At 35.4% G+C, this 288358-nt stretch overlaps 1 long non-coding RNA gene and 2 pseudogenes across 2 annotated transcripts; all 3 read left to right on the top strand.

Annotated features, from left to right (window-relative positions):
- The first annotated feature begins 63548 nt into the window (after positions 1-63548).
- Positions 63549-195271, top strand: LOC111767268 (uncharacterized). Of its 2 annotated transcripts, XR_009180628.2 has the most exons (6): positions 63549-63805; positions 63971-64052; positions 72405-72484; positions 139855-139936; positions 142888-142934; positions 195192-195271. It is a non-coding gene; the product is annotated as an uncharacterized lncRNA (long non-coding RNA). The 2 variants fall into 2 exon arrangements; XR_009180627.2 differs by lacking the exon at positions 63971-64052.
- Positions 81473-83069, top strand: LOC111767269 (autophagy protein 5 pseudogene; annotated as a pseudogene).
- A 78261-nt stretch (positions 195272-273532) lies between the features above and the next one.
- Positions 273533-274296, top strand: LOC101447363 (thioredoxin-dependent peroxide reductase, mitochondrial pseudogene; annotated as a pseudogene).
- The last annotated feature ends 14062 nt before the right edge of the window (positions 274297-288358 follow it).

The following is a 288358-nucleotide window of genomic DNA, read 5'->3' as shown; positions in this document are numbered from 1 at the left end:
GGTAAATGAGGAGTGGAGTAACCTTGACATGGCACATTAAATCTTCATTAAAACGTCTGAGTTATTTAATGATTAATGTTTTAGAGTTGTGAGATTGGTAAGTGGAAATATATATAAAGAATACTATTTCCAAGAATATTATTTAAGTATTTCCATTTTTGTTAAAATAAAGAAAGATGTGTATTTACTTACTTTTAAAACCAAAATTGAGATGTGCAAGAAATATTTGTAAGGCTAAACTAAACAAAAGATTCTAAATCACTGAATTATCCATTGATTAGTGTGCCTCATCAGAGATAGAATATATTCTTTATTAAAGTATCTGACTTGATTTAAGGATTATTTTGATGTAAAATCACAACCTCTATAGCAATAGATTATTTTTAGTATGAAATCATTTTTATTTTAATAGCATTTTTCAATTTTCAATTAAATGACATTTGCATGATCAGCATATGATATCAATTTCTCCTCTGTATTGCCTATTGTTTTGTATTGCAAAATGTCTAATTGAGAGCCAATATTTTCTATTATTGGTCCACTTTCCCTTTTTTCAAACACATGGAAACACACATAGAAATAAACTATACAACCACACACATTCACAGGTAAATAGGAAACCAGTACTAACTTGGACTTATTGAAGATAAATGCTAACTCTGTAGGAGGTGATAGTTCTTGTCAGTAACTAAACAGCAGGTATACATTTTCTCAGTTTCTGTCATAGGCACTTAGAATTTTTTTTCCTTTAAAAGTGAATTTTTTTTCTATGAAGTTTAAAAGTATTGTAGGTAGAGAATAATAGCTGAACTCAGAAAAGACCATAAGTATAAAAAGGAAGCCTTGATAGCCTTGATGGAAGAAGTGGATCGAATCTGTAACATGAAGAGATGTGGGGAGTTCCAAGTGGCAGCAGTGCGAGTTAAGTCTTGTAGATACAAATGAACATAACTGAATGGAAATGCCTAGGCTGGGGAGCAAAATTTTAACACCAATAAAGTGCAAATTTATATAGGCAAATTATTGTCTATTTTCAGAGAAACTGATCCTCATATAAATTATGAAAACAATCAATGTACATTAAGTGCTTACTGTTTATCACACATCGATTGGGCACTAGGTTACAGAAAAAACTAAACTAGTACACACAGTTCCTATCTTCATGACATGAAAAATATAGTAGAAAAAAAAAGCTATATGGATCATGAAGTAAGTTTTCCAGAGTTAGAAAAAAACAAAAAACTCCAAAAAATCCAGGGTAACCAGTTAGATTTGAATTTGAGTTTCAGATTAACTACAATAATTGCTTAGAATAAATATTTCATTCAATATTTCATAAATATATTTTCAAATTATTTGTTGATTATCTGAAATTCAAACTTAACTGGACATTCTGCATCTTGTCTGGCACCTCTAGTTGTGAGGGAGTTGTGACGGTAGTGGGGACCCATGAGTAGGGATTAAACAGAAAGTTGATGGGCTACAGCTGGAGAGGACAACATACAATATGGCACTAGAAAGCAGGGCTAAGAATTTCTTGAGAGAAGAAAAGTCCAGGATGTCTAGAATGTGAAGGGAAATGGAGTACAAGATGAGGGTAAAGAGGTGGGCAGCACATAGACAAGACTTCATCAGCCACTCAAGGCTTTTATTCTTGTGTGGAAGGGTGGAGATTGAAGACAATAAATCTGCAGCTATTTAAAGGTTGACTGGATAGAACTTAGTAGTTGCACATATAAATGGGTGAATAAGAAAGTGTGATGAAGAATGAGCACCTAGAATCAAATTGGGAAGCTAGATGAAAGACAATGCTGTTTAATGAGAAAGGCATCAGAGGAAAGTAAAATATTTGCATAAAGATGATGATAAATTCAATTTTCAGTCTATTTTGGTTCTCTTTAAAGCCTTCAAGTGCAATAAGAAGTAGGATATCAAACTAGTAATCTCTTAAAAAATCAGATGATATTAATATATAAATGATGACTAAAGTCACAGAAGCAGCTGCAATAGCCTAAATAAAAAAAAATATAGAACTCTAAGAAATTAACATTAAATGATTTAATAAAGGAGAAGTAGCCAAAAATGTTGACTAAGAATATGGTTTCAAATAAATAATAAATAAAACTATAAAAGAGTTATGTCATTTAAGTCAAGAAAACATAGTATTTTACAAAGGAGAAATTTAGGCAACTTTACTGTTTGGGGCAATAAAGTAAAATGAGGACTGGAAACAGACTGAGGAGATTATTGTGACTTTATCACACATTTTTACAGGTACATATTATGGTAGACTAAGCTGTGAGTGAGATGTGAGGAAATGGAGACTATCTTTTTTTTGGTAAAATTTCAGGAAAAAGAGGTAAAGTGTGTTATGGTACTGCAGGAAACTCTGCATCTCTCTCTTCTTTTTCTCTTTTTTCTGTCTTTTTAGTTGAGTGAGGTGTGAAGTTGTTTAAATGTTGCCAAAGGAAAGAGATGGAGAGACTATGGGAAATAAAAGGGATAATGGAGTTATTGGCAAAAATTGTGGGACTGAGAGGGAGATAGAGAAGGGAGGTCTCTTATTATAAGAAGCAGAAAGAGCAAATGTTGGGAAGAGATATAGATAGGGTTGAATACTGGGTGTGGGATACTGAGTTCCTTTGCTTCTGATTGGTATTTCCATGAAGTAGTGATTGGTTGAAATGGTAGTTCTTGGAAGATACTGTGCAAAATAGGATATGAAGAGAGAGAGAACTGACAGTTTGTAAAAAAGACTTTGTTTTCTCATGTGACAAGAAAATGATGCTCTTCTTTAGGGATTTAGACAGAGAGTGACATGATGAAAGTAAACATTCCTAGTTTTGCTATCTTTGGTAATAAAGCAAATAGGACTCAATTGGAAAGATTATTTGTCATACTGAGAGATTTGAAGAGACCCCGCTCTGACTGTACTTGTTGACAATAACTAACTATGCAATTTTGTTGAATCATTTCACTTCTGTAACTCACTTTTACATATTTGTAAAATGGTCCAGTACTAGCCAGATCTAAAATTCTTTCAATAGTAGTAGAAAATTGTATGCAAAGCAAGTTGAAGTGTGAGTATTTTGACTAAGTGGTTGGCATAAGGCAGTAGAGGGAGAGACAAATAAGGAAATAGTTATAATTTTTAAAAAATGCAATTTGCATGTTCTTTGAAAATCAGTTATCATAATTTGAATCCTGGCTATTTTACCCTGCTGAACTTCAATTGTGTCACCAATAAAATGGGGATTACAAAGTTATCACATATGGTTTGGGGGAAGATTAATTGAGAATATGTAAATAAAAACTATCACTCAATGGAAAATTATTAGTTTGCTTTTCATTGGCAGTCAGATATTGATGGACGAAAGGGACAAAAAACTAAAAGAAACTATAAGATGTTATCGTTGCTGCAGCCACACTGAACCATCTTCCTTACATTTTATTGTGCTCCTGTGACTATATTCCATTCCCCAGGCTGATCCAAAAGTTGGAATCTATTTCTTCCTTCCTTACAGTCTTCCTGTAAGTCTTACCCCAAGACTCTCACTTGAGGTAAATTAATTTCTTCTTAAACATTATCTCTGTACTCCAATTGTACTTTTCCTGACCCCTCATCCTTATCTTTTTAATTTTTTTTATTTTTATCCACCCCTCCTTATGACTTATTGTGTGCTGTCTGCTCTCTGAGTCCATTCGCTCTGTGTTCTTCTGTGTCTGTATTAATTTATTTTTATTTCCCCTCTCTACTTGTGGCTTGCTTGCTGTCTGCTTTCTGTGTCCATCCGTTGCATGTTCTTCTGTGCTTTTTTTTTGTCTCCCTTTTTTTGTTGCGTCCCTTGCTGAGTCAGCTTTCTGCAGTGCTTGCAAGCCATGTGGCACTCCAAGGCACTCGCAGGCGAGCCTGCCTTCAGAAGGAGACTCTGGGATGTGAATCCAGGGCCTCCCACATGGTAGACAGAAACCCAACTGATTGAGACACAGCTGCTTTCCCTTATCTCTTTTTGTTAGAGTTGTTTCCATGTTTCACTACTCTTCTCCAGAGTTCAAAGCAACACTTTGGTTCATCCTTACATTCGAGACTGAACCTAATACACTGAAAAAGGTGGTCCTGAGATAATTGATAAAAATACAGATTTGGAGATTCAGATGATAATAACATGAGACTATGGAATCTGTACTTTTTACAAATTCCTCAGAAATCTGATATGTATACTAAAACTAAGGACCACTTACACAGGTATGTTATTAATATTTGTTGACTAATCAGTAAATTGTGATTTTAATAAAACTTTTATTTGTGCTATTTCGGGTGAAACTATTAAAAAACAAATAGTTTTAGTTGGCATTTATGATAATCTTCAGAATTAATAAACGAATTTTTCATTATTGAATGTAGGAGAGTATTAGTGGTGACCTTGATTAAAGAGAGTACTTTAAGACTGAAAGCAGTTTGCAGGGAAGATGGTTAGTTGGTTAATGATTTTATGCATAGATGTGTGCAGTACTAGTGATTTTCTAAAAAGCTACATGGATGATTTTTACAGAGAACAGAGGTGATATTCAGGCAGCAAATCTATATCTATTTAACCACTTTTCACTGGTTTGGTATTTTACGTCAACTTTTCCATGGCATAATCTAATTTTTTAAAATAAATTATAAGACATTTAAATGAAGGGTTAATGTTATATTTCTTCATAACTCTCACAACATTTTGCAAAAGCATGCTTAACTAGCCAATGATTTCTCTAGAGGCAGTAAGAACAGATGGAAAATATAGATTAAGAAGAGGAAAATAAGGTCATAGAAACTAGGAAAGAAGAGCTTTTCAAGAAAGAAGCCATAATTAAGAGAGTGGATGCGTTTGAAAGCTCAGAGAGAGAAGAATTATAACAGATGGGCTGGGACTAGTTATAGTTCACAGGTGATTTTTGATAAAGACATTTTTGCAGAGAATGGAAGAGTGAAACATACTTAAAATGACCCTTTAAGCAAATTGATGCAATGGTTCCAGAATTTATTTGTAAAGTCTGGACATTAAAGGAAGGTGGGGGAGTAGAAGAGAACTAAAATGCAGTGAACCCCTTCTATATGACAGTGACTGGGTTAAGTGTTTTGAATATGCATTATCCTATTTACTATGTGAATAACTTATTCTCTAGGTATTAGTATATCCACTACAGAAAAGAAGATGCTAGATTTCTAAGGAGTTGTTCATGGTAGTGTGGAAGAGAAGTATTAGAGCATAGATTATACATTTGGATATATTCTGGTGGTAGATTTCTGCCTCTTTGAAGGCAGGGATAAATGCACTCTAGAGAGGGAGTTACTAGTGTTATGGATTGAATTGTGTAACCCCAAAAGTAATGTCCAAGTCCAAACACCCAGTCCCATGAATTTGACCTCATTTGTAAATACAATCTTTATGCATAGTTCAGATGAGGTCTAACTGGCGTATGGTGGACTCTAATCCAACATGACTGGTGTCCTTATAAGCAGAGGACATTTGGACACAGTCAGTAAGGGAGAGACAGAGAGAATTAGCCATGTGATACAGGCAGATATTAACTTCTACCACCACAAATCAAGGAACATTGAGGATTGTCAGCTATCCATGACAAGCTAGGAGACAGACACAGAACCAATTCTCCTGTTAAAGAGGAAGGAAACCCTGCCAACACTTTGATTTCAGACTTCTAGACTTCAGAACTGTGAGACAGTAAAATTTTGTTGTTTATTCCAACTAGTTTGCAGTACTTAGAGCAGCTCTGGCAAACTGAGATAACTAGAGAAGAATGGAATGAGAGAATGTCCATCAAAAAAACAGAGGAGTCGGGATGCCTAGAGTAAAGGTATGGTAAGATTTGCAATAAAGACAGGACATTAAATAATTTTAAATTGGTAAATTTAAAAAAAGGAATAGTAAAGATCAATATAAATTGTCTTGCTTTGTACATTTTTTAAAAAGCCAAGCTTTCTGAACCTCCTCTGTTAAGGCAATATAGAGTTGGTCTCTGAGGATTATAACGCTAAGGGCCAAAGACAGATACATGTCATCATTTGAGTTACGACCATGTGCTCTGTGCCATGAATCTACGGTTTATGGAATAAAAAGGTCACTCGTTAAAATGCATATCCTCTACAAATGTAAAGGAAATCCATCAGCATTAACGCTCCCAATCTTTGTTAGGGGGCATGGAGAGTACATGATTTGACCTATATACACATAAATAAGCTGCATAAGCTATTTACAAAAGGGATAGTTGACAGTACGTAATTATGGCCAATTATTTATATACTGATGTCCCAGCTTACTAGATAATTATTTCTAAAGATAACTTTAAAAACTCATTAATATCACTTATTTTTACGTTTCATTGCCTAAAACTTCATGACTTCATGCATCTGAGACTCAAAAGAGAATAGACAAGTTCTTCAGTGCCTCACCAAGGACTATTATACAGTGAATACATAATAATATAAGAAGAAACTTTAACAGTCTAATGAATATTTGTACTCATTAAAGAGAGCTTTCATAATCAGACCCAATCAGACCCTGATTACACAGCAATTTAGCAGTATCTGCGCAAGCAGTTTTATCAGTTACACCGGCAATCTTTGTATTCCGGGATCGTTTAGAATATTGGATTAAATATAGCTGTAAAAATGAAAAAAAAAGGTTAAGATTTGATAAAAGATTTCATTTATGCCCTATAAGTTTCAACCTCACAGTGTATCATAATAAGGAGTGGATAAAATAAGAGTGCCTTTGCATCCAGTTTGACATGTTGATCTAAGGTCTGGGATGCAATAGCAGTATCTCACACTTCCTTTCAAGGCTTCTTATAATATGGCCCCTGACATTTTCTCCTTATATTCCTAAATATAATTTCTCCACTCAGTCATCCCTAACTTTCTTAATTTGCTCTTTCTCTAAGCAACAACTTGGGTCATTCTTATATTGTCTTTTATCTCTCCACTAATCTACCATTAAAAAAGTAAAATTAATTCTCTAAATCTTTTGTGGAATTTCATTTAACTGCTCTTGCCTCCTGCACTGCTTTCTTAGGCATGTGGCCTCCTTGCCTACTTATGGTTTAGATATTCATTTTGCCTCATTTTACACATGCATGCATGTCTTATTTCTCTTTTATGAGGTAAGCTGCTTGAGACCAGTATCGAGTTTTATATATCTGCATTAACTATGGTGGGTTTTCATCATGGAAACTAAGTAGATATTGAAATTAATTGAATTACTTCAGTTTTGTGCACTAACAGGCATGTACATGACATTTGAAATAGCTTTTTGAATTAATTCTTCTTTTATTTATATTCTTTTCCTGATTCTATGTCTTCTCATTTGATGATAAAATTTACTATCTCTTCTCTAATAATTCTTCTTTGGAAAATTTGAGCATGTGAATTCATTGATTTTCATTCTCTTGTCCCATTTACCTATCCATATATGTTGAACACTCTCCATCTCTACCCTAAAGTTTTCCTTTCAAGTCATTCAGAATTGCTCTTAAATTTAATATGAAATCATTTAGAGCAAAGTGTTTCCCGTAATAATAAGCTAAGGGGAAAAGTGTATTAAAGAAAGAACAGGGCAATGAAAAAGACATGCTGATGAATGTAAAAGCTTGTAAAACTTAAGGTTATTGAACCTATACATATGATAAAATTGCATTAAACTAAATGTGTGTGCACACACATGGAAACATATGGGAGTACTTGTATAACTTCACAATGACTATCTCACCTTAGCATCCTTGTAGGGGCAGGGATTGCACTTCAGAGATAAAGAAACTAAGGCCAGAGGGGGCTGAAATAACTAGTATTAAAAAGAAGATAGACACCTTAAGTTGAGGAACCATAACAATTATGAGTTATTGCTTAATAAATATGAGCAAAGAGTCAGTCTGAAGACAGTAATCAAAGAATTGTAGACGGGCTGCTTTCAAATTATGGATTCGTTAGCATATCAGTTTCTTTTTGGGAAGCAAATTATTACAAACCCTGTGTTATAAAGTTGAAAGTAGCAATATGGCCTAGCATTCATTTTGAAATGAAAACAAAATATTATGCATCATGTTTCAATGCAATGGATTCCAATATTTCATGTTTAAGTCCCTGTTTATGTAAAAATGCGGCGGCTTGCTCGGTCGGTAGAGGTGGGGTCTGGCTGCGGACGAGGGGTCGGTCCAGCTTTGGACGAGGGGTCGGTCCCGCTTGGGACGAGGGGTCGGTCCCACTTGGGACGAGGGGTCGGTCCGGCAGCAGACGAGGGGTCGGTCTCACAGGGGTTGCGCGGTTTGGCTGACGGGGTCGCCCGGCAAAGCCAGCGACGAGGGGGTCACCTGGAGAAGCAGGCGACAAACTGGGGACAAGGGAGGCCAGGCTCTTGTCGGGGGCTCTCAGGACTGGAGGGCGCGTGGCAGAAGAACTACCGTGGAGACAAGGTAAACACGCAAGTCCACTTTATTGAGGGAGAGGCAACAGTTTTATAGGGGCTGGGGAAGGCTGATTGGTTGAAGCCACGCCCTGTTCTGATTGGTTGCCGGCGAAAGGTCAGTGGGAGGTACTGGAAGGGGGAGGGGTGGTGGTTGGGGATTGGCTGTTGCTGTTGCTGGGGGAAGTGGCAGGGTTTAGGGATTGGTGGCTGCTATTGCTGGGGTAGAGGGCAGACTTGAGTTTCCCGCCCACGCCTGGCTGTTGCTGCTGTGGGGGGGGGGGAAGGGCAGACTGGAATTTTCCGCCCTGCGCCTGCGTAGGGAGAAAGAAGAAGAAGGGTGTTGCCTCATAAGGCATCATGTGGCGCCATCCGGGAGGAGGGGCGGCCGCGGAAGCATGGCTGCCGAGAAGGGGAGACCCGAGGGCACTCTGCGCCCATGCCGAGCTCCCTTCAGGGGTGGCGGTGGGCCCGACCAACCACCCTATTATGGGGGCAGCGGATTGGAATAGGCCTACCGCGGCCGCCGCCCCTCGCCAGGCCAGCAAACCACACTTCAGCCTGAGGGGTGACCGCATAAAAATATTTAAGTTCCCTGAATAATATGAATTTGTAAATTTACATATGGATTTGTAAATCTAGTTAAATAACTCCTGATACTTACCATTCAGGGGTCAGTAGCTTCAATATTTGAGTACTATTTTTTAAGGGTCTTAAGGAAATTTGCCTTTCATAATTTAGCATTTTCTGTGTAGTCTCATCAACTTGACATTAGAAATTAAACAGATAAATTATTTATACATAACTAAAATGCCATAATGTTTCATTGAAAGTTCCATTCTTTCCCTGTCTATGTAATACTAAGAACATGTGTTATTGGTGTTTGGCATCATTAAAACTATGTAAGTTTTCAGAATTAATTTATTTTTGCATTATTGCTTTAGTCAGGACCACTTTGATTACAAATGAGAGAATTCCATCTCAGGTAGGAGAGGATAAGTATTTAGTTACAGAGCAAAACTGGTGAATCACAAGAGTTCATTTGGCATCAGGATTCCTAAAATAGAGCATCAGATGTCATCAGAACCTCTGTGGTTCTCTTTTCTTCTTCTTTTCTATGAATATAGTCTTTTTAAAGAAAAATGCACCTAATTTCAATATAATCAGTAACTATGTCGACCAGCAAATTCTAAAATCAGAAAACTTTGGGTCATATGTCCTTTAACACAGATTAATAGATGGGGACCATAATTGACTGCTAGCATTAAATGGCAGCTCCCCCAAAGAAAGGGCTGCTTTAATCAGAAGGGACATTTCTGTAGGTCTGTGTATGTGGACATGCACCTAGAGCTCAGTTTATGGATGTCTTTTTTTCTTTTTTTCTCCCTAGGTGAAATTATCAATTCCTATGGCTTAAAATATTAACTATATAGAGATGGCAACCACATTCATATAGGAACTTGAGATCTTCCATGAACTTCAATTTTACATCTAACTCTATCCGAAATTTAATGAGGCCAAAACTAATAAATCAATTCCTGCTATACTCTTAGTATTCCAGATCTGAGGAATGGCATTTTAATACTCCAGTTGCTCATGTCAGAAACCTTGGCATCTGGTATCATCTCTCTCACTATCCAAATCCTATGTACCAGCAAACAGATTCATGTTTGTCTTTAAAATATTTCTATTTACATATTCCATCACTTCTCCTGCACCGCCAGAGACTTCTCAGCCAAGGGAAATTCCTACCCCTCACCTCCTAGGATATTTGGCAATATTTGGAGACATTTTTGGTTGCTACAACTATGATATTGTGCTTCTGGCATCTAGTGGGTTGGTGTCGTTACAATAATAAGCATCTTAACAAGCAGAACACAGTCCCTCACAACGAAGATTTATACTTTCCAAAATGTCAATGTCACTGTGATGGAGAAACCACAACCTATATCATAATCCTATTACTACTCTCTTTTATTTAGGTATAATAATTTCCATATCCAAAATTTAACTGTGTTTTGCATGTGTTTCCAGAATTGCATTCCTAAAAATTCTGACAAACTTTTCCCCCAGACACAGACTGCCTCCAGTATAAATTTACCATTCCTTAGCTTAATATAACTGATCACAGAATGATCTAAGTCTATCTTTTTAGTGCCATCCTTTAAACTGTCCTTAACTCTTACTGCATTGAACTTCTCAGTATTCCTGTAACTCCTATTGGTTTTTATTTTTTAATTACTATTATTTTTAATTTTAAAGTAGCTTTAGATTACATAAATGTTACATTAAAAATATAGGGGATTCCCATAGACCCCACTCCCTATCTTCCCCCATACTTTCCTACATCAACAACATCTTTCATTAGAGTGGTACATTTGTTACAATTGATGCACACACATTGAAGCATTGCTATTAACCATGGATTAGAGTTTACATTATAGATTACACTCTGCCCCACACAATTTTGTAAGTTATAACAAAATATACAATGGCCTGTATCTGTCACTGCAATGTCAGGCTGGACAAAACAAATATCCCCAAAATGCCCCTATATTACGCCTGTTCTTTCCTGTCCCATGATAGCCACTAATGGCCTCTGATGGCCACTGCCTTTATATAAATGATGAGTTCTTCCATTGCTAGAATAATAATAAGTTTATAGTAGAATAATGATAAGTCTCTTTTAGTCCATTTTTCATTCATTTAGGGATGGTGATGACCACTCTGCTTTTAATTGAGGGGGAACTTAGATCTGATGGGGCAGATGGATGGAACTATCTTGCTTGCAGTTGCAGACACCCTCAGTTCTTTGGCATAGGCATTGACCATCACCATATCCTTTTTAGTTGTGCTGGGGGAGTCCAATGACCTTGAAAGTAGGTGTTGCAACTCTTCTAAAATTCAGGGCACAACTGGCACATTGATGGATCAAAGTTTTAAGTCTCTGGGGCATATATTTATTAAGTATACTATGAATATGGGTTCAAATAAAAGGTGCAGAAGGGCCATGTTTAGAGAACTTAAAAATGAGTCTTACTCTGTTACACTGGGGAGCATAAATTCCAAAGTAAAGACCACTGACAGGGTGCCAAATTCCTGAGCTGTCTGCCCTGCTTATAGTTTCTGGATATCCCTAGATCCCTCAGGAGTCCCACTATTTAAGGCATAGTTTGCTGTGGCAGTCAATGATCTCCTACTGAGACTTGTATAAGCATAAGCTCTGGCATGACCTCCCAATTCACTTTGAAATCTCTTAGCTATAAAAGCTCATTTGTAGTTACCATTTTGGTCAAGGTCTTTTTCCCGATGCATTGCTTGCTGTCACTTGGTAATAATCCCTCAGTAACAGGGAGGCTTGTCCCTGGGAGTCATGTCCCTCACCAGGGCAGGTTAGGAAGGAGGTATTGCATTTATATGCTAAGTTTGTCCCCAAGCCCTTTAAAACTTCAGCTTTCGTTTTCTGCCTGTATGTTCTCTCTACCCTATTTGACATATCTTATCTCTTTCACCTGGAAAACATCTAATTGTTTAAAATATAGCTAAAAAAAAAAAAGACAATACAAAAGATAAAATAAAGTGCAGCTCAAATATTGCTTTATTACAATCTCTGTAATAACATTTACCACTTGGTATATCAGTTTTTCACATCATTTCTGTACAAAGTGCCTAGGCCTGGAAATAGCATTTTCTCCAACAACTAAAAAGTTACTAGAACCTAGTAGAGGCAAACTAACAGTATATAAGAGAAATGATGTGTCCATTGAGCAATTACAGACTGAGCTGCAGGGCAACTAAAGGTTTTATTTGGGGTCTTGGAATTGCAATTTGGGAAGCACAGATTCATGTAGCAACCTGACCTGTGTCTCATCTTATGGTATTAAAGTAAGGATTTTTAAAGAAAAAGAAGATAACATAAATTGTCTGCAAAGAATTATTATTGATGGGCATTCAGGGTGCTCCAAATGTCCTTCAAGTTAGAAAGTTTACTGATTTCTTTATCTTGTGCTGGCTCATGGCATCCAGATGACCTCAGAAACATTGCTACTTTTAATTTTGCATATTTTAGTAGTATGTGATATCTGGTGAATAGTGCATAAAAGTAACTTTCTGAATGGTCACACCGTTCCATTTTAAATCTCTGAGCCACAGTAGCTCAATTTTGTTTTAACTCTTTGCTTAAATTAATAAATCAAAGTTTACATATTATTTTTTTCTTTAATGGATATACATCCAAGATCATCAGACCAATTCATAATTGAGCCAGCACATATCTCTTTATTTCTAACCTGATGTTCATGTTATGCCCGTTATAATGTAATTGTACAGTTTATATTGTTTTGATATTGAGAAGTAAGACAGAAAATACACTAAATAGAAATTTGTGGAATCTGGCTTAGAAATTCTAGGATAAATAATTATCCAGGAATATTTAACATTCCACAGTGCATTTTATACTGGTTTTAAGTGAAAAAAAAAAAAAAAGCCTCAAAAATCCTTATGAGAAAGACAGAAAATTAGAAGTTAGATTGCTGTGGAAAAAAAGTGTGGGTGAAAAATCTATACAGCTACTGTAGAGAGATAATTTTGTACTCCCTCCTTTCCCACTGTAGACCGTATAAGAGGATTTTAGATTATCTCTCTTCTGCCTTCAGAAGATTTACAGCAGGACGTTAATAAAGCACTCAGCAGAAGCTAAGACTCAAAATAGGCAGGAAAGGGAAAGATTACATCAGAGAAAGATATACTTAATTGTATTGTAGATACCAAGTGGTCTCTTTAGAAAAGTATGTAAGATGAGAAATAACTGCTCAACCAAGCTAAACAAAAACCATCCTTGAAGGGTTGCCAGAGGAAGCACAGGGAAACAGGAACAGTTTGCTCCAACAACTTAAAATAAATAGTTTTCTTTTCGCCAGAAAGATGCGGATGAATACAAAATCAGTGTCGAAAGAAGAGAAATAGAATGTAAATGATCAAAAACAAGGCACAGCAAAACAAAACACAAATGAACAAAATGAAAATCTATGACCCATACATACAATCTTTCTTTATTATTCAGTAATAAAGAAGTATTTTCTGTGGTGTGGTGTGGTGACTACCTAGGGGCCAACACTTTCATTCTGACCAGTGCTTGAAAGTAATTTAGGAAGGAATGAGCATTTGTTATCATAAACAGAAAAGTCTTTTTATTCTTTGGTTTTGCAACAACTAATTTGCAAATGTCCACAATATAATTATTATAAAATATGAATTTCTTCCCAAATAGAAAATCAGTACTATAGGGATACTTTAAATACTATTGTTTATGATATCTGCTATTGAAGTTACATTATACATGAAATTCAATATTGCTGTGAGTAAAATTATAGGAAAAGCATTATTTCTTGTCCTAAAGGATGATCCACACCTAACTTCCTCGACCTGATTCCAAAAGTAGCAGCCTGATTTTCAAAATTATTTACTTAATTGATTCTAATTACAAAGATAATTAATGTTCTAATCCAATTGTAAAAGCAAAAAGTATATGTAATTAAAAATAAAAAATCAGTTGAGATTATTTAAATTCTGCTACAGTGAAAATGATGGATCACATTTTGTTCTACTTCTTTTATTTTGCCATGACTAGGTGAATATATCTGTATTTCATATATATTTTGCATGTGTTGTTTCTGTTCATTAAGATTACATTCTTTTGCACCTTGTCATTTCTAAGAAGTAACTATAAATGATCTTGGCTATTCTGGTTTAATTATATTTTTTACAGCAGGATTTTAAATTACTGTATCGTGTTAATGGACTGTAGTTTATTTTTAGAATAGTCTATTATTGGAAATTTCAGTAACATAATATTTGGCCGATATAAATGTCTGCTTTCAATTTCCTTCTACACATATTTCTGTGTCTATATTTGATTATTTCCTTCAAATAGACTTTTTGAGAAGTGGAATGATTAGATGAACAAGTAGGACAATGTTTAGAGGTTTGACATCTTTCACTATACATACTTGTCTCCTGAAAGTTTATTCTCTTATACACAATCTTTCTCTATTCATGAGTGCCTAATTCATTGCAATCAAATCAGTGCTGGAAAATATCTTGGTCATGATTTCACCTGTATTTCTTTGTGTCTAGTGAGTTTTATTTTTTTCGAGTGTTTAGATTATATTCTTATTATTGTGTGAGAGTAATACTTGTTTTTTTTTTTACCATTTCATTTTAAAGGTTATTTTACAAAATCACTTACATTACATAAATCAAATTAATAGCATCTTATTGCTATTCTGTGTTTTGTGATTTTCTTACCAGGTAATAATTTGCTTTAAAACTCTTCCTTGAAAAATACTGTTCGGAATGTAGAACTATAAAAGTTTTAGCAGTCAAATGTTTCAGTCAAGTCTTTTATGTTGTTCTAATCTTAACATTATTTTAATACTTAAAAATGGTCTTCTGTGGTCCAAACTCAGGTGCACATTTATGAATTTTTACTTCTTTTTCCATTTTATTTCTTTCCATTAACATTTTTATTTATCTGAATTTTTCTCCATATTTTAACCAATTTTCTCATCATCACTATTAAATTGGTTGTCCTATAAGCACTGATCAAAATAATACCTGTTTCACACTGTATATATATATATATATAGTTCCAGTTCTGTAGCCACTCTTTCTATTTATCCCATTGATCAACACTAATAGGTGTCGATTTAATTACTTTTCAATATCAATATTTCTGGGTTTGCACAAATTTTTGAACTGTTTAATGAATATTTCTTAATCATCTGTAACTAGTTTTTTTCCTATTTGTTATTTTGCAAAGGAGATAATGGAAGCCTTTAATATTTTTTCTTCTGTTTCAGATACAAAGCTATATAGTCAAAGGTATCTTTTTAAAATTCTAAAATTCACTTAAGTAAAACTTGTTGTCTTTCAAATAGTTTTTGTTGGTAAATGTAACCCTCCTTTTTTTCTGCTGATTTGGTAATTCTTTCAAGTTCATAATTTTTTATCCTATTATAGCTTTGATAATTGCTTGTATTGCATTTGTTTTTCTTCTAGAAAATAGATCTCTGTTCTGAGCCCTCGACAGCCATAATTTTTTCTCATTGTGTAAAACCCTTTGTGCATTTTCTCTCTAGTCTGCTGTTCTTAGAGCACTTCTTAAGAAGAAAGAAGCATCCCCTGCAGCTGTCCCCTGGGAGTCAGCCTGGCACGGACAGCTAGGCTATGTTGTTTTTCTGCTGATGCATCAGCAATTTCAGAGAACACTAATATCAGACAAGGTCGTTCTGTGAGCGTAATAGAGTGACATAAGAACAAAATACTCCATAGTCACAGTTGCACATAGACAAGACCAAGAATACTGTCACACAACAAAAATGACCAAACACCCGCTGTCTGCCAATTAATAAGAGGGACTATTGCTTTTCCAACAATTACAGTTTAGTGCTGCTCTATTTTTCTGCTTCCTCAATTAAATTAAAAAATTTAGATATCAGTTACTTAATAGTTCCCACTTTCTGATGGAACCCAAACCAGACCGAACTCCTGCTTCCTTGAATTTTATCCCAAATTTTCTAACACAAACCAAAATAGCCCCTCCTAACACAGTCTCAATCCACAGTCCTTCAGGTTGCATTGCCGCCCTGGTTTCAGCAAGTAAATCCCCTAACTTGAATCCCTACAGCTGTGTTCCTGATGGTCTTGCTTGTGGGTATCTACTTTTTCAGTTTGCTTTACAAAATGTGTCTGCTATGTTATTCTGTTCTTTAGAGTTTCTAGTTAGCGGATAACTTTGGTTTCCTTACATTAAAAAATAATCTCTTTTCCTCTTATGCTTTGTTTTCTCTAATTTTTGTTAGGCAGTATGGGTTCACTTTTATCTTTTGGAAATGCGGGATGAATTAGACTGATATTTGTTCTAGAACTTTATAAATTGGTTATATTCCTTAAAATTCATCATGGGGGATCATAGAGAGTTTCTCTCTTTTACAGGTTCTTTTCTTTCATTTTTTTTTTTACAGGTTATTTTCTTAAATATTTTGAAACATTATTTAATGATTCGGTGGCTTGCCTAAGACCTGCAGAGCAGGGAACAGAAATGTGGGCAGTTCATGCCAAATAAATTCCCTCTGGCTAGGTTCTGATTAAGTCATTGTAACAGAGAGAAACAGCCTGAGTTTACTTTTCCGTTTTGGTGTCAGTGCCTTTTTCAGGTTCTTCAGGAAGCTGTGGCAGGCCTCTTCCTGGAGCTTCTGACTTACACATCCGACAAAAGTTAAATGGCCACAGGAAGATTGAGATTGTCTTCAATTATCTGAAGCAGATATTTGCAAATATGGCTTACCTGAATGTTGCCTGTATGTCCTCTGGACTGTCTCTTATCTACAAGGTTTTGTTCCAAATATGAGCTTCTAAGAAGTTCCTCTTTATTTTACAGGTTATCACTCTGCTTTTTGATTTGGTGGCCCTTTTATCTTTGCATTCTTTTTTTAAATTTTATTTATTTTTTTATTAAAGTTAATAGATCACAAGGAACATTAGGCATTATTTCATTGATTAGATTCAAAGATCAAGCCTAAGGGCCGGCAATTTCAACTTCCCTCCTTTCTATCTGGAAAGTGATATCACACCTGACATTATATTCAAAGGAAAGGATAACTTTCTTTTCCACCTTATGTGTTTCTATCAAGTATATATACAGTTCTTTATATACCCAAGGACAACATGAAAGGAGATTTATAAAACATAATATGAAATTGCTGTGAAGAAGTGTTCCCAGTTCAAAAAGACTGAACTGAAACATTTTCCCAGTCTTATTTGATGAAATATTTTAGATACTTTTATCTCTCATGTTTAAAGTGACACACCCCTTATCTAATCTAAATCTACACTAATTTAAGATGATTTTTAATCTATTTTTAGAAGAAATTACATTCTGAAGTTTATCACTGTAGCAATTACTCACTATTCGTGTATTTACTATATTCTTAGCCAAACTCTAGTTCCTTACATTAGCACAAGATTTAGTAAGTAAATGAGATACATATAAGTTATTATACATTCACTTTGGCTGTCTGTTCAATCAAAACAGTTTAATAGATAATGTTTGGTATAATAGGCAGAGTTCTGGCATTGTAGACAGAATTAACAGGATCACATCATTTGACTGCCTCTTGATTCTTGTGTGAGTTCTGGTGAGTAACTTAATGTTTCTAATCCACATGTCTTTATTTTTAATTCTATACACTATCCACATTATGAAGAAATTATGATGATCAGTAAAACCTTGTAAGATTAGAGAGATTGATTCAGATATTATTAGTATCTTTTGAAGAATAGGGACTTGATTTTCTGTGTTCCACAGCAAAGTGTTTTTTTAAACTGAGGGTGACCTAAGTAAATATCGATCATTTTGACTAATGCCTTAAAAACATCCAGTTCTTTAAAAGGTTAGAGGCTCTAGAGGAGTTGTAAGTCATCTTTCCAAGTGTCAAAATGCTACTGAATAGCTTGAAACACAAACATTTGTTTTATTATTTAGAAAGTTCTTTATTCATAAAAGAATGAGTAATACCTTGAATTTTTGCTATGCACAAAATAAAGCTATAGGCATGGTTCTGACTGGAAATTATATAAAAAGTATTAAATATACAGAATCATATTATTGTAGAAATGCTTTAATGACAAAAAAATTTCTGACTCTTTTCATTATTGAATTGAAATAAAAAAATGAATAATAATTCATTATTGAATTATTGATGTATTTGGTTTTCCTTCATTTTAATGAAATTTTCTCTAGAGTAGGAAATAAGGAATAAGGATCATCATTATATTTCATAATGCATAGAATATAAGTCAAAATGGAATAAAAACCAATCAGATATCTAGCTATTGCCCAATACTTAAGTGTACAACATTGAATCTGTTTAATTGAAACGTCCCTTTTTAACCCAGTTTTATTTTGAGAAGGAGAAGTGGGAATAAACACAGTTCTTACTCTTATGTTATTTAAATCATAAGGAAACATGCTAATATAATACAATAATAATAATATATATAATGTATATTATTCCCCAATTTGATTCAAAAAAGAGAGACAGATCTGTTCTGTTTGAGTATGATTTTTGTCCCCTACAGATGGAGGGGATCCTGCACAGAAAATTCCTGCCCTGATAAGCATCTGCTGTTGCTTATTCCTGGTCTCTGAGTATAAGGTCTGCTCTGGCCTTTTTATCAGGCTTAAAATCTCTCCCACGTTGTAGTATAGAAAATGCACAGTGGAAGAGAAGGTGGGGGATAGGCAAGGGATAGGAGAAGGCCACTTAGAGTGTGTCCTTGGCTTCCCCAGCAACCGCTGTACCACTACGAGACACATATTGGAGATCCAATATGTGCTTATTAAATTTAATAGCACTGGCATTTGATTTTGTGTTACTTATAATAATGCGTATGTAAGCAATTCCCAGATTCTTTTGCTCTAAATACGTCAAAATATTCCCTTCTAAATTTTCTCATATAGTATTTTATACAAATTCATTCATTTATTATTCAAAATGACCTTTTAATATTTATATTTTAGATATGGAAACTGAAGCATGTGCTGGTCAAGTGCCCTCTACAATGTCACATGTCTAGAAAGCCATGCAGCTAGGGTTTCAACCCAGGTAGATAAGTCTCCAGAGTCTCTGGTCTTGCTTTAATTACTATCATTGTGCTTATTTCTTAATATTTTTCAAACTGAAAAATAAAATGTCATAAAGTCAGTCCCTAAGAGAGAGAGTCATTTGCATTATTTACTTGAACAGTATCTAAATTTAAAAATAGATATGAAATGATAATATTCATTAATGTATAAAAGCAGCTATCATATCAAGGCATCAAAAGTTTTCAGTCCATGTCTACATGCCAGCTGGGCCCTGAGCCTCGGCAGAGTTACAACACCTACTCTTCCGGTTCGTTGGGCTTACCCAGGTCAGCTAACAGGGAGGTGAAGATGATCAACCACCACACCAGGGAACCAAGAGCGTCTATAACTGCAAGCAAGAGAATCCCATCCATCAGCCATGTGGGATCTAAGCCCCCTCTCGATTTAGAGGTGGAGTGGACATCACCATCCCAGGGTCCACAGGATGGAGGAATAAAACATGGATTAGAGTGGATTTACTGATACTTCACTATAGAATTATTGTGACTCTAGCAATGGAAGAATTTGTATCATTGATGTGGAGACAGTGGCCACAGGAGTTGCTGAGGGCAGGGAGAGGGAAGAAGAGATGTGATATGGAGGCATTTTCAGGCCTTGGAGTTGTCCTGAATGATATTGTAGGGACAGATGCAGGACATTATATACCTGACATAACCCACTGAATGGAATGTGGGAGAGTGTAAATTACAATGTAAACTATAATCCATGTGATGTAGCAATGCTCCAAAATATATTCATCAAATACAATGAATGCGCCACACTGATGAAAGAGATTGTTGATGTGGGAGGAGTGTGGGGGAGTGGGGAGTGTGGTATATGGTAACTTATTATATTTTTAATGTACATTTTTGTGTGATGTATGTATCTTTAAAAAAGAAAGACAATAAGAAAAAGGCAAAAAAAGTATAACTGAGAAAAAATAGTTTTCAGTCCAGATCTCTTTCCCTGTAGTTCAAAACTTAATAAATAATACAAATATGTGCTAGTTTTAAAAATCTTTCACCCAAAAAAGAGGAAGAGCTTTTCCTTCAAAATTGATAGCTCTGGCTTTGTGCAGAAAATAAATCATCCATAATTTACTTTAATAGCTAAATCATCCTGGAGTACCAACAAGAAATCAGGAAGCTACTCTGCATGGATGGTTTTGAAAAATGTGGTAACATAACATTAATTGACAATTTGATATATGAGCATTTGTGGAACTGGGAATATTTTGAAATCACGTTAAACACATTGCATTTTAGTAAAAATGTGCATATACATAAATAAGTAAAGTCTTTAAACCATCATGAGGCTACACGCTACTGTAATGTAAATAGAATAATTACATGACAATATAGTGTCCATGGGCACCAATCCATAAACCTAATTTTTAAAATCATTCCAGGTGGCCTAAGATAAATGCAGCACTTGTGTTAATAAAATTTGGTGCAATCTTTGTTGCTGGGAAAAACTCTTGAGAACATTGAATACAGCTGTTCTCTTGGCCTACTCTTTTAACATACGGCTCTTAAGCTGTATCTATATTAATCATCCTGTTTTAATCAAGTTTTTTATCTTCTATGTGACACAAGTTTCAATTTTGACTTCTGGTCCTCTATCTATCTATCTATCTATCTATCTAACTATCTATCTATCTATCTATCTATCTATCTATCTATCTATCTATCTATCTATCTATCTATCTTTCCATCTATCTATCCATCCATCTTTCCATATATTCATTCATTTATTCAAACACACCAAAATATAGCTCTTAGATAAGATGTTGCCCTAACACTTTGAAGGATGCAGAAATGATTGTGTCTGACTGAGTGACTTAATGATATTTAGCCTCATGTAGATAAGATAAAGCAAACATAAAAATTCAGAGAAGTATAAGACTTAGAAATGAATTGTATCTCATATATCTCAGTTTTGTTGTCTCAGCATCTAGTATTGGAAAACCTGAACTCAGTAAATGTTTATGGAAAGAGTGAATGAACTGTCGTATCAATGTCTAAATAAGACTTTCCAGTACCACACAAATGAAAGTAACACAATAATTAATGCAGTGATATCATATACTAAATGAAACAGTGCCATAAACACTTCTATCAAGGATCTGAGATTTTAAGCCATTTTTATCACTCTAACTCTACTAATCATCATCCTTTGATCCTTGCAGTCCAGGACCAAAGTCATTATACAAAATAAGATGGCTGAAAGTCACTGTCTGACTCCATGACTATTGGTTAGCTAAAACATTTTTGCAACTCACTTCAAGGACTTGATTTAGAATCATTAGGACTGGGTACATATGATATCAGGACACAAGGGCACTAGAAAGATGAGACTTCTAAATGAAAGTACTCAGGAGAAAGTATAATATAGGCTAGGAAGTTGCAGATCCTGTCAATTTTGTTTTGCTTTTTCCTCCAATCTTCTTTTACTCTCTGTCAGTGAGGCCAAATGACACTCAAAAACAATTTAGGTCCTATTTTGCTTATTGGACACTGTTTCAGTCTTAATGGAGAGGAAATTGAAAAGTCTATTTTTTTGTTCTGGGTTTCAGCAAGAGATCATCTTTTTGCTAGTCTGGACCTAAATGAATGACCTTATTCCTTCAAATGATTTTTTTTTTTTTTTTCTAGAAATCTAGTCACAGTTTTTGCTAACTTGAAATTCCGAACATCTAGACCCCTGCCTTTGAGACCTATCCCATAGGATATATTCTATTCTTGGAAAGACTTACTAGACTAATGAGGTGGATTCCTGGACTGTCAAGCTTTACCCATCACTGAACTTCACCCTCCTGTGGGACACTCCAGTATCTTAGAAAACTTTTATTTTTCCTGATTATGAAATGCTGATTTTGTGTCTTTCAGATCCCTGGCTCCAGTTTTTAAATTAGAGTTCTTTACATCATCTAGTGTTTAATTCTGGTTCTAGTTCCTAGACCTTCTTGTTTTCTCCTGTATAATTCTCAGTTAGAGGACATGAAGTAGGCCACAGTGTAAATACAATTGCAGGAGAGATCGTTATGAGTCAGCCTAAATATATGACTGCAGAGGAGGCGAGCTTCATGCATGGGAGCTAACTTCAAACTATATGAGATCCTAAAAGGAGCAGAACAAGTGACAGTCTATGAAGGTAATTGGAGCGAAGCAGGCCTAGGTCCAGCAATGGAATTAGCCAGTCTATTTGGCAAATACCAACCTGGAAGGCAGTTGAGTTTCAAATTTTCCCTAGTATTATAATATGCTTTTAGGCAGTAGGGTCTTTTACAAGGATGTCTTATAGAAGTCCTTGGAGTGTCTCAGGCCTGGTGAACCAGGAGCTTAGGACGATATTCCATTGGGTGATACATGTCATAAGAAAGAAATACAGCAGGGATCTTGGAGCCCATCCTAAGCCTTAGAGAACATTTCATTCTGTAAAAAAGCAAAACAAACAAACAAACAAAAATACTATAGATTTGCGAGAGGAGGAGTTTCAAAGAAATTCATAGATATCCCTGTGCTTTCCTGATTCCTCTGGTCACAGGCATTAAAAAGATTTCCTGATTCCTCTGGTCACAGGCACCCAAAAATGAGATGGCTAAAGTCATAATTTTAACATTATTTGATACAGAACTATGGTAGCTGGGAGTTCAACACTGTCATTTCCTCATCGTTTTCATTCATTGGAAGCACACACAGACACTGGGACAGCTGGTTTCATTGGCAGTGAGTCTTTATTGCTTGCAAGAGTGTACCCTGTATGGCTGGGTCTATGCCTTCTGAGAATTCTGACCATCTGCCCTTCAGTAAAGCTTTCTACCCAAAGTGCATTCTTTTTTCTTACTCAAGTTCAGTACAATCCAACATTGTGCCTGTACATATTCTGGAAACCTTGCTATAAATAAAGATTGGATAAATTAGTGTTCTGGTCTCTATGTACCCTATTCTTATTATAGAAATTAAATCCTCATGAATACAATTTGCCTCTAGAGAGACATAATGCATTTCTGTTGTTCAGAAAGCTTGTTCTGTCCAGTGAGATTTTTCTAAAATATATGCATACTAATCATAGGGAGATTTTCTTATAGGCAGGATCACTGTGGTTCATTTCCTATTATCTTTGTTTGGTGGAATCTGTTTTTTTCTTCAGTGTGAAAATTAGATTGCATGGCCCCTGGCCATGACAGGAGTTCAGTTGGTTATAAAATAGGTTGTAGGAGAATGCCATGACTGCATATATCCAGGAAAGCCTGCATGGTTACACGTTGCCTAGCTTTTAGAACATGTGAGTAAGGCTGTGTTTGGGGTTCTTTGTGTTTTGGGGTTTTTTTTCCCCACCATTTTGTGGGACTGCCATAGAAGGTTATTAATACAAACATAGATGTCAAATTAGGAAATGAATCCTGGGGATTAAATAATAGTTTACTCATAGGCAGTATTTATCATAGGCTGATGCTGAGTCACCATCTGGGGATGCTGAACCAAAGAAGAGCAGGTCAGGCAACTACGAATTCTTTGTCTAGGGATAAGAAATGATCAAACCATGCAGTCAGCAAATGGACAGGAAAGCAGATAGTATGCTTGAAGGTATAAACAGACTCAGGTACAAACATTGTCCTTGGGTATCATAGTGGCTCTGTCCTAGTGGAAGCACGGGTCACCTATTACAAGGGAACAAGGTGGGAGGGAAAGATACAAAAATGAAACAGCTATTCAGTTGCTCTGTAACTGGGGTCTAAGTTCACAGTGGGATCACCAGCAAGACTGTTCACTACTACTAGTGAATTACTGAAATACTATTTCAAAGCTCTATAAAACCTCCCTGCCTATAGAGAAAATCTACCATAGGACTGAATTAACAATCTCCTATGAGAAAGTCCATGGTGCACAGAGGCAGAAAGAACATACAACATTATAAGTTGAATCCGATCTCAGGATCTCCAAAGCATTACAGTGTAGCCATAGCTGATGCTGGCACAATTTATTGGCCATGGCAAAGTATGTAGTGTCTACTTTTCATTTCTAATTTTAGATATAATTCTGTTCCCACCTATACTACAAGAGATAGGATCGTCCACCTTGTCCTGGTTTTAGAAAATACTATTCTTAAAGTAAACCCATTCTGTCTTGCAAGCTTATTGTATGTGGTGAGATCTTTTGGTTAAATTCAGTAAGACCTTTTGATTAGATCACTTCACTTGAGGGCCGTTGATTAGATTGTGGGATATTTTGACCGGATTAAATTCAATTGGGGAACTTTGATTGGAGTACTTCATAAGGTGTGACCCACGATTGGTCTGGGCCCTCTTGCTGGAGCCCTTTATAAAAGAGAGAAACATGCAGAGACACACAGAAAAAGAGAGCCACCATTTTATCCTGTTCATGTGAAAGAAAACTCCAGGACCTCCTGCAGAAAGACAGAGAAACCTCAAGAGGCTGACTGAGGGGCCAAAAGCTGGAATCAGCAGAGCAGCCAAAGCAGAAGCACTGAAGCTTGGGGGAGAAGGGAGAGACAAGCCGCCATTTTGTCTTACCACATGTCAAGAGTCTAGGATCACCAGCAGCCAGCCTTTGGTGAGATAAAATCTCTGATGATATCTTGATTTGGATATTTGCACAATCTCAGAGTTGTAAGCTTGTGCCCTAATAAATACCCATTATAAAAGCCAACCCATTTCTGGTATTTTGTATTGGCAGCCTTTATCAAACTAAAGCAAACCTCTGAATAGAACCAACGAAGACCCACAAAGGCAGAAGAAAATGGATTAATGTTTATTTAATACCAAATATGTGATTGGCACATGCTAGGTACTCTTCCCAAATATCATATTTCATATTTGAAAGAAAATTGTTCTATGTCACTTTCATAGTAGAGCATTTTTCTAGGAAGCCTCTTCTCATATTACCGCCACTCTTTCTCAGGATATAATATAATTGATAGTATCTAATTAATTTTGAAATTCATTTCTTGCTTTCTTCTTATTCATAAGTAAACTCCACAAGAATATGGAAGAATGTGTTTTTCATCATTATTTCTTGGGCACAGATTCTTAAGATATATTGATTTGATGAATAAATGCATAAATCTATGGGAGTTCAAATCACTTTGTTTAGAGTAGCAATATCCAAATTAGAGTGTGTACATTTCAAGATGATTTGATGACATGCAGGACATAAATAATTAGAATTTATAATTATTTTGTTTCATGTTAAAGATGTACATGTTCCTATAGTCTATAGCTTACATGATAGGCACTATATAACAAACTTAAACAAATAAATGAATGAATTATCTGTGGAGTTTCTTATTTTATTTTTTTTTAAAGATTTGTTTATTTATTTAATTCTCCCCCTCCCCCAGTTGTCTGTTCTCTGTGTCTATTTACTGCGTCTTGTTTCTTTGTCGCTTCTGTTGTCGTCAGCGGCATGGGAAGTGTGGGAGGCGCCATTCCTGGGCAGGCTGCACTTTCTTTCGCGCTGGGCGGCTCTCCTTATGGGCGCACTTCTTGCTCGTGGAGCTCCCCTACGCAGGGGACACCCCTGCTTGGCAGGGCACTCCTTGTGCGCATCAGCACTGCGCATGGGCCAGCTCCACACGGGTCAAGGAGGCCCGGCGTTTGATCCATGGGCCTCCCATGTGGTAGATGGATGCCCTAACCACTGGGCCAAGTCTGTTTCCCTCTTATGTTATTTTGTAGTTAAGGAATTCATGACCAAAACTTTTGAAGACCCTGATCCAGAGCATCTTAAAAGCGGGGCAGATCTGATAAGTACACCTGTCCTTGGTAACTTTTCCATGATATATCATAGAAATAAAAAGACAAATATACACCAGGCTCTGTACAATACTAATATTTCTTTAAATAAAATAGGTCAAATTCTACAGGAGGAAAAATGTTGTATGAACCCATTTCTTAGCAAAATTATGTTTCCACAGCAATTAGTCAATGTGTTATTGTTTTTTCTTAGCTTTATACTTTTTATCATTCTTTAAAGTGAAACTGATCCTTATCAATATCAATCAGTTAAATAAACCTTGGCATCCGATGCATTTATGTCTGACCTCTGCTGAGTTTCATTTAAGTTCTTAGACCTGACCAAATTCAAAATGTATCCTGTAGTTTGCATCAAGAGTAAAATAAAGTTGCTACAATCCTGAGGTTAGAAGGAAAGCTAGAAATTATTATTTTATATTGGGCCATTTCTCAGGGAGAAGTTAAGAGACCTATTTGAAATTAAACATTGAAGTAAAAGAGGAGAATGGGGACAAGCATTGATATATCCAAATATCCAGGCCAATGTTCTTTTTCTTGCATTCTAATAAAGTCAAAGAGACAAATGATATTTTATGTATTTTTTTTCACTTTAGGAATAGAAAACCTTTATTTATATAAAAGACCCTAATAATCATGTAGTACTTTAAATTTTGAAAGATTATGACTGCAACTATAACATTTTAAAAAATGATAAACTCAAAGTCATTATATACATACAACACATAGAAATATATACACATGCACACACAGACACACAGAGACAGAGAGATATAGATATAGAGATAGAGAAGAGTGAGATAAAAAATGGTTATGTAAAATTTTATCCTTAAAGCAAAATCTTGTGCTACCTTATAAACTTGCTTATTCACATTTATACTATTAAACGCTTTTCAGTCAAAATCTGTATAAGTAAGTATACTTATAAATTTTAAAATACTGTTGATATTCATATTATTTACTATGATTAAAGTAATCATTACTTTGATAAAAGTGGAGATAATGTTTTACTAAAGGAACAATTGTTTTACTTTCTTAGAGATTGAAAATATTTCTGCAAAACTTCAAGAGTTTCTCATGGGAAAATATTGATCAATGATATATTGTCCATTAAAAATTGTATGTATGGGAAGCAGCTGTGGCTCAATCAGTATGGGAGGCCCTTGGTTTATGTCCTGGGGCCTCCTTGTGAAGATAGGCTCGTCCACAAGCTCTGGAGAGCCGCCAGTCTGCAAATACCATAGAGTGTCGCCTGGCCAGCAAGCACTGCAGAGAGCAGACTCAGCAAGGTGATGCAACAGAAAAAAAGGGAGATGGGTAAAAATGCAGAAGAACGCACAGCAAATGGGCACAGAGAGCGGACAGCAAGCAAGCTGCAAGGGAAGAGGGGAAATAAATAATTGTATGTAAACATTGAAAAAAAATATTTAATGGGCAGAAACTTGGTGCACCTTCTCAAATGTGTTGGATGGTCTCCTGCTATCTCTCTCAAGGTCAGTACCCACCACAGCACACCTCTCCACTTTCAGATTTAGAGGAAACACCTCTTGGGATGCTTAGGATCTGCCTTCCTATGTGGCCTATCAGGGTAGATCATACAGTTTAGCAATGTGAGCGAGCTGCCTGTGGACTGCCTCTTTACCAACAAGAAATCAGAGCAGAAGGGAGTGTCCTTTTTCTCTCCTTATGTAGACTCTTTCAAGAAACACTTGCACATTTTAAACTTAGTGAGGATATCCCAAAACAGCCTTTCCACAGCTCTTCAAAGTAGTGGCTAGTACAGTAATACATCTCACCAAATTGATTACTATCATTCTTTAGCTCAGGTTCTTTTTTCCACACCCTCACCATCATTGTTGTGCACCTCTCAAATAAACTGACAACCTTTATAATTCTTGCCACACCATTAGAGAGTGACTGGAAATAGATTGGCAAAAACTATTGACCATGCCTTTTCCTAAGATAATGAATTTTAATATCACACCAAAGGAGAACTTCTATTGCAGACTATTTACAGGGCATTACAGAAGTTTACATATGCAGTGGAAATTGTCAAAAATATTGTAAGTCCATCCTTCCAAGCCTGAAAGATTTTTATTTCCAAAAGATATTTCTGCTGAGTTGTAAATGCAAATTATTTTCCAAGTTGTGGTATCATCATAAATGATGAATGATTCACATTGAAGCATGCTCAGTAAAACTATAAGTTTTGCAATTGTAAGAAATATTTCCAGATAAAATGTGAAGGAGAATTTAAGGGAAATTAAAAAAATATATATATTTCATTTGCAATGGACAGTTGTTAAAGACAATGAATTATTTATTCCCATTGCATTTAAGAGTGTTCAGGAAAGTGGATACTTTATCATCATTCTTCATACAATTTGAATAAATTTCTCTACGTATTGTTTGAGTAATTTTCATCTGATGCATCTTTCCAGATTACTGCAGTTCTGTGGCAGGAGGAACATATTCTGTTTCTTAGTCTATGTAGGACTTGTTTTGCATTCCACAAAATGATTTGCTTTAGTTTCCTTCATGTAAGTCCCATGTAGTTATTGCTGCATATTATTTTTAGGTACTTTTTGTATTTTTGGAAGTGACTGTTTCTTCATATTTTCTATTTAATATTCCTGGTATATGAATTTTTGCCTTCTGAGTGAGTATCCAGTTATTTTCAGTTACTTCTGTGAACTATTGGATTATTTTTTTAAATTCAGAATAGGCAGAGAAGCAATTAAAACAATATTCAATAAATGACCAAACAAAAACATCTTTTCAACAATAGCATGAATAAATTTGAAACTCTCAGAGAAAGACTAAATCTAATAATTTAAATAATATATTTCATTATTTTTCTATTTTCAATTTGGCTATTATACCAAGACAAATATATATCAGTGACAGTGTTAAGTAAGAATTCTGGTGCTAAAATTGAAGCAACATTCAGCCTTGATTTTTCTTGTTGAACAATTATGTATATTCTCACACTATAATGGAAGCTAATATATTAGTCATTACTACTGAAGAGTTTTGTGCTCAATTTGCAAAGCAAATTAGCATAAATGCACATTAAATGCATATGTGAAACATTAGTGTATTAGTTTTCTATGTCTGCTATAACAAATTACCACAAACTTGGTAACTTAAAACAATGCAGTCTTCTTCTCTTACAAATCTGGAAGCAAAAAGTCCAAAATCACTGGGCAAAAGTTAAAGTGTCATCAGAGTTGCTTCTTTCTGGAGGCTCTAGGGCAAAATCTCTTTCCTTGTCTTTTCCAATTTCTAGAGACCATCTGTATTCTTTGAACTCTGGACCCTTTCTGGATCTTAAAAGTGAATCAGGGAGCAGATGTGCCACACACAGTTGAGCTCCCACCTCCCACATAGAAAGTCCAGGGTTTGGTTCTGGTGCCTTCTGAAAACAAAAACAAAAGAACAAGAAAAAAAATGCTAAAACCAACTCAGGGAAGCCCATATAGTTCAATGGTTGAATGTCATTTCCCATATACAAGGTCACGTGTTCAATTTCTGACTCCTGTACCCCCCCACCAAAAAAAAAAAAAGGTACATCATTCTAATCTCTGCTTTCATTGTCACATGCTTTCTCAATGATTTTGATTCTGTCTCTCTACTACCTATGTGATTTAGGCTCACCTAGATAATCCAAGATGATCTCCATGCCTCTAGATCCTTTACTGCATCATACATGCAAAGTTCTTTTTGCTACAGAAGTTACATTCACAGGTTCTGAGAATTAGAATGTGGACATGTTAGGGCAGGAGGAGTGGATTATTCAGCCAACCACAATAAATAAATATAAAAATAAATTTAGAGATTTTTTTTTAGATATTAGAAAAAATTGTAGGAAAACAACTTAATATTAGGGGTGTTTCAAAATATTTGAGAGATACAATAAATCTTGATGTGATATAGGAAAACAAATACATTGTGCCAGCCAGAAAATATATATATATTTATTTTATATTTATATATTTTATATTTATATATTTTAAAATATATATATATTTTACCAGTTAATAATGAATAATAGATGCTCTAATACAATTCAAAACTTCAGAAAAAAATGATCATGCAATTATGAAAAAGAAATAAAGAGGAATTGTTGATCTATTTGAGCATGACTAACTTTCTGCTTGATCAGATTAATTTCAGCAAACGTTAATTGAACTCTATTATTATTTAGGCACCTGAAAAACAATGACTTTACATTGGAGGAATTTGCAGCTCAAAATTGAAGATCATGTATTAAAGCTATAATAGCTAGAATATGACAAATATATAGTAGAAAGTCAGATCCCATTAAAAAGAAATTTATTATCTCTGCCAGAGATCTAGAGACAACAGAACATAGAAAGATGAAAGCGGACTCACCAATTGAATAATAGAAGAAAATGTATGTCAGACAAAAAGGAGTCTTACACATACCGAAAAAGTTTTCAGATTAATTCATGGAGTTAATTTAAAATCAACAATAAACAGAAAAAAAAAAAAAGGATTTAGCAATATATTAAGTGGTGGTCATACTTAGAATGAAAGACTTCATATGTTTCAAAATAATTACAAGAGAAAATATAAATCTATACTGACAGCATACATTAAAATATTTTTAAATGATAAAGTGAAGTAAAACAACAGAGTGGAGAAATAGCATAGCCAATATTTTAGAACATTTAATATCCGCCTTTTAAAATTATCTCTTAGAAATATGAAAATTCCAAGACTCTCAAAGTTTTAGGACATGGAGAATTTGAAAAATATATAGTTTTACTAGCAACAGCATATAATTTTACATGTTATTAATCAAGTAAACAAGGATTTTTGAAAATGAAAGTCATACTATCAAGTACTGAGCTCTGTCTGCTATTCTGGAAAATTCTAGGAATCATATACAAAGGACGCTATGATTCATAAGTGTTTAATAGTAACTTGTGAACCTTTTCTCCCATTACTTTATAACCATTCTCCACTCACCCTACCAAGTTAGCACCCACAAATCTATGAGAATAAGGTCATGCTGCTGTATTTATTTAAATAACACTTTAGAATGAAATACACCTGGCTTCTCCAGTTAGCATTTTAATTGAAGGCCTAGATTCAAGCAACTCAAACTCTGAGAACCGTATCTCTCCCAATTTCCCACCCAGTACAGATCTTTTCTGAAAAAAGAGAAGTTGAAACTAAAAGCATTAATGTTAAGCCCTGTTTGTGCCTGCCTCAGCTTTTGGTCTGTCTGGGCACAATTAAATATGCATCTATCTCTTAACTCACTAACATTATTCCAGAAACTTCTGTTGATAAACCTCCATTCACATCATATTTTTGAGATCCAGATACATATTTCCATACACCAGTGAAATTCCTTTAATTTTCTCAGCAGATTTCTCTTTTGGTTTTTTTAATCCTTATATGGGTTTTTAGAAGTATTGTTGCCACAATTTCTATAAAACTTGCAAAGATAGAAGAATTAAACACATGGACTGAAGTCATATAGAAATTGAAGTCAATTTTTTGACTTGATTTCAATATTTTTTATTTTTATAAGAAATAATTCCAGTGGAAATGTGGAGATTTATAAGGATAGAGAAATTTGACAAAGAGTTATAAATTGGGGGACAATTAACATTATAGGAAATCAATTATAAAATGCCTGAACTAGTCACACATGAGAGTTGAAATATATGGAAGGATTCTAGACAAACATACAGTAATCACTGAGACTAGAAAAAGTTATTACATAGAAGGGAAAAAAATATTCCATGGTGATTCAATTTGTTCAGACATTTTAAAAACTAGTTAAGCCATTAACTAAAATAGAAAATAAGAGAAGGGCAAGTTTGTGATGGAAAAGAAGAACTCAGTTTTGACATGTTTAGTCTGAAGTACTTAGGAGACATCAAGATGAAAATAGTCAATAATAATAATAATAAATCACCCTAATCGATGAATAGACAAAGGACATAGAAAGGTTATACAAATATGAGAAACACTAATGACATCAAATATATATTTGTATATATATATATATTTTTTAATCTTGCTCAAATTCATTAGCAATAAAAATGCAAATTGTATCAAATATAAGATGTCATTTTTACCATTAGTATTAGAAAAAACGATAGAAGATTGAAACCACATTTTATTGATTCTAAGACACTTTTCTCACATTTTAATGTGTAATTTTATGGTTTTTCTTATAGTTGCTGCCAGTCAACTAGCAATCAGCAGGTACTTGCCTTTGCCTGCACATTAGTTTCAAAATCTGGGGAATGAATATTAGCTGCTTAAAAGAAAATCCAAGGGAAATTGGCAAATACTCTTTTTTCTTTTTTTAAGGTACTGGAAATTGAACCCAGGACCTCGTATGTGGGAAGCAGGCGCTCAACCATTGAGCTACATCCGCTTCCCAAGATAACTCTTATAAGAAATGCTTCCATGAAAGTGCACTTGAAAGCAAAGACAGCAGCCATGTTATATGGAAGAACCATTGCTGACAATTCAGAGTCAAAAAATAATTCATAAAATTCATATTCTGCAAGTGCTTTTTCTATAAGTTTAAAATAAAATGTCTAATTTAAAAAGAGTACTGTATAATATTTTAATTTGTAATATTGATTTTTTTTCTTTCTTAGAGAGCCATAGAAAAATGGAATGTTTAACAATTAATACTATCTTCTATCTTGTTAAAAACAGGTGGGGGGACAAGTACTTTCTTACTATCAAACTGGGGACCTAAAAAAGTAAGGAATTCCTAAGCTGCAACTAAGGTTTATATCAATTACTAAAACAGATCAGGCCCTTGGACTCAGGAATTCTTTATCTAGAAATGTATTTATAGAAACATTTATACAAGTATACAGAGAGGCATTTACAAGGAGTTATATGGCAGCAATAGGTGAGATAGTAAATTATTGAAAACAATCCAATATTGAAAAAATAATGAATCAATTACATAATTTTTGTCAATTAATAAAATGAAATGCTATACATCCATTAAATTTATTTAAATTGGTAAGTTTGATAACACTACATTTCAAAAATATATGAGAAAAGACAAACAAAATTATGAACGCTAAATCCTATATTTGTTTAAAATACATATAAATGAAAACATATCATGAATGAATTTTTAAAAATTACAAAAACTAAAATGATCAATGACTTTCTTTATGTTTTGAAGGATTTCACATTTAAAAAATATTTTGCTGCCTCTTCTAATCATCTGACAATGATTTACACCTGTTATTACTTGTCATTTAAATAAAAGTTTGATTTCACTGCTCGGATCAAAAAATCCAAATCTGTCCATTTTCTGTAATAAGAGATAAAAATTTCTTTATACATAAATCCATCAATATTTTACAAATGAAAGAAATTACTTCTGTTGTTTTCATGTTTATTGTTTGTTTTTAAGTACAAAGGGGTTTAACTATAGTAATTGTACGCTTATAGAACTGTAGGAAGGTTAGCAGTTACCATTCTTAGCATTTAGGAAAGGTGAAGTGGGGAGTCACAGGGGGCCACCACCAATGAAATGTGCTGACATCTGCTCTGAAATTAATAATTCAGTGGTGCTCACCTAGAATTTGCTGCAAATTCTACATCCATTGCCTGTCACCAACTGACCACTACTGCAAGTGGAGAATAATGGTTTCCCTTTATAATCTGCCTTCTGATCTCAGTAAATGCTTCTCATTGGCAGTTCTACACTAGTACTTTGTTTGCAAAGGAGCCAGAGAAATGTAATTCTCCTGCTTCCAGCCCCTGTAACACAGGGGCAAACTTCAATGGATAATATCCACCATTATCCAACCCTTCAGATACTCTGGACTCAAAGCACTCATGTGCTCATTTGTACAATTCCAAATAATAGAAACAACAATCTCATGTTTCCCTTGAAAAGCATGAAATTCTTCATAATGCAAACTTATTCCAAATGCGGGCTCCCTAAATCCCTTTAGTACATCCATCACTGGCTACCATTTTTATTTTTAATTGAGTTATAGTATCCTTTTACTATCCTGTATCTTAAAGGATATATTATATTAATTTCCATCAGCATAACATATGTAAAAGAATACAGAAAGGGCAATAAGAAATCAGTTAATATAGTGCAAATATGCACATATAACACACATAAATTCAACAATGAAGAAACATAGAAAGGTATTACCAGCCTCATTTCTTGTCAAGAGACTCTAGTTAGTCTTTTAACCTTCAAAGCTCCCTTTGTCCCCAGAAAGTATGACTTATTATCTGGTAGCTAGAGCTAAACTTTGATTTCTGAAAGCTCTAATGTGGTGGGGTGATGCAGTGTTTTATTTTTCATCTATTACCTATTGCCACAGGACATAAAAAATCCTCACTGTGTCTTAACAATCATACTTCTCCTTAATATTCAGGATCAATCACCCTCAGCAGAAGAGAAGCCACAAATTTTTCAGTTGATTTCAATAGGATGAGACATCTAAAATGTTAAGATTGCAACTTCAACTTGTAGTTTAATGAAACAATTATTTTTTATCCTGGTGAATGCATTCTTCCCTTGGGAACTAATCCCTCTAAACTAGAAAAACTACACGTGTAGGGACATAAAGCAAAATATTTTTCAATGATTTCCTCACAAGTAATAGGGAAATGATTCACTCCATCTCTATTCCTTCAGAGCCAGACTCATTTAGTCTGGTTAAGGGAGTAACAACACTGTGTGCAATAAACGATTCTTATATTAAAATGGATTTTATGGTAAGTGGACTTGGCCCAGTGGATAGGGCATCCGTCTACCACATGGGAGGTCTGCGGTTCAAACCCCGGGCCTCCTTGACCTATGTGGAGCTGGCCAGTGCGCAGTGCTGATGCGTGCAGGGAGTGCTGTGCTATGCAGGGGTGCCCCCTGCATAGGGGAGCCCCACGTGCAAGGAGTGTGCCCCATGGGGAGAGCTGCCCAGCACAAAAGAAAGTGCAGCCTGCCCAGGAATGGTGCCGCACACACAGAGAGTTGACGCAGCAAGATGACTCAACAAAAAGAAACACTGATTTCCATGCCACTGACATCAACAGAAGCAGACAAAAAGAAGAACATGCAGCAAATGGACACAGAGAACAGACTACTAGGGTGGGGGGGGGGAAGGGAAAGGGGAGAAAAATAAATAAAAAATCTTAAGAAAAAAAAAAAGGATTTTATAAGAGAATTACCTTAACACTGTAAGGTGTCTTGGCACCACCAAAACCACAGCTGAGTCATTGATCAGACATTCCACTTATTCATTGTCCTTTCTCAGGCCAGCACTTCTGAATAAAGGGAAGGATAACAGAAATAATGAAACCCATTTGCTTCAAACCTATTTATTTCTGGTCAGAATCAAAATTATTTTGTAAATCCTCATGCAGATATGGTTTTCAGGAGGTCCTAACATAGTGGTATATGCAGAAGCACTGGAATCAAGGAAATCAAGTCCATATCCAGAAATATGGGTTATTCCAATGAAGGCAAATTGATTTGCTATTGTATTAGTCAGCCAAAGGAGTGCTGATGCAAAATACCAGAGACTGGTTGTTTTTTATAAAGGTATTTATTTGGGGTAGGATCTTACAGATACTAGACCATAAAGCATAAGTTACTTCCCTAGTCAAAGTTGATTTCCACATGTTGGAGCATGATGGCTGCTGTGAGGGTTCAGGTTTTCTGGGTTCCTCTGGGCTCAGCTCCTCTGTTTCCTCCACAAGGTGAGCTGTAGGCTATGAGGCTCTCTAGGCTTTGCCTCTCTCCACAAGGTTGGCTGTAAACTATCAGGCAAATGGCTCTGTCCTCTTTCCCTTTCCCCGGGGCTCTGCCTTAAGACTTCAGTATCAAACTCCAACATCAAAGCTCCAACATCAGAAACCCCCAACTCTGTTCTTTGCTATGCCTCTTATCCGTGAGTCCCCACCCCTTGGGGACTAATCATAACTCAATCATGCCCAAATACAGATTAGATTACAAGCATAATCCACTATTTCATTTTGGAATTCTTCAATAATATTACAATGCTACAGCTATCCATTATTTAAGGCAATCAGCCTGCCAATAGATGGTTATTTGGTGCCATACAGAGTTCAGTTGCTCTTTTTCTGTAAGACACATGACAGTACAGTTCATTAGGTCAGTACAGTTCACAGGTTTTTTGAGGCAACATCAATGTGGTTGACACCAACAAAATTGAAATACTTAAAGGAAAATATAGACTTCTTTATCTCTCTCACCTTCCATATCTCATGTAAGTGCATCTCATTCCTGAAATCTGAAACAGAATTTGCAAACAAGGAATCTGACTATTGTTTCCTGTCTCCCAACTACCTGGATTCAAGGAAGAGAGCTAAAAGAGAAGATAGCAAACAAAATCCAGCACAATATTGAAGCTCATGGCATATAGTAGGTGCTTGAAAATTCTCTGTTAATTGAAAAAAAGTGGCCTAATAGTCCAGATTTGTTGTATTTACTTTTTCTAATTTAAGACTCTATAATGTATATTTTCTGTTTATTGTACAGATCATTCTGATACCCTCCTATGTTGATTTAATTTATATTAAAAAATGACAAAATTCTTCAGTACCTGAGGTCCTAGTATTAAATAAAAGTCATATGCTCAGTGGAAGACTAGAATACCCATTCCTTTCTGTATACTGAAAATGCTAGTATTTTATTTTAAATCCCATGCACTTAGTATAAATTCTTATAACATTTTCTGAAATACGGAAAATTAGTTTATAGCTATTTTATCAGTTTCTTACTTTTATTTAAAACATTTCTGAAAGATCTATAGTAAAGCAGAAAATTTCATAGTTTTTATATCTTTTCAATATTTTCTCAGTTGTCTGATAATTTGGGTAAAATTCAAGAGATTTTAATGTATGTAGAGCTCATATAAATGTAATTTTTCCTTGTACTTATGCTTCTAAACTTCAGATTTCCATTAATTAATACAATATCTTTCTATGTAACTTACTGTGTCTATATAAGAAAATATGGGTTTTTCAGCACTTCAGAATTATCCATATCATCTATAATAGAAGAGAGAACTCATTCCAATCAGCTAGATGACTTGGAAAAATTTTTCCTTCCCTTCTTTCTCAGATATCCTTGGATTCCAGCTGTGGATCCATTTTTTTTTTCCTGCTGTTGATTTGAGATCAGAGCCAGAATTATGGCAAAAATCTGTAGTAAATCTGAATCTAGGTATAATTAAAACTAGGATCTGATGGGGAATGCTACAATGTTAAGCCTGGCATCATTAAATTATTTGGGGTTACTAAGAATACCAGATTTAATATGTAGTGTTCAGATTGTCAAAGATAATTCTAAAAACTTTCTAACAAAATTTCTAAATTTTGTATATTTATATATTTCTTATCTGTTCCTTTCAAAAAGGATTTATAAAATGAGGTGAAAAATGCAAATTGATTTTTAAAATTAGGGCAAAAAGAAAAGGGATCTAAAATTGTGATAGACAAAGAGATAGATGATAAGGAGAAATGTACATGGTCAAATAGGCAAAGGTTATACAATATCTAAAGCTCACTAGCAACATGATCAGTTTCACAAGTCATACTGTCCGTAAAATTTAACAAGACAAAACACACCCATATTCCATAGCAGCATTCTTATAAAGAAAAATACAGATTTCACATTCTTATCCATATCTAAATAATTTTCTATTCACCTCCCTAAATATATCTCTATTGGAATAGATGTAGTGTTTATAACTTCAAAATAGACCAGAGTAACTTTCAGATCCTGATCACCTATGTGGTTGTTAGTATCATCTAAAATCTCTCCAGGAAGATGATATGAAGTGTACTGTCTTGGGAGGAGTCTACCTACTACTTGTTCCCTCTGTTTCTGTAAGTAATTAAAGAATTGCATGTCTTTCTTAAGAGTCAAAACATTATGTATGGGAGATACTATCTTTTTAAAGATGCACTTTATAATTAGATCAGATGATTGGCTAGGAAGCCAACAGATTCATTCATTCCTTCAACTGTGTTGTCTACTGGAATAGATCATTATTGATTCTCATGCAGATCCCAGTCATAGTATCTCACGTGTGTTTGATCTAAATCTCTCTCAGTCACTGGGCTGTGGTTCTTATATATATATAAGGCACCAAGAATGCCTATTTAAAAAAAATAATAATTCTTAACCCTTATTGCTAAATCTGGCTCATTGTGTTGGATTGCTTATTTATTTATAATGACTATGTTCTTGTCATTTGTAATTACCTGCATTGCCCTTCCACTCTGTAGTTCAGGATTCTTTTGCTAAAGAAGAGGGGGGTATAATTATGAACTAATTAACTGTATTCCAGAGAGAGAAAAGATAGGGTATGGCTTTCAGTAGCGGGTACATGGATGTCAGCAGTCCCAACCCTATCATGGCTAATTATGAGCCAACTCTTTATTCCTTTAAGCCTAATTATTCAACTGTGGAGGGAAGGAAATATGCTTATTTCATAGAACATTTCACTATTGTAAAATGTCCTGATTCCTAGTAGATAATTTATATTATCTACTTTAATTTTACTTTTATTTCCCTCAATATAGGTGTTCAGTTTTAGATATAATTTTTTTAATGAAATGATTTTCAAAGGCATAAAACTTAAATTATAATGAAAAATAACTTTCATGTTTTTGTACTTAGTTCCTTCTAATATTTTTATTTTCATAAAGGAAATTAATTATTCCTTTAGGAGTAAAACTACAATGTTTGCAAGATTCTTTTAAATTTGCAAATACAAATGGAATAAAAACAAATATTCTGTAAAATGAATGTCATAGCAGTAGATTATTAGGAAATGACATAAAGCAATGTTCTCTTTAACCACTTTTTCAGGTTTCTTAAAACTACTTGCTTGGAAATATCTGAGTCACTTTAAATCACAGGAAAGAAATCCAGCACCAATTTTTTGCAGTTGTTGGAAACCGCAGGACTAATTCCCTATGCAGTGCACATAAAATGTAACTTCTAGTGTCCAGTTTGTTTGGTTTTTTTGTGATAAAGTGAGGCAAAGAAAATATAGTGTTAGCATTGCTTCTTTGCTGCCAAACTCAAGTTACTTTTTACTACCCAAATTATTTAAAAGTGTTTGATGTTCGTGTGTGAATGTGTGTGTGCATTTTTTGTCTTATGTTCGCCGCTCTTTCATCAGTACAAGAGAATAAAAGCTAGAAAAAATATTCACAATGCAGCCTGATGCTGGCATGAGAATAGTTATTTCATATGAATTTTTAGTGACAGAATACCAAATCAACTGTGTTAAATGGTTTTGTACGACAAGACTAATAGAGACTATTTTTGTAAAGGAAATAAAATCCATTGTGTCCTTTGCAGCAGAGATGGAAATTGAATGCTAGTAGCATTATTTTTTCCCTTAAAAGCTGCACATGATTGAGGTAATACTGCAGATGTTGATTTAGTTTGTTGCCTTATCAGGAAAAAATAACAATGGCTTTACTTAGAGTCGCATTGGAATTTGACAATGATCAGCTAACAATACTTAGTGAGATTTCTTCGCTCTTCTTATTCAGATGCAATAGAACCTAGAACCTATCTGCCATTCTAGGGAATGCAAATTAGTGTGTAGGATGTAATTTGTGTCAGGCTACGGGTTCCCTCTTGCCAGGCAGTTTGTGTCAGTCTCAAACTAATTCGTAATGCTACTAGAACATCGGGTTTCAGTTCTTTTTTGTGTTACGTGATACATTCATTTACTCTTCAGTTAACCAACTTAACATGAAAAAATTATCATCTGAATAGTGACATCTATGTAAATCATACCTTATACCCGCCACAGTTACAGGCATAAGCTTGTTTCGCTTGCACACTGAAAGGAGTGAATGATCTTAACAATTGAAGAAACTTTATTTTACTACAACATTTTATGTTGGAGGGTGTAACATCTACTCTTTCCCTGTCTAAAATTCATCACTCTCTCCTTCACAATTTTGCAGCAAATGTCAGCACATTTCAGAAAATTTATTTAAAAAACTATTGAATGAGTAAATAGACTGGCATTGCAATAAAAGGAAATGAGTGTTTTCTAGATCGTTATAAAGACAGATTATATATATATATATATTTTAAGATATAGATGAGGTTTAGGGTAACACATTGAAATCAACTCTCGCAGGGATGATTGGGGCACAGGAAAGATATAGAGGTTTATTTTGGTTTTGCTTTTAGTGCAGAAATAATTGTTCCCAGTTGAATTACATAAAATCATGCTTTTTGTTTACAAAAAAAAATAGAGAAACTAGTAAAAAATTTATATGGTAAAAATTTAGTAACTTATTCTGCAAATAACAAAGCTTGCCCCCTATACAAACCCAATTCCAAAGGTTAGGGTTATAACAAGTCAAAAAGACAGACTTAGGCTCTAAATTCATGGATATTTTATTTTAATAGAAGTAAAATAAGCAAGTAAAGGAACCAAAACAAATAATATGTTTGTGAATACAATAAGGAAATAAAGAGTATAATATAATTGAAGTGCCTGGTATACATGAAGAGGAATGTAAGATGCAGTAAGCGGGAAGATCTCTCTGAGCATGTGACATTTGGTTTGAGAATTAAATTTTGGAAGAAAAGAATATAAATATCAGTAGGAAGACAGAATACTAGAATATTGGATCAGCATGTGCAATGGTCATTACCATATTCAAAGAACACAGTAAAAGCCCATAGAGCTGGTTTGTAGTGATTGTGTAGTGTAGTGAAGGAGAAAGAGATAAGCAAAACGTTGGGTTATAAGCCCAGTGAAATCATGTAGGGCTTTATAGAATATGAATATATTTCAGATGGAGTTTCTCAGACTTGGGAGGTCCCCAAGACCTTTAAGGGACTCTTCAAGGTCAAAGCAAGATTTTCAAATTAATACTAAGGCATTATTTGCTATTTTTTCTGTTTTGATATTTGCACTGAAGGTGAATAAGCAATAGTGGGAAATACCACTGGCATTTGTATAAATCAAGGCAGTGGAAACTAACTGTAGTAGTAGTAGTCACTGTATTAAAGCACTCCTTATAAAGTAAAATGTCACTTTCACTTAAGAATATTTTTCATCAATAATTAAACATTACTATTTTTCTTAAATCATAACCATTGGGCATACAACTTTTTAATATTGAGTGATGAAATTAGAGGTATGCTTAAAGCCTTTCTGCTGTAAGCAAAAAAGGATGATGGTCTCAAGGAACAACTATTAAGTGATTCTTTGTGTTTTGAGATGAACCAGACTGTTTATTCATGGAACACAATTTTTAATTGGAAGAATGATTGGCAGACAAAATGTGATTATTAGAATGTGAAACTGTTATGCTAAGGAAAACAAATGACAGTATCTGTGGCCAAGGATAAAATCTAGATTTTCAAGTGAAAATTAAAATATTGGAAATTGTGTTTGCCACAATGAGATTGAAAGCTTCCCCAAATTTAAAGACATTTCTGATAACTGGGGTGATATTAACAAATATGATTTTTGACATTATAATAAAATGTATTAATATTAGGAAGATCTTCAAAAACAGTAAGACACTATTTTTCAAATGATCAATACTTGATGTTACAAAGTATTACATACATCCCAGAGCCATTCCAAGTGCAATAAAAACCAATGGATTTTAACGTAGCAGATTTTGGGAAGCTTATTCATATGCTTTCAGATTTTACACTGTGATTAACTGTTAAGCAATTGCTATTTGTTGAGTTTTGGTGTAGGATTAACAAAGACTATCCACAATTATCTCAAAGGCTACCAAAATACTCCTCTCATTTTTCATTACAAATTCTGGTGAGGTGAGATTTTCTTCATAAAGTTAAAAAAACAATTAAAACAGATTGATTGCAGAAGCTGGTATATGAATCCATCTGTCTTCTAGTAAACCAGATGTTAGAGAGATTTACAAAAATGTAACTGATGCCATCTTTTTCAATATTTTGTATTGGAAATCAGTTATTTTCGTAAATATGTATTAATATAAGTATACGTTATTGAGTATAATATATGGCATTACCTATTAAGTAATGCATTTTTAATGCTATATTTAAATAAATACTTTTAAATTTCCTCAGTTTTATTATCTAATATAGTAACTACTGATAGATACAACACACATCAGCAATAGTATTGTGGTGTTCTCAAGTATATATATAAGGTAGCAAAATAATTTTGAGACCAAACTTTTTGCTTTAGAATGCTTTTGGTTACTAAACCCAACCCAAACCAGCTTAAATGAAAAGAAATTTATTGACCCCTGGAACTAGGAAGTCTATCGTCCATGGCTCTGTTTGCTTTTCTCTGCAAATCTCTCAGCTCTCCTCCTCCATAAGTTGCCTATGCCCTCAGACCCTCAATTTCTTCTTGTCAATATGGTTGCAGCAGGGAAACGGACTTTGGCCCAGTGGTTAGGGCGTCCGTCTACCACATGGGAGGTCCGCGGTTCAAACCCCGGGCCTCCTTAACGCGTGTGGAGCTGGCTCACGCGCAGTGCTGATGCGCGCAAGGAGTGCCCTGCCACGCAGAGGTGTCCCCGCGTAGGGGAGCCCCACGCACAAGGAGTGCGCCCGTAAGGAGAGCAGCCCAGCGCCAAAGAAAAGTGCAGCCTGCCCAGGAATGGCGCCGCCCACACTTCCCGTGCCGCTGACGACAACAGAAGCGGACAAAGAAACAAGACGCAGCAAAAAGACACAGAAAACAGGGAGGTGGGGTGGGGGGTTGGGGGGTGGGGGGTGGAGTTGAATGGGACCTCACATATATATTTTTAATGTAATATTATTACAAAGTCAATTAAAAAAAAAAGACACAGAAAACAGACAACCAGGGATAGGGGAGGGGAATTAAATATATAAAAATAAATCTTTAAAAAAAAAAATGGCTGCAGCAGTTGAAGGTATCCTATCGGTAGAAGAGTCCATGTTTTACAATTCCAGAAATTCTTGAAATTCACTTTGATTAGGCATAGGTCACGTGCCCTCTGATACCTTTGTTAATTTAGGGGCTAGCAAACATATTGGAGATGGGCAAATTCCATCTATATAAGGAAATTTTAAAACAAGATATATTGATTTTTTAGATTTTAGGGTGACAAACAGAGGAAAATGACTATTAGGATCTGAGCTTACGCCTCACTGAGCATTGGATACTGCCCTATCTTGCCCTCGGTGAGACAGAAAGGAATATGTTGGGGGTGAACATTCTGTTTTAGACCTGCTAAGATTGAGAAACATATTAAATGTTATAGTGGTAATATCAAATAGATATATGAATCTACAAGTTGATAGTTTAACCTGAATGCTGATCCTTGCTGTCAATACTTTTACAAGTGATCATAGTATACCTGTAAAGATGAAAGCATAGAATAGAACGCCATAAAATTTGGTTTCATATCAACACAATTTGGATTAGAATACCTGATGGTCAATTAATATTAATTCCACTATTTCCTGTTTTCAAGGTCTTTAAACATCTTTTAGAAATTAAAGTATAATTCTTTAAGCCTTTTATTCTATTTGATTCATGTAACAATATTTGTTAAATAAATATTTATTGGGCACCTAATGTGTGTGTCATGTACCTTTCATTATTTTGAATTATCATATTGGTCTCTAATTTTGGAACAAATAAATAATTAATATTTGTTCTTAAAACTTGTGTACCACCTGTGATGGTTAGGCTATTGTGTCAGTTCAGCCAGGTAATTGTGCCCAGTTGTTTGGTCAAGCAAGCACTGGGCTAACTGTAATAAAAGGGTATTTATGGACTTTGACTTTACCATTGACTTTACTGCAGCTGTTTATCATAGATAGCTGGTTATAATTACATCAGTCAGGGAGTTTGCCATCTGCAGTGAGTTGACACTTAACCCAATCAGCTGAATGCCTTAAAAGTGGAAGTGATACCAGCATTGGGAGAGATTTTCCCAGCTCGTCTTTGGACAGCCAATGTCTCCCAGAACTCATTAAGAATCTTCATTGGACTTTAGTCAGAGCTCCTGGTTGCAGCCTGCCTGCGGAACCTGGACTTGTGCATCCCTACAGCTGCATGAGAGACTCTGATAAATCTCTTACTATCAATAGATACCCCTTGTTGGTTCTGTTTCCCTAGAGAACCCTCACTAATACACCACCTTTACAGTGAGTTGATTAAAGGAATGTCATATTAAACATAATGGATGCATTGATTATTTTTCTTTATTCATTCCACAACTATGCTTTGCTTTTTTTTTTTTTTTAAAGATTTATTTATTTATTTAATTTCCCCCCCTCCCCTGGTTGTCTGTTCTTGGTGTCCATTTGCTGCGTCTTGCTTCTTTGTCCGCTTCTGTTGTCATCAGCGGCACGGGAAGTGTGGGCGGCGCCATTCCTGGGCAGGCTGCTTCTTTCTTTTCACGCTGGGCGGCTTTCCTCACGGGCGCACTCCTTGCGCGTGGGGCTCCCCCTCGCGGGGGACACCCTTGCGTGGCACGGCACTCCTTGCGCGCATCAGCACTGCGCATAGGCCAGCTCCACACGGGTCAAGGAGGCCCGGGGTTTGAACCGCTTTGCTTTTTTAACACTGCTTAGACACTTGGCCAAGCAGTGAACAGACATATATATATTGTAGGGAAGAAAATGTGAGACTGATTGGGAAATATTACTCTCTGTAGTCAATAACAACGTTTTGTCTGTCTATACACAACTTTAATGCTTCTAACTCCAGATTGATCCTAGCCTATTTTTTCTTAACCATTCATTGTTTACATTTTGGACCAGATGATTCTGTGATTGTCCTGTGAACTATCGGATGTTTAACATCATTCCTGGTCTCCACCCACTAGATACCAGTAGCAGTTTCAAAGGTGTGGCAACCAAAATGTCTCCAGACAAAATCATCCTCAGTTCAGAACGCCTACCCTAGTCCAACCTTCCTTCCAGGATTACTTTCATATTTCTAACTACTTTCTACATAATTCTATATATATGCCCAAACATCTCATTCTCACAAAGAAAAATTCTAAATTAAAATTGTTTATATTTGCTCTGATGTAGCTATCAGAAGATAATTTGACAACTAATATGACCACCAGAATTATCTAGGGATGAATTTTAAAGCCCAGAAAAATTTTTGGATTGACAAAGGTGATGTGGAGGGTATATAGACAGAACTAGTACTAAAATTCATGATTCCTGCATTCTAGTTCTATGTATTTCCACTAGAACTCTGAACAAATGAGCCACTATTTCTGATGATGGTGTTTATAATTATTTAGTATAAGACTCAGTGTCTCCTTCGTTCATTTTTAAACAACTTCTTCTATTCTGTAAACCCCTTCCCAGTCTCACTGTCCCCACCCCCATCAAAAAAGTCACAGAGCCTTATAAGTCATTCTAAGTAAATTTTTATAAGATTGGTCATTCTAAATGACTTTTGTTTCCATTCCATTAATGCCCCTCCTTCTTCCAGGTTTAGACCCATCAGTAACTTCATGTTTGTACGTCTGCATTAGGCTCCAAACTGTTTCATCTGTCTCATCACTTTTTCCTTAAAATCATAGAGCACACCAACTCTGGATGAATGTTTAAAACACCATTTGGGGAAGTGGACTTGCCCTAATGGATAGGGGGTCCACCTACCACATGGGAGGTCCGTGGTTGGACCTCCTTGACCCGTGTGGAGCTGGCCCCCATTCACAGTGCTGATGCACACAAGGAGTGCCATGCCACGCAGGGGTGTCCGCTGTGTAGGGGATTCCCATGTGCAAGGAGTGCGCCCCATAAGGAGAGCTGCCCAGTGCAAAAGAAAGTGCAGCCTGCCCAAGAATGGCGCCACACACATGAAGAGCTAACACAACAAGATGACGCAACAAAAAGAAACACAGATTCCCGGTGCCACTGATAAGGATAGAAGCGGTCACAGAAGAACACACAGAGAATGGACACAGAGAGCAGACAACTTGGGGTGGGAAGTGGGAAGGGAAGAGAAACAAATAAAAAATAAATCTTAAAAAAAAATAAAACACCATTTGAGGCAGGCTAAAATATTAGGGAATCAATAGACATATCTGGAATCTGGCAGGAAACCCCACAAGATGGCTGCTGGAAGAACCTGTGAAAACCCCCATTCAGAATGAGATTTCTTCTGGAATAAAGGAGAAGCCCTACATATTCTCCAAGGGTCATATCATTGGACCCTACTTGGAGATTGAAAGGTAGGGTAATCAATCAAAACAACAAACAACTGGGATTCTTCCCTCTACATTAGCAAAGGGATGGAATAATTGATGGCTTAAAAAGTGAGCCCATAAAGAGACCCACGGGAGCTATGGTCATGGCCGATGGGGTTAACTACCAGGGCAGATGGCCCCTCTTTGGAAATGGTGTTTATGTGTGATGAATCTGGACTCAGATGGGATCTCCCTTCATAAGACTTTCATGCCAATGTGCTGGAGGTGCAGTTAATGTTGGGGTTTAAGATATATTTAGGGGATTTGAATCTCTGGACTGACAATGTGATAGCCAGATCCTGAGCCTCAACAGACTCCAGCACCGACAATCTGATTTATTGGACTTACCACACTCAGCTAAGATGGAGTTGAAGAAGGACAACCACCACACCATGGAGCCTAGAGTGATTACAACTGAAAATGGGAGGATTGCATCCAGCATCCAGGTGGAATCTGACCCTCCTCTTGACATAGAGGTGCAATGGACACAACCAATCCAATGTCCACATAGAAGAGGTGGCATTGGAATGGGAAAAGTGGACATAGTGGACGAAGGGTATGGGGAAAGGCAGGAAGAGATGAGAGGTGGAGGCGTCTTTGGGACATGGAGCTGCCCTGGATGGTACTTCAGAGGCAATCACCGGACATTGTAAATCCTCACAGGGCCCACTGGATGGAATGGAGGAGAGTATGGGCTATGATGTGAACCAATATATATGAGGTGCAGAGGTGCCCAAAGATGTACTTACAAAATCCAAAAAAAAAAAAAAAAAAAAAAAAAAGTGAGCCCAAAACCAAACCACCCCTGTTCTTGTATTTTTCTCCCCCTGCCTGGAGCAGTATACAAGTAAATTTGGGGATTTATAATCTGTAATGGGGAATTATAATCTGTAAATCAGCCCTCTTTATGTCTTTGCAGCCCCTTTCCTCTCTACCTGAACCAATAATCTGTTATTTTCTCCCATTTCTTTTCTCTACATTCCTTAATAAATTACTGGCTTAACTAAACTATTTGCACTTAAAATTCATTTTTTGTAGCTTAGCCTAGAACCTAGAGGAAATCTGGTAACACATTGAATCATATCATCCCTTATTAGATGGTAAATGAAGCCTACAAATCTACAAAATATATTTTATGTTTTGTAATATGTTCTTTGCAAATAAAATTATTTTTCTAGTTTAAAGTACTCCATAATCTCTTTCTAGGCAAATTACCACATACCATTAAAACTTGCACACTGGGAGAATGGTCTTATTCACCCTGAAAACAGCTCAAGAGTCAAGGCTCCTCTTTCAAAGACTTTCTTTTTTTAAAAGATTTATTTATTTCTCTCCCCACCCCACCCCCCACCCCAGTTGTCTGCTCTCTGTGTCTGTTGGCTGCGTCTTCTTTGTCCGCTTCTGATGTCAGTGGCACGGGAATCTGTGTTTCTTCTGGTTGAGTTATCTTGTTGTGTCAGCTCTCCGTGTGTGCAGCACCTTTCCTGGGCAGGCTGCACTTTCTTTTGCGCTGGGCGGCTCTCCTTACGGGGTGCACTCCTTGCGTGTGGGGCTCCCCTACGTGGGGGACATCCCTGCGTGGCAGGCACTCCTTGCGCATCAGCACTGCACATGGGTCAGCTCCACACGGGTCAAGGAGGCCCAGGGCTTGAACCGCGGACCTCCCATGTGGTAGACGGACGCCCTAACCACTGGGCCAAGTCCACCGCCTCAAAGACTTTCTTACACTATTCTTCATGCCAGAATAGCTAATTTCTTCTACTCGTTCAATCAATATTCTTTGTCCTAGTACCTAAAATGGGTTTATTCTAGCCGACCATGATGTCACTTTATTCAAAGGCATCAAACATAGTTTTGCATGTTTTTTTTTCAATTAATAATTTACTATCTCATAATATCTTTTACAATTATTGGCTTAGATCATCCTTGGATTAGAAGAAGTCAAACAAAGATGTCATTTGATTAGGAACCCAACTTCACCTGGATCATCTAAGGATAACTGACATGTAAAATACAGAGCAGAGTTTGTTCCTCCTCTGTGAGCTAGATTTCCACAACAGTCATTCATTTGCTACCGACTGTGGAATAAGTTGCTGTATGGTACATAGAAGGGACACAGGTTCAGGCACAACAGAAACTTTGAACAAATGATTACTTAATTACTTACACAGTACAAAGGGTCCAAAAGAGCAGGGGAAGAGATCCCATTGTGGTGGGTTTCCCAGGGAGGTTAACTGCTGGACAGATCTGTAAACCCCACTTGCATTGCCAATCTGTGCTGCACAACTGTGGTGTAATTAAATGATATAGGGTTGCAGGCTCTGCCACTCAGATTTCCTGCCCTGATAATGGTCTTGGGCTACTTGTTCCTAGTTTCCAGGTTTAAAATATGGTTAAGCCTTTTTATTAGACCTAATTATCTCCCCCAGAATGTGAAATGGAAACATATTGAAATACAGTAAAAAAGGAGGTGGGGTGAGGGAATTAGATGAAGTCTGGGAGATGGCTACTAAGTATCTCTGTTACTCCCCAGCACTGGCCACCCTTGGGGAAGGGTGATGGGAGAGAAGCAGTATGTAACCTCCCAGGCGAATTTTGCTATAGACTCTTCTGATAGCAATAACTCCAATAGCATAGGGTAAACTTCCAAAGATGGAAAAGTCCAGCCAGTAAGCAACAAGTTCATAGAAGATGTTGGACAGGCTAACACACCCTATCAGAAGGGATTTGGACAAAACAACAAGGTTGTCTATTACAGTAGGTTATTTTAATAATTGCAGTGCTGCTAACCTCTTATGCATTTGTTCCTTTTCTATATCAATAGATTGTAGGGTTTTGGACAGCAGGATTGGCTCACATTCCAGGACTTTGGGTACATGCACAATCATAAACATTGAACAGAGTCATTGCTTAGTAAAGTTTTGTTGGTTCCTATTTCAAATTAATTAGCTGGTATCTTTTACATGATCTCATGCTTAGGCTGTTATCACTTCTCAATAATAATTAGGGTGAAATTTAAAAATTATAGGATATTTAAATTGGCAGAGTGTTGCGTAAAATGGGTAGAAAAATCTTTTTTTTTTTTTTTTTTAATTTTTTTATTTTTTATTGACTTTGTAATAATATTACATTAAAAATATATATGTGAGGTCCCATTCAACCCCCCCCACCCCCCCTCTCCCCCCCCCCAACAACACTCGTTCCCATCATCATGACACATCCATTGGATTTGGTAAGTACATCTTTGGGCACCTCTGCACCTCATATACATTGGTTCACATCATGGCCCATACTCTCCTCTATTCCATCATGTAGGCCCTGTGAGGATTTACAATGTCCGGTGATTACCTCTGAAGCACCATCCAGGGCAGCTCCATGTCCCGAAGACGCCTCCACCTCTCATCTCTTCCTGCCTTTCCCCATACCCTTTGTCCATTATGTCCACTTTTCCCAATCCAATGCCACCTCTTCTATGTGGACACTGGATTGGTTGTGTCCATTGCACCTTTATGTCAAGAGGAGGCTCAGATTCCACCTGGATGCTGGATGCAATCCTCCCATTTTCAGTTGTAATCACTCTAGGCTCCATGGTACTGGGTTCCCGGCCAGTGGTGCTCTGTCGTGGTCCCTAGGGGAGCAGCGACAGTCTCCCAGGTACAGTGGTGGGGACCGGGAGGGAGTGAGGGTTCAACAGTGAGCCCCTGATACTAATGACTATGCTTGTGAGCTGATAAACCCAAAATAATAACAAGGCCTAGAGCAACTTTGTGCCTGGGAATTTCCTTCTGTCAGCCTTCATGTTACTCAAATGTGGCCAGTCTCGAAGCCAAACTCAGCATGTAAATGCAATGCCTTCCCCCCAGCGTGGGACATGACACCCGGGGATGAGCCTCCCTGGCAACGAGGGACCACTATCAACTACCAACTGATGATGCAACTGGAAAATGACCTTATACGGAAGGTTCAATGCGGATCAGCAGAATATCCATGTCTACATAAAATACCATGACTTTAAAATGCTGTTTGACCTAAAGTAAGGGGGAAATGGAAAGGAGAAATGAGTTTATATGGCTACGAGTTTCTAAAAAAGAGTCTGGAGGCTGGCAGAAGGTTTGCCCTCATGCACAACTGAGCAGAGTCAGAGAGACAGATAAAGCAGATACAACCCCCAGATATTGGTTCCTTTGAGGGCTAAAGAGACCCATGGGAGTTATGGTCATGGCCGATGGGGTTAACTACCAGGGCAGATGGCCCCTCTTTGGAAATGGTGTTTATGTGTGATGAATCTGGACTCAGATGGGATCTCCCTTCATAAGTCTTTCATGCTAATGTGCTGGAGGTGCAGTTAATGTTGGGGTTTAAGATATATTTAGGGGATTTGAATCTCTGGACTGACAATGTGATAGCCAGATCCTGAGCCTCAACAGACTCCAGCACCTACAATCTGATTTATTGGACTTACCACACTCAGCTAAGATGGAGGTGAAGAAAAATCTTATTTACTCATTTTCATCTCATTTTCTTACTATATAGCAGAAGGCTGAGGTTACTGTAGAAAAATAATTGCTAAGCTACTAAACTTACCATGCAAAATATTTGGCTCTCATCAACAGCTCCTTTTTGGGATTAAGATCTCCCCTTAATACTTACACTCAGTCTCTGCCAGTTAGTGTGTCTGTCACAAGCTATTGGCAGATTTAAAAAGTCAGTTCTTTTTCAGGATATTTAAATTAAACCTCTTTCTGATCTTTCACATGGCAAAGACTAAACTTATCATGTACACTGATTTAATTTATTTTGCAATACTGCATTTTTAAAATAAACTAATAAAACATATACTTTTTCCTGGATCTTACCATGTAGACTGAAGGATATAGTGAATTTGATGCTTAGCCAGAAAAGAAAAATAAGAAAATATATTTGTGACACAACATTTCATTTTTTATTACAAGTATATCTCTATCAATGCATGACTAATGTATACCTAATTTACCTTCTTTGAAAGAGAACATTCTGATAAACACAAATAAATTATCTAAATTAAGTGTTCAAAAGGTGATTCTTCTTTATTTAAATGACACTGCCCATCCTTGAATATTATTAATCAAATTTGTTTCCTTAAGGTGTAATCATGTAAATGATGAGATGTTCTTAGCACAAGCTTGAATAATTTATTTTAAAACTCACTGGAAATCATCTCATTATTGAATTAAACTTAAAAATTCTTTGAAAAAAGCAAAATATTTTATTTCCCTTAAAATCTGCAATGTTTTGTTTTATATCATTATGTTGCATTTAGATTTCTCTCTCTTTATCAGTTCATTATTTTGATAAACATCTAGAGCTACATTATAATCAGTATGCTAAGCTTCTCATGTCAACATTAGTGTATATGTTTGCATGTATATACATAAAATGGTACATCAGTACTTGTAGTTAATTGGTTCCAGGGTGTGGCAAGTACAAAAAATGATGAGTACAATTTTTTTCCCACAAGGAATAATGTAAATAAATTTAATGCAGTCCCAAACCAAAGACAATGAACATTTTTAAGACAGCATGTAAAAAGACAGGGTTGTATATCATTACTTTACATGAGCAATAAACCTTAAAAATTAGTAAATACTAGAGTAAATAAAATTAAAACTTCACTTTGCCTGCACTGAGAAGAGTCCATGGCCTAATGGGATGGTGGGAGGAGAGTTGTGAGGAGGAGAGGTTACGTTTCTTAGAAGGAGAATCCCCCTCCAATAGAACATCGGGCACTTGCCCTTCAGGTATTCTTTCTCTTTTCTGCCTTTTTTCAACTTGTGCCAAAGCCTCTGACACACTCTTTGTCATCTTCACTAAATACTTATCCAATGAGGACTGCTTCTGTCTTCTTTTCAGAATTCCTCAAAAGTGTGAAATTATTTGGCCATTCAATAAATTCACATTTCTGCTGGTCAGAGCTTTGCCTGGATGATACTTCTCCACAAAGTTTTGAACTTCTGCCCATTTTGCACACATTTCTTTTATCAAGGAAGTGGGGGTATCCTCCCTTAGCTCCTTCTCACCTGGAGAAATCTCTTCAGACACCTCTTGTTGCTGCTTCTTCTGTAGTTCCTGCAGCTCCTCAGTGCTGAGTTCTTCATAATACTTCTCCACCACCTCCTCAACATCAGCATCATCAACCTCCAGACCCATGGATTAACCCAAAGATACAATGTCCTGCACAACTGTACCCTCTGTACCAGCAGGCTTGGGGTCAGCCTCAAACCCTTCAAAGTCTCTCTGAATCACAGATTCTGGCCACAAATTCTGCCCTGTTAATGCCTTCTCCTCTTTCACAGTGTGGTTCTTCTCATGATTTTTTTCCAAAAATAAAAAAAAATAAAAAAAAAAATCTGTCTCTTCACAATTAAAAACTTTGTGGGGAATAAATCTCTCTACCTCTATGTAGCCTTGAAACTGTAAGAAAAAGGTTTAAGTTTAGCTTTCACATGAGGGTGACATGGAATCAGGGAAATAGAACTAAAGACAGTTTCATGGTTTCCACACACATTCTAATTGGGGAACTAGCTAGAACTGACTGCAGTTAAGGGAAGGAGAGAAAAATGTTCTAAAGGCTCTGTTGCCAAGTTTGAAAGTGGCACCGAGTTTGAAAGTGGCACCAAGTTTGAAAGTGGCACCAATTCCTTATATGGGTGAAAATAAGTAAAGGCCAGGGTCACCAGAATGTAGGGAATGGAACTCAAGTGGGTTAGTTAGACCTCTCAGATAGACTGTAACCTCTGGAGTACCCAGACAATGGAGAAACAGGGGAGGAATCTGTATGCTAGTCTTAGGGAATAAATTTTGCTGTGTTAAGCCATTCAGTGTGCCAACCTCCATATCTTGGTTGCATGCCCATTCTTGCAAGATCATTAATAAAACTCTTTTCTCCTCCACAATCGGGTGAGCATTAATTCTCTTACAGGTAGTGCTTTCTTTCTAACAAAAGTCACTGACGAATTCATCAGCAGTCTTTTTATTAGCATTTGCTGCCTCGCCATGCCTCACAACACTATGAATACCAGTCCTCTTTTTAAAATTATCAAACCAACCATAGCAGGCCTTAAAAACTTCAACACTCTCACCACGTGGTTCTGGTTTGTTTTTCAAAAGATGGGCATGCAACACTTTCTCTTTTTCACATATCATGGCTTCTTATATACTGTCGGCCACTAACTGCTTCTTGTTCATCCAAATTAATCTTTATCTTCCTTGAGAGTTTGTGAATGCTGCTTTGTAACTGCTTTAACTCCTTTCACAACATCAGCCTTTTTTTATCACTTCTTTATTCTTGATGGTGGAGACCATTGTTCTAGGCATACCGTACTCCCCCAGCAAGATCAGTAATATGAATACCATTTTCATATTCACATTTTATTTCTTTGTTTTCCTCAATAGTCATGTGAAGTAATTTTCTTTTCTGGTCAGTGCTATCACTGCTCATTTTCCTAGGACCCATGATGAGAAAAAATTGCAAAAATACAACAAATGACTACAGAACCTAAGACAAGACCCAAATGGGATATGCACAGGGCAAGAGTTACCACGTGACTAAGGCATGACCCTTTTTTCTGTTGGAAAAGGTAACGAGTCATGAGGCAACTGAAACCGACAAGTTCTAGCTTGTGCATAGAGAACCAACAATGAGTACCAGTACAAAATTTTCAAGTCAAAATGTGTCAAGTACCAAATTTGAAGAGATTCAATGCAGTCGAGTACCAAGGTATGACTGTACATAAAATACATGTATGTACTCAAGTTTTTTACAAATTCATATGAAAGAAGGCAAGTCAAATTAATGAGGTATAGAAAGAGAAACAAAGAGGACCAACCAGTGGGAAATCAGTGCTTCCAAAGAGAAAACTGATTGGGGACTACATCTGAAAGAAAAAAAAAAAAGTATAAATCCTGCCAGAAATTTGCAGACATTCTACTGCATACAGGATAAATTCTAGTTTGCCATATAAGGACATAAGCAGTTGGATTCCCATCCAAACTTGCAAATTTCTTTATTACTGCATTCCTAAACTTTAGGCTCAATGGTGTGTGTTTCTGTTTTTGTTTTATTTCATTATTCCTTTTATCCCTCTGTTTAAGTGTCCTTTTGATTCCAGGTAAGATCCACTCTTTTAATCCACTCTCTCTGAGCTCTACTGCCATTATAATATATTTCAGGAGAGGGAGAATTACTGGCAGTCAACCAAGCTGGAGCCTGGATAATTAATTTTATCATTTATTGGCCATATTTCTCCATATTGTAAAATGGTGAAAATAACACCTGTTATAATTAACTCATGATGTTTTGTGATTTTTTAAATGAAATTATATATTTGAAAGTGATTTGAAAACAGTAAAGCTTCGTTAGATTGAGATGACTCAAATATCCCTTGTTTAGGAAGTCTTTCTGCATTTCACATCTATAAAGAATTATTTTCCCCTTGTGGACTACAGAAGCTTTTAGTTTATATCTAATTTATAGAAATTATTTGAGGTAGACCTCAAATAATCCCTCATATGTGAAAAGTAGCTCTGTTAAAGTATGAGCATTATCTACTTCACTTTCAGACTTTCACCAGCACTGAATACCTAATATTCCCTAGGTACTGTGAATTTTGTCAGAGCTCTGTGATACTGGAAAACATCAACAGGTAATACAATGCTTCTACTCTGTGTTCCAGGAAATGGCTCACTGCAAAGAACCACAGTTAGCTCATGAGAAGACTCCAGGATACCCCATGTTTACCTACTGCAATTCCAGACACAGATGGGCCAATTTTCCATTTCATAAATGATTAGCTGAAGTATTTGTATGCATTGACCAGTTTGGACAAATTGCCTTGCTTAACTACACTAGTTAAGACTTTCTCCTTCCCCAGGCCTCAGAAATTTAGCCCACCCTTAATCTGAGCCAGCATTGGATTATAATGCTTCCTTAATAGCCCCTGTCAAGGCTAAAGGGACCACAAAGAAAGCCATCCCCTAATTAACTGTCAGATCATGACCCCTCCCCCACTTCCCCATATCTCATTCTTACTAGCTTTGTTTATTCCTTCCTATGAAAGAAAAACCCTTCACTGCCTGGCCTTTAAGATGCTTTCAGATGGTCAGATCTTTCTCCCCATTTCAACAGTCCCCCTTCCCTAATACAATATTTCTTCTCCCATTGAAATAATTTTTTGAATACACCCTCTCTTTACTGAAGTTTGGATTTATTTTTATTTTGACAAAATTATGTAAAAATTTCTAGTTTAACCTTGGTGTTTAAAGTTCTCTTTGCCTATTCTTCTCTATTTGCCTAACCTCTTTATTCTTGTCTTTTAATCACTCTCATATTTGAGTCTATTTAATCTGTACTGCATTAAGGAAAATGTTCTTGGATGAATCTTCCAGTATATCCAATTGATTTCTTGGTATATAATAGTGTGACTTGTTTGTTTTCTATTTATTTAAAATGACTATGTTTTTCACCTTTTGTTTTTTTCCATATCTGCCTATAATTTTACATAGGATAAAATGCTTCAATCATCATCTTCATTCTTTCTTTTATTTCTTTAGCTGCTTTAAACATATTCATTAACTTCTGAGGTCCACGGGGGTTATAAATACTCTGGTGGATTTTTCTAAGATTCCATTGTGGTTGATTGATTGCTCTCACAGGTTTGAAATTTCGACTGATTTCCCTAAGGAATACTCAGCTGCCTTGGTTTTAGAAAGGTGATTTCCACTTGCTTCTTTTAGGAAATCTAGGAGTCTCACAAGACTAGTACCGACTATATGATCATTTTGAAGCTTGGGTATTTATACATCATGCAGGTTTTATTATAAAGCCAAACCTGAAACCTCTAAGTAGCACAAGTGTTCATATTTTTAAATTCTGTATTACTTGTTACAAGTATACTTATATATTTAACCAGAGCCCCGGGCAGAGAAAACTTTTTGCTATCATCCTTGGCTGATGTTCAGATTTTCTGGTTTCCCTTTATTTAAAAATTCAATGCTTGAAGGTCAGATATATGAGGGGATTTTTAGTTAAAAGGCCAAAATCTTGAATAATCGGAAGATCTTAAGTCATGTCACTGAAAGGATGTTAAAATTCAATAAAAAATGAATGAATGAATAAATAGTGGCCTCTTCCTTACGGTGCAGTCCCAACTAAAAAACAGGAAAAATGATGGATTTTAAAAATTCTACTCTTTAACCATCAAAATCACAATTATTCAGGCAAGAATCACAGAGGATGGATGCTAAAGAGAACAGGTAAAAATTTGATGATTAACAGGATGTTTCAGAGTTTCAAAGTATCTCCCCACAAATTAGTGTTTAATTTCAAAGGGAAAGAGTAATTTTGCAGTAAGAGACATGGCTTGTATCATCCTAAATGAGTGCTCAAATAGAATATTACCAATAATTAGAAAAGCTGATATCACGTTTCATGTTAATTATGCATTAAGAAGACCACAATATCACATCTCTGATACGTCTGTAAAAATAAAAATTAAGAGGAAGTCTTTTTAAAAAGCATAACCTGAATTTATAATGAGAAAATCTCAGACAATCTTAAATTGAGGGAAAGGCTACAAAATAACTGGACGTTATTCTTAAAATATGTAAAGATCAAAAAAGGTTGAATAAACTTCTCAGATTAGAGAAGTATAGAAATCCATGACAATTAAATAGAAATGTATAATCATAAATTGTTTCCTGCTTAAGGAGTAAATAGGTATAAAGTACATTATTGGACCAATGGCAAAGTTTGAATGTAGACAGTGGATTATAATTTTCAATGTAATCATTGTTCAATTTCCTGATTTTGATCATTTTAATGTGGTTATGCTATAGAATATTCTATTCTTCATAAATATATACTGAAGTATTTAAGTATAAAGGGGCATGAAATATGCAACTTATTCTCAAATGTTTTAGAAAAATTATATATTCATATATATTCACACTTAGACCTTATGTGTATAGATAATGATAAAGCAAATAGGCAAAATGTTAACAATTAACGAATTTTTAAATTTTTGCAACTTTTCTGTAAATTTGAAATTACATAAAAATTGAAATTTATAAAAACTAAATTTAAAAATAAATCCAATCGCTTAGTGATTTATTTTTTTCCATTTCTGTTTATCTTTTGGGGCATCGTCCAAGGTTAATGTACTTTTCACTTGGGAACATTTTCCCATTTAGAATTCAGTTTTCTATTAGTTTCTAGTATATGAAAAATTCCCTTTATTTCTTGTACACTTTGTAAGTATATTTTTCCTTGTAATGTTTTATCTAGTAGTTCTTATTTTTTTGTAATGAGAGGTAATTCTCACTCTTGTCTAAATTAGAAGTGTCCTATTTTGTATTTCTCTTTGTCTTTGTAGGCATGTTTCCTGATTCCCCATGTACAGGGAAAGCTCTACAAATTAAATGTGTCTCTTATTCATATGTAGTCATAATTGTCAGCTTATTGGGAGATATGTGGTTGGTTTACCTAGATTCGAATGCCACCTTTAACACGCATTGGCTCTGTGACTCATGACAATTTTGAAACTCCCTAATCTCCTGTCTTTTCAGGTTAAATGAGGATAAAAATAATTATCTCATAAAACCAGTAGCATGGATAAGTATTGAAGAATGACAGAGAAAGATGAGATTAGAATAGGTGAATTGTAAGTTCTTGCAGAGAAATGTGATTTATGTTAATGTCCAAGAAAGGCTGATTATTTGAAACCAAATGTTGGGTTGCTAAAAATAAAACACTGTGATAAGATCTACTGAAATTAGTAGGAGGCTATTTGTGTTAATCATTTAACATTAATCCATATGACAAATACTTATAGATCTCCTTTTCTGTGCAGACAGTTATGCAGAGGATAAGTGAATGAGTCCCTAAATAGGATGACAGTAATGGAAATTAAAGAAAAAAACAACAATGGAAATTTTCTAGGACAATAGGGTATGACTATTTGTTAAATATGTATGATCAAAGAAAGAAAAGAGTGAAACAACTAGTCAAGCATTTAAATCTGAGACCCTAGAAGAGTTGAGTTATAACAAAATTAAAACTAGTAAAAAGCAATAAGACAAAAAATGTGGAACCTGGCAATTAAAAAAAGTAGTTCTTATATTTCTTTGTAACTGCATGCTTCAATTATGTATAGTAAAGAGTAATCTTCATGCTCAGAATTTTTAGATGATTACCTAGTTTACATTTTCTTCCTTTTACTCTACCTCCAAATCGTGGCTGTTATTTTTTTTTTCTTATATCATTTATATTTTGCACATTTACATTCCTTTTGGCAACCATCATTCCCTAGTTCTTTAGATTTCTATATCCATGTCTCTATATGTATTTAAATCTATAATTAATGAGGATAACTGGTAGATTAAATTGTGTACTCCAGTTTGGATATGTCTTGGTTTTGGCCTGCATTCTGATGAGTGGCCCGATTGATCAGATTGGGCTTTAATCTATATTACTGGAGTCCTTTATAAGTGGAATGAAACACAGGAACAGAGAGAGAAAAAAGTTCAGGAAGCAGCAGGGTGTCAACAGAATCTGGAGACAAAAAGTAGACATGACCATGTGCACTGCCACCTAACAGAGAAGCCAAGGACCATTAACTTCTAGCAGCTAGCCCCAAAACACTAGTCTTTGGGGAGAAAGCATCACCTTGCTGGCACCTGAAGTTTTGGATTTCTACTGGTCTTGAAACCTGTTTCCCATTGTTTAAGTAAACCCATCACTTGGTATTTGTTTCAGCAGATGGGAAATTAAGACAAGGTATATATAGATTATGTGTATATAGAGAGATATATAGATATTGAATATATATGTTTTACTCAAATCAGTTTAGATCAACAGGGCTTATTAGTATTCAAATATTACTGAGTTCATTGATTTGGCTAATGTTTGGCTATGTTTAGAATGCAAGAAGCTATATTTGTTCCCCTCAAGAAAAATACATTATTACCATATTTTGAGTTTTTTTATTTGTGAGAATGTCTGCTTATTAGCTTAAAATGAAATCATCTTACTTGGATGTCGGAAACAGAACAGGAGAGGTTATATTGTAAAAACAACAACAAAAATCTTAGAGACTTATAAGAACAAACCTTCATGACCTCTCATGATAGATGTCATGGGAGGTCAACAAGGGATGTTTACATTGTACTCACTGCTGAGCCCAAAGCTAACAAAACTCAGGTTGATCACGACACCACAGGGAAAAGATGGCTCTGGAGTGGCACTGTCCAAAGTTCATCACTTGTCATGCTATAGTAAATTTAAATTAGTCAAAATAAATAAAATTTTAAATTCTGCTCCTGAATCATATACGCCACAGTTCAGCTATTGAATAGTCACATGTGGCTACTGGCCAACATATTAGAGAGTATAGTTCTAACTGAACATGTCCCTTATCATAGTGTACTTTGGAAACATTCCCAAGAGTTTTGAGTACTTGAGTACTCACTTGAGGATGATAACCTCTTTTCTGCTTTCAACTAATTAGTCAGAACTAGCCATCTGCTGTCAACCAAACTTGAGGAGGTCAGAAAGTATATTCCACCATTTGTCCTGAATCAGGGGTGTGATGGCATAAAAGAAATTATATTTGGTGCTCTGTCATCCTGCCTGGCTTTGTTATAAATAAATTCTCCTTTTGAGTGAACATGCCAGCTAGCCCTGCCCTGGGCACATACCTCCATATGGTTTGAATGATAAGAGTCAACCTTACCTTTTCCAAATAGCCTCTGTCACTTCTCAAATGTCCTCTTTCCGTTTTGGGCCACATAATTTACTAGCAAGTACTATATCTCCATTTGACTTGAATGATAAGATAAGTCTGAAATGGGTTTTCTTTACCCTCTTATAGGCGTTATAATTTTCCTTCTGGAGTGGCTGAGTTAGTCTTCATTTTTGAAATTCCATAATTTATTGAGGATATATATTGAATTGATCATTTGGTGGCATTTTTAGCCTTATAAAGTACATCCTTAAAATCAGCAGATCCATCAATGTAAATTTCTCCTAAATAGCTCTTCTTCATTGGTTTGGTTTTCTATATACAATAGACACAAATTATTTATAAATTTATTTTTTAATCTATATTTATCACCTTCTTTCTAATTTTTCTAATCTTGCTATGTATTTTTTATCTTTATTCAGTATGATTTTTTCTTGCCAACCCTGCATGCCAGAAATGTTATTTTCAGCTGGTTAGTTCTGTTTCTTGTTTCTCAGTACTTAATAAATCATTAATTTTTAGTTTTGATTCATATTTATAATCTGAACCCTTCAAAATTTACTATCAATATAAGTTTATCATTTCATGCTTGAGCACTTATTCTAATAAATTTATGTGTTTAATAGTTCTATATTAAATTGATACACTTTTAAAAATGATTCTTTTTTTATGATTTAGGTTTTCTTCATTTTTATCCGTTGGTTGCATATGATAGTCTATCCCTATTTTGTTCTGATTTCCTTCCTTCCCCTCTCCTTTCTACTTTCCCTTCATACTGCTATCCTTCTTCCTTTTATGCTCCCTCCTTTTTTCTGCTCTTGTTGCTATCCTTTCTTAAAAATCTTTTTTTTTTTTTTTTTGCTCAGGCTTATTGAAGATAATTCTATCAAGAGACTCTTACACCTTATTTATGACCTATTTTCTTTTCTGGGTTGTGTTGCTCGTGATCAGTATCTTTATAGTCTGAGTTATAAGGAAAAGGGAAACAAAGCTAAAGCTCCATACTATACTTGATGGGGGATTTCGATTTCCCTCTTTCTTTTGAAATCATCATGAAAGTTCCATATTAGAACCCTCTGTTCCCAGCCAGGCCCATAACTACCTCTTATAAGCTTTAGCTTCTTTCCCTATTTTAGAACAATTGGCCAGGAAAACAGCCTTCTCTGGTTGACCAACTTGCCTATGCTGAGTATATATTGCCTACAGTGATATATACAGAATTTTATCATTTAAAGATTTTCTTTAATTTTTCCTAGGTATACCTATGTCCTTCATTTTTCTCCAAATTCTTGGGAGGAGGATAGTTACAAAGTTAGGAACTATACTAAGTAGTTTCTAAAAGCTTCTGTTTGTTATTTTAATGCAACTTTTAAAAATTTGTGATAAGCATTATTTTTTTCTTTGTTAATTATGTTAGATTTTAAGATTAATTGCTGTTCTCATCTTTAATCATTTGGCATCCAATAAGGGAGACTCTGAAGGAAGGTATGTATATCATTACCTATCTGCAAGCAACTTACTAATAGCAAAATTCACAATATCTCCATGGGATGGGTATAATCAAATAATACGATGTGGAAATACCCTGTATATTACTGCTATTCAAAATATGGTTACAGATAATTGATGATACTTGAACAGTTTGTTTTCATTACAGGATGTGATACGTATAGAAAATGAAAGCAAGAATTTATGAATCTTCCTTACAATTTAATGGAGTTAATTTTTATGCACTGAATCTAATAATAAAAATAATTTGGCTTCTATTTTGTAAATCTCTAATACTTTAATTTCCTTTACTAGTAATTAATTTTTATATCTTATAGAAGTTTTGTCTATGGTATATTAGAAATTTATACAAAATTAAAAAAAAAAACTAAACAAAAAATCAACTATTCCTTTACCACAGATTGAGAATCACATTTACAAAAATAAGTATCAACCCTTACCTCACATGTATTTTCCACATGTCTCAGCAATTCCTTTCTTAGAGTAGGCCAAAGAGAAATGAAAATGTATATGCAGAAAAAGACTTGACTAAAATGTCCATAGCAGCTTTATTTGTGATTGCTAAAAACTAGAAACTGCGCACATAACCATCAATTCATGCATGAATAAGCAAAATGTGTATGCAAACTGTAAAGCATACAATGAAATGAAATGCAGCAATGAAAAGGAAATGGCCACCGATACACATAACAACATGAATGTATCTCAAAAGCAAGGTACTGAGAGAAAAAGCACAGGCACTACAAAATAAATACTATCTTACATTTGGTGTATTTTTCCCTCAATGGGAACTATGGATAGTAGCAATATTTTAATGATGCTCTCACATCGTTTTTAACAAGTATTTCACAACAATGCAAGGTGTTGGTGGAGGGGTAATGAATGAGACCTCTGTATGGAGTTAAGCATGTTTATTTTGTAAGTTCACAATCTTTACTATATGTTTATTGTTCATGCATGTTCATTTATGAAAGATATACTTCAATTAGAAATATGTTTGAAAGAAGAAAAAAAACACACAAGTACTGTATGAGTCCTTTTTTATTCTAGATAAGTAAAATCTATAGTGACAGTATAGAAATCAGGGTCCAGCTGGTGAGGAGAGTGAACTGACTGCAAAGTGTCAGGAGTGAACATTTTTTGGGTGATGCTGATGTTCCATTAGAGAAGTGTAGGGGTGATTACATGACTACATTTCTTAAAGTGAATCAAATTTTACACTTAATATTGTTGGATTTTACTGGATGTAAAATAGTCGTCTATAAAGCAGATAGAAGGGAAAAAAAGCCAGAGACTAGGGCTAGATTTATAGATTTGATAATCGGTTGAATGACTGTAGAAGGGTAAATTTCAGAATTCACTTACATAGTGCACAATTGCTAGGTTTAGAGAATGAATTTTTACCCTAGGAATTTTAAGATGAAAAATTAAATAGGGAATGTGAAGTAATCAGAGACACTATAAGAAAATCCTCCGGTCTTTCCTAACGTTAATCTGGCCATCCGGTCTCCCCCACGCTTTCAAAATTGCCCAGCCTTCGTGCTTTGGAAAAGAATTTAAGTTTAGGAATTAACAGAAAATATACAACACGCAGTCCCAGTCCAAACAAATTCTAGATTCATGATTGTAGGCACAGCTATTAGCACATAGTTAGATATATTAATTGCATATTCTCTCTTTTCTGGGGTTGTTTAGGTTGAGCAATATCTTGAACATGAACAAGATGCTCAAAGTAGTACAGTCTGATATAAATTCTAGTACAATATTTGGGTAGTATTAATAGAGTGCTGATGTAGCATAAGAAAATTATTAAGAATTGTGAATTCATAAGCTTGCTAATCAATAGTGTCTGCTGTTTTAGCCTAGAATTGTGAATGATTAACTTGCCCATTGTCCTTTGGAATGTTATAATGCTGCTATGCAGGCAACTCCCTCACCTAGTAACCAAAAAACAATGTTTGAAAGGGACAAGTTATCAGACGCGGCATTTGCATGTCCTGTTTGTATCCCCTATAAACTAAAAGCTGAAAACCTTCATGTTCCAATTCAGTGTACCATGTATAGAACACTTTGGTACACAATGTTCCTCCTCAAGAGAACTGGCCATTCTCCTGGAGATAGGCATTGCTCTTCCAGGGGGAGCTGAAAAATCACGAGTTGTATGACCACTCTTAGTTCATAGATTTGGTCTCTTATAAAAGTGGGGCCCCTTTTGGCTGCCAATTGTAGTCTCACCCAGGAGGGGACACTCTGCCTGGGACAATTTTTCCAATTGGGACTCGTCTACCACCAAAGGACTTCCTGGCCTTGTAAAATATCAGACGTTATGTTTCCCCCCAATTTGGTGAGTGTTTGTATATACTTTCATTCTTTCCTATATCTCTAATTATTTCCTACTGTGATTACGCAATTATTATAATCATTTGATATAACCTGAAATAGTGGCTAATTTAATTGAATAAAGCTGCTTTTATATAGCATTTAGAGTTTCTGCCTTTTCCTTACTTAGCAAAACAAGTGCCTTAAATAGAAAGAGAACACAAGTTCAGACTAATGAAGACATGGAGGGAAACCAGGAAGTACTGATGTAGGTATGTTGAAACACCAATTCATCCATATATTTGAACTTTGAATAAAATCATACACTGTGTTAATTATAAGTGCCAATGAGATTTTGTGGGTTTAAAAGAGAAAGGATGGATGATCAGAAAATAAACACCAAAGTTTTTAATGAGATATACAAGTTTAGAGGTTATAATATTTTTGTTACTTTTACAAAGCTTTCAGATATATGAAGCAATTCTAATATATAAATTCAACTGATCCAAATATCAACTAGTTAATACCATAAATTTTCCTCCTCCTTCAAGTTTTTTCACCCATATTTTAGGTAATGATTTATAGCTGGAGTCTGGCTGAAAGTGAAGTTTTTCCAGTGCCCCAGTTTGAAATCCTACCAAGTCTGGTATAAAATGTCTTGTAAAAGTCCAAGAAATAACATTCACAGATAAACTACCCCCACTAAGGGATATGGCAGAAGCAGTATATGCCTGTGAGGTTAAATCTATAAAGGCATACTGATATCTCTGCCCCCAGTGAGTTTATTTACTGGTGACAAACAGGAATATCATTTTGTTATTTGGAGAATTTATCTTATCCAAGCCTATGCGCCTGTTTCCCTATTTTTGTAGAGAACACTATCTTAAAAATATTCGTTCTCAGAGGCTAAGACATGAGAGAGATTCTTTTTTGCCATGCATATATTCATCACAGGAAAGATGTGTCTCTTTGAGCATAAAGTGCTGTGGCGAACCAATAATGTGGAACTTTTGCTTTTTTTGCCTGAATTAAAATATTGCTCTGGGCTCTTACCCCACTCAACAAAGCACAGACTTTTATTTGGTATCATTTTTATTGCTGCTCTGCAAGTTCTATTTTATTCTTGAATAAGGAAGTCATGCTGTGAAGTAAAGGCTCTGTTCACTTTAAAGTACCTAAAGCCTTTGGAAAATGGCTTTAAACCTTGTTCTGCATCAGCTGAGCATGGTGGAATTTATATAATTGTCAAAGTCACAGATTTCACTTTAGACTCTAAACAAACTAAGAGAGTTCCAGAAATGGCCCAAGAAAATTTTCTCAAAATATGCCATATTTCTTTATATATACTCAATTCATTATTTATAAGACCACCCATGGTGAGAAAATCATCACTTAATTTACATAGAAGCATTAGGAAACTCTTCAATGAATGAGTTTCTCCTATGGTTCTGGTTCTAAGGTGAATCAAGCATCTACATCTTTATGGTGTCGAAGAAGGTCTTGCAAACAGCCAGAAGATCCTAAAGCCCCCTACTTATGCTAATGATTTTTATATCTCCTTCTGTGCTTAGTTGTTTGAAAAGAGAAAATCAGTCACTCTTCTGTCTAACAGTTTTAACAATCAATATGTAATCCTGGTTTTTGTTTTGCTTACTTTTTTGGTAATCATCCTATTTAGCTTGCCCACTCATCCTCTAATAGAGTACAGAAGTGCTTTCTGGCAATTGCTTAGAAGAAAGTTTTGAAAGTCGCCAAAAAGAATAAAATTTTTCTTAATTTTGAAGATACTGGCAAAGATATTCATTAGTATTAGTGGCTAATTCAAAGCTGTTAACATTATTGACTGATAAAATAGATTATTTTTATTAATTTCACATCTCAATATTTGACTTAACAGGTCATCACAATTGTATTTGATCCTGAACAAGAACATTAAATACAAGTCGTGATTGGCTTTGGCTGTGCAGTGACTTAAACAAATGAAAGTTTTATTTATTTATTTATTTTAGGTAATTTAGAGTTTAGAGGTAAGCTGTAATGGCTGGTATGGCTACTCCAATGTCAGGTTCTCTCCACTCTAGCTCTCTATTTGTCTTACTGTGCGGCTTGCTTCTCCATGGATGGAGTGCTTCACCACCTCCCATTGTTAGGTGCTTTTCCAGGCAGGCAAAAAGAGACCAGCAAAGACCAAAAGTATGTATGGGCTGAGACATAAAGGAGCTATATCTTTGATATGCACATAATTGTCCCTGTTTAATAATTTTTTAATTAGAAAAACTATAAATCAGAAAAGCTTTTTATGAGGAATCCCTCCACTGAAGGAATTTCTACTTAAATATCATTGACCAGAACTATGTCTCATAGGCAAGTTATCTAAGAGAATACAAAATTATTTTTTTTAAAGTAATAAGAAAAATAAGGCTCAAAATTAGGTAGGCAAGTGACATTATTTGTCATATTCTTAAAAGTGTAAGTGATATTGTATACACTCAACTGGGTCAGTTTATATTGCAATAAATAATTCAATCAAAATTAGTGTGGGGAATTTTTAAAAAGTTTTTGATTTGGGAAAATAGCTATTTTCAAAATAAAAAAATATATTGATAGAAAGCAGTAATAAAAATATCTATTGAATAAGCATTGATAAAGTTGTATTTCTAAGCAACGATGCTTACTTTTATAAAGACGTGTGCTAAGTAGACATGATAGGTAAATATCTGTTTTTATAGTGGTATTGTTATTCAAACTCGAAGCAGATTATCACAGGAAAAAAGTCTTTATAGTTATAGATGAATTAAAAAGATAAAAGCTGTAGTAGCTAAAAGCTGTGTATTTTAGCATAGTATTTTAAATCGTGGGTAGTATTTAAAACCTAGCTATAACCTTAGAGATCATCCTTTTTATATACATTTATATGTTCATGCCTGCAAAATAATATTAAGTTCACCCTTTATATTTTTCTACTTAGGCATACGTGTTTATGTATGTATGCTGCAATGATTATTTCATCTGAATTTTTTTATCTATCCCCACATCCTGAATGTGTTTCTGCTCTGTAAATTTTTTTCTTCCTCACTGTTCCATTCCCTGAAAAGAATTTTTTTTTCATCGTCTGAAACTTCCAGTATGGTTTCTGTCTCTGTACTTTATTTCATAAGAAGTCTTTATTCCAATAATTCTCATATTGCCACCACCACACTGTTCATAAAAGTCTTATGCCTGGAAATACATCCACTGTCAATGCATACTCTCCTTTGATGCTTCTCATTTCAGGAGAGTAGAGTTCTTGCTCAGCCATCCCATCAACCTCAATTCTCAACAATTTGAAAAATTTTATTTGTGCCTATTAAACGTATATAAGATGATAATGTTATTGGAAGTCTGAGAACCCATTAGGGTTAACTAACTGATGGTTCCAACTCTTCTCTAATCCGGTCCAGTCTGAGTCACAACTGTCCCTTCAAGTGATTGTGAGTTCATATTCTCCATCACACCTGTTGAAGTTGTTTTGTTTGTGTGTGTGTGTGGTAAAACCCCAGCTGCTTTCAGTCTTTGATTTTATTTGATGGCATATCATAAAAACAGGTAAAAGACTCTTTGGTGACATTTCCCTGGTTCTCCTCTTTCATTTCCTCTTTTTTTTTCTTCTTTTCCTCCTTGCACTTTTCTTTCATGCAATATTCTACAATGCTTCCACTCAAAATTTGTTCATACTCTCAAATGTTAATTTTTTCTAATCTCAGAAATAAAAGCCTCTCAGTTGTTTTTCTTATGTTGGGAAATCAGGAAGAGGAGAAGAGGAGGATAGCTTTCATTTTATTTTCAAAATATTGTCATTTCCCTTTATCTTTTATATCTAAGCTTCCTAAATAAGTTTTCTTAACTGTCAGCTCCAATTTCTTATTGCATATTTGCTCCATAGTGCCATAGAATTTTATTTCCTCCTTAATAACCATATTTAAACTGTTCTATTGCTTTTCCTGTGATTTTCTCCCCACAAGATCCTGCTTTATTTATCCTGAATTTGCTGTTGCTGACTACTATTCTGCTCCTCAGATCACCTTTCTTGACTTCTGTGATACTGTTCATACTTGCCTCCATTTATCTTCCTTTCCACCCATACTAGTTTCTGATATCTTCTCCTTTCTCTTTTTTAAGGGAGGGCAGGTGATATTTGGTAGTGAATAATTCCCAAATTTGTAGCTTTAGTACAAAAACTCAGTTCTTTCATTTATTACCTTGCAATTTCTCAACTTGGAAATGCATTTGTTATCTTTCTCATTCCAATAATGATCCTTCCAAATTCTCCCTATCCATTAGCATCCTTAATACCCACTACTTAGTGAATGCTTTAGATAGTGTTATTTTCTATTCACCTGCTACCCTCCTCTATTTGGCTATCAAATCATGTCTTTATTTCTCTCTAAATATTTAAGATTTAACTCACTGTTTGTATTTCCATCGCTTCTCGGCCTTTTGGCTAAGATCAAGTGTATTTCCATAGCTATAGCAATATTTCAGAAATCCATCTTCTCACACTTGCAGAACTCTATTAGCATTTTCCATTTTATTTAGCAGATTTTACATGAAGATGCCAGATTAACCCACGTTAAGTAGCATTATCATGCTAACACAAAGCCCTCAATAATATCAACAAACATTTCATTAACTATAAAACTAGTCTTCTTTTATTAGTGACTCCATTACATCTATGTACCTTTTCATCTCTTGACTATAGGTCAGGACAGTATTTGCCTTCTACCTCTAATCAACCTACTTATTTTTATCAGGTAAGAATAAAAATAATAATTACCTTATTACCAAACAGGTAATATGTAATCTTTAGTCTTGAGAATCAAAAACTAGATACAAAAATGATCTCTTCTGAGCCTCTAAATATTATATTACTCTCATGATTTCTAATTCTATGCCACCCCCCACCCCCCCACCCCATCCCATTTTTTTAGACACCAGGGGGTCAGGGATTAAACCTGGGACCTTGCATGTAAGAAGCCAACGCTCAATCACTAACATACACCAGCTCCCTTGAGTTGGTTTCTTCGTTTGTTTGCTTGTTGTTTGTTTTAGGCTTTTCTAGGAGGCACTAGGAATTGAACCTGGGACCTCCTATGTAGGAAGCAGGTGCTCATCTGTTTGAGATGCATCCACTCTCCATTCCTTTTATTGTTTTATTTACTTTTTTAGAGATTTATTTATTTAAATTATATATTTCTCCACATCACCTCATTGTTTGCACTTGCTGTGTCTGTCTTCCTTCCTTTTAGGAGGCCCCGGGAACCAAAGCCTGGACCTCCTATGTGGTAAGTGGGAGCTCTCAATTGCTTGAGCCGCATCCACTTCCCATCCCCATTCCTTTCAATTTCTACATGCATAGATAAAAAAAACCACTTCATCATCTTATATTCTTATTATTTTAATATATATTATTTCATCTAAATCCCTTTAAGGTAACTAGAAAATTTGTTTAAAACTTCATATTTACATACTTTTTAAATGAATAGCTATAGAAATTTGTTCAATGGTATTCTTTACTAAATCATATATAGAATTATACATTTTTTACAATTGTTAAATAAACAATTATGGACTTTCTCCCTCTATTTCACCTTTCCATAGCTTTGCTTCTACAGGATAAGGAGATATAGTAGAGGATGGTGCTAACACTTTGTTTAACCTAAACCCACATGCGAAACTAAGTTTGATTTCAGAAATATTGGTAATTGTAAGACACATTACTGAAATTTTGCCTATTACAAATTTGCAGACTTTTCAAGGGCTGTTGATATAAAGAAACTGAGATAATTTTAATAAAAATGTGATTTCTGGAAAATAAACTAGAATTCTGAAGAAAATTTTAAAACTATCTTGAGAAGGAAGAATTAATCTGGCCAATTCAAGCAATATAAGTATACTTGCTTCTAAAATTAGCTCAAATGTGTAGTAATATGTGTTGTTCAGTATGTAAATGCAAATCAACTTAAAGTATCTGATCTATTTGCTAAAAGTAATATTTAACATCACTGTATTTTAGATATGCTTTAAAAGCACAATATTTGCTTTATGCTACTACATTGAAAATTTGCTCATAATTTCTGGTGCATCAATGCATCTAATTTCATCAATTTGGAAACAAGTTATTCTTATTCTCTCTTAAAAAGTATGGGCAACCCAATTGTTTAATTACTAACTAATCTCACCTTATGAATTTCTGGCTAATATATATAGTCAAATCTAGGAAGCACATTCATAATTTAATATTGCAAGATTTATCCTTTAAAGTTTTTCAATATGAGCATCTAATAAAATAGCTATCAGTTGTTTTATATTAATCATGAAAAACTTTCTTTAACCATGGTTTAAAAAAGGAAATATCAAACATGTGACATGTTTCAGTTTCCTTATGTTATTATCTACCAAGATTCATAATGTTGTTTATATAAGAACACCAGAAACAACTTTTCTGTTTTAACTGCTATTCCTTCTACTTAGAGCACTACCTGACAAATAGTTGAAATACCTCCCACAACAGGGTGATAAATGAAAGAGAAACTTCTTATCATATCAATGACTTTAAAGGATCATTTTAAATAAAAGTACATTTGTGAAATTTTAGTCCATTGTAAGACTTTATTTCCTAGAGCATATGAAGTGGGAGAGAAGTATTACTATGAATTATGTTGTACATAATACATCAAATAATCAAGCTCTAATTTAATACAAGTCAGAAAACTCTTCAAAAGAGAATTATTACCCTGGAAATTATAATTAGGTTGTATTCAATTATCACATAGCTTTTTTGTTTAAAATTCAAAGAAATCCTTAAATGTAACATGTACTTTGGTATAATACTTAACAAATCCAGGGTTGCCTTAGCATTAAAGGATAGTAACTCCATAATTTTCCTAATAATTTTTTGACAAGTCTCTGGCTAATTTTGCCTCTTTCCACAATTTTCTTCTCTGCTTATGCACCTAGACATGTATCCATTGTGTAAGACAATTATTATAAGTAGCTGGTAGTAATTCCCCTAACTGAAGGACTAAAGGGATTGGGAAAGAGATATATTCTTTCTACATGTCCAGGGTCTCAGAATCAAAAAGTGAAAGAGAAAATTGATACTTGCACTCCTGCTAGTATTTGTGCTGTCTCAAACACATACATACATTTAAAAAATGAATTTGGCACCTGCATTTGTTTCCTAGGGCTACCATAAATAAGTAATGCAAACTGGGTGACTTAAACAGCAGAAATTCATTTTCTCACAGTTCTAGAGGCTAGAAGTCTGAAATCAAGGGGTCATCAGAATACATGGTCTCTCTGAAGACTCTAGGGGAGTAATCTTTCCTTACCTCTTCCTAGCTTCTGGTGATGGCTGGCAATTCTTTCAAGGTTTGTAGCTATAATCTCATCTTCCTTTGCATGGTCTTCTCCTCTGAGAATCTTTACCTCTGTATCTCTTCATAAGGTCAGAAGTCATAGTGGATTAGGCTTCCAATCTACACTAATATGATATCATTTTAATTTACCTAATTTAATTTGTAATGAGTCTATTTCCAAATAAGGTCACATTGTGAGGTACTGGGAGTTAGGACTTTAACATATCTTTTTACAGGTTCTCAATTCATAACAACACCTAAATGTTCCTTGGCACTGACTGGATGCTCAATCAACTTTTTTTATTCCTTCCTAAGTATAAATGTGGCTCCATCTATAATCTCTACAAAGAACGAATATTATTATACTTGAAAATTAAGTAGTGAAAGTCACAAGATCTAGAGTCAATACTGATTAAACAGTAACCATTGTAGCTAGATTAACTGGGAGAACGCTTATATTAGTTAGCTTTTGCTATATAACAAACCATTCAAATTTAGTGGCTTAAAACAACATCATTTATTTAGTTCACAATTATGCAGATCAGCAAGTGGGCTAGAACTGGCTGAGTAATGCTTCTGTTGGTCTCACTTCTGATTCTGTTATCAGTAGCCTGTCAACAAAGGATCATATTAGGAGATTTGGTTGACTGTTAGCGGGGGAGACAGGAGCAACTGCGCCAGGGGCAGTCCTGCAGGCTGGCCTGGACTTGCTTATATGGCAGCTCAAAGTTGCAAAAGTATTAGACTTAATATTATTCTAGCAATGGAAAAATGTGTATCATCGATAAAGTGATACAATTGGTCACCGGGGAGAGGAAAGTATAGGTGTAACATGGGGCATATTTAGGTACATTGGAATTATACCGCATGATATTGCAATGATGGATACAGGTTATTATACATTTTGTAAAAACCTATAAAATTGTGCAGTGCATAGTGTAAACTATAAACTATAGTTCATGCTTAGTAGCAATGCTTCAATATGTTTTCATCAATTCTAGCAAATATACTACACAAAAGAAAAATATTGTTAATGGGGCAAAGGGTGTTTGTATGGGGGTATTTAGGAAACACCTATATTTTTTATGTAACATTTATGTATCTAAAATGTCTTTAAAAATAGAAATTTTTTTAAAAGTTGCAAGAGAATCTAAACCAGTTAAGCCTCAGTGCACAAACATTTTTTAAAAACCAGCTTGTGCTATGTTCACTATTTTTTCCCATTAGTCAAAGCAAGTCACATGACCAAGACCAGAGTCAGTTTGCAAGGAATCATTCAATGAAGAATACAGGAAAACAAGAAAAAGGTAAGAATTGTTACTGCAACAATATATCGGTGGGAAATGAGAAATGGCATGGTATAAATGGTGGTGTTTATTTTAAATTTAAAGTCTAAGTATGAAGTGTTTTTTGTTTTGTTTTCTACTAAAGGGGCATTAATACTCCCCCTTTATCAATAGAACCCTGAACTCTTGGAGAGAACATGACTTCCCAAGAGTCTCTAAAAACTGAGTTTTTAGGAGAGAGAAGCAGAAAATTGTTACTGACTTTTTGGAATGAAAAATAAGAACCAGGAAGAAAATAAACAAAATGTTTGAGTAGACTGGGTATGTTCAATCAGAGACCTCTTCTAGTACCAATTAGGTTGTTGACATTTCTAGCCACTCTTCCTATTTAGTCCCATCTGTTTTACAAAACAATATCTCTCTGACTCCTGAACATAATGTCCTCCAGTAGCTTTTCATTAAAATGATTAAAAAGGAAAATGCATGAATGATTATTTTAAAATACATTGTTTAGATGATAAAATGAAATACAAATAAATGTCCATGGGAGATATTAATTCTGTGTGGTAGGAAACAGAGAAACTTTTTGGATGAAAAGAGACATCCTGAATTTTAAAAAACAGGTGGATTAGGGTGAGCAGATATGATTTAGGGGAGAATAGTCTCAGCACAAGAACAGTTAAGCTAAGGTGAGAAGTAGAGAAGTCCATGATATATTGAGGATAGTTCTGAGCAAAGGAGGTGAGTAATGAGACTGAAGTTAGGTTAGAGTTTTCAAAAGGAGCAGTCTGTTTTTACAAGAAAAGTTAGAGAAAGACAGTGTAAATGATAGTTTTGAAGTGAAACATAAAAATGTAAGTGCTGCAAAATACTGTATAATTGGTCTATTATGAACTAAATATATTATGAAAACTCATGAAATTAATAGTTAGAATATAGGCAACCAGAAAATAGAATGAGGGTAGAGAACGGAAAGATGATGGTAAATCTGTGCAAACTGATTAAAATGTTGTTTGTAAATCTTTGGACATGAATGGAATTGGTGAGAGCACATCACGGTGTTTGTGACTAGTGGAGCTATTACATGGGTATGACAGTGGTTGAAAGGGAAACTCTAAGGACATGTATATTACTAGAAGGAAAGCTAAAAAACGTATCATGGGACTATATAATATAGTGAAGCCCCATATAAAATACGAATAAGGGTGATATTACATATATAAAACTTTTTACAAAATGTAAAAACATTTCATTAGAGAGATTGAAACAGAACAGCAGCTATGTACAGCAGGGGAAACAGATTGAAAGGTGTTAAATTTAGTTGGTTGATTTTTGCCTTTTAGTATTATTATAATTATTCCTGGAATAATGAAAATGCTCTAAAATTGATTGAAGTGATGAATGCACAACTATGTGATTATACTGAATACTGTTGATTATATACTTTGGATCAATTTATGCTTAATTAATATGTATCAATAAAATTGAATTGTTAAAACAACAACAAATAATGCAAGTGCTGGTTAGTGCTACTCCAAGTGTCCAGTGGACTAGTGTCCATCCATCAGAATGCTACCATTCTTCAATAAGGACAGAAATTGAGAAGAAACATTTAGAAACTTTTTTTAGTCCTTTGACAGGGTACCATAATGTCTTTTAAGTCTAATGATAATAAAAATGATGTTAGTATTTTGTAAGTCTTTTTTAAAAAATTTCATATTCTGTTAATTTTAATTTAAAAAACGTATTGGTCCACAATGGTTTGCGGGGGTCCTTTAAAAAAAAAAAAAAGAAAACACACACACACACATAGTTTAAGAAGCACTGTTGTGGACCACAGTAAGGGACTATCAAGTAGCAGCACACGGCAAATGAAGATGTGTATAAGTGACAAGGCAAAATAAGGCTAGATAAATGTCCGTGAATGACTGGGCAGGGTTTTCAATTATTCGCTGTAGGGGTGGAGGGTGGGGGAGAGGTTATTGTCAGCTTCTGCAGTTCCCACTGCATCCTTTAGTTGTCATCCTCCTCCACTGTCGCTGCTGGAGGTTGTCCCTGGAAGCTGAGTACACTGACAACATCGCTGAAGGGGACATGCTCTGAAAATGACAACCTTAATTGCAAAATTCTGGAAATGCTCCCAGCAGCAGCTATCACACTGTCCTTCATCTGACTGAATTCCTCAGCTTTGAAATCGCTTTTCCCCTGACTTTCATGACATCAGTTTCTCTTATTCTTTCCTGTAAGATATACCTTTGTTCTCTTCTGTGCTGACCCTCTTTCTAAAAACTACCTTTACATAATCTTATGGGTTGAATTGTGTCCCCCAAAAAGATATATTGAAGTCCTAATGCTCAGTATCTCAGAATGTGGCCATATTTTGGAAATAGACTTATGAACAGAATTAGGTAAGTTAAAATGAGGTCAAACCACTCAGTTGTTGGTACTTTGTTATGGCTGCCTTAAGGAAATAAGACAATGTTTTTCTCTTAAAATTTTAGCCATTCAACCAACTGGTTATAAATCTATTTGTTTTTTTCTTTATGGATCTCATTGAAAATCTGAGAAAATGGTATATGAACACAATTTTAAAAATGCACATGCACACATGCACTTAAAATTTTACTTTAAATTTATTTTATTGCATTAGTCTACCATACATGTATTTTTCCATATATATTATATATATATATATTGTTTTCTCATTTTAGTTTTTAATGAATAAGGTGCCAAATAATAATACACCATTATAAAAATCACTTTTAGATCATTAAAGATAACCTCCTTTACAAGGGCAAGGTGTTTATATGAGAATTGATAAAGATAGTAATTCTGTCCACATTAGATGTATGTATACAAGGTGTTGATTTTTCAGAGGAAAAATAAGATATTCATATTTGTAAACAGTAGTAAAGAAGCTACTTTATCCCTTGGAATGTCAGGTAAGAGTTCTGAGATTTGAGTTGGAAATTTTTAGAACCAGTCTTGCTCAGCACTTTTGCAGCCAGCTTCTACCTTGAGAAGAATATGTGAATTGAATGAGTGAATTCAACCTAAAGGCCACATCTTAAGATGCCATCTATGAGGCAACTGTATCATTGAGGAAGTATAATATCATCATTCTGTAAAGAAACACTGCAGTCATGCTGAAATTGAGACACTAATAGGTCATCTCTGCAGTGATGATTACTGTCCTCTGGCTGTGTGGTACAGTTCTCTATAGTGTCTTCATGGGTCATGAGGAGCACTGGGGCTAAAGGAACAACCAGAGGTTTTCTACCCATCTGGCAAGTGAGAGCTGCATGACATAAACCCTTGAGAATTTTTTGAAAAATTCCTGAGGTGGGAGGAAATGCACAACATTCGCAAGTAGATGCTGGACCAGCTGCTAATAAGGAAATTAAGGAGATTGAAAGGAGTATTGGAAAAATGAAATGAATATGACTGTTCATATTTTAAGTTTTAATTTATAACTCTCCTTGTCTTTTTTTTTAAAAGATTTATTTTATTTCTTTTTTCCTACCCCCTTGTTGTTTTCCATTTGCTGTGCCTGTTTGTTGTGTGAGAGGGAGGTGCCTACTAGCTTGGGTCACCTCCACTGCCTGCTCTGTTGTGTCTTTCACTGTGTTTTCCTCTGTGTGTCTCTTGTTGCATCATCTTGTTGTGTCAACTCACCACACCAGTCCATAGCATCAGCTAGCTGACTTGCTCTTGTTCTTTAGGAGGCACCAGGAACTGCACCTGAACTCCCATGTGATAGGCAGGAGCTCAATCACTTAAGCCACGTCTACTCCCCACATCTTCTTATTTTTGAATGGAAAATTAATAACCAGTTGACAAAAGAAGTTCCTGAAAGTTGAATTTGACAAGTAAAATTATGACAATCTTGCTTAAAATACTTTCAATGAGATTGTTGATAGTTAATCAAAAGAAAAGTTAAATGTCAGTATGTATTTTAGTTTATTCAATAAAATCTCATTTTTATCAACACCTCTGAAAATACTGGTTTACGAACATATTAGGAAGTAAATTTAAGCAGAGCGATCTCTTACATTTCACTTTGCAATGTGAGCTTAGAATTATTTGCAGAATCAGCAAAACTCTTCACTTTATCCTCAAGTCACTTGCGGGGCCATCTTGGCAAAGTCTAGATTTTTTCTATAATAACTCCAAATTTTGATTTTAATGTAACTTAAACACAAAATAAAAGGACAACCTTTTTAGGTTGTCTGCAATTTTCTGTCTACCAAAGAAATTTATAAGACTATATCATTTGTAACTTGAGTGTATATGTAAACATTTCTGTCATATCAGAAAGTTGATGTGGTTTCTCTAATTCCATCTTCCAGCATGGCATTTTGGTGAAAAGAGCTCATAGTTTATGAATATCATACAAATTCCTGAATCCAGAGAATTAAATAAGGGACAAATTTTTTAAATCATCAAAATATCTTTAATTCTGGGGTCTCACACAAGATTTACTGAAGCAGAAGCTGGTGGTAAAACCCAACTGTCTGTTTTAATAAACTCTCTGTTCTTTTCTACTGCATACTAAAATATGACTTATTGTTCCAAATAAACCCTCTTCTAACTCAACCTAACCATACAAGAACTCCTTCTGATCAAGTTGTTCTAAAGAGGTTTCTTTTTCCTCTAAAAATAAAAGATAATACTTCTACATGATTGTTATTCAAGTTCTTTAAAACTTTTACTCAATAACCTAGGTCATTTCTGTATGGAGATAAAAATGTCACTTTCTTCCCCCACTTTGTAAAATACAGCATCCATGATAAAGGAAAATAATCCAAAATTTGTCTCTGATGAAGCTGATACATTCACAGTAGAAACCAAGACATTTTTTAGTGGAATTAATTGAGATTTTATGACAATATATACAAATATTGCAAACTATGATTCTAATGATGTATGGTGCTACTTTCTTCCTCAAAGCTACAGAATCAGATATGTTAAGAAATATTAAAGATGAACATCTAAGTACAAAATATTATATTTATATTTCTTTAGAAGATGTACTTCTCAAGGAAAATTTTGAATCACCTTTTAAATTAGTAAAATAATGTGAAAATTCATGTAGCTCACAAGCTTCCTCTCCCCATTCCCCAATTTCCTGTAAGCCTATCATCCAGTCTCTAGCTCTCAGACAGCTTGGTTTGCTTATTTCATATCAGAGAGGTCAAGTAGTATTTGTCCTTCAAAACCTGACTTGCTTCACTCAACGTAAGGTCCTCAAGATTACATCCATGTTATCCCCTGTGTTTGTACTGTATTCCTTCTTATGGCTGAGTAGTATTTCATTGTATGGATATATCAGATTTTGTTTATCCATTCATCTGTTGATGGGCATTTGGGTTGATTCCAACTTTTGGCAATAGTGAATAATGCTGATATGAACATTGGTGTGCATATATCGGTTTGTGTCCCTCTTTTCAGTTCTTCTGGGTATATACCATGCAGTGGAATTGCTCGGTCATATGGTAAATCTATAGCTAGTTTTTTGAGAAACTGCCAAACTGTCCTCCAGAATGGCTGGATCCTTCTGCATTCCCACCACAGTGGATGAGAGTTCCCATTCCTCTACATCTTCTCCAACACTTGTAGTCCTCTGTTTTTTTTGATAGCCACCAGTTTTATGGGAGTAAGATGGTATTTCATTGTAGATTTGATTTGCATTTCCCTAATAGCTGTGATTTCAAGCATCTTTTTTTGTGCTTTTTAGCCATTTGTATTTCTTCTTTGGAGAAGTGTCTGTTCAAATCTCTTGTCCACTTTTTAAATGGGTTGGTTGTCTTTTTATTTTTGAGATATAAGATTTCTTTATATATGCAGGATATTAGTCTCCTATCAGATATATGTTTACCGAATATTTTCTCCCATTGGGTAGGATGTCTTTTCACTTTCTTGACAAACTCCTTTATAGATACAACCCCAGGTACTGAGGTTGAGCTCCTGAGGGCTACAGAGATACAAAGGTTATATGGTCATGGCAGATGGCTCAGTAGTCCAGTGCCTTGTCAGTGGGCCCTACTTTAGAATTTATGTTCCTGAATGTGATGGAGTTGGACTCAGATGTGACCTTTCTTCACATTTCTCTTCTGTCACTTTTGCTGAACCTGTGGTTGGTGCTGGGCATGGTGTATATTCAGGAGACTTGAATATCTGGACTGTCCATGTGCCAGCTGGGCCCTGAGCCTCAGCAGAGTTGCGATTCCTACTCTCTGGTTTGCTGGCTTACTCAGATCAGCTAACAGGGAGGTAAAGATGGTCAACCACCACACCAGGGAACCGAGAGCGCCTACAACTCCAAGCAAAGAATTGTATCCATCGACCATGTGAGATCTAAGCTCCCTCTCGTTATAGAGGTGGAGTGGACATCACCATCTCAGGGTTCATAGGATGGAACCCTGATTAGATTAGATTAGAGTGGACTTGCTGGTATTCTACTATAGATCTATTGAGACTAATAGTGGAAGAAACTGTAGCATTGATGTGGAGAAAGTGGCCATGGTATTTGCTGAGGGCAGAGAGAGGGAAGAAGAGATGTGATGTGGGGACATTTTCAGGACTTGGAGTTGTCCTAAATAATATAGCAGGGATAGATGCTGGACATTATATATCCTGCCATAACCCACTGAATGTAATTGGGGAGAGTATAAACTACAATGTAAACTATTATCCATGTGGTGCAGCAGTGCTCCAAAATATATTCACCAAATGCAATGAGTGTGCCACAATGATGAAAGAGGTTGTTGATGTGGGAGCACTGGGGGTATGAGGTGTGGGGTATATGGGAACCTCATATTTTTTATTGTAACATTTTTTGTGATCTATCTTCAAAAAATACAATTTTTAAAAAAGCCACTAAAAGAAAAAAAGGAAAAAAAAGAAAATTCATGCAATCATAAAACCCAAGAACTGGCCACAAAGGAATGATAACATTATTGCCCAGTTCATGTTGAAGGGAAAAGATTTGCAGTCTACTTTCTCATAACTGATTTCAGAATACCAAAGGAAACATCATTTTTGAGGTGTGGGTGGTAGGCTGTCATATGTCAAATGGCATTGCTTCAATAATATTTCTTTCTGCCAAGCCACAATTTGACTCAGCCAATTTCAGGACATAGAGCTGTATCAGATTCTGCAAATTCATGATTATAATTTTTGTTTGACTGTGTGATAAGCAAATAATGATATGCTTTAAGTCAAGGGTTGGGGCAAACCCAAGATTTGATTTGTGTCCTGTCTTTTTCACATTGAGCCTATTTTACACATGCATTTTTAGATTATGAAGTGCTCTTTTAGTTTTGTTGGTTCTTTGCTTACATTGCTAAATCCCCAGTCTAAAAGAATTATTACACATTTTCTATAGCACTTTGTTTTGCAATTTAAGTACATTCAAAAGATGAACGAATTCTGTTGTCCTTCCTTCCCTCCTTCTCCTTCCATCCCTCCCTCCCTCTCTCCCTTCCTTCCTTTCTATCTCTTTTTATTCTTTTAAATATGTTTACTGTAAAAAGAAAGATAAGTCCATAATCAAAATAACATTTAATTCAGTGGGAAAATATTCAGAAGTATCACTTGGATAAGCAGTAAACACTGTACTTGGACTTGTAGCATATCATCTCATATCATCTTAATTTGTTTGGAGAGAAAGGATCACTTAAAATAGAGGTTAAGAGTTTTCAAATAATAAGGAGGGATCAATGAAGAGGAAAGAATGCATATAAAGTATATGAAGTCTATTCATGCATCATAAGGCCACTCCTGTAGAGGCCGACCTCTACAGGGTCCTATGTATCCTCTTAGAGTTTTCTTAACAACCTCTTCAGTTTTCGTCGATTGACTCACAGTTTAATATCAACACCAAATATTATGTGAGAACTTTAACCTTGAACTGGGTTTCAAAATAGCTAAAGTCCACCTAATCTCTTCTCCTCAGTGGATATCCTAATGATACCTTATTGTTAATGTGCTGAAACTAGAGCTCATTCAATTTTCCTCAAAAATTCTCTTTGACTTTATTGCCTATTTCATTGAATAGTAACTCCATGTACCTGGTTATCCATGCAGGATTTGTACAAGTTATTCTTGACCTCTTCATCTGATCAAGTACCAAATAATTTTAATGATAAATTTTAAACATCTCCAAAATCTATCCATATTTCCTTTTCTCAAAACCAATGACTCACATCAATTTCCTTTCTAAATTTCAGAATTTTCTAACAGTCTTCTTAGAGTTCAGTTCTTTATTCTTTAACACTATGCTATATTTAGACCTCAGAATTATTTTAATAATAGGCTAAATTTTGTCAATGAACTCTTTTCTGAAAGCCTTTATTAAGAAGATGCAAACCAAACGTCCCACCCTGGGTACCCAGGACCTACCAATAAAGAACTCCTGCTCACTTTCACTTTCTCTGTTCATACTTTATTGAAGGCAAAGCAATAGCTATGTGTGTGTTTAGAATGAAAAATGTTGGTCCATTCTGTAAATGTGTGCAAGCACTGTAAGTTAATATAATCACATACTAAAATGAAGTCAATCTTCTTTCCACCAATATCAGGTACATAAGATTCACTATCCAAAAGTAGTGTGTAAACTCCAAAGGTCAACATCTTGAGTTTGAATCACACGTATGTTTGAGTCGAGGCAAATTATTTAACTTTCTAAGTCTTAGTTTTCTCAGTTTTAAAACAGAGGTAATAATAGCATCCATCTCATTGGGGTGAGGGGGGATGAGAATTAGATGAGGTATTGTATGTAAAGTTGTGAAAGTCCCTGGCACACATTTTGAACTGAATAAATGTAGCTTATTATTCAAACAATAGTACTTGGCATTTATTGCCATGTGTGATTTTACCAGCTTCGTATTTTAATAATTATTCTCCATCTCAATTGTCTCACCAAATTGTATTCATTCCCTACTCTGTTCCATGCATTATATTAGACACTGGACTGCTAAAATGACACAAAACCTCATCCCTCAAGATGATCACATTTTAAATAATTGCTATTAAATAGGAGCATCTGTGCAGCAGCAAGTGGGAACCAGTGTCTCCACGGATGCAGGAAGCCAGAGGAACAGCCAGCACTTCTGTCTGACTTTGTTTGAAAGAGAATTTTGCCTATATGGACTGCTTTACCCACTGGAAAAAAGAGAGATGACTAAAATGTGCTTTGAAGTATGTGGTTTGGATGAATTCCAACTTGCTTCACATTGTACCATGATGAGATAATTGAAAATGAATCAGAACCATACTATGTGTTATCCAATTGGTTTGCTATTTGATCACCTTGCATAAAGTTCTGCTTTTCCTTGGATCATCACAGTACATTTTAAGAGTTTTCCAGAAAGAACCTTCTGCACTGTCCACCTAAGGATTCATTTGAAGCTCACTTTATGTCTTCTGTGAAAGAGGCATAAAAGTGAAGTAATCAATGAAATGCAGAAAAAAGATCATAAGCACCTCTGGATGGGATTACAAAATGACAGATTTGACTAGTTTTTGGCTATCAATCAGAAACTCATGGAATAGCCTGCAAAAGAAAATGGATTTCATTACATCCCTTTTAGAATATATCAGACAACTGAACGAAATTTCATTCAGAAGTTTTTTCATCCTATGGGTGCAGATGGGCAGGTGTATACAGTAGATCTCAAAAAAAGTTTGTCCTTCAGCAATTTCTCCTGAAGATTAAAAAAAAAAAAAAAGTATCAAGTAATGATTCATAGAATTGAGCTGATGATGGAAACATTTCTACAGTTGATGAGTGAGCATCTGAGCTATCCAGATAATTTTCTTCATATTAGTATCATCATACAACCAACAGGCAAACTATTTCCCTAAATGGAATCACCCTTAAACAGGATGTTCTGGAGAATGTCACCCTTATTATGCGTCACTCAGGTTTGGTGGAAGCAATCTGACCAGAAATGTTTCTCTACTGCAATCCCAACAGGAAAAATGCTCCATGCCAGATAGGGGCAGTTGGGCTAGTCTTACTTTGCGTCACCACTGCTGTCCTCCATTGCCGTCATTAAAACCTGGCTGCAACATGAAAAACTTTACAGGTCCACTGAAAGTCTTAAGTTTTATCATAAAATAGAATGAGGGTGAAAACTTTGACCTAAGAAGAAAATGGAAATATGAGCTACTTGATTTGTATTTCTGATAAACAAATAAACGGGGGTATTTCCTAAGGTAACCATGGTTGAACTTTAGCTGGAGAGAAAGGAAACATTGGTTTAATTTTCAAAAGAATTAGATTTAACCAAGCCGAAGAGAACTTCTCTTGCCAATAACTTGTAGTAATTTTTTTGAAAGATCAAATTACAGTAAACCCATATTTCCTTAATGAAAATTTCCTGTTTACAGTCTGTCTATTGGTAAACAAACAATATTTATAATTTTGCTAATGAACAATGGGAAATTTTAAAATAAGGCTTCTAAGTATTTTATCATTTAATAACATAAAATTACTAGTGTACACATATAAAGTTATAAAGTGCCATTACAGTAATTAGTTAATATTGTCATTGTCTCTAATCATCAAATAATTCTGAAAGTAGATTTTACATACTTTTAATGTCAGTGGGAGAGTGGAAAGTGGAAATTTGACCTAAACCCTGCCTGCCTGAAAACTTCTTGTCTATTCACCACACTGTCTTGAACTCATATTGGCTACCATTTGCTGATTATCTGTAGAGGGTCATGTAGTCTGATAACAGTTTATGCATGTTATCTCAAATCATCACAACTTCTTTAAACTTAACACAGTGTCAATTTTTAACCTAGAGAAGGAATGGTATTAATTACTGATGTAAAAAGCATCAAAACTATATCCTGAAATGATAAGAAAAACAGAAAATTATCTGTGTAAGGTAAAACTGGATTTTGTCTTTGGGACAAGATAGATTAAGTTTGCAATTTGGTAATATGGGATAAAGAATATATTTGTTCTTTTGCCTAGAAATGATGCAATAAGAGATCAAGTTTGGAACGATCACTTGAATATAGTTTGAAAATGCACATTGATTAAAAGCCTAATTAAATCTACTTATAAATAATGTTAAATATTTTGTTTTATTTAATTCATGCAAGATCTTCTTGAATAGAATCAACAAAGAACTATGATTAAGAAGAATTACTACTTGAAACGTTAAAACAAAATGAGATGTCACAATGAAGAAATGGAAACTGCATTGAATAGAATGATGATAGAGAGTGATAGAAATGCTTTTGATATTAGAGAATTTTGGTGCAAACTATTGCAAGACGCTTTTGGATAGTGGCGATTATGTATAAAATATTATGACTGAATTTGTAGAATGTAATTTAAAATAAGGGATATAATGTAGTCAGTAGATTATTTTGTACCTCTTAACTCATTCCTAACAACTAAAGTCAGATATTTCTTTTAATAGGCATAAGGATCATAACAGTAACCTAATTTTTCCACTCATCTTTTCAATACTTTGTTTGTATTTATACTCATTAGGCTCAGTTGATTTCTCCCCCTTTTAGAGGAAACACTAAGATTGACTGACCAGATAAAAAAGCAGTTACTGCTTTGATACCAAGTCAAGATATCATTGGAATTTGCCCCACCACTTCAAGGAGCTTAGTAGAAGGAAATAAGACCTGACTGGACTTTGATAATGTGCAGCACATTATAGAATGCAAAAAGGGAATTAAACACAATAATAATAATTCTCATCACATTTGACATTTTTTTTTCAGTGACACTTCCTTAGATCATTGCAAAGATGATAATTTTTCCAATATTTCCTCTTTCTATGATATTTTGTCCCTTCTAGAGGACAGATTTCTAGATAGCTCTGTCTCTGAAAAGAGAGAAAAAAATTCTCAAAGGTTGGTGGGGGGTTGGTGGTGCAATTTTCTGATCTTTTTGCATGAAGTACAGATGAATTATCCTTCAAATGACTTCTGTGATTAGAGAGAATAAATTAGCATTATGCACCAGGCTTTCAGATACTCCATTTTCCTGTCATTATGGCATGCTAAGCTTAACATTTCTAATTATATAGATCTATAACTTTTATCTGGGCTCTTATCCTTTACTGAAAGAAACTAGCTTTTCCAATCTTAGCTAGTGACAAAAAAATAAATTTTCCTAATCTAATTCTAAATTAGTTTAATTGAAAACCCATTGAATTGTATTGAATAAAATATTCCATTCATCCAGGTCATCACTGAATGAAGCGATTTCTTGCATGTAGACTATGATTTTTTTAACTTTAAAATTTCCTTTATATACATACTCCTCCTCAGGCCAGGAATGCTTACTTCCTTTACTTGTTTTAATCTTTTTAATTCAATTTCATCTTTGATTAAATGTTGTAAATTAACCTAAGACAATTTTTTCATGAATAACTCTTGGTTTCTTTCATTGGTAGCTAATCAAGTTGTTTGAAGTGAATGCAATTTATTATACTCCCACAACTCATTAACAATGTGTACTGAAAACAGGCCTGAGACCAAATTCCACTGTATATACAAACATTTATTAGATAAACAGGTATTAAGAGGCACAATATTTCATAAAACTTGTGCTCTAAATAAATGAAATTCCAACTCTGGTGTTTCAGGTGTCTGACCACAGTGTTCATGAAATCTCTAATGGAGGCAAATCTGTGATCATAATTATTGGTACTGGCAAACCAACATTATCCAATTCGATGGGAGCACTCAGGACACTCAGGACCTTCAAGGGATCTAGCTTTAGCCTTTCCCATATTGGCCTCCCTAAATTATTATGCTTTTTCATTCAAGGTTGGGATTTGTCACTGAAATATTTTAGTCATTTTGCATATATTGTCATTAATTTTATCAAAGAGAAAGACAATTTCTAACATTTGTTGTACTGCTTAAAGATATACTAAATTTTACCAGTCAACTAACTCTGAATTCGGGCAAAGACTGGCCTTAAAGTGTCATTTAAAATACCTTTTATACCTTTCATATAAGACTGTAAAATTACAAAAGAAAATATCAACAACAGATTCATGCAAAGAAGTTTATTTTACATTTTAAAAGTGTGAAAATGCACTTTTGTTATATTTCTTCATGCATCTTCAATGCTATTTTCAACGATATTTTCCTGTACCTTCAGTCTTTGTATTGTTCAAATACTGCCCATATCATTTAATAGCTTGCCATGAATTACTCTGCTTTTGTAACCTTTTTAGTGAAAAACTGGCACTGTTTCTACATTTCAGTTCTAAGTTGCTTGGTCCCTTGCTTCGACATCTGCTTTTTGCCCACTTTTCCTTTCTGATATTGTCAGCAAGACAGCAAGGCTAAAATGGAAAAACACGTAGTTCATATTCACACTCCTTTTCCTTGAATCTGGCACATTTCCAGCCATCTACTCCCTTGTTGCAGCTCACAGCAATTCAATCTTACTCTACATGAAGAAAGTAAAATTTCCATTTTAATTTAGAGAATATAAGATTATATATAAGAAGCAATATACGATTAAAAAAAGAGAGATACTTAATCCAATAAAAAGGCTGATAATGTACAAAGTAAATAAGATAAACCATACCTTATTCCATAGTAATCTATACCTTATTCCAAAACGAGGCCATACCATAAATATCACTTCTCCATTGGGAAATAATTTTTCCTTCCCAGAAGAAAAAAACAAATACGTGATGCATGGTTGACAAGCACCTAATAACATATAGTTACTTACTGCCAATAAGTCCATGTAAGGAAGTCTCTCACAATCACAGCTCAAAATTCTATGTGCTATAAAATTGAAGAGTTTTTTAGAGAGCTTCTTAAGAATACAGAGTTGTGATGTTTAAATATATGTAGGCAATTTCCATTTCTGGCAAGTTCTTCAATTACCTACTTGATCATTCTGCATTCAAAAATACATAGCAATTCCTCAGGAGTATTTGGTAATAAATTGCTAAATTCAAATCAAGAAAATATAATTTAAAATATTCTGCTCCTCTCTCATTTCTTAATTTTGCAGTTTAAACTGATATGGTTCTATGTTTGTCTGTCTGTAAACTAATACTACTCTTTTTTTACCAAGCATTTGTTTTTGTACCATTTCTGTTATCTAAAAGAGCACTTAATCTTCCTTTCTTCTTTAGTGTTATTGATGAGTCAAAATCGGAGCCTCTTAAATGATTTTTTAAATATTCCTTATACCTTTTCTTTTCCTTAGAAAAGATTATTCTGACAGCAACTTTATGGCTTATTTTTTAATTTCATGTTTAATGTTTCCTTCTCCCTCAGAATATGCTTAAAATGACCACATAGATTTCAATTCTTAATGCTCAAGTAGAGGAGAAGACTAATGATTGCAAATGGGCCAACGATAATTTTCCTTGCTCAGTTAATCCTCTCAACAGCTACACCTAGATGAAGTTCTAGAACTAGTTGGTCAATTTTCCCTTCCTGACTTCTTGGCTTGATACAGGACACTCACCTGTACTTTGTACAAAAGAGGAAAAATCCATAAAATTAGAATACTTATTACCAAGAACAGAGGCATATCCATATCTTATATGCACAGAGTTCTTGTCCTTGGGGGGTAAGAAAATGACTCATCTCAAGAATTTTGACTCATTGTACTCCCTTTCCTGCCAATAATAATATAAAGAGGGAATTGACATCTTAATTTTTAGTTCTGTGTATTTGACTATAGTTATTTATAATAGTTTACTACTCCAAACCATTAGAAAAGCAAATAATTAAAGAGTCATCCTCATGATATCAGCAGATGAGAATATCACTTAAGGAGCATGGGTATGCAGACAGCAGATCTCTAAAAATTGCCATGGGAAGGGAGATTTCTGGGCCTGTCACCCAGGTAAATCTGTGAGTCTCTTAACTTGAAGGGAAGAGGAGAAACCACTCAGTCCCTATTCTAAGAAGTTTGCACTAAGATTACCTTCTATTTTTGTGTGTAATATTTTATATAATCTATATGTCTTTAAAAAAATTAAAAATATATTTTAAAAAAGACTTACTAGAGCTGGAGGTGGATCCTTCTAATTCATTTTCTATAAGGAATATGTAGTGTTTGAATTTTATCCTCTTCTTTTTTTTTTTTTTACAAACGTATTTTGGACAAGTGAGAAGGGATGCTCTTACTGAAGAGAAATAGGCTATATGCTGTGTTCTTAAAGTATGAACTACTTTTAGGTCGAAAGAGGGCTTTGGCTCTATACAACCAACATACTTTATCCACTGTTATGTCTATGTGTGTACATTTTAATTTCGACTTGTATGAAGCTTTTAAATTTGTATGTTCCCTTTTTAAATACATCCATCTTTCTTAGTGATGATTGGATTTTAGCTGTTTTCCTAATAAATCTCTCTATATTTCGGAGGTGAAAGTAAAAAACGTAACAATCCATGTATCTGACAGGTAAATAAGGAACATTTTTGCAGACAACTTCAATCACCCACATTAATAAATGTTTAATTTATATTGTTTTAAAATATGAGTGATATGGTTGTTTAATTCTGAAAAAGGCATACATTTGCACATATACCTATTAATTTTTTGTTTGATGGATATATTTGGTATCTGTTGTTGCATAACAAATTACTCCTAAATTGAGCAGCTTGAAATAATAAGCATTTATTATCTCTCACAATTTCTGAAGATTGGAAATTGGGGGTGGCTTAGCTGAGTAGTTCTGGCACAGGGTATCATGAAATTACAGTCTAACTATGAACCGGTGCTGCAGTCATCTCTCAGCTGGACTGAGAATGGAGAACCTGCTCAGTGAGCTTACTCAGATGGCTGTTGGCAGTCTTGATTCCTCAGTGATGACTGACCAGAAACTTCAGTTCCACCCCATGTGGGCCTCACCTCACAATATGGTAACTTGATTTCTTCAGAATAGAGGCATAGGAGAGAGAGAAAATTCCCAAGATGGGCTCAATAATCTTTTATAACCGAATCTCAGCAGTAACCTGCCAATTAATACATGGCAGATATGCTAATTGTGACACTGACCAACTGCCTACAATTGGTGGATGACTGTAAAGAGTGAATACCAGGATGTAGAGATCATGAGGGCATCTTGAAGGCTGGTTTCCACGGATTTATATCTAAATATTTTTATTTACTTTTGAAATTAGATAATTTATACTTATGAGAAAAATTAATATAAACTTTGTGTATACATAATTAAACAATTATTATAAATGGATTAGAACCACTTGTAAAATTAAAACATGTTCAGTGGTAATAAAATCAATTATTTAGCATGTAAATAAATTTTTAAAGATTTTTATTGGAATATAAATACTAATCAATATAATTACTAAACAATAAGATAGCTTTTTAAAAAAAATTCTAAATCTGTTTTATGAAATAGAAATTAAGTCACTTCTTTGAAATCTTTAAAATGTGGTGATATGAATTACATATTTTGCCCATGTATTCTACATGACTCATATTCTTTCAATCAAAAGCAAATTCAATTTATAAACTGAGGATTAGCACGAAGTCTAGCATTTATACTCCAAGACACAAAATTAGCAAGGTTATAAATAAGCAGACACCCAGACAAAACATGCATGCAGATGTCTGAAAAAATCAAGGATGATAAAGATGTAACAATTTAAGAATTAGAAGGTAAATGATGAAAATAAAATAATGGGATTCTGTTACTTCAGATATAAGAGGGGATCATTACAGATTTTCCTCAGGGAATGGCACCAGGTGAAGATCAAGTTAATTAGTACAGTCATGGGGATTGCCTCACTACAGAAGGAACATGGAACATAAGACTCCTGCCCTTTTATGGAGCCAGGTGACTGGAAGAGTGTCAGGGAGAAATACTAGAAGTGGGGAAGTATTAAATCCTTAAAGAATGGAGAAAAATGCCTCTAAGTCCCTCCTCCTCCAAATAAGAAGTTCTCAGCAAAGTCACAGGAGGAAGATCTCAGCCAAGGACCACTAACAATGAGGCCTCTGAATGGAGGTGCCTGACCTCAGCAGGCAGATAGGCCTAACTGCAGACCTGGGGGACCAGAGCCCTTCAACAACTTCAGTGCACTGGCTACATATGAAGTCGGATGTAGGACTGCAGCTTTGCCCATGATACCTTCCAGGTAAAGCCTTTTTAATTGCCTACAGTAGGGACAGATAGATCATACACAGGAGTTGACTCCTGAATGAGGGTCATTATTCAAGAATTAAGGCAAAGTATGAAAATTACAAAGGTTCCTTGGGAGTATAAAAAGTATTCTTGTCTTCTGCAGTTGAAAGGCAGGAGGGTCATGAACTGGATTTCAATAAACTCTGGAAAAGTTAAATTCTAAATGCTTAAGTATTTTATTTATCCAGATTAGGGAGCTGATAGAGAAAGAAGGGGATTCTGAAACTTGAAATGGGAACATACGAGTTGATGTTATCAAGAATTTGGAAAACCCTGTATTCCCTAAACACCTAGACCTGAAGAAGTGACCCAATTTTCCCTTTTGAAGATTAATATTCCTCTTCTTCTTAAAGATAATACAGAATCAACTGCCTTGAAGGCAATTGGTGGTCCTCTTTGGAAGTATAGTCACCTTTTCTTATCATCAACAGAGCAATTACTAAGATCAAATCTCAATATAATAGTGCCAGAGAAGTGCTGGGTCTTTTAAGAGAGGAAAGACACAATCACAACAAACTGAAAGCTAGAGGATCTAGCCAACATGAACTGATAGGAACTGGGAAAGTGTGTAGAGGTTAAGATCCTGAAAGATGGAACATGATGGTTGGGATGTAAATTTGGATAAGGGAGAGATAATTGATATGGAATCACTTTCTCTTAAAACAGGATTTAATTTTCTGAAAACTCTTAAGATATATGCTAATACATTGCTAATTTGACTCTCAGAAGTTTGAAAAGAGCAGTGGCCCACTTTTACATGAAGTAGAAATTCAAGAAATGCCATGGAAAACTACGGAAGTAGGAATAAAATAATCTGAGATAACTGATATGCTAGAGTGGATATATCAGAAAAGTCAGAAAAGCCACTAGCAAACTATATTGTGTAGGAGGGGATAAAGGACACATTTTCAACCAGAGTGATGTAATAAAGACTATTCTTTTCAGAGGGGAAACAGAAATTTTGAGAAGTTCAATGTTGAATCTCCTCTAATACCTATGGTCTATAGTAGGCACTATAGAAACTGACTTTCTGATGGTAAGGTAGATGGTAAGATCCCAACATATTAGATGCCAGATGGTGGTGTATCATCACTGAGAATAGCAAGATCAGAGTGGCAGTCAGTGGGGACAGACTTGCAGAAAATTATGGAAATGGTTACTAGAATTGGGACATCATAGGGACAACCAATAATACTATTGTTTGATCTATATAACCAAAGTAACAAATGATAGTTGATCTGTAGGTAGAGAATAGCTGTCCCCCAAAAAAGAAATTACCTATTCTTAGACTCTGGATGTGAGCCAGTTTTCAAACCTACTAAAGCACTGACTGGCAGGAAGCCTTATTTTAAAGAAGGAAGAATCCTGTAACAACAAAAAAATATATACAAAGTTATGATTCATCATATCCTTCCACAAAAAGACTTAAGAACATTTTACTTGGGTAAAAATATTCTAAATAAAAGGAAATTGACATATTTTAAGAATTGTTGGATACAAAGACCAATCTGATACTGATACCTGTGGACACAAAAGGTCATCATGCCATCTATGGTAGTTTGAAGCTTTTATGAACCCCAGAACATCATGTCTTCAGAGATAATCCATTCCTATTAACCTGTAGTAAGTGGGACCTTTTGATTTGATTACTTCAGTAGGGTGTGACCCAGTTTGGGTCTTAATCCTTTTTACTAAAGTCCTTTTTAAACAGAATGAATAGGAGAGAGAGATAGAGAGAAATCCAAGAAGCACAGAAAGAAAGTCATATGAGGAGAGAAAAAGTCAGAAGAAGTCAGCAGCTGAAAGCAAAGAAACCTGGGAGAGAAGGTAGAGACCAGCAGATGCCTCCATATGCCTTGCCATATGATAAAGGAGTCTAGTAACACCAGCAGCTGGTCTCTGGGGGAGAAAAGCATCAACCAATAATGCTTTGATTTAAACATTTTTCTCAGCCTTGAAACTGTGACCATACAACCTAATAAATTCCCTTTGTAAAAGTCAATCAGTTTTGGTATACTGCATTTTGGCAGCCTAGCAAAGTGAAATGGCACCTCAATAAAATAGAGGGCATATTATAAAAATAATAAATTGACCACAAGCCCAGTTCCAAGTTTATGTTTACACTTTGTCTATGGACCTATTCAATAGTTATTTCACTAGCAACAAATATCACATTGGAATGGAGATACATAATATTTGACAGAACTCCCACATTTGTTCCTTTGCCCATTGGGTAAGAGCTATCATACTGAAGAGGCTAAGCAGAATCATTGGAATCTGTCCAATTCCCAGCTAGGCTTATACACACAAAAAATAAAAGTCATCCTAGTACAGAGATTAGTGTCACTCTTAAATTAGTAAAATGAAAGTGAAGATCCATATTTAATCCAACTTCTACAAAAGAATCATCCATCTGGCACTTGGAAATATCAGGCAGCTTCCAGAGGATTATAATGTATTACTGCAAAATTAAGCAGATATAACCCCAAATGCAGCTGCAGTAGAAGACAGGGTGCTTTTCTTAGTGAGTGAATAAGGCCTTGGGTAAATGTATACAGTCATAGACTGGGAAAAGGCATTCTTTTCCATCCTTATCATGGAGGACCAGAAACAATTTTGTATTTACAACTTTTCCCTAGAGCTATGTTAAATTGCACTCTCTGTATCACAATGTTTGATAGAACCTAGATCTCCGGGACTTTCCACAGAGATGTACATTGGTTCATAATAATAGTACTACCATGTTAAAGAGAACAGAAGGGTAAGAATTGTATGGGTATGTGAAGGAATTTTAATGCACATGCACTTTAGAAGGTGGGAGATAAACACTAAAGATTCAAGGGCTTGCCATACTGGTGAAGATTTTAAGGATATAGTCATTACAGGGCATGCAAAGTTTTTATCACCAAAATAAAGCATAACTCATTGCATTTCACACTTTCAACTACTTAGAAAGAAACACAACCACTAATAGGCATCTTAAGGATCTAAATCATCATATACCACATATGACATACTGCTCTGACCTTTTTACCAAATGTCATGGAAGGTTAAAGGCTCTGAGTTGATCCTAGAGAAGGAAAAGACTCTGCAACAGATCTAGGCCATGGTGCAAGCAGCCCTGTTGCTTGGTCCTTATGACCCAGGAAACCTCATAGTATTCAAAGCATTGTAGGGATAAACAGTGAGGGATGGAAGATGGGGCAATTCGCAATAGCAGAATCACATTATAGACCTTTAGAGTACTGGAGGAAACCCATATCATCTACATAAGAAAAAATTATACACTATTTGAAAAATAACACTAGCATGCTACTAGGCCTTGGTAGAGTCAGAGTGGCTGGCTGTGGAATATCACAGTGTTATACTGCCAGAACTGCCCGTCATGGGCTGACACTATAGGTCATTAACTCAGACAGACCCAGCAACAATCCATCACAAAAAAGGAACTGATATACTTGTGAGCTCTCAATCAGTGACAAAAGATGAAATTATGTTGTCTGAGCAGGTGACCCAAACTCACGTCTAGTCATCTCTCAGCTTCGCCCTCAGCATGTGGACACATTACCACGGGGACCATTTACCGCCCTTTGCAGAATCTGATGACTCAGAGAAATAGAATGAGTATTTGAAGATACCACTGAAGCACCTACTTGAAGTTGATTCCTCTAAGAGTAGAGTGCTATTCTCCTTGATGTAGCAAATATTCTAAATCAATGATCATTACAGTGCTGTGTCCACAAGATGATGGATGTATGAGTCTGAACACCTAAGTTTCAAGTTGGAGTGGTCTTTACTTACCAGCATATCTGTGAATCATTTGGGGAATGTGTGCTTTCTGTCTCCAGTTCTGTTCAACTAGAAGTCCTGCTTCCATGAAGGGAAAATCTTCTACCAGGAGACACAGTAAGAGACTTATTAAACCTGAGTTTCTATCTCTGCTTGTTATTTCAGCAACTCGTGCATGACACAATAATACAAAGAAGGGAGTCATCATTCCGCTAGGAATAATTAATCATGTTCATTAGGAGTAGACAGAGCTATTGTTACATAAGAATTACAGGAAACAATATATTTGACATCTCTTGGTATTTCCCTGCCCAAATTTGATATTAAATGGATAAAATGTACCATTTATAAATTGAGAAGTTCATGATATAAAGGGGTTCAGGGATAGCACTAATCATCAAGATCAGCACAAGGGATAGTTGAGAATGGGTATCAGAGGAGGGAAATAACAAATATCTGTTGTGGCCCAGAGACCAGCTTCTGTAGCAGAGGCTTTAGTTCATTCCAACACCCTTGCCCTTGGAAGTTTCTCCAGAAAACAAGGGTAATCAAAATTCTACAAGTTTTCAGGCAGTTAACCTTTATATAAAGCATGTAGATCAGAGTAGCATGAGGGTGAACTGTGTTGGAAGCTGTGATGTGCTGTACAAAATTCCACCATGTTCTTTCATGACTGAGATTCATTCCTCTCGCAGCTGCTAGTATCACCTGCTGACAGCTCACTGTCTAGTCCTTTAGTGAAGTCGTCCTCTGCTAAAGTTGCTGCCTGTTCCAAGTTTATGCCCTTTCTGGGTCAATAGGCCAACTCTTCAGGACAACTCTGAAAAGCCATCCTGACACAAAGCTCTTGATTAGCCGCAGCCCTCATTGTTATTGCATCACAGTTCAAATTCTCTCTTTTTCTCTCTTCTTTACGTGTGCTCCTGGGAGCAAACACTGATAAACCTTCTCCACACATAACTTGGTCTCAAACTCTGCTTCTTAGAAAATGCCATCTGTGACAGTTAAGTTCAGCCATCAGAAAGGAGACTTTCCTTCTCTAATTTAGCCAGTCACCTTCTCCTGAGGGAATTCATCGAAAACCTTTATTGGAGCTCCTGGCTTGTGGCCTGCCCTACAGAATTTGGACCTGCCCACCCCCACAGTCACATGAGGCAATTCTTATGAAAATTTCATAATATTTATATATATCTCTGGTCAGTTAGTTCTGTTTCCCTAGAGAACTCTGACTGATGTACCATCTATGATATGGCTAATTTTTTACTTTAGTTTACTATGCCATGAGGAGACTGCAAAATTTAAAAGATTCATATGAAATAGGTTTTTGGTTTGAATGATGTATTTATCACAGAAATCTTTCGCCCTACCCCCTACCCCTCCCCACCCCCCCGGCCCCCAAGAACTCTAGGACATGCCAAACTTCCTTTCTACTTCTCCAGGCCTCTGGGTGGACATGTCCTGGATCTGCCTGCCTCTTGTTTTGAAAGGGCAGACTTTCAAGTCTTCCAGTTTTCCTTCTCTCAACCCTAGTGAGGGCTGAAATTATATTTTCTTTCCATGGATGATGGGCTTTTTCAAACCATTAGGTCTTGGATCCAGTTCCAAGGCCTCTCCAGATTGCCTTGGCAACATCTCTGAATTAGGTCGCTGGCTGTAGCTTTTAATTCCAAGGTTGTTTCTGAGCTCTGTGGGTTTCCTTTCCATTTTCACAGCCTGTCTATCCACAGTTTTTTAATTTGTTATTTATATTCTGATATTTCATATTTTATTAGTGGAAGAAGAGACCTGTCTACTCAATTAGCCATGTAGCTGGAATTAAAACACTCTCCGATTCAGTGTTGGGCATATAGCAGGCCATAGATTAATATTTATTGAATGGAGAAAGATTCAGAGGATATTTTTATAAAAGGGAAATGTTAGCACTTTGAACCATTTGTCCATTTGAACATATAAGAAAATATGGTATTGAGGGTTAATCTGTGCAGAATTGGTTAAAAAAAGGTTGGTTGTAAATCTTTGGAAATGAATATAAATGGTTAAAGTGAATCACGCTGTTTGTAACTAGCAGTGCTATTGTATGGGTATGACAGTGGTTGAAAGGGAAAGTCTAAGGTCATGTATATTATTAGAAGGAAGCTAAAATCTATAACGTGGGGCTATTTAAGATATAAAACATCATGTAAAACACGAATATGGGTGATATTGCATATACAAGACTGTTTTTACAAAATGAAAATACAAATATACTAGAGAGAAGGAAAGAGTAAGAGCTATGTATGGCAGGGAAAGCATAGAAAGATTGGGAAGTGATGAGTTTTGTTTGTTTTTTGTTTATTATTCTTCTTCTTCAAATAATGAAAGTGCTCTAAGAATGATGAATGCACAAATATGTGAAAACACCAAATATGATTGATTGTATACTTTGGATGGATATATACTTTATTAGTATCTATGAATAAAATTTATTTGCTTATATATATATATATATATTTAGGGGGGCTGATGTAGCACAAGTAGTTGAGCACCTGCATCCCATTTATGAGGTTCCAGTTTTGATCCCTGGTACCTCCTAAAAACAAAAGCAAACAAACAAACATAAATGCAAAAACCAAGTCTCATTGGGAAGCAGCTATAGCTCAGTGGTTGAGTGCCTGCTTCCCATATACGAGGTCCTGGGTTCAATCTCCAGTACCTCCTAAAAATATGTATATCATAGATATACATGCAAGTGTATATGCATTTTTATAGATACACACACATAATAAGTATGTTAGTGAGTTTATATATGCACATATACAAATTATTATAAAAACAAAACATTGGGAAATTTTCTTTTCCTATTGTCTTTAATGTGATTTCAAGTTCGTAAAGAAGGAAATACTAACTTCAATGTCTGAAATGTTTTATTTATATTTCCAAAATTTTAAAAATGAAAAAAAATTTTGTTGTACAAAATATATATAAACAAGTGTGGAAAGAAAGAGCCTTGATAAACAAAGTTTGCTCTATATTTATAAGAAAGGTAATAAAGGTGTGGAAAGATTGTAAACTTGAGAGTCAGAAAACCTAAGTTCATGTCTTGAGCCTCTTCCTTAATCAGGTCACTGGTTTTGGGAAAATCACTTAACTTAGATTAGAGACATGCTCCTCATCTGTGAAATGGGGCTAGTAACTTAAGTCAGAGAGGCATTTTAAGGAAATAACTAATATGAAGATTATGAAATCATTATAAAGCATTATCTGAAATTTACTCCTTATCATTATACTGTTGTGCATGATATTTAAAATGCAAAGTGTAATTTCTCATTTGGATAAAAGGGAAATGAAAATACCTAAACTTGTATGCCGCTAAACATTTGAAAATTGAAATGGGATTGCTGTCGGTTAATGAGAAAGCTTTGTGGGAATTAATCAAGAAAAATTCCATCTGTTGAACATTTACATAATTTAATAACTTATAAGTAAAACCTCATTCATTACTTATCCCTTGCCCTAGAAATGCTGTGCCTGGAAATATAACCTAAACCCAGAATTCATAAATAATCATAGTATTTAGGTATATTGTTATTTATGACATAGATAACTATTGCAATAACCAAAAATTGAAAATTATAAAAATCAAGAATAGGCAAATGTCCGTAAAAACAGATAGAATGAGACCACCTTTTCTCATAGTATGCTTCCTAAAATAATAGTTACAGTAATAACGTTAAAATAAGTAGAACTACAAAGGTTTCAGTGATAAAATTTAACTTCAATATACATTCTATCACAAAAAATTTCCTTACAAATTTCCTTATACACACAGAGTAGCTCTCCTACCATGAGAACTGGTCATAACCTATAGTGATGTTCTATCAGAGTGTAATTTAATCTGACGCCATTAAATATTGAATTCCTATTATTAACTTTCCTAATTTAATTTTATGCTCACCAAGCAACCGTCAAATCTGAAGCCTGGCATTTTCTTTTTAATACCTACAGAAAGAGGTGATGCATCAGATTCTCTTTGCAATTTTATTTCTCATTGTAAACTGTATTTTAATTCTGGTTTAATACATCAAGCTTGGTTAATCTGTGGCTATTACTGACAAATGGATCCACTTGATGTATCCACATTAGCCTGTTTAGCAGATACTGAACTTTGGAATGAGGTTAAAAGATAAAGTTAAGGCTTAGAGGGAAGACTCTCTGGGCAGAGAGCCAGCCATCCCCAGGCAAGTCTGCATCATTGCATGCACCGTGTATCTTTTCTTGAAAGTTCTCCAAGCAGATTATATGATTCATTTTAATCAATTTTATTAAACATTTGTAGAGAACACCTTCCCTATTGCAGAGGGTTTTAAAGTGAAACTCTGAATTCAGATCTCTTACAATCCCACCATAAAGAAACTGGAGGGTTTGAGACATGTTATTTAACCTCTTGGATTTTTAAAATTCTAATCTGAATATAGCTCTCTCATAGTATAGAAGGAGGACTAAATGAGCTAATACAAGTGAGGTAGTTAGAACAAGAAATGAAACTGCAAAGAGAATCCAACACCCATAGAACGTGGAAAAGAAAGAGCAAGGTTATTTGTTGTCATTATTATTATTGCTATTAATATTTCTATTATTATTTGAAAACCACTGTGCGATACACAAGGATTTAAACATAAATGGCATGGTCCTTAGGATCAACTACCAGTTTACTCAAGAAGAAAAAAGGAAAAAAAAAACACATAAGTATAATATGAAGAGAAACAGAATGACAACAAAATACAGATAATAAAGTCTATTGCATGGAGTACTTTCAAAGATAAAATAGCACATGTAAAATTCCTGATGGTTGGTGGCCATTATTAAAACCAGTGTGCCCTGCTTCACTATTTTGTCAAAAAAATAAAATCACAGTTTTAAAAAAGATTTAAGTGTTGTAATTAGCCAAAAATTACAGTGATCCTAGGTATCCTTGGCCCACAATATGCCCAAGGAACTGAGGGTGGGCCTACTTCAGCAACCTTAGGAAAAGAAAAAAGAAAATGTCCATCGGTTCACTGGCAGAGCTATTTCTCTGCTACTGCTATGGCTGCTATACTTTCCCTGTGAAAACAGCATCTCACACTCCTTTGCTGTGATCAGCTCAGACGACAAAGGACACCACTTGTCTAGCAGCATATTGTCAGATTTAGTCCTTTAGCAAGGAGGAAGAGTAAGGAGGTCTTGATATCCTCCTCTAGACTAGATTTTTACGTTTTTTTAAGTATACATATATATCAGAATAACTGACAATTTAGGGCTGGATAGTTCCATGTTATGGGGGACTAATCTGAGCCTTGGACAATGATTAGCAGCATCCTTACCCTCAACCCACTGAACTCCAGTAACATGCCCTCCATTGTGACAATCAAAAATATCTCTAGACATAGCAAAATCTCTCATTCCCAGTTAGAAACACTGAAATTGTTTTTTTTTTCTTATTACCAAGGAAAAATAATTTTACTTTTATCTGTCATTCTTATACATTGTTGTCGTTATAGGGTTTAGTGTCATTTTAAGAGGTGAGTAAATCCGACTTGTATATACAGGAAACATGTTTTAAGGAAAGTGACATTTATTCTGGAACTGGAAGGATTTTGGAAAATTGATAAAGGGAGTGGATTGGGATATTGTAGCCTAAAGAACAGAATGAGCAAAGACTATAAAAGTTCCTACCTTGCTTGGTAGATTCCAAACAAATATGTATGACAAACAGGAAGGAAGTATGATAACTGCAGAGGGAGATAAATTTATTATTAAGCTACAGTAAAAGACAAACACCTCTTATTCATATGAATATGTTCTGTAGGGCCAAGAAAAATGAAAGCTACAAAAAGCAGGTCAGTGAGACTTCTCTAAAGGCCAGGTGGATTTTAGTGTCTGGATCAAGGTTAGTACAGCATAGTTGGAAAGGAGTGCTCTATTTTTTGCATACCTTATTAGACAAATCAGTTAAAATTAAACATCAAATAACAAAGGCTTACTGAGAAGACTTATAGCCTACTAATTGCAACAATTCACTTAGTGCTTATTATGTGCCAGGGACAGTGCTATTTTGTTGTGAGTTTTTACCATAAACACACGCTGTAAACACTTTTACTTCTCTTTTCAAATGAAGAATTTCAGATCTTTTTGAGCAAAATATTTTTTAATCAAAATTCAGTGAAATATAATTAATGCACAAGAATATTTAATTTGAGTGGTAAGCTTCCAGTGACATTTGCTAAGAACATTTATTTCATAATATATCAATTTCAAGGACTGCACCCATATTACAATTATAAAGAAGCAATGTTTGTTATGTAAAGCTAAAAGCATGCTACTCCATGCTACTCCACTAGCCCGTAACAACATGTAGCAATCAAGTTTCTGATATTTTTCTGCTCCCTTTTACCTCTTCACAATTCTTGCTCTTTCCCTCTTTCTTGTTCTCTTGCTCTCTGACTCCCTCCACCTTTCTGTTTTCTCTCTTTTTCATTAGTGAATTAGAAATCCTGATGAAACCTGGATTGGTTTATTTTGTGTAAACCAATATAATTTGTACTTGTTTGAAGATTGAAGATTGATTTAAAGATGTGTACATTCCTTCATGAGTGCAATTAATATTCAGGCATCAAAAGGCTAGATTCTAAACTCAGATTTTAAATATTCTGGCTCCAACATTTGTGAAAAGTGAAAGTTAACTATGCTTCGAGTGGCAAGAGAATCAAATTACCTGAATTAGAGGATGGAATATTAGCCTTACGATAGACCCAAACTCTCATATGCAAGTATGAAAATGGAAGAGAACAATAAGATTCAGTCAGGAACAATGCCTTGCCTCTCACTTTATATCACATCTCAGACCTCCATGCCTTCACACAAACCTACAGCCACATGTGGGGGCTTGGAGCTTTGACCCCAGAAAACATTTTATTAATCTCAATCCATTCCTGTGGGTTTAAAACCAATGTAAAAAGGACTTTTACTGAGGTACTTTAGTTAGGGTGTAATCCAAATGAACCAGTATGGGTCTTAATCCTATTACTGGAAGTCTTAAAGAAAAGGTCAGAGAGAGCAAAGCTTCGGGGAGGAGCCAGAAGCTGAAAGCCATTGGAATCCAGAGAAGAAAGAAGAGGACTCTGCTATATGCATTGCCATGCAATAGAAAAGCAAGGACAAAGGCTTGCTGGCAGTCAGTCCCAGAACTCAACAGTCTTTAAGGAGAAAGCATTCCCTCGTTGATACCTCGATTTTGGACTTCTAGCTTCAAAACCATGAGCCAGTAAATACGCATTGTTTAAGTCAAATCATTGTATAGTGTACGTTTTCGCAAATACGAAACATGAAACACCACACAAACATGCCAGTTAGCCACACAAAAGTACTTGTATAAGATCCACATCTTTCTTTCCTTAACCCTTTTTCTCAATTTATTTTTCCTCAACTATTACACCAATCCAACCTGTGTATAGATCTTATGATCCGCTTTCCTTAAAAATGAACTCAAATGTGATACACAGGAAGGCTCCCTATACCTATAGTTGTTATTTCCCTTCCTTCTCCTATGACCATTCTAACTTACTTGAAATTACATATGAATAACATTTACAACCTTGTCAGAAACTGTCTTACTTGCCTTTTGAATACTGATAACCAACGAAACAATGCTTTGTACATAACTATGCTTACGAAATGTTTATTGGTGAGGTTTTAAAGTTACATATGGCAGAGTCTTCCTTCCAGTTTTACTTCCCTCTTTCTCTTGAGAGTTTGCAAAATTAATCCTGAAGTACTAAAGAAGACACTCTATTGGCAGAATATTATATGGAAGATGCCATGAGGGATTGAGGATTTTGACAGCCTAAAATTGGACTATCTTGCAGTTACCAAGTCCTAAATTCAACCACTTTACATGTCCCTAACCCTTTTTTCTCTTCTCTCTTTCATCATATGAGCCATTTGGTCATTCAAAACCTCTTGAATTCTCTGAGATCTTCTTCTCTCTTTGTATTAACTTCTCTTCACCTTTCTTGGTTCACAGAATATATTTAAGAGGCTGTCTGTTCCTTGCCACCAGAAAACATTTATTGCAACAGGAAGGAAAAATGGCACCAAAAGTCCAATAGGAAAAAAACAATGATACTAAATCATGAGGGAAAATGACCTCACTAGAAAAGTTTGATTATGCTCTTCACAGCAATGTTTCAGGCTATCACTACAATGATGGTAGTCTTTCTTTCTTTTTAACTTTTAATTTTACTTCCACCAAACACACTTATACCTTGCCCCAAATTTAGTAAAATTTGGGAAACTAATATTTCAAATGTTCCATTTTGTTACAGCTTCAGACTCAGCAAAGGGAATTCATTATTTGCCAAAGCTAAAAGCTTTCTCATATTAAAAATTCTCATATTATGCTGTTCATCACTGATTCAGAAAAAAGCATGTATATTTATTGGTGCAGTATTCCTGTTGCCCTAGGGAAAAAGTCCTCTTTGTACATTGTCAAGCTGTATTTATTGAAGTCTATACCAAAAAACAAGTAGCCTGAGTAAAGTAAAACTAAGGTATTAATAAACTACTTTATAAGGCTCTTGTGATTTTATAAGATGTATATTAATAGCAGAGAGAAAAGAAATATATTATGATGTATATGTCAATTAAAAAATAAATTCAAACATCCTCCCACAAATTTAGTTTCCAGCTGTACTAAGTTGCACTATCGAAACATATCACGACTAAGATACTTTATTTTACGTTAACAGTACATTAAAACTGCTATAAAATCAGTCTGAATAATGTCAAAATCATTTTTGTCAAGTGGATAGATAAGGTAGGTAAATAGAAAGAAAGACAGAAAGAAAGAGCCAGAAACTGTGGCCCCATTACTTGGTAATTGTAAATTCCTCTTGAAATAAAAAAACATATATAATACTGATAATTTTTGTTTAATATGACTAATAAAGATTATTTTAAGATAAATTAGTGTTGGGCTATATTAATTGAATATTGTATGGAAAACATGAGACTTCAGTGACTATGGCTGGGCTGAGCCTGAGGAATATGCTTGAGTAATAAGTGAATGAGAATGTGTGCAAAAAGTCACTGAAGTGTAATGTGCTAAGTAGTTCTGAAAAATTAGTTTGGATAAAAACAGTAGACTTGATTTTGGAAGGTGTGACATATAGGTAGAGTTTTGTTTACTAAGCAGTGAAAAACATATATTCACTTATGTTTGGGATACTTTTTTGAATTTGAGATTATGATATAAAAATATGTGATGATTAAGACTCTAATCCTGAGATTTCATCACAGAAGGATTTATGTGCAAAAGAATGAGGAGGGATGTTAAAATATACAGTGACAGAAGGCTTTGGTCTTTCATTTGCTTCCAGTACTTTTATAGTTGAGGAACAGCCATAGAGAAAAAATTGTGAATTTAAATTGAAAGTTTTAATAGTGCTTCTCCACTCCTTTTTATTCTCTCCAATTCATAATGTTGTTTATATAATGCTGCCTTTATTTGCTTAAGAAACCTTAATATGCAGAATTTTTTTTGCAATTGTTTATTCAACACGGCTGTGCTAGAGGCTCTGGGTCACTTCTGATGACCCCCTTGCATCAAATTAATTGCTACTTCCAACAATCTAAGTGAATGTTAATTGGAACAATTATGAGGAGAAAAAAAAAACTTTCTACAGTGCATCATGGGCTTAAAAATATTAATACTTTGTAAACCAGAAATTCTTTGTAGTCTATTTACCAAGAAAATAATATTTCCATAAAGAAAGAATAAAGATATCCATTGTAGTACTTCTCATATAAAAAAGTAATGAAAAGAACCTAAAAGCTCAATAGTTAAAAATTGGATAAATTGATTGTTTCATCCAGGCCACTGAGATCCCCAGGAAGAAGTCTTTAAAGCCATAGGAATATAGAGAAGACATAGGGTCAAATAGAAAAGGATAAATATTACACAAATAACCACACACGATTGCCCTAATAACAATGATGACAAAATAGTGATAATGACTCTAGTTTAAGAGTTGAAAATTAATCATTGTATACTCAGAGGTGCATTCTCAATGTCTTAAATTTATTTTATCCTCCTCCTATAATCCTACCCACTGGGTAGTTAAACAGGGGTCTTGGTTTGCTACCCTTCCTGAATTTTAATAGTCTGTTAGTTAAATGTCCAGTTTTTCAGATTTTCATCCTCTCTACTGGCCCTATTGAAGATGAGGTCTCAAAGTAGAATGGAGGAAGAAGAGATTGTGTGTTTCTCGTGACTCATGGATTGGAGCAGACATTTGGATCGTGCAGTGCCTGCTTGAACAACACTGCTCATTGCTAGTTAATGTTTCATCTCCGGTGGTTCCATCTCTGAAGTACTCTCTGCATTTATCCCTGCATTCAGTATGTATTTGGCTAGCCACCTGTATGGGGAGAGAGCTCTTCGTCTCTGCAGGCTCTCACATGGGAGGCAGACTTGCCAGTTCTTCAGCCAATGCCATTTCTTTTTCCAACAGTCACCAGTCTGGAAAGGGCAGGGAATCCTCCTTTTCTCTTCCTCTCTGTGCTTTTCCTTTATAAAAAATTCTATGAATAAGTCGTAATGCCTGTTTAAGGATGTCATAAAAGAGGAAGTAAAGGCATTGAAAACATCTTTTGGCAAAACTTTGCCTTTCATTAACTTGATGCAATGTCCTATTATTGATGTCATAAACTTCATATTAACTCTCTCTCTCTTTTACAAGCTTAATAAATCAGCCCTACTGCTCATTCTCTTGATTACAGAACATTCCTTCTCTTTGGAAAAGCCAAAGGAAAAAAAAAACAGTATTATTTTATGTTAAAGTTATTACACCAATAACTAACAAATGGTCATAAATGATTTGTGTTCCAAGAACTTTCCTTGAATTATATAAGTTAAACATGAAGAATAATTTATATGGGTGCTATCAGAAGCCTTTTTTTTATTAGACCCTCAGTGGTTAAGTAAATTCTCCAATGAATGACACAGCTAGTAAAAGTGGCAAAATATGAATTTGAATTTAGACTTATTTTGCCTAGAGCTTGAAATTCTCACAGTTAAGTACATTTCCTCTTTAGACATTAAGAAAATGGGGGAAAAATATTTGGAAATGCATCCAAATATTTAGAATTTTTTTCTTTTGTGACTGGGGGTTTGGTGGTTTTATTTTCTCCTTTATTGTTTTCTGAGTTTCCAGTATTCTACAAGGAAAAATAGTAATGAACTGTTTTTTTGAAAGACTGTTTTGGAAATTTAATTTTATTGCTGTATATTACGTTGCATTTTATGTTGCTTGGCATAAATCTTTGTCCATGTGGATAACTATCTTTAAGAATGTTCAATAAGTAAAGAATATGTGGATTGAAAGTTATCATTATTGCTAAAGTGTTCCATGAGTTTTGGCAAATCAATTTGGAGAAGGCCTATTTCAACTTGTCCTCTCATTAGTGGATCCATGAGCTTGCTCATTTCACTTTGGTCTCATAGGATTTAATGTTCTCTGTCTATATCTTAGCTAAGATAATTGGTGGGAATGAAATATTATTATTGATAAAAATGTATGCCTTTGAAATTAACTATTTTACATACACACACTTATTACTAGACAATCTGAATTCTTTTTCTGTATGCTTTCTATTTGTTTCCTTTTCAGTTTTATGATAAATTGCATATTAATGATATTAACCTTTTCTCTGATATGCTAGAATTATGTTTATTTTTTCTAATTGACCTTTACTTTAGATTTTTTAATTGTATGAACATTTCATGCATTATTAAATCAGAAAAAAATCCTTTTTTTCTTCTTTACTTTCTTTTAAATGTTACATTAAAAAAATATGAGATCCCCATTTACCCCCCACTCCCCTCCCTGCACTTCTTAAAATCTCCAAATTTTATTCCTGTAGTACTTCGCAAAAACATTTATCTTATCCTTTACTTAAAATAAAATTTACTAGCATATTAACAGCTGTTAACCACTTACTTAGCTCTTTGAAGTTATAATTGCACAGATTTCCAATGTATAAACCAAAAGAAATAGGACTTGCAATAATATCAGAAACTATGGTAGCCCAAGGATGAGGTATTTTGAATAAAAAATATGTCTTTTAGTTCTTTAAAATTCTTCCTATAGAGAATATTTTAAGAATCAAACTTTTTTTTTCAGTTCTTAAAACATCAACAAATGTAAAAGATTTTTTTTTCCATGTTAACCTTTTCAGTCCGCTGTGTTGGTAATAGTATCATTACAATATAATTCTTTTTTAAAATTCAATTTAAAAACTTTGGTTATAACTTATGTTATTTATAATATCAGTAAAATCTCTGGTAGAAAATCACGTGAATTCTAAAACTCAGTGAAATTTCCTTTTAACTTTTTAAACATTTATAAGATTAAAAATTTTGAATTTAGACACTAAATTTCTTTTACTAGAAATGCCCCATACTTTGTTGTTGATTCCCTCTCATGATTCACAATCATTATTTTAAAAAATACTATTGAATTAAGATTCCAAAAGTAATAATAATGCTGATAAGTGACATAAGCACTCTGCCTGTATTAATTAACTCATCCCTCAATTAGTATATAGAAATACAGCTAATCCATGGAAGAACTGAAGCCCAAGGCTAGTGGGTTTGAAAGCAGAAGGAAGATCTTTTTGGTTTTCAAACTGTTTGTAGAGATACCAATTTGCATATGCTTTAAAACTATGCCCCTTTCCATCCTATGAACTGTCCTTTGCATCTTAGGTGTTTTAGGCAACAGCATTGTTGAATTCTGACAGGTACTGATGTTCAGAATGAGAGAGGCTTTCACGTATTTTGGGTTTGAATGTTGCTTGTCTTTTTCACTCTCCTCCTCTTCTGTCCTGAGTCTCAAAGTTCATTCTGTGTGATTGATAGATGGAATCAACTTTGTGAAACCAGTTCTGGTAATCAGACACAAGAACTAGTAACAAGGAAATGCTGTGACTAGATTTACATCAGAAATAATAGGAAATCCTGACAGGAATACTTTAGAAGCAGTCATTTGTGTCTAATACAGGTGAAAAATAATGGGAAGAGGACAATTCAGTAACCAAAATGCTGATTATTCTGACAGGCCAAACTAAAATAGTATGGTGAGGATCTCATTTCGTATTTTATATTTTATACAAATCTGTAAAGGAGGTTGCTTCATTTAACTACAAATGTCTGGCTCAATTAGGAACTGAAAGACAGTGTAATATTTAAATATCAAGTCAGGAACAACAGCACTCCTGATTTAGAATTGGAACATAATTTTACTAATGATAATAAAACCTAAGAGCTTATACAATTCTTGTAATTGAGGTTTAAAAATCTCATTATTCAAATTGATCTAAAGTTCCATTTTTATCTTAAACTATTATATCATGAAGTTCACATATTTTGTCTCAGTACTTTAAGGTATTACCAGGCATAGAGAGCTATTTCTTTTTCTCTTCACTTTCTTCATTTATAAAATGGGGATCTAATAATAATAATGCTTAATGATATGTCCTTATGACAATTAATAAAGTAAGTGATTTAGTAAATCATGTGACCAATAGTAAACACAGGATGAATGTTAGCTATTATCTAAAATTATTACTATTACTTTATTGCATGGATGACTATACAGTGTAGCCGTATAAGAAATCATTTGTGCCCCTGGCTCTATGAAAGCTAAATGAGTGGAGGTGGATAAGAATGTATATACAGTGCAATAAAGACACACTTCTGTCCCAATATAAGTAGTTGTCAATATATTTCATGTAATTTTTAAATTGGGGGCAGAGAAAATATTCTTGGAAGTTTTAATCACATTTTCCTTTATTGCCAATCTCAAATTATGGAATCTAAATATTCTTTAAAAGGCATGTGGTTCCATTCATCCTTCAATCAGGATGATATTTAAATTAACCCCGGATGAATAAAAGCATACATTGTTGAAAAACAAAACAAAACACAACAATCAAAAGCAAAACAAAACAGAAATCCAAAAAAGAAAGCTAACATGCTAAATTTTTTTTCTTACTCACAACCTACAGTCCATATGCTTAAGTCTATTGTGTCTTGATCTAAGAAGAGATGCAGAACAGATGGTTTGTAGGTGGCAGTCTCATTTAAGCCAACCTCCTATTAAGGAAGATTTCTGCTGTCCATATTTCTGATTTATTTTATCCAGTTTTAATATGCATCTTAAATGACGAGTTCATCTTAATAAAAGCAATTAGATATTAGTTTTATTTTAATCTTGATGACCATTTGTATACATATTATTATAAGAAAAATAAAGGCCATTTTCAATAATGGTTTTTACATCTAGTCTATATACAAACCTTCATCAAGATAAATTCCTTATTTCTCAGCTGCTGGATATAGGGTTTATTTCTGTATGTCTTAGAAGTCCATAGCCAAGCCATGCTAGTTAAGTTTTTATGGAGGTGCATCCATATTTCATTTATGTTGGCTGCACTTTGACTTACTTTACATCTGCTACTTGGTAAATCTGCTACTTTCAAGTTTATCAGATATTTCATATAAATCATAAGGTTAGTATCTTAGTTTGTCACAGGGCTGCCAATGCAAAGTACCAGAAATTGGTTGGCTTTTAAAATTGGGAATTTTATTAGGGTAAAAGCTTATATTTTGGAGGTCTATGAAATGACCAAATCAAGGCATCAGCAAAGATGTTTTCTTACCAAATTCTGCTACTGATGCTCCTGTTGTCCTGCCATTTGGCAAAGCAGGATGACAGCCCATCGATGACAAGGCATCTGCCTTCCTTTCCAGAATCTACAATCTCCCAGAGCTCAACTGTGGGACAACCAGGCATAGGGCTTATCTCTTTATGGGTCTCCTCTTTTAGTATTGGCTGTTCTGCATTCTTCCTGAGTTCAGTTGTGGGCTCTCAAGCATATGGTTTATCTCATTAGCCTTGAGCTGCTCTGTGGCCCAGCCTCATGCTGAAGCAGGGGCCCAGGCTCCCTCTTCAGTTTTGGCTGCTAGCAATCCCGTACATAGCTGAGTCAAAATGGCAGCTTCTTTTCTCTGTGTCTCTCTTTATGTGTCTCCATTTATAAAAAGCTCCAATAAAAGGGCAGAGACCTGAGTCATGCCTCACTGATGTGGTCCAATCCAAAGGACCCCATATCCACACTGGAATGGATTAGTTCAAGAATATAAACTTTTTCTTTTTGGGATTCATAAAGTAACTTCAAACTATCACAGTCACAAATGGGCTTAATATCAACAATATCAACATTTTCACATTGTATTAAAAAAATCACCCACAATTTTGATAAGAGGAAAAGTGCACTCAATAAGATGCTATCACTACTAATTCTTACTAGGAGAAGAACTCAGCTAATTATGAGTAAAGAGGACATAGAAATTAGGTTTATTGGTTCCATTATAGCATTATAAACTGGAAAGCACTGAAAATATGGAGAGAACTTTGTTACTTTGTTGTCATTAAAAAATGGGATCAAATCTTGCATCCCGTGATGGTTAGGCTAATGTGTCAATTTGGCCCAGTAACGGTGCCCAGTTTTTTAGTCTAACATGCACTGGTCTTATTGTTACTGGGTGTACATTTTATGGACTTAAATCATCAGTAAGTTGATTGCATCTATGGCTGATTACATCTGGAATCAAGATTGCCTTCAGCAATGAGAATTAGTTCTTTGTATTTGGGAAATTTTATTCTGTGATTCTTATTTTTAAACTTTTTAGTATGAGAATAATACTAACAACATTGCAGGATATTTTTGAAGAATAACAGTGTTATTACATAGAGTGTCTGTCATAAATAATCAGTTCAAGTCAAAGATATTAGTTCTAGATATTAAGTTTTTTTTTCAATTTTTTACATCTACATCCAACCTTAAGCTCTATATTCACTTAGTTTCCTATTTTCCACATGCAGTAAATCATTTCAAATAACAAAAGGAAAACTTATTTTATCTGCAGAATATTATCCATGAAAGTTCAATGAAAACATTATAGATATTATAAATTTTATCTTAAAAACCTAATTTTTAAAATTTAAATGAACTATAAAAAATAATAGGACACATGATTGAAAACTCAATGTAAAATTTTAGACATTTACATAATTAATTTATAAAACTTTAACTTTTGAATAATTTCAGATGAGGATCAGCAAATATTTTCTGTGAAGGGCCAGATGCTCGCTTTATGGTTCATATGAACTCTGTCACTTACTTAACTCTGTCATTGACAATACTTATATGAATGGCATGCATAAGTTCAAATAACACTTCATCTAAATTGATTTGAACAATGAGACACTAATACACAACTATAAGAATGATGATTTTTTAAATGACAATACTGTTATTGATGTAGAGCTATATGAACTCTCATTAATTGCTGGTAGAATGCAAAATGACAGTCCCTTTGAAAGATGGTTTGGCAGTTTTTTTATAAAGTTAAAGATCATCATCATCATACACTATAACAATCATACTTCTTGCTATTAATATTTACCCGCCAAATGATGTGAAAACTTTTGTTAACACAAAATCTGGATGTGAATGTTTATAGCAGCTTTATTTATAATTGTCAAAAACTAGAACCTCCCAAGATGAATTTAATATGTGAATAAACTATTATCTATCCATATGATGGAATATTATACAACATTGAAGATGAATTTGCTATCAAGCCATAACAAGATAAGAATCTTAAATACATATTGCTATGTGAAAGCAGTCAATCAAAAAATTCTGCATACTATATGAAACCAACCATATGACATTCTGGAAAACAAAATAACTATAGTGATAGCAAAATGATCAGTGGTTACTAGGGACTCATGGGAAGGAAAGAGTATTAACCAGAGGAAGAACAAGGGGTTTGTTTAAAATCATGAAATTATTCTGTTTGATACTCTAATGGCATCATGCATTATGCATTTGTCAAAACCCAAAGAGATTTATAGCACAAAGAATGAACCTTAATTTATGCAAATTTGAATAAATAATTTTGGAGGTCTGGCAATCCCAGGATGGAAAACAAATTGTAACAATAGAATCTAATTGTATTACAATTGTATGAAAACAGCCCATCTGAAGAAGGTGAATGAAAAAAGTTGCTGACCTATGTAACTTTGGAAATAAATGGAATCTGTAATATTAAAAGCAAAAGAAACTATATTAGCACTGTACTCTAGTTGGTAAAAGTTGTGTCCTACATGGGTATAGGTTAACAATTATGATACCACTATACATGTATACTGGAACTGAACATTAAGTAAATAATGGTGGATGGTGGGATCCAAATTCCCTGGTGTTGGGGTAGGAGGACTCAAGGGGAAGAAACTTGAATGTTTCATGAGGTAATAAATTAAAATTGGAGATATCATTATGAATTCATGTTTAATTTAATATAGATTCAAATGATTACATACAGAAATATTTATAGATGTGAATATACATAGGTTAATACACACATGTATATTTCCTTGTTCTGTCAACTCAGAGTGTCTTGAAGGAAAGATACCCCAGTAAGAATGAGCACAACTAGTGACCAGATCTTGACTGTTAATATCATTCTCTAATAAGAGGAATCAGGACTCCATGGTGAAATGGCCAATTTAAGACTGAGGCAGGATGTATACAAACTGAGCCTGGAACATAGTGTAGTTCTAGAAAAGAAGGAAGGCTCAAAAATAAGGCAATAAAAAATGAGGTTATGTCTAAGAGACATAAGATCTAACTTGTTAAAGCTCCCAATGGCCAATGTCAGAAAGATTTGAGCAACTAAAGTTTACTTAGTTTATAAACTAAACTATAAAATAAACATCATGAGTCCATACTGGTATAAGCAAATGGTAGAGAAGAGACAAATCTTCCATGCAGAAGAATTTCAAATAATTGTGTAGATACATTTTCTTCTAGGAGATGAAACATGACTCCCTATTCCTTAAGTATGGGTTTAGCATAGTGACTTCTTTCCAAAGGGTATAGTATGAAAACTGAACAAAAACAGAGTAACTTTTCAGTGGAGAAAGCTGACAAAAAATACTTCAAGTCAGGTGACCTAGATTAGCATCAACACCAAATTAAGTGATATGCTGTGAAGAACATGGCACTTTACCTCTGTGTTCTTCTTCCCAATACCCAAATCCAAATTATAATAATAATCTGATTGTGAGAAAAACATTAGACAGATCCCAATTGTGAACCATTCTATAAAACCCAGACCAGTAACCCTCAAAACTGCCATGGTCATAAAAAATAAAGCCTGTGAAACTCAGTCATGAGGAGATGAAGGTGACATGAACTCTAAATGTAATGTGGCAATCTGGATAGGATTCTGGAACAGAAAAACAAGATTTTCTTACTATAATAATATAGGAAAGAAGATGTGGGATTTTGGGGAGGTCTCTAGTATCTTCAATATTTTCTGTAAATTTAAAACTTTCTAAAAGTTTAAAAAGATATTTAAGAAAATACTGGAGACAAGCTAGATTTGGCTTATGGTTACTTGGTAGACACCTGATTTAAGCTATATTATTTCACTTTTCTTATTATTTGTACAGACAACATGCTAGATAACTGCATCACAGCACTCTCAAGTCAGTTTAACGTGTGATCCTATCAGTCATTATGAGACGCAGAAACCCACTTTCCTCATTTAATTGAACCTATAGTTATGGAGGATTTGCAATTGTTATTTTTGACACGTTTCCTTGAATTTTTAATGAAGCACATAAATAACAAACTGATAAAGAAATTAAATTATTACTTTTTTGTTATTATTTTGGGAAGCCCTATGGTTTAATCAAGAAGCACAGTAATGGAAGCCAATTTTAGACTTCTCTCAGCTGTATAATTTGTTTTAGTAGATCATACCTAAGACTACTCATCTGTTAAGATTGCTGGAGTAGACACTGATTCAAGAATTTTTTTTTATGTATTCTAAGATTCTAGTTTGGTTTAGATTTCATTTTTGTAATACCCACAAACTACAGCCATGAAACAAAACTGAGTTGTCAATTGAATGAAACAAAACTGAGTTGTCAATATTTATTTTTCCCTACCCCCTCATAGTTTGCACTTGCTATGTCTGTTCGTTGTATGCTCATCTTGCACACAAAGGAACGGGAACCTCCAATGTGGTAGGCAGGAGCTCAAGTGCTTAACCCACATCCACTTGTCCTGCCTTTTTGACTGAATAAGAGCACATTACTTTAATTCAACAAATGTGAGTTACTGTCTACATAGTATTTGTTGGGAAAACAGGACATCCACAAAGAATGTGGAACCGTCTCTGCACCTAAAAAGCTGCCATCCTAATACAGAATACCTTAGAGCTGTGTTGTTACCAATGAATGTTTAAGGCTCAGGCTATGTCATTAAAAACAAAAAGGGTATAGGAGGAAACTTTAAAACTTAGATATATACATGGTGTAAATGTAATTGTTATAAGAAACCTAAAGGAGATTGAAAATTGAAAGTAAACTCAGCACTTGGAAGCAGATTAGACCACAGTTTGAATGCCCAATGTAATTTACATAAAACAAAAATATACAATATAACCTTGAAAGTCTAGTGGCCTGAAACACACTTGATACCTGTAATGAGAATTCTTGGCAGTCAGGTGGACCTGGCATAAGGGGAAGTTCTAAAGCCCACCAGAGCGGCTGGTCAGAGTGCAGGAACAAAAGTGACAGTGAACTTCTTTATAGGCACAGTGCAGGCATTAAAATCAGAAGTCAGAGTGACAATATTCACCAATGCAGCTCTCAGTTTCATAGGAAGTGTGCCATTAGCTGTCATCTAACCAGTCCATATCATATGTTTGCATAAATGTATAGTTATCACTTGTTACAAAAACATGTTATTCTCACTCTCTTTTCATTCTAATTGTAGTCAACAAGTTTACAAAGTATTTTTCGATTCAAGATTATTAATATTTCAATACTCAAAGATGAAAATCTTATGTATATATCACTTTTTTTTTTATTCATACATTGGATGATGGACACTTGGGTTGTTTCCATCTTTTGGTAATTGTTAATAATGTCACTATGAACATCTGTGTGCAAATGTTTGTTTATGTCATAGTTTTTAGTTCTTCTGGATATATTCCTAGAGGAGGAATTGCTGGTTCAAATGGCATTTCTATATTTAGCTTCCTGAGGAACCATCAAACTGTCCTCCACAGAGGCTTCATTACTTTACAATCCCACCAACAGTGAAGGAGGGTTCCTATTTCTCCACATCCTCTCCAGCACTTCTTGTTATCTGGTTTTGCTAATAATGGCCATTCTATGCAATTTAGATGATATCTCATTATTGTTTTGATTTGTATTTCCTTGATAACTAGTGATATGGAACATTTTTTCATTTGCTTTATGGCCATTTGTATTTCCTTTTGGCAGAAATGTCTATTTAAATCCTTTGCCCATTTTTAAATTAGATTGTTTGCTCTTTTATTATTGAGTTGTGTGATCTCTTTATATAGAATGAAAATCAAATGCTCATCGGATATGTGATTTCCAAATACTTTCTCCCATTGAGTACGCTGCCTTTTCACCTTCTTGATGAGGTCCTTCGAATCACAGAGGTGTTTAAGTTTGAAGAGGTCCCATTTATCCATGTTATTTTCATTGCTCATGTTTTTGGTGAAAGTGGCCTGGTAGCTCCTGAGTGTAGGGAGAGGAAAGAAGAGATGTGATGTGGGGGCATTTTCAGGACTTGGAGTTGTCCTGGGTGGTACTGCAGGGACAGTTACTGGACATTGTATGTCCTGCCAAGGCCCACTGGGTGGACTTGGGGAGAGTGTAAACTACAATGTAAACCACTATCCACGTGGTGCAGCAGTGCTCCAAAATGTATTCACCAAATGCAGTGAATATGCCATGATAATGAAAGAGGTTGTTGATGTGGGAGGATTCGGGTGAGGGGGGTGGGGGCTATATGGGGACCTTATATTTTTTTAATGTAACATTAAAAAAAATAAAAGACAAAAAAAAAAAAAAGAATCTACCACCTACCACCAGGTCTTGAAGATGTTTCCTTACATTTTCTTTTAGGAGCTCTATGGTACTTGCTTTTATGTTTAGGTCTTTGATTCATTTTGAGTTAATTTTTGTGTGAGATAGGGGTCTTCCTTTTTTCTTTTGGCTATGGATATCCAGTTCTACCAGCACTATTTCTTGAATAGACTGTTTTGTTCCAGCTCGGGGGGGCAGGGGTAGGCGACAGAGAAGGTTTTGATAGGCTTGTGAAAAATCGCTTGGACATTGGATGTGAGGGCCTGTTTCTGAATCATCAGTTCAGTTCCATTGGTCTATGTGTCTATCTTTATGCCAATACCATGCTGTTTTTATCATGGTAGCTAGGTAATTTGATTTAAAGTCTGGAAATGAAAGTCCTCCAACTTCACTTTTCCTTTTTAAGATTTTTCTGGATATTTGGGGCTTCTTACCCTTCCAGATATATTTGACAATTGTGCTTTCCATTGCTTAAAAAAATGCTGGTGGAATTTTTATTTGGATTGCATTGAATCTGTTTATCAATTTGGATAGAATTGACATCTTAATGGTATTTAATGTTCTGATCCATGAGCATGGAATAATCTTCCAATTATTTAGGTCCTTTTTGATTTCTTTTAGCAATGCATTATAATTTTCTGAATACAAGTGCTTCACATACTTGGTTAAGTTTATTCCTAAATATTTGATTCTTGTATTTGTTATTGCAAATATGGAATTTTTTTTCCTGGCTTCTATACAATTGTATAGAAACACCACTGATTTTTGCATATCGATCTCATATCCTGTCACTCTACTGAGATTGTTTATGAGATCTAGCAGCTTTGTTGTAGATGTTTCAGGACTTTCCGGATACAGGATCTTATCTTCTGTGAATAGTGAAAGTTTTTCTTCTTCCTTTCTGGCTTGGGATGCCTTTTATTTCTTTGTCTTGCCTGATTGCTCTAACTAGAACCACGAGCATTATATTGAACAAGAGTGGTGGCAATGGGCATCCTTGTTTTGTCCCTGATCTCAACAGGAAAGATTTCAGTCTTTCACCTTTAGTACAAAGTTGGCTGTGGGTTTTTCATATATGGCCTTTATCATATTGAGGAAGTTTCTTTCAATTCCTATCTTTTGTAGTATTTTTATCAAGAAAGGATGCTGTATTTTGTCAAATGACTTTTCTGCATGATCCCGTGATTTTTCTTCTTTAGTTTATTAGTGTGGTGAATTATGCTGCTTGATTTTCTTGTGTTGAACCACCCTTGCATGCCTGGTATAAAACACACTTGATCATGATGAATAATTCTTTTAATGGGTTCTTGGATTCAATTAGCAGGTATTGTATCGAGAACTTTTACATCTGTGTTCATTAGAGAAATGCGTCAGAAATTTTATTTTTCCATAATATCTTTGTCTGGCCTTGGTATTAGGGTGATATTGACTTCATAGAATGAGTTTTGTAGTGTTCCTTCTTGCTCAATCATTTGTAAGAGCTTGAGTAAGATTGGTATTATGTCTTCTTTGAATGCTTGGTAGAACTCACCTGTGAAACTATCTGGTCCTGGGCTTCTCATTTTGGGGAGCTGTTTGATGACTGTTTCAATCTCTTTATTTATGGTTGTTTTTTTGAGGTTTTCTATTTCTTCTAAGGTCAGTGTAGGTTGTTTGTACATTCCTAGGAATTTTTCCATTTCATTTTCATTGTCTAGTTTTTTGGCAAAAAGTTGTTCATAGTATCCTCTTATGATCTTTATATTCTGTGGGGTCACTAGTGATGTGGCCATTTTCATTTTTTATTTCATTTATTTCCATCTTTTCTCTTTTTTTCTCAGTCAGTCTAGCTAAGGGTTTGTCAATTTTGTTAATCTTCTTGAAGGAACAATTTTGGTTTTTGTTAATTCTCTCTATTGTATTTTTATTTTCAATTTATTTATTTCTGCTCTGATCTTTGTTATTTCATTCCTTCTACTTGTTTTGGGATTAGTTTACTGTTCTTTTTCTAGTTCCTCCAGCAGGGTAGTTAGGTCATTGCTTTTAGCTTTTCTTTTTTAATATAAGCATTGAGGGCTATACATTTTCCTCACAACCCTGCCTTCACTGCATCCTGTAGGTTCTGATATGTTGTGTTCTCATTGCCATTCATCTTGAGATAGCAATTGGGCTCCCTAGAAATTTCTTCTTTGACCCAATGATTATGTAAGAATGTGTTGTTTAATCTCCATATATATGTGAATTTTCCATTTTAAGCCACTTGTTGATTTCCAACTTTATTACATTATGATCAGAGAAAGTGATTTGTATAATTTTGATTTTGTTGAATTTACTGAGATCTGCTATGTTACCCAACATATGGACTATCCTGGAGAAAGATCCATGAGCACTTGAAAAGAATGTATATCCTGCTGTTTTGGGTGCACTGTTCTGTATAGATCTATTAGGTTTAGTCCATTTATCATATTATTCAAGCTGTTTCTTTATTAATCCTCTGCCGAGATGTTCTATCTATTGCTGAGAATGCTGTGTTAAAGTCTCTATTACCATAAAGATGTCTATTTCTCCCTTCAGTTTTGATGTCAGTGTTTGCCTCATGTATCTTGGGGCATTCTGGTTAGGTGCATATATATTTATGATTGTTATTTCTTCCTGGTGAATCATCCCTATTATTATGTAATGTCCTTCCTTGTCTCTAATAAGTTTTGCTTTTAAAGTCTATATCATCTGATATAAGTATAGCTACCACAGCTTATTTATTTATTTATTTAGGTTACTGCATGATGCATGGAATATCTTTTTCCAACCTTTCACTTCAATCTTTTGGTATGCTTGTGTCTAAGTTAGGCCTCTTGTGGACCGCATATAGATGGCTTATATTTTCTTATTCTTCCCACCAGTCTGTGTGTTTTGATTGGAGAGTTTAACCCATTAACATTCAATGTTATTACTGTAAAAGCAGTTCTTATTTCATCCATTTTGATCTTTGGGTTTTATTTGTAGTTTTTTGTTTTTTTCCCCCCACTCTTTTGGCACTTTTAGTTACTGTTACTGATACCATCATCATTTATAGACTCTCTTCCAAGCCTCTCTCTCCTGTCTTTTCTTTTCAGACTGTAATACTCCTTTAGTATTTCCTTCAAAGCTGGCTCTTTTTTTTTTTGTTAGAAACTCTCTCAGTTTCTGTTTTTCTGTGAACATTCTAATCTTGACCACTTTTTTGAAAGATAATCTTGCTGGATATAAAATTCTGGACTTGCAGTTTTACTCTTGCAATATCTTAAATATATCATACCACTGCCTCCTTGCCTCCATGGTTTCTGATGAGAAATCAAACTTAATCTTCGTGGGTATCCCTTATTTGTTGTGCATTGCCTTCTCTTGCTGCTCTCAGAAATCTCTCTTTGTCTTTGGCATTTGACATTCTCATTAGTATGTGTCTCAGAGTTAGTCTATTCAGATTTATTCATATGGGAATATGGTGTGCTTCTTGGACATGGATATCTATTTCCTTCAATAGGGTTGGGAAATTTTCTACCTATTCCTTCTGCCCCTTTTAATTTCTCTTCTCCTTCTGGAACACCCATTACATGTATGTTTGCACGTCTTTTGCTGACATTTAGTTCCCTGAGATCCAGTTCAAATTTTTCCATTCTTTTCTTCATCTGTTCTTTTGTATGTTCATTTTCAGAAGCCATGTCTTTAAGCCCAGTGATCCTTTCCTCTGATTCCTCAAATCTGCTGTTTGAGATTTGCCTCCAGTGTACTTTTTATTTCATTTATTGCACCTTTCATTCCCATAAGGTTGTCTGTTTTTCTATGTATGCTTTCAAATTCTTCTTTGTGCTCACTCACTGCCTTCCTTATATCCTTAATCTTTTTAGCTGTCTCATTGAATTTATTAAGAAGATTTGTTTGAACAGCTGTGATTAGTTTTCTCAATTCCTTTATGTCATTTGCAGGCTTATATTTTTCCTTTAACTGGGCTATATCTTCATGTTTCTTGCTATGGATTCTAATTTTTTGTTGGTTTGTTCACATGTGGTGTATTTAATTCTGGGTGCAGATTTTTCCTTTAGTTTAGGGCCTTATTTTCTTTTCTTTCTTGCTCATTGTGTAATAGGAGTAGAGAATATATTTGGTGCTATAAGCTATGGAGGTTGAAACTGCCATGTTGCCTCAGGAAATGATGAAGCTTCCCTTATCTATCTCCTCTGTCAGGGGAGGGACAGAGCTACAGATGTGTATAATAATCCAAGTTGGACAGCACAAAATTGTGTGCAGTTGCCCAGAGAGACTAATATATCTTCATACCCCTTCCTCCTGTACTTTGGGCAGGAATGGAACTATAGTTGTGGGCAGCAGTCTATGCCGTGTGAGCCCAAAATGACCAGAGTTGCCTAGGTAAACTTATGTAGCACCAGAGCCCCTCCCTGCCAGGAGTGGGAATGGACCCTCTGGAGTGCCTAAACATCTAACCCATGTGGGCTGTATATGCGTGCAGTTGCTCTGAGAGGCTGAGGGAGTATTGTCCCTTCTGCCCTTTAAGGAGTGATAATGGAATTACAACAACCAGCAATTCAATCCCTTTAGGCTGAAAGTACCCGCCATTGCCTGAAGAGGCTGAGGAAGCACCAGCCACCTCCTATCCTATTGAAATGGTTCTACAGATGCCCAACAGTTCAGTCCCCTTAGGCTGAGAATACCTTCTGTTGCCCAGAGAGGCTGAAGAAACACCAGCCCCTCTTATCCTATTGGGAGGTAAGGGTGGATCCACAAGTACCCAACAGTCCAGACTGTATGGGCCAAAAGCACCTGCACTTACCCAGAGAGGTTGGGCAAACAGTCTGTCTCTTGTCTTGTTGGGGATGGAGTGGAGCCACTGGTGCCCAATGGTCAGGTTTGTGCAGGACAAAAGTTCCTGCAGTTGCCCTGAGAGGCTGAGGGAACCCCAGCCCTTCATATCCTATGGGGAGGCAAAGGTGAAAATGGACTCGAAGGCACTCAACAAAATAGTCTGTGTGGGCTCAAAACACCTGTGTTGTCCAGAAAGGCTGAGGCTACCCAGCTTCTCTCCTATTCTGTTGGGGTGTGGGGATGCAGTCCAAGGTGTCCAACTATTCAGTTTGTGCCAGCTGAAAGCACTTGCAGTTAGCTGGAGAGCATGGTGCAGGTCCCACCAGCTTCTTCTCTGCTGGAGGTGGGGCTGGAGCCTAGACCAGGGCTGCAGTCCGATCTTTGGGGAAAGAAGCCAGTCCTTAACGTCACTGGATTTTAAATCAGCCTGGTTCCCCTCAGACCAGGGTTAGTCAAAATGGTGGCTACCAGACTCTCCCACTTGGACAGGCTCAAATCCTAGCTGTTTCTAGGATTATATTTTAGCCAGCTGAGTCCACTAATCAGTAGCTGAAGTGGGTAGACAACTGTTTCTTCTTCCACCGTTTATGGGAAATGGAGTTTCTACCTCCAGCCACAGAATAGCTCCTGAGGCAGCTTGTACCAATAAAGCTGGATAGGCACCAGCCTTTGCAATGTGGCTTGCATTTTCCCAGAGAAATGGTGCAGGTCCTCCCATATACCTCCCTGCCAGAGGTGGGCCTGCGGTTTACGCTAGAGCTGCAATCCAACCTGGGTGGAAAGAAGCCAGTCCCTACCAGCACAGTGATTTTCAATAAGCCCCACTTCCCCTCTGTCAGACACATAATCAAAATTGCAGCTACTGGCCCCCTTCTGGTCTGGACATGCTCAAAGTTGAGCTGTTCCTGGGATTATACTTTGGGCCTCCGAATTTACTTATCAGTAGCTGAAGTTTGTACCACACTGTGTCTTCCTTCCCCACTGTATTTGGAAATGGAGCTTCCAATTCCAGCTACGGAATAGCTCCCTAGGTGGCTTGTGCTGCGGGAACTGCAGCATATGGAGGACTCTATACGAATCTTCTCTGCAGATGGACAGTCTCTTCCTTTTAAACTTTCGAGGATTTGCAGGATACTCTTCTGGTCTCCTGGGGTGGGGGTGAAGGGGCTAAACAGGTGCTTTAGATAACTGGGTGGTTGCTAACTGCTCTGTAGCACAAGATGATTCCAGAAGTTCCTTACTCTGCTGCCATCTTGGCTTCCTCCTACATCTTATTTTTTAACTGGAATATCTGGAAAGATTATAAACCTATGAAAGTTGAAGACACTGAGCCAAAATTTCGATTTTTTATTTGCAATTAACTGAAATTGAACTAAAATGAGCGAAATCCTGAAACATATATGAATGTAGAAGTCAGGCAAGTTCCATGAGCAATATATAAATTATGTCAGATATATTGAAATAATATAAATTGGTATTTATATTTGTATGCATACCTTTCCAATTTATTAAGATGATATCATTGGGTTCAATCAGAAAACAACCCTATTCTCTTACCTCTACCTCTACTTTACCTTTAAATGATTTGTGTATCTGTTCTTTCTGCTGCACCTTGGATAAAATCTCTGGAAGTTCTCATGATTTTTCTGAACTCTCTTAGTTATTAAAAATAACCCAATTATTTTTGGCCATTAAAAGATACCAGTGTAATTATTTAAACTCCAAACTTGTTTTTGATTATAAGCTTCCCCCGTCTCTAGTTTGGAAAATATATACTAGGAGACAAAGAGTTAAGTCAATATCGTCTCTATTCGCTTTCTTATGCTTCAACTTTTACCCTCTTCCAGGTTGCCTCTGTTTCCTTCATGAGTGAAGATATGTGGGAAACTGTATATGAGAATATTCTTCATCTGGAACAACATTATACTAGGGATGTGTCTTCGGAACATTTGTATATTTACAGTGCTGGCTCCTCCTCCCATCCCCCAAAGGGCAATCTGCCTTTTCTAAGAGATTTCCCTCTGAGAACTTCCAACTGTAAATCCCATGATAGGGGTGAAGCCTATTGTGTTTTGTATTCTAATTTCAACCCCAGCACACACATACAAAAATCCACTGTATATAAACACATAACTTCTCTAATAAAAACAATAAATAAATATGAAAGTATCACCAGAAAAGAATGACCACTTTTTTTTTTTTTTTTAATCCAACATATTCAGAATGTTAATTGGTCCTCTTAGCCAAAGGTTAAAGTCTCCTTCAAACTGTGTCAAGCTGACATCATCTTATGCAGGTACATTTGGTCCATAAGAGAATAAATTTGCACTTTTGGCAAAAATGGAGTTTGATTTCTGTGCAGTCACACTTCTTGTACTTAAACAGTCAGGCATTTCCTGCCACATCTTTCATGTTAAAATTTCCCATGTACAATTCAAACATGAGTTCCATTTTGGTCACCTTTCTTGTCAGAAAGACATTTCAAGCATTCTCAAGATTGTTTTAAGTCCCACTCACAATTCCTGAGGTTAGGAAGGGAGCACACAGTCCACAAATATCTCCACTTTTGTCAACCTTAAAATGGGTTGTGTTCTTACCTCCTTGAACTGGTTAGATATTCTTTAGCATTCCCTGAATAGGAGGTCTAATATCTTGTTTTCAATATGGCTATGTGATTCCTATTTTGTTTTTATTTGTCTGTGGTTTTGGTTTTTGAAGTTCAGAACAAATTTAATATATGTGTGTATATATAACTTTCCAAGTGGTGGCTGTCTGTGTATCCTCAGGTACTACAGCCTTAGGAAGTTGAATTTTCAGTTTAATACATAAATCAAAATGGACCAAACTTATACCTCATAGTGAGAAAAATACATAATTTATTATAAATTATCCCAGTTTCAGAATGATTTCAGGAATATCATATTTCTTTTAGATACTCCTTGCTCTAAGTTTTTTTCTTTTCTTGAGTTTTTCCACATCACTTGAATGTTATATATCCTTGTGTTTGGCTTGCTTCAACCCAAATGTGGACTCAAGCTCTTCTTTCCTGTTGTTAAATCAACACTTATATAGGACGACAATAAGCAATTGAAAGATTTTTTAAAATAAATGGAAATAAAAGAGTAGTCCATGAAAAAAAATGTGATAGCATTAAACATATATATTCTTGACAATCCCATATTCAGTTTGTCATGGAAGTTCACACCTGCCCTGTCTCCTTGCATTTAGAGTTCTTACCATGTCAACCAAATATGTTTTCAAATATCTCCTCTGTTTTTCCCTTGGGTTTTCTTTGATGCCATTACCACCACATTTTTGTGTAAATTATAAAACTCACCTCACTTTTTTAAGTAGAGACATTTTGGAAATATAAATGCTACACTGCCATTTCTTTATTTTTAATTATACAGTGAGTTAGCCTTATTCTTAGAATAAAATTAAATACCATGGCCTAAGTAGCTTGCCCCTACCACTGTCTCCAGAGACACACCAGCCATTGATTTCCCTGCCTTCAGCCTCATTGGACACCTTTCTGATCCTTTAACTTCCAAGTCTTTAACAGCCTCAAACATTTGTGTTTGCTGTTACCTCTGCCCTGTGCACTCTTCACCAATCTCTTCCTAAACCATATATCATCTCAATTCATATGCAACCTTATAAGAAAGAATTCTTTTACATGGTTTCTAAAAAGATGGCAGTAGGTTGAATGGTGACCCCAAAAATATATGTCCCAGTCCCAACACTTTGTTTCTGTAAATTTGATCTTATTTGGTAGAAGGGTCTTTGCAGGTATAATTAAATGGAGGGTCTTGAGATAATATCAACCTGGATTAATTGGGTCAGCCCTAAATCCCATGACTATTGTCCATTTAAGAATGATGTTTACTTCTGTTGACCAAAGGACCAGTTTAGTCCTTTGAACCAAAGAATTTACAATGAACCAGAATTTATAATTTTATGAAAGCCAAGGGCATGTACATATTCAAGGAGTGTCCAGCTGGGTCAAATGTTATGGAGTTTTAAAGAATACTCATCTTATGATATTAGCTGCTCCATTTATGAAGGTCAGGGTAACATATGCAAAAATAGATATGTGGAGCTCTGGAATACTTTGGGAGAAACATCGACAGGATCAGAAATGCAGAACAAAAACTGTTAAATTTGGACCAATTATCTAGGAAATATGGTGATAAAATGGAGGAAATGATTGCAGCCAAAATAGGTGAAACAATTTTTTTTTTAAAAAGGTAAGAAAATAGAAATGCTTGTAATCATTATCTGGGTGTCTGGAGCAACAATGCACTATAGTTAATGACAAGCTAGAAGACAATGTAAAAGTAAAATCCTAGAGATGATATAAATAACAACAGCCTGATAAGAATTCCAACCCTCAAATTATTTCAACCAAGTGGGGCAACAAGGCTTGTAAAGAACATGATAAAATATCTAAAGGAAAGGACCAGGTATAATATATATAAATAGCACTTTAGAGTTGATGTAGTGCTGTATCCCACCTCTGTAGTCATGCTTAATTATATAAATACCTAGTGAGGGAGGTACTATTTCCTTATTTTCACCTGTGAGGGAGTTAAGTTTCTTGGATATTGTATGAGTTGGGGTTCTTCAGAGACAGAGAGAGGAAAAAAAAATTGACAGGAGACATATATATATGCACATATACATACATATGAGTTATTCTAGGAATGGGCTCATAAATCACATGACAGTGGGATAGGAAAGTCTAAATTCCAAAAGGCAGGCCAAAAGCAGGAAACTCTGATACAGGTGAAGTTGTATTCCCCGGAAAAAGGTGGTTGATGGAAGAATATCTAACTTCTGAAATCCTTAGTTCTTCTTTTAAAGCCTGTAACTTAATAGATGAGGAGAATTCCCTCATTGCTGAGGGCAATGTCCTTTGTTGGTTTTAAATGCAATAAGCTTTGATGCAACCAACTGACTAATGATGTAAATCCTTCTGAAATACAACCAGAACAGTGCTTGCTTGATCAAATAATTATACACTATAACCTAGCCAAAGTGACATATGAAATTAATCATCACAGGGGTACATAATTTGGGGAAGTGTCCTATGCATATGTTAAGTTGGGAGTAAGAATCAGGGAAGATTTAGCATTCTATTTCCTTTAAAAATGAAGATTCCAGTTATTATATAGCAGTGAAAAAAGAAAAAAAACTTTATATAATTAGGAAAGTATGCATTGGGAGACACAGAGTCAGGCATGTTCACAGTGTGTTTGAGGAAAGCCAAGTTGACAGTTGTGGCTGGGGCAAAAGGGACCACTTCAGCCTCTTTTCTCTTCTCTCCTGGTGCTGAATGCATATGTCTGATATTGTTCCCACAACACTACACGGTCATCTTTACACACCTCCTCCACCAGAATGCTTGCTTTCTGTAAACGGGTTTTGTTTCTCTTCTCCTTGATGATATTGCCTAGCACAGTGCTTTGTATCCAACATTTATTACTTGAATGGATGAGAGAAGAAAGAGATGAAGCTGAAAAAGTAATTTGAGGCAAAGATAAAGTTCCCAGCTTACAAAGTGATTATGTCAAAGAGTCACACATTTCCCAGTTGTCTTGATTTAAAAGGAAGCATTCGGTTTAAACTTTATAGATTAGATCTATGGCTTGAGAATAAATTTCTATCAAAATATAAGTATTCAGTACTGTGTCTCTGCCTATCTTAGAGGATTCTAGTGGATTAACAAGGCTGATGAATTTAGCTCAGTTTTGCTAGGATTCATTACTGACTGAAATGGGAAAATGAAATTTAAAAAATGAGACCGTATTAGAATATACTAGTGGAACTAATACTAGTCTTGAAAAAAAATCAGATTACATTTTACATTTTGCCTCCTAATCATTCTTTTTTTTTTAAAGCTATATTTAAAATAAGATGATTAAATACTATGTTTGCTCTTTCCCAAATGGGAAGGGCTAAAATAGAATCAAAATCATAGTAGCAGTAATAATATAATAAAAATAAGAACAATATGATGGCTGAATTCTCCATAGAGAATGAGAGGAGGAGGATACTGCAGTTTATTAGGGAGTTCTGCCATATATTAAAACATATTTAGAGATTCAGACAAAGGACTAATAATCCAATCTGGGCTGAGAGTAATAAACAAGGTCAGGTGGATAATTATAAGCAAAAATGCTTAGTCCTATAAGGTGCACTTTTTTAGAACTTTTGTATATTCCTGTGAAATGACAATTTGTTCTCTCCAACACTGAGTTATTCCTATGCTATCCAATAAACACTAGGAATTAAGAGTTTCCTTAGGCATTGAAGAAGATTTAAGTAGCTATTATATGAAATATATGTCAATTTAATTGCCTATGTTGATAGAAAGGGGATGCCATTGGTAAATTAAATTCACAGGAAATTTTTTAATTTCCTTTTTTATTTTTATTAAAGCAGTTTTATTTACACATCATACAATCCATTCAAAGCATACAATCAATAGCTCAGTATAATCAGAGTTGTGCATTCATCACCACAATCAATTTTAGAACATGTTCATGCAATTTCCTTTTAATTATCATAGTCAAGGTCTACGTATTAAGTATTTCTAGCAAAATGCTTAATTTGAGAAGACTCTGGTGAAAAATTTAAAAGTACTGAAATAAAAATAATTCCTGTGATGGAAAAATAAAGGGAGATACATATGCAATTACAACACCAAATTAAAGCAATCAGAAATTTTCAAATATTGAATGAATATTGAGTAACCACTAAAAAATTCAAAGTTTTGCAAAGTCACTTTTATATATACAGGTATTAAAATTTGAGAGTATAGCTTAAAGTTTAATTGCTGTAACTAAACTGTGAGGGAGCATACTATTTTGATTTTGTAACACAGAAAATGACTAGAATGTGACTTTTTGATTACTGTGGTAAGCAGAATGCTAAAGATGTCCCACAAAATTTCCAACCCTTGGTGATTGATTAATACACTAATCTTAAGTACCATTGTGAAAGGATTTTACAGAAGGAAATAAAGTTACTAATAAGCTGATTTGAAAATAAGGAGATTATCCTGGTTTATCACATGAGCCTTAAAAGAGGAACCATGTTTCCTTAGGAAAATTAGGCAAAGCTAACAGCCAGAAAGGTAATGGAGAAATCGGTCCTAGAACAGTAAGTTTCTAAATTCTGCCAACAACCTGAATCATTCTCACCTAGAGTCTTCAGAAAGGAAAGTAGCTCAGCTGAAAACTATTTCAAGCTTGGGAGGTCTAAGTCCTGCTTGACTTCTGATCTACAGCAACAGAGAGATAATAACTTTATTTTGTTTTAAATTGTTACATTTCTGGAAATTTGTTATGGCAGCAATAGAGAGCCAAACAGTTATTATTATATTCTAACACCCAGGAAATACATGACTGAATTGAAAATTGTTTTCATTATCAGAAAGTAAGGAATTACATATCTCTGTGGATAGTAAAGAGATGCTAATATTATAATGAAATGTCAATCATTTCTTAGGGCAAATGCATAAACTATGATTTGACTTCTATTAGATTCACTCTTTTGTCAGAGCATTCATTTCCTAAGAGATTTTGTAGTGTCTGTTTGAGAACCTTCAAGTGGTATTCTCATATGCATGGATTTTGAAATTGTTCTTACTAGGCAACATTTACTTATTTCCAAATGTCTCCTGTAACTTGTACTGAGTTTAGAGAAGGAATGAGATATCCAATGACCAAAATTTAGGCTTAACCACTTAGGAAACTTTTTAAATCAATTTGTGGTTATATTTATCAAGGCATTTTAGAGAGTATAAAGTGAAACAATGTGCTGCAGCAAGTAGAAAATATAGTAAATAAGGAAATAAAGATAATTTAATTTTATTAATGAGTGTGTGTATATATAATATATATAGTATATATAATGTATATATATAATATATAAAATATATAATGTATATATAATATATAATATATATGCACACACACATAAATATACTGGGAAAAAATTCTTCTTAATAGAGAAATTCCAATTAACATCATATTATTGTTTGTTTTATATTGCACAATCAACATTTTAGCAATAGGCATGAGTTAGACTCTGAGCTCTCTGCTGTTTAAAATTGTTAGACATTGTACACAAGATTCAGAAAATTTCCAGGACTCAATTTCCTCATTTGTAAAATGAACAATGATAATTTCTTCCCTAGGTTTGTTAGAAAGATTAATTAAGAGAGTGAATATGAAATTATTAGTCTTATGACCACAATGTAGTAATCTAAACATTCATTAGATATTGTTGGAATAATTAATGTAATAATTTCATTATTACCTATTATATAAAACTCCACCAAATTATGAAGGTCCCTATTCTCTTTCTGCTGTTGTTCATATATTTCCAGTTTTACATATTTTCAAACACAGCAGAGATAGACTTTTGTATTGGATTGCTTTCTCTTAATATGTTGCCTTATAACATCTATAAATTCTTGATGAAACAATTTACCTTTGACTTCCCAATTGTTGCATGGACAAATCCAATTATTTGTAGTAAAAATTACTGTGATAAATATCTTTGAACATAGACAATTTTCTAACTTTTGAAACTGTTTCCTTAACATAACTTGCAAAGAGCAGAAGTTATATATATATTTTCCACCCTGCACCCCCCCACACAGCTTGCTTGCCGTCCGCTCTGTGTCCATTCACTGTGCATTCTATTGGGTATTTGTATTTATTTTTCTTTATTTCCCTCCCCGCCCCTTGTGACTTGCTGGTTGTCTGCTCTCTGTGTCCATTCGTTGTGCACTCTTCTGTGGTTTTACTTGTCTCCCTTTTTGTTGCATCACCTTTGCTGAGTCGGCTCTCTGTGGTGCTTGCAGGCCAGAGGTGCTCCATGGTGCTTGCAGGCCAGGCGACTCTCCAAGGTGCTTGTGGGCCAATGGGTCTCCACAGTGTGTGGGGGAGCCTGCCGTTACAAGGAGGCCCTGGGATGCAAACCCAGGGCCTCCCATATGGTAAATGGGAGCCCAACTGATTGAGCCACAGCAGCTTCTCAGAACTTATATATTAAAAAATAATGTAATACTGGATTGCTTACTTATTGATTAGATGAATAATATTCCTAAACTTCCAAACTTGGTGTGTTTTCATTTACATTTTCTTATGATTATTGGCTTTGTTCATTTTACATAAATTTGTTTATTCTTCCTTTGATTCTCACATTATCTTTAACATTATAAATATTATATGCTTCAAGTTTCTCATGTATTTGTATAAATCTTTCTATTACCCATACCAAATTTTAATTTAATACTAGTAGAGGCTTTTCTAAATCCAATTTTATTTATTCAGTTACTTTTCATTCTGTGAAAGTTTCATAGTTTTAGTAAGCCAAATAGTACATTTCTTCCTCAATGATTTCTTAATTGCTTAAAAATTTAGACAATTATTACCCTCATAATAATAATCCAGTTAGTCATTACTTCTATTTTTCACTTGTTCTTTTAAATTTCTTTGGCTCTCTATTTCAATTCTGTCTAAACGAATTTGCTGTGATGATGGAAATGTTCTAAATTGCACTATGCAATACAGTAGTGACTAGCCCAATGTAGTTATTGAGTACTTGATATGAGACCTGCGGGACTATTGTTGAAACTCCTGGTCTTACAGTTACATATTTACTTCTATCTGTATAAGAAAAGAAGATTGGATACAGAGATCTTTTAACTGTCCACATATTCCAGAAAATGGAGGGACTTCAACAAAAACAAAGATTAAACAAAACGGACACTTCTCTACTGGGGTCACACATAAAATCCAGCATGACAGAATGCGCAGTCATATATTGCAAAAGGATTAAATAGACAAATGTCCCAAACCTATAATCTGCATACCCAATCCCTTTTTTCTCCAATGGAGATGAAGCTATCAATGGCCTACTAATTATAATTAACTAATGATCAGACACATCAGGATAAATCCTGAATGTGGAAATGAAAACTTATATTTAAGACTAACATTCTTCCTGCTTCCATCTTTAACTTCCTCCTGTCTACTGTCAAAACACAGCCAGCATGATCACTTTAATACCTAAGCCAGGTAATGTCACGTCACTTTTCTACTCAATACCTCCAGTGGATTCCCTTTCACCCAGAGTGAAAGTGGAAAATTGTAAGAGATACCACTGGGCTTGGGCTCTGCCATTCTCATGTTAAAATTAATGTACTTTCTACTCAAACCAAGTTCTTCACCAATGATACCATAATACTTGCATTTCTGTATGCCAGAACTATAGGGGCCACCCTTGAAAATCTCTCCCCCAAGTCCCCAATATCCAATCCATCAAATTTTGTCATTTTTTCTCCCATCACACAAAACTATGTTTTTTTTCCCCATTCACTGTTACCATCTGTACAAGATGCATTGTCTCATGCCTGAACTACTGCATTAGCCTTTGAATATTTTCATCTCATTCCAGCAACTTTACTGAACTATACTCTTCACTCTTATCAGGGGATAAGTTCTGGGGGGGGGTGGGTGGGAGTGGGGTGGGGAGTTGGGCTGGGGGGGGGCAACTTCTGCAAAAAGAAATCTGATCAGGTTGGACTCATTCATAACTTCTTCAGTTTTCTATTGGTTTTATGATAATTTTTAAATTCTAGAAAATGCCCTACAATGTCACCTTGTATGATTTGACCTCTGATTACTTTCATCCTGATAACTTTCTCTTCCACCACTTCCTCTTTGTGCTCTTCCAGCTCCAGCTCATATCACAGTTCTTGAAGCCACTGAACAATAACCATCCCATCCCACTCTGCACCCACAAAATGCATACACATTCCTGGTGACAGCACCTTAAGTGGATAATTTCTAATTAGCTCTCTTTTCTCAGCTCAGACATAACTTCCTTAGAAATGCCATCCTCTGTCTTTCTTTATCAGGTTGGACCCATCTACTGGATGTTTTAAATTAACCATCCATCTTAGAACTGATTTTCCCTATTATTTATCATAAATTGCAATCACATTTTTCTAATTAATATCTGTCACTATTACTATACTATACTACCCTATATTATACTATTCTCTATTATACTATATTAAACTGTAAACACTAGGAGAAAAAGCATTGTGTATACTTTGCTAAGATTTTATTGAGTAGATTCTCAAATATTTATTGAATAAATGCACCCTCATTAATTTTTATTTCAAACTTATAATTTCTTCTAAGAAGCCTGAAATTTAATATCAGTTAGTTTGAGTTTCTCACCCCTTTTTCTTGCATTTTATCTCATTTTGGTGGGTTTTACATGACAACAAAATATCAATAAAATGTTTTACCTTGTTTCTCTCTGTCCTCCATTCTAGATTTAAAAATCCATTATTCCTTCTGGTCCTTGGTAACTGATCTGATCAAATTGGAAGTTACTGAGACAGCTCTCATTCATTACTCTGGGGTTGCTTAAGGTCTGGTAGTGCTGCCAGTTGAGGACATAGGGACATTTCTGCTTTTTTTTTTTAAGATTTATTTATTTATTTATTTTTCTCCCCTTGCACCCTGCCCCGGTTGTCTTTTCTCTGTGTCTATTTGTTGTGTCTTCTTCTTTCTCCACTTCTGTTGTTGTCAGTGGCACAGGAATCTGTGTTTCTTTTTGTTGCAGCATCTTGTTGTGTCAGCTCTCCATGTGTGTGGCACTATTCTTGGGCAGGCTGCACTTTCTTTCACACTGGATGGTTCTCCTTACGGGGCGCACTCCTTGCACGTGGGGCTCCCCTACACAGGGTACACCCTGCATGGCAGGGCACTCCTTGCGCGCATCAGCACTGTGCATGGGCCAGCTCCACACAGGTCAAGGAGGCGGGGGGTTTGAACCTTGGACCTCCCATGTGGTAGATGGGTGCCCTAACCATTGGGCCAAGTCTGCTTCCCTATTTCTGCCTATTTTACTCTCTGGTGAGCACAGATATCATTGGCAATTGTCTTTTTTGCTTAATCTCATTATGTAAACTTATGATTCCTGGGATTTTCTCACCTTTCAGAACATTGCCTGGGAAATGAGGTACAGGCCCTGTTTCTTCAGGAACCATAATCCCTATTTTGTTTGGTCATTTTAGGGGAATCATTTCCTAGCTTCAAAGGGAATGCTTTGCCTCTCTCAATCTGAATGAATTTAATTGATAATCACTATTTCTGTATTTTTTTTCCTCAGATACCTCTATCATAACATCTACTATGTAGATTTGAAGGTTTCTTTTTCTCGTTAACTCCTTCCCTGGTGCAATAAACCTGAGAAAAGGAAGAGACCACATAAATGAAAAGGGGAGTGGACTGAAAGTGCAGTTGGAAAAGGAAAAAATCACAAGGAAAAATAAATAACACTATCCTGCTATCTACTTATTCTAAATACTAGACAACATACCACCATATACCATTTTATTACTAGAAAAAAAAATAATCCATCTTTAACAATGAAAGAAAAAAATCTGTCTATGAGATTTAGTATGCTTCCAATAATGAATACTCATTAGGAAACTAAAGCCTAGCAAGGATTGGAAACTGAGAGTAAGTTTTGAGCTTTTTTTCTGCTATTCTAATATAGAAACTTATATTTACATTTTAGCAAATTACTGCTTTGTTTTTATCATTCTAAGGGCCTCTTGTTATTCAAAGGTAAATTGAAGATTCTATTATAAAAAGCAGAGTTTCAAGACAATGAACACTTAAATTGCTCTGCATAATATTGTGAAGAGTTTTCTTCTTTGTAGAAGGAAATTTTTCCTTGCTGTTTATTAATCTTTTCTCAGAAGTTATCCAGAGGAAAGTTGGAGTAGCTGCAGGTCAATGGCGAAGAATGGAAAAGTAGTCACTTCATGCCAGGGATGAGCATCTATAGGGGGACACTATTTGATGTTTTAAACTTAACCGCTGGTGACTTCAGATGTTTAATGGTTCAGTTTTGTGTATAGAACCAATAAGAAAGATTAATGTGTTCTCATAGATTATTCTGGCTGTAAATGGAGGAAGGTTGGCAGAAAACCATGGTCAATTTAAAACAGTGGCTAAAGGATAGAGCTTTTTTTTTCCCTGAGGAAAACAGGAAGGAATTTCCACTCTGAGAGGAATAAATCAATGGATGAATTGTGAGGTTGTGGACTGGGGACTTCTGTGTAAGAGAGATAATGAATAGCTCTCTCTACTAAAAGGAGTGAAGAAAGCCTCTCCAGGACCGGAAACTGAAGAAAAGAAAGGTCTGGTAGGCAACACCAGGATAGAAACTTCATCAAAAGACACTAAATGCATGTGAGTGTGTGATATTGTAATTCATTCATGTTATTTATTAAGGTCTCATTAAATGTGTTTATTTTATATATGTAGTAGGAAAATAAATGATGTACCCATTTCTGAGCTTACTGTGAAAGAATAGAAGTATACAGAAATTAAGTGAATAATGAACAAATAACACCTGCAAAGAAGTGTAAGCCACTGGCTGGTATTGATGTGGGCTATGGGTGGGAGGCTCTTTATCTCTTCAGAGATAACCTAAGCTGCCTGACTTGTGAGTGTGAGACGGTAAGAGGCTGCAGTCCTGCCCTTGGTGACAATGGCAATGACTACAGTCCCAGGAAGCAGTTTAACAATGTAAGGTCTATAAACTTTAAGTATTTAGGGAAATGCAAACAAAATATGCTAAAAGCTTATCTAGAATGTATGAAGTCCATGCTAAAGGCTTACCTAGAATGTGGAAGATATATATGCTAATTCAAGCCTATTGAGAACTGAAACAAAGGGACCATTTGGCCTTTCCCCTCTGTATAAAAGGGATTCAAAAATCTTGTTCAGGGCTCGGGATTGAAACAGAAAGCTCCCAAGTCCAGCCGGCCGTCAAATCGTTCCTGAGTCCTGGCCTCTCTATATGCAAATAATTGAACCTCTCTCAAATTCTACAACATTTTTGGCGACCACAAAGGGACTGCAAATGAAGTTCAGAGATGGTAGCATTTTGCTGCCCCTTCCAAATCCCCGAGGAAGCTGGGAGGACTTGGGTGAACCCCAAATCTTGGTGTCCCTGGATTAAATTTAATCCAGAAAAGATGTGGGCTCCACCAGAATCTTCTGGCAAAAATTGAGGGCAATGGAAAGTCTGAAGAGAAAGATTCTGGGAACGAAAAAAACTCTGAACATGGAAGAAGGTAAGACTTCCCGGGTGAGCACAGTCTGGAAAGCCCTAGCTAAATTGCTAGGAAGGGGAGGCTGATCACCTCCCAAGAGAACCCTAGTAGCCCCAGAAAATTGGGGGGAAGCCTTTCTTTCTAGGCCTGGGAAAAGGAGAAAAACCAGGGAAAAGCCCTGGTGTTTTAGGTTTGTCTGACTACATGTTAAAAGCTGGTACTGGTCTCACATCCACTGAAGGAGTGGAGTCTTGATTTTAATAGGAAGGGCTGTTTATAGGTTCGAGTCCTAATGTCCTGGAGAAAAACCGGGAAAAAGCCTTGGTGTTTTGGGTTTGTCTAACTGCATGTTAGAATCTGGTACTAGTCTTATATCCACTAAAGGAGTGGAGGCTTGATGTTAATAGCAAGGGCTGTTAATAGGTTCGAGTCCTAACATCCTGGAAATTGGTCTGGATTTAAAATAAAAAAAACAAAACAAAACAACCAAAACTTGGTTACAGGAAAATGGATCAGCTTTTCCAGTGGAGCTTGGTCTGGGTGTAAAGTTAAATAGTGGAAAAAGTCTAGCTGAAATCTTTTGTTATGGTGTTAAATTGTGAATGAATTCACTTTATACCAAATGTTAAGTGTTCTAAGGTTTGTGATGGCTGTGAGGGCAGCCATGCTGAAAAAATGTATATAGAACTTGTGGGTCAGATTAGTGACCTTTGTGCTTCTGTCTGTGTCAGCTCAATGCTAGTGTTGGAGTTGTGTCATTATGTAAAGTAGAATGCAGTAGAGCTAGAACCCTCCCTTGCCATTGGCAAAACTGAGGAGTCTGGATGTTTGCAGAGTCTAGATGTTTGTGCATGCTCTGCTGTCTTGTCTCTGGTCTGCCCTTTTGCTGGGGCTTGAAGGCCATCTGTGTCTGTGCCACATACCCAAGTTTGTTGGGGCTGCCCCAGTCAGGGTGGCTGGGTCCCCGGGAGATTTGCTGAATTTGAGTAGGTTCTGTATGCCCATTTTGGCCTGAAAGCTGGAAAGGGGGGAGCGACTTGCCCCTTTCCAGTGAGTCCGCACTTTCTATTCATAAGCCGCATCCCTATTTGATTGTTGTGCACCTGACTGCCTGGAAGAGGGGGAAGTGAAGAGGGTGAAAACAGAATCAGAATAAATGCAGTAAAGTTCCCTCCCTAGGGTGTCAAAGCCAAAATACGTTTGCATTCTGCCCAAGTTCTTAGAATGTATTATAGTAACTTTAAGTAAGAGAATGTGTTCTGTGAAGGTAAAATTTGTCTTATAGGTATAAATAATTATAAAAGTTTAACAAAGCATTGTTTAAATTAAGATATTTAAATGGCTAATTGCAGAAAGTCATTATTAAACAAAAACTGAATTGATAATAATAATAAAAAGTAATTTTATAACAAAAAAATTTGCCGGCAGCCAGCCTTCCTTGCCAACTTGCTTCCAAAAAAACCTGTTTCTGGTATTACATGCTACTAAGTATTTAAAGTGAAGAAAAGTTAATTATTTTAACAAGCCTTGTCACAGTGTGGGCTTGCCCGGAGGGCCGCTGCAGGGGTGGTGTGGGCTCGGGCGGAGGGCTGCAACACGCGGAGGGGCCTTCCGAGAAGGCGCTCTGGGGCCGGCAAGGTGCGGAGGATGCGTGGTAGGAAGAAGACTATCGAGGAGACCAGGATCTTTGTGCAAGTCTGATTTATTCAGGAAGTACAGCGGTTAATATAGGGCGAAGATGGGGGAGGGGGAGGGGGCTTGGCCGGGGGGCGGCAGACGGCTGATAGGTTCATGCAGGGGTGCATCACTGGTTGCGGGCAGAAGACGGGGTAGCCAGGGTTCTCGGCGGCAGCAAGGCGGGGCTGTCATGGCGTGGCGGTGGCCCTCGGGGGAGAGGCGGGGTTAGGCCACCGAGGGGGAAGCGGGTGCAGCTGGGCAGAGGGACGGGCAGTACGCCCGAACCCCAAGCGGAGGGCCTTAACGCCCGTTCCCGCCACCCGGGTTCGACTCGCACTGGCGCCTGGAGACGAGCCGGCCCTTGCTGTCGCCGCGCTCCCACATGGTGCCACTCTATAAAGCTTGTTTAGTATTCATGGAAATTATATGTTATAAGAAGTTTGCCTGGTAACTTAGTATGTGGGATATATAGAATGTGTTTTTATTGTTAAGGAAACAGAAGATGATTTTGTCCTAAGATAAAATGATTGATTATTGGAAAGAGTAGAGTGTGGGACAAAACCTGAATGAATACTGAAAGTGTAGAAGGTTTGTGGAAGGAAAATTTTTATGATTAAAATTGAGTAAGATCAGTGTACAAAGAAAATCTGTTTTATCAAAATAGCTTCTTGTGCTTTAACTTCATCATTTTCTCAGTGATTAAAGAAGAGTCTTACCTCTTTTAAAAGAACATTATGTTCTAGAAATCAAATCCTGAAAAGTAGCTTTTTATTTCAAACTAACTGCAAGAGATTTATTCTTTTACCTTAAAAGAAAAATTAAAGTAATGGATAATTTCATTTAATATGTTATAAGTCTAATGAAAGGTGTTTAAAGGTGTTATAAAATTAACACAAGTTTTAAAAAATTAATAAAAACTGTAACTAAGTTAAAATCATTTATAAGTGCATTTATATTATAAAACAGTGAAAAGATAACTGAAATTAAAGCTGGGTGAATTTAACCTGAAACTATTATTTAAGTGTAAATTCTAAGCTAACCTTTCCTTTGTTTATGGTTACTTCAAGCCTAACCTCACCCTTTGCCTTTGTCTATGTTTTTTTTCATAATAGTTTCTGCCCCTACAGGCCAGAGAAGAGCTGGGACATCACTGTCTCCTGTCCTGGTATTAGTAACCCTTTCTCTCATGAATTCAAGTATAAACTAAATAAATAAATTGCTGCCTGATGGAATAAGGTTAAATGACCACTGGAGTTTTATTATCTCCAAAATCAAAGGGGGGTTGAGGGAGAGAAGTCTGCTGTGATGGTCAGTGTTCCTAAAAGTGGCAATTCATGAGAGAAACCAGTCTGTCTCCCTGAGGCTTCAAATAGCCTCAGTAAATATATATAAAATTAATCTTGTTGTTTACCCAAAATTCTGCTAAATTCAAAGTAAAATATAAAGTTCTGAAACAAAAAATGGTGCTAAAGCATTGAGGACATTTTGGTTACAATCCATTAATTAAGAAAGAAAATTCTTGTGTAAAACTGCACGGTCATAATGTAAAACTGCACAGTCATAGTGTAAATTAAGAAAAGTTTCAAGAGTCTTTGAAATGTTTTGCAGTCACACTTGTTTTGTAAAAATTAGAAGTTAAAAGTAACTAAAGTTATGTTTTTGTGTCAAACTATTCATTGTCTGCCTATTTGCTCAAATTGTTGAGGTTAAATATGCAGTTATATAAGTAATATGTATTTCTGGACCCCAAATTAAGCTAAACAGTATATAAAATAATGTGAATTATAAGTAATATCAATGAGTTGTGTTTCTGTGTCTAACTCTTTGTGTCTGCCCATTTGCTCAGTGTATGTCTTCATGCACCAGGATAATATCAAATTAACAAATTAAAATTCTTAAAAGAGCTCTATTCAAATTGTTAAAAATTAAATATACAGTTATATATGTAAATAAATATTCTTAAAGCCCAAATTAAACTCAGCAGGATGAAAAAGTCATATAGAAATCTGATTTTAGAAACAATTGGGAAAGGACCTCCTCTTTGCAAGAGCTTTAAAGGCAAGACTAGGTATGGCAGATTAAATCTATCTACTAGGCTAGGAAAGTAAAAAGCAGTTTGCCCTGTAATTTCCCAGTTTAAACCTTTTGTCAGCCATAAAATGTAAAAAAAAAATAAAGATTAGGTTAATTTTCACATAAGGGAAAAAAGTGTTGATTGGTGTAACCCGTCAGCCTGCTGCCTCAGTCTCCCACTCCTGGGTTGGACAGCAGTGGAGGAGACCAGCTTAGGCCAGTCCTATGGGCAAGGGAAGGATGCCCGAGAAGGAGCTAAGTTGGTGCCATTTCAGCACTAAATTCTATTCCTTATTTGACAAAGGGGAGTAGGTAAAAGCTAAAATGGTTGGAATGTGATAGAGGAAGCAGTTAAATCACAAACTTTGCGGGGAAAGTTAGATCTTCTCAGATAAGCTGTAACTTCTGAAGTATCCAATCTATGGAAAAACAGAGGAAGAGCTTGTGTGCTAGGCTTACGGATATAAATTGTGTCATTTTTCTTTGTTCGGGATGCCAGCCATATCTGCCTCTGCACCCCTTCTTGCAAGACTGAGAATAAATTCTTTTCTTCTCCACAATCTGGTGAGTCTTATTTTCTTCCAGAAGATTTCTTTCCAACAAAATAAATGTAATTAGTGGCTCTATTAACAAATTTCAGTAAGTAAAGGAAAGTCCATAAAAACTATGGAGAGATCTTTCCTGGGTTATGATTAAACAAATTAAGTAATTGTGTAATGTATTTTAAAACCTAGTAGTCAGTATGCTTTTAAATTATTCATTTTCATAACTTAAACAAAGAAAAGAAGTTTTTAGCTTCCTGTAAGAGAAAAAGAGAACATTCCTTGAATAAACTATAATGGTTTCAATTTTATTTAACTTCAGTGTAATCTCCCATATTTCATTTATAAACTAAATTAACATTATATGTACAAAATCTTTAGAGTAATGAAAATTGTAAGTTCACATTGGTGAAATTAGGCTAAAGGAAAAAGATTGTAGATATGCTCTCTTAAATAATTAGAGTAAATTTCTTTGGTTGGTAATTATAATTTAATAAGTTTATTTAAACATGAGGTGGCTAGTCAATGTGGTCATAGTCAATTACGAAGAGTTTGCAAAACATTTTCCAAACTGAAAATGTTTAAATAGTTCTAGTTCTAGAAGTCACTGTTAACTAAAAACTTAGATTGGTATTGGTAGCAGAAATAACTTCATGATAATAAAACCTGTCTGAAGGTCACTGCAAAGTACATATTTAAGTAAATGGTAATAAAAAGTTATCTTGATTCTATTGGAAACCTTCTGTTTTCATTTTAACAATGAAAAATAATTTTTCCCTCTATTACTAAAGTACCTACTGATATCTTCATAATAAAATTGTATAAGTAAACAGTCATTTGATATATGTGTTGCATTAAATTGTTTAAAATATATATAAAAACAAGGAATAAACTTTAACAGTGTCAAACTCTCTTGTGCATTCAAAACAGGCCTTGAATACATTACAGGTGGCCTCTCCATGTGAGTTATTGGCTAGGCTGGTCACTGACCCCTCAATTAAAAATATTTGCTATACCAGCCTCTGGTTATGCTCCTATAGTTGATGGAAACTACGTTGCAGTTTCAAGCTCCTGCAGCAGCCAATAATGACTCGGTACAGCCAAGTGTACAATGGATATCACCTCCAGACTGGCACTGTTTCATAGTGCCAGAGAGCACTATGCACCAGGCTAGTAGAATACTGAAAAATCTCTCTAAGATGAAGGATGCTGCAACTTGCTCACTGCGTTGAAGAACATGCTAAGTGGAGCCATGATACCAGGATACTGTAAGTGAAACTTAAACACAATTGGCATTATGGCCTGCTCTCATGGAGAGATAACATGTAAAGTATTACAAACCTGAAACTTAAAACTATTAATTGCAACTCTAAATCCTTTGCATTAATAATACATTAATTAATATTAAGTGCTGTGCTCTTATCCTGTGCTAAATGTATGCCTAATAATTATAATGTTATCTTTTCTGTTTTGGATCAAGTGTGAAAATATATTGGACATGTTAAATTCCTAGTGAATTCATTTTCTAAACAGTTAATAAACATGTCTGTAGAATGGGGTGGCAGTCTCAGCCAGGCTCAGTCAACTTACTATATTCTACTGTACTCTACTGTGTAGCAAGGGTGAGGCTTGCTTGCTGATGGTGAGTCACCTATTGAACAAGTCAAAATTGCTAGAAATTGTACAAATAAAACCATGGTGTAGAAAACCTTTATTCTGTAGCTCTGATCACTCCCACAGCTGAAAACTAAGGGAATTTCTGACTTGGTGTTCTAATCCTGAATGAAGCCAATAGCCCAGGGAGTGCCAGTTCACCAGGAGCATCTGACGGAGTGAATGAGTGCCAATCATTGAACAGTTTGGAATGTGTCTTCAGACAAAGCTAAGTGTCGGTTGCAATTTCTCTCTAAAGATAAATAACTTAAAAAGGAATATATATGCTGTTCCCACCAGCTTTTAAGAAGGAGTGCCATCTTTCTAAGCACCTGACCTTGTCTGCCTCTGTGGTCCAGTGTCCTCTTTTAAAAACAGGTATTCCAAATTTTTTATTGTTTGTTTCTTTCAGAATGAACACCTTATTAACCATATGAAGACTATGTCCAACTTCATACAGAATGCCAGATCCATCTTCCTCCAGTTAAAATAAAGTAAGAGTTTACACCTTATTCAGCAATGACTATAGCCCATGGCCAGCAGGAAGCAGTTACAGAAAAGAGATCATCGCCCTTCAGCACCCTGTTTAAATTAAAAGTGTAAACTCTTCAAGGGTAAAGTATAATTAATGGATGGATCTGGAACCTGACTGGAAATCCACGTGAGCGCTGGTGGCAGCAGGATGACTGCAAGAGGCCCCTGCCCCACGATTCTGCTATCCAGAATGAAAAGTTCTAAACTTCTAAAAACAGTCCTGGATGCTACACTAAAGATTGATAAATAATCAATCAAAACAACAAACAGCCATCCACCTCATAGCTCCAACAATAATTATGCCCAAGCTTAGCAAGTTAAACTTTGGCAAAGGGGGGAAATGATGTGGGCTATGGGTGGGAGGCTCTTTATCTCTTCAGAGATAACCTAAGCTCTCTGACTTGTGATTGTGAGATGGTAAGAGGCTGCAGTCCTGCCCTTGGTGACAATGACAATGACAATGACTCCAGTCCCAGGAAACAGTTTAACAATGCAAGGTCTATAAACTTTAAGTATTTAGGAGAAATGTAAACAAAATATGCTAAAAGCTTATCTAGAATGTATGAAGTCCATGCTAAAGGCTTACCTAGGATGTGGAAGATATATATGCTAATTGAAGCCTATTGAGAACTGAAACAAAGGGACCATTTGGCCTTTCCTCTCTGTATAAAAGGGATTCAAAAATCTTGTTTGGGGCTCGGGATTGAAACAGAAAGCTCCTGAGTCCAGTTGGCCATCAATAAACCATTTTTCCTTCTCAAAATCGTTCCTGAGTCCTGGCCTTTCTATACACAAATAATTGAACCTCTCTCAAATTCTACAACAGTATGAGGTAATAGATTGAGATGAAATATAAAATTTGGGTCAGTTCCCACTATAATCATTCATTATGGCTGTACACACAGACATGAGGAGAACCTGCAAAAAGACCTAGATTTTCTGTTGGCAAGTGAAATGAGATAAGTATGATACCTGAAACCTGAGGGCCTAAGAATTCCTGGGAAGATTAGATATATATGGCATCCTATCTATGAAGAGGGAGAATCAATCTCCTTGGCATTTCCTCCTGACTCAGATCATGAGCTAGACCTCATTCTTGCTGTTCACTGTTTTCGTCTAAAACATTATCACCTAAGCATAATATCAACAGTAATAGTTTTTTCCCCTGTTGTTAACATTTATTTTTAATTAAAAGAAATTGTTAAAAATAATAAACTATGAAAGAGCAAGAAGTCCACACATTTCAAAAGTTTATTTTATTGATATTACCTGGCCAGCCATGAAAGTTGGCCTGACAAAATATTAATACAAATACAGAGCAATTCTATAAATATATAGATTATCTTATATGTAAATATATAGTAAATATGCTGAAGGTATGCAGTAGAAAAGATGAATTATTCAAGAAAAAGATAATATTATGTGATGAACTTTTGGGAACTGTGTTGAATTTTACAAGGAAATATTCATTCAATTCTGGTGTTGATTCAGAAAAGGAAAAGAAAAAAGAAAGAAAAAAAAAACAGGCATCTGTTCGTGGAGCCATAAATTATATCTTTTTTCCAAAACATTTGAAAAAAAAAAATCTGTGCTTGGTCTTTGGAACATTTTGAGTAAAAATTGTATCCTAATACTAGTTCTGACATTATTTGATTTGTTTCTTACTGGTGAGAATAAACAGATTTTGTCAAACATAATGAACTGATTCTATGCTTTTACTCTAAGGTCATGTTCAGAAGAACAATTGCTAATATAATTAAAGGAGGAAACCATCTTTAATAAAATTAGACATAGCCCCTACATAATTTAGACATAACTGTAAAAGAGATTTCAAGTCTGAACACCAATGTGGATCGATAACATTACCATAATTCTTCCTAATAAAATTTTTTCATTGAGGTTATGATACCCATATAAATTTAAATAAATTAACATCATAAATAATGGTAAATTCAAATAAGAACATTTAGATTATAGACCAAAGAAACTTTATGTATTTATTTGCATTTTTAAAAATCAATAACATACCTGATATTTCATATACCTATTTTCCAATGTTAAAATGATGTTTAACAAGAACGTTACTTTAATTAAATTTACTGAAGCAATTTGCTAAAAGATAAAAGAAAAATGTTACTGTAAACATTTGTTAACATTTAATTCTCTCTGCTTCTATGAAAAAGAGAAACAAAGAAGCAACTCATAATATAGATTAAGATTTCTATATATACATCCTAACTGTAATATAATATTAGAGCAAAAAGATAAAATTTTAAAACACGAGATTTTGTTGAATGTATTAAAAATTTTTGTAAGTATCTGGGAAAAAAAAAGTTGCTTGGGTTTGGTATACTGATAGAAGATTCCGGATTAAGTAGGGAAAGTTTCCAATGAAATGTTGTGATTAAGCCATTGTTTAAGGCAGGATTTCTTAACCAGTGGTTAAGATTTCAAGGGTCTATGACCTTGAAAATAAATCAACTTATCTTTATTTTATCTGACCTCTAACTGAAGTCTAGCATTTCCTTCACCTATAAATGTAATCCAATAAATTACAGTAGTTTTAAATTAATGTCACATTACAGTTGTTGCATATCTTGAAAATCGCTTACTCTCATCCATATTTCAAAATTATGGTAGTTGCTAGACCCAACTAGTCATAAAACTATCTGCCACTACATTCTGAGAAGAGGTTCATGGTTTTCACCTGATTGGCAAAAGTGCCCATGGAGCAAAAAAATTTAAGAACCCCTGATTTAAGGAATTAAAATCACTCAGTATGAGCAGAGAGAAAGGAATGAAGTCATTCAGTATCATTAATTCATTATATGTGATAGATGATGTACATTGCAATGTCTCTTTGTAATAATCCCCCAAAACTCACCGAGAAAATGTTAATCCTATTTTACAGATAAAGTCTGTAGATGAAGAAGTTCCAGGCCCAAGAACACAAATATTGTAAGTACTTATGTCAAATTTGTAATCATAGATTTTCTATCATTCAAATTCTATCTTCTTTCTGGTATATCATACTATATTGCAGTGTTGGCATTACAAGTTTTAATAGTTAATATATCCTAAGTCTTTTTCATTGTATCTTAATTAAAATCAGTACTGCCTTGAGATTAGTGTGCTTGAAAGCAACAAAAATAGTAGATTTAAAAAGTTACAAAACAGTTTTAATGAAGTAGATTATAAAAGTCAATGTGCTCATTAATTCTGTGCATTTCAAAAGAATAGTGCAAGGATGAAAACATTTTTGAAGGAAATAAATGGGAGCATTCTAATGGGCAACAGTAAGACATAGTAAAGTGTATGGAAATATTTGACTTTCTTATGTTTCTGTCTTTCTATATTAAGCATACTGTCCAATGTTAACACTGTGTGATCAGGTGTGAACTAAAAGCGGCAATAGCCTCTTTCCTCTTTTGACTCTGAAGTAAAATTCATTCACTATACAATCAAAACAATGTTTATTATGAAATTAAAAAGCCAAAGGCCAGAAAGATGCTGGATAGGGGACAAAATTTGGAAAAGTGATAATAGACAATTTTGCATATTTACTGTAAGCCTGAGAGTGAGGCAGTCATTAAAAAGCAAATGGGGAAGTGGATGTAGCTCAGTGGTTGAGGCCTGCTTCCTTTTTAAATTCGTAATGAACATTGTTTTGCTTCATCAAAACTCTTTTGCTAGTAATAATATTGCCAAGTCGCATGGCAAGTATATATTCACCTTCCTTAGGAACTACCAAACAGTCCTCCATGGTGGCTGTATAATGATACAGTGAATTCCTATCTCATCATATCCTTTCCAATATTTACAGTGTTCTGACTTTTTAATAGTGGCCAGTCTAATAGATGTGAAATGATATCTCATTGTAGTTTTGCATTTTGGTTTGCATTTCCCTAATCGCTAGTGGTATTGAACATTTTTCATGTTTCTTCACCATTTTTAAGTAAGTTTTTACCCCAAGTCAAATTGCATTTGGTACTCATGAGTGACTAACTTTATTTGGGGGGTGGGTGGCAGTTGTGTTATTTTATTTACTTATTTATTTGTGATATAATTGGCAAAAAATAAATGCATGCTATTAAGGGCTGAAATTTGATAAATTTTGATAAATTTTGACATATGTAAATACCCATGAAAAAATCACTACAATCATGATAAGGAACATTCCCATCATTCCACAATATTTCCTAATGGCCTGTGTAATTCCCCCTTCTCCCCAACCAAACATGCTCATTTCTAAGCAACCACTGATCTCTTTATGTCTTTTCAATGTTTTAGCCATACCTTTTGATGCACAAGTATTTTAAATTTTTATGAAGCCCAATTTGCTCTTTGTTATTTTATGGACGGTGCTTTTGCATAATCCAAGATTAGAAAGCCTATCTCCTGGAGGTATTTTAGGTTTTAGTTTTGCATTTAGGTTTATGATACATTTTGAGTTTTTTAAAAATAAACTGTGAGGTATGTATGAAGGTAAATGTTTTCATATGGACTAACAATCATTCCAGTACTGTGTATTGAAATAACTATCTTTCTCCTCTTAATTGTACTTTTGTCAAGAGTCAGTTTTCCATTAATTGTGCATCTTTTTCTTTACACTCTATTACATAGATCTACTCATTTCTCTTTATGCGAAAATCACATTTTTTTTATTGCTCAGTTTATAATAAGACTTTAAATCAGGTAACTTTAATTCTCCAAATTTGTTATCCTTTTTAAAGTTGACTTCACAATACTATGTTCTTTCCATATCCATATTAATGTTTTTGAATCAGCTTGCAAATTTCTAAAAAAGAAACCTGGGGACTTTTGAATGGAAATTGTTATAGCCATAGACCACTTTGATCTTCTGTGTCCTTTCATCCAATAGATTTCTATGATTTTGGTATAAGGATAATAATTATTTCATAGAATGAATTGAGAAATACTTATTCCTCTGTAAATTTCTGGAATATTTTGTGTAGTATTGGTATTATTATTTTTTCTTTAAGGTATGTATTAATCAGGGTTCTCTAGGGAATTAGAATCAAAAGGAGGTATTTGTAAATAGTATGAGATTTTATAAGTCTCTCATGTGAGGATGCACAAGTCCAGGTTCCTCAGGCAGGCTGCAAACCAGGGGCTCTGATGAAACTCCGATGAAGGTCCTTGATAAGTTTCCAGGAGTTATTGGCTGTCCAAAGATGAGCTGGGAAATTCTCTCTGAATGCTGAAATCACTTCCCCTTTTAGGGCATTCAACTGATTGGATAAAACCTCACTCATTGCTGATGGCAGTCTCCCTGGTTGATGCAAATATAATCAGCCATCCATGCAGTAAACTCACTGATGACTAAAGCTCATAAACGTCCTTGTATTACAATTAGGCCAGTGCTTGCTTAACCAAAAAACTGGGAACAATTACCTGGCTCAGTTGACACATTAGCCTAACCATGAAATGGTGTGACAAAGTTAACCAGTGAAAATATCTGGTCCTAGAGATTTCTCTGAGGGTAGGACTCCCCACAATTTCAATACCTGTTAGTAGATATAAGGAAAATCAGATCTTTTTCTTTGTGAATGGGATTTGGTAGTTCCTCTCCTTCAAGGAATTTGTCTATTGTACAAATATTGGCATAAAGTTATTCATAATAATTCCTTATTATCCTTTAAAGATTTGCAAAAAAATGTAGTAATAGCATCTCTTTCATTTTTAATAATGATAATTTATGTCTTCTTTCTATTTTCCTGGTCAGTTTGGCTTAACATTTGTCAACTGTTTGATTTTCTTAAATAATCAATTTTCTGTTTAATTATTTTACTCACTTGGTTTTCCAATCATTGACTCCTACTTTGAACTTAAATATTTCTCTTCACCTGTCTAATTTGCATTTGTTCATTATTCCCTTGTTTTCTAATATGTACATTTCATGCTATAAATTTCCCTTAGAGTCCACTTTAGCAACAATCTCCCAATTTGATATTGTATTAAATTTTCATTCAGTTCAAAATATTTTCTAAGTTTACTTTTTTTCCAAATTTCTTTTTTGCCTATGGGTTATTTATACAATGTTAGTAACTTTCTCAAACATTAAGAGATTTTTTCATTTCTATTTCTGTCACTGATTTTTTATTTAATTCCATTATAGTCAGAGAACAGTTTTTATATGAGTAGAATCCTTTTAGATGTATAGAGATTCATTTTGTGGGTAGGCATGTATTTATATTAGTAAATGAGCCACATGGAACTTGTAAAGAAGTATATTCTCTTTGAATGGCAATTAGCTCAATTTGGTTGATAATGTTGTTCAGGTCATCTAGAGCTGTATTGATATGTTATCTCCTTGTTTGTCCAATAATTAGGAATAAGGTATCAAAATCTCTGAATATAATTGTAGAATTTTCTATTTCTTTTTACAACATTAATGCTTTTTGCTTCATATAAAATGAGGATCTGTAATTAGGTCCATAGATACTTAGAATTTTTATTTCCTTTTGATGAATTGACACCTTACAATATTATTATATACTATTATCTATAGTCCAAAATTTGCCATAGGATTCACTGATTGTATTGTACATTCCTATATGTTTCTTTAAATTTTATAGTCCTAACATATGTACAAAATATTTTTTTAAAAATTGGATTGTCTTTTTGTTGTTGAGTTCAATGATTTCATTTATATTCTGAATATTTAACCCTTATCTGATATCTGGTTTCAATATTTTCTCCCATTGTATAGGCTGTCATTTTACTTTGATGATAAACTCTTTTGATATGTAAAAGTTTTTAATTTTGATAAGGTCCCATTTATCTTTTTTCTATGAAGTAAAAGTTTTGGTAATAGATTGTGGTGATGATAGCACAATATTGTTTATGTAATTAATATAACAAAATAGTACACATGAAAGTGGTTAAGTTAGGAAACAACATTGTTTAAATTTTATGGAAAGGTTTTTATTGAGGTATTTTCATTATTGTTGTTTTATATTTACACAGACACACACACACTAGCTTAGTGAACACATGCCTGGTATTTGAGGACACAAGAAAGGCTGACGAAACACTGTCATTATCCTCGTTCTTCCCATGCTGTAACATCAGCAGGACTGCTAGGAACACAAAGATGGTATTAATCCAGATGTTTTCTTATTCAGATTTCAGGCTGTCTGGCTGCCTTTTAAAACATGACGGACATTTTCACAGTTTACAAACAGCATTCCCTTTAAAATAATCTACCTTACTAACACCTTTCATGTTAAGTTTACACCTGTTGGCATTTTTAGAAACTGTGTTACAAACCTCTGGGAATATAAATGTAATGAGATCCTGACAGTTTCCTATCTTTAAACAAGAGAATACTGTCAATGTGAGATGACACCTTCCAGGTAATACTGATGAAGTCAGCTCGATATAGCAAACTAATTGCAAAATGTGTTTTGCTGACAAATTATAAACTGTTCTTATACATACTGCACAAAAATAATGTAGTTTAGAGCATTGACTGTATTGAATAAGTATAAAATTGCTGTACCTAGCACTTTTTAGGCTACTGATATGAAATACCTCTAATATATCATATCTATCACTAAAATACAATCATCTTTTCTTCTGATTTTTTGCAATAATACATAAAAATAAGTAATTTTAAGACCATATATGGCAAATATAGTTGGTAAGCTTATCAATAAAAATAAAGTTTTATTTAACTATAGTAAGAGAAGAAATGTTTGATTAAATCGAATTCCCAGGGAGTACAATAAAATCTTCTGCCAGTCTGTTTTATCTTTTAAAAACTAAAGTTGTTTTTTGTCATTTTGTTTGTTTTTCTATAATATGATAAATTAGAATGTTGAAGTTTTTCATAATTCTCTTTTCACAGCTCACTGATAAGATATAAAATCAGAAAATGTATATAGCAAATTTGATTGAAAGCTTAAAATTTAAACCCTGATAACTTGAAATTTACTAACATCTAGTAAATTGGATTTTTAAATAACATCCTAAAATGATACAAAGTTATATGTTTGAATATTTTAAATTCTGACTAGTTCTTTTGTCATAGACTTAAATGAGATAGAAAAACTGTCTCTTTCCTTCAAGATATGTAAGGTGAATTTTTGGTAATGCTCACTGTTCTGTTAATGTAATATAATGACATTTAACTTTTTGTGTCTCAAATTGTGAAACTAATTTTAACTTAAGTCCTAGTATATTAACATGTATCTAGGCGAATCAAAAGTTTTATATAAAATTCTTAAATTTATTTATGCAGTACCTTTTAATATTTTCTATTTTATTTAATTTTATTTTTTATTATTCTCATATAAAAATATTGTTCATTATGAATTAAATTAATTTCACAACCTGAGACTCTACTTTGGAAAAACACTGATCCACAATATATAGATCCTTTCAGGGAGTAATTAGAGAAAAGGAGAAAGAGTTAAAATAATCTTCCTTTGAAATAAGTAGAAAATAAGTTATCAATTTACATCTGTAACTTATGCAAATGTGTATAAATCAACTAAGTAGCTTATGAGTAAAATTCATTTGTTTTTTTCAATTCCAGGTAATTTGGTACAGAAATGTGCTATTTTTCTATTAATTTTATTTTCATAGAATTTTTTCTATAATTCTTAGGTCATTATTTTCATATATTAATTTGAATACCATTTCCATTAATATGGCTAAAATGGTTATTTTGATTAAATCATCCCATTAAAAAACTGGAAGTGAAAAATTATTTAATATTTTAAAAATCATCAAAAAGCTAAAAAGATAATTAGAAAAAACACCAATCTCAAATCAAAGTAAAGTAAGAATCACAAAGGTTGAGCAGAGGACTAAAACTGCATTTGAACTGAGTGCATTTGTCCAACTGAAGGGGGTCATCACCACTAGACAGTCCCTACAAGTGATGCTTGAGAGAGTTGTGTATATTGAAAGCAAAGGAGAGTAGGCAATGGAGTGAAGCCACATTAAGAAATAAATATCTCTGGTGAGGGTAACAACATAGATAAATATAAATAGCAGTGCTATTGAATTTTGGTTGTTAACTCCACTTATTACTTTCTATAGATCTATAAGGTAAATGCATAAAATAAAATGATAAAGATGTTTTGGACTCATGATGTATAAACCTATAATTTGTGATAAGAACTACATAAACATGAGAAGCAGAGGGGTTTAGAAACACAATTTGTGTATACTTTTGAAATTAAGTTGGTATAAAAGCAAATGATATGGTTATAGATTTAGAATGTTAAGTTTAAGTCCAATGGTAACATCAAAGAAAATATTGAAGGACAGGTAGCTCATTGTAAGAAAGAAAGCTGCACCTTTAAGAGAACAAAAGCTTTCCAGATTGTGGAGGAGAAAAGAGCTTCATTAACTATCCTGCAAGAATGGTCCCATGACCTGGATAAAATAGCCAGCAAGTCAAACAATAAGAAACAATGACATTTATACCCTAAACCTAACATGCAGTTCCCTCCCTTGTTCCCCACTGATTGGGTACTTCAAGGGTTACTGTTTATCAAAGATGTCTAATTAACTTACATGGGATTCCACTCTGAGTCTCTGCTCCCATTCCCTACATTCTGTTCACTCAGGGCTGCTGCTTTTACTACTGGAGCTGCTTTTCAAATTCATCACCACTTCTCACCACTAGCCCCACCCTCGCTTTGGCCCAGCCATTGCTTTGGTGTTACTTTTCAAATTTTTGACACCAAAGCCACTAGATCCCCTTTCCCTCCCTCCTCCAACTATAGAATTGGCTATGGCTTCACCTGTATGTGAAAACTAAACTTAACCCTTTCCTTACAAATCCCCCCTCTTACTTTTAGACTCTTTAGTTTACACAATTAAACTTCTTAAATCTGCTAAGAGCCTCCTCACATTATTCATCGTAGAGATCCTCCTCTTTAAGGGGTACCAGTTGTTTTGCTTGTACTGTATGGTCATGTGTTTGGTTAGGACTGTTTCAACGAGTTTTTGAGTTAACCCTTGCGCACATGGGATGATGCAATATCCAACTGCTATGAGTAGCCCAGCTATGATGATAAGGGAAGTCAGGACAGATAGTGCCACTACTTTCCATTTTCCAAACCAGTTCTCTAATCACTCTGAGTGGGTTGTCAATGCCAGAATGTTCTGCTAGCTCTTCAGATAAGGTTGTTAAGCCTTGCAAGACTTTGGTAATAGTCTTGTCTGGGGTCATATTATTGGGATGAATGTACAGCAACTACCTCCAATCATAATACAGATGCCTTCTTTCTCTGCTAGAAACAAGTCTAGGGCTATCCTATTTCCCCATGTCATCTGGCTAGTAGCATCCAACTGTTCTATTTCCTTAACTGCATCCCTAGTATAATTGGTAAATCTTTGTTGATTATATAGTATATATAGTTAATCCCATCTACTTTTTTTAAATGATGATATCAGAACAAGAATGAGTCAAATCCTGCAGCTACCTGATTTCTAGCTTTAACTTCATTTGGGACTCCCCAGGGAACTCCTGTACTATCTAGATAAATTCAATCATCAAAGGAACCAGGTAAACTTTCTTTTCTCTTTCTGTGGTGGTTTTTCAAATGCCAGAGCAAATGGGATGGCCAGTTGAACCAGAGCACAGGTCCTTCCCACTTCTCAGGTAACACTGGTTGGAGGACACCCTCACCACTGCACCACCAAAGGTCTACTTGGGGTATGGCCAAAATGGAGAAATTGCCAGTACTATCCTCACTCACATTCCATACTCATGTACACAAGGCTGTGGTCCCAAAGTCCTGGAGCCCCTTTCCCCATCTAGATAGACAGGCAGAGTGACTCTCAGTGACTCTGGACATAGATATTTATTTTGCCCACTCAGTCACCTTGATGTCCTAAATCCCACATTTTATCACTTGGCAGGCACCAAACTGCACAGTCTGGGAGTCTAGGCCTTCAGTTATATTTACTATCAATTTAATGGGACTTCTCATGACCCAAATCTGAAACATCATAGTCAATATAATTATTCTCATTTTCAGAAACTTTAAATTCTTCATCTGCTAGTCTTTTAAGGCACTAGAAAAAGTGGATATAGGTAACAGCCTGCCCTCTAACTGGAGGTATACCTTCCCCCAAAGTTCACTGATACAGACTCCAACCAGTCCCTCCCCCTTTCCTGATATGCTCTCCCAACTATTGCCTTCTCAGAGTGATCCTTAAGGGATCAGAGGTTGGAGTTATTTCCCAGGACTTGGACAGTATTGTTGGGTACTTATCATGTAGTTTGGGTACTCGTCCTTTTACTCAAGAGTAGTAGGTCCAGCCTTTTACTGTTGTCCAGACTGCAGTTTCAGTTGTCAACAAAACTTCATAGGGTCTTTCCCACGTCAGCTGAGATTTGGACTCATTCCATGACCTGATTATGATCAAACTGCTGAGTTGGTGTTGATGGACAGTGAATTTTAGAGGTGGGGTCTGGGCCGGCAACCACAATGCCTGAGGGATGACAAAATAGAGGACAAAGCCAGAATATAATTCTTAAGGAAGAGATCCTTTGACTTTAAGGAATGGAGATCTCCAGTCTTCCTAGGAAAAGGCAAGCCAAAATGTATTTCATAAGGAGAGATTCCCAGTTCTTTCTTAGGGACAGTTTTAATTCTCAATAGAGCTATGGGTAAGCACTTAACCCAGGGTAATTTTGTTTCTAAAACCAACTTAGAAAGATGTTTCTTTAAGACTTGATTCACTCTCTCCACTCTCCTTGAAGACATCAGATGCCGAGGTGTATGGAAGTTCTTTGTGACACCCAGACTTAGCATAACATTCTGCAGTACATGGGAGGTAAAGTGGCTACCATTGTCAGAGTCTATATTTTCCACTAACCCATAACCAGGAATGATTTGCTTAAGGATAATTTTAGAAGTTTCTGATGCTGTAGCTAAGGCCAGAGGGTATGCCTCCACCCATCCTGTCAGATGATTCACTATAACCATAACATACCTAAACCACCCATTGGGGGCATTTCAGTGTAATCAACCTGGATATTCTGTAATGGCCTGAGACCCAGCTCCCTTTCCTTTGTTCTTCTTCCTTAAAACTTTCTTACTGACCTTTTGGAAAATTGTACGTTGTTCACTTATTTGTTTAGCTACAGTATAAAGGCCTATGCATCCAAAATACTTAAGAACCAGATCAAACATGGCCTGTATTCCCTAATGACTCCCTTAGTGTAAGAATGCTAATACCTCTCTCATCACTTGCTTTTTCAACATTTGCCTGCCTTATGGAGGAACTACCTCCTTTGAACCTCTAGGGTCACTCCTAACTGCTCCAGCTCTTTCACCTCCTTTTCATAGAATGTGGGAACCCTAAACTCTTCAGCAATGAAGGGCATCAGGATCATCAACTTCAAAGGAGAACCAAAGGAGGCTTCCCTAACCTCTTTATCTGCTAATCTATTGCTCTTTGCTTCAAACATATGACCTTTCTGGTGTCCATTTACATGCACCATTGATATTTCCTTAGGTAAGAGTAGATTGGCCAATACTTGCCCTTTTCCTTTGCTGTTTATCAATCCCCTCTCTTCCCAAATTTTCCCAAAGTTATGGGCTACCCTAAAGGCATACTTAGAGCCAGTGTAGACTCTATCATCCTTTTCCTCTAATAATTTGAGGGTTTGATTTATTGCATACAATTCACAAGTTTGAGCTGACCAGTCATTGGGCAATTGGCCAGCTTCTTTCACCTCATAAGTTAGTCCATCTACAATTGCATAGCCATTGTACCTCATTCCTTCTGGGCCCTGGGTGGGCCTGTCTATGAGTAATTTTCCCCCCAAGTGCAGGAGAAGGTCTTCTAGGTCAGACTGGACTCAGGTCTGATTCTTAATCAGGTCTTAACAATCATGTTCAGGAACCTCCAGTTGATCAAGTCCCTTCCAAAGGAAGGAGGCTGGGTTTAGGCTATGGCCTGTTGTCAATACCAAGTAATTTTTTTGCATTAGGATAGCCTCATAGTTCAGAATTTGGGAATCAGGCAGCCACATTCCCGCTTTTCTGAGACAAAATAGTTCTGACCCGATGAGGGGTGATAACAACTAAATCTCCTCTGAAAGTCAGCTTCTTGCTCTCTTCTACCAAGAGAGCAGTTGTTGTCAATGAATCTAGGCCATCCCCTGGATACTGGATCCTGGATTTTGGAAAGGAAGGCTACAGGTCTCCTTTGACCTCCCCAGATTTGGGTTAGAACCCCCAAAGCTGTCCCTTTATCTACTGTAACAAACAGGTGGAAAAGTTTCTTAAGGGAAAAGTTCTTAAGGAAAGGAGGGATAGAGCAGGGTTCTGCACCAATTCCCCTTTGAGCCCCTCTAATGTCTCTATTTCCCCTTCTTTCCATTCTAATTTGTTGGGTTCTTCCTCCAACAGTTTTTTTTTCCATTATTTTTCATTTTTTAAATTATTTTTAAAGATACATAGATCACACAAAATGTTACAATAAAGAATATAAGAGGTTACCATATACCCCATAATCTCTTAGTTTGCATGTGTCTATCCATAATCTATAATACCCTACCAATCCCAATATTTTACTTAGTTCTCTTTTTGTCTAGGGACAATTCAATTATGGCCTGAATTCTCTCTGAATTTATCCTCCTCTTTCCCTCACTAATGAGATGGCCCAGGTGATTGACTTCCCTTTCTACAAATTTTAATTTACTTTTTGATAATCTTAACCTTTGATCTTCCAAGAAGTTCAATAGATTCTTTGTAGGGCCACTGACTGCCTTTCTTCAACTGATACAAGCAGATCATCTATATATTGTAAAAGGATTTCAGATGGAGTTGAAAATTTCTCTAATACTTTATCTAGTTCTTGCCTGAAGAGATTGGGGGATTCCGTAAAACCCTGGGGTAAAACTGTCCATCTATATTGCTGCCTTCTTCCAGTGAAGGGATCCTCTCATTCGAATGTGAACCAGTCTCTACTCACTGGGTCAAGGGGACAGGCCCAAAAGGCATCCTTCAGATCTACTACATTAAACCATTTATAATGATAGAGAACCTTACTGAGGAGGTGTAAGGGTTAGGGACTACAGGATGCTGAACCTGGACAATTTGGTTGATCAACTACCATCTGATTTTTGACAGGTAAAATAAGAGAATTAAAGGGGGACATACAGTTTTCCAAGAGTCCAGCTTGAAGAAGATCCTCAATGATGGGTTGAATTCCCTGTCTCTCTTTTAGAGAAATGGGATATTGTTTCTGACAAACAACTTCCCCTTCCTTCTTCAATTTGATTTTAATATGGAGAACCTGCAACCACCCCCCCATTCCCTTCCTCCACCCATACTTCCTCCTTGATGTCATTTTCATCTTTTTCAGTAAGTAAGGCTAAAACAACTTCTCTCTGTCCATTGCATACTTCCAAATCCAGATATGTGGGTATTATCAGGTCCTGTTCCAATAAATTACTCCCAGCTTCTGGGATGTATAACTGAGGGCTCATAATTTGGTTATCCTCTTAACAAATATCATCAGAATCAAGAATTGGAACTTTAATCCCACCCTGTTTTATCCCAAGACTGTGAGGGAATTACCAGAGTTTGGTTCCTGCCAGGAGGTGGTTCATAGAAGTTCAAGCTTCTCTAGTGTCCACCAAAACTGTAATTTCCTCTTGATATGGGCCCACCTTTAGCTTTACTAGAGGTTCCTGATGAGCTCTTTATATTAGGAGACCCTAGTCCTCAAAATTCATTAGTGATATGGCTCAACCTTCTTTCTTTAAATTTAGACACTCCATCTTAAAATGATCAGGTTTCCCACAGCGATAATACCCTGTGGAGTCCTCCACAGGGTGCACTCCCTTTGCTCCTTTATCCAAGTTAATCCAGCTTGCTCCCCTTTCTCATCTCTGCCTACCTCCTCCCTGTCTTGCTTCTAATATTTTCTGGACCATGTGATTGACCATGCTCATCATGACTTTGGCTTTCTGCTTTACCACCTCTCTTCTCACAAACACTTTCTGAGACTCTTTCAATAGTTTATCCTTCCATCCATCCATCCATCCATCCATACATACATCCATTTTCTGGATCATTTTCTGAATGTCAGGCCCAAACTCCTTTACATAGCTGAACTTTAGCATTCACTGGGAACATAAGGTCATCAGGGTGCATTCCTGAATATTTCCTCACCTGGTCCCTCAACCTTTGCAGGTAAGGAGAGGGAGACTTATCTTTTTCTTGTCTTTATTTTTTTTTTTATATTATATTTAAAAAAATGAGGTCCCCATATACCCCTCACTCACCCACCTCACCCTTCTCCTCCCCCCATAACAACAATCTTCTCTATCATCATGAGACATTCATTGTGTTTGGTGAATACATCTCTGAGCACCGCTGCACCTCATGGTCAATGGTCCACATCATAGCCCACATTCTCCCACATTCCACCCAGTGGGCCATGGGAGGACATACAATATCTGGTAACTGTCCCTGCAGCACCACCGGACAACTCCAAGTCCCAAAACGCCCACACATCTCATCTCTTCCTCCCATTCCCTACCCTCAGCAGCCACCATGACCACTTTCTCCACACCAAGGCCACATTTTTTTCGATTACTAATCACAATAGTTCATGAATAGAGTATCAGGAAGTCCACTCTAATCCAAACTCTATTCCTACATCCTGTGGACCTTGGAATGGTTGTGTCCACTCCATATCTATATCAAGAGGGGGCTTAGATTCCACATGGATGCTGGATGCAATCCTCCTGCTTTCAGATGTAGACACTCTTGGCTCTCTGGTATGGTGGTTGGCCTTCTTCAACTCCATGCTAGCTGAGTGGGGTAAGTCCAATAAATCAGAGTGTAGGAGCTGAAGTCTGTTGAGGCTCAGGATCTGGCTACCACATGGTCAGTCCAGAGATTCAGGTCCCCTGGGTATATATTAAACCCCAGCACCAACTACAGTTCCAGTAAAAGTAACAGGAGAGGTTTGTGAACAAAGATCACATCTGAGTCCGGCTCCATCACACAGAAACACAAACTCCAAAGTAGGGCCAACTGATATGGCACTGAACTCCATCTGCCATAACCATAGAACCTGTGGGTCTCTGTAGCCCTCAGAAGAACCAATACCTGGGGTTGGACTTACTTTATCTGTCTCTGGGACTCTGCTGAGGTGTGCATAAAGGCAACCCTCTGATAACCTCCTGGCTCTTTTTGAAGACTCATAGCCATGTAAACTCATTTGTCCTTTCCATTTCCCACCTTGATTCAGGTCAAAAAGCATTTTTAACTCCTGGTATTATAGGTAGATTGAGATATTCTGCTGGTCCGAGTTGACCCTTTTATTCAAGGTCATCTTCTAGTTACATCATCAGCTGGTACTTGGTAGTAATCCCTCAGCACCAGGGAGGCTCATCCCCTGGAGTCATGTCCCATGCTGTGGGAAGGCAACGCATTTACATGCCGAGTTTGGCTTCGAGACTGGCCACATTAACTTTATTTAAATTTTGGGATTAGGCATGACCAATTTTATCCCTTGTATAATAAGGTCTCTATGATCCTTCATTTGTGCTCTATTGCCCTGATCATTATAATTGCAGTTAGGGTCTACATTAGGGAACTTTTGCTCTGCTGCCATTATCCCTTGTCCAGGTGGGTGCTGCCTTTCACATTCCTTCATAGCTGCCCTCCTCACCATTTCCCTTTCTTCTCCTGTAAAGATGATACTCAATATAGACATAAGTGCAGACCATTTACAGAAACTAGTCTATGAATTGATCCACTTACTCAGTTGGCCCCACTGGATCTTGCATTGATGACTTCATCTCCCTTTTAAAGTTTCTGGCTTCCATACTTGTCAGTGGGGCATTTACATAACCAATTTCTCCTGGCCCTATTGGTACTTCTCTCAAGGGCTATAAATGCTCAGTGAGAATACATTCCCTAACCCTCTTTTCTTTGGGGGCCTTGGAGAATATAAATTTCTGTATATCCTTTCTACATTGTTCCAATTCCTTCCTTAACTGCTGATGTGTTGTAACCAGTGAGGTGGTTGGCACTGATTGGCTCTCTAGTTCCCCAGGGACTTGGGAGGGTTCTATTGGAAATTCCAAATCCACCAGTTAATTCTGCAGAAGGGGAAGGGAAACATAGGGAGCAGGAAAGCTCAATAAAGTGTCCCAGCTTTTAGCTTTTTCAGACTTAGTTCCTGGGACTGGATTTTATTTTTCATGGGATAGAGAACTGTCTCTCTTCCTTTCAGCCAGCACGTGGCATAGCCAGCCTCGTCCTTGGAAAAAGGTTTCTTTTCATTAGCATAAAGTACAAAGTTGGCACATAACCCATCCTCATCTGCCCCATATTTTGGCCAAAATACACTGGGTGGTAAAATGCTTTCTTTGGTCCAAATGTAACAGCAATATTTAATCATTTTCTTTTTATCCTTTCCCTTGGTCGATCATTATTGCTCCAATGTTTCAACATCCTCCCTAATGGGCTATCCAGAGGAATGTCCCCAGGGCACTCAACAGATATCCCCTTTCCTCCTTTCCTAGCTGGCTGGTGGACTACCACTATTCCCCTTTCTGAGTCTTGTCTGGGTTTCTTGCTTTCAAATCTTTTCACATCATCTTTCTCTTGCCCTTTCTCTTGTGGAGAAGGGAAATGTGAATTGGGACTCTGCATTTGCTTTGCACAGTATGTCACATGTCTCATGCACACACAATCAACCCCACACTCATCAGAACTTCCCCACCACCAAGGCAATATGTAATAGTCCCCTTTTATTACCTTGGTCTGTGCACTGAGATGCCTGGTCACTGAAGGTCTTCCCTCTCCCCTCTCCTCCACAATCAGTAGATCTAAACATCTGACCTCAGGTCCTTCGAACTGTCAAAGTCATGTCTCCAGTGGCAGAGTCTGAGACTGCCCAATCAGCAGGGCACAACTTTCTCTTATTTACCCCAGGGATCCCCCTCCAAAGCTTTGGATCCTGGACCAGCTCCCAAAGTTGTTAGAAAGAAAGTTGCACCTGTAAGAGAACAAAAGCTCACCTAATTGTGGAGAAGAAAAGAATTTTATTAATGATCTTCAAGAATGGGTGCATGACCTGGATAAAATGGCCAGTGCATCAAACAACAAGAAATAATGACATTTATACCCTAAACCAAATATGTAGGTTCCTCCCCTGTTCCCCAGTGATTGGGTACTTCAGGGGTTACACCTTATCCAAGAGGTCTAATTACCTTATGTGAGTTCCCACCCTGAGTTGCCACTCCCATTCCCAAGATTCTGGTGGCTCCACACTGCTTTCATTCCTGGTGCCACTTTTCAATTTCAGTGCTGCTTATCACCATTGGCGCCACCCTCACTTTGGTGCCACTTTTCAAATTTTTGGCACCAAAGTTGTTAGAACTCCTTTCTCTCCCTCCTCCAACTGTAGAGTTGGCTTTGGCTTTACCTTTGTATGAAAACTAAACTTAAGTCTTTCCTTACATCATACAGACAGAAATTAGAGTACAGGTTGCCATTGGTGGAGGGCAATGGGGAATGGGCATTTAATGCATAATGGGTGTAGGATTTCAGTTTTGCAGAGTTGGACATATTTTATGTACTGCAACAAAGTGAATATGATTAATCCCATTGAATTATATGACTAGGAGGGGTTGAGATGGAAATTTTAGGTGGTATCTATGTTCCCACAATTAAAAAAAAAAAAGAAATGAAAGCACAACTACAGAAACAATAACAATTAAATGCAATAAATGACCCTGGATTAGATCTACCAAAGGAGAAAAGGCTCGAAGGGACATTATTTTGAAGTATGAAAAAAATGGAAAATAGACTGTAAACTTTATATCAATATTAAAGTTCATGAACTTGATACTGCCTTAAGGTGTTTACATAGATGAATATCCTTGTTCTTAGGAAATGTACATTACAATATAAGTGTGCAAGGTATACATTCTATACCACCCACACTTTAGTATTAAGAAAATGGATGGATAGCTCACTAGTTAGATAGATATGGTGATATGGGAAATGAGGCAAAATGTTAAAAATTGGTGGATGTGGGAATTTGATGGTGGGTAGTGATATGTTGGCATTCCCTGTATGGTGTTTGTATTATTTAACAAATTGCTCTGCAGGTATGAAAGTATTTCAAAATGAAAAGTTAAAAAATACGAGCATTATTATATAAAAGAGACCAGACAACAGAAGGTGAAAGAATGAAATCTCAGTAGTTAAAGATTTCTAACATATCATGGGCAAAAATATAGTTTCCAGGATATATTAAAGAATTTTCACAAATAATTAAAAAATAACATAGTAGGAAAAAACATGGACAGATGAATAGGTGCCTCACAAAAGAGAAAATCCAAACGCCAGTGTTTATGGATTGCATTGTGTCCACACGAAAGATATGTTCAAGTCTTAATCCCTGGTCTCCTGAATGTGATCCTATTTGGAAACAGAACATTTTAAGATATTATTAGTTAAGGCAAGGAGAAACTGAATTAAGGTGGACCATAGTATTATATTACAAGGAGGATGTTTTAGGATCTTAGCTTCTAAACCAAATACCACACAATGGGTTGTCTTAAACAATGGGAATTTGTTGGCTGACAATTTTGAGGCTAGAAGTCCAAAATCAAGGTGATGCTTTCTCCCAGAAGGCTGTGGTCTTCTGGGGCTAGCATTTTGGTCACGTGGCACTGTACATGGTGTTCCCTACCAGGTTCTCTGCATTCCACTGAATTCTGCCTTCTTCCTGTGGCTTTTACTCTATAGGCTTGAATCTCATTCTACTTATAAAGAACTCCACTAATAGGATTAAAATCCACTGTGATTCAGTTGGGCCACACCTTAACTAAAGGAACCTCATCAAAAGATTACACTCAAAGGAAAAGATTAAATGGGAACATGTTTTCCTAAGGTATATAACAAGCCACCACAGAGAAGAAATTTAAAAGCAGATAGGCAAATAGAGAAGACAGCACAATTTGCCATAAAGCAAAGAACACCATGGAATGCTGGCAAGCCATCTCCTGAGCTCTACAGATTTAGGGTCTCTAGAACTCTGAGGCAATTAATTTCTGTTTTCCTAAGTTTCTCAGGTTGTAGTAACTAAGACACAAGTATACATGATAAGTGATCAAATTCTTCATTAATCAGTGAAATGTAAACTAAAACCATGAGACACCTCTACACGCCCATCACATTACATGAAATTTAAATGCCTGACAATGACACACTGATATGTCTATTGATATGACAATAACATATAAATATAATATATAGAACTTCCATTCAGTTAGTGAGAGAGTATATTATTATATCCACCCTGGAAAAGGCACAGTATTACATAATAAAAATGAACTTCATCCCAAGAGAATTGAAAATATATTCTCACAAAAGTCTGTACATGAATGTTCATAGCATTCATGTTCATAGCATTGACTATTCAAAATAGTCAAAAATTGGAAATAATCCTAGTGTTCATCAACTGATTAAGAAAATATGGTATAACCATACACTTGAAGATACCACTAAAAGATGCTGGACATTTAAGTCCACATATTGTATGGTTTTGTTTGTATAAAATGTCCAAAATAAGTAGAAGGTACATTAGCTTTGCATCAGGGGGAGCATGAAGTGTGGACTGAATGGTAATAGCTAAAGGGTATAAAGTTTTTTTCAGAGTGATGGAAATTTTCTAAAATTCACTGTGGTGATGTTTGTACAACTTTGTGAATATACTAAATACAAGTGAATTTTATACTTTTAAAACAGTGAATTTTATGGTATGTGAATTATATCCTAATATGAAATGAACTTTAGAATTCCATAAAGACCCAAAATTCATATTTATATGCATTCATCCATATTCAATAAATTTTATAACAGGGTTATTTTGCTGAGAGACCCAAGACGAAAAAGAGAAGAATCATCCAGAATTGAATGGATTCATAGAACGTACACTGATACATTCATACAAATGTTTCTATACCACAACAAAATGTATTTCAGAATATAAACACAAAAACAACATTGATATATCTCATAAACTTTAAGTGAAACAAGCAAGACACCTAGTACATTTCCATTTTTATAATGTTCAGAAATAGACACCACTATACTAGAAATTTTAGAGTTACATATGCAAATAGTAAAAACTATAACATCATGGAAACTCTGATTATCATACAGGTCAGGATAGATGGATTTTACCACTTGGAGGAAACAAGGTGTTTTCAAAAGCGTTGAGGGATGTAAGAATAATTAGAATGCTAGTAATATTCTCTTTCTTGACCTCCAGGACTGTAATATTGATGGCAACTTCATAATTATTTTTCCAAAAATACATGTCTATTTTTCCATTCATATATTTGTATTTTACACATGCAAAAACACAAATAATAAAGGAAAAAAGAGAATAAAACTATAGATACCATAAAGCTTGCATATTTGTTAAAATAGAAAGGATATTCCATACTTAATATATGCTGTTATAAACATAAAAATGCAAAGTAATAGAATTTGCAATATGATATATTAATACAACATATAATATAAACATGGAATCCCTTGACAAACAAAATAATAACATTTTTATGCTTCAACCACCTAATGTGATATATATGCTTAATATGTGCCAACATGCTAATCTGTTTCATTTTAACTTTGTATTTAACACTAAACTGACAAAGCTTTATAAAAGAACCCCTTGAAGCATCACAATTATTCAAATTATTCAAATTACCCACTGATGGGGTAATTTTCCTGTAAGATATTGATGTAGGGTAATGACTGGTTTTATCTTAATAAAATTAAAAAGAAGCAGCATTTCAAATATCTTGCTTGTCTCATCTCTAAAATTTCTAAGAATATCACACTTTTTTGTGTTCAAAATGAAGAAAATGTGAAACCATCATAATATTTTAAATATTTCTGATTAACCTCTCATTTTTCTTACTAGGCTACCCTCTTCTGGTGGCACAATGCATAATGTGTAAGACATTAGGAAAATGAAGACTCTCTTGTCTTGTCTGAAAGACAAGAAAGGCTTTCTTCCCCATGTCAGCTAATTTTCTGATTGGAACTAAAGACTCAATTAAAATTTGTTCACTAGAAGAACATTTTATATATTTAAAAATCCACTTCCAGGGAAGTGACTGTGGCTCAATCAGTTGGGCTCCTATCTACCATATGGGAGGCCCTGGGTTCACTTCCCAGGGCCTCCTTGTGAAGGCAAGCTGGCCTGCACCTGCAGAGAGCACATAACAAGATGATGCAACAAAGGGAGATGATCAGACACGGAAGAACACACAGTGAATGGACACAGAGAGCAGATAGCAAGCAAGCTGCAAGGAGCGGGGGGATAAATAAATAAATAATAAATAAAAACATACATACATATATAAATACATAATAAACAATATAAAAACTTAAAAAATAAAAAAAATCCACTTCCATCATTCAGGACTCCAAACAATCTCGGTTAGAATCTCACTGTTTTCAAATATACTTGATATAATTATCCAGGTTGGTTCCAGCTTAATAGAAAAAAAATGAAATAATTTTCTTATTTTTGTTTTCAACATTAATTATAAATAAAACAAGAGCTACCATTTCTGTATAACCCAATATTTCCTAAGATTTTATATTTATCATCTCAGATAATCATCAGTGAATTTTAGTTGCAACCTGCGTGTAATGTATTAATTGTGATAAAAAGAGATTAATTCAATTTAATAAAAATTGACTCATTCTAAGTTAAAGATATTGTATTCAAAATAATATAAATATAAAATAGGTTTATATTTTGAGTTATAAATATTTACATTTCCACCATATATATTATTTTAACTTAAATGTATACTATGAAAAGAAAATGATTATTGCTGTAAGTATATAATGATATTGCTGTAAGTAAATAAATTTTAAACATGGCTTACACTAAAATATTTGTTAATAATATTAAGCAGTTAAAAGCATGTATGTGGTGAGCTATTAATGGTAGGTTTGCTATAGCCTTGGAAACATCCCCATTGTACTTAAAACCAAAGTACATTGAAAGAAAGATATGCAATCGATTCATATGAAATATATTAACAGTATTAATCAGGAACTTCAGTGGAAGACACTGAATATATATATGTATACACACACATATATAAATTCCCACTGGCTCTATTACTCTGAGTGATCCCCACATGATACATTGATGGACCATGGAAATTATGTGGTAGGGCAGGGAGAATGTAATGAGAAAACTGTGGGCATGAGGTAAGGGTGATTAATAGCAAAATGGTGGGTAATATGGTCAAAGATTCAACACTCTTTAGGAGACTGAGAAGTTCTGGGGAAAGTTACCAGGTTCAGCAGCCTTGAAAGATAGGGCTTGGAAGCTGGGAGTGAGGGCAGCAATATTGAGAAAGATAAAGTCTGAACCTGGGATAAAATTTTCAAAGAGTTAGGAATTGCTGGAAGTTTTATAAAAGTTTACAACTACAAAATAATGATGAAATCTAGATGGCACATGGCTTAACAAAGCTGTGGTGTTTTAAGGAAGCAAGATGGAAAATAGTCTGGGAACAGGGAAGGTAACTGGGCCCCACATAGGTCCCATGTAATATGGAGAGGTTAAGAATTCAAGGACAGTTTTACAGAACTGCATGGAGCTCCAGGGAAGAAGTGTCCTCAATGGAAAGTGAAGTTCATTCTATAGCATGAAGTGATAGGAAACAAATAGAAGAGGTCAAGGATATTGGAAACATTAAAGATGCTAAAGTATGAATGCCTAAAAGAACAGTAGAAATGTTTGAATGAGAGGTGAGGAATTGGCTCAGTTAACTAAACTGTATATATAAGCTACATTCTGGATGATGGCTATAGCACTATGATATTAGTTTCCTCAGTTTTTAGGAAAAGTTGGTATCCTGTATGGATGATTGAGAGAGAGTGATGAACCAGAAGCAAAGTGAGCACCATGGGCATTGTATCTTGCTGATGATACGGTGGAAATGATGTTGGGGGTTATTTTAACAAAAAATATCTGTGTTCTATATTCCTATCTTAATTATTTTTAATAGTGAAAGATTAAAGTAAAAAATAGAGATAAAGTGGGAAGAAGGATGAGAAATACAGAAAATTAAAAACAAGTCATTCTATAATAATTTGTCTATTCAAATTACTTTGGAGTAGATTTGGATAGTTATCAACTGGTTAAAAGCATGGAATATATGATATGCTCCATATATTTTTCTAAAGTGATTGATTCTTACTTCAAATGAATTATGTCCATCTTATTTTACAACAAAACATCAGAAGAGTCAACATCAAATCAGTTCACTGGGCACTATCAATAGCACTTTCAAATCTGAACTTATTTAGGTATGACTTTTAGTTTTATTCAAGAATTAAAATTGGGATGCCTTAGGGAATATACTTTTGTAGTACCCACTTTTTTTTTCTTCACATTTGGTATGGCCAAAATAACTAGTGAATATATGACATGCCAATTTTATTTTGCTTTTTCTATGAGGTTGAAGTACAATTCAGGATATTTTTAGGAGGTTTAAGGAAATAAACATAATGTATATTACAATCTTTTTCAAACTTATCTTGTATTAAGTGGCTTTCTATGTCATAGAGTGTTTGCACTGAAAGAGCATTTAAACTTCTTTACGTCTGAGAAGCTCAGATCGAACAAGACCTAAGGGCTTTTTAATCCTTTGTTACAAAGTGCAGTAGCATTTCCCTGCAGTCCTCTTGCATGCCCAATTGAATCTAAATGAATTGAAACTCTTGAGCATGCATCTGTTAGGTGTCTAAGAGAGGTCTTAAGAAGGCCCCTGTCACACATTTTAGCCAAGTTTTCTCAAACACTCTGTCTCCCAAAATGTCACTATTGAGGAACAAGTAACTATTAATCATTTGATTTTTGATGAGTATAGAAAAGAAAAGATACTGGATTTGAATCAATTCATTTTTTTTTTCTATATTCCAAATACTATTCTAAATCCTGGGAATTTTAAAAATGAAAAGTCATGCATCAGTACTCAAGAAATTTCTCATCTTATACAGTGATTACCAACCAGTATAACACAGCATAATTGTGTTTGCTGAGTCTTTCCCAGCTATGTGACATATTTTGATGGATGTACAACATGCATTCTGATCTTAAACTTTATATAACTATTTTATGGCCACGTCTGTCTCAATGACTGCTACATTGTTTTCAGAGCAAAGCACAACTTGTTTTGAGTCTAAAGTAAGAGATGAAGCATAAAATTAAATGTATGTCAAAGTATTCTCTGGAACATGCAAGAACTTGGCCTCATGAGAGCAAAGTGCTTATTCAGGGCTGTAAACATTTCTCTCTAAAAGCAACATGGTGTAGAATTGCAAACATTACATAGTGTGGTAACGGGTTCTTTTATAGACACTCTAAGATATTGTGGAAATTTTGTTATGTTTTCACTGACTTGTGAGTTGTATTATCTTCAGTCTTTTAATACTGTCAAGTGTAGTGTTAAAATTTTTAGTATAGTATTTTCAAATAATCCATAAATATCAAAAAAGTAAGAAAGATACGTAAATACAACCTTAAAATAAAATATAAAAATATATTAGAATTGTGCACAAAATAGTAATTCTGAGCCTTCATAGAAAGATCTAAAAAAGAGATAATAGTAATTTTATAGATGAAAAGAAGTAAAAGGACATTTTCTGAAATGGGAGTGAAAATCAATATCAGTCCTGCCTGAAAGTAGTTTGTAATGTGGGGGTACTAGAGCTATAAGATATGAGACTGGTGAGGTAAGCATGAGACAAACAATAGGCAACCTTGATCATTATGCGATAGAATCTACATATCATAAGAACCAGTGGAGGATTTTAAATAAAAAGTGAACAAGAATCATGATATAAAGGTTTATAATTGGTGACCCAAGAAGGTAAAGATTTCATAGCATGAGTTTCAAAATAGTTTGTACTGCAAACAGCTATTTGATGTTATATATTAAAAAGATGAAAAATTTGATGCTCATTTAATAAGGTTTTTTAGAAAGTTCCTGAAAGGAATAATATAGTTTCTTGCAACTTTTGTCTTCCAGGAAATAGTAAAGTGATATCAATAATATGGTGGATTTTAAAATTATGTTAGTGAAGACAGCTAAATAATAAAGTGATGTCAGGATGAACAGTAAGCTGTATGAATAGAGACGGTTTCAGTGGCCCATGTCCTGTTTTGTCTCTGGTAGTCATTCTAAAGCCTGAGCTGAAGGGTAGATCATTAATGTCTAGGAACATGACCAGTCCTGCTCTTCACCATTATTTGAGGTATCTCTTTCAACTATTAAGTTTTGGGGGTATGGTTGTTACATCTTTCTTAAGGATGGTGTTTCCCTGTCTTTTTGTTTGATGGCCATTTGTTAGATCCTTTGATGGTACAGCAGCTACACAGCACCATTCATCACTCTGGATATTATACATTTAAATATTGCAACATAAACAAAAATGTAGGAAAGATTATGATCAGAGTTTGTAGTCTACTTCTAAACCAGTGACCATGGGTGACCAAATTAAACTAAGCAAATACAGCCTATCTGCAATTCAAAGTTCCTTGGAATCAGATATTGTTATGATAACCAAATTACCCACTTAAAATTTCTTTGTTTCTTTTACCCAGATGTTTTTATTAATATCAAAGACCTTAGAGAGCTCTGCAGCAATGTACGCACAATATTCTTTCTCTAAAAAACGCATGCTTCTCCTGGAATGGACAATATCGTATATAAAGAGACTTTATTCTTAATCACAGCCTGTATAATTTCATGAACTTTTGGGACAAGGGGCATTTTCTAGCACCCTTACTTTTCTCTGACTCAAAGCATATAGGATTTTCCCTAAGTTCTAAGCCTCTTGTAAAGCACGCTGTGAAGAGATGTGAAGAGATGAGAAAATTGTCCAGAATTCCCTTGAGAAGTTAGGATTTCAGTTCTCAGAATGAAGCACAATGCTGTAACAATTTGGCACCTCTTATTAGAATTGGTCTGGCACCAGGAAGTAAAACTTGCAATATCAAGTTCAGTTGATAGGTCTTACACAGAAGAGAAACAGTCAGTTTCTCTCATTCATGAGATCAGTGAAAGGAGAAAGTAAAAAGTTCAGTTGAAAAATAGTTGATAAAAAGCTTGTGAAGAAGATGTGACTCATGTCATTTGGTGGTTGAGGTCCTGCTTTGCATGTATGAGGTCCAGGTTTGAACTGATTCCCAGTATCTCACTAAAAAAAAAAAAAAAAGCCTGCTTCTGTGAAACGTCCATCAAGTATTATTTTCATGGAGAAGGAAACTCTTTTCTGAAAATGAAGTGGTAGAAAATTTTAAAGCTTTCCTTCTCTCTGGACTATTGTGGTGTATGTTATCTAAAAAAGTACATAATAGCTGAGTCAGTTATCCAGATAACCAACTAATTTGTCATAAGGAAAGTGTATCAATGGAAATCTTATAACTTCTAAAGGAAAATGTTTATAAATCTAACAGTCTGTTTGGAAGTAGGCTTTAGTTAGTTCAGGAATAAATGAAGTCCATGCATTGATTGGACTCATACTAGAGAGTAACTAAGGGTGCAAAAGGCAATGTTAACAATGTGGACCTTACAGGTAACATAGTTAGTACTAGACTTAGATCAGCAAATGAGGAAAGAAGATAGCTATGAAAATAAAGAAAATAGGAATAAATATTAAAGAGGGATAATCTCTAGTCTTGTTCTGTACTAGGTAGAATTTTTTATATTTCAAGTTGCCATCTTGATTCAAAAGTCTTAGGGCAAATGTTTTCCTTTAGAAAATTATGTTTTGAAAGTGAGAATTTTCAGCTACAGTCTCTGGTAGAGACCTTTTTGTAGTGATTTGAAGATGTTGTATTCCTTTTTAATTGAGGGAGTGAGCCTTTCGCTGCTCAGATATTTGTTAATAGTACCTGGTAGGGTGCTTTCCATTAGGGTTTAAGGATCATCATTCCTTACAGTCTTTCTCAGAAGAACAAGTCTCTAGGTATTAGAACATGCAAAGAAGGTTTAGGAGGATGTTGAGGAAAGACTGTCTGCACTTGTTGGTGACAAGAATGGGGATACTGCATCAGTCTCCAGAAATATTTGGACATCTCTGCTGGCAAAAATGTGAAATTTAGAATTTAATATGATATTGCTAAGCCCCTCAGCTGGTCTGTTATTAATTCATAAGGGGAAAGTTAATGCAACCTGGGTGGAGTTGATATCATTTTCATTAAACCAATGGTAATTGGCTTGTGACCAATTGGTTTATGTAGGAAAATTCTGGATATTGCCACTCTAATATTGTCTGCATAGAAGCACCTCAAGTGGGAGTCAGTGTTTTTTGAGGGAAACAGATATCTGTAAATAGTATGAGATTTTTAAAAATCTTCTCATGTGGCCGAGGGAATGCACAAGTCCAAATTCTGCAGGACAGGCTGAAAACTAAAGGCTCCAATGAAGGTCCTTTATAAATTCCCCAGGATATATTGACTGTCTGAAGTAGAGATGGGAATTCTCTCTCTTAATGCTGAAATCCCTTCCCCATTTAAGGCCTTCATCTGATTGGATGAGACATTACTCTTTGCTAATGGCAGTCTCCTTAGTTGATAGTCCTACTTGGATTGGGTTGTCACAATTTTCCATTGACTTTAATCACAGGGCATGGTAGTACTTGAAAGTCATCCTAGGAGATCTACTGTATTCCAGGCAAACTCTTCTTTAACTCCATTATGTAGGTGCAGTTCTATTTCCCCTTGATAGTCAGGATCAATCAGCCCAGTCAGTAGAGTAATTTCCTTTTTTTTCCTGTATATTTAGAGGCACAAGGAGCCCAAATTTGCCAGATGTCAGTCTGAACTTTTAGTTCAATGGAATCATTGTTAAGTTCCATGGTGGAAGCACTCGTCCTTTTGGAACAAAGACCTATTAACCAGGGAAGCTTAAGTTTGCAAGGAAAGGAAGCAAAACTTTTCCTAGTGGATTACTGGGGGTAATAGTGAGTAGTTCCACTCCCATTTTCACCCCTTGATTCCTGGACCTATGAATCCTGGTTATGGAAGAAATAGCACCATGGAGTAGACACTGATTTAGAGTATTGTAGCCTCTTGGAGAACATTGCCCATGCCCTACAAGATACTGCCACCTAGTTTGTGCCATAATTGAGTCTTTAAAAGGCTATTCCACTATTCTATCAATCCAGTTGCTTCAGGATGATGGAAACATGGTAAGACCAGTGAATTACATGAACATCTGCTCATTCCCACACATCATTTACTGTGAAGTAGGTTTCTTAGCCAGAAACAATGCTGTGTGGAATACCATAACAGTGGATAAGGAAGTCAATAATCCATGGATGATAGTTTTGGAAAAAGCATTACATTCATGGAATCAAATCCAATCTTGAGTATGTGTCTATTCCAGTTAGAACAAATCACTGCCTCTTCTATAATGGAAGTGGTTCATTGTAATCAACCTGCTACCAGGTAGCAGGATGACCACTTTGAGAAATGGTGCTATATTGAGGGTTGATGTGGGTCTCTGCTGCTGGCAGATTAGGCACTCAGCATTGGCCATAGCCAAGTCAGCCTTGGTTAAGGGAAGTCCAATATTGCTGTGCCCATGAATAACCACTATCCCTACCACCATGGACACTTTGATCATGAGCCCATGGTAATTACTAGGAGCCCATCAAAAAAGTCAGGAGTGGCTAGGGACAGGTGCTTAGTGCTAGCCACAGAACAGGTCATCTTATTAATTTTATTATTTAAAAATTCATCTGCTAAAGTCACCCTCTGGTGAGAATTCATTTGGGAAAACAAATATTTTCATGTGTGTGTGTGTGTGTGTGTGTGTGTTTGCCAATTCAGAAGGGTCTATCCACATAGCTCTTCTCCAGAAATCTTTGTCACCAATTTTCCAATCATATTCCTTTCAAGTCCCTGATCATCCAGCCAAACCATTGGCAACAGCCCATGAATCAGTGTACAAATGACCTCTAGTCATTTCTCCTTCCAATGAACAACCAGGTGTACTCTTCAGTGTTCTGCCCACTGGAAGGATTTGCCCTTACCATTTTCTCACAGGGACATTCCAGAAAAAGGGCAGCTGTCCACTTTCAGATGGTACCTTCATATCATGCAGAACCCTTTGTAAACAAGGCCTGAGTTTTCTCCTTTCAGTCAACTGACTTTAAAGAACTCCCCAAGAGGCTGGGAAAGACAAGGTAATGTAGTAGGAGGGGTAACCATTGGCATTTGGGTCACTTTCTCACGTAACTTACTTGTGCCTTCAGGACCCACTTGAGCCCTATCTCCTATATCACTTCCACTTTATGATAGCGTGCTGCTTTGCACACCTAAATTCATGGTTTTGTAGGTTAAACTTCATGATAGACGACATAGGTCTCATGGTAGCTTGGTGGCCCATGTTTGAGCATTCAGTCTCTACCAAGGTCCAGTAGCAGGCCAAAAACTGTTTCTCAAAAGGCAAGTAGTTATCTGCAAAGGATAGCAGGGTCTTGCTCCAAAATTCTAAGGATATGCATTGTGATTCTCCTATAGGGACATGCCAAAGGCTCCAAAGAGCATCCTGAATTGCGACTGACACTTCAAACAGCATTGGTCTGCTGGATAATATAGCCTAAGTGGCAGAGCAGCTTGCACAGCTGCCTGGGCCTGTCACAGCACATCCTCTTCTTCTGGTCTCACTCAAAACTGACAGCTTTTCCAATCTTTCAGTAAATGGGCTGGAGCAGCACACCTAAATGAGGAATTTGTTGTCCCCCAAATCTGAAGAGAACTAAAAAGCATTGTGCCTCTTTTTTGGTCATAGGAGGGGCCAGATGCAACATCTTACCTTTACTTTAGAAGGGATATTTCAACATGCCCCACACCACTTGACACCTAGAAATTTCACTGAGGTGGAAGGTCCCCATATTTTTGTTGAATTTATCTTCCATTCTCATACAAATGCCTCATTAATAAGTCTAGAATCATTGCTACTTCTTGCTCACTAGGTCTATTCAGCATAATATCATGAATATAATGCCAGTGTGATGTCTCGTGGGAAGGAGAGATGGTCAAGGTCACTGCAGACAATATTATGACATAGGACAGGAGAGTAGATATATCCCTGAGGCAGGACAATAAACGTATATTGCTGGTATTGGCATCTGAAAGCCCACAGTTTCTGGTGGTCCTTATTAATAGCAATTGGCAAAAATGCCATTTGCCAGATCAATGCTGCATACCAAGTTTGAGGAATGTGTTGATTTGCTCAAGCAATTTTAATATATTGGGAATAGCAGCTGCAACTGGAGTCACCATCTACTGGTTTATGATAATCCATTGTTATTCTCCCAGATCCATCTATTTTCTGAACAGGTGAATTAGTAAAGCTGAGTGGGATGTGGTAAGAATCACCACCCTTCCAATCCTTGATGGTGGTACTGATCTCTGAAGTCACAGAAATTCTTGGTAGGGACAGTTCTAATGGCTTCCACTTGGCCTTTCCTACCATAATAACCCTCACTCCACAAGCCAGGGATCCAGTTTGGGGATTCTTCCAGTTACTGAGTGTGTCTCTTCTAATTATACACTCTTGAACTAGGAAAATACGCAAAGAATGGATCCAGGGACCCACTGGACCCACTGTGAGACAGACTTGAGCTAAAACTCCTTTGATCACCTGACCTCCATAAGCTCCTACTCTGATCAGTGGACCACAGTGATGATTTCAGTCTCTTGTAATTAAGAACACTTCTGGCCCAGGATCTAATAATCCCTGAAATATTTGATAATTTCCTTTCCCCTCAATGCACAGCTGCACTGTTAAAGGCCATAGGTTTCTTTGGGAAAAGCTGGGAGGAAGATTAACATTGTATATTTTAGCAGTTTAACAAGATTCTTCCCCAAGGGGACCTGGCCCTCTCCTCACCTTCATTCAAGGGGCTCTGTGTCTGTAAACCATCTGAAGGTTGGGAATTGATCAAGAGACTGTGACACTCTGTTTCTGTAATTCAAGGTAGGATTTTGTTAACTGACCAAGAACTCTTCTGTCTATACAGATCAAGTAGAAATTTAGTAGACTGCCCATCTATTTTGCCTCTAGGTACCTCATGATCTATTATCCAGCACTAAAGGCATATATGACTCAGACTCTTTTGATTGCTGTTTTGAGTCTGCCTTTCATTATGATAACCACACCCACCTTGTCTTTGGTGATCAAGTGCTATTACTTGTCTTCTGTCAGCCTGAGATTCAATCATCCATACAGTGTTGAAGTATTCTAAATCCATGACAGCAGTATGAACAGTAATATCTGGCCTACAGGGAAGAACAACTAAACAGATCTTCAAGGAAGATGGAGTTAGTCTCACAAATTTATTCCTTACAGCCTTGGTAAAAAGTGTGCCCTCTGGACATTCCTGGGGTATGTAGGCAGGTCTTAAATGGTGAACTCATTCTAGCATTCCAATCTCCGTAAGCCTTTGGATTCCCTCATCTACAGTATACTAGGGAAAATCAGGCATTTCCAACCCAGGCATTGTAAGCCATCTTTGGTCCATGTTTCAGTCATCCAACCAAACAAACAGTTAGGGCCCCTTCTAACCTGTTGAGGTATAATGTTGAATCCAGAATCTGTGCTCAGTGGGCTTATATCAATAAATTCAGCCTTATCCAACTTTATATTCTTTCCACAATTATCCCATACCCCTAATAACGATTCCCACACAAATTACTCTGATTACTCTATATATAAATTGGAAAATCCATGAAGTTCCTGTACAGTATGGGGTACTTCCTCATGATCATACTTGGTACTTCACCTTTGGGGGATTGTTATGATTTCAGTCGAGTTATAGGTCTGGAAGAGAAGAGGGATAGTAAGTGTGGAAAAGGAAAAAAATCTAAAAGTACTTTGCAAATAAATTACCTAAGGGCATTCTCTTGAAGTTTTACCTGGTGAGATAGGATTAATCTCTTCAGGTGGAGGTTGGATGATAGACTCCTCAGGGTATGGTGGAGGTTGGGTTATGGTTTCTTCAGGTCAGGGAATGTGGACACTCCCAGGAGCAGGATGGATGTTGGGTAGTGCAAGCTTGAGGTTGGGTGGAACCCTCTTCAGGGCAGGTCTGAACTCCTTGGGCCAGGCTGAAGTTTTGATAATGTAATCTTGATATTGGGTGCTTTCCACAGGGCAGACCGTTACAGATTTATCTGGCAAAGTCTCAGTAGCATTTACTGTTTCAATATCCCCACCTTTATCATCATCAAGCCATATGACTCCAATCTCCAGAGTCCTACTCCTTTCCAATCAATGGCCTCACTTTAACAGTAGACACCCTGCAAGGTTTAGATTTTGGTTTCCATTGAAACTTTGCTAGTCATACACTGAGACACTGAGTCTGGTTTTCAGAGATCTCAAGTCTGTACCTGTGAGGAACAATGTTTTCTTTCAGAGCACACATAGAAAATTTTACAACATTCATGTGAATGCAAATTTTAAGCCTTCAACAAATCCCTTTATTAACTATATTCAGCCTGTTTAAAAATAACCAGCCAACAGCATTGTAAATTTTACTCCACAAAACTCTCTTAAGGTATTAAAAGCTCCCATCCAGATCCTTGTCTCTTATAAGCATGGAAATAACCATATCCAGTGGTGATATTTTGTGTATCTCTATTGCCAACTTGTCTATCTCTATTGCCAACTTATGACATGGACTGTCAGTGGCCTCATGATTATTGGAAGAAAGTGATTAGTGCCCTTGAATCTAATCAGAGCAGAGAATGAAAAACAAAAAACCCAGAATCAATTCAGAAATCCTATTTTTAAGATTCTGTATCTTAAATACAACTCCTGATACAAAGCTATATTAGTCAGTGTTCTCTAAGGAAATAGAACTGACAGGAGATAACTATAATTAGTATTAGATTTCATGTAAAGGCTTACAAAACTGTGGGTATGAACAATTACAAATTTGGTAGAGCAGGTGGAAACCAGGGCTTCTATGAAGGTTATTGATGAGTACCCCAGGAAATGCTGGATGTCTGAAGTCAAGGTGGGAATTCTCTCTCTGAATTATGAAATAACTTCCCCTTTTAAGACCTTCAACTGATTGGATGAGACATCATTCCCTGTTGCTGGCAATCTCCTTAGTTGATTGTAGGCATAACAGCCAACTGTGCAATCAACTCACTGATGATTAAAGTCCATGAAATGCCCTTGTATTACAATTAGCCCAGTGCTTGATTGACCAAACATCTGGGCACAATTACCTGGCATAGTTAACATTATTCTAACACAGGAGCCTACCAAAAATCTTACTCTAAATTATCCACCAGAACAAGGAAAATTCACGACTATACCCAACAACATCAGTGGGGAAAATCAATACTACCACTGCTGAGGATATCTCTGGTGTATTAGTCACCAGCATAACCCTGGTAAAGTTGTGAAGATGGGAATAAGAGGATAAATCTCAGATTCCCTTTGAACATTTCCAAATGGAGTTTATATAACTATCTCTTGCAAAGGGTTTTGAATATATCCTGTGGATTGTTTTTTTTTTTTTTTTATTGTCAGGCAGCCATTTATTGCCAACCATCTACACCTCCAATGGTAGCAAAAACATTATTATGTGTTCCTGAGGTCAGAATTACAACCTCTCTGTGGTGACAGGAGCACCTATTTTATTACAAATTTTATCAAAAGGTTTTCCAAAGCCCTGTGACTATTTTGAAACTTTGGTCTCCATATAATCTCCATTCTTCATGAAAATTATAAAGAACAAATAGAATTTTGAACACCAAATTAGTAAAATTCTCAGAGATTCCCAAACTTCCTTTAGAGTTGCTGCTGAGATCAGGAAACTTTGTTGTTTCCCATACTTTCTAAAATCATGAATGTCCACAAAATTGTATGTACTATCAGTGTACATATTATCCTTCCAATATCTAGTTAGTCAATAAGCCCTAGTGAGCTCCATTAGTTCTGCTATCTGGGTAGAATTTGCCTATGATTATCATAGGGTTTAAGTATTACAGCATGAAACAAATAACTCAGAATTAAAGTCCAATTCAATTATCAATTGTAGACCAGATCTCAGATGAGAGAGTAATGAAATTTATACCATAATATTTGCTATTTTGCCTCAAATTTAAACAACAATCAAAGATATTAGGGAAGCAGACTTGGCACAGTGGTTAGGGCATCCGTCTACCATATGGGAGGTTCGCGGTTCAAACCCCAGGACTCCTTGACTTGTGTGGAGCTGGCCCATGTGCAGTGCTGATGCACACAAGGAGTGCCCTGCCACGCAGGGGTGTCCCCCGAGTAGGGGAACCCCATGCACAAGGAGTGCACCCTGTAAGGAGAGCCACCCAGTGTGAAAGAAAGTGCAGCCTGCCTAGGAATGGTCCCACACACATGGAGAGCTGATGTAGCAAGATGACCCAACAAAAAGAGACACAGATTTCCATGCCGCTGACAACAGAAGCAGTCACAGAAGAACACACAGCTAATAGACACAGAGAACAGACAACTGGGGCAGGGGGAAAGGGGAGAGAAATAAATAAATAAATCTTTAAAAAAGTAAAGATATTAATCAATGAGAGATGGAAAACAAATAAGATGAGCACTATATCTGCTCTGATTTTCAACCTTGATAGAGTTTATGGTAGGTAGTACAGGGAAAGAGAATCCAGGCAAAGTTCAATGAATTCCATGAAGTAAAGAGTTGAAGCTGCAAGTCCAGGCATGACAAGACAAGGACAGAGTATTGAAGACTAGAAAACAGAAGTAGAAAGTACTCTGGAGAGTGCAGATGGTATTTCATAAGTATTCATCTGTGTATGGATCAATGCAGGCATGTGAAAAATACCCAGGACAGAGAAAAGAAGCATACTAAAGGGTTATAGGTAACAGTGCCTGGTGCCAGGAAGAGGGTTTATTCTCAACAGTTGGAATGAAAAAACTTCATGATGCATCAGTAATTGGGAGAATATATGGAAGGTTCCTAAACTGAGGTCTGTTCTAGTCCTGACTAAAAAAAGCCTTAAAGCAAGACTAGAGAATATAAAACTTGCTAAGTAACTTAAATGTGACACCCCAAAATGCTCAGGAATATTTATAAAACACAAAGATTTACAGCACCCAACATGGTAAATTTCATAATTTCTGATATACAGTAAAAAGTTACCAAGCATTCAGTGAAGCAGTAAAGAAAAATATGACCCATAATAAGATAAAAAAATTAATCACTTGAAAATTAAACTGACAAAGATGTTAGTATTAGCAGATGAGAACTTTAAAATTATTTTATCTGTATTCCACATGTTCCTAATGTTGAGAAGAAGTATGGAGAATTTAAAAAAAAAAAAGATCTATAAATTTTAGAGATGGGAACTCTAGTATCTCAGGTGAAAATTCACTGGAGATGATTAAAATAGAATTTATATTGTAAAAGAAAATGTCATTGCAATCGAAAAGATAGCTCTGGAATATATTCAAAGTGAAACGCAGAATGAAAATGGAAAAACAAAATGAATATAACATCTATAAATGTAAAATGTACAAAAACAATAACACAAAGGTTGGGTAGGTAGAAATGGAAGTATACTATTTAAAAATTCTTGCACTATACATAAAGTGGTGGCATATCACTTAAAGGTAAACTGCAATAAGTTAAATACATATACTATAAACCTCAAAAATTATAGCTCAGAACTCAACAAAATATACAATTGAATAATGAAAATATACAATCGTTCAAATGGCAAACAGAAAGAGAAAGAAGACAACAGCAAAAAGATGGGACAAATAGAAAACAAATAGCAAGATGAGAGACTTAAAACATAAAAACCATCATATTAAATTTAAATGTTCTAAATACAATTAAAAGACATAGACTGTAAGATTGGATAAAAAAGCAAGATGTGACTATATGCAATCTACAAAACAAATACAGAAATATATGACAATGGAAATATGACAATGGAAAATTACACCTCCCTAACACCAATCAAAGAAAGGTAATGTGGCTCTATTACTATTATAAAAGGCATTTTTCACATCAAATAATATGACCAGGAAAAATTAGACCATTTAATCTTTTTAAATGGGGTCAATTCATCATGAAGATTTAAAAATCCTAAATACTTATGCAATTAATCACAAAGATTCCAAAATATGAAGAAAAACTGATAGAACTGAAAGGAGAAATAGAAAATCCCACATTATCCAGAGATTTCAATAACCCTGCCAATTATTGATAAAATAAGTAGATAGATAACCAATAAGGGTAAAGAAAAATTGAAAAACACTAACAAATGTGACCTAATTGCATTTATAGGCTACTATATTCAACAATGGGATAATCACATTATTTTCAAGTGCACATGGAACATTTACAAAATTGACTATTTCTGGGCAATAAAACAAATCTAAGTAAAATTAAAATGATTCAAGTAGTCTATGTGGATCTCTGATCACAATGGAATAGAAGTCCAATGATAGCAATGTCTCTGAAAAAATTTTTCCCAATATTTGCAAACTAAATAATACCCATATACTTAATGCATGAGTCAAAGAGAAATGATAGAGTAATTTGGAAAATGAGAAAAAAAATATAAAATTGGTGAGATGACATTTAATAGTGCATATGGGTATATTTATATCACTGGTCTCTTATAGTAGAACAAAAGAAAAGTCTTGAAACAATAATCTTTATGTCCATTTTAATCAACTAAAAAGGGGGAGGGGGCAAACTATACCCAAGGAAGAAGAAAGAATAATAAAGAACTTAAATTAAACCATTAAAAAGAAAGCAAAATAAATAAAATCAATAAAACAAAAGTCTTTTTTTCTTTGAGAACATCAATAAAATTGATAAAAGAGCAGCTTGACCATTAAGTCAAAAAAATGTGAGAGTAAAAACAATTTACTAACCTCAGAAATGAGAGAGGACATCTCTCTATACAGACTACAGAAAATAAATGAAAATAAGAGACTATCATGGAAAATGTATGCCAATAATTTTGAAAACAAATAAAATGCATATAAATATCAAAGTTTTGCTCTATAAAAATAGATATTTCAAATAATCTAATATTCATTAAAGTTATTAGAGGTGCAGTTAAAAATTTCCACAAAGTAAACTTCAAGACCAGAATTCCCTGGTGAATTCTCCCACACATCTGAAAAAGAAATATCAATTTTACAGAAACACTTTTTAGAAGAGAAGGAATTATAATTATTCTGTAAGTACCATATTACCCTGATATCAAAACCAGAAAAACCATGAACAAAAAAACCACAACAAAACCTGTTTATGAAAAACATTCATGAATATAGATGCAAAATCTCTAAGCAAAATTTTGCCAAATATAATCCTACCATATATAAAGGGTGTGATAAACCATAATTCAGTGGGGTTAATTCTAAAAATGTATGTTTGATTTGTTTTTCAAGACCACTACAAATAACTCATCACATAAATGAATTTAAAAAGAAGAAAAATATGACTATCTTAATAAGCACACAAACAGAATTTAACATGATCTAATATGCCATACTTATAAAACTGTCAGGAAACAGGAAATAAAAAGAAATGGAAGCCATTAAAGTCATCTATGAAAAATGTACAGCCAAAGCCTTAACTAATGACAAAGTGTTTTTCCTGAGTTCAACTCAAAAATAAAGATGTCTACACCCATAATCTCTATTCATTATGATACCAGTGATTCTAATCAGTGCAATATGATGAGAAAGAAATATCCAGATTGAAAACAAAATAATAAAATTGATTTTCACTTCAGATGACATGATAATATTTTTAGAAATTGTAGTATAATCAATAAAAATCTACCAGAATAACCATGTAAATTTATCATCTTTTCACAGTGCAAAGTAAATATTAAAAAAAAAATCAAATTTATTTTTGTATACCAGCAAAAAAATCTGAAATTAAAATAAAAATAGTGTTCACAATACATCAAAAATATGAAATGACTTCTGGTTCCAGACCAAGGTGAAGTAGACAAAATTCTTCCTACTCCTACTGCTAAGTACAGCTAAAAATATTGGACATTGTAGGCAAAACACTTAAGATGACTTTTAAAGTTTGGAGAAAAGAAGATAGAATGGTCAGGGATTTTGAGACTCAAGGAATGGTATGATGGTGATAAACTTGAGTTTTCATTTCGCTCATATATACTGGATTGGCTGGTAACCAAAAGTGCCAAAATAAAGAAACTGAAAAGGAAACTCCAAGAAAGGATCAGAAAATATGCAAACTAGAATGACTGAAAATATTTAGACAATAACTTCCCTACTCCATCCAAAGACTATGGAACAAAAGAGTAGCCCCATTGTTATCCCTCTCACTGAAGGCTAAGTGGGGAGTCAAGTTATACCTGGCTATAACAAGATGCCTGACAGCCCCTTCTCAAATGAATGAGTGGAAAGACGAGACCTTTATTCCCCCACCTCTGTGTTATTGGAGGCCATGTAGACATAAGGACATCCCCTTCTCAGATGTAACAGGACACCCCTTGCCATTTCCTCTGGTGTCAAAGTAAACCAAGTGGAAAGCTGTAAATTTTGTCACCATCCAGTAGTAACAATTCCCCGTGTCCTGTATTGCATTTGGAGGCCATTATTAGGTGCCTCTCCTCCTCCCTGTCAGGTTTGTGTCAATGGAGTTCTAGTCTGGAAACTGGGCCTTTGCTCCCATTTACCATAATGAGGCAATATGTTCCTTCCCCTACTAAGGCAGATGTCTGTTAAAAGAGAAGATTTAAGTAAGATCCAATATCTAAGAATATAATGTTCAAAGTGCAATCAAAAGCCATAAATAGAATCAGGAAGGTCTTTATTTCAATGAGAAAAATAAATAAACACATATGGATGCTGAGATTAAAAAAAAAAAAGATGTTAGAATTATCTGGCAGTAAATTTAAAGGAGCCATCATTATAATGCTTCAAAGGGCAATTGCAAACATGCTTGAAACAGAAAACAAATAGAAGGCATAAAGAAAACCAAATGGGAAAATAAAATAACTAATATAAAAATTTATGCATGGACTTAACAAAGGAATGCAGAAGATAGAGGAAAGAATCAGTGAACTTGAGGACAGAACATGAGATATTACCCAATCTGAACAAATCAAAGGGAATCAACTGAAATAAAATGATCAGTCTTATAAGATTTTGAGAAGCTATTTAAAAGGTACTTATAAGATTTTGAGAAAGAGAGAAAACTGGGAACTACTTTAAGAAATAGTTTGAACATTACTCAAATTTAGACACAAATCAACAAAGTGAGCCAGTCCCAAACTAAATATGACCAAAGAAATTCATCATAATCAAAGTTCCAAGAACTAAAGACAAAGAAAAACTTTTGAAAGTAGAGAGAAATTTCACTTTAATTATAAGGGAAAAATAATTTGAATGATAGCAGATTCCTACTTACAAACCATTGGGACCAAGAATAAGTGTTAGAACATTTTTCAAGCGATTAAAGGAAAGGATTGTCCACACAATCTGCTAAAATTATTCATCAGGAATAAAGAAAACATAAAGCTACAGTTGCCTCAGATGACCAAAGTAATGGTTAAACTAATTTCTTGGAACTGAACTGAAATACTTTTATAAAAGACACTTGGAACACTATAGTGGAAGATAAAAGTGATGGAGAGCACAGAAATATGGGTAAATACAAAATATTTTCATTCTTGAGTTTTCTAAATTATGTTTGATAATTGAAACAAAAGTGTAATATTATCTTATGCTATTCAATATATGTAAAGGAAATATTCAAGACTATTATTTAATAAAGGTAGAACATTAAATGGCTTAAAGTGATGTGAAGTTTCTACACTCAAACTGGTAATATATTGACATCAGTAGCCTATGGTAATTTATGTGCATAAAATGTATTATCTAAAGCAATAAGTAAAATCAAACTGAAAAGGAAATACTTAATGATAAATTTGACAAAACATTTGATATACCTGTATTGAAAATTACAAAATATTGCTGAGGGAAATAAAAGACCTAAATAAATGGAGAAATATAAAGTGCTCAGGAGGTAGAAAACACAACATTGCTTAAACATCAGCTTTCTCCTAAATCCCCCCAAATTAATTGCAATCATTTTCTCAGCAGGCTATTTTGTAGAAACTGACAAGCTAGTTCCAAGAAAAGTAATTTAAAACCATTGGGGAAATACAAGAGATCTAGAATAGGAAAAAAAAAAAAAATCTATGAAAAGAAGAATAAAGTTGAGGGACTCATACTCTGATTTTAAGGCTTATTGTGGAGTTACAATAATCAAGCCCTACAGTATTGGTGTAAATGTTAACAGTAGATCAACAGAACAGAATGTGAGTACAGAAGTCACTCCACACATATTTAGATAAGTTACTTTTTTTTTTAATTTGCAAGATAATTCAGTGGATAAAAACATGCTTTTTCAACAAATAATACTGGAATTATTGGATGTTAATATGAAAAAAAAAAAAGCTTTGATTGACACTTCATCCCTATTTTAGTTTGCTAAAACTGCTAATGCAAAATACCAGAAGTGGTTTGGCTTTATAAAAGGAATTTTTTTTATGGTAAAAGTTTACAGTTCTGAGGCTGTGAAAATGTCCAGATCAAGGCATCCTCAGTTTTCTGAGCCTCAGAAAACCAAGGTATCTTTTGGTTTTCTCACCAAAGGTTGGGTACTGGTTGGAACCTGTAGAACTGCTACAATTGGCAAGATAAAATAGCAGCCTCTCCTCACTTTAAACCTGTTCCACTGAGTCTAGCCTCCTGCTTCTCTTTCAGTCTCTTAAAGTTAATCTCAGCCTCTTTCAAAGTCTTTTGGTTTTTCTCTGTCTTACTGCAGTCCTCTATCTCACATGGCAGGGACTAAGTGGCAGCTGTCTTTCTCTGTGGGTTTCTGCTAGCAAGTCTCAGTTTATATAGGATGCCACCAAGAGAATGGATATCCACACTAGGACAATCCTACTGACATATCCAGTCAAAGGCCCTAAAGTGCTCTAATCAAGTAATCTAATTAAAAGGTCCCTTAATTGAAACTATTGATATAAATGGGCCCCACATCCACAGAAATGTATTAGTTTAAGAGCATGATCTTTTCTGGGATTCACAGAAAACTTTAAACTGTCACAATGTCATATATAAAAAATAATGTAAATGGATCATTGACCTAAAATATCAAACTTAAGTCTAGAAAACTCATAGAAGGTAACTAATTGAAAACTTTTTGGCATAGAGTTAGGCAAGTTCACATATATTGCACTAAAAGCATGATATATAAAATAAAAATAGTTTAAATTGATTTTATAAGATTCAAAAAATAGTTCTCTTTTAAAGATCCTGCTAAGGACATGAAAAGACCAGTCATGAATTGGGAGAAAATATTTGCAAAGCTCATATATAATTAAGGAGCTGTGTCTGGAATATATTTAAAAATTCTCATAAACTAAAAATAAGGAAAAGAAGCAAGAAAATTTTTGTAGTGGACAGATTATTTAAACAGATATGATGCCAAAGGATATATAGAAATGGCAAATAAGAATGTGAAAATAGATTCACTATAATTAGTAATTAAGAAACTATAAATTACAAAAATAATTAACTATAAGAATACACCTATTAGAGAGGTTAAAACTTAAATGACTGACAGTACCAACTGTTGGTGAAAAGTGAGGAATAGGAACTTTCATATACTACTGGTGGAAATATAAAATAGTACAACCATTTTGCCGAAAAGGTTTATATAAAATCAAAAAGACAGAGGAAGAGATAGAGAAAAGAAAAGAAAAATTTGAGCAGGGTCTCAGGGAATTAAATGACAGCACATGGTGCACAAACATACATGTCATGGGTGCCCCAGAAGGAGAAAAGTAGGAAATAGGAGCAGAAAGAATATTTGAGGAAATAATGGTTGTGAATTTTTTAGCACTTTTGAAAGAGTAGGATATACATCTCCAAGAAGTACAACACATTCCAATCCAAATAAATCCAAACAGATCTACACTGAAATACATACTAATCAGAAAGCCAAATGTCAAAGATAAAGAGAGAATCCATAACCAGCAAGAGAAAAGTAATTCATCACATAAAAGGGATTCCTAAAAAGACTAAGTGCTGATTTCTCATAAAAAATTATATATTTAAGACACTGAAAAATATACCATCCAAGAATTTTAAGCCTTCAAAAAATGAGGGTGAGTTTAGCATATTCACAGATAAACAGAAACTGAGAGATTTTGTTAACAAGTAAGGAGTCCTACAAGAAATACTAAAGGAAGTGCTGCAGTCTGAAAGGAAAAGACTGAAGAGAGGCTTGGAAGAAAGTCTAGATATAAAGGTTAACAGTGAAAGTAACTAAAAGTATAAAGAGAGAGATGAAAATAAGTATGAGATATAAAAGCCAAAGGATGAAATGGGTGATGTACTGACTTTATAGTAATAACCATGAATGCCAATTGATTAGATTTCCCAATCAAAAGACAAAGACTGATGGAATGGATTTAAAAATGTGAACCAACTGTGTGCTACCAACAAGAGACTCTATTTAGACACAAGAATACAAATAGGTTGAAAGTGAAAGCCTGGATAAAGTTATTCCACACATGCAGTAACAAAAAAAAGCTGGGGTAGCTATAAATATCAGACAAAATAGACTTTAAATTCAAAACTGTTATAAGAGACAAAGAACGACATTATGTAATAATAACAGAGAAATCTTCTAGGAGAAAAAACAATCATACGTATCTATGCACCTAACCAGTATGACCCAAAATATATGAGGCACATACTGGCAAATCTGACATGAGAAACATATGTGTAGCAGTTTGATATTATTTATGAATTTAAAAAAAGATATTGATTATGGTTGTAAATTGGTCTGCTCCTCTGGGCATGATATCCTTTGATTTTATTAAATTCAAAGGTTTTACATTTATTTGATTCAATCAAGATTAGGGCTTTGATTCAATCACACAAGTAGTGCATGACCCTGTGTTGAGTGTCCACCCACTTGGTGGGCTATATAAATGGACATTTAATCAACAAGATATACAGAAGAAGGCACAGGAAGAAAGAAAGCTCCACAGACACAGAAGAGGAGAGAACTTGACCATTTTGACCCTGCCATGTGACTGAAAGGAGAAGGTTCAAACAACTAGAACCCTAGGGAAAACTGAGCCATTTCCTGATAGTTTGCAGCTGAAGAGACCAGAGCCCTGAGCAGCTGAGAAGGCCTGGAAAGAAATGAGCCCTGCAGCCTACAGCTGAGATTGCAAGAAGCTGGGCCCATAGAGCCTTAAGAGGAAAAGGACTGAACCCTCATGCAGATTTGAAACCATCTTTCTTCAATACATGGCAACAGACTTTGGTGGGAAAATCTCTCTTATGGTACCTTGAATAGGACTCTTTAGGACTTTGTAACTGTAAGAAGTCAAGAGATTTCTGGTACTTTGCATCAGCACCCCTTTAGCTGACAAATACAATATGTCTCTACAATAATAGTTGGAGATTTCAATACATGACTCACATCAATATATGAAACACCATTTCAGAAGATCAATAAAAAATTAGAGAACTTAAACAATTTGATGAATGAAGTAGACCAAACAGACATCTACAGACCAATGCGTCCCAAACTACAGGATATAAATTCCTCTGAAGTGCTCATGGATCATTCTTCAGAATAGACCATATGTTGGGTCACAAAAATTTTCTCAATAAATTTAAAATGATCAAAATTATAAAAAGCATTTTCTCTGATCATAATGAAATGAAGCTGGAAATCAATAATAGGCAGAGGACTGGAAAATGTACAAATTTATGAAGGTTAAATAATGCACCTCTAAAGAATCAGTGGGACAAAAAAGAAATTGCAGGAGAAATCAGTAAATATCTCAAGAGGAAGGAAAATGAAAACAGAGCATATCAAAACTTATAGGATGTAGCAGAGACACTGATGAATGAAAGAAACATTTATAGCTCTACATGCCTACATTAAAAAGAAAGAAAGATCTAAAATAAAAAAACCTAACTAGGACCTAGAAAAAAGAGCAAACTAATCCCAAAGCTAGGAGAAGGAAAGAAATAAATATTAGAGCAAAAATAAATGAAATTAAGAATAACAACAAAAAAGGAAATAAATGAACAAATAATTGGTTCTTTGAAAAGAACCACAAAATTGGCAAACCCTTAGCTAGACTGAAAAAGGAAAAAAGAGAGAAATGTTAATAAATAAATACAGAAATGAAAGGGGAGAGATTAATACCGTTTACACTGACCCCACTGAAATAAAAGAGGAAATATAAACAACTGTATATCAACAAACTTAACAATATAGATGAAATGGACAAATTCCTAGAAACACATGAAAAATCTATATTGACCCTAGAAGAAATAGAAGACCTCGATAAACCAATAACAAATAAAGAGATTGAATCAATCATCAAAAACCTCCCAACAAAGTAAAGCCCAGGACCAGATGACTGCACAGGGGAATTCTACCAATTATTTAAAGATGGTTTTATACAAATCCTGTTCAAACTCTTCCAAAAATTTAAACAGGAAGGAAGACTCATTCTTTGAAGCCAACATTACCCTAATACTGAACCCAGATAAAGATACAAATAAGAAAATTACAGACCAAATTTTCTAATGAATATAGCTGCAAAGATCTTTCCAAAATATGTGCTAGTTGAATCCAACAGCACAATAAAAGAATTATACACCATATCAAATTGGTTTTATACCAAATATGCAAGGGTGGCTCAACATAAAATCAGTGTAATACACCACATTAATAAATCAAAGAAGAAAAATTACCTGACCATCTTGATTGATGCAGAAAAGGCATTTGACAATATCCAACATCCTTTCTTGATAAAAACATTCCAAAAGATAGAAACAGAAGGGAATTTTTCAACATAAGAAAAAATGCAGCTAACATCGTAGTCAATGGAGAAAGATTGAAAGCTATCCTGCTGAGATCAAGAATAAAACAAGGATGCCTATTGTCACCAATAGTGTTCTAGAAGTTCTAGATAGAGCAACTAGGAAAAAAAAGAAAGAAAAGACTTTCAAATCAGAAAGGAAGAAGTGAAACTTTTGCTATTCTCAGATGATATGATCCTATATCTACAATGTCCCAAAGAATTTACAACAAAGCTACTAGAGCTAATAAACGAGTTCATTAGATTAGTATACAAAAACCAGTATTGTTTCTATATGCTACTAATGAGCAACCTGAGGAGCAAATCAGGTAAAATTTCAATTTATAATAGTGACTAAAAGAATAAAATACTTGGGAATAAACTTAACCAAGGGTGAAAAGGATCTGTATTTAGCAAACTACAAATCATTGCTAAAAGAAATCAAAGAAGACCTAAATAAATGGATAGACATTCTGTGTTCATTAAGATGCTGATTCCACCCAAATTAGTTTACAGATTCAAGGCAATCCCAATGAAAATTCCAATAGTCTTTTTTTTTTCTGAAATGGAAAAGTCAATTATCAAGTTGTTTCATAAGATAAGGGACCCCAAATAGCCAAAAACATCTTAAGGAAGACCAAAATTGAAGGAATCAACTACCTAACTCTAAAGCATATTACAAAACTACAATGATAAAAAGAGCATGGTACAGGCATAAATATAGACATATTGATGAATGTAATCAAATTGAGAATTCAGAAGTAAACCTTCACATCTGTGGTCAATTGATTTTTTTTTTTTTTTTTTTTTAAGGAAGTCCTGGAGATTGAACCAGGGACCTGGTACATGTGGAGCAGGTACTCAACCACTGAACGACACCTGCTCTGCTCAATTGATTTTTGAGAAAGCTCTCACATTCCCCTACAGGGTCAGAACAATCTATGCCACAATTGGTGCTGGGAGAACTGGATAGCCATATTCAAAAGAAAGAAAGAGGATCCCTATCTCACACCTTATATGAAAATTGACATGGAATTTTAATAGATCAAACAACTAAATATAAAAACTTGAGCCATAGAACTCCTAGAAGAAAATGTAGAGAAATAGCTTCAAGATTTTCTGGCAGGAAGTGGTTTCTTAAACTTTACACCCAAAGCAAAAGCATGGAAAGAAAAAGTAGATATATGGGACCTCCTCAAAATTAAATAGTTTTATGTTTCCAACAACTTTGTCAAGAGGGTAAAAATGTACCCTACTCAATGGAAGAAAATATTCGAAAATCACATATGTGATAAGAGTTTAGTTTCCATGACATATAAAGAGATCATTAACTCAATGATAAAAATACCATCAATCTAATTTAAAAATGAATGAAACACTTGAATAGACATTTTCCCAAAGAGGAAATACAGAGGACTAAAAAGCATATGAAAATTTGCTCAACATCACTAGCTATTAGGAAAATGGAAATCAAAACCACAATTAGATATAATTTCATACCTTATAGAATGGACCTATTAAAAAAAAACAGGAAACTACAAGTATGGAGAAACAGCAACACTCCTTCCTGGTGGGAATGTAGAGTGGTGCAGCCATTTGTTTTACTTGTTTTATTTTTATTAATTAAATTTAATTTTAATACAGCAAAATATCCTTCCTATTATAGAGCTCCAAAATGGTTTGTTAGCTGCAAATCTATTTTATTTGTTCCTAAGGTGAATGAATTAGAACAGTTTGCTATTTAAGATTGAGATATTCTTCTGAATTTTATACTTTTTAATTGTAGTATTCCAAAAGATATGCTTATTATCAAGTTATATTTCCTAATTAGTGAAGTCAGGAATAATTAGGTTATGTTTATATTTCACTGACTAAAAAGCATACCTTTAAAGATAAACTTTAAAGTTTCATAGAACTAAAATTTTTATACCTCATAGAACTCCTATATTAAAATATGATATGAATTTAATATATGTGTAATTACCTCTTAATTTTTATAACTATAGTACCTATACACATGAACAAGAATCAATTGTACAAGACAAGATTTGTTATATGCATTCAAAATATTCTCTTCCCTTTTAATGAAATGAGACCAAGAAGGATATCTGAAGCCTCTTCTCTGTTTAAATCATTTTATGTTATTTATGATTATTTTTCCTACTGAGAATCTGTTACTTTAGCCTGTGAACAACCTTTTCTTCTTCTTTGATGACAGTCTAATTACTGTAGTGGGTACTTCTATCAGCCATCACATACTACATCTAGACGTGCTAGAACAATAAATCTAGACAATTGATTGACAGTGACTGGTACTAAATTAGCATTTCCATGGAAGCCAGCATCAGTTATCATCAACAAACATTATCCTCATCTGAGATTTTCTGAACTGCTTTTCAATACAGGCCAAGTCACACAGATGAAATGAAACAAAAGAAACTTTGAATACTGTGTTAGGACAGAAGCAAGTATTGTGAGTTCTTTCAAACTATATAATGTCCTTTAACTTGTAAGAGGCATAAAACAACAGTACCTCTTGTAGTGGAATGATTTAAATGTAGTATATTTAATACAATGACACAGACACTGTATTGAAAGAATTTAAGGGTTAAAGTTGATTAATGCAATGTCAATACATCTGTCATAAAATAAATCTTGATAGGATTAGATCTGAGAAAATGTGAACTGGCACAAAATCACACTGTATGCTTGAATGAATGTAGACTGCTCCTATTTTAAAGATTTGTAATTCAAAACAAATATTCCTGAACTTTTGAATGCTGAGTCAGAAAGTTAAATGATTTTATATACCATCTAGTAAAAATTTCCATATATGGATGAAAAATGAAAAAAACAACAGATATTCATGTCTTGTCCAGCCAAACTACCAAATACATAGAAATCTATTCCAGAACCCAGTTATCTAAATTTATATCTTAGTGTTCCTACCATTTTTATATACACACACTCTAATACCACATTTATTGGTCTTTTCCTGTGCCTAAAGCAATGCTTTTTTTATTTTTCAGTACCATTTTAAATGAGCTTGATAATACAAAAGTCCCAGATTTCCTGATTTAAAATATGGAGTCTATATTGGTGCTCGGAATTTCCCAACTCTCTTAATTCAGCTTTGTGTAATGTCAAACATCTCAATGAAATTTTTTTTCTATTAACTCTGAATAGTACATGGCAATCCTAAAACCCTAAGCACATATCATCGTTGTTAATCTGACAAATTAAGAAACCAAATTTCTAATTTAGTATATGTTACAGACTTCTAGAGCAAATATAACTATAACAAAGGTTTTAAGATAATTTATTGCCATTTTTGCAAGTTATCTGGGATTGTTATGTTATACTCAAAAATAGATGCATTGATCTGAATGGTATTCAAATGAATGTCTATAATATTATGGACATATAAATAAGTAAAAACATAAATTGAGTTAGTTTCCTTACCCCTGAAATTTAACAATATATCTGACATGCAACCTTCATTACTTATTAAAGGCAATGGGAAAGTTATATTTGAAAAATTGACTGGATGAATATATTTTTCTACTGAATATTTTCACCTTGGATGAGTGAATGTCTTGGTATCACCTTGAAAGTGGCACTTCCACATTGAATTAAATATTTTGACTTGGAAATACTTCATGTTAACTTGTTTTGGTAATACGAAATAAATTCCATCACTGCTATCAATACATCTAAAATTCTAAGAATTTAATATTTTTTCTTTCTTTCACTGTTACAACAATGTTTATGGTCACCACATTTTCAAAAACTTCTCTAATATCATGTCAAAACATATGAAATAATTTGTCTCTTTAAATGGAAACCTTCATAATTTTTATCTATGCTATAATCATACTTTTCTTAAATTTCTTATGTACATATATAACTGATGAAGAGAATAAAGAAAAATTAGTATATGTGGCTTACTAGAATGGTGGAAATGTTTGGGGTTTTCATTCAATGTAGTTTTTAAATTCTTCTAATTTCTTGTACTATGATTGCTTCTATTTTTATGTCCTCATTGTAAGCATGGAAAAATATTTTTCAGCCATAAATCTTTATTCATAAGTCTTCTAATCTGACACTGTTTCCAATTTGGCTAATACAATGCCAAAATATTTATGTTAGTAATTTAACTGATATGATCACTTCCCCTGATTTGGGCATAAATATGGTGTCATCAATTTTCTTTTTGTAATTGATCACCAAGACGCCTACCAGCCCTTATCAACAGGAAATCCACTACTGCTAATATTAATTAACCAATGACTGTTTACTCAGTCAAAAGGAATAAACCCTACTTCTTTTCCCAGACACATAGATTTTTGTTGCTGTAGTATTATATTGGCTTTGGCAATAGGTCTTGCTCATTCTGATGTTTTTTGTTCTGGGTTGTTCTTGCATCTCAAAGCGTCTAAACCTCAGTTTGGCTTATAAGCTTATATCTTTTGATTACATCAAGTTTAACGCCAAAAGATTAAGTCAAGGAACCAGAATAAGAGCAACAAGGCAAACCCAAAAGAAACAAAAAAATAAAAATTAAAAAAAATCACAAGTTAATAGAATAGCCGAATAAATGAGGGACTCACATAGGGTATGAGAAACTGCAAAGGATTACTATGATTAAAATGTTTAAATTTGTTTCTACAACTTAAATTCCAATATTGACTAATGTGGCAATTCCACTGCAGATAATCTCTTTTCCTTTTCCTTGAATCCACCATGCTTATTTACCAATATTACTCACTCCATAGATAATCCTTTTGAAACTGCCACTTGTTTGCTTTCTTAGATATGCCAAAATTCTGGAAAACACTATCTTTAAAAAATTCTCAGAAATTATTGAAAATACCAAATATTGGTAAAATAAATTCAAAATGTATTCAAACAAAATACATTCAATTTAACACAGAATTTAATTGTATAATTTTAAAGGAAATGTGACAAGTATTGCAAGTGATAGAAAAATTAGTAAAGCTGTATCTCTGTTCTCAAGAAATTTACAAGCTAGGATAGAAAGTAAGGAGAACACATAAATAGCTATAGTAAAATTACTAGATTGATAGGCTCCATGACTAAAAGAACAAGAAAATATTATCACATTAAATAGAAGTAATAAGATTTTTGCTTCAAGAATTATGAAAACAATTTGTAATATAAGATGGCCTATGAAGAAAACACCTTGACTTATATATACAAGCAAAAAAGCCTTTTAAATGAAAAAGCAATTGGACATCTACCTAAAACTTATCATTGCACACTTATGATAATATATCTAATAAGCCTTGATCAAAAGATGAAAAGCAAGATATACAATTTAAAATAAGTCTGAAAACATATCGTGGACATGTACAAGCAATTTATGAGAAGTAAAACTCTGAATTTACTGAATATTAGTAATTTACGAGGATATATTGTTATTACAGATAATGATTTTAAGGGAAAGTCAAAAAATAAGAATGTATTTTTAAGATTTTTTTCTGACAGAATGAATGGTTGAGTGTAGAAATATAAGCAGAAGTGTTTGGGAATGGAAGATCTCAGATTTGATGACAGAGTAAATGAGAAAGGAGAGGAGACTGAAAGAAGTAGGAATTGAATAAATTCCAGGCTTCTGCCTGAATATTCAAGGATTCATTTGCAAATATATGCATTTTAGTTTGGGAACAACTATAAAACTATAAACAAGCTATTCTGTGTGTGACTGAGCATTGTGCATAGATGTTAGTGTGTGAACAAGCTATTCTACAAGGTTTCATACAAAGCAATGACGTTATGCTTTTCAGAAATAACTCAACAAAAGTATGTGGACACTAAGAAAAAAAACATTCTAGATTGATATATTTTCTTTTATGTAACTTTACAAAATTATTAGCTTGGGTAACTAATCAGAAATAGTGCAGTCCAAATTCAGAAATATATTCCACAATGTCTTACATGATGACCTTGGGAACAAAAAGAAGTCATTCGGTGGGAAGGTAGGACACTTGGAAATTGTTGTGAGTGGTTGATCTTATTCATAGAGAGCTATAATTACTAAAATCTATGATGAGAGAGAAAACAGATTCTAGACACATGCAACAGAGGTTTCCACCCTTTCTCTCTTTTACATTTTTATCAATGACTTGGATGATTAAAATTGTGGGCAACACAAATTGAAAGTGATAGCTATTATGTGGGAAGACAGACATCAGATGCAAATAAGAAACAAAGGATATAGGACATCCTGTGAGAGTTACACTTGAAAATCAACAATATTTATCAAAATAGATTTATTCAAAGTCACCTCAAAGACAGGCAAGGTCTCAATGTTCAAACACTTGTTTGTAACTTGACTGAATGCATTATTTTATTTTAAAAAATTGCAATCAGAAGTGAGAAGTATCCATCACTGAAGTGTCAAAAATAGGAGAGTAACAGGGGCAAACACTGGAAGTGGCTCTTCAAGCCCCTGCTCAGGGGAAAGAGAATTTTAGACAATGGATTTCAAGTATCCACATTTCATTTGGAAGGCCATTACTATTAATATTATGAATGAATACATTAAAGTCTCTTAGCTGATGCCATTAAATATGAAATTCATTTAACTACATGTGTCCTAATAACACATGCTCTTAAAAACATCCTCTCATTATGCTGTTCTTTTTATCTTGGGCATGTCTATAGGGGGACCATGAACGGCTCACAATGAGTCAAAGATTCCTTTCCTTGAATGAGTTATACTTTTATTATTAGTGATTACATTGTTCTTATATTACAGATCCATTTAGAGAGCTTTCAGTTAGTTCATAAGTGAGAGATGGAGCCATTCTAAGTGTCTTTTACAATTAGTTTGCTAACTCTGCAAATATGAGGGCCAGGTCCAGAACCAGGGTAAATTCTGAATATAATTAGTGCCATAATAAGAGGCCTCTTGAGGGGAAACCTCCAAAAATTCTCAGAAAATACACTACTCAGTATTGTCATTGAGTAATCAAGGCCAGCAACTCCTCTGATTTTTATTTTCAGCCTAATAAAAATTTCAAGACAATAAACTATAGAGATAGGTAGCAAACCACATTAACACACATGAAAAAAGACTTAAAGAACTTTGATGACTATATCAATGACAGTAATATACAACAAGAAAGGGAAAGAAGAATATACTGCAATTTTAATAGCATGGATAGAATCAATCCATATAATAATTCTATCCTGTAAGATTTGTATTATATGTTGTTCTGGTAACACATGTATTTTAAAGATTTATTTATTTATTTATTTATCCACCTCCCCTTCACCCTGATGGTTCTCTGGTCTGTTTGCTTGTCTTTTCCAGTAGGCAATGGGGACTGAACCTGGAACCTCCCTCATGGAGGCAAGTGCCCAGTGCCCTGAGCCATATCTGCTCCCCATGGGCTACTGTGTTTGTAGGCTTGTGGCATCTGCTCATTGTGGCAGGGTGTTGTGTCTAGCTCATAGCATCAGCGTGCAGGCATCTAGCTCATTGCAGTGAGGTATGGGTGTCTAGCTCATTGTAGTGGGATGTAGCATCTAGCTCATTGTGGTGAGGTGCAGTGTCTAGCTCATAGCAGTGGATGTGAGCATCTAGCTTGTAGCAGCAGAGTGTGGTATCTCATTGCAATGGGTGCGGGCATCTGCTCATCTTCTTTAGGAGGCACTGGGACCTGAAACTGGGACCTCCCATGTTGTAAGCAGGTGCCCAACTGGTTGAGCCAAAATATATTACCACTTCCTTGGTAACACATTTTGATTAAGATATTAAATGGAATTAAATAAGAAAATAGCAGTTAAATGGTAAAGGAAATGTAAAATAGTATTAAAAGATAATGTTATAAAATATTGAAGACTTAGAAATATATACAAGGAATAAAACAATGCATACCTTCATATCTGTGGTGTATTGAATTGTGTACACTAATTTAAACATGTTCTTGGTTTAAGTAGTTTAGTAAAAGAGTCAACTATTTATTTTATTAAACCATTTTACATTTGCATTTCATTATGTTACCAGCTTTATTTTTAAATATACTTTTTTTTTTAATTTTTAAAGAAGATTTAGATTACATAAATGGTGCTGGCCCACTGGGTGGACTGGGTGAGAGTGTAAACTACAATGTAAACCACCAATGATGTGGTGCAGCGGTGCTCCAAAATGTATTCACCAAATGCAATGAATGTGCCACGATGATGAAAGAGGTTGTTGATGTGGGAAGAGTGGGGTGAGGGGGATGGGAGTTATATGGGGACCTCATATTTTTTTAATGTAACATTAAAAAATAAAATGTAACATTTAATGTAACATTAAAAAAATAAAGAAAGAAAAATAAAGAAAAAAATATAAGGGATTTCCATATACCCTACCTCCTCCCCCTCCCACACTTTCCCCCATTAATAACATCTTTCCTTAGTGTGCTATATTTGTTACCAATGATGAACATATATTGAAACATGCAAACTAACCATGTACTATAGTTTACATTATCGTTTACATTTTGCCCTGCACAATTTTATAGGTTTGACAAAATGTATAATTGCCTGTATCCATCATTGCACTATCATGCAGGAGAATTCCACTGTCGCCAAATACCCCCATGTTACATCTATTCTTTCTTCCTCCCCTCAGAACTTCTGGTGGCCACTAACTTTATATCAATGATAGAAATTCTTCCACTGCTAAAATTACAATGTCTACTTTAGTCCATATTTGCATTCGCCCTTTATGTGTGTTCATTCTTCATACTTGAGAATTGGGGGTGATGATGTCTACTCTGTTTCTGATTGAAAGGGGGCTTAGATCCCATTGGGAAAATGGATGGGACTGTCTTGCTTGAAGTTGTGATATTCTCTGTTTTGGGGGATGGGTGTTGTCCATATCATCCTTTTGTTAGTTGTCCTGGGAGAGTCCAATAAACTCGGGAGTAGGTGTTGCAACTCTGCTGAGATTCAAGGCTCAACCAGCATATGAATAACTGAAGATTTACATTTCTGGGAGATATATTTAAACAAGGTATAGCTAATTATAGGTTCAAATAAAATGGGTAGAAGAGCCATGTACAGGGAAATTAAAATGAGTCTAACTCTGTTACATAGGCAACCATATATTCTAAAGTAAGGCCAACTGAGAGTGTGCCAAATTCCTGAGATTATCTGCCCTTCTTATAGTGCCTTGATGTCTCCAGAATCTTCATGAGCCCCACTGTTTGAGGCATTGCTTACTGTAGCAGTCAATGAGATCTGCTGAGTTATGCGTAAGTATAACCTATGGAATGACCTAACAAGTCAATTTGAAATCTCCTACCTGTAAAAACTGACTTGTATTTAATATTTTCCCCTTTTTGTCAAGGTTTCTCCAAATACCTTGCTAGTTGGCACTTGGTAATTATCCCTTGGTGTCAGGGAGGCACATCCCCTGGAGTTATGTCCCATGACTGGGCGGGGGGAGGGGGGGGGCGGAGGGAAGGTAGTCCATTTATATGCTGAGTTTGGCTTAGAAAGAAGCCACATTTGAGCAACAAGGAGGCTTTTATGAGGTAAATCTAAGGCAATTTATATTAGGCAAAGTTTAGATTTCAAAGAAAAAGTTCATAAGTGTAACTATCAAGAGACTGGCATAATGGTCTGTCTTCCTAACTAGACACTGCTCATGTTCTTGGTGGATTCTTGCTGTCCTTTAAAAAATGTAGGAGGACTCCCTAGGAAAGGAATTCAGTATTATTTCACTTATTGTGTGGGTCTCCTCCCACCAAGACAACCCCATAACCAGTTGAACATATACATATGCCTTAAAGTCATGCCCCAGTTACACCCCTTCCCACACATTCCCTATCACTGAAAATCCACACCATTGATACTCCCCTTCCACAGTTGTAGCCCTTCTGCTATCCAAAACCTTCCCAAAGACAAAGACAAAATTTTTTAAAAATGATAATAAATAACAAATAAAATACAAAACAAATAACATTTTTTGTTTCATCTTTCATCACCATAAGATCTGTCTTTATGTACAGTGACAAATTCTTCTATATGTTCCCCCAGTGTCTTATTTATTTTTTTAATTTTTGCTTTATCCTCAATGAAGCTTTTGGTTACAGAAAAGACACATAGAAAATATAGCAGATAGCCATATACCCAACCACCTTCCCCTCTCCCGTTTCCTCTATTAATAACATTTCATATGTGTATGGTATATTTGTTACAATTGATGTATAAGTATTGAAGCATTGCTACCAACATGGTCAATGGGTTTTATATTAGGGTTTACATTTTGTACTCTACACTTTCACAGGTTTTGAGAAAACTTAAAAATGGCTTGTATCCATCACTGCAAGATCAATCAGAACAATTCTAATGCCCTAAAAATGTCCCATTTTCCATCTATTCTATTCTTCCCTTCCTCTCCCCTTAGAACCTATGGTAACCAATTAGCTTCATTTTTTGAAGAATAAGGTTCATAGTTACATACAATAATATTGGCTGCTTGATTTTTGATCTGTTTTCTTTTATTAGGCACTGCCTAAGTTCTTGAGAGATTCTTGACCCTCTAACTGAGAACATAGCATGACTCCTCAGGATAAGAGCTTAATATTTTCTTGTTTTTTGAATGGGTCTCTACCCACTAAGATAACACTCTATAATGAGATGAACACTTTCATATTCCATAGAGGCATGCCCTAGGAACACCCTATCCCTCATATTTCCTCACCCCTGACATCCTGTACCACTAACCCTTCCCTGCCATATTTATCAAAAGAACATTCCCAACATTGTAGTTTTAACCACAGACCTGCAAATATCCATAGTTCATCTACTCCTTCCTCCAGACCTCCCCACAGTTCCATGAACAGTACAACCACACCCCATCACCTTATTCCCCCTCATATTCCAGCACCCTGGAACCCAAACACATCACTGCACCAATATCCCCATCCAATGCCCACCACCCTCATCCTCCTTATCATAGATTTTTGCCCATATTGAGCATTGACTCACCATCCTCTACTCCCTTTCTGTCTCCTGATAACCTTTCCAGATTCTGGCTCTGTGACTCTGCTCAATTTGCTTAAGTCATTTCAGTGAGGTCATGTAATATTTGTCTTCAGTGACTGGTTTACTTAACTCAACGTAAGGTGTTTATAATTTCCCCAGTTTTTTTTTTTTTTTAAGATTTATTTATTTATTTATTCCCCACCCCCACCCCCACCCTGGTTGTCTGTTCCCTGTGTCTATTTGCTGCGTCTTGTTTCTTTGTCCACTTCTGTTGTTGTCAGCGGCATGGGAATGTGTTTCTTTCTGTTGCGTCATCTTGTGTCAGCTCTCTGTATGTGTGGCACCATTCCTGGGCAGGCTGCACTTTCTTTCACGCTGGGCGGCTCTCCTTACAGGGAGCACTCCTTGAGCATGAGGCTCCCCTATGCGGGGGACACCCCTGCGTGGCACGACACTCCTTGCATGCATCAGCACTGTGCATGGGCCAGCTCTACACGAGTCAAGGAGGCCCGGGGTTTGAACCGCGGACCTCCCATGTGGTAGACGGATGCCCTAACCACTGGGCCAAGTCTGCCGCCCATTCCCCAGTTTTTAAATTTATTCTTCGAAAAAGCAAATAATACAAAATATCCCAACTTCTTTAATTTTGACACTTTGTTTATCATTTCTTTTCTTTACTTTGCTGAATGAAGCTCTTCATAATTTTAATGTCCTTCCAAAAATCTCATTAACCTTATCTTTCATGTTTGGAATTGCAACACCTCTCATGCCTGTTGATTTTGATAAATAGCTTTTAAACTATAGCTTATACAGCATTATAATCTTTTCTAAATATTTAAGAAAACTTCATTATCAATTATTATTTCCTCTTTGACCCACTAGTCATTTAAAAGTGAATTTTTGCATTTCTAAGTATATTAGTTACTGTTATTGACTACCACTTCAACTGCATTATAGTAAAATAATCCAGGCTGATTCTTTGAAATTTATGGAGAGTTGCCTAGTAGATGATCAATTCATATAACTTTAATTTGTATATGAAAAGAATGTGAATTCTATCATTAGTGTGTAAAGTTCTCCATATAGATACTAAACCAAGTATATGATCAAGTCTTCATATACTTGCTGATTTTGTAGCCTCTTGATATACTAATTACTCACAGAGATACATTTTAAAAACTCTTACCAAGATGGTGAATTTTTAAATTTCCACTTGTGTATCTATCAATTTTTGCCTTGTGTATATTTAAAAATATCATTAAAGTAAAATTTACAAGCAGAAACAGTGCAAGGCATATGTATACAATTTAATGAAATAAAAAGGTTGTTAATATCTACATAATCATCATTCAAATCAAGTAACAGAATATTATTACTACCACAGAAGCCTACCATATCCTTCTCAAAAGGTAGCCAATGTCCTGGTTTTGAATACCAGAGATTATTTGTCTGTCTTATGAAATTCATAGATTATGTATTCTTTTCTGACTCAATATTATATTTGGGAAATTTATACATGTGTTACATAGCAATAGTTTCATTTATATATCTGTACATTTATTCTAGCAGTGAACGGCTTGATATACCACTTTTAACTTGCTCTTTTTTCTGTTGAGGATAAAAGATTTTCGTTAGTATGCATAAAGCTAGTGTTACATTTTTAAAAATGTCTTTTAGTGTGTGTGTGTGTATATATGCATTTCTGTTGGGTATATCTTTTATTATTTGCTGGGTCACAAAGATAGCTCTAAGTTGTATTAAACCCATCTGTTGGGTTCTTTTTTTAAATATCTCTCTTCCTCTCCCTCCATCTTCTCTCTCTTATTTCTCTGTCTCTCTCTATATGCATAAGCACATATATTCATATATGTATATACATTAATATATGTATAAATTCTGAAAGTCTGTACTTTAAAAGCCCTGCTTGTTTTGATAGTTATAATCTTGATATTGTTTCCTCTTGTATTTATTTTTACATTTTAAATATAAGTATTTTATGATCTAATATTTGACATTTTCCAAATCTGAAGGTCATCAAGCTCTAATTCTGCTAATTGTTCTTTTGCTCATTCTCACACTCCGGGTGTTACCTAGGATATAGTTTTGGTTTTTGAAATCTTAGCTGGTTAATTTTGACTTTGAGAATACTGAATTGTGAAGTGCCAGGATTGAAGTTGAGTTACTCCAGGTAGCATTTATGTCTTTGTTTCTGACAGTGACCTGAAGCATCAGCAGTCAGTGATCCCTTATATATGCTTCTCATATTGGGCTCTGCCAGACCAAGTACATGGTATAATATCAAGCTTATAGGGCAAGATTGTGGTTACCAATTCCCAGGGAAGTCTTCTTCTGTCCCACTTGGAGCTGAGGTCTAGATAATTAATTTAATGTATTGTCTTTACAGTTGGATTGACTCTTTTTTCTTTTTTCTGAGCCTACCCTTTCACAAGCTGTGCAGTCCTCTACTAGGCTCTGGCTACATATAAGTTTCTTAACTTTTTTCCTCCTTTCCTATAATCCCACATGTCCCTAAAACCCAGACGCTAGGGTTTGAAGTCAACATTCTCCTCAGGGTAGCACAGAATTTGCTCATACTAATTTCAGTGGTTTACACTTCACTCTTGTTTTCAAAGGATTTCCTTTATTTTTTAAATCACAGCCAGTATTTTTAAGGATGATTTTTCTGCACTATGAATGACTAGATTGAATGAAGCAGGAAAGTTTCTCAGAATATTTATTCCATAATACTTCTACATCCCAAAGACATTATTTCATACATAAGAAATTTTAAGGACATGGCATTTCAGCCTGGGGGAAACTTGGAATAGGTGTGGGAATTCATGCTATCTCTTTTTTGCATGTTTGTTTTATTATGAAAAATTTTAAATATATATAAAAGAAAACAAAACTGCATAGTGAATTCCCACATACTCATCATCCAGATTCAACAATTATCATTTTATGGCCAATATTGCTTCACCTACTCCCACATAGTTCTCCTATTCTTAATTATTTTAAAATAAACACAAGATATGTTATTCAACTCATATATATTTCAGTATACATCTCTATGAGAGAACAATTCTTTAAACAAAACAATATATACATAGTATCAATATGATGTTTGTACAAACTTGTGCTTGAGGGATTCAATATCTCCATATTCATAATGTGGACCATATAGCAATAACAGTAGGGAGCCAGCTATGCTATAAAGGAATTCTGTCTCATAGTTAGACTTTACTCAAAATTGTATATGCTACAATATGCGTTACTGTAGGTTTTCAGACTGTGAAATTAGCGTCTGTCCGTGGGTTGTACGGAGGATTACCTGGATGGGGGGTTAATTCTGTGTCTAGTGCTCTTTACATGATACCATAATAACCTACTGTTTTCACAGTAGGCTTGATGAGACAAGTTTGAGGTAAAAGTGAAATTACATATTCTGTGCGTGAAAGATGTTTTTGAGAATTTTAATGAACTAGAAATCATGTGTACACATTTATAATCTTGGCAACATGTATAATGCCTTTCTTTCTTTTTAAAAAATATTTATTTATTTCCCTCCCACCCCCTTGTTATTTGTGCTAGCTGTCTGCTCTCTGTGTCTGTTCATTGTGGGCTCTCTGGGTCTCCTTGTCGTCTATTAGGGGCACTGGGAACTGAACTAGGACATCCCATGTGGGAAGGAGGCACCCAATAACTTGAGCCACATCTACTTCCGCCTTTTTATTTTACTTTTTTGCTATACTGTGTAGATTTTTGGATGATCATAGTTAGGATGTTTACCTTCAAAATCACCTGTAAAGACGCTTTTTTTTTCTGTAATAAGAAATTCTCATTCTAGTTTTAAGGAAGTAGCTCATTGTCCATATGCCCCTGTTTACTAATATTTGCCATGTGTGGTTTGAATGAAGAATTTTATTCTGTCCTGAAGGTAAGTTGTCCTCAATCTTTCTTCTCTATTGCCATATAAATGTTAATGTAAATTTTAACATGGAAAGAACATTTTAAAAATTTTAAAAAATTACTCTTTTGTAGTTCATCTTTGATTGCTTTATGATTATTTACTCTCTCCAAATGAATATATTGGAATGAGAGACAATTGAGATGCTATTACTCTATTACATTAATATGTCACATAACTACCATAATCTTTATACGTGCAAGTGACAAATATTGACACCAGAAATCTAACTTCATTATAAACATTGAGTAATACATTTTTATGTTAGCAATTGCCTCATTATTACAGAGCACTATTTGGATATATGTATACACAGAACAGCAACCTCTGTGTGACACTCATCTGGTTCATTCTTTTGGTGTCATAACATTTTGCTAAACACCTCTATAGTTTGGGACTTATATATCTCATACAAGTTTCTCTTTCCTCAAAGAACTAACATAGTCTCAATGCACAATCACTCCTAATATAATTTAAGCACTTTGAACATTTCCCATTTATAAGTTTTCAAAGTAGTAATCAGTATATGCTGTTACTAGCCACACTCACCAACATATCCTTTATTCAGAACCCTAACCCAATTCCCATTCATAGTTTACATATCTCTTACTTCTAAATAAGATCATATTTTTTCTATGACTTTTACATGTATCAATTTAGTCACCATTAATAACTTTAATTTATGAGTTCTTTTCTTTCACTCTCTGACCTACTTTTTTAAAAATTACTCCATATTACTAATATTTGTTTATGTCTAAGACTTTAAAAAATTGTAAACTTGTTAAGAAGATATGGATTATCTGTTTCCTTACCTGTCTCTACTATCAATGTCCTTGGAAGTGCCTTGAAATGGGGTGGACCCAGGATAGATGTTAAAAAATATTTGAATTGCATTTGACTAAGGAGGGAAGATTTTTCCACCATAATAAAGACCATTTCTCACCAACTTCAATAATATTTGCTGACATAGGCTAAGTTTTAGAGCTCCTACTTAGGCAAAGCAAATTTATTTGAATATGTGCCAATTAACGAACAGTGATCAATACAGATTTAATTGAAATGAGAGAGGAAATTTAGAAGACAGAAATAAATGGATTAAAAATTAAATTTTCCTCAATACTCTGTTCTTTGGCATCCATTTTCCTTAAGATTACTAATTTAGAAATACATTTATTACAATAAATTGCACAGTATCCACAAATATTCAGAAACATGTTTAGTCTCACTTGATCCTAAATTTAAGTGAAATTCTCCACTATTTTGCATATAGAAAAACATACTGGCCTCATTAAGATTAGTAATGATCAGGGTATAATCTCAATTTTATGCATGTCATTCTAACTGGGCTAATAAAATGATTTTGGTTGCCAAAAGCATCTCAGTCTGGCTATCTGGAGAGCAGCATTTTGCATGAGCTGCCAGGAATAAAATCACTCATTTGCACTTCTAGACAGAAAATGTGGGAGTCTACAGACTGTCATACAGAACTAGAGAAACCCAATTGGACAATAAAAACCTTTAAAGTATCTCTCCAGATGGCTGAGCTGCTGTTCCTTCACGCAGAACTGCAACACCCTAGTTTAGGTGATGGCATTTCTGCCTATGTATGAAAATTCAGAAGAAGAACTTAAAATTTAAAGAACAGTATTCAGATTGTTGGTGATCAATATTTTAGCATGATTTTTGAGGTATGACATTTATCATACCCTTGATGATAGGAATGTATATGTTTCATCAAATGTGTAAACATGAACTTTTTTTACACACATAAGCAAATATCTACTGGCAGACAAAGGTAGAAAAATGACAAGGAGATACTATGATTAATACGCTTGATATTCTGATATTCTATTGACAAATAGTCAATCTTTAGCTCTTAGAAGGAATGAATTAAAGGCACATTCTTTGTACTTTGCATGATAAAAATTATTTAGATATCACAGTTTTTTGTGAAAAATGACTGAAAGATTATATAAATGTTATTCTTGGAGTCTATTATCTGAAATGGCAGCGAATCATTTCTGGATATATTAGATTTTATTGGTATTGTACAGATGTATATAATTAGTGCTTTGCTTTGCTTTGCTTGAGCAGAAGACATTTGTTTATCTTAGAATGATTAGAACATTTACCAAATTTACTCACATTAGCAGCAGAATCTGAAATGAATTCATTTATTCATTTATTTTCCATTTCATGGCATATAAGGGATCATATAAAAGGGACTCCCTGGACACAAAAACTGCAAGAAAATTTGAACTCTATAGAAGAGGGAAAACACCTAAACCTAAAATAAAAAAGTTTCTAAAAAAGGTTTATATAAAACCATTTTATTAAAATGTAAGATTAATATGGATTTATCCTACATATATATGCAAGTGATCAACTTATTCAATATTATACATTAGTGGTAAAGCTTGATTCTTCTTCTGATCTATTGAGATGATCAAAAGACTTGTCTTACTTCAGACTACTAATGTCATGGACTATATATATTGATAGATTTTCTGATAATTACTGATTCTGAAAAAATTTGAGAAAAAAATACGGCCTGGTATAACTGTTTTTTCTAAAGCATGGTTTATTCCAGTTGGCTTGTGGTCCAAAATAAAATAAGTAAAATATTATCCAACAAATACATTATGTTGCACAATTTTGTGGGTCAGAAATTTGGGGAAGGTGCTGTGTATACTGCTGTTAGTAAAATTGGTGCTCACCTGGACACGGAGACTGATGATTGCAGGAAGGAAATTTATTGAGGGGTTTCTCCCATAAGAAGGTGTCGGAAGAATAGATTTCAACCTGCCCCTGGGAGGGGTAGTTATGAATTTATATAGTGCTTCAAAAGGCGGGGAGATGTTAATCAGTGAGAAGGGGGTTAGGATTTGGGTAAGACCCAGGGGTCAATGGGGGACCGTAGGAGTGAATTCTTTTCCACGTATGGTTATTGGGTAGTGGACTAGGGACGAGTATATTCTTGGAATCTAAAAGGGGCTGGCAGAGACTTGGTCAGGAGGGGAATGGAGACTCTTATCTTGCTATGCTCCATTGCATTTGATTCCTTCATTTGTGTGAGGAAATTGTTGGTTGTATTTATGCACATAGACTATAGTTTGTTTAATCAGTCACGTACTTCATGGAAAAGGGTTGTCTTTCTTTATGTCACAGTCTGTTAGCCATACATTGCCAACCTTGTAAGAGAGAACCTCTAACAACTGCCAAGTAATTCTTCGATTCCAGGTGGGATCAACAGTCATTTCTTGGTGGCAGTCATCTGGTGGGTAGACTGAAGTGGGGGTCAAAGTTGTGTTCATGGTGACTTGGTATAAATATTTGGAAAGCTGGGGTCATATGGACTGTCCAGTGTAATACCTAGACTTGGAACTTCATGTAAATTGGTCTTTGTCAGAACATGGTGGCTTCAGCATAGTCCAATTTCTTGTATGGCAGCTCCAGGCTCCAAAAGAGCCTCAGTAGCAGCTGTTACCCTTCCTAAAGATGAGGCGTAAAACTGGTCTAGCATCATTTGATTATACTTTATTACACATGCCATTAAGACCAGGTTATTTTCAATGGATGCAAATTATAATCCACCTCTCAATAAACTGAGTAGTAAATAATGTGTGATGTTTTCAATTCCTACTGATTGCGGTTTGCCTATATTGAAGTTACTTTTAACCAGTTATTTTAATAAGCAAGATTGGTTTCTTCTTCATATATACTTTTTTTTTAATTAAAATTTTCATTTTTTTACAAAATAAGTTTAAAATAACATTTAAAAGATTTCTTTGAAGGCTATTTTTAATTAATCTAATTTGCTCTGTGACCATGCAGTTCTGCATAAGAATTTCATTTCTTAATTATTGACTTATAACTAAAAAGTTCCCAATGCTTTAAAATACAATTTTCAACATTTTTCTTTACTTCAGAGCTTTGCTTATTTCCCATTTTGACTTTGGCAGACCTTGGATGGGCAAGACTAATTCCAGTATACACTCACTGAGGTCATTCATGCGTCGGGCACTAGGGGTGGGAGGCCAGCCTTTCCAGTCCTTGGAGATAACAGGACTGTTGCAAGTGTTGGCTGGGAATAGTGGACGTTCAACTATTCAGTGCAAGGACGGGAGACAAGGGTGTCTCAGGTTGCTTTCCCCTGAGCTATTGCGTACAGAAGCTGTCATGAAATAACCATAAACAAAGGCAAGGGGTGAGGCTAGACTCGAAGTAACCAAAAACAAAGGCAAACTCAGTTTATAATTACCATCACATTAGCTGAAGTGTAAGGGGTAGGTGAAGTTAGTTACAAAATAAACAAAATCAAAGATAAATTTAGTTTAAGATTATCATTACAATAACTGAAGTTTAGGCTACATCCACCCAGATATAATAATTTCAGTCACTATCCTACTGTTTTATAATATAAAGGCATCTATATAATAATCTTAACACAGTTTCTGGTAAGTTTTCAATTAAAAACAATTTGAGCACTTCTGTTTTAAGCAACTAAAACAATTTTATTAATAACAATTTTGCTAAGTTTTTCTGCTTTCCTTGCAATTGAATTGATTTCACTTGTGATGTCTTTACACTTTAAATTTAATTGCAAGACTGTATTGACATTTAAAGACTCATTTTTTTAAGGTTATCTTTCTCTTTCACTATCCAATTTGTAACCGACAAATCCCAAATCTGATTTACAAGTTCCTAGGCACAAACAGAATAACAAAGTTAAAGCAAGCACAGATTAGAACAAAAGGGAGAATTTTATGCATGTAGCTTAGTTTAGGGAAAGACTTGATTTTAGAATCACCTGGATGCAAAGTTCCCAGTGTCTGTCCATGGCAGAAACTTCATGCAGGAACCTCCAGTTTTGTTTCTCTAGGAAAATCCCTAGGCAGCTGCTAGGTACAGAGCTAAGGGATCTAGAGAAGTCTAGTTCCCAAGCCTGGGCTGCTCTGGTGGCTGTATCCCATTAGTTACTTCCCACAAGGGATAAAACCTTGCAAACCTTTTTTTGTTGGAAGGATTGGAGTGTTACAAGGAAATAGGCAGGGAGCAGGAAAGTCAGGAACCTTTTAATCGTAATTGATGACGTGTGAGGAAGTTCCTTTTTCTACAGGGAAAAGGTTTAGTAATAAGAATGCATTTCCTCATCCCTTTAAAGGCAGGGATTATCAACTGTTTTTTGTTCCATGGACCCCTTGTTAAGAACCCCTGCTTTAAGGACACATGATCATGTGGTCCCTGGCTCAGATCCATTTGTCCTCTCCTTACTTACACAGGTTTAACTGGAATTCAGGATCCCACAAAGAGCCTACTCTTGGCCATATTGTGGCCATGTGGTGTGGCAGGAAAAGATTAGACTAGGCCGGTTGTCCCAATTTAAGAGCCATCCATTATCCTAGGGGAGGAATATGTGTTTGTCAGTCTGGATGGCATCCCACTAAAACAGGCTAGTATGATAGGGAATCATAGATGGATTTGAAACCTTGCTAAGAGTCCATGTGGACATCAATAACCTCAAGATGGCTGCTGGAAGACCTTCCCCCAAGATTCTGCCACTCAGAAGAAGACTTCATCCAGAAGCCAGGAGAAGCCCCAGATATTCCGGAAGGACTTTATCATTAGGCCCTCCTGGGAAATTAATGAGAGAAAAAAGCAATCAAAATGGTGAACAGCTGGAACTCCTCCCCTGCTATTAGTAAAGGGGTGGGATAATTAACCATTCAAAAAGCAGCACCAGGCCTGAGTTTGTTCTCTTGCCTCTGAACCTGGACTCTGGCCACCTTCTCCCCCACATGGATCACTACACAAGTAAACCTGGGCATTTATGACATATAATGGGAAATTGTAGCTTGTAAATCAGCCTGCTTTATGAGTTTTCAACTCCTTCTCTCTGCTTGGAATCCCTGGGATCCCTAATCTTTTTTTTTTTTAAGATTTATTTATTTTATTTATTTCTCTCCTCACCCTCACCCCGTTGTCTGCTCTCTGTGTCCATTCACTGTATGTTCTTCTGTGTCCATGGCACCGGGAATGTGTCTTTTTTGTTGCATCATCGCTACATCAGCTCTCCATATGTGTGGCATCATTCCTGGGCAGGCTGCACTTTATTTCACATGGGACAGTTCTCCTTGCAGGGTGCACTTCTTGCACGTGGAGCTCCCCTACATGGGGGACACCCGCACGGCACTCCTTGCACGCAGAAATGTTATTTTGGTATTTCTTTTGTGAAGTACCCAGGGCCGGGACTGAACCTGGGACCATATATGTGGGAAGCTGGCCTTCAACCACTGTGCCACATCAGCTTCCCTGTGGAGAATTAGGAGCCTGTGACCACCCTCATCCGAGAGGAAAATTCCACAGCCCTCTAACTGCCTATATCTTGCTTCTGTAACAATCTTGCTCGACTGTAAAACCTTATCTCAGAGCCTCCTCCTGTAAAAAGTCTAGTCAGCCCCTACCAAAAGACCAACCTGACCCTAACCCCTATAAATAATAAGAACTGTCCAACCCTTTGTCTCCCCTGATAGAATTCCCAGCATTTAATTAACCGCAAACATCTGCTTCTGTATATGCTTACTTGCTGAGCTATTGCCCCCCCCCCCCCCCCCCCCGCCCTGAACCTAAAAGCCTATGTAAGCAAACCCCCCCCCACCCGCCTGTGACCTGGGGCTGCTCTCTCCTCTGCATAGGATGAGGCAGTCGCTGGGCAGCTAATAAAGCTCTCAATGGGAACTTTATTCAGAGTCTGAGTCTGGTCCATATCGCTGGTCTATAACATCCCTCCCTGATCTGTTCTTTTCTCCCTCCCTACCTGAATAAATTACTGACCTAACTCACCTAGCCTGCTCTTGAAATTCATTTCTGCAGCATAGTCAAGAACCTAGATAAAATCTGGTAGCACCACCAAGTTGAATAGATTGCTCTCTGAACCAGGGTCCTGGAAATCAAGGAGCCCTGCTTGCTGTCCCACATTCTGGGAATTGGGAGCTTTGTCTCTGGGTGTCCCCAGAGCCTTAGAGATCTTGGGGGCATCTGAGTCCAGTTCCCAGATGGAAACACCCAAGCTGGCCTGGCCCTAGGAAAGGGACTGGCTGGGAACCTTTAAACACTTTTGCCTACTTTGCCGTGGTTTTATAAGCTGACTATGAGTGAGCTCACGATAGTGGCTCCCAGTGGTGGAGTTCCTCAGTTAAACCCTGAATTTAAAGCACATTAAAAAAACTGCAGACTAACTGTTGTGTGACTTGGGGGCAAACACTCTCAGGGACTGTTCCCCCACCCCAGACAATCTCTAGACCTCTCCAGGGTGGAGAAGCAAGGCCTCAGGCCATGCTGAGAGTGGGGCTTATGCCTCTCTCTAACAAATGCATTTTCTGTTTCTAATGTATTCTAAAGCATCTCATAGACCCAGAATGAGTACAGTAGTAGTCTGAAGATCAAAGGCACCTTTAATTAAAACTAGTTAACTAGTGATCTAAGTTAACAATACAACAGGTGATAGCCATTCTGAATACAAAGGGTCTGGTAAACTCCCTGTGGGCTCCTGCTCCACTTAGGCCTTGGCCCAGTCAGATCTTAAGGGCAGTTTCACCTGCCGTTCAGAACTCCCTTTGATCTCCACAGCATGTGGACTAGGCCCTGCCACCTCTAGAGAAGGAGCTGAAAGTTTGGGCAAACCGAGGTTATGTCCTTTAGGAGCTTATCCAGGAACCCTCTAGCCATTAACGCCCTTTAAAATGGCAGAACCAAAAGAGGGCACAGACAGGTTTAAAACTCTGCTTTCTCCCGTGGGGGTTGGGAAACACACTTATTTTTCTCTGGGCAATGGCTCACCAAATGAAGATGGGGAAGCATTGGATTCCTCTAGGTTCTTGGCTATGATGTATAAATGAATTTATGAACATGCCAGTTTAGTTAGGCCAGTAAAAATAATTTATTTGGAAAATGGAGGAAAGAACAGAGCTTACTGAGAAATGGGAGAGAAAGATGAAAATAAATACACACCAAGATTTGGTACAGGCTCCTCTAGGCAGAGAAAGCCTATAAACCTTTTTAACAAGCTTAACATGTATTGAGTAACTTTTCCTCTGTAATATTCCTTAAAATTGTTGAATGATATAGGTATTATCACTTCTTCAAAGTTTATAGAATTCATCAGTAAAAACATCTGAGCCTGATGGATTTCTTTTTATAAGGATAATTTTGATTAACAATTTCTTTAAAGATTTCACTTTTATCCTCATTTAAAATAATTATAGATCAACTTTTGTAATGTGAATTTTTTCCCTGATAATTTTCATTTTGTATATTTCATCAAATGCATTCTTGAAATTCTTTGTGATATCTCTTTACAACTAAAAAATGTCTTTTAATATGTATGTTTTATTTAATTAGTAACATTCTTATTTTTATATATAATTTCTTTCATCAATCATTTCGGGCTATAAAATGTCCAATTTTTAATGTATACATTTTAATTTATCAAAGTAAGGGTTTTTATTATTCATGGCTGTTAATTTCTAAAATATTGGGTTCTATATATGCTTATCAGATTGAAGTTATGAATTGTTTGTTATGGCTGCTTGATAAATCTTTTTGGAGATTGATAAATTTATGGAGTTACATTATAATTCTCTACTATAATTTTGGTTTTATACTCCTTTCAATGTTTTTACTTTATATATATTTAGGCCTAGTTTTTGAGTATGTAAAAGTTCATGATTTTTTCATCTTCCAATGGAATGCTCCTTTCTATCATTATTAGATATCTTATTATCTCTTTTAGTACTTTCCTTTAAAATTACATATTTTTTTCTAATTTTGATTTGTAAATTCCTGATTTATTTTAGTTGGTGTTTAATATATACATATGCTTTTCCCTTTAACCTTCTATTTTCATTTTCTTTAACTGTCTGACAAGATACAGGCAGTATTAATAGTTTTATAAATTTATTTTGCTTGAATATATATTGGTAAAATTTTACTACCTTGGAAATGAATGATTCATAATTAGCATCCTTTTGTCTAATTTTATTATCTCTCTTTTTTCTTTCAATACTTCCTTGTTAAAATTTTCTATATGCTATTTTAATTCTTCTCTGTGGATTTGGAAGTTGCATTTATTTTAAATTCTTTGTAAAATGCTCATAAAATTTTGAACAGTCACACTAAACTGTAACTACCTCTAATGAGGTCTATTCTTCTTCACTATATTTCTGTATCTCTATTAAGCCTTTAACATTTTTATTCATTGAACAACCCCTCTCCATCCTTTCCCCTCCCACCTTCTTTGTTAGACTTGTCTAATCTTTAGAGTCACTTTTAACCTTTAGACTTTATTTCTTGTAATTTTTGCTTAGTCAAAATTACAAAAATATCCTGTCCATTATTGAGCTCACCTTGTTTATTTGTCTGGGATTTTTTTTTTTCCCCACTCCTTCCCTTTGTATGAGACTGTTTTGTTTTTCCCTTGTGAATGTACATCATTTAGTAGTAATTTCAGTGAAGGTCTCTGTCTAAAAGGCTCCTTAATTTGCCTGTAATCAATAATGAACACTAATTTACCTCCGATTAGAATTCTAGATTGGCACTTATTCTTCTCATTACTTTTTAATTAATTGTCTTTTATTTTAGCATATAATTTTGATTATAAAAAGTCTGTTATCTGAACAATTGCCATCCTTTGTATGTGTTCTGTATTTTACCTCTAGTGGCTTTTAACATATTCTGGTTATCTTTAAATAATCACTTTTCACTCTCATGTGTCCAGATCCCAGTGTGTTTACCTTGCTTATGACTTGAAGTGTATCTTCAGTTTGAGGGCTTACATATTCAAGCTTGGAAATTCTTAATTGACTATTTCTCTCTGTCATCTTTCTTTAGGAACTTCTATTTAACATATGAAGAAACCTCAACCTATCATTCATATTTTTAATTAGGGTTTTATTTGTTTATTAATTTTTCATTTACTCTGTCTTGCATTCTAATTTAATTTGCCAGTGCCATCTCCTCATTAACTTTTGCTTCAATTGTGTATAATATTGGCTTGCCTTCTGATTTGGAACTTTTATAATTCTTGTTGTAAGTCAACTGATTTTTTTTTCCTTTTGTCCTCTTTTGCAGGGGTTAATTTCTATCTTTGTTATCCCTTCATTTATCTCTTTGAAGAAACTCAAAATATTCATTTTAAAGTTTGTCAGGTTTATCTTGTATTTTAAATTTACAAGGAAGTGAATAAAATTTGGCTTTTTTAAAATGTCTGCCTTGCTAGCATTAGGTATATTTATATATTATGCACTCTTGGATTTCCTCATGTGAAGTTGTATTTTGATCATTTTTCCATTATTCTCTGTCTCTCTGTATATACCTTCATCCTACTTCATCCCATCCAGCTTTTTTTCTTTTCTTTTCAGTTAGCACTTTCTCTGTGGCCTCTTGTGCAAAAAAATAGGCTTTTTAATCCTGGCTTGGGCTTGTGCCATGTACTTATTTTGGGCATATAGCAGACCCGTTTTCCAAAACAGCAGGTGGATTGGTTTATTCTCCTGTCAAGGACTCATGACTCTCTTCTCCCCTGCCTATACTTTGGGTTAAAAAAATTCCTGTTCCTTGGGCAAAGGTCAGTAGTAGTTTTACTAAGCTCTCTTTTAAAATCTGGGGAGAGTGTTGAATTGTACACTTGACCTCTTAGTTTCCATCCATGATACTGACTCCAGTTATTTTGAATGCAAGTCTTCTTTTTTTCTGCCTACCCTGTAAGGACAGAATTCTGGCACTTCTCACCCCCTTATAGAACTAGAGTACATCAGGCCATGCTTCATGCTGTGTATTTCAGTTCTGTTTTTGGTTCTTAAATTGTTTTGGACAATTAACTTTTGTATTTTTCTTTTATATTTTAAGCACTATTTCTATTGTTTGGAGCAGAAAAGGCATGCTTAAAGTTTATGATGCTATTATGACTGAAAGTTGAAAATGAAAACCACATAAGTATATAATTGTTAAGTGAAATATCTTATTATCGATCTTTTTACAGTGCTCCATAGAATCCTAGAAGTATTTGACAGTATTTGCATGTAGAATGCTTTTGCTTTAATTTAGTTTTCACAAAAATATGTTTTACTTTTTAAAAATCTGTAACAAACTAACATGGGTCTGAATTTTTAAAAATAGATAATTCTTTTTTCTCAACAGGTACAGTACTGAATGAAAGAATTAGAACATCTTTGACAGAAATAATTGGCAGTGTAGTTAAGTTTCATAGAATATTATGGTTCATATTTTGTCAAGAAAAGAGGAAAAAACTTGGTGCTGAGTCTAGGCTCTGAACCCTGGAAGATCATTAAGGAAGATGAAGAATACACATCTGTTGTCCTGAAGAATAAGACTCTGGCCAAAAATGCTGGATGCTCAAGGAATTTAATGTCTCTTTATTTACTAAGCATCCATCTAGAATACAATTTCTAACCTCTACTCTAGCTATAGCCAGCTGTCTAATGTGATGAATTTGAACCGTTGTATTTATTTATTTTTTTAATTTATTTATTTCTCTCCCCAAACCCCCCAGGTCTATTTTCTGTGTCCATTTGCGTGTTCTTTTTGTTCGCTTCTGTTGTTGGCAGTGGCATGGGAATCTGTGTTTCTTTTTGTTGTGTCATCTTGCTGCGTCAGCTCTCCGTGTGTGCGGCACCATTCTTGGGCAGACTGCACTTTCTTTTGCGCTGGGCAGCTCTCCTTATGGGGCGCACTCCTTGCACCCCCCTACTCGGGGGACACCCCTGCGTGGCACGACACTCCTTGCGTGCATCAGCACTGTGCATGGGCCAGCTCCACACGGGTCAAGGAGGCCCGGGGTTTGAACCGCGGACCTCCCATGTGGTAGACGGATGCCCTAACCACTGGGCCAAGTCCGCTTCCCGAACTGTTATATTTAAATAGAAGTAATGTGTGCTATTTCCAGGTTTATAAAAGTCACCTACAAACACTCCTCTCTGATATGTTTCCCTCCTGCTAGCTAGAGTAAAACCATCACTCTACCCAATCTTAGAAGCTTCACATGAAGATGGCAGCATCTCATCAATTTAGATATCTGAGTGCTGCATAGAACACAAGCCCCACCAGTATCTTTACCTGCCCAGTGCTTTGATATAAATAAGAAATAAACTTTCATTTTATTTGAGATATTCCACATTTTTGGATCATTTGTTATAACAGTTAATCTACATTAAGTAATATTTTCCTCTGTTCCAGAAATCATGATTATTACATAGAACACTATTATTAAGCATTTGCATAAACTATCACTTACATACAATTTTTAAAATTATTCAAAAGTGGTTCTATAACAGAGTTTGCCATTAATTTTATCAATTATCAATCAGAATTACAAAATTAATAAGTAGTTACATAAGTAGTTCGCATTCAGTTACCATATTCTATTTCTAAGAACACAACATATATATTATGTATCTGCTAAATTGTTACTGATAGACTAAATGAAGAGTAGTTTCTTCAAAAATACTAAAATTGTGTCCTGCAGTTTATTCTACCTAGTTAAGATATATCTATTTTATAGCCCTCATTGCTGTAAAAATAACTATGAATAAAAATTATGTAGGATGAATGAGGCTTTTATTAAAAAGAATTCCTACAAAGGAGTGTAGAATGGATTGGGAGGAGAAAATATTTAGAAAGAGTGACAAGTTAGAGAAATAATTAGTTCAACTATGAGGCTATTTATTCACTCAACAAAGATGTATTAAGCATTTTCTAGATACTGAAATAGATGAATAGCAGTAGTTATGAAGGTGAGAAACGGCTTACGGATAATCACAACCAAATCAAGAGGACATCAAAACTGCTTAAGTCTAGAAAGAGTTAAAATGTCATGTGATTTTGAGTTTAGATGTTTAGTTACTGGGAGGAGGATGTCAGGATGAGTAAGGGAGTTTTGAGAGAGGGAGATTTTTGTTTTCAATTTGTGATTTCATGTCTATTTAAATTCTAGCAAATGGGACCATTTATAACTGAGGAAAGGTATATAGCAATTAACTAGGATAATTTAAAACACTAGGAACTTTATTTTCTCATGCAAGTTTTTTCTCAAAAAATACATAAAAATATTTATAGTATGATAATCTCTTCAATAACAGAATATTTCAATTTGAACATAACTCATGTCTAAGAGGGAGGAGGGAAAGTTAAACTTTCTGAAGAACAGAATCTGATTTATTTTAGAGGGGATGGTTAAAATTGGTTTAAGTTAATAATGGACTCTACATATAATAATAGAGAATGGAAGATAGAGAAAGAATTTATATATGGCATAAATTTATATTATGGATATGGGAGTAATTTGGAGTAATTATGTAGCAAGCGATTTAATATTCCCTAATGATTTTCTATAAATTCTTTTGCATCAATATTAAAATTAATCTAGGTTTTATCATAGTGTACATAAAGAAATTTCTCAGGAAGATTGACATGTTAAATTACAATTTAGTCATGATTTTATTTTCTATTTTTGTTTTTTCAAAGATAAAGAGGTAATAATTAATTGGTTGTGTGTGTGTCCTAATATTACTTTTATAAAAACAGAGCAATTATATCAGTATCAAAACCAATTTTAAATTGAATTCTCAATTTAGATTACTACAAATACTTGAATTAATGCATTTATAAGTTTATCTTATATTTGCATATACATTTCACTGAATTCTTGTTTTTATTCCTAATTTGGATAAATAATATTTCATCTAATTATAGTATTTGAAAAGCACAGTAATATATTTTCCTTATTCTAAATAAGATAGCAAATGTTTGGAACTTTAGATTTAAAATTTACCTTGTTATTAATTATATTATATTCCTTATAAAATTTAATCATTTAAGCATCTTTTCTTTTGCCCATTGTTTAATTGGATTGTTCATCTCTTTGTTGTTAGGTTTAAGAATTTCTTTATGTATTCTTTGGTAGTAAAGTCCAGGAAACTTTTGCCTAACATAAGGTCCTGAAGATGATTCTCTACATTTCTTCTAAGATTTTGATCGTTCTGTCTGCTATATTTAAGTCTTTGATCCATTTCAAGTTTATTTTTATGTAAGATGTGAGGTAGGAGTCCTTCCCTCCTTTTTTTTTTTTTTTTTTGGCAAATGGAGATCCAATTTTTCCAGTACCATTTGTTGAAGAGAACATTCTTTATCATATGACTGGTCTTTGGCCCTGAGGAGTGGGACATATAGGAACCTCCTATATTTTTTAATGTAACATTTTGAGTGATCCTTGTATCTTTTAAAAGTAAGAAAAAAAAGTATTAAAAATATCTCCAGGGAAAAAAAAAAAAACAAAAACCAAAAATCTATTGGCCTTAAAAGTGAGGATTGATTTCTCAACATCATTGGCCATCAGGGAAATAAAAATCAAAACTGTAATGAGATGACATTTCACACTCATTAGAATGGCTGCTTTTAAAATAAGTGTTGGGGAGGATGCAGAGAAATAAAACCCATTCATTGCTGGTGGCAATGTAAAATGGTATAGACACTGGAGAAGACAGTTTGGAGGTTCCACATAAAGCTGAGAATAGAATTATCTTATAACCCAAAAATCCTACTACTAGATATGTACCCAAAATAATTTAAAGTAGGGATCCAAACAGATATTTGGACACCAATGTTCAGAGTGGCATTAATCACAATTCCTTAAAGATGGAAGTAACCCAAGTGTACATCAACTGGTGAATGGATAAATAAAATGTAGACTACACATATAGTGGAATATTATTTAGCCATAAAAAGGAATGATGTTCTGATACATTTGACAACATGGATCAACCTTGAAACCATCATATTGCGTGAAATAAGCCAGACACAAAAGGACAAAGGTTATATGATCTCACTGCTGTGAGATAACTGAATAAGTAAACTTACAGAGTCAGAATCTAGAATATAGTTTACCAAGACACAGAGTGAGGATAGGGAATAGGTAGTTAAGATTTAAAATGTACAGAGCTCCTATTTGGAATGAAGGAAATGTTTTGGTAATGTGATGGTAGTACAATATTGTATACATAATTAACAGCACTGAAATATATATCTGAATGTGATTAAAAAGGGAACATGTTAGATTGCATATATGGTAACAGAATAAAATTTTTAAAATATCATTGAGCCTCACTACACAAATTGTGAACCATAAGTTCATTTTGGACTATAGTTAATAATACAATAAAATGTGCTATTATCAATTTTATCAAATGTTTCATATCAATTAAAGGTATTAATTGGGTGGTATATGGAAATCCTGTATTTTATGCATATGCATGACTGTTCTGTAAATCCAAAGTTCTCTAATAAAGGGAAAAAATACTCATCTCAATATTCAAGACCCTAGTTATCACAAAACCTAAATTTGCTAGTCAGTGGCCAAAAAAAGTAACTAAAAGTCCTCCAAACTATAAACATATCTTTTTTATTTGTTCAGAGTATTCTGGTTAAGAACCAGAGAAAGCAACAATTTAGTTATAAATTGCCTGTTTGGAAAGGATCCAAGATTCATTCAAGTCATTCAACGGATCATTTTCTATGGGTTTGTTTGTCTATAGCTATCATCTATCTATCTATCAGCTTTTTGTGAGCACCAATTGTATTCAAGAACATTTTTAATGTTCTGTATGTACAGATTTTATACCAGGCAGACAGAATAATATCTGCTCTCAGAAAACTCATAGTGTAGCAGGAGAAGTAACTCTATGTACAATTATTTTAAGCATGGCATATGAAATGCAGTGTGTTAGCTTACTGGGACTACCGTAACAAAGTACCTTAAACTGTGTGGTTTAAAACCACAGAAATTACTTTTCTCCCAGTTTGCAGGCTAGTTTGAATACTCTATGATAGTTTCTTTCGTGGCCTCATCCTAGTCTCTGGTCTTTTGCCAGGATTTCTTGAGCTTTAATTTCTGCTCTAGTCATCATACCACATTCTCTCTAGCGTCTCTGTCTGGGTCTCCTCTCCCTTTCTCATTAGGGCACACTCATCATGATTAGGGTCCACCCTAATCCAGTCGGGTTTTATCTTAACTAATAACAATTTCAGTCCAAATAAGGTCACATTCACAGGACCAGGGATCAGGATTTGAACCTTCCTTTTTGGTCTCCTTTGAGAACACAATTCAACCAATAACTGGCAGGTAGATAACATATGAGAGTAGGGAGAAATTACCTAATTCTGACAAGGACTAGTTGAAGGGATGTCAGACAACAGTGTGAGCTTGTTATCCTGACAGATATCCAGAAGGAATATACAAAATCTAGGAGGGAGGAAAAAGCTTTACATGCTTGGCAGGATACAAAAAATACGATATTGCTCAAAAATGGCTCATGGGTTAAGGAGGGAGATTGCATCATGAGAAATGAGAGAAATAGGCAATCAGTAAAAAGGCATTGGTTTTATCACAGAAATGTGATTTTTACTAAGAAAAATAATTACAATATTCTCATAGCATCCCTGAGAGATAGTCAGTTCATTTTCTCTTGATTACTGCATAAATTGACTCCATACATAGTGGCTTAAAAAAAACAACAACCATTTTATTTCCTAACAGTTCTGTGGATAGGAATTCAGGTAGGGATCTGCTGGGATTCCCCTATCCCAGCCCCCCGCTTCCCCACTTGCCCCAACCTTGCTCTAATTATTCACTGTACTGCATTCAGGTGGTGACTGGTCTGTGCTAGGAGATCCAAAAAGTTTACTTACAAGCTTAGGGCTTCAATACTCTTTCAAATGGCTCTATTTCTTCTCACATCTAGTTTGGAATTTCTCACAACATGGGCTTCTCAGGACACCTGGGTTATTTACATAGCATCTGGCTTCTAAGAAGCACATTTCCAAGCAGTGTAGTTGAAGAAAATTAGGGCCTGGTGTCTTTCTTACATTGCATCTGTTGATTTACGGTTTAGTCCATTGGAAAATACAGATGGAGTTATGGTGAGGATCAAGATTCTGGATATCTAAAAGTTCATAAGTAAACTAATGCTGTTGCTTCACAGGTGTCACTTTGAACAGCAAGATTCTAGACTCCCTATTTCTCTGGCTACTTCATCTTCTATGCTTTAATTTTAGTGTATACTTTTAAAACAGTGATATCCAGAACTTCATCTTATACAATAGGCTCTGTAAGGTTTTAGCAGATACTTTAATAATTCTCTCATTCACCTTAGCCCAATTTGCTAGAATGATTATAATAAGATTTAGAATCAGCTTCTACAGTCTAATTTAGATTTTGAAGAGTACCGAAGGTATATACTAAGGGTAACTTCTAAGAATATAGCTGGACATACATAATTGTGGAAACCTGTAATGTTCCTAATATATTAAGACACGTTATCTTTCCCAGTAATGAATAGCAACTATGTATAGCACATATAGATTTTCTTTATAACTTTTACCCAAATAGGACAAAAGATATCCCTATCTCCTTTGAGAAAGGGATAAAAAAAATTAATGTGGGAAAAAAAAGTGCGTCAGACTTTACCCTGATACAGATTCAGGTACATGAACATCTTCCAGAAAAACTGAATACTTACTCTAGAAAACAGACAGTCATCTGTTACTGAGCATCTACATTTTTGAAAAATCATCGTCTGCTCCTCTTCCAAGTACCTCTCATTGACCACCATACATAGAAATCATCTATCTTCTAGTCTTCCTTTTCCTTGTGCATACCTTGGACCTTCACTTACTATTTTTTTGTGCCAATGAGTCTACTTAGATTCCCAATTCCAACCATCTGAATTTCGCCAACATCATAAAATGTACTCAATCTTCAGCAAAGCTACAGTCTCCAATGGTTTTTGACACTTTCATATTATCAGCTGTCAAAATTACCTCCAGAATATTGGTTTCCTTATCCAGTTGTTTCTCTTGACTCCTGAGAAATGTCAAAAGTAAAAGGCAAACATTCACAAGATCCTCTGATTTTATGTAAATGAGATTTCAAGCCAAATTATTGGCAGTTATACTCTACATAACATTTAAAGATTCACAACAAGGTAGTTATCATTATAGTACCTGGACTTCTTTGGCACTTTAGTAATGTGCATTAAGAGAACACTTTCCATTTCCTCTTTCTTGTGATTTTACTCTGACTTTTGTCTCTTTTCTTTTTATTATTTTGTCATTTCAGTCTGCTCTGCTAATTAACATTCCTCTTGGTATTTTTACCTTTTCATCTAAGCAACCCAGTTTCCAAAATCATATGCTGATGTTTTTCCTAACTCTGAGTTCATAAAAATATTAATAGACTCCTCTAGAATATGAAAGCAAAATTATGCATTTTTTAAAAATATATTATTTGGCACTGTTACCTGTGGTTTCCATTTGGTATGCAGCTTTCCCTCAAATATTTCACTGCACAACACAGCAGCTGGTTGTGTGAGTGGAGAGTGTTATAATATTCTTGGATGGTGAGAAAATTAGAAAAATGGGAAAAGGGCAGGATAAAAGGAATTATTATAGATGAATGCTTTAAGGTTGTTCTTAAAATTCAATAATAAGGTATAAATAACTTTTATAATACCATCCAATGTATGCCCATTATTTAAAAATAATATTGACAAATGTATAAGAAACAGTTAATTTCTATCATATTTATAAATAATCATTGTATGCCTATTTAAAATACTGTCACGATATTAAGTATAAAATTACCCAATATATGTCACATATCCCTATCACAACCTCTAATATAAGAGATTCTCTGCTTTATTTGCCTGAGGGTAATATTAATTACAATATTTTTTCTAATATTGCCGGTATTTTCCAATATATCAGATAATTTCTGTGAATAAGGCTTCAGACATTTTTGACATATGGTTATGTGTGTTTCCAATAATCAAATCCTTGTAGAGAAGTATTTTCATATGATATTTTCTAATATCTATGTCTTTATTCCTCCTTCCTCCTAATACAGGTATCAAACTTATTTTCTATTTCCTTAGTGTTGCTTTGGAAACACTCTTAGATGACTGTCCAAAATGTCCTAAATGGATTGCACTTTTTAGAGATGAAGTTTCTGGAGGCATTAATGCCTGGAAGTCTTTTTTTATTAATAGTTTACTGTTTTTCTTTATCTTTGGTAGTAATGTGGGGGGATAGGAAGATAATTTAGGTGAAATTAAAATATATCACTAGCCATTAATATCATTAATAACCTAAATAGGTTGATGTTTGTCAAATACTTAACTCTGAGCTTCCAAGTGTAATCCAAATTTGATCTACATCTTTATCTCCTTTAATCTTTGAAACAGCCCTGTGGTATGGATAATACTGCAATCATGGAATGTAAATAAAATACTCACAGTTTCACAGCTATACTGGGTAGAACCTGGAATCAGATCCTGTTCTGTTTCTTGAGACTCTTCTATGTTTCCTCCCTCTCTAAGGTCACTTTTTTTACAGGTGATGACTCCCCAAATTATATTTCTCCTTTTAAAATCAATTATTTTCTTAGTTTATTTATTTTGCATTTTTATATTATTTTCTAAAGAAGTTGTGTTAAAATATCCTTGTATGATATCTACTTTCATTATTTTTTGAAATTTTTTTGGCTTTAAGTATTTTAAGATTCAGTTACTGGTGAACTTCAGTCTGCATAATTTCTTCTAATTTTGTTCAAGTTCCCTAATATACTTGTCAACTCTATCACATCAGCTATTAACCAGTTTACTAATTACTTAACTTTAGATTGTTTTAACTTCTATAATTTATCATCACATTCTTTTTATAAATATCCTAGTTCTCTGTTGAAATTCTTCAGCTTGTTCCTCAATTTCTTCACTGTATTAATCATATTTGTTTATAAAGTCTTCTTCTGATATCTCCAATATAGGATCCCCTTGCTTCTGTTATTATTGTCTCATTTTATGTTTTTGTATACTTCGTTATTTGAGTGCTGTAAATTTTTGTATTGAGAATTCTAGTAATACTTTGAATTTCAAAGTTATTTTTTCTGTCTATGCAGAAAATCTCTAAAAGAAATTAGGATAAAGAGCTATCACTTTAATCATATGATGATGCGCTGATGAGAAAATGGATTTCAGAACTTTTGAGGCTAGACTATGTTCATTTAACTCTTTTGGTATGTAGCCTTATTGAAATCCCCAGTGAAATCATAAAGTACTCACAAGAGTCTGTCAATCTTGCTTGTCTTGATGTCCATTTTATTTTCTCCCAGTCCATGTGACTGCCAGACATTTGGCTTATTTTCTCACCCTCTCAACTGGCAAATGACTTCAAGTGAAAAGAGGTACCAATTATAGAATTCACATTTCTGAAATTCCTTCTTCTCAGTGATCCATGGTTTCTCAAGTCCTAACTGCCTTGACAGCTTTCCAAAATCTCAAAGAGATCTCAAACGGATCTCTGTAAGTTTCATGCCTTTCAAGACTTTCAGTTATTCATGGAGAGATAATTGTTGCAAACCAGCAAATGTTTTCAAGTTCATTTTTATGTATAACTTTCAGTAAAATAGAATAACACTATAAAACAGCCATTAAAACCAAAAAGTGTTTCACTTCTTAGATTTGAGTTTCTCCAAAAGAGAAGTCCAGTTAATATGAAGCAAATTAAAAAATAAAAATAAAAAACAACCAAAAATTATCTATTTGATGCCTATTTTCATATGATGGGTGTTTTGCATTTAAAAAAAAATGAGTTTCAAGACAAGGTGCTGCTGTATTTAACTCACTCTTTTACCTTGAGAAGAAATTGTCTAACCATTTCAGGTGAAGAACTCTGTCTAGGAAAGTTAAGTACCTTGTCAAATGTCAAACAACTAGTAAGGGGCAAGCTTGTAGTTATGGTTGGATCTAGGTCTAAATTGCAAGCTCTTTAATGTCTACATAATTTTGTTTCAACTGAAATATTTTTAGAAACTATTTAAGTATATAAATTTACTTAGCTCTTGAAAAATGCAAGCTATTTATTAATGATGGACAAGTGAAAGAAAATATTGTATAATCCATTCATCCTAATCCTGATAAATGAAAAAGCTAGGTGTTATGTATTTGGTAAAATTGCACATTTTCAGGTGTCTCCTCAGAACTACCTAATCAGCATCTCCAGCAGTGCAATCTAGGAGACTGAGTTGTAATACAATTGATTTATATACACATTCTAGTTTGAGGGACACAGGACATGAAAAATGTTTCTAAATTTAAATTTGTCATTCTATACACTTGACTTTATTAAAATCAAACCATAAAGAAAAGGTGAAGATAAATCTGAAAATGACTACTATGGAAAACAAGCAGTCCTTACCACTATTGAGATTTTAAAGATAATTGCTCGATTTGAATTTATAATTACAAAAGTACTTATTAAAATACAATATTCTGCCTATACAGAAGAGTAAAGCTACTGGTTTTCTAAGAAGTATTTTGTCTTGTTCAAGGTGACTGCTTGGAATCATTGAAATTGAGACTTTTAGAGATTGTGTCATATAAAACTCCCACAATGTCAAGTTTATCAAGTTAACTCGAACTTTGAAATAAACTCTAAATAAATCAGGGAAATTTTACCCAAGAGATTCAATGGATGACCAATCCTTGCCTAATCTATAATTATAAATCACACATTAAAAAAAAACACAACTATAAAGCATGGTTAGATTCAGATACCATTTGAATGTATTTTAAACAGTTGTCCAAATATCAATAGTTACAATATATTTTGTAATAGTTCGCAAATTTTCTCAGTAAGACTAGTAATTTTCCTTATGTGGAACTTGCAAAAAAAGCTTATCAATTTTGTTTTTCCTGCATGGGAGTTAATTTCATTACACTCTGGTATGTCTCATTTTAGGTAAAATAACTAAGGAATTATGCAATGTTTTGCAATTAAAAAAACACTTCAAATTTCAATTATCCCAAGGCTTTCAAAAGGTTAAACAACACTCTCTAAATTTACAGTGAAGTTTAATCTTAACCTAGATTTCTAGTTATAGTTTTAATGATAATATATCTACTTTAAATTCTAATTACATAATTCTAATAATGGAAGAACTTGTAATATTGATATAAAGACAGTGGTCACCAGAAGTTCTGAGAGAAGTAAGAGGGAATAATAGGTGTAACATGGGGCATTTTTGGGACACTGGAATTGTTCTGTATGATATTGCAGTGATGAATACAGGCTGTTAAACATTTTGTCAAAACCTATAAAATTGTGCTGTGCAAAATATAAACCATAATATAAACTATAGACTATGGTTAATAGCAATGCTTCAATAGGTGTTCATAAATTGTAGCAAATGTATCACACTAATGAAAGATGATGTTAAAGGGAGAAAGTGTGGAAGGGTCAGGGGTGGGATATATGGGAAACCCCCTAAATTTTTCATGTAACATTTATGTAATTTAAAGCTATTGTAACAATAAGGAAAATAGAAAAAGATCTAATTATACAATAGTATTAAAGGAAGTCCCACGAGGCTGGGATTGACTCCCCCATTGTCACAATCTACCTTGTTATATTCTGATCTTATCAAAACGAATGTCATATCACACATGCACATATCAACAGAAGCCTTTCCAAAAGAGATTCACCAAACATCTTTACATATGTATTGAAAAAGTCACCAGTAAAATTAGCCTTATATTTAAAAAGACAATTTAAGTTATTTTAGCTGCTTATCCTGTTCTTATATTCTAGAGTATATATCAAATGATTCATGCTGGGCTGTGTAAAGAATTTAGAACTTGGTAATACATTCACACTAAAGTTTCAACCTGAAACTCATTACAATACCTCCCAAAAACAGATTTCTAGAAGTAGACAGTCATTCCAAGGATTTATGGATCAAAAACGTGACATTAGGTTGCAGAGAGTTTTCTCCCAAGATTTTTGGTTGATTGTGTCAAGGTACTTAAATTAATTTGTCTACTCTTGTTAATTTAGTTTTTGCTAGGTAAACAAAAAGTCATTTCTCTTGTATTATATCTAAGTAGTAGACTCTAAAAATTAATACTATACTTGTTTTTCCTTCTCTCTACTCATTTCCTTAAACTTTTTGACATCCCTGGTTCACCATTCTCAAACAATTGCAATAACTTTCATACATTCTGACTGTTGACATCATCCAGACCCCTCTAGTAGTAATTAAGAGAATGTAAATCCACCAAAAATTACATTCCAGAACTAATCTTTCTAGAACATTAAAGGCACGAAGGGACATTAAAGAATGGGAGATGGGGCTAATAATACAACCTATGATCAAATTATTTTCTTATAAAGTGGGATAGAACAATTATCTTAACTCCACCCAGGGTGTTGTCTTCCACAATGTTACTAACAAATCTAGATAGCAACTTGGACCAATTTTTATTTTATTTTTTCCAATTTATGCACCCTGGAACTTTTTTCCATGTGTGATCAGATGGCCCTGAAATGCTTATCTCATAAAAACATGGCATAATATTACATGATTATCTTGCCTTTCCAAGAATTATAAATCTCTCAGTTGCTCATATATTATGGAGAGTCTAACGTTCATTTTCCCATATGATCTCTAAGTAGCTTATATATTATGGAGAATCTAACGTGTTCATTTTTCCATAGTCTATATGAAGACTTCCAATCTAGGCTAAAACATGTGGTTTACAATTTATTTCTGACTATTGCACAATTATTAAATAAAACAATTCAAGCTTTAAATGGAAATGCATAAATTCTTCAGCTAGAAACCCTACATAATACAGCTGCTAATAATTACTGGCCATCAAACTCCTGAGTGAATACAATAAATGTTTCAGTCAGCTAAAGGGGTGCTGTGCAAAATACCAGAAATCTGTTGGCTTTTATAAAGGGTATTTATTTGAAGTAGAATCTTACAGTTACCAGGTCTTAAAACATAAGTTACTTCTCACACCAAAGTCTGTTGCTATGTATTGGAACAAGATGGCTGCTGACATCTGTCAATGGTTCAGGCTTCCTGGATTCCTCTCTTCCTGGGGCTTGTTGCTCTCCAGGCTCAGCTGCTGTACTCTCTCCACAAGGCCAGTTGTAGACTCTCAGGCTCTTCTCTCTTCCCAGGGCCTCTGCTGTGTCCAGTTGAGCCTTCTCTCCTTCCTCACTTACCTGCTTCTCTATGTGTTTACTTCCCAGGCTCCTTTGTTGTGTCTTTTCTCTGTGAGTACCAGCCCACCAAGGGGACAGGGATGCAGCATCCTACTGATGTGGCCCAGTAAAAGCCTTAATCATTATTTAATCAAGTAAAAGTGAAACGTCTGCATCCAATATAATCTAATATGCCTGGAGGGGCAGATCAGTTTAAAAACATAATCCAATATCTATTTTTGAAATTCATAAACTATATCAAACTGCTATACTAGGTAAACACTTCATGAAAAGTGTCATGTTTAATTAGTTAATTAAAGTCTTGTTTGTTATTTAAGTGCGGCCAAACTGATCAATGGTATTAATTACCTTAACTGAAAAACCATTATTCAAATGTAACTTAAGATATTTGTGATTATATACATAATTCTTGCTTTCCTCTGTTCCTGATAGCCAGGTGGTTAAATATTAATTTCCAGCCATAATTCTGAGCAGTCATTAGCAGAAGACTCATCGAAATGGAGACAAAACCTCTTATTGTTAATTCACTTCCTTTCGGAACTGACCCAAAGGAAAGACTGGAAGAATACAAATTAAAATGAGGAAAATGGTGCAATTCTGACTTAACTAGTGTAGGCGCTAACAGAGAGAAACAAGCAGCCAATGCCCAGATATGAATAGAACATGCACATTTTGCAGCTGATATCACAAGTTTTTAGAAACACCCTCAAATAATTCAAATTGCTTTCCTTTATAACCATGTCAATCTGCTTTAGGGAAGACTGCTCTTCTTAATAATTTCCAGTCAATCAGTTTTCCCAGTGAGCACAAACAAAAACAAACACAAACCAAACCAAAACAGAACACATCTCATTGTACCACAGATTACTTTTTTTTTTTCAGTAAATATTTTATTTTTAAAGAAGTTTTAGATTACACAAATGTTACATAAAAAATATAGGGCATTCCCACATGTACTACTCTTTCCCCTCCCACACTTTCCCACATTAACATCTTTCATTAGTATAGTATGTTTGTTGAAGTTTCTGAACATATATTGAAGCATTGCTACTAACCATGGTTTATAATTTACATTACAGTTTACCCTTTGCATCACACAAGGTTTTGACAAAATATATAATCTCTTGTATCTGTCATTGCAATGTCATTCAGGAAATTCCAATGTCCCCAAAGCACCCCATGTAACAGCTATTCTTCCCTTTCCTCCCCTCAGAAACTCTGGTGGCCACTGCCTTTATATCAGTGATAGAAATTCTTCCATTACTAGAATAATTATATGTCTACTTAAGTCCATAGTTGCATTCCTCCTTTATGTTTTTTCATTCCTCAATCTGGAGGATTTTGGACTAGTGATGCCCACTTGTTCAGATACTGTTATGTAAGTGATCCATTTGCCTTATGTATGAATAAATTCAGCTATGCTTTTTTATTTAAGATTTATTTAATCATTTATTTACTTTTCCCTCCCCCTCCCTGCCCCCACAGCTTGCTTGCTGTCTGCTCTCTGTGTCCATTTGCTGTGCGTTCTTCTGTGTCTGCTTGTCTCCTTTTGTTGTGTCATCTTGTTGCATCAGTTCTCCGTGGGCGCAGGGCATCAGCTCTCTGTGGGCATGGGACAGCTTGCCTTCACAAGGAGGCCCTGGAACGCAAACCCAGGGCCTCCCATATGGTAGACAAGAGCCCAATTGATTGAGCCACAGCCATTTGCCTCAGCTGCACTTTTGATTTAAATAAATATCCCTGACTTATTCTTTGAAAAGTTCGATCTGAATTTATTCAAGTCTCTCAGTTTAACTTCCATTAATATGGAATACAGGGAAGCAGATGTGGCTCAAGTGGTAAGGTCTCCTCCTACCATATGGGAGGACCCGGGTTCAATCCCTGGGTCTTCCTGGTGAAAAAGAAGAAGAGAAAGCATGCCTGCACAGCAAGTCAGTGCCCACGTGGTGAACTAAGTGCCAGAATGGTGGGCCAAGTGCCCCTGTAGTGAGCTGAGAGTCAATGTGGGTGCCCACATGGCAAGCTGAGTGCCCACGTAGCAAGCTGAGTGCCCACACGAGTACTCCTGAGGTGAGAGGAGTGCCCACGTGAGTGCTCATGTGTCTTGCACAGCGAGCCATTGCCCATGTGATGACACAAGTGCCTGTGCAAGACCAAAAAAAAAAGGAATGGGAAAAGTAAAGGAACAAGTTAAATGAAATCAGAAAAAAAAAAGGGGAAAATATAAAATACGTGACATTCAAGAGATAATAGACTTAACTTTTGCAATAAACCAAAAGTAGAAAGTAAAAAAGTAAAAACATAGCAAAGAGGGCACTATTCCAAATCAAGAGACATAACTTGTATAACAAACAAATTTAACTTGTTTATCTTATATGGGTACTGATTTAAACAAACCAACCATAGAAAACCATTATTGAAACTATCAGGGACTTTTAATTATGATTTGGTTATTAGATGTGAGCAAAGAAATATTATTAATTTTTAAACTGTCATGATAGTATTTTGATATGGGTGATAAATAAATATGATAGTATTCGACCAGGTCTTAAAATTATTTAAAAGCCCTTCAAAAATGTTCAGGAAAATTTCACACTCCTTTTTTTGCAAATAAAGCCTTTTGTGAACTGGTAAGTTTTACTTTTCTAAAATCACAACTCCCTCTTATTGATCCAGTAAGGCAAACTACTTGAAGCTTCATAAACAGTCATTGAACACACATTTTGCTTTTGTGCAATCTGTGTTCTCCATGTGACATGACTTTAATTCTTGTTAACAAAAGAAAAAGTAAGTACCCATTTGAAAGCCTGTGTCAAGGATTTATTAAAATCTTGCTGCTTCTAAAGGGACAGTTGAAAAAACTCAGCCTTGATAAGACTCTTTTATATAAAAACAGAATATTAGAGAATAACCATTGGACAGATGCCAAAGAAAAAGAATGTCTGGTAAGGGCTTAGATTTTGATTGAGACATATATAACAATCAATTGAGTGGGTAGGAGTAACTAATGTCCCTGTTTGGGTATAATTTTTCATTTATATATGTTAAAGCAATTAGAAAACTCTAAGATTTCAGCTAATAAAAAAAGTTTTCTTTGTTTCCAACTTGGTAAGTGTTTTCTTTGTACTCCCATCGTCTCATGCTTACTTCAGAATAACTTATTCATTAATATTCTTTATTCTTTCCTGTTAAGATTAGTTAATTTGAAGACCTGGATAATTTCTTATGATGATTTATAACCCTGCATCTATCACAATGTCTGTCATTTACTACATATTAAACAGGTATTTGGGAACTTTGTTTATAATGAATGAATGAACGAATGAATGATTGAATTATTTAGAGAAGAGTAAGACTTTGAAGGAATACAGATGCAAAATTCAGTCAATATCTGAGTCTATTCAAGTGTTAATTTTCAGTAAGTGAATGGATGATTAAAATATTATTCTATGTGTAGTTCTCCAGATAGTGGGTGGCATATGATTTGGCTGTGTCTTTAAAGCTCAGCAGCATTGTGCTGATTCTGAAAACGGGTCCTAGCCTTTTGCAAATTTTATTGCATAAGCAGTTCAAAAGCACAGACGTTAGTGTATATATATATATATATATATATATATATAAGTTCCTGGTTTCTGTCTCAAATACTTAAGTCTCTGTAAAGTTTCCCCCGGGAACTGGAAATATATTCTCATGATGGCTTCTTGAGCTTTTATTGTATCCCCAAGAAAAAAAAAAAAAAAAAAAAGGAGATTGAATAAAGATAGAGCCTACCAGAAAGAGTACTTCACTTCACTGATAATGGGCAACGTGTTAGGCAGAATCGAACAGTATTACTCTTGATGAGCCGGCTGGTAGACTCAAAACTGAAATGAACAGAGGAATAAACTGCAAAGATATCAGACTCCACAAACTGCAACTTTGGAAGTATAAAAAAACTGCTTATGGTTTCCAAAGAGAGGATCTTTGGAAAAAAATGTCTTTATAAATATGAAATAATTGTTTATAAAACATTAGGAAATAAGTTTTCAAAAATAATTGATATCATACAGAAGAATAGTAGTTAATGCTTAGAGGGAATTTTCAAGGATTATGTAATTTAATAAAAACATCTTGTGATCAGATACTATTAGCAGCTCAAATTTTATGGAAGGAAACTGTGGTACATTTAGAGTTAGTAACTTCTCCAGGTACATAAATGGGAAGCCTGGGATTCAAACCCAGCATTCATACTTTAGGTCCTATCTTCTGTATTACCACTTTTTATCCTAAATACTTTCAGCGAATCTCCATAATTGTCAAGAAAATCCATAAAAACCCAATTAAATATTTAGATTGAAAGTGATATGAGAAGAATTCATTAATCAATTTTACCTAATTATGGTCAGTCTTTCATGGCTTGAATCAATCTCTTCTCCGAGGATGCTCATTTGCCCAGGTTATATTTCCTTGTCTGTCTCCCCTCTCCCTATAGACCAAATTCTATCTAAATTTCAATATGAAAATTAATTGTTACATCATAATTAATTAAACATTAGTAATCCTTCTGTGCTTTACTCCATTGTAGAACTTTCTCTATAACTTCATTATGACACATAATGTCTTGTACTATAGTAGAAATGGGAATGAGATTTAAAGGTTGAAATTCTGACTCTTCTGTTTGCTAAGGATGTAAGTTTGGGCTGAGACACATCTGAGCTTCAGTGTCCTCATGTCTAATTTAAGGATGATAACCTGACCTCATAATATTTATTTAATGTCACTTAAACATATACACAGCACAAGCCTAAAACATCACAAGAACTGAACGAATGATATTTTTTGCCTTCATTTACCTGAGAATTGGAGAGCTCAATCAATTCCGGTCTTTGCTTTGTCGTAACTATTGAAATTGTCATTCATTCATATTCCATGTACTTTGCCTTCATTCCTTTATATATTCTGTCAATATTTATTAACTGTCTTTATTGTGCAAGATGATGTTAGAAACTAGAGAAACAAATCTACGCAAACAAAGATAGGGATAAAATTGCACAAAAACCATTATGAGACATAGTGCCTGCCTTACTGTCTAGATTAGTTCCAAATGAATTGTGATAGTTTACCAAACTTGAGATCAGAGTGAAATAATTTAAGCATTTGAAAAATAATGCTAAATACACACATATCAAAAAGTGTGTGTCTGTGTATATGTATATGTATATATATCAGGGTATGCTTCATATAGAGTATAAAAACTGAAATATTGTCTTCTTTTTAGAGATATGCCTCAAGTTTTCCAATAATAAGCCTAGAAGTTGACTAAGGAAGGAAATGCAATTACTAACACATTTGACTTTATAAAGGAAAACAAATCAAGCTAAAAATTAACTGCTTAGTACTGATTATTTTGATTCTGAGATTGAAATTTATCTCTTTGTGTTCACTGATAAAAAGAAGAAGGTGGTATGTAGTGAACAAGGGCCCCCCCCCAAATCACTCTAGTCAATGTAATGACAGTTTCATTAAGCAATTATTTACAGTACCCCTAATATAAGATATTGGCATAACACATGATCAGAGTTAAATAATTGCAATTTTCTGCTAAATTTATATTAACTTTAGATAAATTATTTTCTTATTTGTGACTCAGTTCTCCCATCTTTAAAAGGAAGCAGTTGGGCTAGATAATTACTTAGGCATTCTTATCGCAAACTTTCTTGAATAAATTTTGCATAATTCATTTTTCACAGTTGTTACCCTGTATCAACATGTAGGCAATGGAATAGGAGCCTGACAGCATGGCATTATGCCACTATTATCAAACTGTTCTGGCCAAAGAACCATTTCTTCAAAATAAATTTGCTTCAAAACAGAACATTAGAAAAATGGAAAGATAAAAGCAGTGATCTCTTCAAAATAAATTTGGTTCTAAACAGAACATTAGATAAATGGAAAGACAGAGGCAGTGATGGTCTGGTAGCAATTGGAGTGGAGGTCTGAGAATTCAGATTCTCCCATTTCCCACAGTTCTGCACAGCTGCCTCAAGATTCCACTGGGACATGGATAAGGTAAGGAAGTGTACCAGAACATTTAAATTGTTTCAGTTCAGTTTTTAAAGACATTTATGTAAAATTTCTTAGGATTGGGTCACTGTGGCATTCTATGCAGTTGGTGATACTTTGATCTTTATTAATCCTATATGAAACAAATACCTTAGTTGTCCTCTAGGTCTGTATTTGTAGACTACCTTTTTAATTCTTTAAGGATATTGCAGGAAATAAAGTTCTTTATTTTTCTTGTAAATTAAAGTACTTCTGATTTTTATTTCCCCAGGAAAAAACACTATGCATTATTTTCTCATGATAGATAAATTACATGCCAATTATCACTAATTATACTGTGCTGTAAAATATCTCTCCCTTTGTTTTTATGCGTGTATTATAATATATAGTATAATATAATCATACAGACATATGACCTCATGTATATACAACTTATAATTGGTCACATATATTACATATATATTTTAATTGATTATTTTTATTGTCAAATATTTTTAAAAGATTTGAAAATATGAAGAGGAAAGGAAATCTGATAGAATATGGCATGCTAAATTTTATTTAAGTATAAGGTTGATAAATTATTTCTATGCCAAGAAAGTTCTCATATAAGGAAAAAATGTCATCCATTATGTATAAAGGATATGCACAGCTCATCTTACCTTTGATTTATTTTTGAAAATCTTAGAGAAATGCCCATAAACTGCTGAAACACAACATACCACAAAATGCTTCAGAAACTAAAAAGAGCAAAATTTAAAATTTATTCACTTGGTGCTTGTTATATTATGCTGTAAATATGTCAAATATAAATATTTTTAAATGTTCTTTTTTATAAGCATGTATTAAATCCTGAAAAGGATTGACAAGCAAGACACTGTAAAAATAACCACCAAAACATAATATACTTATGAAAGGAGAAGCCTGCAATTATTAAATCAATAAAAACAATGGAGAGAGCCTGACTGAATACAGTACACTGCAATCTTCCCTAAGAGAATATTAGATATTTTCTACTTCATTTCCAGATTTCTTTACCTTGTAGCTTGACAATAGAGTAGGTTCCAAGGCTTTTCTAGGACAACAGATTGTATCACTAAGAATTTTTTCACCCAAATCTGGAAATTTGATGTGATATATACTGCCAGTGACTATAAACCCTTATTCACTTTAACTTTCATTGCCAAACATAGATAATTAATTCACCTTCAAGTGTCACTGATTCAAATTAATTTTAGATATGAATCCTTGTATCAGTTTGAGGTTGTCCTAACTTATTTCTTTGATATCATTTCCAATCTGATTCCACAAAAAGAAAAACTAAATATGAACACAGTCCATATATTTGTTTGGCAAATACACAGGGTCGATCAGATTAAAAATGTAGAGAACAAGAATTAGCATATTAGGTCAGATGCATAATTGATGTGCTTTGATGCTTGTACAGCAACTGTCAGTCACAAGCATCAAGGCATATCAATTATTGCTGTAGTGATTATTAGTAAGGAGATCATTTCCCTGATTGGGTACCACCTCATCTTCCAGGTCTTTCCATTGAATATTGATGCATCTTGTGAACACTAATTTAGTGTGAACACTAATTTAGTGCAATAGGCACTATCAAAGTGGAGTGGGGACCCTTCAGAGCACAAAGAGGCAAACTATTCTATGAATATGAAAGCATGTTACCTATCCCCCTTTTTAAATTATACTTCCACAAAAGATCACCAGATTGGTACTCCCTGTACTCAAACACCTTAAAAAGAATTTGTTGAAAATTGTTTTTTTCATGTTGATAGTCCCCTCATTCCCTGTATCTCAAACAGAAGTTCTAATAGAGTTGGGCATTGACAATTCCAAGTTATAATACAATCACTCTGGGTACACTACCAGTTCTCCTTTGGGTCAAACTGTTTACTTACAAATTTTTATTTGCTTTCCTGATTCCTTCTCTTAGAATAAATTCTCTCCAAATAAGCTACTTGATGCTTCAAGCAAATGGACCTATACCACTAGATCACCAGATTGATAAAAAAAATAACTCCATTTTGTCTGGACAGAATAGCCAGATAAGAAACTATTTTTACACAGACTGAGCTCTTAATAAAAATAAGCCATTTATGGAAAAGCTTTCACTATTTCTAAACCTTATAAGTGAGTAGTAAATTTTCTGATTTCACTCAGTAGTTTTCTTTCATTATTTCTCTCATATTCACCAAATTTGTGAAGGTAATCATGGTTTACCTTTTCTTTTGTGCCCCCAAGTGAAAGAAATTATTCTACACTGATATATTTGAACTCTTAAGCTATCTGCAAACAATCCCTCACTGATGTAGGGAATGGTCTGTAGGTGAGATCATTTTTCTTGCTATGCTTTGTTCTGAGGGCTGCACAAATATGAATTTCTTTGATTCTTATGTAATTTTAGCTTAAGGCTCCCAAGGTTGCCAAACCCTATGTTGCAGAACTGATTTTTGAACCCAAGCAACCAGGCTCTGGAGACCTCTTAGTGACTGCACTGTGCTACTCTTTTTCTTTTCCTTTCCCTCACTCTCTAAATTAAGAAATTCCTTTCTTTCTTGGAATTCTAGCAGAAAGCTTCTGTTTTTATTCTGCATATCCCTGGATCCTCTTTACAGTAAGAGGGGCGATTTGTTTTTTTGTTTTTTTGTTTTTTTAAGTATCAAATAATTCGGACATTTATTAGTTCTATCTCATCTAACAGGCATGGGTAGTATATTAGAGGTTACGAGCATATTTAGTTTGATTTCTTTGTCCTTGATCTACTGTATAAGGCCCAGAAAGTTTGTATAAGATCGGATTCTCCCCAAAGGTGTGTCACAGGGTCCAGACCTGGAGGTGAAAGTGGCTTCAAGTTTAGGCAATGTTCTCTAACTCAGCTGCAAGTGGAACAAAGCTATTTTGTTGCTTACTATATTAAAACTTTGTTTATTCTTCAGTTGGTTAAAAGCTACATTTGGACTTAGGAGTGATTAATTGATATCCTAAAAATCTATGTTATCATTTATTTAATGGTTAGTAGGGAATTTAAATAATTTGCAGTTATTTAAATTACATCTAATAAATAAAAGATTAATGGTCTTTTCCTATTTGCATCTAATAAATATATAACCAATGACCTATCAGAAGTCCAGTGGAGTGGTAAACATGCTAACAGAGAATTATTAGAAGTTTATGCACCATTGAAGCACTGATGCTTGCCCTCACTTCATTCCTTTCTTCCAGGATGTAACATAATATGAGAATCTCCAAAGATTGGTCATTCTTGCAAAATATTTTCTTACCTGGGGAAAGTCAAATTAAATAAAAATAGTGTAGAAAATGTTATGTCAATAAAAGTAGAATAATGTATTTCTCTTTTCCTAATCCAGTTAATTTCCTTTGTTTGTCAGTTGAACCTTTCCTTTTCAGCAATAAAAATAATGGTAATAGAACTGTCTTTAAACTACAATAGCAGAAATAGAAATCTAGAAGCAAATGTATATTATAAACACGTTATGCAACCTTCTGGTAAAAACTGACTTACAAAATGTAAAATTCAGAAGGATGCATTAATTTTTCATATTTCTCTGTATTAGTGGTGCATTTTTACATATAAATATTCTGTTAAGACAATCGAAATAGTAAATATTAAGGAGTTTTTTTGCGGGCAATCTAATATATGTCAGTGGTAGAAATTGTTTCCATGCAGGAAATAGGTTTCTTTAAAAGAAAAAAAAAAACCTTTGGATTTATGGTTAACCAGATGGCAGTGTAAGATGTCCTAGGGTACCATTCCCCACAGAAATCTCTAGACAGCTAACAAAATCTGACAGAGACGTCTTCCTCAAAATTCTGGAAACCAGAACTGAACAATTATAGTAACTTGACAAGTGCCAAATGAAGAAAAAAAAAAACAAAACAGTTTTAAAAATAGTAAACTCATGGTCCCTTGCTGAGTCCTTCCCAACCCTCCCAGTATAGTGTGGAACCAATATTTGCTCCCATTGTGGTCCCTATTCCTGTTCCTGAAGGAGCCCAGTAACTCTTAAGCATATATTGGAGCTTGTGTATATTGGTGCCAGTCTATCAGTGACAACATGGAAGAATAAGCAAGGACTATTATCTCTGGCTTCCCCTTGGAGGATTGCCTTGCATGAAGAAGCAGCTTTCTGACAGAAAAATCAGTGTAAGAAATAAGCCAGAGTAGTCTGTGGCAACGGTTTTAAAACATGCAATAGGGTACCTAGAAGAGGAAAAAAGTCTGTTTCATAGGTAGTAAAGAGGACACCTAGATTCTTGCAAACAGGGGAATACCTAAGTCCCTGGGTGTTCATAAGCCCAGGATAAGACACAGCTCAGAAAAGACAGAGAGGACCCTGCATTTCATTTTCTCATCAAGGCTATCTTCTTGATTATAAGGATCTACTCTGAAGGAAAACACCAGCCAAGTCAGAACCAACTGGCAAGACTGTGAAAGGTGTTTTCTGCATTTGTTTGATTGTTTTTGTTACTCCAGGGCACTCAAGGAAATCTCTGTCATATCACTACCTAGATACATACTTAAGGAACAGACAGCTCAGGGACTAAATCCCAGAGTTAAAACAAACTGAATGCAAGAGCACCTTAAAGAATTACATACCATATTCAAGTGAAATTTATCCCAGGTTTGTAATGGTGATTCAACATAGGTAAATCAAATAATGTAATACAAAAGATTAATAGAATCATGGAAGGAAATCACATGATCAGCTCAATTGATGCAAAAAAGGCATTTGACAAAATTCAGCACTGCTTCTTGAATAAATCACTTAGATAACAAGAAATAGAAGGAAAATTCTTAAACATAATAAATGGCATATATAAAAACCCCACAGCTAACATCATGCTCAATGGCTGAAAGTTATCTAAGATTTGGAATAAGACAAAGATGCCCATTGAAGCCACTGTTATTCAGCATTATAATGGAAATTCTAGCCAGTTAGGCAAAAAAAGAAAGAAAAGTATCATAATTGAATAAGAAGAAATAATTTTTTCACTATTTTCAGATGGCTTGATCTTATATATAGAAAATTTTGAAAAATCAGCAACAAAACTAATAGAGCTACTAAACATTTCCAGCAAAGTGACAGGTCACAAGATTAAGATGCAAAAATCAGTGGTGTTTCATACAGTAGAGATTAACAATCTGAAGAGAAAATCAAGAAAAAAAATCCATTTATAATTCAATGTAAAGAATCAAATATCTAGGAATAAATTTAACCAAAGATGCAAAGAATTTATATCTGGAAAGCTACAAAACATTGTTTAATGAAATCAAAGTATACCTAATTTAATGGAAAGGCATTCCATGCTCATAGACAGGAAGACACTATTAAGAGGTCAATTCTACCCAAAGCAATGTACAACATCAACACATTCTCAATCAAAATTACTACGGCCTTCTTTGCAGAAATTTAAAGGCCAATAATCAAATTTATATGTAGTTTAAAAGGCCACAGATAGACAAATCCTTCTAGAAAAAGAAGAACAAAGATGGAGGATACACACTTTCCAATTTTAAAACTTATTATACAGTAATCAAAACAGCATGTTATAGCACATGACAGACATAAAGACCAATGCAATCAATTAAATTTCAGAAATAAACCTTCACATTTATGACCAATTTTTTTTGTCAAAAATTTCAAGTCCACTAATGGAGAAGAGACAGTTTCTTCAACAAATGGTGTTGGTAAAATTGATTATCTATATGCAGTTGGAACTCTGTTATTTTCTGCATGATTATTTTATGTAAAATTACACCTTCTCTAATAAAAAAATCCCACAATTTTTAAACATTAAATTCCTAAATATTAAATTCTAGTGAGGCATAATGTCCTAACATCCAAATAATTAATTTCTTATAGAGTATGTTCAAAAATTCAGATCAGCTTTTGGGAAGCATAAATTTACTGACTTCTACTGAATAAAACAAGCCACTGCCTCTATAAGGGTTTGATTCTGACTCTACTACTTAGTACCAATGTTGCCCCGATCACTTAAAAAAAAGTCTTCTAACATTCTTGACTCTTTTATGAAAATGAGGATAAAGATGTCTAGGTATGTCCTGGCTATTAATTGAAATACAGATATATTTTAAGTGCTTCAAATGTGAATTGTGAATATTGCTTAAAATTTTCTGTATGTAAAATACAATTGGGATGACAAAACTAAAACAATCTACATAAACTGGATGTTTGCCATACATGATCAATGAAAATACTCACTTCTCCAGAGAATCTCAGATCATCAATATAGAATGTCTTTTTATTTATGACAGTAGAAATGACAATTGAATTTATTAGCACTGCGTTAACAACACCAAATTGTGATGTTTTACTGTTTAAAATATAGCTTAGAAAACTAAATTCTAAACTATGGTGAATCAATGCGTCAGTGCTTCTGCCTTTCTCATAATTCCTAAATTTGAGTTCTACCATGATCAAATCATACTCTAGCTATATAGCATCTCAGAAATATAAGAAATTAGCTAACATGGAACCAGTGTTTCCATGTTTCCATGTAGCATTCAAAAGCATGAGGTTTGGAGTAAAATAGTCTCAGCTTGAATTCTTATTTTGCCACTTTCTGTCTTTTTAGCTTTGGAGAAGTCACTTACTACACCTCATCTGGAAATACAGGGTGATAACACCTACTTGGACACATAATTTGAGAACATTGTAGAAATCCAATTCTTGTCAAATGGATGAATAAATGAATAAATGAATGTATTCATGTGACTCTGGAACAACTGCTTTTGAGTTTTTGGGCTCACTTTCAACCACAGTCATGCTTGAACCACAGAATGATTGCATATGCATTTATAGAAAGTGACAGAACTTTCCACTACACTAATTTATAGAGAGATGACAAGAGTATCTCAGAGACATGGCTTTATGTTTCTATTTCCTAATAAACAATTAAATAGATAACCCTCATTGTATATTTTAACATTAGTTTTATTTAAATATCCCAGTTGTTAGTCGTTCAATTACAAAAGTTCCTTTTACATATAGCAAATATATTTTGTTGAACTAGGTATTGTAATATAGAGACATAGATAGTTTTATCATTAATACAAAATATTTATTGAACCTTACTATGGCAATGTTTATATATGGCATGTGCTTAACAATGATGGATTTGATCTCAGAGGAAGTTAAGTTATTCAAGGCACTGAGTTTCTATTTGAAAAGTCTCCCTAAAAGCTAGCTGTAATAGCTAATTGTACTTCTATTTTATACTAATTGACAGCCATGCTGATTTTATTATGCACCTAGTTTTCCACCACATGTATCACAATAATAATTCTTGTGACTTAAGGCAAATATATCTTTGTAATTGCTAGTAGAATAACACGGGATTCTGATGAAGAGAAAAATCCATGTTTTTCAGAGAAAAATATTCCTTATTTCTACATTAATAGTTTGGGAAGTCAGTTAAGGCATGTTCAATTTATTTAACAATTTGGAGTTTCAAAAAAGATTTACATTCTTCAGCAAGTCCTATGTAATACTACAAACCAAAACTCTTCCCTTAGCTTAACCAGGAACTTATAAGAACTAGAATACATTCGGTATTTTTTTATATTCTAGACTTACTTTGATTTGAACAAAATCTCCTGTCCTACAATGACAGAAATTTACTAGAATGTTATATAAATAGTGTAGAAATCAATATGACAAATTTCTAGGAAAATAATTATTTGAAGAAACCAGTAGAATTCTTCAATCAGTAGCAGGGCCAGCTGCAGCACTAAATATTTACTTAGTGCAGACACTCAATTCTGCAAGTCAGGTACAGAGTGCTAAGTTCCATATATCTGTTTCCCCACCATCCCTATCCAGGGAAGAACTACTAAATACTTATTTTGGATGATTTTAATTGACAATTCAAACACATATGACAAAACAACAAATTTTATTTTATATTTAGTTATTTAATATTCATATTTCATTCCATTAGCATATTTCTGAAAGCATTTTTATTGCTTTTTATTATGAATCAATTATGAAAATAAGAAATAATTCCTCAATGTGATGTTAAATTTTAGCACTCGTTGCATTTATTAATTTTATGTCATATAAAATTCCTAAAATTTTATTTTAGGTTGTTCTAATTACAGTTTTGAGGAACCCTCACTTTCTACAATCTTCTGTATAAGGCAATATTCTCTTCCCACAGAGTCAGTCTGTATTATTCTCCTTCTAAAATGATCTTACTTTGTTGTTGATATCTTTTTAGTTATTCTCATTAATATGCTTCTTGAATCATGGAATTCTAAGCTGGAACTCCAGTGAAAGAACTTCTATACAGTTCTTTCCATGTATGAAAGTGATATAACTTATTCAATATTAGGTATTTCCCTGTTAAATCAGATAACATCTTTCCCTCCACATTTATGTGGAATTCTTTATAACTTCTGATCCAGAAATAGATGAAATGACAATTTCAAAGTACAAACGTTACTTAAATGGAATCGAACATTTTAACTTCTCTATCTGGACTCTCTTCATTGGCAATTTATCCCATCCCCTGGTATTAAATACCACCTATGGGCCAACAATGTCTAAATTTATATGGTCAGTCATGGTCTTACTCCCCAAATCCAGACTTACCATGCAACCTTATACTCAACCTCTCTAACCTGCATGCCTATTAGACATCTTAACTGCAACAAGTCCCAATCTAACTTCTTGTATTTTTCCTGCCAAATGTTTTCCTCCTACAGTCTACCTCATCACAAGCAATTCTGATACATGCAGTTGTTTGGGCTAAAATTGGAGCCATCCTTCTCTGCAAGCTTCCTCTTACACTGCACATCCTGCTCTACTTCAAAATACTCTAACCAAGTTCCGCCCATTTTCGCCACTTCTATTGGGTCACTGTTATACTGCCAGAGAGGTTTCCCTGCTTCCACTACTGCTCTGACATTCTATTGTGAATAAGGCAGTCAAATGATCTTTTCCAAATCCATGTCATAGCATGGCATTCCTTTGCTCAAAGTCCTTAATTGGCTCTTCATTTTGCTTAAAGTAATACTGCCAGCAATGCTCTATATACAAAATCCCTAATATTGTCCTCATCTCATCCCTTACTCTTATTCCATCCATCCCATAGTTATAAGAACATAGACTTCTTCCATACTCCTGGAATGTTCCAGGCCTATGTTTGGCTTAGAGACTTTGCTCTAGCTGTTTGCTCTGCATGAACCATTCTTTGCCCAGATAGACACATAGGGAACACCCCACTTCAGTCTTTGCTCAAATGTCACTTTTTCAATGAGATCTACTCTACCTACCCTATTCATAAGGTAGCATCCCTTTGCATTCCTTTCTGCCACCTCATTTCTTCTTTCTTACCTCATTACACAACCTTGAGTCTTACCTGACTCTTTTTTGATAGTACTTATGATCCTGCAATGTTCTATATCTTACACCTATTTTATTTTGTTCATTTTCTATTATTTATCTCTACTCAAATTAAACCTAAGCAAGGATAGTTATCATTAGATATCATCCTTATTTTGTTCCCTGATATATGCAAGTGTTTAGACCAGTACCCTTGGTGGCTTGCAGGTGCAAAATGAATATATATGTTGAAGAAAGGAAAGGAAAGGAAAGGAAAGGAAAGGAAAGGAAAGGAAAGGAAAGGAAAGGAAAGGAAAGGAAAGGAAAGGAAAGGAAAGGAAAGGAAAGGAAAGGAAAGGAAAGGAAAGGAAAGGAAAGGAAAGGAAAGGAAAGGAAAGGAAAGGAAAGGAAAGGAAAGGAAAGGAAAGGAAAGGAAAGGAAAGGAAAGGAAAGGAAAGGAAAGGAAAGGAAAGGAAAGGAAAGGAAAGGAAAGGAAGAAAAAAGAAAGGAAGGGAGGAGGGAGGGAGGGAGAAAAGATGCTTATTTTCCTTGGAATCATGCAGCCTGAGTTTAGCTAAATATTACACTCAAAATATAATCATGATATTATATATTTTTATTTTAACATTCTCAAATTGTAAAACATTTAAGCATGCTTTATATACTCTGTATATTCACATTGTGTGTACATCTTGCTACCTTATTCACATTGGAGTGTTTTTTATTCCCCTACTACAAAATCGGGCACTCAATTATCTCATATATTTATTGCAGTTATAGTTGGAGCTGAACCCTGTCAGGATCTTTCTTAAGGAGACTTCTCCCTTATCTTCATGTCTTCTTGCATATTACCTCATATGTCAGTTAACCTGACTTTTCTAGGAAATCGCGTGGCTTATCTCTACGTAAATATTTTTCAGTGTTAATTCTGTGTTTAATTCCTTTTAGAATGTGAAAGAATATTTTCTCTTTCTAAGTTTGCCTATCTTATATAGACATGTCAATTTATGACTCACCATAAATAATAATCAGTTCATAAATGCAAATGACTTATTTCAATAAATTATTCTAGATTATGAGTAAGGAGACATTTGGATAGAACTCAGTGGAATTAATTTTCAGCAACATATTCCCAAAATTATGAGTGTGATTCCCTGATTCATTCTGTGTTAACAACATACCCCTGAGTGCTGCTATGGAAGACAAAGTACTGGTGTTGCAAAATCACTCCTTGCAGATGTCATTATAAGCTGCAGTTATGACGCAGTGGAAGTCTTGCTGGCACTAAACCATGATTCATATCAATTACATTTGAAAGTAAAATACTTCCAGTAATGAAACATATTAATTTATTTTGGAAGCCATTGAAACCTTTGGAATGGGAGACTCCCTCTACTCTTCCTCGATATACCTCATGGATTTTTGAATTCCTGATGGCATATGTGCTTCATGCCTTAAACTTTGTGTTCTCTAAATTCATGACTGTGTTACTTATTTGTCTTTAGAAAATCTTAGTTAATGGATATGAGTTTCTAACATTTTATATTAATATTTCATTTGTGGACAAGGATCTGTTTACTACGTTTCTAATGCACTCAAATGGAGATGTGTCCCCAGTAGTAACAAACACCTATACTTGGTAAAATTTTCTTACAAGGAATTCCCATCTTTATCATCTGAAGATTACTTTAACCTCTTTATGAAACTGAAGATTATATTATATGGAGAAAAGAATTTCTTACCTTTTATAGATTTCTCTGATAGGAATCTGATATAAAAGTATGCTATAACACTTGGTGTGTTTGATTTATAGTGATCCTGAGCCAGTTCTATGCTGAATAAGGCCATACTTTTCAAATAAAACTTCTGACAGTGGGTTACATATAATCATTTATTGTTTAAAAGTTCTAATTGAATGGTTGTACTTTGATGACCTAATTGTGCTATTAAAATATTTTTGTCATTTGTATGTACTAAAGATGGGAGGAATTTAACTATCATAATTGAGGCTGATTTTAGATAAAATTATGACATCACTACAGTGTGTTTTTGTCAATGCAATGTTGTTGTTTTTTTACTCCCCTCCTCTGTGGTTTTCAACATTTTTCCCCACTGTGTTCATACTTCTGACTCAGACCTTAACCCAAGTTAGTTTTGGTTAATAGTGTATACTAAATTAGTTTTTGCTGTCTGTGTCCATTCAGTGTATGATCTTCTGTATCTATTTATCTTTCTGTCTTCTCTTCTCCTCTTTCTCCTCTAGGATTCACCAGGATATGATCCTGGGGACCTCTGATGTGGAGAGAGGTTCATTGTGCCACCTCAGTTCCTGGTCTCTGCTGCACTTCTCCTTGACTCCCCTTTGTCTCTCTTTTGTTGTGTCATTATCTTGCTGCATGATTCACTTGTGTGGGCATTGGGTCACAGCATGGGCATTTGGCTTGCTGTAAAGGCACTTGACTCACCATGTGGACACTGGCTCACCACCTGGGCACTCAGCTCACCTCATGGGTACTTGCGTGGGCACTCGGCTCACCATGTGGGCACTTGGCTTGCCGCACAGGCACCGACATGGCACTCAGCTTGCCACATGGGCACTTAGCTCACTACGCAGGTACTGGCCTGCTGCACAAGCATGCTCTCTCTTCTTCTTTTTTCACCAGGAGGCCCCAGAGATCAAACTTGGGTCCTCGCATATGGTGGGTGGAGGCCTTATCCCTTGAACCACATCTGCTTCCCTAAATACAGTTTTTTTTGAAGCTATGAATTCATAAACTCCTATCTTTATCTGTATCTATGAAGCCACTTTAATCATCTATTTGCCTTTATAATCTCTTTCCTTGAAATTAAAAATAAATCACAGGAAATGGCTTTGTATAAATAAGTAAATTTAGTATACTAAAATTTTTCTGCAAAAAAGAGTTGAAATAATATACAAAAGATCAATAGCTCAAGCAATCGGGCTTCCTTCTACCACACAGGAGGTGCCAGGTTTGGTCCCCAGTGCCTCCTGGAGAAGGCAAGATGGTTTGGCAGGCACACAACAAAAGACACACAAAGAGGAAAGAAAATGAGAAACGCAACAAACCAGAGAACTGAGGTGGCTCAATGATTGAGGGCCACTGTTCCAAATGGGAGGTGTTGGGATTTGTTCCTGGTGCCTCCTAAAGAGAAGACGAGCAGACACAGAGAGCACACAGCAAATGGACAGAGAGAGAAGAAAGCAATCACAAACAATGAGGGGGGATAAATAAAATTTTTAAAAAATCTTTAAAGAAAAATAGCTATACCAGATCTGGTGAGGATGAATTCTAAGAAAAGAAAATGAAACTATAATATGGGGGAAAAAAGTGATAGACATTGGGAGGGTTCTAAGAGTCACTAAGAAAGATCTCTCAACCCTGTGAACTAAGTACAAGGATGAAAATATTATAAGTATTATCCATTTTTTAAAAATTTCCTTTAATACACAGTTTAACAGTTACATAGCATTCCTTGGTGTTTACGTGCTATCCTGTATTTCACTAATCCCTTAATGTTTGCAGTTAAGCTGGTTTATCTTTTCTATAGGGTAAATAATCTGTGGCGTGCATATGAAGTATGTAGGATTTGTTCACATCTCTAATTTTTCCTCAGAATAAACATTAAAAGTAGAATTACTATGCCAAAGTTTAATATTTTTAAGGGTATGGTCCATGATGCTTTTCAGAATGTTGGTTTGCAGCATTGCATACTGTTTCTAGAAAAATATAATATTGTTCATATCATTTTAATCAAGCCAGTATTGAAGATACTTTTTCAATTTTACTAATTTGATGGCCACAGGTGTAGTTTGTTCTTCTTTCATTTGTTATTTCCTTGAATACTAGCTTGGGTGACCATGTGGAACATTTTTTTCCCCACTCCCGTTTTGTGGTTTCTATTCAATTTTCAAGTGCCAATACATAAATCAATCATTTTATGCTTCTGCTTTATATATTCCATAAAACTCTTAGTATTGCACAGTGGTTTATAAATGTTAGCAAAATAAGCTTTGCAAACAAAATTATATCTCATGGGTAAAATAAAGAAGTTCAGAAAGTCTGTATGGTTGAATGGGCATTGTGGTAATGGATCCTATCTTTTGTCTGCCCACACCCTCCATAGTGGACTCCAATGTGTTCTTCCAAAACAATTTTTAAAATATGTATCACAGGAAAAAGTATATACTTTTAAAGATGATATGACTTTCTAACTTTCAAATTCATTTCTCATCTCTTGCCTCCTAACTCCAGCTATAGGTATAAAATTGCTGTTCCTCCATATGCATCATCATCTTTCTTACATTGTTGCCTTTTCCCTATCTCCTTCTTCTCTAAGGAATGCATTCCTCATAAAGTCAATTTCAGCTCACAAATTACTATGGATTCTTCAAACTCAGAGCAATATGTCTTGCTCTAACCCCCTTGCCTAAGTTTGGTATTCTTGTTCTATGTTTTCATGGTAGAGTATAGCATTCTGAGCATACCTCTGTCTTAAGAATATGCTCATTGTGGTAACTTTTTGTCTCTTACATTAAATTCTTACAGAGGGGCATGATGACACTTTATGCATCATCTTAGTTTTAGCATTCACTAGATGGTCAAGAAATGATTCTTAAATAAATGGGAACAGGAGTGGTCTTTACCTTTCAGTCATACTGACATCTTTCTAGAATCCATAACAGCATTTAAACAATTCATCTCTCACAACAATGCCTGATTATCTTTACAGCAAATTCAATCATGTCACTTAATGCTGTCACAGTTATACCATGTGTTATAAAAATTATGAGTTTGCACATGATTGTCCCTACTAATATGGAACACACTATCTCTAATTCACCTTTTGTGCCCCAGCTGTTAACAAGTTGCCTGATATACAATATATTAATTGATTGTTAACAGTTTAGATGGAAATGATGGTAAGTTCTCTGATAAGAAGGAAAGGCTCTTAGTGCATCCAGTAGAGTGTTTTAAATAGAGTAGATGATCCATACATATTCATGTAACTGAATTAATAAACACTTGACCTTTGAATCAGAGTATGCTGCCAAGTCATTATTGCCTTAGCTTAATATTTTTTTCTCTATTATCACTCTCTATACCCATACTTCTACCACTGTAATTAACTCTTCTTAAATCTTTCATGAGTTGCTTTCATATAAGTTAAAATCTATTCCCCTACATTGGTTGTGTATGTATTTACATTACCCTACCCATCTGTGATTAGCCTTACATATTAAGAAGGATATATTATTGATATTGATACAAGTTAACATTGAATGGCTAATACTTTAAATTCATATAAAGCTGAATTATTTAAGATGTCGGAAAATAAGTATGCACTGAAGAAATGATGGAGTCATGTAAAAAAGACACAAGAGTCTGAAGGAATATTCAATGGCCAAAGCAGGTATAATTTGAGCAAAAAATATATATAATAATGATAGTATTAGATCATTCCACTTAATTAAATATTTATGACTCCATATGCATATGAACAAACAATGAAATATATAACTATACGGAGATAAAGCTATAGCTCTATCTGATAGAAGAATTTCAATTAACAAATACAGAAGGAACTAGGGAAATACAAACTCCTCATTGGGCAGTTACAAAGGTAAGAATTATTCCAGATAAGATATATAGGGGATGTTAGGATTAGTGGGCATTTGTTTGAGGAGATACAGGATAGTAGCATAATCTCAAAGTGTAGGTTCCAAAATATTTATCTATAATAAAAGAAAACTAGTATCTTTATGGTGGAGAAACCAGCACACATTAAGTTAATCAAGTTTTCAAGACTAACACCACCACCAGTAATAAGACAATAAGAATAATTTCATGGTATTCTTGCTAAAATGCATTATATGAAACTAATCCTAGGAAAACGTTAGATAAATTCATATTGAGAGACAGTCTGCGAAATAAGTGACGGATATTCAAGATTACCATGGAGTATCATCAAGGACAAGGAAAAATTGAGACACTATCACATATTGCAGGAGATAAAGAGAAATAATTAAATGTAACATGGGATTCTGGAACAGAAAAAGGCATTAAGGGAAAATATAGTGAAATTTGAATAAACTCTCTGTGATTAAATTAACATTGTTGTACCAATGTTAATTTCTTGGTCTTGATTTTACCATGGTCATATAAGTTGTTAACAATAAGAGAAGATGGGTAAAGAGTATAATAAAACTTTATATTGTTTTTGGAAATATTCTGTATGTCTAAAATTGGTTCAAAATAATTTATACACTTTAGGTTAATTTTTTAATAGTTCTTTTGAGTTTTTTGGTCAAAGACATTATAAAGGTAAATGTACGTATTTCCACTATTTAAATATGCAAAACAATTATATGAATTCATTTCCCTCATTTGTAATCTGTTAAGAAGAAAGACATTGAGGTAAAAATAAATTAAATTCAAAACTAAGGAATGCAGTTATCTTATAACTGATCATGTTTCTTATCCAATAATTTAAATAGATAGACACTATATTACTGAAAATCAAGAAAAATCAAGAACTAGAAAATTACTTGGATTCTTTTGGTTTTATTCTCAAGAAGCAAATATGTCGCATCTTTTTGTTTGTTGTTGTTGTTTTATTTTTTAATTGTTTTTTTGAAGATACATAGATCACAAAAAATGTTACATTAAAAAATATAAGAGGTTCCCATATATACCACAACCCACCCCACCCCCATTCTTCCCACATCAACAACCTCCTTCATCATTGTGGCACATTCATTGTATTTGGTGAATACATTTTGGAACACTGCTGTACCTCATGGTTAATAATGTACATTGTAGATTACACTCTCCCCCAGTACATTCAGTGGGTTATGGCAGGATATATAATGTCCAGCATCTGTCCCTGCAATATCATTTAGGACAACTCCAAGTCCCAAAAATGCTCCCACATCACATCTCTTCTTGCCTCTCCCTGCTCTCATCAACTACCATGGCCACTTTGTCCACCTCAGTGCTACAATTTCTTCCATTACTAGTCACAAAATTCTATAGTAGAATACCAGTAAGTCCTCTCTAATCCATATTTTACTCCTCCATCCTGTGGACCCTGGGATGATAATGTCCACTCCACCTTTATGCAGAGAGGAGGCTTAGATCCCACATGCTTAATGCATGTCATTCTCCTGCTTACAGTTGTGGGCACTCTTGGTTCCCTGGTGTGGTGGTTGACCATCTTCACCTCCCTGTTAGCTGACCTGGGAATGTCACACCTTATGCACATTTCAGTTGTTGCTTATTCTTTATGTTCTACTGTGTTAGTGGTATGAGAACTTGCTTAGTATTGTTTATTGCTATTTATTAAACTAATAAACATGTATCTGATATATAATAACGTTGCACTGCCATCTGTTTGTGAATAAAGAGATACTTTTCCAAACAGATAAATGACCCAAAATATAAAGTAAAATATAAAGTAAAATAATGATCCCCATTACCAAAAGTGTTGGTGAGCTTGCTGGCAAACAACATGTAGCCAGAATGGCCGCTAAGCATACACAATGGCTATCACAAAAGGCACCTCCCTTCTTCCTAGCGAGATTCCCGCCAGAGAAGCCTGCGCGTGCCAACTGCAAAACTACCTCATCCCATCAAGTAGCTGCTTCATATTATCCCAATCCCCTTAGCCCATCTGTAATTGACACGTCACCTCAAGCCCCCACCCCTGCTTATATAAGCTGTACCCTCTCCCCAGTAAACCAGACCTGAGCCACGAGCCTGCGTCTCCGGGGTGGTTGCTGTGTGTTTAACCTGGCTGTGTGTTACCAGGGTCCCGTCGTCACTCACAACCCATTCGAGAAGTTCGCCTCACCAAGGCGAAAGCCGCCTAGCTACCGGCCTGGCCAGCTGTCTAGCTAACGGCCCCAGGGGCACGCCCACAACTGGCGCCCGAACAGGGACCCCCCACCTGGTCCGGACAGCAACCAGGGGGATCCGAAGCGATCCTCTTCGTATCGGTGAGTGAAGCTCAGAATGGGGAACTTAGCCTCTTCTGAGAACGCACTAGAAGCACGGGCATTATATGCCCCATTAGCTAGCCGCAAGCCCCATGAAGGCAAAGCCTTCCCTCTTAGTCTCATACCCCTCTTTTAGCTATTCACGGCTGCCTTACAGGTGCCCTGCTAGACACTGGCTAAAACTGAAGAGCCTAACTCTCTCACTGCCACGCCTACTACACCTCCCTTTTCAGCTCTGCTTATTAACTCTTTCACTGCCGCGCCTTCTATACCTCCTCTTTCAGCTCCACTTACTGCTATTGTCCTTAATCACCACCCATTCACTCCTCCTCACTTCTTTCCAGTAAATTGCCACAATGAGATTCTCCTCCCTTTTAGGCTCCTTAGCATCATAAAACCATTACTCACCTTCGTAAATCTGTTCAAGAATATAGTCTTAATAGATCCTGTGCTCAGATGTTATTAAACAGCATTTCTCATGCTCACAGTACACCTACTGATTGGAAAAGCCCAGTCTTTGCTATTTTAACCCCCCGAAATTACATTACCTAAAAAGCTCTCTATTATAATGAGGCCGAAAGTGTAGGTACCCACAACATTACTAACGGAATAACAGTCATTCCCTGCTTTAAAAGGTGAGGAGCAATAAACCCTTCCAAAAGTTCAGGCTAGCTGCCCCCCCCCCCCCAACTTTGAACAATGTTTAACCATAACCAAACTAATAACAATGTTTCTAAGCACAAGCTTGCATGTTACAGGCAACATGGATTCCAGAAGAAATCTTAAGTTATATTTAAAATGTGGTATAATGGGCAGCTTAAAAGCAGCTATACCAAGAAAGTAAGAATTATGAGTTAATTGTAAACTGTATGTTTCTGTTACTGTGTTGTGATTGTTCTGTGTTTGTCTGTTCGTTCAATGTCAGTGTATATTTTGATACCTCCGGATGGTAATATAAATTAATAAAAAATTATAAAAGAGCTCTATTCAAATGGCCAAAAATTAAATAAGCGCTTATATTAATACTTAAGTTTAAATATTAATAAAATCTCTACAATGATAAAAATCATGTCTTGATTAACAAAATTACTATAAGCCTTTTTATAAAAAGTTGTTCTTGCCTAGATTGAAATAAATAAATAATTTTTCTTCACAGGATAATATGAAGGATGTAAAACTTAAATGAATATTTGGTTGAAAGTTTGTGAAAATGCTAACTGAAATTTAATAAGTTTTTGCAAAAAGGTGTATTTTGTCCTAAAGTAGGATGGCTAATTTTCATAAACTCTTGGAACTTAAACGCATGTGGCAAGTTAAAGAAAGTATTGTGGTAACTTTAAGTGAAGAAATGTGTTCTGTAAAAGTAAAATTTGTCTTAAAATAATATATTTATAGTCTATATGGTTATAAATAATTATAAGAAGTTTTATAAAGCATTGTTTAAATTCAAGTGTTTAAACAAACCTGAATTAATAATAATAATAATAATGAAAGGTAATTTTATAACAAAAAAAGCTTGGCTGCAGCCAGCCTCCCTTCACAACTACTAAGTATTTAAAGAAAAGTTCATTATTTTAACAAGCTTGTTTAGTGTTCATGGTATTATGTTATAAGAAGTTTGCTTGATAACTTTGTATGTAGGCTATATGGAATGTGTTTTTATTGTTAAGGAAACAGAAGATAATTTTGTCCTAAGATAAAATGATTGATTATTGGAAAGAGTAGAGTGTGGGACAAAAACCTGAGTGAATACTGAAAGTGCAGAAGGTTGGTGGAAAAGGAATTTTTATAGTTAAAGTTAAATAAAATTTAGTGGGTCTATCTATAAAATTTTAAAGGCTTTAGTATCAAGTACTATGCTAATGCAAAGTTAAAAATTTTGTTCTTTCTCAAGGCCTCTCAAATCAATCTGTTTTAGTACAAGTTTTTATCCTCAATAATCAGTATACAAAGAAAGTCTGCTTTATCAAAATAACTTCTTGGGCTGCTTGCGCTATCTCTTTTAAAGGAACATAATGTTCAAAACTGCTTTCTCAAAAGCTAATCCTGAACAGTAGCCTTTTATTCCAAACTAATTATAAGAGATTTGTTCTTTTACTTTGAAAGAAAAATTAAAGTAATAATTGAGTTCATTTAATATGTTATAAGTTAAATAAAAGGTGTTTTAAAGTGTTATAAAATTAACAAGTTTTTTCTTTCCTTAAACCCTCTATTAATTAAAGTCATATGAATAAAAGGTTCCTATGAATGCTTAAAAGTGTATAAAGTTACCAATATTTCAGCATAATATTAAAGAGAAGTACAATGTGGTTATTTATGGTTTTAATTATTATAAAAGATTATGTGTCACAGAAACAACCTCTTATCATAGATTAAAGTAACAACACTAGTATGTAGCAATCCCAAACACTGCTAGTTTGTTGCAAAAAGTCAAAGTCCAGCTGTATTGCTATCACTTTGTTTTAAAACTTGCTAAGACTTTCTTTAGTGTCTTCTTAGACAAATCAAGCCAGCTGCATTCCTCTATCTGTAAAAAAATCAACAATAAACTTTTTCAGTGCTTTTCAGGGCTATGTGCATAGCCCAACCATCCTGTATAGTATTTACTGATAGTAATAGTAATGGAAAAGCAGCATACGTTACTTCTCAAAAAGAACAGGTTTGACAAACTCCTTATTTGTCTGCTCAATGCACAGAGCTTTCAGCCGTCATTAAAGTTTTACAAATGTTTTAAGAGCCCTTGAACATTGTCTCTGACTCTAAATATGTAAGTCTTACTGTCAAGCATATTAAAACAGCTCATATCTTTGCTACTGATGAGTTATCTTAACTTTTCACTGACTTGCAACATCTCATCAGGTTAAAACAGCATCCTATTTACATTACTCACATAAGCTCTCATACCTCTTTGCCTAGTCCTGTGACAGCAAATAATGCTCAAGCTGGTTTATTAGTAGGGTGTTTACAAAGTGCTCATGATTACCATGCTTTAAGTCACACTAATGCTAAAGGCCTACGAAATAAATATCAAAAGTTAACAAAACTACAGGCACAAGAAATTATTTGCACTTGTCCTACTTGTGGACCACTAATAGCGGTGCCTTTTCAAGCTGAAACTAATCCCAGAGGCCTGACTCCTACTTAATTATGGCAGATGGATGTTACTCACATACCATCCTTTGGTAAACTACAATATGTTCATGTTTATATTAACACTTATTCTCATTTTATGTGGGCTACTGCTCAAAGTAGGGAATGGTTTCATCATGCTCATTCACATCTATAGTCTGCTTTTGCTGTAATGGGATGCCCTCTAAAAATTAATAATACACCTTCTTACATTAGTAAATCCTTTGAATCTTTCCTTTTAAAATATGGTATCCAATATGTTGCTAATATTTCTTATAATCCTACAGGTCAAGCCATAGTTGAATGCAGCCATCATACCCTAAAAATTATGCTTTTAAAACAAAGAGGGGCAGATAATGGTATTATGACACCAAAAGGTTAATTAGCAAAAGTTTTATTTACTTTACATTTTCTTAATGTTTATAATTCATTAACACCAGTGGAATGTCACTCTGGAAAATGTCAAACATCTACAGTAGACACAGGAAATGAAGATCAACCAATATTCTAGAAAGATATTTTAAGCAATGAATGGAAAAAAAGGCAGGGTTAAAGTAAGGGGGTGAGGCTATGCTCTTATCATTTCGGAAAATGGAGAACAAATTTAGTTATCTGTGAAAAGGATTAAATCCCAGAATGAAGAGATGGAGTCTTCCACAACTTCTGATGATGGTGATCGTAAGTAATAAGGAAGCTGCCAGTTATTACACTTATTAGGCCTATATACCTAACCCCCCATTACTTAGAGTGTTAACCTGGAAAAATCCATTCTTTCATATGTATCTGAATAAAACCCATATATTCCTTAAACCAACTGATAATCGATTGCCAATTAAACCCTATAAAGAAAGACAAAGAATCGATAATCTCATATTACCATTTGATTATCAACCCTTATGCATTAGTAACCATCCTTCCTGTATGTAGGTTAAAAATCAGGCCATAATTATCTCCAAAAATAGTAATACTCAGTTTATTGTGACTTTGTTTCCCTCTTACAATTTAATCATAACCAAGAATCCTTGTCGGAAAATTAACTATAACCCAAAAATGCTCTATTTTATAAAAATGAGGCCTTGCATCCTAGTAGCCATTACCCCGCAACTAACACACTATGGAGAAGGCAAACTAAAAATTTTACTATCCCCATCTGTGTCAAAGAGAGCCGCCTTCCTCCCTATATTGGTAAAAAATTAGCCTCACAGGTTCACTGACAGCGCCTATGCCACCAATGCCATTCGAATACCGCCCTATGCAACCCTAAAGGTTAAGCCCAGTTTATTAATTGATAGCACCCTTTTAGTGCTACAACTCCTCCTCGAAAATCGTACAGTTCCTTGGTATATCCAGCATATCCGTTCACACACTGGATTACCTGGAGCACTAGTAGAAGGAAACAACCTTGCTGACTCCTCTCTCACTGTTTCCATACTCTCTACCTCCTTAGATCAAGCCAGGCTCCTACATGCAAAATTCCACATGTCAGCTAACTCCCTCCATCACCTTTTTCCCAATATCACTCAAGCCCAGTGTAAGCACCTCACACGTGAGTGCAAACACTGTGCACCATTCCTTCCTATAGGCCCCTTACAGCCCCAAGGAGTTAATCCACGGGGCCTCCGTCCAAACGCACTGTGGCAAATAGACATCACACATGTACCCTCGTTTGGCCGCTATAAATTTGTCCACATGATAGTAGACACATTCTCCAAATTTCTCTTCGCCACTGCTTTATCTGGAGAAAAAGCAAAAAAATGTTATAACAGCCTGCCTTCAAGCCTTTAATCAAATGGGTATCCCTTGGACTATAAAAACAGATAATGGACCCTGCTTTCAGTCCAAAACTTTTAAACAATTTTGCCATGACTGGAACATTCAACACAAAACAGGAATCCCTTATAACCCACAAAGACAGGCTCTAGTTGAGCGATCTAATGCGCTTCTCAAAAATACAATCAAGAAACTTTCAGGGGAGTTCCCTACAGCAACCCCCCGAGATTTGCTCAACAGAGCCCTAGTCACTATCAACTTCCTTACCTTTGACAAAAATCATACTACTCCAGCAATCCGACATTGGGGAGACCTAAGACTAGCCCCCACGCCGGTCCCCCTTGTTATGTGGAAAGACCCCCTCACTAACATATGGAAAGGCCCCCACCCTCTACTAACACAAGGATGAGGATTTGCTTGTATCTTTCCAGAAAACACCGACCAGGCTTTGTGGATCCCATGCCGTCTCGTAAAACCTGCCACCGAAACTAATGCAGCTGTGTAGCCTCCCTGGAATCCTTCTATGTAGCTTCGTCACCTTCGTTGGAGCCTTCCTGTTATTCACTGGCTCTCCGAGTGACTGGACAACGCTGCACAAATCCTTCCTCCTCACTTTCTTCATAACGCATATTTGCCTTCTTCTCGCTATCGCCTGCTGTGTATAACCCACCCACCATGTGCCGCCTCTTATACATACTCCCTCTTTCTCTAATTATCTCACTCATTATCTCAGTCAATGGACAAGCCCTTTATCTCTGGACATTCACAGTAAAAGAAACTATAACCTCTCGCTCAAGCACCACATCGCGCCCCCTTGGCACAGGCCACTGTTCACCTCAGGGATGTCAAACACCTCTTACTATCAAACTCACTGAAACACCTAAATCATACCAACAAAGTAGCCATAAACCTTACGCCTGCTTCCCTCACACCTAAACCAAAGCATACTGTACCAACACCTATTACCAAGGCCCTTATTATGGAGGATGCCCCTATTGGAGCTGTGTCATTAACTGGCCATGGCAGTCGTCCTTCCCAAGCTTCTTCTTTGCCAATAAATCTGGTTATTACCTCCATATAAAAGACCCCTGGAATGACAGATGGGCTACTGGAATCACCGGCAAGCTACATGCTCACAGGGGCGACACTTGGCCCACCGGATCCATAACAGTTTCCCGCTGCTATAGTCTCTACAACCAGTCATCATCTCCAATCAGTATATCCAATGTGCTAGTAAATATAAAAAAAGCCAAAAAGCAATTAAATGAGCAACTGCTAGTATATAATCCCCCTTCTTGGCTCACAATTCTCAATAATACCGTCTCTCTCCTTAATCGATCTGGAATTGCTAATATTTCTCATTGCGTCCTGTGTGCCTCCCTCCAGCGTCCCCTACTAGCGGCTGTCCCTGTTTCTATCTCCAACTATTCCGACTATTCCTCAGCAACACCCGGCAACCTCTCTTCCCCCCTTACACATATCCCCCTTTGGAGCAGCCCTGAAAATATCACCTGCTTTCAAACCAGCCATACCTCCTTCTCTCCCACCTGCACAACAAACGTTTCCTTTACAGGTACCATCCAGCTCCCAAGAGGTCTCTTTTTCTGGTGCAATCAAACAATCACACCCTTGATTAATTCCACCACTCCCAGTCCCTGTATTCCTGTAGTCATTGTCCCGCAGTTTATACTATATACAGAGTCCGAAGCTTCCCAGCTGCTCTCTTTTTTCTGTAGCAAGTGAGCCACCTTTTTTCCCCTTCTGGTAGGAGCCAGTCTTACCTCCTCCCTTGCAGCTGTTGGACTTGCCATGGCACCTTAGCACACACTGTTATCGTCGCTGGTAATTTTAAAGAATCAGTACAAATAGCCCTTGATTCCACAACTACCTCCCTTCAAGCTCTTCAAGAGCAACTCACCTCCCTAGCTAGCGTAACCCTCCAAAATCGCAGGGCCCTAGACTTACTTACAGCTGAGAAAGGAGGAACGTGCTTATTCCTCCAAGAAGAATGCTGTTTCTACATTAATAGCTCCGGTATAGTAGAACAAAATATCCAAATATTAAAAGACCTGCGTAAAAATTTAACTAAAACTCAATCATTCAGTCCCCCATTCATGAATTGGCTCTCCTCCCCCCTCGTACAGTGGCTTACACCACATTTTAGTCCTTTAATGCTAGTCATCTGTGTTGTGTCTGTAGCTCCTTGTCTCATTAAGTGGCTACAGAAAAGAATAGAAAACATTTCAACCTTCACCATTTATTCACTTCAGCTTCATCAGTATCAACCGCTCGTGCAAGAAGAAACACAAGAACCTGAAGCCACCACTGCCATGTAGCCGTGTAGCTAGCGCACAGCCACCTTCCCTCCAGCCACAAAGCTCAGTTGGCAGCCAGAGACAGGTAAGACCTCCAGAGGGAGGCAACCTAAGACAGGCGCAACTGCGTGGCATAAATGACTCGTAACTGGTAGCCAAAGATGGGTAAGATTCTCAAGAGAGAACAACCTAAGACACGCACAGTTATTGCAGTCTTGAAATAAAACAAAAATGGAGGTATTGTTGGTGAGCTTGCTGGCAAACAACATGTAGCCAAAATGGCCGCTAAGCATACACAATGGCTATCACAAACGGCACCTCCCTTCTTCCTAGCGAGATTCCCACCAGAGAAGCCCACGCATGCCAACTTCAAAACTACCTCATCCCATCAAGTAGCTGCTTCATATTATCCCAATCCCCTTAGCCCATCTGTAATTGACACGTCACCTCAAGCCCCCACCCCTGCCTATATAAGCTGTACCCCCTCCCCAATAAACCATACCTGAGCCACGAGCCTGCGTCTCTGGGGTGGTGGGGCCCCGTCGTCACTTACAACCCGTTCGAGAAGTTTCGCCTCACCGAGGCGAAAGCCATCTAGCTAATGGCCCCAGGGGCACGCCTATACAAAAGTGCAGTCAAATCAGAGTTTGTAAAGCCACAGCAATATAGCAACAGTTTTGGATATTGTACTTGCAGGATAACTCCCAGACCTACTGTGTGTTTATTAAATGTAAGTGTTGCTGATTTGATTGGAGAAACTTCTTCACAGATGGTACATGTTTAGCTACATTTCTGCAAATTATTGCCCCAGGAAAAATTTACCACAAGTAATCTTGTTCCCTTGTGAGTTGCTGTTTTATTTGTGAAGAACTGTCTGAATAAGTTTAAAGATGAAATGCCATGCCCAAATCTTTTCATACTCTTTGTTCATTTGACTAATATTTATTGTCAGAATTCTAAGTCTTCAACTTTAAGGAATAAATGCAAACAGAAATCATTTAAGTTTATTAGAAGACTGATATCTTACCCATATTACTTTAAAACAAAAGCATAATAGAAAACTATTTAAAATATTCCAATTTAAATACAGATGTAGATTTGCTAGCATTTTAAAGGGTCAGTTATCTTCATCACTATCTAAAAAAATTGAATTCTCCATTATCCCTAAATTAGTCTCCAGTTCTCTTTGCATAATTTAATAAATGTTCTGACCTACTTCTTTTCCATAATACTTGCAGAAAAGTAAACTGAAAAACTATTATTGAAAAATTTTAACCATCTGGGGATTTTATCCTATAAATTAGGCAGCTGTTCAACAGTGGAATTAAGCCAGGATAATAATACATATCATTTGAATTTACATCTGGGTATAGAGGAAAAATGACTTTTTAATATGTATACTTTCCATTAAATAAAATTAATGCTAATTTTTTTACATTTCTTTCTTTCTCTGTGTGCTCTCCTTTACTGTCACACTGTCCTTGAGGTGAGGAGCACACATATTGTAATATTGCCTATTTATTTATACCAAGAGTCATACGGTGTGGAAGAATCATATTTTTTTCACTTTGTAACTTCTAAGTCTGATTCACCACAAAAATGAAAAGAAATATACTGAACCATATTTAAAGATACATTTACTGAAGAATATGTGAGACTATCATTCTATAGGGAATAGTTTGATTTCTCCTCCTTTACACAAAGTAAGGTCAATTATGTTTGAGGAAGGTGCAAAAGATAAAGGTAATAGTTGGGAATAGATATTCTATTATATATAGCTTATTCTCCACTAAAATACTATGGTAGTTTGAGGCTTTTGTGGATGCAGAAAATTATGTTCTAAAATTAGTCAATTCCTATGGATATGAGCCTGTTGTAGATGGGGCCTTGTAATTAAATTACTTCGGTTAAGGGCCTTTGATTAGTTACTTCAGTAAAGCATGACCCAGGGTGGGTATTGTTCCTCTTATTGGAGTCCTTTATAAATGGGATGAATTAAGAGAGAAAGCAGAGTGAAAAGACCTAGGAGCTTAGAGTGGAACCCAAAGAAGCTGAGAGAGAAGGCCACAAGAGCAAGAAACTGAAATCAATGGAATCCAGGAGAGAGAAAGCCATAAGAGAAACATCAGAAGCTGAAAGCTGTGGAACCCAAATAAGAAGGCAGAGACTGGCAGATGCTGCCATTGTGCCCTGCTATGTGACAGGCATCCAGGGTCACTGGCAGCCAAATCTTCAGGAAGAGAGATTCACCTGATGCTTTGAGTTGGACATTTTTCTCAGCCTCATGCCTCTAAGCTTATAAGTTAATAAATAACTATTGTTAAAGCCAACCCATTTCTGGCATATTTCCTTTGAAGCCTTTAGCAAACTGAAACAGATAACTATAGAAAGGATTTAAGATTTCTTTGCTTACCAAAACACAAGCAATCTCATCTTTAGTCTCTAACTCTACATCTATGACATATCCTCTCACCAATCCCCATCTGCCTTCAGAATGTGAAAACTTAAAATTCTTCTCTTTGAAATATGTTATCTAGGGCACCATGTTTTAACTCTGAACTCCATGGCATTTGATTTCAGAATTCATTAGTCACATTATAGAATTCATAGAATTCATAGAATTTTATGGTTGAGGTGCTAATAGAGATCATTTAGTCACATTTTCTTGTTTTTAATAAAATTTGTATGGAAATCTTAATTGCAAGTTTCTTTTAAATGACATGGATGAAAAACTTCTTTCTACTCTTCTGCAATATTTTTCATTATATTCACATGTCAGTACAGATTGGATACTAATTCTTTAGTTTCTCCAATGGAATTCAGACTATCCATCTAGACCTACCTGAGAGTTTATTAAAATATCAAAGCCTAAAAGAGGTCAATCATGATTTACTGAAGACTTTAAAAAAGTCAAGGAACTACTTCAATGTTATTGACTTTTGTGACCATTATTGGTAGGGAGTTCCTTTTGTTTGATTTGTGACTTCATTCCTTGGCTTGTTAATGACCCTTTTAGTATTTGATATGCTCTATATTCAGAGAGATCACTGAAGCTACATAGTATGAAATAAGATTTCATTAAGGAAATAATTCAAAGTTTCAGATATTTATAATTTGTTTGTTTCAGAATTAATGCATTTACTCATGAAATAACTAATCCCTAAGAACTGTGAAACAAATATGGTTGGGTTTATGTATGCTTATTACAGGAAAATGTTAATTTTTGCCAGTCCCAATTTATGAATCATCTTCTGACTTCCATGTAAATGTGTTCACAAACAAAATACATTAAACTTTGTACATTGCCTATATAGGTATAGTCATTAGAATTCCAAGAATGAAAACTTCAGGTGGATTGGGTGTAAACCAATCAAGAATGTTGAAAGTTGTAGGTTCAAAGATGTCATTGCCACTAAACAGAAAACATCATATAGCACATGTCAAAGAGGGAAAAATAGAAGGAAAGAGGCTATTAAGAAGAAATATTATAATTATCTTTCAATGTTAGAAGGACTATTGTAATCAGTGAGGTTAAATAAATGAATCCTGCATTAAATCAGCCTGAGGAATATCAGTAGCTTAAATCAACACCACCAAAACTTTCTTATTCATATTACAAGACAAACTTGGGCAAGTGAGAGCTCTCTCAGGGATTCAAGATGATGGGGTCTCCACCATTAGGAATGCTACTGATTGTCATTGTGTTGTGTAGAAGACATGACAAGTCATACACCATCTATTTGTAGTATCTTCCCACATATGACAATATCTCATTTTCTCTCACATTTTATTGCCCAAAGAAAGTCACATGACTATAATTCACTTAAAGAAAGTGGGGAAATATAATCATGCCATGGGTCCAGAAAAGGAAGAACAATAAATATTGAATATATCACTAATACTTCAACTACCATGAAAAAAACTCAAACCACTCCCATAAGGCCTGCAAGTTGATGTACATATGAGTTTCCTACTCTTCAGGTATATGCAGATTTTTACAAAGCCATGTCTTAAATTATGCATGGGAATATAGGAGATACACACAATAAGCAAGAATGTACTAAAATCCCATCCTGAGGAGTCATGCTATGCTTTCAATTAGAGGGGCAAGAATATCTTGAGAACATAGGCAGTGCCTAATAAAAGAAAATGGACCAATATGTCCAGCTCTTATTATTAATGCATATAATAATGAACCTTAATCTTCAAAAATTGAAACTTAGTGGTTACAAGGTTCCAAGTGGAGGGGGAGGGAAGAAGAGAAGAAATGGAACATAGGGCATTTTTAGGGCATTGGAATTATTCTGTGTGATCTTGTAATGATGTATATAGGCCATCATAAATTTTGTCAAAACTATAAAAGTGTATAGTGCAAAATGTAATCTAAAATGTAAACTAGTGACCATGATTAGTAGCAATGCTTCAATATTTGTGCATCAATTGTAACAAATATATCTTATTCATGTAAGATGTTTCCAGTAGAGAAAAATGTGAGAAGGGGAGAGGGTGGGGTATAGAGGAATTCCTCATATTTTCTCTGTGATGTTTCTGTAACCTAAAGCTTTGAAAATAAAGTGAAAAATTAAGACACTGGGGGAACATAAAGAAGATATTTTCACCATACATAAGTGATGCCAGATTGTATGGTGATGAAAGACATGATTTATTTTTAACTTTCTGTTTTTTATTTTTGCATTTTATTTGTTTTTATTATTGTTATTATTTTTCATTTATTTTTGGCTTTGTTTTGGCAGAGGCTTTGGATTGCAGAAAGGTTGCAACTGTGGCAGGTGAGGCTGTTGGTGATGGGGGGATGTGTGGGAGGGGTGCACTTGGAGCAGGCCTTTAGGGAATAGGAATATGCTCAAGTGGTCATGGGGTGTTGTATCAATGGGTAGAGACCCACACAATAACTAAAAGAAAATTGAATTCCCATCCTGGGAAGTCCTGCTACATTCTCTATTAGAGAAGCAAGAATCCCTAGAGTACATGGGCAGTGTCTAGAGAAGGAGGAGGGACCATTACACCAGGACCTTGATGTTGATGCTTATATGCTTGTGCTTATGAACCTTGTTCTTGTGAAATTGAAACTTATCTTAGTATTATATATTGCCTAAGGATTACCTTCTGAAAGCCTCCTCGTTGCTCAAATGTGGCCTCTGTCTAAGTCAAACTCAGCATATAAACTCACTACCTTCCCCTGGGCATGGGACAGGACTCCAGGGGATAAGCTTCCCTGGCATCAAGGGATTATTACCAAGCACCAACTTGCGATACATTTGGAAAAAACACCTGTATCCTAAGGGGGAAATATTAAATACAAATGAGTTTTTATGACTAAGAGATTTCAAAGTGAGTCTGTAGGTCATTCCAGAGGTTACACTTATGCATATCTCAGAAGGAGATCATTGAATGCCACAGTAAACAGTGCTTCAAGGAGGGGTGCTCCTAAGGTCTCTAGAAACATCTAGACACTATAGGTAGGAGAGACAATCATAGGAATTTGGCACCTTGTCAATGGGTCATAGCTTGTAATATATGTTCCCCAATGTAAGAGAGTTAGACTTATTTATAATTTCCCTACATATGGCTCTTCTTTTTTTTTATTTGAATGTATAATTAGCACTATACCCATTAAATATATGTACTAGAGATGTAAATCTTCCATCTATTCTTATGCTGGTTGAGCCCTGAATCTCAGCAGAGTTGCAGGACTCACCCAGAAAAACTAACAAAATTATGATGATGGATGATGCCCATCCCAAAAAATGGACTGTCTACAACTGCACATAAGACACTTCCATCCATCTGCCCCATGGGATCTAAACCACACCTCAATAAGAAACAGAGTGGGCATCACCATCCTAAAATCCTCAAGATTTAGAAATGAATAAACATAGGGGAGAATGCAACTATGGATTAAAGTAGACTTCTTATTATTCTAGCAGCAGAAGAAGAACTTTCATCATTGATTATGGCCACCAGATGTTCTGAGGGGAGGGAAAGGGAAAAATAGGTATAACATGGGGTATTTTAGGGACATTGCAATGTCATTGCCATTACGTATTTTGTCAAAACCTATGAAAATTTGCAGTGCAAAGTGTAAACTATAATGTAAATTATTGGCCATGATTAAGAGCCATACTTCGATTTGTGTTCATCCATTGTAACAAATGTACTACACTAACGAAAGATGCTGTTAATGGGAAAAGATGTGGGAGGGTGAGAGGATGGGGTATTTGGGAATCTACCTATATTGTTGATGTATTGCTTATTTAATCTAAATCTTTTTTTAAAAATAAAATAAAATAAAAATTAAAAAACACAAAAAATTTAAAAAATTAAAAAAAAAAGTGAATCTGGGGATGGATGAAAATTGTGGTTAATAATACAAATACAAGAAAGTCCTTCTATGAACTAGAACAAATGTGCATCAATATTGCAAGGGGGCAAGAATGTGAGAAAAGCATGGGGAAATACAAATAATGTGTAACCTATGGACTATAGTTAGCAATACTGTAATATTCTTACATCAATGCCAAAGATGTAATGTGTTAATAATAAGGTGGTGTGGAAAAAAATATTAACTGTATGCTATAGACAATAGTTAGTGGTAATAGTCTGATGATATTATCTCATAATCTGTAATTAATGCTCCACAACAGTATAGTGTGTTGGTAGAGGGGCTTTGAATGGGAATGCCACACATGTGCATAATTATTTTGTAAGCTCACAACCTCTCCAATAAAAATGTATGTTTTTCAAAAGAGAAATACAGGAGATAGCTTTATTTACTTTATTTTTTTAATAGATAATTCAGTTTATGGTTGAAAGGCAAAAATTATTTTTAAATCATATACAGCATAATCTTCTTCCCATCTATCATCATACACTCTATTCTCTTGATTTGTAGAAGCAAGCACATTTATTCGTTTACCCTTCTATAACATTTAATGCAAATAAAATATTATTTTAAAATACATTTCTTAATAAAAAATAGAATTCATATAGCATTTTACAATTATGTGTATGATTAAATTAATCTTCTGAATACCCCATGGCATAGATAAGATTTATCTATTAAAAGCTTCCTTGAATGCAAGCTAAAATGATATCAATTTTTTTTCTTGGGAAATAAAATAGGCAATCCGTACATCAGGAATTACCAACTCCACTCTTCATGGATAAGCTTTGGAAATAGGACTTTCAGAATAGTTTCCAGGTGATCCTGGTAATTAGTCACATTTGAGATCCATTGCTTCTAATGAGTCATAAATTCAATACGCAAACACAAAACTTTAAGACAATGAAAGAATTATAAACACATGCTTTCGTCACCAGGGTAGACTATATTCTTGTCACTGATTAGGCAAGCCATATTATATTCGGTATTTTCTAACCAATCTTTAATCACTTTCTGATTCCAGGACCCTGGAGAATATTATAAATTTCTGTGTGTTAAGTATTCTACATAACACAAAATATTTGCTCTAGAGTTGATGAGTGAAAAATAAAAGTGCATTTTTCAGAAAGGTATTCATGTATTATACTTAACAGTCAATTTCAATACTAGTAGTCTTGGAAATTTTCTACTTTTTCACATCTCTACTTAGGATAATAAATTATTTAAGAACACTTGGATCCCATCAGATGTAGTCCCCATTGGTACAACATTGGAGGGTGTATTAGCTAGCCAAAGGTTGCTGATGCAAAGTACGTAAATCTGTTGGTTTTTATAAAGGGTATTTATTTGGGGTAAAAGCTTACAGTTACCAGACCATAAAGCATAAGTTACTTCCCTCACCAAAGTCTGCTGCCATGTGTTGGAGCAAGATGACTGCTGACGTCTGCAAGGGTTCAGCCTCCCTCTTTCTCTTAAGGCTCTGTGGTCCCAGCTTCTTCCAATATCAGCTGCAGGCTGGGATAAGTCTCATACCTCTCCTGGGGCTTGTTTCTCTTTGGGCTCAGCAGCTCTGATCTCTCCACAAGGTCAGCTACAGACTATCAGGCTCTCTCTCTTCCCAGGCCCTCTGCTGCATCTATGGAGCCATCTCTGTTCCTCTGTGTTCTTCTCCTGTGTGTTTATTTCCCAGGGCTCCAGTATCCAAAATTCCTACTAATTCCTCTGCTGTTTCACTTTCTCTACTTATGTGGCCCAATCAAAGCCTAAATCATTATTTAATCAAGTAAAAGTGAAACCTCTGAATTTAATACACTCTAGTACCTCTAGCACAACAGAACAGTTTACAAACATAATCCAATATTTATTTTTGGAATTCATAAATAAGAGCAAACTGCTACAGAGAGCTACCCTCGGATGTTGCTCAGTAAATGTAGTATGAGCCATTGTTGAGCCGATGCTTAAGTGTCCACAGTCAGCATTATCATTGCCAGGTTCTTTTTCTGGGTCTTAAAGTAATATATTATACTTAAAAAAGGAAAGCTTCTCCATTCTATCTAAAAAATAAATCTACTTTACATCAAAAGGCTAACTATGCATGGCCATGGGAGAAATAAAGACTTCTTAAGACTTTCCTAACAGATTTTGCTTGATTTAATCAGTTTAAAGGTAAGGGGTCTAAGAAGTAGAGAGATAAAAGATTACCACCTCATTTTAATGGGTTCCATATATGAAAGAGAACAAATGCTTTTCAGAACTTTTGGAGATAACTGAACAGAGACAGGAATATTACCCAATATCTGTCAGGGAGGATTTTCAAGAGCTCAGGAGGTTATCTGGCTATACTCACAATTTCAAATATCAATTTTATTGTGCCCATGAATGCTCAGTGCTCTGTTTACCACCTTTGTACTCCGGAACTAAAGTAAAGATCTCTTTACAGCCCTGGAAATGCCAAAGTAAGGAAAGGGAGTCATTAGTGAATAGTCAAAACTATTTCTCAAAGGCAAAATTCAAAGCTTAGAGGAAACTCTGTTGATAGCCACAATATGAAAATCTGTATGTGTTTTTTGAAATGGATATATCCAGTTATGATACAATAAATTAAGAAAAACTCTAAGGCAAATATTTATTATTTACATCTTTACAAGTGAGTCTGGGACAACAAGTGTTGAAATTACTATTGGAACAGTATACTTGCCTACAGTTATTACTTCGACAGATACATGCTAGTTTAAAGAACCTGCTGTCAACTTCACAACAGGGGTGGAATAATATGTGATATATAGGAGAGCAACCAGTAGTTTCACTTTGATGGTTTATTTATATCTAAAAAGAATAATAAAAGATGATCTAAGTTGCCATGGGACATTCTTAATTTTTATTGCATTCTGTTTACTTTCACTGCAGTATTAAATGAAAGAAGAAATTAAATTACAGATACAATATTGTCTGAAGTAAATGGTCTTCTCAGAAATAGCAAATACAAATGTTTGTTTGTTCCTAAGAACATGTGTTTTAAAAGGGACTCTCTTGTTTCACTCTTGCTTTCTGTTCTTCATCTTTCTAAAAATATAGATCTAATACTTGAAAATTGCTTACTGTAAGCCACACAGTCTGTTAAGTAATTTTACATAATTGATTTATTCTTCAAAGCAACTTTATGAAGTTGGGTCCTACCATTCCCATTTTACAGATGTGGAAATGCTTAACATCACACAATAAGGGGTAGAGCCTGACTTAAACCCAGGCAGTACATGTCCCTGTGTTGATGTGTTTATTCATCACTAATTTCATAGGCCATGTATGGAATGGTTAATTAAATGCATGACTCTGAAGCATTGACTGCCTGAGACCAACTATTTTAATGCCTCAGATGACTTTAAGAAGATATTTACAGTAAAATGTCTTCTTAAAATCATCTGAGGCCTTACTATCTCATAGGTTAACTCATTTTTAGAATCACATACCCAGTAAATTTTGAAACTTGTAGAAGAAAACAGGTTCTCTTTATGTTAATCACATGTGTTATTGAAATAAAATGATTCCATTTTTTGGTGTTTGCTGCTTTTAAGTCTCTTCCCATTCCTTTCCCTCTTGACCCACGTCTTGGCTAGCCCATATGAAAACCCATGCACTCAGTCATTTAGCACCAAAGGGAAATATAAATTATGTAAGTCCTGACCGAAAAGCTGGGACCCATGCTTCAACTCCACCCCCCCAATTATCAACTAATATCCACCTAATATCAACAAAGCTTGAAACCATCCTTTCACACTTTGTTCACGGTATTCAAGACCTGCTTGGGTGCCTGTCCTCCTCTCCCCACAAAATCTTCTTGCATGAGTAATAAATCTTTTTATATTCTCTTGTGTGTGTGGCATCATCAGTCTCAACATTTAAACCAGTTTTGGATGGGGGATGTTGATCCACCCCTCTGCTGGATCACAACAAAGCATCAAACAAGTATCCATATTGCAAGAGTAATTTATTAATCATTTTCACTGTATCATTGTATGAAATCAGCTGACATAGGTAATATTGATCAGATTTGGGCCTGGTATATCACATATCAGCCATGAAGAGGTTTACCTTTCTCTCCTTTGAAAAAAAATAATACATCATTAAAGCATGACAGCACTATGAAATTATTAAATGTTTAGTATATATAGAAATGAAAATGAAATTAAAATAACTTCAATGAAACCAAGGTTAGTAGTTTGCTATATTTCTGCTCTTAATATATTTCTAAATTATATATATATGAATTTATAATCCTCTTGAGTTAGATATGAGCATCCTGCTTCATTTATATGATATTAAATGCAAGGCACTTTTACATTAGAAGAATGTGTCTTCATCACCATCAACATGCTTAGTTTGCCCATGCCTTCTCATGTGTAAACAAGACTTTCCTCACAAATCAAGCTTTGGATTGAGTGGCTCCAATAGAGAGTTCATTCCTAAGAGGTTGTGAGTAAAGACTGTTCCCTCCACAGTGATTCATAGATTACTGCCCGTATTGACTTCAAAGGAGTAATGGAGGTAATGCATATTTACATTTTTCATCCTTGTCTCCTCAAACAAGTTGTCTCAATGTGGCAAAAATGGACAAGACCAAGACTTATGTATTACAAACATTATTAGAACAATACTTTCACCTGTAAAGATTTTCAGTTTCAAAGGAAAGTATTAAATACCATAGGCATAATAAACACAATTCTTTCCCTGAATCTGAATTGATTTTATGTTTCCTTTCTACTATTTATCTGTATATACTAACAGAGGAGCTAAAAGTTTTCCATTTATGCACAGACCAAACCCTATACAGATCCACAGAACAACAACAGAAACTTCCTGAGATGGGGGGGAAAAAAAAAAAAAAAGAAATAGTTACCTCACGCCTTATATGCATAGGTAGTGCCTAATGTAGCTTTCATCATAAATTGTTAACCTAGTGGGATAAATTAAATTTGTTTAATGGCTCTTGTCATCCATATTTAAATGGGATTATGGTGGTTTTTATGCAGTTTCCACAGGTGAGTAAAACCAGCATCATGTTGGGTGGGTAGGAAGGGAACACCCTGAAAACACTGTTCTTTATAGGGAATGCCTGGCCCCAACATAACAGTAAATTCTCCCACTATTTATCTCTTCAGTCATTACAAATTAACGGAAGTGTACATTTTACTGAGCAGCTTTCAGATCATCTTTGCAATCATCTGATTCCTTCTATAACTTATCCCAACTGCTTTACCTTTAAGGAGAAAACCCTCTGGTAATATCAACTTTCTTCTACTTCTTTCAGCAGACAGACAGAGTGAGAATAATAGACATTTATCATGTTACAAACTCCATTGGCACAATTATGCAGTAGTTATCTTACAATCTGATATATTACAAGAGAGATTTGCAATCAGTAAAACATCATAAGAAAAGGAACCTGAAGCCCTGTCTTTCCTTAAGTAGTACTTTTGAAGAACACAAAATCCTGTACTGCCTTCTCTAACAGATACTTCTGTCTTCCATGCTTTCTTGCACTCTAAGAAGACCATTTCCACTATGCAGAATTATAGTATTGCTTGAAATTGGTTATTTTAACTGGGATGGAACTTTGCTTATCTGACATATTTGCTTTAATTATAGCACATTTTTACCTATTCACATCATTGTTTAATCTGAAAAATCATACCAGTTTTTCCTAAAGAACTGGAGAATTATTTTGTAACTTACATGGGATTCTATTGCCTCCTTGGAAAATAGGTACTCTTATGTTCTGAAAGAACAAACTATTTTAATGTTTCATAAACATTTAGACAGAAGGGATTAAAAGTAGATGAACATTCAATACCTGCCCCATTTTTAAAGTTTCACTAAGGAGGTTCCAGAAGGATTCTTTGTTCATAATTGTTGTGGACTTAGATACTTGATAGATTTTGTGCTTTCCTCACCAATTTAGATAATGGGCTCTAAATAAAGTTCTCTAACAAGGTAGGAGAGCTTCTCAAAATAGAACGTTTATTTTCTTACTCACAAAACGAGTTATCAACTAATGAACTAAGGGTAGTCAAATCATCAGACAAGTCTCTTCTTATAACAATGTTTCAAAACTTAAAGTGGTACTACTTTTAGACTTTAAAAAGTAGGTATGGCAGGGTGTAAGAAGAACTGAGATATAACACCAAGTTTATTAATTGTTTGATAAACTTTTATAGTGATTTAATTATCCTGTGCCTTTAATTTCTGTCTAAAGTGGAAATCATGATACCTTGAATATATTAGAGGGCTTCTATGATAAGGAGAATTTCAGACTGGATGAGTGCCAGTCCTTTGGCTTATTTTCTGTACCCTGCCCATGTCTTTTGTTGTACATGCTCTAGGTCTTTTATGTATCCCTGGTCCTCATCATGTAGGCCTGGCACTTGTGACTTTCCACTGCCACCACTCAGACCCAGAAGAATTTGCCAAAAGGTCCTCATTATGCAATCTAGAAATGAGGAAGAGCAAATGCCTTTTGGAATACACTTTGAATCAATGGCATATGAGAAATAAGATGGAACTAATAGATAAATCTCTTCTCCTTTCATATCTCCAAGACATGGATTCTTGGAGACATGATTTTTCTATACAGTCCATCTGGAGATGTCTGAGTGACTAAGCAACAGGTCAACTCTTCATGAGGCTGTATTCAGCCTAATAACGCATGGCCTTGAATTTGCTTCCCAGTTTGCTTTAATCTCTCTTCTTCTTCTCCCTTTTCTTGATGTCTCAAGATTGCCTCTCCCATCTTAGTGCTGGCATGAAAGTGTTGCATCAGGTTATTTTCTAGGGAATCCAGGTAAAGTAATGGTCTCTGCCCTCATGAAACCTTTATTTTATTGGGGAAAACAGATTATTAAACATGTAATAATACTAAAGTTGTGTTAGTGCTGTCATAGGAGAAGTTCAGGATGATGAGAACATATTCTATTACTAGTTTTGTATCTAAACTAGTTTAGGGATGTTAATGAAGGCTTCTGGGAGGAAATAATTTTTAACTGTGGTCTGCCTGTTATTTAGAAATGCTATTGGCCAAATAGGTGTCCCTCAGAGGCCAACAATTTGAGAATCCTCACAGTCAAAAGAGGATATGGTGATATGTTAGTATGCTAAAGAAAAATTGCTCCAGTCATGTTAAACAGACAAGGATAATTTTACTCATAAACTACTTTGGTAGGAGAAAGGGAGTAGAACTTAATTCTGAGGAAGGTAGGAGATTGGCAAAGTTATATAGTCAGTAAAAGGTCAGTGAAATGGTACCAGCAGGCTTCAGGTAGGAGAGGAGTGGGTGGTCTGGGGAGAGTTTGATACCTAGAGTAGTTAGGAACTGCAGTTGTCTTTATTCCTTTTTGTTTCTGCTATCCAGGTTGTTTGCCTCTGCAGTCCCACAGCTGCAAAATTAGTTCCAAGCTTTTCAGGGTGTGGGAAGAAACGAGTAGGGGCTCCAGAGGAGTAAGGCCAGCAGGTCAGGTAAGAGAAAGAAAACCAGTCATGGTCAGTAGATAACCAAGATAAGAGAGAGGAGTGGGGAGGGGGTAAGGTGGAGAGGGAGAGGGAGAGGAAATGAAAGAAATTGTGAAAGTGAGGGAAGTTTTGGTATCATACTGTGTTAATTACTCGATCAAATATAACATGAATTAGTAAGGTTAATTAAAATATTTATTTTGGCTTTGTTACTTTAACTTGTTAAGACTCATGATAATTTTAGCAATTCAGTGGTAGCAATTAAAAGGAATTTTATCCTCTTTTAAAAGCTTGCCCTTGATCTATCCTTTGTCTTTTTCTTTCTCTTAATTTTTTTTTTTTATTCCTAGGCTTAACAAAGAAATTATGCCTCATATTACTTTTTTTAACACATTTCCTTTGCCATGAATCAAACCTCTGAGGGGAAATGTTTTTTGCATTATAATGGATCATATTTGTATTATAGATGCCATTTTATTTTACACAGATTAAAGTACATTGCAATTGTAAAATGACAATCATGTAGAAAATCTTGCCACATATGTTTTTGTATCTCATTCACTCTCTCTGTTTTCCTGGTGCCTATGCAAAACAGCAATCTTAGAAATGCATGGTTTGTTTTGTTTTGCTATTTAGTAGGAAGCCGTAAAATACCATTAAGAGCCGAACTTACAAGATATAAATGATAAATTCTAAGTGCATGCAAAATTTTTCTTTGTTAAATGAAATATTAAAAATATAGAAAGCAATTGGTGGAAATTTTTACTTTGTTTTTGCTATATGTTAGTGGCTATAAAGAATCATTTTAAAATTAGAATTCATATACTAACTCATATACTAATTCTTATGCCCTATTGTCAAAAAAGGTTTACATAATTACTTAATCAAGTAAACCTATCAATTCAATATAATCTAATATGCCCAGAGGAAAAGTTCTGTTTACAAACATAATCCGATATTTCTTTTTGGAATTCATCAATAACATCAAACAGCTACAGACAGGATTCTCCTGCTTGCAGTTGTAGACTCTCTCAGTTCCTTGTTGTGGCTGACCATCCTCACCTCCTTATTCACTGACCTGGGTAAGTCCAACAAACTGGAGAGTAGGTGTTGCTACTCCACTGAGGCTCAGGGCCTAGCAGGCACATGGGCAGTCCAGAGATTCAAGTCTCCTGCGCATACACCAACCCCAGCACCAACCACAAGTTCAGTAAAAGTGAGAGAAGAGGCATATATAGAGAAGTTATATCTGAGTCCAACTCCATTTTTTTCTAAATTATTATGTATTTTATTTTTAATCTTTAAACCTATCATTACTATTTCATTTTCCTATTAATTGAATTGGCAATATATTAGGCTTCATTTTTGAAGAAGAATCCAGTTTTAAATAAGGCCACATAATATCTATTTTCTTCTCCTTCAAATATCTTTGGGCAGATGTTCCCTGAACATAATCCCTACATAAAAATGATTTTAGTCTAATTCCTTATACATGCATTTACTAAATAATGTGCTGTTTGTTTGTTTCTTCCCCAAGGAGAGATGACTGTTACTGTTTAACCTTTAATTTAGGGAGCTAAAGTAATTTCTTCAAAGTATAACATTGTCTTATATATAGAATGTTCTATCAATTTAAAATCTTTCATTTAACCATAATCTTCTAAAAGAGAATAAAATATTTTGTGCATAATATTAAGTAGTGTCTAATTTCTAAGTTCTTTGATGTTTTGTTTATTCATATATTTTTATATGATTTAAAGAGGCCAGCATTTTTGTTATAGTATCATGGAAATAGTAGAAACTGATTGTTGAATAAATATACATAAGTTTCTATTGTTACATGTTATTTAGTAATGGTTCTTAATTATTTGAGCCAAGAAGTCAAGAAAAACTAGTGTGTAAACCATGTTTGAGTCTCCCTGTGTATAAGAAGAAAGCAATATATACAGTATATTTTTTATATTTTTAATAATAATAATAATGCCAAGTGTTACATAACATATTGCAATTTAATTTTTAAAAATAAACAAAAACAGAATGCATATTAATACTTATATATCAATTCATAATTTTGATATTACTATACAAGTTAATATTTATACCAATGAGTTAGATATTATATATAAATACAATCTAAAAGAAATAGTCTCAGTAAAGAAACTTTCCCCAAATAATACAGACAGTAACTGAAAGGCAAAATTAAATCCAACTTTTCTCTTTTTTTATGCACTGCTCTTTCCAGTATATTTGTTGCTTCATTACATCTCATCTGCTTTCCAACGAAATGAGCAACTTTATAGTATGTTGCGGAATCTCACAGGGTTTTTCATATTAGCAGAAAGTAGAGTTTTGCATACAACAAAAGACAGCCAAATAACACTGGATATATTAATGACTAATATCCTTGGGCAATCATGGAAATATCCTCAGAGCCACTGATGCTTGAAGTTTCAAATAATTCTTTTACTCACACTGTTCATATTCAATTTTCCCCCCTCAATTATACTTTCAACACCTGCCGAATCAGTTCCCACCTTTCAATTCCCTTTGCTTTCATTTAACTCTCATTACTGCTTTGCCCCACCACTGGAGCATTAACTTCGATAGAGGGATTCACACAGGGAAAGTCATCAGGAGGTATAAATAAGTTAAATAGTTACAGATGCATTCTGTTAGGTAGATGTGTATCCTATTAGGTTGAATGTGCATGCCATTATCTTTAATGTGTTCAGATTTGTCCTGATAAGATCATAAATATCACCTGCACCTTGCAAATTAGGGTCAAACATGGAGGGAGTTGCTGAGCGCTTTGGTAGAATCCTTGTCCTTAGTTCAAAGATCTCTAGGCTTGAGGGACATCAGGGATGGTTGTAACCTTACATAAAGTTGAACTGCTTACCAGGTGCAATGGATGTATCATGATGATGGGAGAGAGTGTTGCTGTTGGGGGTGTGGGGGGCGGGGGCGGTGGGGTTGAATGGGACCTCATATATTTTTTTTAATGTAATTAAAAAATAATAATAATAAATAAATATTTTTTAAAAAAAAGTTGAACTGCTGTGTATTATGGTTTGTAAACTGTGGATTCATGCTATTATATCCTAAACAGTAATTTATATAAATAGTGAAAATGTAGTGTGTACAATCCAACAGAATCAGTCTATTACAAACTGCTAATTTGTCCTTTATTTTTTTTTTCCCTTTAATCACCCTCCAATCAGGAAACTGTTGAGTTTCTTTGTAGTTGTTGGACAAGAAATGGTAAACAAGACATAGTCTCTGCTTTGTAAGTCTTAAGACTGCCCATGGAGAGTATACACATATAAATAATCAAAAGGCAATGTGCCATATATTGCAAGAGAAGTACGTGACAAGATTTACTTTATTTTATGTTTTGAGCTACTGAAGGCAGGAAATTGAACCCAGGACCTCATATATGGGAAGCTGGCATTGAACCACTGAGCCACATTGGCTCCCCTGAGTTGTGTTTTTTTCACTTGTTTTGCTTGTTTATTTTATTTTTGTTTTCTTTTGTTATTTTAAGGATGCAATTGGAAGCAACCTAGGGCCTCCCTTGTGGGAAGCAGGGGATAAGCTGTTGAAGCCACATTCACTCCTCAAGATTTATTTTAACTATGTTCTAACTCAACTGGTCTTGTTGTGTAAGCCCAAAGAGATAGAGAGGTCAATCCGTTAGTATTTTTATCATAATTATTATAATACCACTATTATTTTGCAAAGAGAGAAAATTCAAGGATGGTGAAATACACTACAAAGATATAAAAATATATGCTAAAAGTTAGGCAGTATCAAAAATTATGGCATATGTTTTACAGTGGTATCCAAAATGACTGCCACTGCGGGAAGGCTACTCAGGCCTTCAGCTGCACAACATGTGAGTGCCATTCCTTGGGGCCTATTTTCTGCCCTTAGCTCAGTTGCTTCTGGAAGAAAGTGCCTGGCAAACGTTGTGTGGTCTGAGTCTGGTCAAGCAAAATTTGCCTTTAGCAGTAGTTCGTCAGACTGTGCTCCTGCTGCCACCCAGCCTGCACCCTATTTTAAGGGTATAGAGGTTGTTGACAGGAGAGTTCGAGGACCTAAGCCTTGATGACTTTAAGGGAAAATATTTGGTGCTTTTCTTCTATCCTTTGGATTTCACCTTTGTGTGTACTACAGAAATTGTTTTTTTTAGTAACAAAGCCAATGAATTTCATGATGTGAACTGTGAAGTTGTTGCTTTTTCTGTGGATTACCACTTTAGCCACCTTGCTTAGATAAATATACCAAGGAAGAATGGCGTTTTGAGCCACATGAATATAGCACTCTTAACAGATTTAACTAAACAAATTTCCCTGGAATAAGATGTGCTGTTAGAAGGGGCTGGTCTTTCACTAAGAGGTCTCTTTATAATTGACCGCAATGGAATCATCAGGCATTTGAACGTTAGTGATCTCCCAGTGGACCAAAGCATGGACCCTCCACTTGGTGAAGGCTTTCAAGTTTGTAGAAACCCATCGAGAAGTCTGCCCCACAAACTGGACACCAGGTTCTCCTACAATCAAGTGATATCTGACTACTTCCAAAGAATACTTTGAGAAGTTGAATCAGTAGGTCATCCATGTATACCTGCAGTTACTTACTTCTCACACCAGAGAGAACTGTAAGTTGGAAACCACTTTTAGTATTTCAAAGATAATGGTTTATAGAAACAAAAAACAAACAAACAAAAAAACCACCCCAAACCCTATTATGCTTATATTCATAAATATTACTCTAAACATGTTTTTATAACATTGATTAATTCTAGTTTTTTTTTAAAGATTTATTTTATTTATTTCTTTCCCCTACCCACCCCCCGCCCCAGTTGTCTGTTCTCTGTGTCGATTTGCTGCGTCTTCTTTGTCCACTTCTGGTGTTGTCAGCAGCCCGGGAATCTGTTTCTTTTTGTTGCGTCATCATGTTGTGTCAGCTCTCCATGTGGGCGGCACCATTCCTGGGCAGGCTGCACTTTCTTTCACACTGGGCGGCTCTCCTTACAGGGCACACTCCTTGTGCATGGGGCTCCCCTATGAGGGGGACACCCCTGGGTGACAGGGCACTGCTTGCACGCATTAGCATTGTGCATGGGCCAGCTCTACATGGGTCAAGGAGGCTGGGGATTTGAACTGCAGACCTCCCATGTGGTAGACGGATGCCCTAACCACTGGGCCAAGCTCACTTGGTTAGTTGCTAATCTGAATCCTTTATTTGTAACATCTTAATGGCCCGTTCTTTTCTGTAGAATGTCTATTTGCCTACTTCTTGGACTATGTCTTCAGTGGGGAAGAAAAACACTCTTTTTTCTCAGACTTACTTGAACCTTTGTGTGCCAAAGTAGTACAGCAAACATTTAAATCTTCTGATCAATTGTCCTGAATTTTCTTCCTGAAATTTTGTATTAAACTGAATTTTCTTTTAAGGTATCAAAGATCATAGTTTCAAGCTGTGAACATCAGCTGTCTAATTTAACTCTTGCAATGGATGTGCATGTGATTGAAACAAATTTGAATCACATTTAAAAACACTTGTAAGAAAGTGACTGACTTATAAGATCATGCGTGATCCCAACAGAGATTTGTAGTTTACATGGTTATTTTACTTATTTTATTCATTAATTCACTTAGTACCTATATACATTTCTAGATATTGATTGGGTATAATTATAAAAGGTATTTATTTAGTCCCAGAAATTCATTTTGAATTTACTATAATTTCTTTCTTGAAGTGTTTCATGAGAAGTATGTAATAAAAGATAAACATTAAAAAATAAAGTATGGCATGCTTAAGGAGACTAGAGGAGTCCTATGTGCCTGAAGCTTTGGTGTACAGAATAGAAAAAAAGGAGAAAGAAATGGAAATAAAGGACAAAAATCTGGAAAGAATTGTTGAATTAATATTGAGAGAGCAATATCAATCATAGGCTAATGCCATGGCATAGCATGAATACTTATATCTATAAAAAAGGTAAATGCAATCAAACTCAAAATGAGATATACGATTCTCACCAGCATGGCTATTATTTTAAAAAAAAGAAAATTGTAAGTTTCAGTGAGGATATGTAGTATTAAGAATCCTTATAAACTGCAATGGCATTGCAAAGTAATGCATCCACAGTGGAGGTCAGTTTGATGGTTCCTTAGATAGTTGAAAATAAAATTAATATATGAGCTGGAAATATCAGTTTTTTGGTATATACCTGAAAGAATTGAAAGCAGGAATTTGAGCAGATATTTGTACGCTGATGTGTACACATTATTCATGATAGCCAAAAGATGAAAGTAACCCAAGTTTTGTGTATTTATTAAGAGAAGAATGAATATGGTCAGCGTTGAAGGCTCTTTGGGACCGCGCTGTTTCGGGGATTTTTGCTGGTTGGAAGGTGTCTGGACGTCAATTCGGTGGGAAGGTAACAGAGAGGATACGTCTGTAACATATAAACGGAGGTCCCAGCTGGGTGCGGGAAGTTCCCTCCTGGGGTGGGCGGAGACGCGGTAGCAGGCGCTCCTGCGGCTCCGGAGCCGCAGCGGCCAGGGTTTTTGGTTTTTTTTTTCCTTTCTCTGGAGGTTTTGCGGTGCTGAGAAATTCGCGGATACTGGGCTGGCTGAGGGATTGTTGGGACAAGACTCCTTTGCAGATTGATTTGGGGAGACAGACGGTGTATTGTGGTGAAGCGGGGGAAGGTTTAGTCATCGGACAGGGGGGATAGAGCTTCCGCCTGGAGCTCCATCCCCACAGGTCCGGCTGCCGATCTGCAACGGAATTGGATTTTGGACAATAAGGGGACACAATTGAGAGACTGTTGTAGGTTGCAGTGAGGGAGGAGGACACATCTGAAAGCTGATTGGGGAATATTTTGCGAAGTTTGGGATTTCGGATCTTAGAGTCTGTTTTCGGCGTTTCCAGCTGAAGCCCACCCCACCCGGCGGGGCGGGGCTTTGGATCTGGGTCATTGAACTGGCCGTGGTGTAGAGGCGCCCTCAAGTGGCAGTAGCGTGGGAGCACAGGGAGGGAGCTGTCCCAAGGCTGATACCCTGAGGAGTTAGGTGAATTTCAGGGATTAGATATTCAATATAGAATTCGCGAATCGGGCTTCCCCCACTGGGCTGGCACCCAGCTACGGGGATCCCTGAGGGTTGTGTTGCACTGCGGGGCTCCTCAGCTTTCTGTGGACCAGATTTGAGGTTGCCAGGTCTGGGTCCCCTGGACTCTGGCGGTCCACACCCCAGACTCACACCTCTTGAGTCATCAGTGTCTCAGACTTTCCACCCCTGAATCCATCACACCCTGGGGTCTACCTGGGGTCCTTGAGTGCCCTGGACCTTAACGTTTGCATTTTATCTTTATTGGTTCATATTGTTTTGGTTTTATTTTCACTTTATCTTACTTTTTACTCTTTTTGACGTCCTGATTGCTAATATTGCATTATCCCCTAGTCTTTTCTCCTAGCGTGTCCCCCAAAGTCCTTTTTTTTTTTTTTTTTTTTTATATACAGTTATTTAGGGGTTTTTTTTTTTTGCTGGTTGTTTTAGATAGTGTTGCAATTGTGACACGTGTATACCTATATCTCTCTTCCCCCTATCTGTTCCCCACCGTTTGCCTATTCTCTTTTTCTTTCTTCCTTTCTTCTTGTCTTTCTTTTTTCCTTTATTATAATTAGTGTTTTTTTTTTTTTCGGTTTTCTCTTTCCCTCTTGTCCCTCATTTTCCACTTATTTTATTTTAATTCAAGTACACAATAGGTGCTACAGGGAACTCCTCATATTTGCTGGGTTTTCCCTTCCTACACTGCCTCATTTCTGTGTGAACTGATTTAGGCTACCTACACTATCCCCCTTCCCCTGCATCTTGATATCCACTATCATCTACTGTATCTCCTATATTCCACCCCCCACCTCCCATTCTTTGATCCACAAACTGTCTAACTCTTAATTTCTAATACCTTTGTTCTGTTTTCTGTCTGTTATCCACTCTTGAAACTATTACCTTTCTTTTCTTTTTACCTCTCTCATGAAAACAATAGCTTGGTAGTTCATACCATATTCTGCCTATATTCAGTCATCTACTCCATAAAAGGTACTCTACCTACAGCTATAACTCTATACAATCTACATGAATCTAACCTCCATCCTCCCAGATCTCATATTCTTGCTTTGTTAACATACATTACTAACACAACTCTACACTTTTCCCTTGCTGACACAATTGCCTTTCCCCAACACTAATACTTTCTTCTAAAGTGAACCTAACCAACAACAAGTAACTTGAATAAGAAGAAAAAAGTGACAAAGAGAAGATATAACTACTATGCAAAAATAACAAATAATTAACCTCCAAAAGCAGACAAAGAAGCTAAGGAACTGATTAAATTCGTCAAAATAAAGAGATGACCAGAAAGCAACAAAAATCTACAAACCAAACCAATAATCAGGAAAACATGGCTGAATCCAATCAACAAACCAATAATCACGAAGGGGAGCAAAACTTGGCACAAGCAATGAAAGATCTCAGAACATTTATCACCGACAAATTTGATGCAGTAATGAAAGAGGTTAACAACATGAAGACATCACTTGGAGGGGAAATTGCAGACATACGCAAAAACATAACAGATATGATGGGAATGAACAGTACAGTTCAAGAAATCAAAAATACACTTGCAGCAAATATCAGCAGACTAGAAGAGACAGAGCAGAGAATTAGTGATGTGGAAGACAGTACCTCAGAAATCAAACAGATAGTAGAAGGGGTCAATAAGAAGATAGAAAAAATCCAATCAGGATTTAGGGACCTGAATGACAATGCAAAACGTTCAAACATACGTATTATAGGCATTCCAGAAGGTGAAGAGAACGGAAAGGGGTCAGAAGGAGTGTTGCAGGAAATAATGGCTGAAAACTTCCCAAATCTACTGAAAGAGACAGATGTACATATCCAAGAAGCACAGCGCACTCCACAAGTCATAAACCCCAACAGGCCCACCCCAAGACATATACTTATCAAATTATCCAAGGCTCAAGACAAAGAGAAAATCCTAAAAGCAGCAAGAGAAAAGAAAACCATCACATACAAGGGAAGCTCAATTAGATTAAGTGCTGATTTCTCTTCTGAAACCATGGAGGCAAGAAGACAGTGGTATGATATAGTCAAGGTACTAAAGGAAAAAAACTTCCAACCAAGAATACTTTATCCAGCTAAACTAGCATTCAAATATGAGGGAGAGTTCAAAATATTCACAGACAAACAGAAACTGAAAGAGTATACCAACAAGAAACCTCCCCTTCAAGAAATTCTAAAGGGAGTTTTGCAGGAAGAAAGAAAAAAACAGGAAAGGCAAAGTTGGAGGAGAGTATAAGACCAACAACAACAAAAAAAAAAGACAAAAAAATATATACAAACAAAATATGACAAACACAAATCTAATCAAAATATGGCTAACACAAATAATTCCTTGATAGTAATAACACTGAATGTCAACGGATTAAACTCACCTATCAAAAGATTCAGACTGGGACATTGGATAAGGAAATATGACCCATCCATATGCTGTCTACAAGAGACACATCTTAGACCCAGAGACGCATGGAGACTGAAAGTGAATGGCTGGAAAACAATCATACAAGCTAACAATAACCAAAAAAAGGCAGGAGTAGCTATATTAATATCAGACAAAATAGACTTTAAATGTGAAACAATTGTGAGAGACAAAGAAGGATACTACATTTTAGTCAAAGGGAAAATCTGTCAAGAAGATCGAACAATCATAAATATCTATGCCCCTAACAAGGGTGCCTCTAAATACGTCAGGCAAACGCTGGAAAAACTAAGTGAAAGAATAGATACATCTACAATTATAGTGGGGGATTTTAATACACCACTATCAACTCTGGACAGAACATCTCAAAAGAGAATCACCAAAGAAACAAAACATCTGAATAGTATATTAGAGGAGCTGGATCTAATAGACATATATAGATCGCTACACCCAAACACAGCAGGATATACATTTTTCTCAAGCGCACATGGATCATTCTCCAAGATAGATCATATGCTAGGCCACAAAGAAAGGCTGAACGAATTCAGAAAGATTGAAATCATACAAAACATTATCTCTGACCACAGTGGAGTCAAGCTGGAGATTTGCAAGGGACAGAAGCCCAGATTTCACACCACGATTTGGAAATTAAACAGCACACTCTTAGAAAAACAGTGGGTCAAAGAGGAAATCTCAAAAGAAATCAATGACTACCTTGAAACAAATGATAATGATAACACAACATACCAAAATTTATGGGATGCAGCAAAAGCAGTACTGAGAGGGAAGTTTATAGCCATAAATTCATATATCCAAAAAGAAGAAAGAGCAAAAATTGAAGAACTAACTACACATTTGAAGGAATTAGAAAAACAACAACAAAGTAACCCAACAGGAAGAAGAAGGAAGGAAATAACAAAGATAAGAGCAGAACTAAATGAAATAGAAAATAAGAAAGCACTTGAACAGATAAACAAGACCAAGAGCTGGTTTTTTGAGAAGATTAACAAAATTGACAAACCTTTAGCAACACTAACAAAGAAAAAAAGAGAGAAGATGCAAATACACAAAATAAGAAATGAGGAAGGCGATATCACCACTGACCCCACAGAAATAAAGACTATCATAAGAAGATATTTTGAAAAACTATATTCCAACAAAAATGACAATCTAGAGGAAATGGACAAATTCCTAGAAACACATAAGCAGCCCATATTGACGAAAGAAGAAATTGATGATCTTAACAAACCAATCACAAGCAGAGAGATAGAATCAGTTATCAAAAATCTCCCAACTAAGAAGAGCCCAGGGCCAGATGGCTTCACAGGTGAATTCTACAAAACATTCCAGAAAGAACTGACACCAATCCTGCTGAAACTATTCCAAAACATCGAAATGGAAAGAACATTACCCAACTCCTTCTATGATGCCAACATAACCCTAGTACCAAAGCCAAACAAAGACATCACAAGAAAGGAAAATTACAGACCAATTTCTCTAATGAACCTAGACGCAAAAATACTTAACAAAATACTTGCTAATCGTATTCAACAACACATTAAACGTATTATACACCATGACCAAGTGGGATTCATCCCAGGTATGCAAGGATGGTTCAACATAAGAAAATCAATCAACGTAATACACCATATAAACAGATTGAAGGAAAAAAATCACATGATTATATCTATTGATGCAGAAAAAGCATTTGACAAAATACAGCACCCTTTCTTGATAAAAACACTCCAAAAGATTGGAATACAAGGGAATTTTTTGAACATGATAAAGAGTATATATGAAAAACCTAAAGCCAATATTGTTTACAATGGAGAAATCCTAGACTCCTTCCCTCTAAACTCAGGAACAAGACAAGGATGCCCACTGTCTCCGCTCCTATTTAACATTGTCTTAGAAGTACTTGCTCGAGCACTGAGGCAAGAACCAGAAATAAAAGGCATTCAAATTGGAAAGGAAGAAGTCAAAATTTCATTATTTGCAGATGACATGATCCTATACATAGAAAACCCTGAGAGATCTACAACGAAGATTCTAGAACTCATAAATGAGTTTAGTAAAGTCGCAGGTTATAAGATCAATGCGCAAAAATCAGTAGCATTTCTGTACACCAATAATGAGCAAGATCAGGAGGAAATCAAGAAACAAATACCATTCACAATAGTAAATAAAAAAATCAAATACTTAGGAATAAATTTAACTAAAGAGGTAAAGAACTTATACAACGAGAACTATACAAGATTGTTCAAGGAAATCAAAGAAGACCTAAATAAATGGAAGACTATTCCTTGTTCATGGATAGGAAGACTGAACATTATTAAGATGTCTATCCTACCAAAACTGATCTACACATTCAATGCAATCCCAATAAAAATCAACGCAGCCTTCTTTAAGGAACTAGAAAAACTAACTATGAAATTTATTTGGAAAGGAAAGAGACCCCGAATAGCCAAAGACATACTGAAAAAGAAAAACGAAATTGGAGGAATCACACTACCTGACTTCAAAACATACTATAAAGCTACGGTGGTGAAAACAGCATGGTATTGGCATAAGGAGAGACACATAGACCAATGGAATCGAATTGAAAGCTCTGATATAGAACCTCACATATACAGCCACATAATATTTGATAAAGCCACCAAACCCTCTCAACTGGGAGAGAGTGGCCTATTCAACAAATGGTGTCTGGAGAACTGGATAGCCATATGTAGAAGAATGAAAGAGGATTGCCATCTCACACCTTATACAAAGATCAACTCAAGATGGATCAAAGACCTAAATATAAGAGCCAAGACCATAAAAACCTTAGAAAGCAGTGTAGGGAAACATCTACAGGAACTTGTAATAGGAAATGAATTTATGAACATCTCACCAAAAGCACGAGCAGCAAAAGAACTAATAGATAAATGGGACTTCCTCAAAATTAAAGCCTTCTGCACCTCAAAGGAGTTTGTCAAGAAAGTAAAAAGGGAGCCCACACAGTGGGAGAAAATATTTGGCAATCATATATCTGATAAGAAACTTATAACTTGCATATATAAAGAACTTCTATATCTTGAAAATAAAAAGATAAACAACCCATTTAAAAAATGGGAAAAAGACTTAAACAGACACTTCTCCGAAGAAGAAATACAAATGGCAAGAAAGCAAATGAAAAAATGTTCCAAATCTCTAGCTATCAGGGAAATGCAAATCAAAACTACAATGAGATACCATCTTACACCCATAAGATTGGCAGCTATGAAAAAAACAGAAGAATACAAATGCTGGAGAGGATGTGAAGGAAGGGGAACACTCATCCACTGCTGGTGGGAATGCAGAAGGATCCAACCGTTCTGGAGGACAGTATGGAGGTTTCTCAAAAATCTAGCCATAGATTTGCCATATGACCCAGCAATACCACTGCTGGGTATATACCCAGCAGAACTGAAAACAAGGACACAAACCGATATATGTACACCAATGTTCATAGCAGCATTGTACACTATTGCCAAAAGTTGGAATCAACCCAAATGCCCATCAACAGATGAGTGGATCAATAAAATGTGGTATATACACACAATGGAATACTACTCGGCTGTAAGAACAAACACACTACAATCACATGTGATAACATGGATGAATCTTGAGAACCTTATGTTGAGTGAAGCAACCCAGACATTGAAGGACAAATACTACATGACCTCAATGATATGAAATAAACAAGCTGCCCTAGATAGCAAGAGACTGAACGATAGGCTTACAGGAAATCAGAGAATGGAGGAAGGATATGAGACGATGTCTACAGGGGTGGAATTTAAGATGAGATGGTGGTAAGTATGAACACAAAGAAGAGATAAAATGGGGGCAAGGGGTTGCCTTTGGTTGGGGCTTTACGGGTTTGAGGGTGGCTGGGGAGGGACGGTTGGGTAACGTTGCCCAAAGTGGGGGGAGGGAGGGGTAGCATACCAACATAGGAGAGGGACAGGAGGTGGTGGAGAGTAAAATACCGAGAAATCATAACAAAATGTAATAAAGAGGGTTACCTGTTTAGAATGCGCGGAGAGGAGGGTCTGATGCAGGACGGGCTCCTGGGGAATGTCTAAATGCTCATTCTGCCAGAGTGGGTGACACCATGGGGTAGAATCCTAAGTAGTGAGAGTTGGGGTGGACCCACATCCTGGGGAGGACTAATGCCACCAAATAGAGGGAACTCTATCCCTCAAGAGAAAGGGTGGCTCCCGGGGCATTGGGGCAGTTGAGCAAATTAGGCCCTGAACACTATTCCATCTATCTCTGGAAGTGGCTCCTCAGGAAACGGAGGTTGGCTGTCACTGTGGGCACCAAGGTGGAAGGGAAAATGGACGTTAAATGTGTGGAACCAAAGTAAATGGGGGTAAGAGAGGAGTTTCTTGAGAGTACACAAGGACGGATATAAAACATGTAATATTACACCATAACATATAGGAGATGACAGACTGATAATGTAAACCATAATGTAAAACATAGGATAACTAAAAATGTAAAGAACTGTGTATCCTAAAGTATGCACCATATTGTAAGCACAGATATTACCTTGTTAGAAATCTAATATCTCAGACTCTGTACATCACCTTAAGTAAATATGATACGAATAGGGTGTAAGAGTATCGATGTGGAAGGAAAAAGGTTATATGGTGGATGTATGGGAATGCTGTATATTATATATATGCATTGCTGTGGTCTAGGACTCCTATGAAGAAATGCTGAATAATTGGGGGGGGGGGGGAAAAGGATAGGATGTGGAATTTTTTCAAGTCAACATTCTTTAAGTTCTTTATCTAACTTTATCCAAGTTCTTTATCTATCCTTTAAACCCATCGCTATATGCCATTCCCTAGTAAGGGACCACGACATTATATTGGGCCTCAAGTTTTGGGGAGTTCTGGATCACAGAGTGTTTCAACAATGGCAATGGAGAGATACTGGTATGGGATACCAATGACAAGTGATATATGGCTGACAGGGAGCTGTACAGAACATATGTCCAGGGTGCATGGCAATGATTGGATATACTCATAGTGGCAACAATTAAAAACCACAGCAGGGGGGGTACTGGGTTTCTGGCCAGTGGTGCTCTGTCGTGGTCCCCAGGGGAACAGCGACAGTCTCCCAGGTACAGCGGAGGGGACCGGGTTCAACAGTGAGCCCCTGATGCTAATGATTATGTTTGTGAGCTGATAAACCTAAAATAAGAACAAGGCATAGAGCAACATTGTGCCTGGGAATTTCCTCCTGTCAGCCTTCATGTTACTCAAATGTGGCCAGTCTCGAAGCCAAACTCAGCATGTAAATGCAATGCCTTCCCTCCAGCGTGGGACATGACACCCGGGGATGAGCCTCCCTGGCAACGAGGGACCACTATCAAATACCAACTGATGATGCAACTGGAAAAGGACCTTATATGGAAGATTCAATGCGGATCAGCAGAATATCCATGTCTACATAAAATAACATGACTTTAAAATGCTGTTTGACCTAAAGTAAGGGGGAAATGGAAAGGAGAAATGAGTTTATATGGCTACGAGTTTCTAAAAAAGAGTCTGGAGGCTGGCAGAAGGATTGCCCTCATGCACAACTGAGCAGAGTCAGAGAGACAGATAAAGCAGATACAACCCCCAGATATTGGTTCCTATGAAGGCTAAAGAGACCCATGAGAGTTATGGTCATGGCCGATGGGGTTGACTACCAGGGCAGATGGCCCCTCTTTGGAAATGGTGTTTATGTGTGAGGAATCTGGACTCAGATGGGATCTCCCTTCATAAGACTTTCATGCTAATGTGCTAGAGGTGCAGTTAACGTTAGGGTTTAAGATAGATTTAGGGGATTTGAATCTCTGGACCGACAATGTGATAACCAGGTCCTGAGCCTCAACAGACTCCAGCACCTACAATCTGATTTATTGGACTTACCACACTCAGCTAAGATGGAGTTGAAGAAGGACAATCATCACACCATGGAGCCTAGAGTGATTACAACCGAAAATGGGAGGATTGCATCCAGCATCCATGTGGAATCTGAGCCTCCTCTTGACATAGAGGTGCAATGGACACAACCAATCCAATGTCCACAAAGAAGAGGTGGCATTGGATTGGGAAAAGTGGACATGGTGGACGATGGGTGTGGGGAAAGGCAGGAAGAGATGAGAGGTGGAGGCGTCTTTGGGTCATGGAGCTGCCCTGGATGGTGCCTCAGAGGTAATCACCGGACATTGTAAATCCTCACAGGGCCCACTGGATGGAATGGAGGCGAGTATGGACCATGATGTGGACCATTGTCTATGAGGTGCAGAGGTGCCCAAAGATGTACTTACCAAATCCGATGGATATGTCATGACGATGGGAACGAGTGTTGTTGGGGCGGGAGAGGGGGGTGGGGGGGGTGGGGTTGAATGGGACCTCACATATATATTTTTAATGTAATATTATTACAAAGTCAATAAAAAAAAAAAGAGAAGAATGAATAAACAACATATGGTATATACATACAATGGAATATTATTCTACCCTAAAAAGGAATGAAGTTCTGGTACATGCAACAACATGGATGAAGTTTAAAGACATCAGGTTAAGTGAAGTAAGCCAGCCACTAAAGAACAAATATTGCATTACCTTACTGATATTAATTAAGGATATTTAGCAGACTTACAGGGGTAGAATTTGGAAGACAAGTTACCAGGAGATAAAAATCAAGTAGAATCTAAGATAAGGGTGATGGAGAAGTTTGGCAGAGGATAGGGGTGATGGTGATGCAGTAATATGAATGGAGTTGACAATTTTGGAGCATGAATGTGAGTGGGATTTGTGGCATGGGTTGGTTTATCTGTAATGCTGAGAGGAGGGCTGGAGGAAGGAACAGGTGACCTTTGGAGAGGAGGAGGAATGTAGTTGAGAATACAATTGTAGGAGAGTTCTTTTGGTAACTAAGGCAGGGGCAGTTCACTGGTACAGGGAGTCAGTAGTGGGAGAGGTGAGGGCAAAGGTGCACCTGGGCATAACTCTATGGAATATGAGTGTTAGTTTAGTGGGTGGAGACCCAAATTGTAACTGACAAAATGTTAAATTCTCATCTTGGGGAGTACTGCTATGTTCTCTAATGCAGTGGCATGTATCTGTAGAGTACAAAGGCAGTGCCTAATAAAAGGAAACAGGCCCGTAGGCCAACTCCTTGATATTAATGCTTGAACTTATGAACCTTATTCTTCTAAAATTGAAACTTAGCCTAATAATATCTAGTACCTAAGAGTTAACTTTTGAAAACCTTCTTGTAACTCAAATGTGACTTCCCTTTCTCTAAGACAAATTCAGCAAATAAACTCAATTCCTTCCCCCCAGCTTGGGATATAACTCCCACTTTTTTTTTTTTTAAACATTTATTTTATTTATATATTTATTTACTTATTTCTCTCCCCTTCTCTCCCCCCCTCCCCCCCCCTCAGTTGTCTGCTCTCTCTGTCCATTCGCTGTGTGCTCTTCTGTGACCACTTCTATCCTTATCAGCTGTACTGGGAATCTTTGTTTCTTTTTGTTGTATCATCTTGTTGTGTCAGCTCTCCATGTGTGCGGCCTCATTCTTGGGCAGACTGCACTTTCTTTCGCGCTGGGCGGCTTTCCTTACGGGGCGCAATCCTTGCGCGTGGGGTTCCCCTATGCAGGGGACACCCCAGTGTGGCATGGCACTCCTTGCGCGCATCAGCACTGCCCATGGGCCAGCACCACATGGGTCAAGGAGGCCCAGGGTTTGAACTGCAGACATTCCATGTGGTAGGCGGACGCCCTATCCATTGGGCCAAGTCCGCTTCCCATAACTCCCACTGATGAACCTCCCTGGCACCAAAGAATTATTACCAAATACCAACAAGTGATGTATTTGGAAAAATACCTCAACAAAAAGTGGGAAAAAATAAACACAAAGGAGTTTTTATGCCTAAGAGATTTCAAAATGAGTTGGGAAGTCATTCCAGAAATTATGCTCATGCATGTGTCAGGCAGATCTCACTAACTGCCACAGTAAGCAAAGCTTCAAACAGGAGTACTCCCAAGGGCCAGGGTCAAAGAGACATCTGGATACTATAGGCAAGTGACATAACTCCATGAAATCTGTACCCTGTCAATGGGCCTTACCTTGGAATAGATCATAACCTATTTCCCCAATGTAACAGAATTAGGATAATTTTTCCCTACATAAGAGTCTTCTGTCCCTTTAATTTGAAACTAAAAATTAGCACTATATCACTTATATATACGTCCCAGAGATTTAAATCTTTGATCTGTTCATATACCAATTGAGCCCTGAATCTCAGCAGAGTTGCAGTCAACACCTTCTCTGCAGTTCATCAGACTTGCCCAGGACAACTAACAAAATTATGGTCATGGACAATGTCCACACCTACAGCAAAGAACATCTACAACTGCAAGCAAAACAGTTCCTTCCATCTGCCACATAAGATCTAAGCCCACTCTCAAAATGAAGCAGGGCAGGCATCACCACCCCCAAATCCTCAAGATTGAGGAATGAGCAAACATGATGGGGGAAGGCAATTATGGACAAAAGGATTGTTATTTTTTGTAGTAATGGAAGAACTTTTATATTAATGTAAGGATAATGATTACCAGAGGTTCTGAGGGAGTAGGAGGGATTAATAGGTGGAACATATGGCGTTTTGGGGGCACTGGAATTGGTCTGCATGATTTTGCAATGACAGATACAGGCCATTATACATTTTGTCAACACCTATAAAATTGTATGGTGCAAAGTATAAGCCATAATGTAAACTATTGATCATGGTTAGTAACAATGCTTCAATATTTGTTCAATTGTCACAAATGTACCACACTCATGTAAGATATTGTTAGTGGGGGAAATATGGAAGGGGGAGTGGGTGGGGTTTATGGGAATCCCCTACGTAGTCAATGTAACTGTTCTGTAACCTAAAACTTTTTAAAAAATTAAAGTTAAAAAATATGAGATAAAAAAGTATGGCATGTTTAAGGAGACTAGAGGAGTCCAGTGTACCTGGAGCTTGGTTGTATAGAATGAAAAAAGGAAAAAGAAATAGAAAGTAGGG

The sequence above is a fragment of the Dasypus novemcinctus genome, chromosome 15, assembly GCF_030445035.2.
Source record: "Dasypus novemcinctus isolate mDasNov1 chromosome 15, mDasNov1.1.hap2, whole genome shotgun sequence".
Lineage (NCBI taxonomy): Eukaryota > Metazoa > Chordata > Mammalia > Cingulata > Dasypodidae > Dasypus > Dasypus novemcinctus.
The sequence above is the reverse complement of the archived record's forward strand: the minus strand, read 5'-3'. Positions and strand labels throughout refer to the sequence as shown.